The sequence below is a fragment of the Diadema setosum genome, chromosome 11 (assembly GCF_964275005.1).
Source record: "Diadema setosum chromosome 11, eeDiaSeto1, whole genome shotgun sequence".
In the NCBI taxonomy this organism is placed as follows: Eukaryota; Metazoa; Echinodermata; class Echinoidea; order Diadematoida; family Diadematidae; genus Diadema; species Diadema setosum.
This window is the reverse complement of record NC_092695.1, coordinates 23,071,495-23,359,852: the sequence shown is the minus strand read 5'-3', so window position 1 is coordinate 23,359,852 and position 288,358 is coordinate 23,071,495. Positions and strand designations below refer to the sequence as shown.

The 288,358-nt window shown below is 39.0% G+C and overlaps 5 protein-coding genes and 1 non-coding gene across 6 annotated transcripts in view; 2 read left to right on the top strand and 4 right to left on the bottom strand.

Moving 5' to 3' along the window:
- The window catches only part of LOC140234721 (calcium uptake protein 3, mitochondrial-like), a 233,296-nt gene extending 215,990 nt beyond the window's left edge, over nucleotides 1-17,306 (bottom strand). The window contains 2 exon segments of the mRNA XM_072314758.1: nucleotides 17,066-17,092; nucleotides 17,094-17,306. Of these exon segments, the coding sequence (XP_072170859.1) occupies nucleotides 17,066-17,092; nucleotides 17,094-17,306 (240 nt within the window).
- A 7,723-nt stretch (nucleotides 17,307-25,029) lies between these two features.
- LOC140235160 (uncharacterized) lies at nucleotides 25,030-55,354 on the top strand. Its single transcript, XM_072315197.1, has 3 exons — nucleotides 25,030-25,753; nucleotides 54,243-54,346; nucleotides 55,066-55,354. Exons 1-3 carry the CDS (start codon nucleotides 25,030-25,032, stop codon nucleotides 55,282-55,284), a joined length of 1,047 nt encoding a protein of 348 aa, XP_072171298.1. The 3' UTR covers nucleotides 55,285-55,354.
- Nucleotides 55,355-72,735: 17,381 nt separating this feature from the next.
- On the bottom strand, nucleotides 72,736-204,335 carry LOC140235099 (uncharacterized). Its single transcript, XM_072315134.1, has 10 exons — nucleotides 203,463-204,335; nucleotides 138,729-138,882; nucleotides 120,339-120,443; nucleotides 116,122-116,300; nucleotides 98,098-98,382; nucleotides 80,292-80,442; nucleotides 79,474-79,628; nucleotides 78,639-78,812; nucleotides 77,390-77,487; nucleotides 72,736-73,951 (listed from the first exon to the last, which is right to left on the bottom strand). The coding sequence occupies exons 1-10, from the start codon at nucleotides 204,333-204,335 to the stop codon at nucleotides 72,736-72,738; spliced, it is 3,390 nt and encodes a 1,129-aa protein (XP_072171235.1).
- On the top strand, nucleotides 89,069-90,928 carry LOC140234881 (uncharacterized). The gene has a single exon (XM_072314926.1). The coding sequence runs from the start codon at nucleotides 89,069-89,071 to the stop codon at nucleotides 90,926-90,928; it is 1,860 nt and encodes a 619-aa protein (XP_072171027.1).
- A 48,019-nt stretch (nucleotides 204,336-252,354) lies between the features above and the next one.
- Nucleotides 252,355-269,287, bottom strand: LOC140235363 (uncharacterized). Its single transcript, XM_072315391.1, has 8 exons — nucleotides 269,210-269,287; nucleotides 266,419-266,617; nucleotides 264,125-264,221; nucleotides 262,831-262,999; nucleotides 256,274-256,421; nucleotides 254,440-254,622; nucleotides 253,251-253,403; nucleotides 252,355-252,612 (listed from the first exon to the last, which is right to left on the bottom strand). Exons 1-8 carry the CDS (start codon nucleotides 269,285-269,287, stop codon nucleotides 252,440-252,442), a joined length of 1,200 nt encoding a protein of 399 aa, XP_072171492.1. The 3' UTR covers nucleotides 252,355-252,439.
- On the bottom strand, nucleotides 259,039-259,120 carry Trnas-uga (transfer RNA serine (anticodon UGA)). The gene has a single exon. It is a non-coding gene; the product is annotated as a tRNA-Ser (tRNA).
- Nucleotides 269,288-288,358: the final 19,071 nt, after the last annotated feature.

Genomic DNA, 288,358 nt, shown 5'->3' with positions numbered 1-288,358 from the left:
TGTGTGTTACTAGTGGCTGTGCTGCTTTGGAATGCACACTTTGACAAGAAATAGTCAAATGTTACCAGTTGTACACTTGATCTCTTGCAATTTGTCACGAAGAAAAAAAAAAAATCTGAAAGCTATTGCATCTTAAAGCCACTGCAGAATCATGCATTTCCTAAATATACCTACATGTATGTGGTACATTTCTTTCTGCTGATTAAAATATGATTTCCTCCATTTCTTTATGCATTATTATCATTCTCTCTATTCATATGTGTCTCTCCTTTTCTCTCTATTTCTTTCTCTTTCTCTCCTCTAAGAAGTCAGAGTGTGCATCATAACATTTTAAAAGCTTCAGTAATTTCTTTCTATATTAACAAATGCAGAAGTAGTTACACCTGCCACATTACTGTATACGCTGAATATTTTGCGAGGTTTTTATTTTTGCGAATTTCGCAAATCAGCTGCTATTCGCGAAATTAAAAACACGCGAAAATATTGACTCTAATGCCGATATGAATGTGATGTACGCGTATACATTGCTCCGTTCAGTACAGGACTCCACGATCGCAAATTTAACCACTCGCAAAATTGTCGGGAAGTCCCGATTCGCGAAAATTTAGACTCGCAAAACATATGGCATATACAGCATCTGAAATGTCCACCAATTGATGTAATGGCCCTGCCCACCCCTTTATTCCACAGAATGCTCCATTTGACAGATATCAAGTGGTGCTACATTCAAGGCAATTCAGCTGACATCGCAGCTGATTGTCACTTGAAGATGCTCTGGTGTCATCAATCAGACTTTCAGTGATTTTCTTCTACTTTTTCTCCTTTCTCCATTCATGTTGGCTTCAGGTGTAGCCATGCATGATCCCTTCTTGTGGCATGAGTTCAAAGAATTGCAAGGGATGGGTTGCACGCAAAGCAGTCTCAGCTTTAGCTACTGTCAGCATTTTGTTCTCAACATGAGGCATTAACCTCTCGGTTATTAACCTATTAGCACAAATGTTGTACGTATTGTCTCCATTTTCTACCTCCTCTTGCTTTCAGTGTACATGCATGTCTCTCCCACTCTTTCTTCTTTATGTCGTCATCATCATCTACTTTTCTTCCTATATCCTATGAAAACATTTCAAAAGATATACAAAAGACTTTCATGTGAAGATGAGTAGGTCCTATTCGTGTAAAAACATGTATGAGCCTCTTCATGTCTGCATAGTGAAGACTATGTGGAAGTTGGACATGTTGAAGTTCAATCTTACATACTAAAATTGGGCAAAGAAAGACTACATAGCCACATACTAATTTAAACTTACACAATCTTGTGAGAGAGAAAAAGCAAAAAAAAAAAAAGAAGTTTCCTGGACAGCTTGGTTAATCAAGCATAAAATCGGTTGAGTGATTAATGACTTAACATAGATCAATACAGATCAACCTCCTTCCACAATCTTGTTGGCCTAATTCAGTCTTATTGTAATCAAGCCAGGATGACTAAATAACTTCTCCCTTGCCCATCCTTTCTGGCTCTCTAACTCGTGGCTAAAAGGCCAGTGGCAAGGAATACAATGCACTTAATTGTGAAGCTCATTACGAGATCATGTGAGCCACAGGGGTCAATTGCCTTATTTGTTTTTTCTTGTCATTGTCCCTCTGCACAATTTGGTATATATCTTGCTTTTACAAATCTCCTTTGTTGCTGTTATCCCTTTTACACTCTCTAACACATGTGTACACACAGTTTTCAAATCTTTAAAAAGTGCTGCTAACAAGTGGGAGCCAAGAGTGGCTAATTGGACTGTATACACAGCCCAGTGAGAATACAATCCCCAATGTCACGACAAATTTACAGAGCACAGACCTGCTTTCTCAACATTTTGGGGAGCATTGTCATGTAATCCTGCAGTGTACACAAAGAAATGCAATTAACTGTGTTCAGCTATTAAAGGCATGTCAAAGTACCACAACTCACAAGTGCAAACTAATCTGCAGTGAAGGAGCAATAGTTTCCCCAAAGGACACTACACTGTATGCATGGTTCGACATTAACTGTGGCCCAGTGGCCTGATCGAGGTCACTACATGTAGAAATTGATGTCGGCCATGAATTTGCTATGTTGTGGTTCTACAACTGTATATGAAAACTCAAAGCAGGATGACAGATAAAATGTTTCATACTGAACCTAACTGCTTTTGAGGCAGTAAAGTGCACATATTTTGCTCTAAAATAAAATCGTGCTAGGTTACACATGTTGGTAAACTAGTCAATCACCACTTGTTTGTAATGCATCAGCAACATTCACCACTTATGATTAAAAAGTTATTGATAAAAAACTTCAATATCTTTAATAAATATAGCAAATATGATGTTTCTATCAAATTTGGAGATATGGCATAATAAGCAAAGTCATAGCATAAAAGATATAAAGAAAACATGACCTAGAAAGCAAGGGAGAAAGAATCAGAGAAAAAGGCAGAGAAATATGAGAGAGAGGTTAAAAAAAAGAAGAAAGCATATGTTCTAATACATGATGATATTAACATTGACAACCTGAACCACAATACCACAAACAACTGTCATCAAAGTGTTATATTTAACTTCAGGTACAGGCAGTGAAAAGTTTCTGGAGCAGCGCTTATCACTGCACACAAACCACAGGGTACAACTGTACTACAGCATGTTACATCACTCTCTAGCATTGCAGAGCTAGTAATCTTAAGGTAGTACATAGCAACAGGAATAACGAAACTTCAGTATTTATGTAAAAAGGATCTAATCTTTTCTTTTTTGTCTGTGGTCATTATCCACAGAAATTGCTTGTCGAGCAAAACAACAACAACATTTATCTCATTGCAATTCAAAAACAGTCAAGTTTATTTCAAAGACAAGATAATATTCTGTACAGCATTCATATGCTGAATGTAATCACCACTATCAGAGAAATTAGAGAGCAATGAAACCACACACACAAAAAAAGAATTCTACAAATTTCTATTTAAATCTATGTAATATCAATGTCTTTCATTTCTAAATTCTTTCATTCTTCAGTTGAATGGATTCACTCTTAATTCATTATATCAAGTTATTTCCTTTACTTTTATGAAGCTAGAAAATACCATTCTGCATACCATATATAATCAGGGGTTAAGTTGATCTATTCTTTTCAAAGTTTTGCATACATTTTTAGCAAGCTTGCCAGATAGCTCAAAATGAGAAAGAACTTTGTGGAGACTGGTGACTTGAAATATATTTTAAAATTGAATCAAAATTGCTACCTTTTTACATGTTAACAAATGGATTTTTTTTTTAATTATACTTTTATAAACATCAAATATTAACTGAACATTTATGAAGTTTTGACAACATTAAATTTCAGGATGGAAAGGATAGATAGTTTGAAATGAAACGTTTGTAATTCATATTTCACTCTCATATTCAGCTATAGATTAAAATGCTTTGCTAAACACATGCTATTTTTTTTTTTTATTTACCAACGTAAACAGGTTATCCAAATTCATCAAGCATTATCCTGCAGGAATTGTTTTTTTATATGTACATATACTAATACACACAAAATAGCTGCCATTTTGCCACACAAGAGTCACCAGATCAAGTTGCCTATAAAAATGCTTCTGCCATGACTTTCAGAGGCAAAGAGGTTTTTGTTACAAGTCTGGAAAACAAACAAATGAAAACAAACTTCGGTTCTCTTTTAATCCACCCTCCAGGTGAAAGTAGGTCATTGCTGCCCATGACTATCAGGCATAAATCAATGACTAAGCCTGACGTGCCAACAGTCAGGAGAGAAAATTAATTCCCACCTCCCCCCCCCCCCAAAAAAAAAAAAAAAAACTCATACATTTCTCCAGCCAGCGTACAATTATTTGTGACATGGATATCCTATACCATGTAATTCCTTCACAAAATGAGCAATAAAGTGTGGGTACACAAAGAGACATTTGACGCTGGTTAAAAGCCACTTTGTCTGAGTACAACAAAAACTCTCTGTACGCCCACTTAATGTGCCTCCTTTGACAATGACCGATGCACAGGATGTAATTCAGCAAAGTCCAGCGTAATTTCTCACAATAGCTGTGTGTTCAAGCCAATTTACAGAGACTAAATCAATTGATTCTTTCCTTCATTTACTCATTCACTCATTCATTCATCTTTCATTCAATTATTCACAATTACTCATCCATTCATATATTCATCCAACTCTGGAATCATTTTTTTTTTAATACTTTTTTTTCATAACTCTTTCTTGTTTGTTTAATCCAACTGCCGAGTACATTGCTTTTTACTTATTTCTAGGTTTGCGTCTCTGGATTTTCTTTTAAACCTTCATATTAATCATTGTACCCTTTATAGACATGCACTCATTCATTCCAATCATATACAAAGTGTTGAATCCTTCAGCATTTCAGTATAAATGTATTGCCATGGATAGCTAATAATACCACATTCTATGATGTTCCAATGGAGTATCAAAAGTTGCCATTTTTAACAATTTACTTGGTATCAAAATTAGCATAAACACGAAGGTGACATGTTTGTGGGCAAAACACTACATCTATTCTGCTGACAAAAATAAAATGTATCTTCATAGAAAGATGAAGCCATCTCACTTGAAATGAAACAGAAAACAACATCATTGTGTGTAGTCTAGATTTATTCAAACTGAAAGCATTGCAAGTTTCAAGAAAAACAACTACATAAAGGGAACCATTAGAAAACTTTAGGCAAATCTGGAATAAAAATAAATAGCCATCTTTTGACTTCTATTTGCAAAAGAGGACAGACAAGCCAGAAGATCATCATGTTTCCATTCAAACTGATCCTTCCCTCTCCCCCCCCCCCAAAAAAAAGAGAAAAAAACCTAGAAATGTCGGTATGGCGACTGGTATGCCTCCGCCATAATGCATGGTTCTCCTAGGGAAATAGTGAAATTTTGAGGAGTTGAACTTGACCTTTGACCCATCACCCCTAAATTCCCTTGATAATCCCTGCCAGTCAGTACATGTATATGTACCAAGTTCCATGAAGATACCTTGAACCATTTGTGAGATATGAAGAAAAAAGTGAAATTATAACGTTTTCACCTGACCTTTGACCTTTTGACCTTTGACCTCATGATCTGAAACTCTCTCTGGAGAATCTTCATTTGGTAATACATGTATGCACTACGTTTCAAGAAAATATCTTCAGGAATTGCATAGATATGGGAAAAATTAGTGAAATGTTGACCCTTTGACCTTGACCTTTTGACCTTGACCTCTTGCCGATTTCATTCAAAAACTACATAATTGATTGCCCCATAAAATGTCATCCTTGGACCAAGTTTGGTGAAATTTGCTTCATCCAGTCTTTAATTATTGCATTAACAGATAAATTTTAGGATTTGACCTTCACTTTTGACCTTCACTTTTGACCTTTGACCTCTGGCCAATTTCACTAAAAAAAATAATCAAGTAATTGCCCCATCATATTTCATCCTTGGACAAAGTTTGGTGAAATTTGCTTCATCCAGTCTTGAGTTATTGCATAAACGGATACAATTTCATGATTTGACTTTGAACTTTGACCTTTGACCTCAGCCGATTTCCCCCAAAATCTAATCAAGTAATGCCCCATCATACTTTACACCTGGACCAAGTTTGGTAAAATTCCACTCAATATTACTCAAGTTATCGCGTAAACAAATGCGGACGGACGGACGTACGTACGGACGGACAACCAGAAAACATAATGCCTCCGGCACCCTTCAGGCGGAGGCATAAAAAAACAACAACAATAATACAAACTCTTTTTATCATAAAATGTAGGTATGGTATTACTAGGTATTACCATTCATTTCTTTTCACATTTTCTCTAAATAACACACAAAAAAAAACATATCAATAGGATTTGTAAATCTAAAAAAGAGTCATTGTTGTGGAGCATCTGGGGCGTGTTTTATGAAGAGTTAAATGATCATATAGATGATTTCTATGGTAAGTCTATGGCAGCCTGTGTGGTAAAGAAATTTAGAGTCGATTATATCTTTTGACAAAACGGGGCCCTGGACTCATAAATGGCCACAGAACCATGGGGCTGCAGCGCCCTCCCCCCCCCCCCCCCCCACACACACACACACACACAATATTGGCTCGTAAAAATAAATAGATAAGTATGTAAATACACATATAAATAAATACATTTTTACATACATAAATAAACACAGCTTTATGGAGGGTTCTTTCTGGAGATCATTCCTCCGGAAAAGGGGGGTTGGGGGTTAAAAAGTACCATTGACCCATGACCCTCCCCCTCTATCCCCCCCCCCCCCCCACACACACACACACACACTAAAATGTGCTCCATCTCCCCTGCTATAGAATTTATGCCTTTTTACATGTACAACGTAACTTTCAAAACTGGGTCAAATTATTTGCCAAATTTTAGTTCAAAGAAACGGTGCCAAATAATCTCCAATAGATGGTGGTATAAGATACTTTCCCATTGTAATTTACAATACATAGCATTTGAAATACATTGTACATATGACAAATCTTAGAATTAAAAAAAAAATAAGAGGCTGTTGGACTGCTTCATGCAATCTACAAGGTCTTCAAAGCAACAAAGTCAATAATGACTTACCACATATATAGCTATGGATATTACAATCATAGTCAAGCTCATGACAATGGCATTATTTTACAATGAAAGGCCCACCAAAAAAAAAAAAAAAAACTATCCACAGACAATAACATGAATCACTAACCTCATTCTAGAAATTAGTGAAAATCTATGGATTATCCCTCCAAGATGATCTCACCTCACTACAACTCCCCCTGCCTCTCTCCTACACACATTATATTTTTTTGTTGTTCAATATACAGTATATACACAAACACTGACACACAGACACACACACAATATATAGTACATGTGTATGAGTTTGTGTGTGTGTGGGGGGGGGGATAATAGAAATGTGTATTAAAGGTAAAACAAGGCTGGCAGACGAAAAAACTAACAGCACACATTACTGCTTCTGACTCTACTGCTGGGATTTTCGTGTTCAAACCCACTGGGTTGCCTTCCCCCATGGACGCAAAAGTGGAAAACTGTCTGACGAATGGATGCAAGGGAACACACAATATAAAGCCAGCCAACAGCTTGCCAGCATGTGACTTGTTTCGAAGGACTGAGGTACACCAAAGTTCAAGAAGAGGGCTGCTCTGTGTTACAGACTAAGGCCCTTTTTATAAAAGAGAAAAAGGGAGCAAAAGTTGAGTAACAGTGGGGCATCTGAAGGACCCTCACTAATTTTCCATGAAAAAAAGAAGAAATCATCAATGCATTACCTCTTTTTTTCTTACAACAATGGATGTAATTCAAAACACACAACGGTGCTATATTTGGTACTTCCCCACAGTTTGGTGTGCAAAGGAAGGCAGGGGGCTTCCTATTTTGGGGGCAATTTGTACTAATTCCAAACATATTTTCCATATAGATCCTGCTTCTCACATAAATGCAAGCTAAACCTTTGATAAAATGCATGAACAAAGACTGTTAAAAGTTGTTCTATATCATACCAAGAATTCTTGAAAAATTCTCTTCCCTATTATTAGGCAGAATCATTATATTATTACATCCAATATAATACAGATGAGGTGAAACATCTAAAGCAGGCAAAGCAGAGACAAGAAATCGTGAACCAAACTTGGAAATTGGGAAATAACAGTTTGTTTCAGAAGGACAAAATAAACTGCTATGAAATGATTTTGATTGATATTGCTTTCTTAAACTTTGGTCCTAGGTACAAAGTATCATCCCTGAGGTACTGGCATAAGAATTCTTTCAATATGGATATAAAGTCACCACTCCATACTGTCTGACTTGAATAGATATGGGATTTGTAAGTAGACAGGGGTGGAAATCACCTGAAGACCAAATCAAATAAATCACTGTTAAAGTTGGAGTGAGCTTGAAGGTCACGGATGTGTACCTGTTTCTAGACTTTCTCACATCTTTCCATACATGGAAACTTGCAATAAAAAAAAACAATTAAAAAAACTTAGATATTGTAATAGGGCCTTGATCTTGTGCAGAGTAACTGAGAATGTAACCTTAAACTTAAATGCAACCAAATCCTGATGAAATCCCATTTCTTTGCTAATTTTCGTTCATAATCTTCAACTTGTCAATATCAACTCTTAAAGGGATGGTACAGTATTGGTGGAGATGAGAATTGTGCTTTTAACTTTTTGTGAGATATCAAGAAAACACTTATGAAACAGTACAGAGCATACCATTTTAAGGGGAATTCAAAGTTTATTTGATGTAAATCGGGTTTGGAATGACTGAAACATCCAAAAACAAAGTAAAACAAAGAGATCGTGATAAAGTGTGGGTCCCACACTTATTAGATTCGCTCTGTTCTGGATATCTTAGCCATTTCAAAACTAATTTTCATCAAATAAACATTGAATTCCTTATGGAATTATGTTCTCTTTCATATTTCATAAGAGGTTTGTCATTATCTCACCGATAAATGTTAGAAACCTGAAATTAGGTCTCAACCAAAACTATACGATCCATTTAACTTGTTTCTGTTGGTGAGATGGAAGGTGCAGAACTTTGTAGAGAGGGAGGTCAACTGTGAGCATATAACATGAAGAATAAAATTATGCATGCCAGTACTCAATTAAAGAACACATAAATATGAAATTATTATAGTGTTTGGTACATTATGCTTACACTTTGTTTCATCATGCTAGTGAGAAACAATATAGATTGAATAACTGTGCATTTTTCTTATTAAGCACGAATCTTGCCATTTTGCCATTTTACACTTGGAGTAGAACCTACTATACATAAATCTAGGCATCCTGTTTTACCTACAATTGTATCTGTGATGAGTCAGTTACTGATGAAGTTTGTTGTGCAAGAATGAAGCTATATGATACTATTAAAGGGGGAAAATGTTTTGTTGCAAAGAGGATAGAAAGATGATGAGAACGTGAAGGATAAAGAGAAATGAAGGACAAGAAAGTATGATAATATATAATGGATAGAGAGAAGGAAAGGGTGGGAGAGAAACATAATGGGGGAATACCTTTTTTTTTCATCTTCTTTTTTTTTTCAGAGTTAAATTACACAAACACTCAAGCATTGACAAAAATCCTGGAAACCACAGGGGAATGTGTGATGCATACATGTACTAGGACAAATTTGAGAATGGGGGCTTTCCAAGCCGCAAGTCACCTCAGCACAATTGCAACAATTACTACAGACATGCTCTGCACTCTGCACAATGCATAGGTATGAGAACTGAATGGTATCAATTCTCACCAAGTACAAAAGGCAATGTACATGTAAACAATATTTTTTGTGACATCCGTGCGGCGACGCTTTGCCGGCTGTATATTGAGTCGGGCGACCGACCTTATGAATGGTAGTTACAATCATCGGCAAAACAGTGAGACACGGAGATATGGAACAGAGAGAGGGGAAAAAATTGTCGGCACAGAGCTCAAAGGGCATTTTTTTCGACAAGACCAAGCTTGTCCATCGCCTTAGTTATTCTGTAGTAGAAGAATGGGCAATTTGCCTATCGAATAGCAATAGCAATTTACTAAATTGAACATGTATATAACATGAGCACACACAAGAACAAAATTTAATATAATGTCTGGCTGAGCTCCCTTCAGACTGCATAAGAGTAAGGACATATGTGCCCTGCACTCTGCAAGCAAACCTTGTAACTAGATGAAATTGTCACCAGAAAGGATAACAATTTATTTATACCCTCAGCATGCATGGATTTCAGCTACTAGTATATGTGAGTATTCATTTTTTGTAGGCGCATACACTCTGCACAGTGTACATCTAGCCTCCTAGTGAGATACAATAAAAAGAGCTAGAATTTAGTATAGCCATGGCTTTCAGGCACCTCCTTCTAATGTACACACTGGTCCTTGCTATGTGATGGATTGCTGCACCCTCAACTCATATCAACTCTGGTGGCAATGACAAAAGTGTAAAGCATTTAAGCTACAAATAATATTACTGAGCTGTTTGTTTAGTGCAACTAATCACTCCCCTACCCCTACCCCTCCCCCTCCCCCTCCCCCACTTCCCGGTCAAAAAAAAAAAAAAAAAAAAAATGTTGGTACATGTACTGTATTTCAAAAGTTAATTTGCTGTACAGAACTTCATGTGTTTCTGTGCACAAAATTCATTCTTTCAACAGGAAAGATACTAACTTGTGTGTGTGTGTGTGTGGGGGGGGGGGGGGGGGAGGGGGGGGGGGAGACATTCTCAATAGTAAGATGTGTAACATTGCAAGAAGATTCTTCATACACCTGCAGTTCCAGTTCAGTTATGTTGAGAAAATACTTGTTCCTACACTGTATCTAATGCATGAGAACTTGCGTGACTTGCAGTGATTAGTACAGGGCAAAGTGAGATCTATCTCACTGGAGGAGACGACTGCTGTAACTGTCGTGACTTGTGCGACTCAAGACTAAACTAGAAATGTCGCTATGGCGACTGGTATGCCTCCGCCATAATGCATGATTCGCCCAATAGGTGTATAGTAAAATGTCTTCACAATGTGTGATGACAGTTTCACATAACTGGCAAAACACTGAAATGACAGGTTGTCAGAAATGTCTTGAATGTTCACATTCCTTCAACTAGGTTTGCTTTAATTGTCTAAGAGCACAGGTACATGTACAAGTATTTGGGGAATTGAGGATTTTTACTTGACTTTTAACCAACCCTTTGATATAAGTTTATGCATCGACTAATTTTCAAGGTACACAGTTTGTATGCATAAAAAGTGTAATTCTTAAGGAGTTGACCTTGACCTTTGACCCTGACTATTGACCCATGACCCCTGAATTCCCTAGCTAATCCCTGCCGATCAATGCATGCGTATGTATGAAATTCCATGAAGATACATCGAACCATTTGCGAGAAAAGTGAAATTGTGACCTTTTACCTTATGACATGAAACTCTCTCTGGAGAATCATTATGCAGTAGTAGGCCTACATGTCTACACTAAGTTTCAAGAAAATACCTTTGGGCATTGCAAAGATATGGAGGAAATAGCAACATTTTTAGCATTTGATCCTGACCTTTTGACCTTTGACCTCTTGCCAATTTCACTAAAAAACTACTCAACTAATTGCCCCATCATACTTCATCCTTGGACCAAGTTTGGTGAAAGTTGCTTCATTCAGTTTTGAGTTATCACGTAAACAGTTAAATTTAGGATTTGACCTTGATCTTTGACCTTTGACCTCCATCCGATTTCACTCAAAAAACTAATCAAGTAATTGTCCCATCATACATCATCCTCGGACAAAGTTTGGTGAAATTTGCTTGATCCAGTCTTGAGTCATCGCGTAAACAAATACAATTTCATGACTTGACCTTGACCTTTGACCTTGGCCATTAGCTGATTTCATCCAAAATCTAATCAAGTAATTGCCCCATCATACTTTATACTTGGACCAAGTTTAGTAAAATTCCAATCAATATTACTCAAGTTATTGCGTAAACGAATGCGGACGGACGTATGGTCGGACGTACTGACATACATACGGACGGACGGACAACCTGAAAACATAATGCCTCCGGCACCACTTCGTGGTATGAAAAAAAAATAATAATAATTTGCACTCTAACCAAGATGGTGACTCCAAGGCAACATCCGAGGCATCTCCAAACTAGGTGACAACTTGGACCCCTGTTACACATGAAAGGCAGCCCGAGGCCTGCTTTTTTTTTGGCCGGCCCGAAGCCGGCCCGAGGCCACTTTGTGGACCGTTTACACATGAGCATTGGGGCCGGCTTGAGCAATGACGCTACTCAAAGACCCTGTTTACATATGGGCCGGCCTTGCATCCCCTCTCCATACTCTGCCACAGGAGTGCCCTTTAAGCAAACAAACATTTCCCTTGGTAGATTTGGTTTCCATACTCTACCGCGCTCTCACCCCTGCTGAAGGTCATGTGACCAGTCAACCGCAGCTCCGAAAGCCAGCCTCGGGCCCGGTACCATTTACGTGTACGCAAAGCCGGGGCCGGCCTGAGGCCAGCCTCAGACCACCTGCAGAGGTAGCCTGAAGTGGAGTCTGCCTGAGACCGGACCCAGTTTTGTGTGACCATTTACACATACGAGAAAGCCGACCTGAGGCTGACCTGAGGCTAACCTCAGGTCGGCTTTCTTATATGTGTAACAGGGGTCTTACTCGCCCGGAAGTCACGGGCATGTCACCGCGATGTCTCCGGCAGTCATGGGGACTTCTCCAAGACATCTTTTCAGTTGCAGAGACATCTCCACATTGTCGCTGGTAGGTTCTGTGGGTCTCCATAAGGTTGCAGAGCATCCTGAAGATGTCACAGACAAAATTAGTCTCTGTAGCATGGCTGCAACTAAGGAGACATCGCGGAGACATCGCGCAGACATCTCCAAGACCATTCTCCAGCATCTTCCCCCGAGACCCTGTCTAGTGTCTAGTGTCATGGAGACTTCTCTGCAACCAGCAAGACTCAAATCACCACCAGATAGCTATCTAGTCTCCAAACCAGTGAGATATCCACTTAAGGTTTAGTTACTTGGTAAGCAAGTACTGTAACGGATGGATGTAGATGAATACCAAAACAGGTACAGGTAAGACCAACTAGCATGTAACGTAAGTAAACCATTAAAGGTTTATTCACAACATCTGTCTATAGAGATATGGCCATGGGTGTATGCAAGGGGGGGGGGGGGGGGGGGTCGGGAGGGTCCTACGACCCCCCCCCCCCCCCCACATATTCAAAAGGTCCACTTTTTGTAACAGACATTTTTGTTTTTGAGGGCTTTTTACCCTGTATACAACAGGGGAAAAAAGTGACCAGGTGGTATTCAAGCAAATTGTCAAAAACTTCGTAAAAAATTGTCAAATTTTGTAACTTAGTTTTTATCTGCCATACCTTATTTCTTAGGCTTAAGCCGCACTGCCATGTTTATTGATTTTCCTGTCTCCCATGCATCAGCAACTCATCAAACTGGTTGACTAGACTACACACTTACAGCTGGCCTTATTGCTTACCCTATGACAACCGCGGCCGTTTGAATTATGGCCTAACCTATATTGTCCTGTAAGGAAGAATGTTATAATTCATACTCATGTTTTCAACTCCTGTCCTTTTGGATTGATATTGAAGTGCATATTCTACTTTTTTACTACATTCGGAGGCAAAGTTAGGCAGGACTGACTAGCTCTGGAAGTATCGTCAACTCTGGAATACTTGTATTAAATGGTCTGCAAAACTTTTTACTATGTACTCTAGGATTTAATAGGAAGGTGTAGCTAGTCAGCAACTTTTTTTAAATGCAGTTTTCAACTTACCGATTCACGAACTTGTAAGTGACCAACTCAGGTTTTATCACCAGTTTTAACATAAATGGGTTTTTTAAGTATGCCGAAAAGTCACTTGCACCAAATGGCCCCATTTTAAGATATAAAATTCAAAAACTCCCCACTGCTCCCCCCGCTCGGTCCCTCGCAAAGGTAAAGGTTCAAAATTTGTGATTACGACCCCCCCCCCCCCCCCACACACACACACACACACAAAAAAAATCCTGGATACACCCCTGTATGGGATGTTCTGTAATATCCAATAGAACATGCAATCATCATGTACCCTAGTGTCAAAGATTTTGCAGCAGCTCTGTGTACAAGTTATGGACTGACTTTTTTGAACACTGCTTTAAATAATGTCAAATGTCATCTTGTTCATCTTGTGCACATTCAGTATGATAAAATGTCTACAAAATCAGTATCATCACTTCATATTTTCCTGTAAATCATTAACATTGATATTTCTCCTTATCACCATGATCAGGTTTCATCAGAGTTGTGGTTACTAAAATCAATATTTAGAAAGATTGGCATTTCTCTAAGTTCCACTGAATACAAATTGAATGTACATCCACACAACGATGACTTACAAAGTACATCAACATTATGGACTTTGGTGATTTACGATTAAAATCTGTGAATATTTTAAAGGAAACACACAAATGCACAGGGGCATCGAACACCTAAATTATGAGTGACAGTTTTGAGGTTCCTTTTCCAAAATGTTGTTGTTCGAGGAACAATAGTCATCTAAATTGCAAAGATGTTTCCGTCACACAAGACAATAAGATGAACAGTAATATGTTTAAATGGGGGTACATGTATTTCAAGAGAGTTTCAAAGGAAAAAACAACAACATAACTATGCTTGGATGGGCTCTTAATTATCATAGAAAAGGAAAAAATGTGTGGCAGTAAACTCAGTTTTCATTCAATATCTAAAGTCTGTCACCATACAGATTATGGAAAGTAAGCATAATTCAGAAAATAATTAAGTGCTACATATAAATCATGATCGCACAGCAGCACAGACATGAACATACACACACACACACCTACAATTTAATGTTGGCATAATACTGTGGCAAACCTAAGATAATAACTGCTGGCACATATTCCTAAGTTTATACTTGAATCAGTTGTTGGTTAAGCCAAGATTTCATGTCTGTTGGGGGAGGGGGGGGGGGGGGTTGGTGAGGTGGGCGAGGGACAGAGAATACATACTTTGGCATTGCTCAATTTATTGACTGTCTCTGTCTCATCATCATATGCAAACATCATAAATACACATTGCATCAATGTAAATAGTACATTGTCCGTCTTTAGTATAAAGGTTAATCCTCAATTTTCACACTGCACTAAGTTTTCTTTTACACACATATATCAGCCAAGGCATTCATCAAAGACTTTACACTACACTATAGTACGGGGTTTGGCCTTTATTACCCTGGATAATAATGCCATTATGAGCTGAGAGAACAGGTGATCATTTCTACTATGTACCCTGGGTGCCAAATGAGGCTTATGATTCTGCTCATCACACAGAAGAGAGGAAGTTTGCTTTCATATTGCATTCATGATTACCAAGGGATCAAGAGATTAGCAAGAGCACACAACCTTTGGACACTTCTTCAGACATGCCACTCTATGACATCCCTTGAAATACAGTATGAGATTTAATCCTGTTTTGCCAACATGGCTACAGATATAACCAGGGAGGTGGAATTCCACCTCCCTGATATAATGCTGTACAGCTACAATCTCAATATTACCAAAGGAAGTCACTTTTGTCCTTGATATTCTGTCTCTTCTTTATTTTCTTTTTACATGTGCATTGTTGATTTTTGTTTTCTTGTCATTTCGGATACCCCCTGGTACTATTTCCTTGATGATACTTTCAGCAAAGTCGGTTAAGAAGACAGGAACAGCATTGAAGTTCTTGTTTATACATTTAGTTACAGATAAGCTGCATCTTGACAATGGTAAAAAAAAAAAAATAGTAATAATAATAAAGAGAGTTAAAACCTCGGGCCAAGGTTTAACTCTCTTTATTTTACTTTTTTTACCATTGGCTACATTGCACAATACTAACATAAACATACCCCAGCTTTTTATAAAGGAAAATCTTGTAATTTTGCATAATCTCTATACCGAATTATGAAGAGTGTCACCTCTCTTTCCATAGAAGTCTTTCCATGCAAATCTATCATACAAAGTCTACACTACTTTATGGAGCTGATGATGCCACCATGCACTTTGCATGCACTGATCAAATTAAACAGCAGTGAACTAAATGCTGACATAAACCATCACAATATCATATGATTTCATGTACTCTGGGTTGGACCCTCTCTGGATGAAAATGATCTGGAGAAACAATCACAGTATAAAGTAATGTAAACAAACAAAGAAAGTGCCTGTTGGTCATATCTCAATGCCCATGTAGTAATCATTAAGCATCAATTCTGTGATGGAAGAGAAGGATTGAAGGCTAACGCAGAGATGTAAACCAAACAGAACAATTGTGAGAATGTTAGAAAAGAAATCCTTTTGTTACTCCCTGTCCTTCCATGAAATTGCAGGGGGTAGAAATTTATTAGCTCTACTCCAACATTTCATAAGAGGATGGCACTTTGTTGGAGAGTCATATTTTAGTAGTTCAACCTACAATTACATGGAACACTATGAAAATCACCAAGCCCTAATACATAAAGTGTAACCTGTGTACTGCTACCCAAACCCTAACCCTGCTAGGACTACTGAATCTAGCACAGACCACCCCTCCCCCCCCCCCCCCCCCATTTACCCTTCTAATAAGTAACATATCTCTCTACAATTGTAGGTATAGTCTAGACTACATATTTGTATGTTAGATTCTTAGCATAGTAGCATAGATACATAGTTGGAAATAGTTCAAGCAATGAATTGAGATCTAGACCCTCTATGTAAATAATATAGAAACTCAATGGACAAAAGGATCATTGTTAATGTTAGTATCAATATTACTAATTGCTGTGCCTGTAATTTTGCTACTAACAGCTACAGACTTCTGCCTAGCAAAAGGAAAATAGATCTCTTACAATTACTATTTACATTTTGAGCAGCAATACAGAATCTAGATATCCTACTCCTGAGACTGAACAAAAACCTGAACTTAATTTAAACTTTTTAAATTTAAAAAATACTAGACGTACACCCCAAACAGCTTATAGAACAGAACAGGCACAAAACACTATAGTTTTACACTAACGCTACAGTCTATCCTTGCTATTTCTATGTTGAAAAGAGAAAACTGATTTGTTAGAATTAGATCTTCTAATCTACCCTACCGTTAGGTGTTACTAAACTAAACAGTTATTTCTACACTTCTTCAACATCACTCTAGTATCAGCACGTAAAATTGACGTAGAGTTATAGAATCTAGTCTGTTCAGATCAAGACAAGTGTTAGACTCAACTTGGAGCGATTCTCTACAATCTGTAACTAACCTACCCTAAACATGACTGCGCTGAAGAAGCAAAGTTCACAGAACATAACTTGTGTGATATTTGTCTTAACGCAAACTTTGCACTGCATTGGGCAACGTGCAGTTCCGTCCCCCGCCCCCGCCCGGTCCGGCACCCAGTAGCCGAGCTGCTGGCTCGCCTTCGCGCGGGTCTGGCACGCCCACCTCACCTTGCTCGGGATTTCTCGTGCCTGTAGCCCGTACAATCGGAGTTTGAACCAGCCATTTCTTGTCCGTAAGAACCAGGTATCCAGCCGTTGCCACACTTATTCCACAAGCACCAGCAGTAAGGACATGCACAGCTCTCTTGCTACCTGCAGCTGAAGCTGATCTACCGCTGAAACAGCGCTGAACATAAAAATATGCTCTTCGTGTTTGCCTTGTCAACAAGGCAGCAGAGGGAGTCGCCATTTTGTTTGTTGGGGTTCAGTAGACATGCGCAGTATAGCAATGCGGCCGACCAAATCAGCTGTTCCTACCAGACGACTAACATTCTCCAACTCGATCGCAGTGTAGTATCGATTTAGGTGATTCCCTACTTTTCGTTTCCCCCGCTTGCGCTCTCCGACTTTGCCGCAGTACTGCTATGTTGATACGTCACAGTTTCTTATCGTAATGACACTTACATGCAAAGTGCAATATTCTCATCTGTTTAAAATGGTCATTCAGAAGATCAAACAAAATCGTTCATTGCCAGTAATGATTATCGTAATATGTCCATATTATAATCTACTTTCTTGCGGCCTTTCCCCTATTACGCAGCGAAACTTGTGATTTATCGAATCAACTCGTAAAGGATACAATTCGGCAAACTTGTTCAGTCTTTTTCTTGTCTAAATTTAAGTGGAATTATGAGATAATTCAAGGCAGGTCAGCTCATCATTACCAGTAAATTAGGTCTAATTAATGTTGATCCCGAGGCAAGAGGATTATATTGCTGGTTAACATAAGATTATTACGAGCTTAATGTTTACAGACGTATAGTAGTCATGTCCCTACTAACAATGATATGCATTTTGCTTCCTATCTAGTACACGCACAATACTGCAATGAGTGCATATACTACGTAAAAGTATACTTCTGTTGATCTGATATCTCTGTGGATCAGACTAGCTCCCCACCTCAAACTAATCTATTGTCTGAATATCTATCCTTTTATCTATCTGTTTGTCAGTCTGTCTAGAAATAAAATACCTATTCATTTATCTATCTATCTGCACATACCCACTTATCTATCATCTATCTATCTATCTATCTATCTATCTATCTATCTATCTATCAATCAAATCTATCTATCTATCTATCTATCCATCTATCTATTCATTTATCTATCTATCTATCTATCTATCCATCTATCTATTCATCTATCATCTATCTATCTATCTATCTATCTGTCTATCAATATCTATCTATCTATCTATCCATCTATCTATTCATTTATCTATCTATTTATCTATTCATCTATCTATTCATTCATCTATCTATCTATCTATCTATCTATCTATCTATCTATCTATCCATCTATCTATTCATCTATCTATCTATCTATCTATCTATATATACTATCTATCTATCTATCTATCTATCTATCTGTCTATCTATCTATTAGTATATCATAAGTATGTCAGTCCATCTTTTGGGCATAACTAAATTTTATAGAGATTTGTGCATACTACTTTCATGACTAACTGCTCTTCTTTCAAACATTGTGCAAATAATTCCATGATTCATCCGTAGAAGGCACTGGGCATGGGTACTACCACATGTCCTATCGTTGCGTCCATTTATATTCCGGTTATTATGATCTCCCAATGAGATGTATACCATGATTTTTTGTTGTTGTTGTTGTTGTATTATCATCATTGTTATCTAAAGTGAAGAATGTAATGTATTACGTTGAACTCCGAAGACTGTCTTGATTTGTAACAGATTATGTACTCGAGGAAGGTAGACCTATTAGAGTTCTCTGGAAAACCTTGTAACTCACTATACTTGGCTATACTAACAGCTACTGCATGATTTCACTCGCACTTTATCATGATCCTATTGTAATTGTGTCTTCTTTCTTGAAGTAGATACAAACTGTACAATGACAGTTATTGTTCCGGGTCAACTTAATGAATAAAGTAAAACCAATCAAAAGAATTGTAAAAATTTCATCAAAGTTGGATATATAGCTAATGATAATGAAAATAACCATAATAATGATAAGAACAACAGAAGAAGAAGAATGTGAAGAAGAGTAATTACTCTATGGCATCTTGTGTGTCAGGGTTATAGCCTCTTCTGTATTAGCACTGTTCTCTAGGAGGGCCTGCCATGATATACATCTATATAAAATGACAATTTAAAGCTTCACATGTTTTCAGGAAATTATTCAAAAGGACTGAATTTAAAAAAATCATACCCTCGGTGTCTAAAAAGAACATTTTGGTGATGATTCCGCACCTACTCACCGCTAAACGTCACCCACTGCATGCTATCTTATCACAAGACAAAGATAAGCTTGAATACGGAGTTTTTCTTGTCAACTTGTTATGTCACCTCAAAACAAGAAAGTGTTTATGTGTATATGTGTGTGTGTTAGAGAGAGGTAGGGGCAGATAATTCAAATTTCAAACTCAAATAATTTTGTTTCCATGATTATAAAGTAATCCAAAGTAGTATACATAACGCTTAAATGAGTACAGATTTTTTTAAAAGGACGCATTGGAGTTTATTAAGAGCAAAATTGAAAGACCGGAGGCCCTAACTATAAATTAGCAGTAATAAGAATTGAAGGACAGATGAAAATCCTCTATCACAAGGAGAATGATAAGAACATCACATAGGAGTTTTATAGTTAACGTTGTACATGATAATAGGCTAAGATACTTAATTTGTTTTTATTTGTACTTTGGTTAAAGTCGTTCACACATTAAGGGACGAAGAGCGGTTTTTATACTGTTTCAAAGATTTCAGGTTAATGCATCCTGACAATGAGTTCACTTTAAAAAAAAAACAGCAACAACAACAGAGTACCAAAAATGCACTAAACCTGGTTATCCCGTCTGCATGCTCAACATGGCGTGTCGAACAAGAAATCGGTGAAGAAATAGTCGACAAGAATTGAGAAACAATTTAACTTGCCATCGTCGGGATAGGAGGTAATTTGAGCCGACATTTAATTCATGTTTTATGCAATCCGACATTCTGCTCAGCATCCAAACACAACTGATGTGTTAGAACCACTCCAGAAGCACTATGAAATATGGTGTTACATGCACAACGGCGACAACACGGGCAAACAAACAAACTTTTAAGATGTAATATTCAGGGCGGTGGTACACAGCAAAAACACTGAGATGAAAAGGAGCATTATTAATTAGCCTGCCTAAAGAAAAGCTTTGTTTGTTTAGAATGGGATCTTGGAGAGAGGAATACTGGGTCCAAAAATTTACAATTTGTAGACATTAATTTTGTGCTGGAACATGTTGTATACAGTGTCTGTATGATGGATGCCCATTGCCTGTAACAGGTGCAATTTAACCAAATATATAGGCCTAACTTTTTGGAAAAGCTTGTACAAAAAGAGTTGGGTCCTGCCAACGCTTATCTGTATCACCCCCCCCCCCCCCCCAACCCAAGAAGAAGAAAATGAAATAACTTTCCGTAAAATCCAGTATGGAAGGTTCCATAATATTGATCAAAAGTCAAAATTACAGTGGAAATCGGTTAAAATATTATGGGAAGAATGGAAAGGCATACTGAGATTACATGAAGATGAACTAAGAACCCAGTTCCATTGCCGACATAATTTCCTTTATATTACACAGATAGAGTAATTGCATGTGATGGTGAAAGCACTCACGAGCATTCTTTATACAACGTGCCTATAAGGACATGATAGTGAAGTGTATAATAGCGGTCAGTTCTTTAGCGGCGGCGACAGTTTTAGAGCTGAGACCGAGTAGTATAAGGAAATGAAGAAAGTGGAAGAAAGGGAGGAGGGAACTTCGGCGAGAGATCTACCCCAAATCAAAAGTGCGGGCACGGCTATGATATGAGAAAAACCGGGGCCCCGTAATATAACATTGAACACTGCCCTTGTCTCGCCAGGGGGCAGCTAAATAAAACAAACAGAGCAAAATATGTTTTGAATATGGATAAACAGACCTCTGCGGGCGTCGGCTTCGTTATGATGGCGAAGCTGGGATTCTGTCTGCTCCCAGGGCAAACCCTTCTCTCCCCGAACGGGCTTAGCTCTTCGCTTTCGAACCATGTCAGGGGGAACTGTGTCTCGTGTGTTTTCCGATCATGTCGTGGATGGACCTATGTATGATAAGGTACCCTCCACCAGGGAGGTGAGTACCCACCCTGTATGAGCTGACCCCGAGGGGGAGAGGTTTCATCTCTGGCAATGAGGCGTGATGCCATGATCCTCATGGGAACAAGGAGAGCACCAAGGGCAAGGAGTTTGGTATGAATTTATTTGTGATCAACAATCCTTTCCTATTTCCTCGTATGAGAAAGCAGGAAAATTCATTCTGTTATGTCAGAGCTGGCTCCATGCTGTGAACAATGACCCTTGTTTCATGACAATGTACCAGAATCGAATTTAAGATTTACAGAATATTAAATTTACCAAGAGCATGACAAGGAAAGCGTTAGGCAACCTACCTGCCCTGACAAGCATAATAAGTGGGGGAATTATGCAGTGCGCTGTGATAGAAAAGAGTAGAATATGGATAGAGCATGTGATGGCGAATTCTTGGATCATGCATCACCCTTTTTTTCTCTCTCTATCTGTCTGTCCGTCTGTCTGTCTGTCTGTCTATCTGTCTGTCTGTCTGTTTGTCTCTCCCTCTTTCTCTCCTCCCAGTGTACTATACATGTATGTATTTAACCTGTCCGTTGATAGAAATATTTTTTTTTTCAAATATTATGGGAGTAGGTCACTTCAAACTTACACTTTAATATCTAAAGAACTATGCGTTTCAAAGAAGATGTGGCTTCAGTTACCGTGGATTATTACGATGTCATCATTGTCTGGCACAACATACAACAACAGCAATAATCACTTCATTCTTAATCTTACAAAACAACAGCAACTTTGTAAATGATGTGTGACACATTGTGGGGGCGTCTTTGAATGTTCTACGGATAACTGACGCTCATATAAATCCTGTTCATCAACATCATCATCATCACTATCATCATCATAATAATACTAATAATCGTCATCATCATCATCATTATCAACATGTCGTAACATCATTTATCTGTCGTTCGCTGGTATACATCATCATCATCATCATCATCATCATCATCATCATCATCATCATCATCAGCATCATCATCTAGTTTTAATTCAATTTTCATTTACTTTTGTAAAGCGTTTCTTTGTTACTACATGGCATTGATATTGTGTTATTTTGTGTATGAAAATGTTTTGTATTGTTGGAAATGAAATAAACGAAATGAATGAGATGACATCATCATCATTATCATCATGTTGTAACATCATTTATATGTCGTTCGTTGGTATTAATACTATCTTAATCATACTGATATGATCAACTACAGAAGTATTTTATATTCAAAAAACCGGAATGAAAATAGACAATAAAAATGAGTGAGAATTTTACAGTGATTTAAAACAAAAGTAGTTGCATTGCAGCACATTGATGGTTGATACTGAAAGAGAATAATTGATAGCAGAAGCACGTTATACCAACGAAATAGTAAGCTTTTCAATACTCTACTACGACAACAATAACAATCTCTGTTTCTACCATACAGCTACAACTTTAATTGTACTACTGCCGCATTTCTACTAGTACTACTACTTCTATTAATGATAACAATAATAATGATGATGATGATAATAATGATTATGACAATAATAATAATTATGATAATAACAATGGTAATAATAATAATAATAATAATAATAATAATAATAATGATAATAATAACAATAACAATGATAATAATAATAATAATAATAATAATAATAATAATAATAATAATAATAATGATAATAATAATAATAATAACTATTATCATTAATATTAGTAGTACTAGTAGTAGTAGTAGTAGCAGTAGTAGTAGTGTGTAATAGTAGTATCTTTATCATTATTATTATCACTACTACTACTACTATATCATCATCACAAGTACTTATACTATTGTAATGCAAAGATGACCATCAGATGCAAGACACTGTGATCAGGTATTAATGTCCTTTTTTTTTTTTTGTCTTACTTGGTCTTTTTAAACAGTGACGCTTGCATTGAATCGGGTTTTTTTTTTTGTGTGTGTGTGTGTATGTGTTGGTGTTAACCTGTGTCTGTAAGAATGAGGTGATTTAGAAAACTGTGATGCGTTCAGTGTGAAAAAGACGTGAGGGTCTGATACCGTTGCATGACTCATAAAAAGCAAGATCCCCCCCCCAAAAAAAAAAATAAATAAATAAATAAATAAATAAAACATAGATGAAAGACACAATCGGGAAACACTTCCGTCACTTTATTTATTCTCTGTTGTTTGTTGAGAAAAGTAAAGAATCTTTAGTATCATCTTTGTCAGTATCAATGTTTCCTAATCACAATTTGCATACCCAGAGATGCTGAACGTTGGCACCATCCGTATTTTGTTCACAAACGGTGAGCATAGGTCATGCAATATCTTGGCTAAAAACGAAATTCCCAGTACCTACATTCGAATTGTGCATTATTGTGAGTGGCGTTGACTAAACTCATTACGGTAGGGTTGAATGTTCTTTTTATCACAGGAAACCGACATTTAAAACATAATTGCGACTTTCCAAGCACCATCCAATTCCGAGGGTTACTTCTTAAGTCCTTCCCTACCCCCTTCCAAATCTTGACTTATTTGCTCACTGTCTTTACCTCTCCCCCCCTCCCCCTGTCATTATTTGAAAAACTTCGAGGCTACTTTATCACTTGTGTTTCTACTTTTCTTTGTCTGCAGGTTTGCTACACCGTGTCCCGATTTCGACAGGTGCTAGATGAACAAGCCTTGTATACCAGCCAAGAAAAACCTGAAAAGCGATGATTCAAAGGCATGCATAACCTCCGAAACGTAGAGGGAGAGAAACACGCTCCCTAGCGATGAAGATCACACCATCGACCTATGCATGACGGACGGGCTCTTGCGTCCTAAATATGAAATTGCACGATCAAAAAATGAGCTGGTTCTCTCGTCATTCAACGTGCCGCGAAGAGACTTCTGTAAAAGCTGTCCCCGTGCTGGCGCGACTACAGCGAGACTGACTTTGTGTCGTGCATGTAGATTTGAGGACGGCAATCAACTATGTTGGCAAACTTGCAAATTAGAGGAAAGAAGTGGTCATGAGAATGGAACTAAGTTTTTGTGTTCGCGGTGAACTTAGATAAACAAAAACAAAAACAAAATCCTCTTCCTGTTAATTTCGTGTCGCTCTCATTCCGCAATCACAGAGCAGTGTACAGTTCTCCCCATTGGGAAAGCGTAACCACGCCTACTATTGTGAACTCAGAACTACGTCATGCGCGAGTGCGCCGTATAACGTAGACGATGATATTTTTTCCCCTTCTCTCTCCCTCTCTCTATCCGTCTCTCTCTATCATGCCTCCGTGAGATCGCCGCTACTCATGTCGCATCACTGACTGCATGCTGAACTCACATTCGGCTAAAGGTCCGTTACGCGTGGATGATAGTGCTTATCCGCGGTCCCTCTGTCACCTACGGAACAGTAAGAGGGATGCCTTGCCTCTAAGGGTAGTTCTCAAGGGATTCTTACAGCGCTCCGCTCCAATTAATTTCACGTTTGCTGGGTTTTTCTTCGGCTCAGCCCCCACCATTTGAATTGGATTACTACCCTAAATTGTTCTAAATGGAGTGCAAATGTGGCCATGGATTGCACTCGTATCGACACATCTACCTTTGGAAATAGTGCCACGAAATTCGGGAAGTTTTAATGGATTTTTCATCTTCATCTCTGTTCCGATATCTCATCCTTCAATCTGGACGGATTTAAAGAAATTTGTTTGATTCCATCGACGACGCGCGATTTCGATATCGCGTCGATTTCTTTGCGTTTCGTTTCTTTGTTACTTTCACGGGACGTGGTGGACCGTCTTCGGCGATCATGGATGATTGTTGTTGGTGGTGGTCGTCGATTCCGGCGAGCAAGCGAGCCTCACACATGATCATCATCGGGTTCTTATGTGTATCCCTTGCGGCGGGATTATCAAATGGAGGCGAGTACGTCTCGAGAACAGAGCACACCGAAACAAGAGAGGGACGCCACGAGTCCCCGACATTCTCACTTCTTAGAGACGCTGAGAGCAGCCTGTCCTCAATTCTTTCTGCATTAAAACACAATTCACATTCAACAGACTCCCAAGGGGAAATTAGCAGCATGAGTAGGCATAGCAATAATTATACTAGTGAGAATAACAAAGTAAAAGCCGCGGCAGCAGCAACAAACAGTGCGAAGTCGTTATCATTATCATTATCATCGACATCAATTTTGTCGCGACTAAACTTTTCATCTCACGCGTCAGGAGCAGCCTCTTCGCCTACCCTCCTCCGACGCTCCTCCCCGACCTCGTACAGATCGCATCGTGGCGAGAGGTTACTCCGCGGGGGCCACATGAGGCGGGCTGCCGCGCCCGGCCACCACCTACGGGTCGCTAGCCAGGCCGACGCCACCTCCAGCCGGAGAGTGAGGAGAAAGGCCTCCAACCGGGGCAACCCGTTCGTGTTTGAGCCGAAGAGCCCCAAGCAGCTCTTCTGTCGGACCGGCTACCGGCTCGCCATACACGAGGACGGCACGATAAATGGAACAAAAAACACGGCGGACATTTTCTGTAAGTACAAGCCGTCCTTCGTTTTCCCTCTTCCAGAAAACATACTTATACGTCGAAGATAATGAGTTGAGATACACGAAACCTTATTATCGTTTAGGTTCAATGGATCCGTTGATGCCGTAGAAGGCTTTGGAGTTCTGCGTCGAACACGTGGATGCTTTGCGTAAAACGTTGGATTTATGATGCAGATAAACTGATTTCACTCGATCAAAGCAAATATTGATTATCATTACTTAAAACTAACAACCTTCTTATGGCAAACCATGCTGAAGCCCCTCGTCATCGATTTTGTATAGTTTCTATAGCGTTTTCATTCAAACGGTATGAACAAAATTTCAATTTGTGTATAATCGCATCAAAGAATAGCATGTTAAGTTTATTTCGTGCTGGTATCGGTGAAGGGGGAGTTGCACGTGGCATTGCCTTCGTTACGATTTCATGAATGTCATACTTTTCTTGGAAGTGATGAATCATTCTATATAGCGGTGTTTTGGAGATCACATTTTATGGAGTATTTTCCATGTTTGCCATTTTTCAACTGGATAGGGCAATGATAGCTGACAGTTTTCTGAACCGCAGTGTCATTGCACTTGAGACGAGATATCCGTCGTCTCTTTACCTTTCGACTTCACGATCTGACCTTGACGCTATACTCACAAATGAATTGTCTGATGTGTAGTGTGTGTGTGTGTGTGTGTGTGTGTGTGTGTGTGTGTGTGTGTGTTGTGTGTGTGTGTTTAAATGCCGTGTCGTGTGATGAAGTTAATGCCTCCGTCGTCCAATTTCATAACAATTTGCAGTGATATGGACTAAAGTTAGACCCAAATGAATATCGTGCACTTTTCAGACGGTTAAATCTGCGCTGCATGCTGTTTCGAGCGTTCTGACTCTTAGCAGTGACCTTGCGCCGTGGTTTTTTGTACAAAGCGAGGATAGTACTATACTACTTTCATCGATAATTACGACCTGCCTGCCTCACTACCGCAGGCACGAGCCTTCACTCCCGGAGTAGGAATTAATTCATTTGCGAATATAGTCCCCATTTATCTTTGGACGCGCTCCGCTTCCCTCTTGGATTAAGCACATATTGCTGGATTTCATTGTTGTTAGTTTTTTTTTCTAAATTTCACAGAAAGAAAAATCATTGCCACAGGTAAAATGCTGGCGGAAAGAGAATATGAAATAGAATCCACAGGAAAGCCAATACCAAAGTATTCACGTCGCCTCAGTCTTTTTCAAAATATCAAATAAAAAAAACATAGGCACATAAAGCTTTAATTTTACAGATTGCAGCATCTATATACCTTAAACTTCGAGAAGCCGTATTTGGAAAGATTGGATGATCAGATTTTGAAACCACAGTATATATATTAAAAAACAAACAAAAAAAATCTGCTGAGAATGAACAGTTAGGAAGATGGCTTTCCACTAATTCCCGAGAGTTTCAGTTATACAATACCGTTCTTAGCAGGCAATCATGAATGTAAAGTGCGAAAATCCAACCAATTTCCAGACCTGCTAAGAACACATGATTGAAACTTAGTCAGCCACACATTGTTTGGCACGTGGCTAGTAAGTACGCCAAGCATAAAATGAATGAATGGATTTATATAAATAAGGCCATTCCTCCTCCCACATCGCACTCACCGCAAAAGGGGGGAGAAAAATGACGGACAGTATGATAGAAGATGAGAGATGGTTTTATTTTCATTCGTGCAATTTCTCGGCGAGCCATCTGAAAACGATCGGATACCGGACAGACGAGTGTAATAACCCTTGAGATATCAACTCTAAAATAATTATGACGGGTCTGATCGAATCTCTGGCGCGTATAAGGCAATATGTGAGCAGCACCCCACCCCGCCCATCTCCCTCTCTCTCTCTCTCTCCCTCCATGTATCACCCTCTCTCCCCTCCCTAGCCCATTTGCTACACTACTGATTACTAGCTGACTGATAACCCCTGTATACTTGAGCGAGGGAAAGTGAGTCACAGATATCCCAACAGGTGTCGTACTGGGATGTCTCTCCCGTGCAAAGTCTTTTCTCCTCCCCCCCCCCCCCCCCATCTCTTTCTCTCTCTCTCTCTCTCTCTCCTACTCTATATCTCTCCTTCTCTATCTCTCCAGCGCCAGGATTCAGTCACGGTGTACTTTTTTGTGGCGATATCAATTTACAAAAGATAATCGTTACAAAAGGTAACAGCTGCTGCCGCAAAGTCACCTCAAACCCATCCAGGTTTACGTCCCAGTCCTAGTTTGGCGAAAAATCTGAAATTGTCTTCTTATTATATTTTTTTCTGGCCATCTGAAATATGCTGCTGTGAAGAATGAAGAACTGTCATGCGACCTCATCAAAGCTTGTGTTGCCGTTGCTGAATTATCTGGCCGTATTATTGCCTGATTAAAGTTGCTTACCTGATAACTTATCAAAATATTGAAACCATCCTGCACGCGTTGATGTTTGCATAGGGACACAGAAAAGCTCATTCGTTTCGGCTATATAAGTGTGCACCATTGCCAATTTTTACGTTTCCCAAAAATTAAAATTAATGACAACAAATATATATGTTGTTAAATCAGTGTCACAAAGATCGATGTCATTTTGAGAAGAGTAGGGCAGAGATGTGGTAAGAGGCGTTAGCAGCCTCAGTAAGGGCGAGGAAAGGGGAAGAAAAAGGTGCATGTCATAAACATAACGAAACTGGGTTTTGAGAGCCCTCCTCTTCGTGCATTGTAATGCGACAGGTAGTTCACTTTCACGTTATTACGGGGTTATATGACTGTGTCGAGACGCACTGACGAATATTATAGGTAACAGGATATATCCGTTCCGGTCTAGAGGGGACAAGTCAAACCCGACAAACCTTACCGGATAATAGGCCGGAGAGAAGAATAAAAACTATCTCGAGGGAGGGGAATATGCTTAAAGAAGACTATTGGGTGCTAAAGGGGGAGGGGGGTTGGAGGGGAAGGCAAAAGGGGGATCCTTAGCTTAGGAAAAGGACGTGAGGGCATTGTGCAAGGCGTAAAACTCAGTTCTAATTGTCTTTCCAATCGTAGGGGTTTTTTCGTGTTTTTGTGAAAGAACTACCAGCTTACGCGTGCTCGAAAATAGGCTCTCTCAATTGGTAAATAAACAAGAATTCGCTTCCTTGGTAAGAAGCATGAGTTTAGACTCTAGAGGTAAGTCTTGAGACGGGTGTACCCTGAGAAAATATGGAGGAACGCTGCCACTGTCTATATTTTCCCTTCTTTCTTTAAGGGTCCTCCCATTCCTTTTCTTTACTCGCTTAGAGGATAAAGAGAAGTGAAACCTATAAGACGCTGGCGCTTTAGCGTCTGGGAGACTTCAAAAGTTCCGCAGGTTACTCAATTGTCGATGTAAATCTGTAATCCCCAGACCCGTGTCGTGTAAGCAATGTATCGGTATGCGGCAGGTGAGGAGATACCGATGATTAACTCTCTTACCACTATCTCCTAAATGTCATTGGCATCGAGTACACACAAATCGCCGTTGATAATGACAGAGTTAATCCATTTTGTACTCATCTTTCCTCGCCATTACTATTCAGCTCTTTGCGTCAATTTCCATCTTTACCACAGGAATTCCTTGGTTAACATGCTGCTGCATGCACCGTCAAGTTTTGCAGAAGTTTATTTGCATTGCATAATTTTTCTTGTTTGTTTGATCGTTTGTAGATACGTGATGAGAAGGCAAATGACTTCATTTACCCATTATCGTCAAGATCTCGAGAGTAATTGCTTAGAAACTCCTTAAGATAATGACTTGGAAGATATTCGTGTTACGATGTATTCGGTGTACGGCCAGAACTTCATATTTTATCTTTGACATGAAAAGACGAAAAGTTCAGCATTGAAAGCAAGTATCAAAGCATCTGGAAAGTTTGTAAACATTGTCGTTAACTGCATCCCATATATTCTCTTGGCACATTTGACGAAAAGTAACAATTTAGAGACTACTTGATATTATATGACTTCGTAGATATTCATGTATAGGACATTCAGCGTATGGTCATAACTTTAACATTTCATTTCTTATTTGAAAGGAAGCAGAGTTTGGCATTACAAGTAAGCAGCAACGAAAATTGTCTTGGCACTTCACACGTTTGGCGAAATTTTGGCTCGCGTTATGCAAAATGCCATCTACGAGCACAATCTTTGCAATATAGGCCGACATTCATAGAAATGAAAGAAAGCCTGCATTATTTTTCGTCAGAATTTTACATCATTGAGTTGGTATCCTGGTAGAACGGCCATTTTTAGAGACCTTTCAGCTGCCATCTCGATCCTGATGAATACGATATAGACGCATGCTCTGCGCAGAGTCCAAATTTTAGCCAAGAGCACTGAAAAAAAAGTCGACAAGACATCTTGTCTGTCTGTATAGTGTGAATTGTGTCATGGCCTGCTGAATCTTATCACATGAATTGTTTAGTGAGGATGACTCGGTGGTATGAAACCATACCAGAGCTCTTCTTTTCTCCCCTTGTCTCAGCCACCCCAACTCCGATAGAGAGAGGGCAAAGGGGTGCCTCCGATCTGACATTAACCTTTGACCAGTCACCACGGGCCTGGAATATCGTCTTCCTTCTTTTACGATCCGCCAAACGTACTGTATATTCTTCGCCACGATGAGCAAGAGTAGAAGAAGGCCCTTACAACGATACCTTTCGAAATGCATAAGCGAGAACAGCCATATCGTGAGCCTTTAAAGGACAGTTCTGTCACTTATTCATTTAGAGGATGATTTTTGTTGTAATGGGAGGTATTATATGACAATACAGATGAAAAAGCGACAAAACAAGGAGGCCCAATTAAAACAACAAATCTGAATACTGCATAGCAATATCGGAGTAGCAGCGCCTTTATACAGTTGCTATGGCGTAATTTTACACGTACACTGCAAGCTTCATAATTTAGCGCAACGGTAAAACTGAAATAACTACTTTCCCTATTTTCATTTTCTACCGGTGCTTGAAGTTGTTTACCAGCATGAGAACATTTGCATCATCATGTCTCATCGAATATCAAGAATAGCTGGTTGTAAGGAGAGTGGTCAAGTCGGCTCGTCATTTCAGGTGCTGGTGAAATCCATTCAAGCGTAGGATTCTCATAATTGCCTTGCAAAAATGTCTTTCTCTTTCTAATAAAATATTTGCACGTTTCATTAGTTACGTTCAGAAGACAAGCCCTAACCTCGAGGTTAGGAAACCTCGAGGTTAAGCTCTTGCCCCCTAACTTGACCTCTAGAATATCAAAGAATAGTTTGTTCGTCTTATAGATAATTTTGGCAATTCAACAATTAGCCACACGCCTTGGCACCTACTTTCTTCAGTCACTCTCATGCACAAGGTGTCTGGTTCGAATCCACCGGCAGCAACGCTACGTTAGATCCCGCAGGCAATGCATTGCATTCTTATCCTCACCCTTCGCAGGGGGTTTGAGTCAAAGATGTCGGTCTCTGAGTGCTTGCATAATAACAGTATAAATATGCCTTTGATTGATTCCTTCACTGGCCGTGTTAGATTTCCAACTTATCTCAGGTCAACTAACTAATACGTAATCATTATAAAACAACTGTGACTATGATGATATTTCATTTCGATTTATATGAAATAACAAGAGTCTATTTTCATCCATTCATCTGAGTTTTGCACCAACGATTCAAGAGCTCGTGAATGAAGTGTTACGATCACTGCTCTTACCGTCCTCCTTTTCTCCCCCCCCCCCCCCCTTGATCCCTTCATGCCACGCTCTTCTGTCTTTTTTCTCTCTCCTCCATAATATTCTGTTCTTCCCTCGTCCTCTCTCTCTCTCTCTCTATACCTATAGCCAAATCCATTCCTCCATCAGCCCAGCGCACATACCTACCCCAATACACCCGCGTGTTCTTTTCTGACCCCTAAGCTCTCAGTGTGGGGTTCAATGGAGCCAATTAGGGGAATAATGGCGGGAGCTACATGTCTTCTCAAATGCATAAACATTTGTCGACACGCAACGGCAATGATATTTATACACGAAGTACTGATGATGTTATAGTATGCGTGTGGTTCTCCCTGTCTGAACCTCGGGATTGTCGAGGTCTCTCTCCCCAGCCTCGCCGAATATCCCATCGTCCATCATAACCCTTCAAAAATTTCATCGCCCGACCGTCTGCTGGTTGGTGCGGTCGGTCGTCTGCTCCTAGCTCCCCCTCGCGTGCGTTTGTTTGTATTTCGCTGGAGACAAGGTTTACGTACTATCAACATGACGATGCCACACTCTTGACCGTGCATGTGTAATGTAATGAATGTGAAGACTGTGTCATAATGCTGATCTTCGTGACGTTATGACATCACAAAAATGACAGCACTTTAAACCATTTTGGTATCTTTTTAATCAATTTAAAATGTTTTGCTGCTGTGACTAACTAATGTGTTTGGTAAAACGGTAAACCATACGATATCCAATCCAGGACAAACTACATTGTACTCATCTGTCGTTCATTATTCCTGTAATCCTCTTTTCACTGACATACAAACTGTTATCGGGGTAAACCCTGGACGTTGATGATGTGTCTACGACGGGTGAGTTACTTAATACCGCTTCAAAACATAATCTTTACGCAAGCTCCTTTTCGTATTTTACTCTTTCTTTCTATTTTTCTATTTGTGGAAAAAGGGTATTTCTGTAAATGTTACGGGTAATGCTCTGTCGTCGATTAGTGTTTTCAATGCATGTGCACGAACGAAAGAGAATCGGTACCTGCCGCTAAACGACGATAATGTACAAAAGTCATCATTTACTACAGTACAATGTACTGCCAAATCGACTTACGTTCTTAGCGTTTGCCCGGGGAGGGACTGGGGTCTGCCCTTGCTGATTGAGATACGTACCCCCATAGAGGTTAAGTGGTCAGCGGCTTTTTCCACATTAAGTGGGCATCCCAAGATTTGTTGAAATAGGGTTTCTTTCAATCTCCGTCCGTCCCCTCCCCGCCTCTAGCAGCTCATTAATACGCCCGCGAAGCTCCAAGAAGTAAGACGGTAGAAGAATGGGGGGAGGGTTCGGGGGGAGCTGGATTATCATGTCAGAACGGCGCTGTGACGACCATGATTAATTTTTCTTTCTTTTATTTATGGTTCTTTCTCTCTTCTTATTTTTTCTTTTTGCAAACGTTGCAGTATCTTATGGGTCTGTACCAGTAATGAAAGAAAGCTCTCAAATTCAATGTTATTGTCTGAGTGATGTCATTTCAATTTACTTATGAACGAACGAAAAGGAGAAAAAAAAGTTGACCCAGATCCAACATACTTTCTCGGTCTGTATCGATCAAAGTAAACCCATGTAAATACGCTTAATCGAGATTCTCTTTCTTTTTTTTTTCTGGAGGAATTAAACAAAAGTAAAAACAAATATACATGAAATCAATACAGAAGATGAAAGATATGGGTTTTATTGTTCTTGTGTTTATGACACCGTTAGTGTTTCATGCCTCTTGTAAAGCAAACATGTCAATTCAGGGGGTGTTTTCTTTTATTGGATCTTTTTTTTTTCTTTTTTTAAGGGGGGATGCGAGATTCCATGTCCCCGTCAATAAGGTGGAACCCCTGCAGCTGCTGTAGTTTGAGGGCATGTATCACCTTAATTTCAGCACTCTCATGATATTATGCCCTTGAAGTGAACTACACTCCCCCTATCATTGGGAGGGGAAAAAAATAAATCTCGGAGCAGCGAGTTAGACAGACTATGGACGTAGCTCCCGCGTCGAGAATTGAGGCAGGGTATGACATTATACTGTTTGCTGGCGGTAAACATTGAAGCTGGTTTAGTTCAATGCCGCGTCAGTAGCTATTTGCGGTTTTGCATGTATAATAATGATAATGTGTGCGTCTGAGTGTGCTGTGATTATAACCAGTAAACATCAGTCATTGACTTTGGCCATGCGTCTGTAACATGATCAATGTGTGTGTGTGTGGGGGGGGGGGGGGGGGAGGGGGGATGAGAAGCTATTTCATACTACGTTTGGGTCGAGCAGTTCAATAACTCCACGCGAACTCACTGCGATTTCATTTTTGCTCTGTTTCTAATGAATAAATCCCACTAACTGATTACTTCGTCCTCGTGCGATGAAACCCACAGGAGCATTTCAATTTCAAAAGTGTATGCTATAGTACCCTTTTTTTTTTAATCACACATTGGGCCTCATCGGATGGCTTTCATTATTTGGCACCGGAAAAAATAAGATTTGTAGCTGATTTACGCTAACGCATTACCAATATACAATTATGACCAACATTTGCTATCTAACGTAGATATTGGCTTACTGAACAATTATCAAACAAAACAATACGTGTCTGGATAGTTCATGTGCATCATTTTAGAATATTGACATGATTTCGGATCGAGGCTTATCTCTCTCAAAGCTCAACTATCTCTTCTTCTCCTCTTATCTCAGTCACTACTCTTTGTTTTGAGAGAAAAGATTGTACATCTAGGGAATTGTGTTGTTGATATTTCTGTACAGCAATAGCTAGCTTACGATTTAAAAAAAAAATGTATCCTAACGTGTCTTTGCTACGCCATTGCACCAATTTCCACTCTGAGGAGTGGGTGTATTCACAGAGATACCACAAAACTGTAGCTTAAAAATTACCTGTCATTTTCATAACAGGCATGCCCTTTGTATTAGTGTTACGTCTCGGTCAGACACACGCACACACACACACACAACACACAAACATACACACACACACACAAACACACAAAAAAGAAGAGTGTGTAACCTTTGACCCCGTTGCATTGACCTTTGTAATGAACGGTGACGCCACCCTAATCATTGTCACGGGTTTGACTGTTGCTAATTTGATTTGTTGTCAAAAATCAGCTGCTAATGGAGCAAGCGTATGAGTCACCGAGAGTTGCCATCACAGCGTAAATTGAGCTGTGTTTTCTTTTCCAAACACGTGAGGATATGAGACTCTAATACAGTCTAAAAAATGCAGGATGCTGGTAGATAATCTGCATGTGAAATAAGTGAGCAAAACATGATCAAAATGAGAGTGAATTCAGGTCGCTCTTACAGAGCACTTTGAGAGAACCTGCTGAAGAAGGCTGTAATCATGGGGCATTGTATGCATGACAATTTTTTTTTAAAGACACGGTTCTAAAGTGTCCCTGTATCCTTTTATCTGGCATAATATTATCATAATCTGTCTAATTTATCACTCATTGCTTAGCAAGCATTTTCAAATGGCTGACTCGCCATCTCCTATAAAATGAATGATAATAATAATGATAAACTAAAGACAACATACAGTGTAACATGTCACGCTCATTACTCCAGGCTAAAATGTTCCGTGTTGTTCAAGGCATGTAGGCTATTGCTTTACCATATAACACCAATGTTCAACGATACCGACTCAATTTAGATATATAAGCATTGTATAATAAATGCAATCACACACACGCACACAAACACACGGACACATACACACAACACAGAAATGCGTGTTTTCACTGACAACTGCGCGATGGACATAGCTGTCATAGTGGGGTCATTTCGACATCTGCTGTATTGATTGACATTTGTGGAGTAGGCGGAGCAGAATGCCAATATATTACAAATTTCAACACTCCGTTTTTCCCCAAGCCTTTCTTACTTTTCTTCGTGTCCCTGTCTCTCTGTCTCTCCCCATCACCCTTCCCTTGTCCTCAGATTTTGGGTCGTTTATTCCCATTCTTGTAAAAAAGACGCAAAACCGATAATGCAACGAACAGACCGATTGCCAGGTCGTTGAAAATCGCTTTTTTGGTGCGCTGTCTGTCAGTAAGAACCAATTCTTGTGTGTCTGTGTGTGCGTTTAATTTGTCTTTTGTCGCATTAGTCGGAATCAATCACGTGGCAGCTAATCTGGCTGGCAGAAATAAAACACACACGCATAATACAACCACCCGACTCAATTAATCAGGGAATTTTTTTTTATTTTTTTTTTTGCCATTGCTTTCAGTATTGTTGCCACCCGTCCTCTCGACGTACCCTTGTAATTGTCGCCCGTGACGTGTTTACCCACTGCTCTAACTGACAGATCGCCCCTTTTTTTTTTACTTAACCCATTCTCCGCCGCGTTTTGACACGAGTCGATCACATCCCCTTCAGAATGCGTTAGATGAAGTAAGAGATCATTGAATTCTACGCTCACTTAGGGCAAAATGACAAACAATTTATAATGCTTCACAAAGGTAATAAAATGAGGAGGAAATGCGGAGGTTATTGTCTATTTTCATCCATGTTGAAATAATGATTTCTCATCCTCTTTGCCTTCGTTTGGCCCGAAGAGCATTTTACAGAAAGGGAAACATTGATAATCGTGTATTTCTTCGATTGACAGTGTTAAGGTGCCAGTAATCCCGTTGGAGCAGTTCCGATGGCGCGCCGTTCTAGGCTGGATTAAACCAGAAAGTGAAAATCATCTGATTCACCGGAAACTCATTCACAACTAGAGACGCCATCAATGAAAGTGTCATCCCTGAAGCTATGATATCACTCTTCTGTGTGTGTGTGTGTGTGTGTGTGTGTGTGTGTGTGTGTGTGTGTGTGTGTGTGTGTGTGTGTGTGTGTGTTTGTATTTGGGATGCGGGGAGTGGAGGGGCAGATGCTTGAATTTGTATTCGCTGTCTTCAACACTGCATGATATCTCGAAGATGTCTTTTGGTTACATTCATTTTCGTCTCTCATTTTCATGATCTTGTTATATTGAACAACTCCAATGTTCTACAATTTGCGGGGTGGTGAATGAAATTTGAAACATCCCCCTTACATCATTTTACATAACCAGTGATTATCTCATAAAGTCGAGTAAAGGAGGACAGTACGTCTTTTCTAACAATAGTCACATGAAATTTACAAAATTACGCAGTCACAAATGAGCATCTAAGCAAAAGGAACTTACATTCGGGATATGTGAGTCACAAAATACACTGTCTTGCGAGTTCGTACGTTTAAAGGCAGCTCAGATTCAAGACGCATTTCGGTGCTTGCACACAATGTGGCATTCAATGTCTAAAATGTGTTGAACTCATGTCGGGAAGATGGTGCATGAACTTCTGGAAGGGGTCAACCTCTCCTCCCTTTACACCGCCACCATACGAGCCGGGTAATAATTGCATTTCGGAGCGTGTATCTAAGTGGCTCGGGAAACCTGTGTATAAACCGGGAATTCGGAGTATGTGTACATAGTCCCGTTTTTTCTTCCTTTCTTTCTTGTTTGAATCTTCAACTCCCGTCATTTCATTTTCGTGAAGTAGTAGCTGCTGCAGGTTAGGCCATTGGGGACCGCCCGCAGCATTCGTCAGCAATTCATTCGGGAGGGGGAAAATTAATTAGGAAGTAGGGGTAATCATTCGGCCCTTGCCCGGTACAATTGATCAACACGTCCCCCCTCTGCGCTGCAACCCTTCCCTCCTCTCCCCCACTCTTTCCCACTCTCTTCCTTTCTCTCCATCTCTCTCCCTCTCTCTCTCCCTGTCTGTCTCTTTCTCATCATTATACCTGGTTTAGGAGGAAACGAATAGTGAGAGTACGGTGGGCTTACCAGAGTACAATATCCCTAGAAAGAGATAGGTCAGGAAAACCCCCTACGTTTATACCTCGTTCACGTCCAAGTGCATGTGCAGAGGCATCGTATTTTCTTCCACGCACTCGAATATTATGATGTTATGGTTGTCACTTACCGAGGTACCCTGATCAGTGAGGTTCACATAGGTTGAACCTGATAGTCTACATTTTTTTTTTTAATAATGTTGTCGTCAATTTCAATGCCATAAAGGACAACAATGATTCTAATGACAAGTTTGATGTTAATGTTAAGTAATGGTGGTGACGATGAAGATAATTATTGTCTGTAATGATATAGTATTCCTTATTATTATCATTAGTCGTAATAGTAGTAGTAGTAGTAGTAGTAGTAGTAGTAGTAGTAGTAGTAGTAGTAGTGGTGGTAGTTGTAGTAGTATACACTAGTATCACACCACTTCTAAACTTCTGATACTTTCATCGTCATTATCATCACGTCATCAACTTATAATGCCCATACAGATAGTAATAATAACACCCATGACAAATGTTGTGAAGTCTTAAGTTGAATGTTGTAGAAAACACTACTGCCAGCAACAAAATAATCCTACTTTGCGATCGAAAAATATTTGATGCATCTTCGCATGTCAACATTTAGCTCGGATGCTCAAGCTTGCTCAGACTCACACACACACACACACACACACACAAAACATTGCTAGTAGGCCTACGCCTGCGGGTACGGTATAACACGTAAGGTATTGAACCAGCTCTTGACTTTGAAGTTAATGTTGTAAGAAGCGCTGCTAGCAAACTCGAAAAGACATTCTGTATGTCACAATAATCCCTCATCCTCCGGGAAGGGGGGGGGGGGGGGTGGGAGGGGAGGGGATGAGTTTACCCAGGGTCGCGTTCGCCTGCCATAGACGAGACTAATAGGATGACTGCATAGGTGATTATTAACAGTTGTTTGAGACGTAATCTACGTGAACGTGAGGTCATCAAAAAACAGCACCGTGTGACATATATGTGGTCACTCGTTGTTGGACGTCCGGTTTGGGTATGTTCGAGGAGGTGTCACACACTGTTCTTCCTCACGCTTTTCCCTCAACTCATTTCTTCACTGATATGCATCACTTCTCATGCGAGTGTGTTTACAGCATCTGTTTAGCGTATAGGAAGTGTATTGCTCATCCCGCGAGTTTTTCATCAGTGCTGACATGTAACATGTATAACCCGATATTGATTTCAGCACCAAGAAGACATAATGATGTTAGATGCAAGCAAGACAACAAAAATATACTCGCTAAACTTCTGTGAAAGTTTTGTATGCGTTTGTTTTTCTTGTTTCTAAGACCCTTTACACATGAATAGATGAGTCACTAGGAAAAATCATTATTAAGCAAGCCCTCCAAGATTCTAGCAAATGACGTGATTATAGAGGCATGATTTTAGCGTCAGAATTGCAAGTATAACATTTCAATTTGAATTGTGTTTAGCCCTTGATGTGTGTGTTTAAAACGTGAATTTCCCTTCATCATCTTTTGATAACTTTAGGCGTCTATCAGACGCGTAATGTAACTCAACTGTTGAATGAATTCTACTATACGTATTTATTGTCATTTTCAAGAAGGGTTTGATGTTTTGCCAGTATGATAGCTATTACATTTATATCCCCTCCTTCAGATATCTTTATCTTGTGGTGATCATTCACTTCGTGTGACATGAGACAAAATGATTGCGTGGAATAATTTAATGGTCCTGAAAACCGTTTTGGGGGTTGCTCACGTGATCTAGCTGATGATGGCGCTACAGTGATATCTATACTCCACGTGTATGGCGTAATAATCGATCACGTGATGTGAAGTGAAATGTACATTTCTTAAAATGGCAATGCTATCTGTCAGATTTTAATCAATTCCAAGTGTAATTTACTGCATTTTTCCCAAATTGGCACAGTTGGGTCTATTTCCCGGGGATGGGATGTAAGCATGGAAGTTATCTACAGTCACTCAAGAAAAAGAAAAGGAAAAAGGTCAAAGTAAAGTAAAAACCAATGCATACCGCTCGAGAAATTTCTCTTTCGATATCGAATGAGTTCATTGGAGGTCGGAACAGTCACTGACATAGATCACATTAGAAAAAAAAAAAAAAAAGTATGAAAATATTTTTCGGCTATTTATGTAATCGTCAGACGTGCCTTTGTCAGAAATGACCGACAAATTGACGCGTGATCCACCCTGTCTTGATTAGACATGTTTCGACTAATTTGGATTTATTGAGCAAGCGACTCACCTGCGTGCAGCAATCTTCCCATATATTGGTTCAGGCTTCCAGATATTTGCATATTCCCCTTCTCTCTTCAACGCTTGCTAGCTCTATTGTAGTCCACTCGTCACTCTAAGAAAAGAAAAAAGTTCTTTCATTCACTCACTCTCATTTGTTCTTCGCGCTAATATGAAAAGCTGTCATTCATTCTTCCCCTTCTTTTATTCGCCAGTGTTCTTTAATACATACACTTTATTACCGGCAATTTCTTTTCCCCTACAGGCCGGGCTTTGTGAGACAATGACTCAGAAAAGGAATGTTATTTCGAGTCGGCTCTTTGTATAAACTCTCAATTCATTTTCTCTCTGCGCCCCTTTCCAGTGCTGGTGGAATTAAACTTGATTCAACCCTGAATGTGTGTTTTAGGTCAGATTTGTGTTATTTCTGAAAGTAAGCGTTACATGTTTCGGTAAAATAAGCGCAACAGGGAGAGAGAGGGGATCAGAGAAAGAAAAAAAAATGTGGAAGCGAGTCCAGAGGCCATTTTTGTCGCGCGCCCGCAGGTGTTGGCCACGGCAATATTCGACTTGAGAGTGAACACGGATTATCAAAACATGTCATAATGGGAGAGTGCATATCCAGCGCTGGGCGAGAGTATGTCAGCCGCACAAAATGTGTAATAAAGGAGAAATTGGTCGCCGACGGATATGTGGAAAGTAACTCGACACACTCAAATCACTCTCGCTCATCTAGGTTCACTTTGCTCTATATGGTTCCAGCCTGGGTCTTAGGGCCAAATCTTCGATCAAGGGTCGCTCTTGACTCCGTGTTAGAAGTGGGAAGGCGTGACATGTGTTGACAGAAAATGTTTTCAAAGTAGTCCTTTGAATACCGAATTTCACTTTGCAAGTGATGAAACAGCTTTCTCATCCCCCCCCCCCCCCTCTTCTCTCTCTCTTTCTTTCTCCTTTAACATCACCATTGTTGGTTTGATGGTATCGTAAAATCAACGGCGTTTCCTTTATACGTTTTAAGGAGCTTTGAATTACTGGCATGTTTGACAAATTTGGCACTTCTCCTTTCAAAAAAGAAAAAAAAAAAACTCCTGAAAGTCTCCTTCACAGGAGAATGGGTTGAATCCCACCATCCGAGAGCTTTTGCTGTGACACCAAAATGTCGTCACGTGATGAGTGTTTAGCAAGAGTGTCCAATACCTGCTGTGCCCTTTCGTAATATCTGTATTGATCATGTCGATGACGGGGTGAAATTTTATATATCCCTTTGTGTGATGTCAAAAACACTGTATTGATTAGATAAGATGCGGTGAATAAATCTTTTTCTTTGTCTCCTGAAGAAACGTAACACATTTTTCTAACATCTTTGTCACCATTTATCTAATGTTGATATTGAAACACCTCACACGTACACACTTTGGCAAAACAAGGAATAGAAAAGTAAGGAATGTAAAAATAATAAAGATGACTCGTGATTTGATAGTTCATACGATAACGTGTTGAAATAACTACATCTGGAATACATGGGGGAACATCTGTGATACTTCTTGGAGTATGAAAAAAAAAATGAACACCCCCATATATGTGTCAGCTTTTGTCCGTGCGTTCGTGTGCTCGTGTCAGTATTTGTTTAGTCATTAACACAGATTGTCACTGATTCTTATTTGAAGCTATATAACATTGGCAGGATTCTACTCTGTAGCTCAGAACAACGGTCACAGTATATACGTGCCGATTTGTTTACATCTTGCTTTGCGTCGCCAAAGCGAAAAACCTACAGAGGTTTAATCTATCATTTGTTTGGGACTTTGTTACACCGCATAGCGTCTGCCGCAAATGATATCAAAGAATTCTGTAATAGTCGTATTTAAAGATCAATTAGTTGCCACATTTAGCGTTGATTCCGTCAGATACAATCGACCTCAGCAAACGATACCGTTCAATTACCCACCTATTTAGAGAGTGATTAATTAAACGAGTCGCGCTCTTTGTCATCTAACGGGTTTTTGTGTGTGTGTTCTTTTGCGGTCAAACTGGTTTGCTTTACACTCGAAAAGCTAACGGGACCCGTTCTTATGACAGTAATGGATTAGACCGACTCTCCGGCATCGTTCCTGAGTTGGAGTCCCGCCTTCTTCATGTGTAAAGATTGTTTAACGCAGGGATGTGACGCCACGCATAATAGCAAACGAAACCGTTACGAGGGCGGTATGAATCAAAGGCAGGGATACACGTCACAAAATTGAGTTGGGAGTTAGGTATGAAGAGCTGGGGGTGTGGTGCTGTATCAAACGTCTTCACAACCAGAGAGAGATGAGTCCAGTTGATGGAGGGAGGTTAATCATCAGTACGGGGTGTTCGCTTAGCCGTTTGGTAAACTGTGACGCACGCGCGATAAATGCGGCAAGATGTAGATGAGCAAACAATAAGCTAGACATCAAGTCGCCAGTCCTCTGCTTTAATTACTGCCGAAATGAGAGGTGAGAAAACAAAGGAAGCTGTCCTCCTCTCCTCCCACGTTATATTGTTGTTGCCATGGAGGTTGTTACCTCTTTATTCTCTATGGAAGACAAGTGTAGTGCCACTCGATGCTCGGCCTGGAGTCGGTGGAATTTCGACGATTTTTTATTCCAAGGTGTGCGTGGGTGTTCGAACTGATGTCTTTCCCAACAGACTTTGTTTGATGTGACGTGTCTTAAACACATCGATTCTAGGTTGATGGTATCCCAGCCAATAAGGCGACTAGTTAAGTCACGACTTGTTACGACATGGGGTCGAGATGAGAGGCAACAACGTCGCAATGTAACGTCTTGGACATGTCCACGTCTGCCAATGTATACACCCCATTACCGAGTACTGGTCCCTGCGCTTGCCAAAACCCACAATGCAACGCGAGTTTGTGTCTTTCCTATAGAATGCGGGGTCAAACAAAAACAGAAACACGTACTGCCTCGAATAGACTGAACCATCAATTCCGGTTCCAAGGTACTCGACTTACTGTCATTGGATGCAGTCCATGTAGGCCTACATACACAATGTATCTATCATTCAAATCATGAATTATATTCGCTCCTACGTCTTAGGTGACGTAAGTGACGTATGATACATAAGTCACACGTAGAGTCCCCTTTTGCCCGTCATCCCGCAAAAGAAAGTTTGGAATACCAGGTCGCTTGCTGACGTCACAGTGAGAAAGTCTGGTAGGGTCTTTCATCCGAGTGCCTCGCCGTCTTTGAGAAATGAAACTGGCAGTGATCAATTTCACAAGATTTCTTGGCTTTTATTTTACCATTGTCCATTAACTTTAAAGGGCAGAACAAAGTTTTCCAAAAGACCTTCTTTTTCTGTAATGATCAAATCAGCTGAAGATGAAATATTGTGTAACGGCAAATGCAAGAAGCAGATTGTCGATTGTTATTATCTGTTTTCAGTTAACGAGAGAGGATATCCTCGGTTACGATAGCCCAGATTACTTGGGAAATGTGTATCCCAGTCGGGCGCAGAATTAAAAACAAACAAACAAATAAACACACAAACAAACAAGCATTTAACTTGTGGCGAGGTGTAGAAGAAAATGTAGAATGTAGGCCTACAACTTGCTTTATTTTTGACAGGAAACAGGTGCATTCATCCTATAGGTAATGATATGAAATGACATCTTTAAAGAAGTCACCCTCTATTGTTAGCCATACTATACCCACAAACTCTTCATCCTCTATCGCAGGCGATTTGTCGCTTTCAATCAGAATGTTGTCTTTGAAATCTATCCAATTGGGCAATCAAGAACAAACAGATCCTTTCGAGTTTCATGTAATCAATTTGAATGTCTATATTATCATCAACACGACTTGTGTTATATATATATATATATATATATATATATATATATATATATATATATATATATATATATATATATATAAAGTTTAATCCTGAAATAAATGTTGCATCATGATCTTAGAGCGAGCGTTGCAATGAATTTCATGCTGCCGTGAGTTCAAGATTGCTTGAGATCCACGCCGATGATTTGCTAATTACTTAGTACAGTCTATACATAAACTACTTAGTTCATGTTCTTCTATGCCCCCCTCCTTATAAAAAAAAAAACAGAAAAACTATTGAACACCGATGGTCGGCGTGACACAGCACGCTACATCACAGATTGCGATTTCCAGTCGTAACTATAAACCCCGACGCCACTGGCATTTTACTCGCCGCTGTACGACGCAGCCATGATCGTAACTTGTCATATCGACACCTGCCACCGAGGAAAGTTAAACTTGTCGTTTGCGCTTTCGTAAGAGAAGCAGCTTCTTTATCAGACGTTTGCCATGGAAGAAGGTGATATCCCATCAAGAAGTTAACACGTCGGTATGGATGTCTTATTTCATCAGAAAAGAAAAACTCTACTCCTTGCTGAAAATAAACTATATCTCAGCTTCATGCTTTTCTCCTTGCTAAAGTACTCGAGTACTTTCGTCAACACCCAGTGCCAAATTTTGAATGAGTGAATTTTGATAGGAACCAGTCTTCGAGATCAGCAAACCTAGGATGCAAAGTCCATCTTTCTCTAAGAGCAAAGCTGGGAGAGGTCATTGAGACAAGACTAACTTTAGCAACATCTCTCATGGAATAGATCAATCCCTTTCATTCAAACTGACGCAAAGAAACAAATGTCTCGTAATGTTACGACACGTCTTCTGTATGAATGGTTGTCTAGAGTCCCCACCCACCGTTTCTCCTTCTATCCAGGGTCCTCTAGAAATTTCGTTCTTCTTTTCTACCCCCCCCCCACTCCTCTCTTAACTGTGTGTGTGTGTCTATGTGTGTGTGTGTCTATGTGCGTATGCCGTGTATGGTAAGTGGTTTGTCATGATATACATAAAGTTTAAAGAGCGAGGTTCAGAGATACACGGTCTTTATTTGTTTGTGTGGGCCGGTGATAAATCGGGCCCGAGTCTGCGGAGCAAAGAGGGGTCACACTGGCTATAGCCCTGTGCTGGATGTGAGCGCCGCCTTCTACTGCCAAGTCGCAGCGGCAGCGGCGGCGTCGCGGACCGTGGCAGCCCGCGATCGACGCCTGCACGAGAGATTTATGTGAAGCGATGGCAAACTTAGGAGGTGTATAAGGGTCGGTCGAGAGACGAGCGTGCTGTCATCTGCTTGTACGACACACCTTACATGAACCTGACTTGAGTTCAGGTCGTTGCTTTTTTTTTTCACATGTCTCGATGTGACATCCATATCTCTGTCTCTGTACCTATATCTCTCTACACATATCACTTGCGCGAATACTTATCATGATAGCGTGATGAGATGGAGTAATACAAGAAGTTAGATTAGATTGGTAGATAGCAAGTCTTGCATACATGCATATTTACAAACATACTTACACAACACGTATGATTACTTCAGCCCAGCTTCAGCGATAGACATAGCGCCTTATCTTGACTTTTATCTTGTATGATAAGTGCGTCTTTTTGTGCGTTGCATGAATGTATCCGCCACCGTGACAACATTAATTCTCCTATTCCGCATAATTATGCGTGTGGTATTTTACTCGATATACCGATGATGCATTTGAACGTCAAAATCTTTGTTACTATTGTTAGTATATTTTGTCGGATTGTTTCCTTTGATAAAGACAAAAAGTTGTAGTCCCCCCCCCCCCCCCCGCCACCCTCGCTCTCTCTCTCTCCTCCTATCCGTAGAATGCTTCTTTTTTTTTTTTTTTGCCTGTCGCTCCGACTGCGTGCGCGCTCTCGCCCCTTCCCAGCGCGGGAATAATTGCGGACAAATTGGACGCGGGGTTAGATAAACTCGGAGGAGTTCAACGGCAAATTACGTCCTGCTTGAATTATTGCTCCAATAATATCTATATCTCTTTCTCCCCACCCCACCCCCTCTCTCTGTTTGCGTATTTGCGTGTGTGTGCTAGTATGTGCGTATGGATCGAAGGCAGTGCAACTGGTAGACTCTTTTGCTCATCATGTAGCCACTGATCTAATAACCAACTTCAACTCATCGTTTCCTTATTTGAGCCCAAGGCCTTTTTTTTTCTCTCATTTTAATCATGGATGGCAAAAGAGGAAATGTAAAAGTATGTGTGTGTGTGTGTGTGTGTTTGTGTGTGTTCGTGTGTGTGTGTGTGTAATAGGAAAGCGTTCAGACAAATCTAATAAAGAGTTTCATGCATAGTGTAAAGGGGGATTAAAAAAACGCAACACCTTTTGCCCGTATGTCCGAATACTGTGTGTGATCTCTGAGAGCGAAGCACATTTCTTCTCGAAAAACGAAAGCGACAGAGGTTACATTGCTTTGAAAAAGAAAAAGCTGACACATTCCGCCATTTGTTAAGATCTGACAGTATTCATAATTTTATGGCAAAGTTGGTAACCCGAGTACACATATTTTTAGAGCAGGGACAATGTGCAAACCCTCCTGTATTTGTCTTTTGACACGGCCAACAAAGTTTGCCAAAAAATTTGGCCTCGAACCGTTCCGAAGTAATCAATGAATTCCTGTTCAGCGACAACCACGCACACGAGTCCTGGCCCAGAAAGAGCCAACACGAAGAGGGGGCCAAATGTTGCCAACTATGCCAGAAAAGATCCCTTGTACTTGTTGACTAATTCGCAGCGCCAGCACCAACATTCGCGGAGGCTCCATCCAAATTTATTCCACAGTTCGGCCAAATCGAACAGGCCTTCATTAAAAGGGAAAACCCCGAAAAACAATAATGATGTATTTAAAGAGAAAAAAGAAAAAATAGTTTATGTCAGAGAATATGATAACCCCCTCTCGCGGCCTCGCTACACATTGGCGATGTGCCCGCAGCAATAGCGATATTGGCGTCGCGATGGCAACAGTCAGTATCGTCACACATACAGACCAACGGCCTGTATGATACATACCCTATTACTTTTCACTCTTTTACAAACATGTTTCTAGAGCTTGCTGTCAATGTCTATTTAGCACAGAATGCAGGGACTAAAATGCGAGTGCGTGTGGTGCTGTCGTTGTCGTTGTTGTTGTTGTTGTTGTTGTTGTTGTTCTTTATAGTGATAGTGATGGTGATGATGATGGTGGTGACGATTTTGCTGCTGTAGAAGGGGAAGGGAATAAAAGCGTCTCGCTGGTCGTAGCAGGCCCTCCCTCACTTCCCGGTGATTCGATGCGAAAACTTTCCCAGTTCCAACTTTCTTCTCCGTGGTCGGGTGGTCCTCATTAGATGTGGAGGTCCCAAATCATAGATGAAAGGAGAGGAATGTCCAGCGCTGCAAATCAGGTAGGGGGAATCCGGCGGCCGCCCGCCGGTCGAAGCTGATTAAAATACCAGGCGGTTACATCTGAGGCAGACAGCTCGCCATCCAGACCAGCGCGGACAAGGATGATTGGGGCGGGAAAAGGCGTAAGGACAAGCGAGGGGGTGTTAGTCATGACATTTGATTTGGGGAAAAGGCAACGGGAGGACGAGAAAGGGAAACAACAAGAACCAGACAACCCCTTCAACCCCCTCCAATCCTCTTGAGTCCACTGCGCGTAGCGGGGAAATGCTACCGTAACCTTGACTTTCACGAGACAGTGTAAATATGGAGCAGACGACATCGCTGCGCCAAAGAAACAATAGCGCCAGGAAATGACGCCTCTCTAAGAACGCTTCCCTGCTCAAACCCGTGTGAGCAGTAAAGATGCACTCTAAAAAGTAACCCGTTCTCTCTTATAATTTTCTCATCAAGAGGGCTCACCTTTCCCGCCAATATTGGTTTACCACTCACAATTGTATTTTCCGTCATATTATAATACCTCATTTTCTCACACTACAGTCCTATAAGGATGATATAGAAAGTGATTAAATAGTGATGACTTCTAATTGTGTACTTTCGAAGTGTGGCCCACTCTTTTCGTAAATGAAAACTATACGAAGTATAAGTATAATCGTATGTGCCCTTTGAGGTGCCCAAAATGACCTTTCGTAGTTGTTCATTAAAAAAAAAAAAACAACAGCAACGTCATTATATGGATGTTACAAGTCGCCCCTTAAACCATAGACTTGTCCTTTTTGTTGGTTAATTATTTGTCCTCAGAATTTTCGAGTGAAAAGGAAAGAAGGGATAAAATGTATGGCGGCGAAGAGACACGGTGGCGACACAAGACTCCTCGCACCTGTCCGAGAGTACAATTGTCCCTGAGAAGGGGAGCTAGCCGTGGCCGCCTCGTGTCTGCTGCATCCGGGACACATGCTTAATCACTGATGAGCGGCTTAGCATTACTGTTGAGAGTGGCCCCCGGCTAGTAGATCTCTCCTTTGCTCATCCCCTCCCCTCCCCTTCCCCTATCCTTCTCTTTCTGTTGAATCCCCGACGTCTCATCGTCTCCATAAACTTGACATAACATAATGCGACATAACATCTCGTTCTCGACGTAACATAGCATCTCCGTTTATTGTGGTGCCTTTTCATTAATGGTTATATTTTAAGCGCTATGTAGATGACCATTGATGGTCATGTAAGTCCCAGTTTCTTATCTTATCAGAGATAACTTTTTGAACAAGAGAATAATAAGACAATCTGTTTCCATCCCTTGAAATCTATAGAGAAGAGAATAACTGTTTTGATGTAGCGATTACAAAGTTCCACTGCTGTCTTTACTGAAGGTATTCAATTTGGTAGAAAATTTGACGATCTTTAGTGTATTTGACACGATTGATCCGCATAATTTTTTTTTCTAACGGAGAATTTGAAGCCGCGACTTTTCAAGGCAAACGATCTGAATTCTGAACTTCCCAGAACTAAAAGTAAGAATGTAAAAACGGCAAAAAGTACGAAGTGATACGTCCTCATGAAATGCACAAAATGTTGGCAACACAAACTATAATATCACACCAGGGAGGTACTTCCACCTCCCTGATCACACGCACCCTCTCCGGGATTAATGTATATTATCATCCGGGAACTTCAAGAGAGAGCAAAGCTTTTCTGAAGTATGGATAGTGGCAGACGATGCAGGGTTCGCCAATGCCGTTTCGCGCCAGTAAGAAGCATTGCGGGGCAAGCGAGTGGCGGCGAAGTCGGAGCCGTGTCGTGTGCGGAAGCATTGCAGCGTCTTCACGCCACGGGGCGCCATGCTCCAACACCCAAGATTTCTTCTTGTGCGACAAATTCTTCCTTTCAATATCTCTCCTTGTAGTCCTCCTCTTTCTCCTCCTTATATCCTTATTACCTGATTTAAGAACCCGAAAACACACACACACATAAAACACACACACACAAGAAACACATGTATGGGCGTATACAGTGCAGCTATAAGTTATCTCCTATAGATGCTGGAATTCGTCCTAATTGTGTTTCCTTTTGTTTTGCGCATATCCCGCCATTGCGAGACCTGAGAATCTGTAGGGATCAGTTTCCTTTTTACTCGTTGAAGAGCATGCAGACAGGAGGGGACTGTAGACTGTATCCCTTGTTTGGTTGTCTGTGTGTATTTGCAGTCTTACTTCTCTCTCATCTCACGTCGCCTGGATACTGGTGTAAAATAGACAGAAAGCCGCGTTCAGCGGAAAACACTTATGATCTTTGAAAAGGATATATTTCTGCGATTGCTCCAAAACGAGTCGTAGGGACATGGTATAGTCATATCAGCTAGAAGAAGAATAGAATAGCTACACTTGGAACGTATTTGTCATAGATTCATCACTGTCTTAGAAACCGCGACAAAACGATTATAAACAAATATAACCCGTGCTCCAGCAAATGTTAAACTCAAATGCCTTGCCCTAGTATGAAAGAGGAACAATAACGTTCCCCTGAGAACGCAAACGACTCTGCTACAACGCAGAATGCCTCATTTAACGAGTACAACATTAATTCTAGCAATAATGACAATTCTAACCAAATGTTATGTCACTTTATCAAGCATCAAAGTACCCCTGGCATGTCCCTCCTTCCTACTCACTACACCTTTCCACGCGCCATATCTTGACCACGTATAGATGTAGCCGCCTCGTTACCTCTCTTACATAGACACACACTTATCTACATTCCTATCGCCTTTGTAAGTTGAGTGTCCACAAAATTCCTTTCCTCTTTGGTCGACAGGCCATACAAGGCGTAAACTTGACAATTCTTTGACACGCCCAACTTTAACAGCCATAATATCGGTCAGGCAGATGTATCTTGATTACTCGTGTTGCACTGTGTATATGCTGGTGATCCAAGGTAGATGTTTAAGCTTCTGTTGCGCCATTTGATGCTTGGTGTTTTTGTCCCCCCCCCCCCCTCCAACCCCCACCCCATCACCACCACCTCCTCAAACTTCCCTGCTTCGTCCCACTTCCCTTGCAGATCGGCTGATACCATCTCAACACGTGTAGCGAAAAAATAAAACTGTTATTCCCCACTTGAGCTCTTGAGTGTGTCCGTTAAAGGGGGTACTTGAGCACCTTCTCTGCGCCCGTTGCTCCGGCCATTGGCCCTTGGGCCGTAAGCCGTTTCGCAAACTTGTTTTGTCGTTATGGATTCCCCAAACCTGCATCCTTCTAAAAACACCACCCGTCAACACGCTAACTATCCCTCTTGAAAAATAAAAAAAGATGGGTGAAGTCTGGAAAGAAAAAGAAGGAGCAAAAGAGAGAAAAAGAAATGGAATGGAAACGCGAATGCTAAGCAAAAGGAGGTACATGTCGGTCATGCGTCCATTACGTAATTTGAAGTAGACTAGATGTAATTCTCATCGTCGGGATCTTCTCTCTGTTCCCGTACCTCATGAATTCCTTGCACTTTTGCGAGTTGCTACCTCTCTTGGTCACAACGTTGTTGGTAGTTGCTGTTGTTTTGGTTTTTCTGTCTAACTCGCTTTATAAAATAAAAACTGTGCGAGAGATCCCGTTTGTTGGATATAATATTTCATCATCACATTACTCGAGCAGCTGGAGGTGACATATTAAAGAATTAAGCAGAAGACGTTATAATTATAAAGACTTATTTCGTTTTTAATGCATGAACGGATTTCTTTTCCCCCAGGCCAACCAATTAGGAATGTCAAGGCACAAAATATGTATCATTTTGAAGACAGAGCGTCGCGTCGCAGGCTCTCGCAAGCCATGACTCCGACCGAATTATCTCCAGACCTCTACGTACATTCTCCTGAATCAATTTCATCGTTTAAATTCAGTAATAGTCCATACCGAAACAAGCCATTCAACACGTTCAAAGGTTATTCAGTGTGTGCATAATATATTACTTAAGTATACCGGTTATGAAATGTCAAGAATTAAGACTTCAAAAGAGAATCCGACAACGCGGTCAAGGCAACTTCTATTAGAGCGGTCTTTACGATACCTTCTGAACATTGCCTTGAATCCTTTCCAAAGGTATGCGACGTTGTTACAGAACACTTTTTTCCTTATGTCGGGGGGGGGGGGGGTGGATGGAGTTAGCTGATCGTTCTTAGTGCCCTGTTCGGTTTCGTTTCTCCTTCACTTAAATTGTGTATTCATTAGCATCGTCAACAACTGGGCTATATTTGCCAATGCTGGCCACTTCATAAAGAATAGAGTGTAGGCTTTCTTTGCGTGTGCAGGAACACGTTTACATATAGCGGGTTTACGGCACGTCAGTGGTTAGTACATGCACGGTGGACATAGACGAGTGCTAGCAAATAAAGAAAAGGGTACAATAATACTCAAACAGCGAAGAGAAAAAAATGTTGCCTTGCTGTTACAAACTTGCATTCTTCACCGTCTGTTTTCGCAACGCATGTAAATTAACGCGCTATAACACGAGCAGAAGCGTGAAGAGGTGTAAGATTTTGTGGTAACGCTGTTGTGCTGGAGAAATATGAATAATGATAATGTGTGATTTTGAGTTCAGTCATTTAGATAATCTCGTGCCACACAAACGATTTCATGTCCCGCGTGTATTGAATGAGGGCAGATTATGATTTGGTTGCATGACAATAACAGTTGATATGGGGGGAAAATAATGAGGACAGGAAATGGCTTATAAAGCTGACTCAGATTTCATTTTGTAATCTGAAAATAGAGCTAGGTGGATCAATGTGCTGTGAGAGTAACCATGGCTTCTCTGACAACAAAAACGACCAAAACAAACAAAAAGACAGAAAAATGTACACGAAGCTTTAGATTATCTGCGCGTTCGATTTCTCTCTGTCGTTTGATGACCGACTTAAATAATCCGTCATCATAAGTACTAGTAACTTTTGCTTTGTGTTTCTATTCCATCTACCGTAGTGTTTTTCATAATTATCATATGCTTTCCACATGATTAAATAAATCAAAACGAAAACTAAAAAAGTCAAAAGACGTAGAGAGTCACGTGATTTGGCTTATAGTGGGCTTTCACGCGCTCGTCTGCCAATATAATGAGCTTTAGATCTGCGACGCGAACGCTTAGACGAAACGGCTGCCTCGCGCATGTGCAGAATACCATTTTTGGCCTAATTAGCGTCGTCTTAGCGTTCGCGCCGCATATTTCTAAAGCTTACCAGTGACGAACGAGATAACCACGACACAATTTTCGCGTCAGCTTACCTCCGTAATTCGTATGTGTCCTTTGCATTTTCTGCAGATTTCTGTACATTTTTCGCAGATATGGACTGCGACGCGCAACGCCATCAGGACCTCTCGACGCTGCATTTATTCTTTGCTTGAATAAAGTCCGTTATCATTTCTTTTTTGGGGGGAGGGGGTGAGGGAGTGGGGTTCAAATAAATCATACCAGGCAGAATATTTTGTGCACTGCTTTAGATATTTTCTCCAACATTAAATTCATTACTTCAACTTAATGTGGAAAAGTGTTTTAATGATACAGATAGGTGCAATAAAAGAGATTAGATGACAATGTGCTGAAAGTATGACGTCGCCTTTCCACTAAAAGTCATTGCTTTGGGGGAAACATCTTTAAAATCTGATATATTAGTCTGAAATATCTCAAATGTATTCAAACTTTACACACATACCTATGGTTAGGAAATAAACGTGACACACAGATGGTTGAATATCATACAATATTTGGATATTCTACATACCAGCTTGCTAGACCTGGACAACGCAACATACAATGTGTATGTGACGAATATAGCAGTGCGAAAGACTTGCTTACTAACGCATTCAACTTTATTCATAGTTTTCTCACAAAGACCACGCTTAGAATACATTACATTTTCGCAGAGTTTGATTGATAGCTGATTGGCAAACTTAATGGACAATGAAACATGCAACACGAACATAATTATGCCACAGTTCTTTAATTCCAATGGCTGAGGCTGGTTCATTTCTCACAGTATATAGTACTATTACATAATACCGCTTCCCTGCTCTTTCTACAAATTTCATTACATTTCTCCCAACATGCCTTGCTCCAAACTCATCTGCCTGTTTTTGTTATATTTTTTTAACAAGACAAAGTTTGTCAAGAAAAAAAAAAAAAGGTTTATGAAAACGGTATTCCTCTTGAGTCTTGTCAAAATTACAGGCAGACCAGCAATAATGCCCGGAAGCTAGAGATAGATTTCCCGCTCTCCTCGTGGTGACTAGCAGTAAAAATTTTCAGACGAGCTCGGTTGAACGCGGATAGAGGGGAATTGATTTTAAGACGAAAAAAAAAATGCAGCGTGAACTTGATGATAAAATAACACACAAGGTCATAGGGCATCTGGCACGAAAACTTGCTGCACCTGGAACTTGGCCTCCCAATTTCGTTCCAGTGGTCTTTGGATGTCGACCACCAGGTACCCTCCGCACTGCCGCGGTAAGGAACAAGACATGTTTAGCTGTGGTGGGGTTAAGCAGAACGTTAACCGACGGTGCAGCACCCATGCTAGCATGGGAAATTCGAGCTCGGGCATCCAGCCGCTTTTACCAGAATTTTTAGCTAATCTCAAGCTGCGACGATTAGTTTTTCTGTTGTATTTTCCCCTCTCCAAAAGAGAATGAGATGGAAATGGAGGGAGAGGAAGAGAAAAGAAGAGAAAGAAAGAAAGAAAGAACGAGAGATTAACAGAGAGAAGAGAATAATCTCTTGAGAATCCTTCAGTCCTGACTAAAATTGACTCTACGGAGGGTAGATGGTCGAAAGACGTCGGGCCAGGACCTCCTCTCGCATCTTGCCCCCGTCGGGGTTCGTGTCCCACTCGCAGCACGCGCTGTCGGTAGCCTGACAGCAGGGACGTGCGAAATCTCGTCATGTCCCTGCAATCGCTCGCCGCTTTAGCGTGGTTTTCTCAAACACCTTTTCGCGTCCTTCGCCGATAACTTCTGGAAGATTGCATTGCTAAACCCGACACCCGACACTCTCTGACCACAATACTCGGCCAATGTCGAAAAATCATCCTACATACTATTATTCATTCTATACGGTAGTGTCAGAATCTTTTCCTGAATCAATAAACGATGTCTCCAAGAGATGAAAATTGTCCAACCCACATCACATGGATGCAAAGAGTCCTAATTTGAGTGTCACCAAGCAATGTGGGAATTCAAACATTTATTACTTAACATAATGTGAAATTATTTTCTTCTTTACTCGTTGTTGTCTTCGTTGTTGCCCTTTCCGAGTTGTACCTAATCTCTATCTCTTTTCTTTCCCTTTGTTTGTTTTGGTCTCATTACAGCAAGCCTGTACATCCAGGCGCAGAGTCGGAGCTACGTGTCGATTCAAGGAATCTACAGCAAGCTCTACGTCTGCGTCGATGAGAGCGGCAACCTTTACGGAGCGGTGAGTGTCATCATAGTATCTGAAATAGAAAAGAAAACTAAAAAAAAAAAAGAGATATTCGGATTTGGGGTGCTTCTCCTCGGTGTTACAGAGTTATGGATCACCATGAAATAAACAGGAAAGGGAACATCGTATGGCGAAAGTGATAATACAAACTTGATATTGATGTGTTTGTAATGTTTATGTTCGGGTCTCTTTTTCTGCGTCCAGTGTTTAATTTCGCAGCAGTCTCGACAGGTGTTGTCTAAATCAGGGCATCTAGAATTTCAAAGAGAAGGTACCGCTTCACGCAGACATTATTTCCTCAACGCCCTCCCCGCCTTGATTGGGGGTTGGATGAAAGAAATCGCCACCCTGCGTCGCTTTGCTGTTGCTCAGCGCTAGAATCGCTGGGGGGGGGGGGGGGGGGGGGTTACGGAGGGATGTACGGAAAGCAATATTGCAGGAACATAATTTGGCGAATAATGCAATATTGGTATGCTCGTTTCATGTAAGACTGTACAATAAGTTTTATTAAACAGTAAAGGGAAGAAATCTATGAATCATTTAAGCATACTTGAGTTGTAATTACATTGCGATTGCTCTTTTGCCTAAGAAGTTTACAGTTCACACCTTGAATTGGGAATGAGTTCTTACATCCTGAATGTCGTGGATGTTGCCAAATTTTCATATTTTTTTAATCTCTTTTTTTTTTTTATTACACCCCGTCTCTGTTGCAGGCGCAAATGGACAGGCGAAGCTGTCTCTTCCAAGAAAGGTTTGAGCCCAACTTCTTCAACACGTACGTGTTCACTATGCCGGGCAGCTCCAGTAGGCGGCGCCGCCGAAAGACACGGTATCTCTCCATCAACAAAGACGGTGTGACACGTGTGGCAAAGGTGCGCTCCCCAAAGAAGTCCCACTTCCTGCCCATCACACCGCCAAAGGAACTCTTGTGACTAGCGAGAAAGTGGCGTAAGAGTCAGGCGAGGTCCAGGAAAGCGAGGAAAGGGTGAAAACGATGACGACGACGACGACGACGACAGCACAACGACCACGACGTCATTATGGTGTTTGTAAATCGTAAACACTGCGCCCATTGTTTTTTCTTCCTCGGAAGCAGACAACAAATATGAATTTGGAGCATCGATATTTCGAACATTCGTGGATCTGAACTGACACTCATTGCTCAGAGACTTCTTGAGGAGCCTCTTCGCGACTAACTCGCCGCAACAGCAAGTTTTGAGTGCGCCATCTATCGACCTCTTACGCCACAGTGTACGCATGAGGCGATACACGACCCACTGTCCCTTTTTGAGATTATTGAACAAACCTCGTGTTTGTCAACAATGATTTATTTGCTTCTTTTTCTCTGATGAACTTGTGCCACTTTGATAATTATATTTACAACACGCTGCCAAAAAAGGAGATTAACATGCAATGTGGTGTATATATATATATACACACGAATCCTACAAGACCAACTTTTTGATTTTTTGTGTTAAACTGCCGAAAGAGAAAGTTGGCGAAATGAAGAAAAGTTTTAGACTTGTATTCATGTGTGCTATAATCAGTAAGCAGTATGACAGCGCATCGAACGGTGATCACGTCTAGTATTTGGATCTTCATCAAATTGGCAATACAGGTGCGCCTTCATTATTTACCTCATTCATAATTCATGTATTCATCTATGTAGCAACGTTTACCACAAGGCAGAACATTGTGTGCTATAGCTAATCAGCGACTGAACATAAGATCACTTTAAACTAACGCCTAACCCACCACGTTTGGTTTAAAAAAAAAAAAGCTGTTGCAGTAAACGGTTTTTAGTTTCACTGACGTAGCATAATGCTAATTGCTTGTGTTGTTCTTCTCATGTTAACATAAAAAGACGACGAGGTATTAAATCCCACGAGAACCGGATCTCTATTCGTCTAGCTTTACTATAAAAGCACAGTCCTTGCACATCCCTTCAGCTTTTGAATTATAATTTCTTGCTCTTAGCTCGGGGAAAGCTTTTGATACCTGAAAGAAGAACTGAATACAATATTTGACGATGGCACTGAGATGTGGACACCTTTGATGACGTTGACCATTTAGTCATAGTCCAAATACTGACAATGAGACTTGAACTGAATAATTATCTAGCCCACCTCTACTTAGTATATTAACATTTTAACTTACCTAACTCATCAAACATTGACTTATTCTTTCAAATTCACGCGATAACTGCATGACCATTCTCAAAGCATTTATTTTCAGGCATTCTGATTACTGGAATGTCGCGGGAACTAAAGAAGAATTTAACTTTCAATTGCTAAGATATACAAACATTTATGAGTAAATGAATCTTATTTTCAATCCACGTCAACATAACGTTATTTGATCCTTGCATGTGTGTTTGATAGTACTATTTGCAGGTCACTATCGTAAGGTAATCAAAAAATATATATTTAGAAAACATTAAGTGTACTTAATCCATATCAGATTTATTAAGAAAACTATACCTTACGTAAGTATGACCTTACAATGTTTATGGTACGTAAATGACTTGTTAATGATGTAGTCCTTATCGAATAAGTTATGTAAACCGTGATCGATTATTGATGCAGTTGCTAGCCGTAAGATTTCTCCATTTCGACTCTTGTGCTCTATTATTTATTTGGTTTGGTGAGGATTGATGATCGAACATCGGTATTTTGGCGATTTCCCATAATGACTTAAGATTCATTTTATTTTTTTTTTTGCATCTATGCCTCTGTGGAAAGACACTGCAGATAGCTTATCTGTGCATTCTGTGTAGATACAAACAATTTCATAATGGTTGATGTATTTTAAAATTATTACCATTATTATTATTTTTGGTCGGAAGTGGTGTAGAGCACGAATTCGTGGCGAATTCTGCTTCTGGGTCCCACATCTATTACAAGGGCATTATTCCAATATTCTGTTCGTGGAGTATTATCTCCAAACGGATTCAGACGTATAGTCAACAGTCTGTCGAGAGCTTTATCCATCGTAAGTTCTCTGACATACTAACTAGATGTTGTGAAGCGCCCTCTATCACGCCAACGCGCATGCGCGCACACACACATACACACAAGCACGCGCATTGTGCACACATAATTTTGTGTCATATTTTGTGTATACAGACGGTGCGCGCGTGTATGATCGCATACCAGTGATTTCTGTCTGCGCAGATGCAAGAAGCCCACATTCTCTGTAGTAGTCTATCTTCACGGAGATAATGCGAAATTTTCACACATGATTTGAAACTCTTTTGGAGTTTGTTTGATTTTGTCATCGCCTGTTGTCAACTACTTTTTCTTCGACTTTTTCCTGATTTCTTGCTATGCCATCAACTGACTGTTAGAGTTTTACTGTTGTAGCTCCACCATATTTTTTTTCATCTATGTAACAATTATTGAATTAGTTACAGCTGTAGTGCTGCCGATACTTTGGTATCCTTACCATCATTTTGTTGATGTTGTCACAGTTAATATGATTATCATTCTTATCGTTATTCTTATATCACGATAAAGATTATCATGATAATACTTTTGTTGTTATAGTTATTTTCTTATTATCTTTATTGTTACTATGATAGAGTGAGTGATTGCAAAGGAACTATGCAAGAAAACGTGTGGTGATGCTCCCAAACACGTGACAGTCACTTACTTGAGAGAGAAGAATGTCGATTGGTTTTGTTTCTGTGTTGTTAGAATGGTATTGATAAAAAACAACAACAACAAATCGGGACAATAGATTTGAGGAGAAATTATATAATCGAGTCTTATTGTGACGTTAGGTATCATGTATACACGATCATGCTTTTGTCTTTTTTTTTTTCTGAATTTTGATTTGGTATGGATTGTGTAGAAGTTTGCTTGAAGAATGAAGTACACTAGAATAACTGTAAAGACAAGACTCGAATTATAAGTGTTGTATTTATATAATGATTCTTTAAAATGACACTGTCTAAGAATATATTATATTTTTGACAGTATTTTTATACTCTTTAAGTTATTTAAATGAGAAATACGGTTGTATTTATTGAACTACGAAGTATGACAGACTTTTTTTTTCTCATTTTCTGTCCCTATTGTGAAAACGATTGAATGAGAAGAGAGACAATCTAGATGCCTTTGAATATGAAGTGTATTATAGTTTCTTTAGAAAAGAATGTGACTACTTGTACATGATATCTGTATATTACATGTATATTTGTCGATCGTCTGAAAACAAACGAAAAAAAATATACAATGATTTCCTCGTGGGGGAATATTTTATTCACTCTATATTGTTTTGACGTTATTATATCAATAACATTAAAATGTATTCAACCATTTTGCGACTGGCCATGGAGATATTCGATGTATTGAATGTCTATTTTGGATAACGCTCTCTCCACCAGTGTACAACAATGCTGTAGTTCTTCTTCTGTAGAATGAGAGAGAGAAAACGGAGGTGAGACTATATAGAGTGTGTGTGAGAGAGAGAAAAAAAATTGTCTTCCGTGTATTGATCAAACCACAATCGTCTTGACGATGAATTTATCAATAGGTTATAGGTAGAACGACTAATAAGACATGACAGGAATCGGGAAAGACGATGAAAAAACTCATGCCGAATTTGTTTGATTCATGGATGTTTGGAGAAACGAATTGAACTCAAAACGCGCAAGTACTGCCTCTGTATGCAATCCAGAGTTCTCCCCCTTCTCGTAGTAAGACGAGACTTTTCAGCTTTTATTTATTCGAGTATTTCTTTTCCCAGCTGGAAAGTGACATACCTTATATGAGGATGGACTAACTAGCCGTCGTAGAGAACACTAATTGTGAGATAAATTTATGAGGAACGAAGATTTTTTTTTTTCAAAAAAGACAAGCAAATCGTTTGTGAGATTTTTTCTGGTATGATATCAACGTCACGACAATTATGAAAGTATAATAATCACTTGATTGATAGTCCGTCCGATAAAAAGAAGTAACACCGAATAAGAAAGTATTAAATCCTCTGATGCAATTTAACAAATCCCTCATTATGTTACAGGACACTAATACTTTAGGACAGCGCAGACTGACAACTGCGGCGAATGACACAAATTACATGTAATAACAGCAGACAAACGTAAAAAAAAATATACCTGCAATGACTTTTGCAACTAATGCCAGTACCACTGTGACATAATATGGGTCTCAATTCTGGTGAGAGACAACCTTAAATTGATATCGTAGTAGCATCACCCCTGTTCTATGTGTGATTGTATAACTTCCTCGACATGCGAAAAAAAAAATGTTATTTGTATCTCTTCCGTGTCGACTGACACTTGTTCTGTGGTAACCATGGTTACGATGCGGTAAAGGTGACCAACGCGTTGATTGGACGGAGTGGGGCCAATGGTGTGAACGGATTTGTATGTGTGATGAATCAATGCATTGCATGCTTGACAGGGAACATTCTGATGACTATTTCTCCTCTTTGATAAACATATGTTTCAATAAAAACAAAATTTAAGATAAAATCTAACAAGGCTCTCGTGTCTGTCATTCTCATAATTGTTCATTAGTTGCGAGTGAATGGAGTAAGAGGTGTTCGATCCAGAGTGCTTGTGGTGTTACTGCGGCTTTTAATAGATCAACGGGTACGAGGACGATGATGGTGGTGCTAACGATGATGGTAAATGATGATGAGGACGTTGATAATGATGATGGTGTTCGTTTTAGTCCTGGTGTTATTTGTAACAAAGCTGACAACCTTTAGCTACCATGAAAACGACTGAATGCCAAAAAAAGTGGATATCAATATAGATAGATAGATAGATAGATAGATAGATAGATAGATAGATAGATAGATAGATAGATATGTAGATGGATAGATAGATAGATAGATAGATGATAGATAGACGATTAAGAAGAAGAAGAAGAAGAAGAAGAAGAAGAAGAAGAAGAAGAAGAAGAAGAAGAAGAAGAAGAAGAAGAAGAATGAAATGTTTCGGCGATACATATACCAGTAAACAGAGATGGCGGCATCACCTGTAACTTATCTGTTTTTAATGTCGCAGGCCGAGTAACTGACAGTTCCGCCATACAACAGATTATGACATTATATGGAATTATAGAGAGATAGCGTGATGTGTTTTCAAACGGGAGTTGGAAAGAGAAAGTATATCAATTTTTAGCTCGTTAATCCCATCGTTTATCCGATGGACAATGAGAAAATTGATGGCGATAACATTCACATGTCTGTCATACGTGTACATCATTTGATTTAACATAAAACATTGATAGTTATTAATGAAAACTATCACAAATGAAACATTTGAAAATCAAATTCTGGTGTCCAACCTATTATCAATTCAGTGTGTGTATTTAGGCAATAAGTACTTGTGTTGGTGGAAGATTGTGGTGTACGGGGCTTTCGTTCAACTTACCAACAAAAATGTGACATCGTAAATTTCCATTGCGACATCTTTAGCATTCATTTGCAATACATGATTCAACCTTGGTACAAGGAATATCAGTCGAGAGATCCCGACAACAGAATTGCTTTGTTAGTAATCGTAATTAGTCAAAATAATCCCAAAACACGAACATAAACTTCAAAGAATAAAAACAACTGTGCATGTATCTGTAGATCTAGACGGTGGCGTAGTTAGCATTATGTTTTGCGTAATTCCTTGTACGCTGTGAATGCGACTTGGCAGGGGTTTTAAAACAGGCAGTAGGGCGCAAAATATGGAAGGAGATAATGGTTTCGGTAGGTGATTTTTCAACGAGGATTTTGTGATCAAGACACTTCTTTAAATGAAAAAAAAAATGGAAATGCACATTTCTCTGAATTGTCTGTCACCACAAGAAAATTTAAGTCACATAAGCCTCGTTTTTTTGGCAGCCCAGGACGCTAGCTGTCAACACCATGATCAACCTCCATGCGGTTTTGTCAAAATTTAGGCCATGATCATAATGATGCAAGAATGACGTCAGAGGTTTAACCATGTAGCTATATATACATAAGATTGCAAGGAGAATCTGAACCATTAAAAAAAAATACAGTTGAGAAGTGGAGCTCTGTCTCAAATGATTGACAAGATTGGTATGAGAAAGAAAGAAAAGAAAAACAATCCCAAAGATTCTACCTTTTCGATGAGGATCCACCCCCCCCCCCCCCCCTCTTTCCCGATAACCAATGGCGATAGTATTAATGCTTAGTGACTTTAATCATTTGAGCTTTCGATGTATTATTTCTTGGCAACATTTACGTTTATAATGATCGCGAAGCTCAACTCGCATGGTTAACGAAGCTACGACAGACACTTCCACAATAACCCTACTGCCGATTCACTAAACTTTGTCATATCAAAACTAAATCTCACAACAACTTATCCTGATAGATTTTTCAAACTAAAAACAAATGAAAAACAAGCAAAAAAACAAACAAACAAACCCATCCGAATAACAAGTTCACTAGCATAATTGCCAACAAAGAAAAAAACCTGTCACGTCTTATTAGGCTAGAATGAAAGAAAGGTAAGTGAATCAGCAAACGTACGAAATAAATGAATCCAACGAAATATTTCATTCAATGTCATTTCCATTTTATTTATTTGTCCATTTCTGTTAAACATTATGTAAACAATAATCATGTGATAAAGGTAGCAAAATTTAAACTAAGACATATGGAATTAGTTTACGTTGTGTTAAACGATGGGTAATTAAGAAGGTTGTTGGAAATCGAGGGGACTACCAAAAAGCTTAGCTCATTATTATGATATTATGTCGTATATTGCAGTCCCCTAAAACACACACACACACACACACACACACACACACACACACACACACACACACACGCACACACACACACACACACACACACACTCACACACACACACACACAAATATAGTAGTATGATATCATGATTGTTTGCGTGTTGAACAGATGTGTACGGCTCAGTTACACGGAATACAGAAAAGGCAGCGTTTTAGGGATCAGGGGGTTCCTCTATTTAAAACTTGTTTTTGTTCATGAAAATTATATTTCTTTCCGCAATGCCCTTCAATTTTTTCCTTCACTCCTTGAATCACAAGGATAAAAGTTATCTACAAGAGACAAATGCCTCCAAACTCGGTGGAGTTAAAAAAAAGGGGGGATTACAAAACTATAAATATAAATATAAACAGACACATTGTTGTGGTTGCACGCAAACTCTGTTAAACGGAAACCGGAATAGCATACCACCTGATGATAAGCCAACAGATCGTCACGGGTTTCGTCTTTTTGACGCTGAGATCCAAAGCTAAAGGTCACAGATCAAAATAACATTTTATTTACCCGGTAACTACTCTAAAATACTGCTTATATTTCTTAAATGTTATGCAGCCGATTTTAGCATGCATGATTGTTTAAATCTGGCCCCATCACATGAAAGACTGCCGACTATATTCTTCACTTACTTGTGATTGGTACATTTTGTTTCTTGATTTGGTCGTTTAGGATTTAATGAACAAGTTATACGACATAATATAGTTGCAGTTCCTTAATCCGAAGGTTCGTTATTTCGAAAGTTTGTCATTCCGAGAATAACCTTTTGCACCTTTTGTTCATTTTTCGAACTAACGAACCTCCGGAATAACAAACCTTATTATTTTTTTTTTTTGAATAACGCCCTTAGTTCACATTCGGAATTACGAACCTTTGGAATAACTAACTTACAGAGTAACATCACAATATAATGTTCGGATTATATCGAACCATATTTCATTTCCGGATTAACAAACATCTAGGTATATGGAAATTGTGTGTTTCTGAATAACGATGTCGAACCTTCGGAATAACGAACCTTACTTTACTTTCGGATTACCATGATTACCCACTTTGAATAACGCCTTTCTGTCACTCGTGTAAGTAACGGCGAACAACTCGAAAGCAAGTTCTGCACGTCCCGTCAAGTGCGTATACATAATTTGTAAAGTGTACACATGTGACATGTATAGATCTTTCCCCCACAATTACTAAAAAATACGGGAATAAGTCGAAGTTCTACGAAGAGTGGCATATCAAACGCTTCAAAACCTCATCCCAAGGCTAAACAATTTGTTTAAAACTAGAACTAAAACTAGAACTCTTTAGTTAGTCAAAAGAAAAGCAAATAAATGAATACAGTTGGAGAGAATCTATCGACGTTGATACACTTTTTGCACATTCTGCATATCGAACTTGGCAGAAGAAGAAGAAGAAAAGAAAGGCTTTGTAATCGGCTACAAACTCCCAAGGCAGATTTTGAGAAGATTCTCATCCAATACTTCAGATTTATGATTCAAAAAAACATGAAAGCGATTTAACCTAATGTGTTCTATCAACAGAGATTGGCTGAGAGAACGAAGGAGAAGAGGAAATCTCGGCAGGTGTGTGACCCAACGTCATACACACATGGCACGGATACGTGGAAAGAGGGCGCTCGCTTAATTTCGCACATCATGCAGATTGCGCCGTGCTGTTTCGTTTTTGGGCTGGGGCGTAAAGGAAGTTTGCCTCATCATGAAACATTTTGAGTCACGTTATACAGGTCTCAGACCTGTAAATGAATTGGACCAACCTGATCCCCATCTCTTTGTCGTACAAAAGATGCTGATGTAAATCGTTGAAAATGTTCTTAAAAATTAGTCTTTTCAGCAAGGTAAGAACTGAAAAAGTATAGTTGGAAAATGCGAATTTATCTATTAGAAACACCTCATTTGGATGCTAGCCACACGCTGCCTGTTAAATTTAAGGGAGTAATTTTCTTCCTTATAGTCTTCCTTAAAGAATCTCTGAGCAGAACTGAAGTACACGAAATACAGGAAAGACAAGTATTCTTTCATGTATTTTACATAATCTTTTTCATTTTTTTTTCTTTTAACCCGCGTCTCTAATGAAGAATTACTTCCTAAGCGTGAGACAGGTGCCGTTGTTACGTCTCACGCCCTCTCGCGGTAACTCACTACGAAAGTCGCACGGACTTCATATACCCGATAAATTCCGTAAAGTTTATCAATTATTTCATGGCGTTCTCTTCACAGGAAATTATAGCCATGGTATAAATATTTCTTTGGCATTTGTTTTCCACGGCAAACCCAGAGGAAAAAGAGTTCCTTAGCCTGGAGGTCCACTTTAAATAATGCTCTTCCAAAACTATAATAGTGAGAAGACGATTGCACATCCGTTTAGGAAATGTGAAGACTGCTTTTTTTAAGTTTGACATGTTCACTGAAAAAAAAAAAAACAACCCAAAAACCAAAAAAAAAAAAAAAAAAAAACTCCCACACATTTAAACATGTCTTCAGGTGATTTGAACCTACACAGAACACGAAATTATGCTTAAGAATAGAATTGAGATAATATATTCGTTGTAGCATCTTCTAACAATGTACAAATGAATTATACTATAGCTGTAGTTCTAAAATTTGTCCTTACTAACATCTTGTTGCGGCAATGAAGAAGTAAACAAGAAAATTGATTAATATAACTTCGTGATAGCCTAGTCACTTTCACGACGAAAGCAATAATGGAATCTTGGCATGAGTTTGGAAATCATAATGGTTTTATTTTGGTTTGTTTTGTTTTGTTTTAGTTTGTTTTGCTTGTTTATTTATTTATTTGTTTGTTTTTAATCTTGAAATAGTCATAGAAATCACTCGCAATGACCGTACGCCAAATCATAAACGGTCTGACCATCTTCAATCACTACACCACCATCTGGACCACCAAAATTAGTTTGATCATCATTTCCATTTTGGCGAAGTATGATTGAAAAGATTTTTGAGATTGGCCTCAGCAATACCATTGGTTCTCTCATCACCACCACTACCATCATCACTACCTCTGCCCTCACCGCCACCTTCATCTCCATCATCTTCATTATCCTCCTCCTCCTCCTCCTCCTCCTTTTCATCATCATCACCATCATCACCATCATCACCATCACCATCACCAGCACCATCACCATCACCATCACCATCACCATCACCATCACCATCACCATCACCATCACCATCACCATCATCGTCACTATCACCATCACCGTCACCATCACCATCACCGTCACCATCACCGTCACCATCACCGTCATCATCACCGTCACCATCACCGTCACCATCATAATGTCCATCATCATCACCATCACCATCATCATTATATTAGTACAATCAGCACCTTCTGGCTCACTGCCATCACCAATATAACGTCATGTTTTATTTATTCATTTATTCATTTTTGATGGATCATCACTGTCAGCGTAACTACCATTGCCAACTTCACCGCCCTATGACAGTTTTGATACATTAGGCATTTATAGAAAATAAGTCGTCCAATATTAGAAAGTCTACTTCCATATTATTAACATTATGTATTTTCATTGTTATATTATCATATCTGCCGTGGATTACCCTCTCCATCGCCCGAAGGTAGCTTTTTATGAACTATTTATGGGAAATATGTCTCAAATGATCCCTTGGTATTTCAGTTTCTCTGTCATTGACGTCAAATGAATTAAAGTTCACGATCCATCAAAAGAGTTTGAACTTTGACATGTGAAATTGTAACAACTTACGTAGCCGGCTAACTAAACCAGTAATTTGATTTTTTTTTTTTTTTTTTTGCAATATACCAATGACAGCTAAGCATCTGGCTAACTACATTAGTAATTTGACATTTCTTGAAAGTTTAGCAACAAAAGATTTGCACTGCACGAAAGTACCAGATGTGGTCAGTATTTTGAAGCTTTATTCATGAAGTAGAAATTATTTGGCAAACTTGCTATTAGGTTTGGGTACTGAGAGTCGAAAAATGTATTCGAGTTCATACTGAAAGATGGCGGAATACTGATGACTGAGGTCATCACAAATGTACAACGGAACAAAATCAAGACTTCAGGAAACACTTGGGTATTTTTCGTCGAGTTTCACATTTATATTTACAAGCAAATCTGTCACAGAGTTAAAGTATGGTTACATCAACTGCTCATTTGACAAGCATAAACTTTGATTTTTGCGATACAGACGTCGTACAATAGAACACATAGTCTAGATAATATTGTGCCACGCATATGGGAGCAAAACATGGATACGAGACGAGTACCTATCGCAAGAAATAATATTTACTAAATATTTATATTATCTAATTCTTTTAAATGATATACAACAGAAATAGAAAAACAAAATAATTGTTTGACCCGTCCTCGACATATGATACCGACTAATACAGTCAGATCCAAGCTTGCAAAAATAATTACGTCACACATAATAATAACAATAATGATAATAAACACCCCTCGAGAAATTGGTATTCATTGAGAAATTATTCAGGGTGTCGTTTGTTCTTGATGATAGCTTCAAGTAGAAAATCACGCAATACACATTGCGTTCACTTTGGCTCACATATTTATTTCACCTCAGTTACGTCGTTTTGCAGCACAATATTAATAATGTAACAAGATACATGACTTCAACACTAGTAGTGAGCTGCCACAGCTTCAGCTGCTCGAACGTTATCTTTGATTCCAGCAGATCTAATTAGTATAACTGCACTTGGGCGATGGTTAACAGTGGATAGATTTCGTGGCAGCAACGGGGACAAATCATAAAAAATAAATCAGAGATATCATGGTGATAGATATCTGTGGCCCGTTGCATAAAACTTACCGTTGAATTTCAATGGTAACTACCGTCAAAATTAGGCATCACAGCCAATCAGCATCAAGGATTATAAGCTTTACCGCTAATTTGACGACTTACCGCTAGAAAGGAGCGGTAAGTCCAGCGGTAAGGGTTTTATGCAACAGGGCACTGATAATACACGCACGGTCAAAAAGAAAGCAAAGAAAATAATTGCATTCTCCGTGAAAGCAAAAACACTGAGAGATTATAAAGGGAACCCGTCGAAACATTACTTCTTGGTGACTCTTCATATATGATAAGAGAACAAATGGCATCGAGATTTTATTAAAGAATGAGTGATGTTCTTTACTCCCAAGATAATCTGCAGAGTATGCTTTGAAAAAAAAAATCAACTATTCTGGTGAACAATTGATTTTGAAACGATTATATCTGCTCTTTACGAACATCGTCTCGGACGCAACAGGAAATATCTATCTTTTTTTTTTTCTCTTTGAAGTGAAAATACTTGTGTATTAATGTCGATACGCTCATTTCGCTATACCACCATGACATGTTGTGTGTTTATTCTGCATAATTATCGCATATGCACAAAACAGTTCAACAATGATAAGGGCAAAGAGGGTTTAAGTTTCATAATGAGAACACCAAGAACGTAAGAAATACCTCTTGAATGTGTTTTCTTTGCTCATTTGTGCGTGTTTAAAGGATCTTCGAAGCCGTACCGAATTTTCTGACGCAAATACAAGGTACAAGCATAAAAAGACATTGTTCGGGGTCTTTCGTGTTGTGTGATTGACAAATTTGATTCTGTGGTGATTTCTACCCTCAAATAGGGAAAATGGCTTGCTACTGGTATTTAGAGTCGATCTTTACCAGCCAACAAGCATTGATAGGGCTCTGTTTTACGAAGAGTTACAATTGATTATATAGTTGATTTCTATTATAAGTCTATGGCAGCCTGTGTGGTAATGGAATTTACAAATCGATGTTATCTTTTGATAAAACGGGGCCCGAATTTAGAATAATATTTTTCAGTCATGTGACAACTCCTTTTGAAAATTTTTGTGCTACGGTAGTGACACTCAGGTGTTCCTTATATAAGTGAGATATTTCCACACATATCGCTCTGTTGCAGTGCTTATATGATAAAGGGTAGAACATTTGTTCAGCCTCTTGGGAGTGTGCCCATGAGTTGATTACACCAGTTACTGGCGTCTCCATTATTGGCAAGACAAAGTTTGCATCATTTAACAGATCGTTAATTACAGTTTAAAAAAAACAAACAAAAAAACATAATGTTATGGCACCTCCATTTGAGTTCTCATAATTTAGTTTACACTTGTTACAGGGATAGTCTAAATTTTCGTCACAAAGTCGTTTTGCATTTGCTCTATCGGTCGATGAAATTCAATCAAATTGGTTAAAAACATTGAAAACACGGAAAAATGACTGTTGCATTGGTGATGCAGTTGAACAGTATGGGCAATAGAATTGTAATGCACTCACGATTCCTACCACGAAACCACACTTTAGATGACCAGAATGACGGCAAAATAGAACAACGATAAAAAGCGACACTTGCCAGCTTGAATAAACCGTGTGAAAGGTTGCACCAGATTCAAATAAAGTATGATTTGCTCATTTTTGTTTTCCATGCTTATACACTCAGATCAGATACAATCCTAGTCAACTGAGCATCATGGGTTGAATTCTTAATGTATTCCATCGCAAGAAAACAAACGTCAAAGAGAGATACGTAGAGCATGAACGTAACGATTTCAGTGCAAAAGGAGGGTCCATGAAAATTCGTATACGTAATTCCGAGAAATATTTGGAATGGTTAATATGACCACTTCGAATGTCGGGTGGGCGACGTTTTAATGAAACTTTAAAGGGTTGGTTTATACCATCATACTTCTTATTGTGCCTGAAAAAAGAAAAAACGCTTCTTTCGTAGAGCCTCTAGCCATACTTCTTCCTGACTATAAAGAAATAATATCAAAATACAATGATATGTGGTATTACATCCTCAAAGACACACGAAGTTGATCTCGTGGAATAAATACCAGAATAATACTTTTATGGTCTCGTTGTATAACCAACGATGTTTTCCTTTTTTCAGCCGGTGATGTCACAGTTTCAAGACCAAAGCTAAACTGCTGTAGTCAACTTGTCTTCCCTGTGTGAAAGGGGCCGTGAGTATTGACAACAAAGTGTGAAATATTTCCTCCTAAAACTCAAAGCACCGGTTAATAACTGAGTATAGACAAATAGTTTGCCGATATTCGTTGAATGATGTTTCGCCATGTGATATTATTATATCGATCGTATGATCGGTTTGACCATCTGTATCTGCGAGACTAACGGTGAGACACGATCACACGTCACAGTATCACGATATATATATCGTGATTTGCGTTAAATAATCAACTGTTCACCACACTTTCACAGTACAGTATGTATAGCACCTGCTTTTGTAATGGTGCATAGTTTAGGAGAACAGAACAACAAACATAGCATTAACAACAAGCTTCGTTACAAACCCACTCAGATACGAAGAGGATTTTCCAGGTTAGGATTTTACAATAACAGTAAGAACTCAACGAGGTATCATCAGCTAACAACTTCCAGAGCGATAAACTAGCACTTTTCACATGTCTATTTCATAACCAAAGTAAAGAGCTATAGATGAGCAAGCAAAGGGCTTGAAAAAATACAAGGCGTGATCAACACGACAACATCAATATAATTATCAACTTTCCCTTCAAGAAAACATAGAATTCACGCACGGCGTTACATAGATTCGTGATATTTTATACATTACGTAGTCTTTACGATACTACAACGTGAATTTGTTCCACGTCAGTAACAAATAAGAATATATAAAAACTGAATTCGTATGTACTTCGTACAGCCGTACTTCCGTATAGTGTGTCGTGCGATCGCGTAATAATCTAGCACGGTTTGCAGAATGAGCCTTGTGCCTGATTGTCGTTTCCTCAGCAACAATGTTACATAAAAATAGTCCTTGTATTGTCACTGATAAATGATCCATAATAAGTTTCCTTCCTCGTTCTATACACACCTGTTAGTGTGCGGCAGTGCTCAGACATTCAATACAAAATATTATATCTATTCGTGACTTGGAAAAAGAGAGGGAGAGAAAAAAAAGGAAAGAGATAGAGAATGACTTCCTTTTCAACGACTTTTCTTCAAGCATATTCGCAGGCAGCAACTTCTTTTCTCGGCAGTAAACCACTCCTCACTATAGCGTGACTAGATCCTTTTCTCCTTCGTCTGTATCAGCGACGCATGTTGGCATTATTTAGACCGTATCTCTCGCGAGAGTGTCACACACGTGTAAAATCGATATAATGAACGATAATAAAGAAGATAATATATAGATGTTATATAATACAAAGTACTGAGACAACAAATCCTCACTCCATTTACAATTCGTGTTGTTTGTAGAGTTCGTACACGTAGTTGTTTAGGTCATTCATTTTCGTGTTTCTCACATAAGCGTACTGTTCGTCCCAAAAAGGTCCCCATAAAATAGTTGATAATCATTGTCGCGAGTGTAGTCCAATAAAATCTGCTGGTAAAGGATTTGAAACACTTCGAAAATTCAGTGGCATCTGTTACTATATCCCAGAGCAGTACCAATTAACAAAAAGTACAATGCAATGACGCTAGCAGCCCATTGCCACAAGAGGGCGAGTTTCAGACAACCGTGTTGTAACCATAATACCTTCAGGGAATGCCTTGCGTAGGCTATCAAGACTGGCACCGGACATATTTGAAGGGCTTATGTTACTTTGTAGACTAACGCGTTAGCACTTGATGTGTACAAATGAACAGCATTAAAAAGTCGAAATGGTATGGAATATTGTTTGCAAATGTGAGTACTTCGATAATCCTTTGTTAGGAAACACAAAACCATCTCCAGGTATATGTGAAAGACATTCTTATGCGACACGTCCTTGGGCTAGCAAGAACAGTTTTAGAAAGACTAGTAGGTATAAACCGAGCACAAGAGAATCTGTGATTTAAAAAGAAAAAAGGAACCACGTCTGATTGTCAATATACTTTCACCTTCTCTCCAGGGAGATTGTGTTTGTGTAAAACTTAGGGGATATAATCACTGAAGTTCAATCTATTTCGATCGTTGTCATAATTTGTGTCAAGCAGAACTGAATGGCTTATTTGTATATTCCATTCATATACTTTAAGATATCCTATCCAGACACCAGTCCCACGTAGCTAAAATGCCTCCTTAATTCATTTCACCTTTTTTGTTAAACCTAAATACGACACGCAACTCGTTCGAATGATTAAGATAAGACCGAGAGAAATGGGTGCTTCATTAACTGATTCGACGTAACCAGATTACATTCTCCGTATGATAACTCGGGTACAATTTTCAAGACAGAGGTAAATTGGTGGAAAGTCTAAATCGTTGTCTTCCAGACCGTTAAGCATGTCGTCATGGTAACGCTAGTTTTAGTATCGTAGAAGTCTTCTTCTTGTCTCGAACAAAAGTGTGGTCAGCAATGATCGATGTTCCAGTCATTTAGGGCAGCGTTCCATCCGACCACACGTGAAAATGTTCACGGAATATTCCGTTTGCCAAATTGACACGCCGATGGAGAAGGTCGAGTCTGTTCACTGTATGGTGGATGGATGTCCGAATTTGGTGAGCACGGTCCAAAATGTTGAGTACTCAATACATAATATATATATAGATAGATAGATATATATATATAAATTTGTTTTACTATACGAGTGTGTCAACATTAACATACCGTGACAAATATTAAAGGTAAGACAGCTAGTTTGTACACGAAGTGGTGCAATAATTATATTGGTTGTACTTTAATTCTTCATTTCTTTTTACTAGTACCTATACAATGACAAAGTATGGACATCACCATAATTTGAAACGACTCTTTCGAACCACCTAGGACACAATAGATATGGTGATTCTACTTAAAATGAATAACATCTTATACAATTTAACGCAAACGTCACGACGTTTGGATCGCCAGTCAAAGCTTATGATAGAGTTGTGATTTTTTTTCCCTCCGGTTCTCTGCCAGCATTGGGCTAGTGATGAGTATAGTGGTCATTCCCTTCACACTCCAATGTTCCGTCTTCGACACACTGTGAATATCATGTACACAGAGATTGCTAAGACGTGATGACTGAGTGCTAGCGTTTTACACAGAAAGCAAGAAAACTAAAAATTGAGACGCTTCCTTCAACTTCCCGCTCGATCAAATTGGCGTGCTTACGTTCTACTGACATGGTTATACGGACGACCCGCACCTCGCCGAACAAAAGATGGACACCAAAGATGAAATGTTTCTTCAAAGGTATCCAAAGCTTTTTCGATTTAATCACTTGCCACGATTGCCTAGTAACGGCGTGAGAGAAAGAAGAGTCACTTATAGATTACGGTGAAGATTTAGATTTAAGTCGATCAAGAGAAAACAAAGCACAAGTGTCCTGTCACATGTGCGGGGGCTTGAGGAAAATTTGAGGGCCGTCGGCGGATTTTTGTTCCTGTTAGTAGAGGGCTCACTTCCCTCTACCATGGCGTCTCAATGATCCAAAAACGCAGACTCCTCGATTCCATTTCTCCTGCCTAAAGTTTCATTCTCCAGTGTTCCAGGAAATGTTTTTTTTTCTTTAATTATTATTCTGAGGGCATCGCTCTCACCCTACGGCATGGGGAACTCCATTGAGACTGCTCTACACCAACGTTTCCTGACCCCAGAACTCTCCATCTTCCTCTGACGTTAGGAATTCCCATCGCTTCACCCACTCCTCGTCGTCGGCAGACGCGTCCCAGGATGATCTCGTCAACGACAGGGCTTTCATGCCTGGATGCCCGAGATCGGATTGGATAGCCTCCGTTCGCGCGTCCCCTTTGATCTCCACAGCGTCCATGCTGCGGGGAGTGTCCGGGGTGCTAGGGGGCGTGAACCAGGCCGAGCTCGGTGGAGAGCTCACCTCACTGTTACTGCGTATTTTCGTGGAGTCCCCCGCCGCAGACCATTCGGTGTTAGAAGGTGTGACGCCCTTGATGCCGACGTCGCCGGATGACGACGAACTCTGACGAGCCTTCTGGTCGTGAGCGTGCTCCCGATTCGTGGAGTTATTGTTGACCTCCGAGTTGTCGATCCACTGCGAACGCTCCAGGTACGACCGCCGGGGCATTTGCGGTGAGTACAGCCCGGATGCCTGCATCTCGAACACGGGAATCCAGATGTCATTCTCCTTCCTGGTGCCACCGCCGCCGCTGCTACCCGCTTTGACGCTGTTGTAATCCGGCGGTTGGGACACGGAACGCTGTCGCGGACTCGTCGATGTAACGCGGAACGTCTTTGGCAAGGGACTGCGATTGCTGCACGCTCCTTTATGTTGCGGTATGACAAGGCGAGGAGGTTGTCGGTGGGTTGACGGGGATGTCTGTGGGTGAGCGCCAGCTTCAACCTCACCAGATGGCTGGTCGGACGACACAGAGGCAGAGCGTTGTCTGTCGTCGCCCGCTGTTTCAGACTGCTCGGCGAGCTCCGCTTCTTCCGACAGCGTTAAAACGTCTGGTATCGTCACCTCGTCGCAGTCGGCAAGCATGCTGCTAAGGCGAGCGTTCATGGCAGTCCTGCTTATACCGGCGCCTCCCCGCGATCTCGAGTGGTCTGTGCCATGAGGTAACGAGCACCCCTTCTGCCGAGCCATCTCGGCGCTGACTTTCACAGAACCGCGCAGTAACCACTCGTGCGCGCGAGGATTCCCCTTGCGACGGTCTAAGCACGTGTCATCCGACGACTCGAAAATGTCCGACCCCATGCCTCCGTGGTCATGGATCTCGAGGATATTGTCTGACTGCGACACGTGAAACTTCTCATCACCATTTTTGGTCTCCATGGGCTCGGAGGTCTGTGCCTCTTCGCTGTCTTCAGAACTGACAAAGTAAGCACAGAATATGAAAAATTCATAATCAAGGAATAAATGAAAATGAACTTTACAGAATTGAAAATAACATTTAGAATCACATGTACACCTGACATTGAGGGACAAATCGAGACATTGCTGACATGTGAACTTGTCAAGAATGATTTTACGTAAACGAGAAATAATTTAATTACAAATTTAATTGCAAATGGCAGGCTGAAATCACGAGATCTCTGACCAGCTGATAATTCGCGGCAGCAATTCTGAATCTGTAAAATGTCCGTGTTAACTGAAAGATGTTGTAGTGGCGCAGAGCTCTCATTAAAGAAAAAAAGTACAAAATTCATGTTCTGTTTTTAGTAATTCACTTCAAGAAAACTCGAACATATGCGCCTAAAAGCAAACACCACCGCGCCCTTTCTGTAGTTCATAAGTTGTCATCGCATTACAATCAAATGCAAGGTTTGTTTAATACCCGACCATCATCACCGAATCCCCCCCCCCAAAAAAAAAAAAACAACAACAACAACAAAAACAAAGACAAAAACGTTGTAACCTTTGACCTGTGTCCCAGACAATCTTGTTACTTCGTGAAACAGCCGAGGAAAACACAGCTAGCAGCGGAGTTTACTGATTCTCTCGGATAATTATTTCGCTACATAACGCTAACTTTATGGAACGTGAACAATGTGGGATGGGGAGCTGACATTGCTATTTTCGTTCTTTCGCTCCACTCCGTTTAATGTACATTTGCGCGCTACGTAACATTGTAATATTGAACAATCATGGCAATATTGGCAATACTGATCCAACGATGCTTTAGACCTAATTGGACTGTGTATACACCCAGAAAAATAATAACAACGCGGAATCACACTGCCCAATGTGGTCTTTTTCAGGATAAGTTGCTTTGTTCGATTCCGAGCATTTTTTTAACCAGTTTGTTATGCCTTGTTATATAACATACAAACATATTGATAGTGTTATACTTTCGAGTTTTCTGAGTTCAAGGTTCTGACTACTTAACTAATTTGAATCTGTTGCAAGGGGTCACGAAATGTTTGACAAAATGGTTGTAACTCCAGATTTTTTTTTTTTTATTAGGGGGTGTGAAAATCAACATTTGCAAGCAAGGAGGCGCTGATATGAAATATTGTACACGTTAAGCCTTGATTTGTAGTGATAGGATAAATGCTCATGCTGCTCTACTACTGGTGAAGGAGCGTTGACTACAGACGTCGTACAAATCTATATCGAAAAATGGCATTGCGAAATAGTGTCATGTTTGAAAAATAGTTGTTGATGAGTATTGCGTCATAGTTACATGTATGTAAATGAAAAATTCAGTCAAAAGACATTCTTTTTTTTTTGTCTGAAATAAAATTCGTGTCTACGCATGTGTCATTGTGCCCTGTGGCTGTTTCTTGACTAAGGAAGAGAATTGGATGGGTAGAGTAGAGAAAAGAAAAGAAAATTGAATTGGTAGAGAAGCGGGGGAAATAAGCAAGAAAATGCATTGAGAAGAGGAGGAGATAAAAAAAAAAAATGGAAGCGGATAACGCGTGTCACCGGGTTAGATTGAGGAACGGACACGCAAGTGAAATGAGAAGAATAAAAGTAGGGAATCACATGAGAATAAATTGCAATAACTTCAAATCCTTTTCCGATGCTAAAATCCATGCCGATGGAAGGGGGCGGTGAATCGGATTTGCGATTGCGGCAGGAACTACTGTATTGTTTTTATTTATTTATTCATTCATTTATGTGGGTCGTTTTAAGATTGGTTGAAAAGAAAGTGAAAAGCCATGAAACAAAACAAGATGATATACAAGTCGAAGGATTGTTTATGTGGGTTGTTTTAAGATTGGTTGAAGCAAAATTGAAAAGCCATGAGAAACAAAACAAGATGATGTAACTAAGTCGAAGGATGAATTAAGAGACAAGCAGACAGATTAAAAGACAGACAGAGGGATGAAATAACAAACAAAACAAACACAGCAGACCTTTGCCCACTCGAAACTTTCGTCGGAAATTAATGATGATATTAACATCGTTCCCTATTCTCCTTCCTGCAAGATACCTATCGGGCCCGCGGGAGCATGAAGCGATCGGCCAATCAGCAGACTTCAAATCCACCAGTCAATAGAGATGAAAAAATCGTCACTCAACAAAAACTAACGGAACTATACATGAACAGGAACATCACACTGTGGCAGTTGGAGCTTTCAAAATTGGCAAACACGGTGCTTGCTACATGGAGAGTGCGGAACTCAAGCCACGCCCACACAGCGTGACCACGCCCAAGATGGAGATCAACGGGAACTGCACTACGGTATGCGTCGATGGGGGCAAAGCGTGTGGAGTTTGGGGGCATGGGAAGGGGGAGGGGACAAGAGAGGGGTTAATAATGTCAAGCGTCCATACCATGCCCAAAAAAGATTCCTACCCCACGGATATCACCTCCTGTCAATGTTAGAAGAGTGCAGCGGGAGGGATAGAAACAAAAGGAGTCATGTGTATAAATTCACCGAATTCAAAATTTGAAGTGATGTCGCGCGGAAAGAAAGGAAAGTTGTACATCATTACTAGTATTGGCATCTACGGCTAAACACTGTTTGCATTTGCGTTAATGTTTTCAAGAGTTGCTTTTTACCCAAATTTTGTAAAAAAGATACCTACAAAGTCATCTCCCCATAGAGTAAAGGGGGTTATGGTTTTTAGGGGAGAAAGTGGATGAAAAAGAGACAGACAAAGAAAGAGAGAGAGAGAGAATTTGACGCCCTTAAAGGGTAAGTTTTCACAAAACATATGATCTCAAGACAACAAGCCTAATTGTTGGCATTTACATTCCGACAACATGAATAAGACTCTTTTTCAAATTTTCATAACCCAGAATTTCGGATATCCTTGTACGTCCTCAAATAGCTACGTGTTATCCCTCTATTTTGTGTGTGCTGCGCGTATCCTTGTCAAAATACGTAATCGCAAGTATGTACTTGGCAAGGCACAGTCGTTCACAACTTGAAACGCCGGTGTCACACGTAAATGTTATACCCTAATTCTTCTGAGATTTTTCCAATCGATCACTCGTCGGAAGCAAAGATTGTCGCTTCCGGCCACCCACAGAAGTGTATCGGATCGCAGTCTGATGAATACGACTTGGTTGGTCGACTATCAGGTCACTGTCAGACATGTCGCTTGTGATCCTCATCAGACGATCTTGCCTCATCGGATCGCCGTCCGACATGTCGGGCACTGACCTGATAGTCGTTCAACACAAGTCGGATTCATCAGAATGCGATCCGACTCACTTCAGTTGGTGGCTAGAATCAAATAACTTTGCTTCCGACGAGAGACCGATGACAACAATCTCAGTGGAATGCATGGGGGTATTACGCAATCAATATCATGTTTAGAGCAAAAAGCGTGAAGCTCTAAGGAGCCATACCTTATGTGGTTGAGTCTCTTGTTGAGAAGATAGTCCAGTGCCTCCGAGTCAAGGTCATGGAGTCTCCTTAGGACCTCGTCATGCATCTCGCCTGAGATCTATAATAATAATAATAATAATAATAATAATAATAATAATAATAATAATAATACTAATAATAATAATAATAATAATAATAATAATAATAATAATAATAATAATAATAATAATAATAATAATAATAATAATAATAAAGTGATAGTAAAGGGTATTTGAAATGCCCCTTACCACTTAGCCTTTTGCACAGGCAGTTCGCAATAATTTGTGGACGTGCACAGTCACAGCGAGTATTTTAGCGCGCTGCGTGCGTGCGAGTCCACTGCGAGCTGTCTTTGCAAAAGGCTACTTACCACTCTATCTGAGTGCTCAAAGGGCAAGAGCAATTCCTCACACAGCATAAACAATAAAGATAGCGGAACCGAAGGAGGAGAGAAAGAAAAAGGAAACTATTAATCAATCATACGCTAAATGAAATAGGTGTGCTTTCAGCGCGGTCTTGAAAGACGGAGAAGATAATGTACGAATATTAAAGATAAAGCTTGTTCCAGAGAAGAACAAAAGACCCATACACGTCATTTAAGGCAAATAAGACCTGAGGAGAAAACGATTCCATGGACTGCACCAGCAGCCTACAGAATATTGTCATTGAACATCAAACAAATGAAGAGCCATTTTTAATGCACTCGGATACTAAGCAATTTGTAGATCTCCAAGAGCGTTAATCACTTGCCGTTGCCATTAAAATGTACATCTAAATAATTAATATATTCCCGTAATGATACATGACATTCACATTTCATCATTTCATATATTATTTTCATTCTTCTCCAGCAAACCGGACATTTAAGGTAAGTTTTATCTGATACAAATCAATCGCCATGTCTTTCTTCAAGATTTCAGTATGATTGTACGCATTTGGGAAGGAACAAAAACTGACAAGCAGCAGCAGCAGCAGTATATCAGGACAAAGGAGAAAAGGAAGGGAAAAGATGAGGACAGAAGGAGGAGGAGGAGGAGGAGGAGGAGGAGGAGGAAGAAGAAGAAGAAGAAGAAGAAGAAGAAGAAGAAGAAGAATGCGATTCTATATTTTGCAACCACCCTATTGAAATTCAAAACTATCAGAATCTCACGATGATTGATCATGTAATAACTATTATCCACCACAAATGTAATCCGTATCTCACGAAACTACTTCCGGGTCAGTGCCTACCATGAACATCTCCTCGTTGTGGTCGATGAGCCGCTGTACCACCTGGATGACGTCACGGTTTTCCTCCATGTGGTCGGCGGCCTCGCCCTTCAGTTCGCCGGACTTGGTCCGTCTCAGGATGTTGGGTCCGAATACGGTAGCCAGGTTGATGGAGTCCATCTTGTTTCCTTGTTGCTAGGAGGAGACAAGTAACAATGCGAATACAGACGTGACTTTTAACGGTAGCCACAGGGAAAATGAACTTTGTGAGGGTACGTATTGATGTTTGTAATATGAGTCAGTGCATGAAATCTATACCTCTTAGCTTGCTGGGTTGGCTTCTTTTACTTAATAATCATGTGGCTATCGTCATTGATCAACCACAATAAATGGGTAAAATTTTGAATGTGTTTCATACTCTCAGTCATGAAGATTTTTTTTTTCTAAAGGCATGTAAACTATGTTCAATATTTCTAGGAATGGACAGCTTGTCACATACATCCTGTTCTCTCTGTCGTGCTAGCATGCGAAGGAATCTTGCTCGTACCATGGAGCTCCATGCTCTTACCCAACCCATCGACGTAGAACATTTGGAAGGCGTGCGTGCACGAAGAAAATGGCACTACCGAGCACAATTTGGCTAAAATACCTTGAAGGCAAGTTTAACACATTGCCATTAATTAGTCAGTGGATACTGGCAATGTGGGAAAAAAGATTTAGAAGTTGGGTATTCTGTCGAAAGAGGACCAAACAAAATGAGGAGTTTTGTTCGAATTGACTTGATTTTTGTTTGATTTTGTTTCACGATGATATCATGCCTTCCATCCAGTTTTACTTCGTTGCTAGGTTTCTATACCTCACTGCCATCTTCGTGCGTCACGTCGGCAGAGTGCATGGCCACGTCACGGAGAAATTCCAACAGCGCCCTCAGGGTGTCCCTGTGGGCAATGGGGAGGAGGTACACGAGCAGGCGCAGCGCCTCCTTCTGCTGCTCCAGCGAATTGGACAGTTCTGCAAAGAGCGGAAGTGCAGACGACGTTCAAACAGGTCAGAGGTCAGGTTAATATTTGAAAAGATTACTGACGGTAATTTGAATTGAGCCATTTTAAAGTAACATTAAAAATCCAAAGAGACGTTGAAGTATGAGGCGTCACGCACTAGCCGCTAAAAAGTGACGACATATTTACCCTTTCTGTTCGTCACATTTATCTGCCATCACCTTCGTGATCAACATTAGTATACCATACGCTGCTGTCTATAATGTTAATACTTATATAGCTATTACCACCATTGTATCATCATTATCATCATTATTATCAGCAGCAAAATGATTTTGCTCATATCTGGACGACATTGTTACCGCATGAACACTCACCATTCTGCAATAATCATTAAGGCTGCCTTACAAACATCGTTTCTAGGTGAATTTCCAGGAACTTATTTTACTCAGTCGCAAAGGAGCATTACTTCTGAAAAAAAAATGATGATAAAGTACAAGGAGCAAACTTGACAGTTTGAAAATAATAAAAGAAAGAGAGAAAGAGAGAGAGAAGGGAAAGGAGAGAGAAGGTAAGAGTGAGATGAAAGAGATATAAAGAGAGATGGGAGAGGGGTCAAGTGCAGATAGCCATGGGAACAGAGGTAGGAATGTTGAAAAGGAGGCACGAAACTTACTCGCGGTCCCGACGAACGCGGTGTACAACTCGCGGGTGAGCAGGGGCTCGGGCAGGTCACGGAAATACTCCTTCAACAGCGCCCCCACATCGTGCGGCGAAACGGAGCTGTTCAGCTGGACCAGTTCGCCGGCGTCGTATTCTTCTCGCAGCTGCGTGGCACGGGCGAAACGGTGTGACATGAAAAGGAGATAGGAAATAGAAAGATGTTGAAAGACAAGTTTCATTGCGGTTATTGCCACTATGAGTTCGATGATATACGATCATGTTTGACCGGGCCTCACCTGCCTACCGTGACTAACAAGAAACATGACTATACATACTTTTTATTGCGTGTCAGACAAAGAAGAAAAAAAAAAAGAGGAGTGGGGGACTTTTAAAGTAATTTGGTAATAGAAGACTATACGCGGCACATTAAACATTAAAGCACTTATCGTCGATTTGATTCCACTATTGTCTCGGATTTCAAGAACTCTCTGATGAAAGCGAGCCCTGACAGAGAATGAGCAATATGCCCATTTGGTATTTCAAAATCTTGTAGCCCGAAGCGCCGCATCCTTTACGATCCCCTTACACACCTCTGCCATCAACTTCTGAACTCGAGTCCTGGTGTATGTTATCTATAGATGTCTACGTTCAGCCTACTTCGCACTGCGCTGTCAAGAGGAATAATTACATTGTGTTCGCTTTAGCTTAATGCTGATTTTTTCATCGACCACTGCCTATAATCGATTGGGTATTGTCCATTACCCCTCTTCGGACAAAAGGGGGTACCGCAGCCCCCGCTAGGGTTACACCTCCAGGAGCGCTCTGTGATGATCACAACACAGAATGCAAGTCTATTTTGCAGCTGTAGAAAGTTTTTTATCAGAAAGAGATAGAAATATTCATATTCGATAGCGGGATAGAAGAAAGTTTGCGAGATGCTGGAACTGACGTCATCATCATAATTTTAAGTTCTCTAACATAGACCGGCTTGAGTCTTTGATTGCATCCACCGTGTCATCATGTTTGAAAGTTAACGTTTTAGTTAACTGTGGATCCAATGCGTTGGATGAACACGACACCGCGTCTAGATATCGCAGCTCTACAAGGAGAAGGCACAAGTGGAAGACGAGCGGTTCATTTCGAGGTAACTATGACCACTCTGTCTTGGTGTTGTATGCATAGCAAGTGTCGGATCGTGCACGAAGAGTGATACCTACCAATAGCTGAGCCCAAGCTGGAAGATGCTTGCCCAACAACATAATGTGCCTGTGCTTCGTTTTTAGTTGTACAAGATATTTGGCAAAACATAATGGTAAGGCTGAAATGCACTGAGTTCTTCTACACAATGTCTGTGAATTGAATTGAATTCTTTGACGTAATGTTTTACGGGATTGGTCCCTCTCGACCCGGCTAACCTGAGGTGAATACCACGGCCTTTACAACAACTAAGAGTTTATGATATTGATATAACAATAAGCATAGGGGAAAGGGGAGGGGTATCTTTCTGAACGTAAAGACCGGCACCTTTTCGCGCTGTTTAGGCCTGCTCACATGCATGTCGTAACGTACGTACGTAGGGTTGACGGTGCTCCAACTAAGGTTTAATCGGAACAATGTCTTACAGAACAAGAATCGCGTGTATTTTACAGAAAATACCAACAAATAGTGAAAATAAACTCTTATATCTTACGGAAGAATGCGAAATCACAAGGTGGATGGTTTAATACAATATGCAGCTCTTGTACACTTGTACATCATTTCGTTCAATGATTTGACGCTGTTTGTATTTTTTGCTGCATATTTTTTTCTCACTGGAATGACGATTTCGATAAGGTTATTGAAAAAAAAAAAAAACAGCGGTGGACATTCATTGCAGTTCTTTTCTTCATCGATGGCTTACATTCGGCGGTCCCTAGAGCAAAATACATCAGAAGCTCAACAAAATGGATGATTTCAGGAAGAAGAATGCATCCTTGCTTAAACGAGGCCCACATCAGTGATGAAGAGCCCAGTGTTGATTTGTCCAGGGATTTGCACTAATCTCATAACTCAGTGATTAAGCGAATTGACACAGGGAAGGACACACGAAGGAGACATAATTATCCAGAAGTTTGAGTGGAGTTTTGATGCATCCACTACTCCGTCACAATTACGAATGGCAGAGCGAGGAGGAGAAACAGAATAGATAGGAGAAAGGATAGAAAGGATAAAGGATATATATATATATATACATATATATATATATTTATATATGATAAATAGAGAGGAAGGGGGATGGTGGATGAAGAGAACGGCTAACCATTTTGTGTGTTTGTCTTTCAGTATAACAGAAGAACACCGTTGCACATGAAATCTCTGTTGAAGAAAATGATACACTAAAGGAAAATTAAATTGCCCGAATGAATACAGTGAGAGAGAGAGAGAAAAAAAAAATGAAGGATGAGTGAATATCTTCGTCAAATCCGATATTGAGAAGACAGAGGACTGCTGTTTGTGGGTTTATATAGGGCAGCAGTTAGTGACGTCCAGATGCAGTTATCTGGTTATTACGTCTAGTGCACTTGTGTTCTTGCGAGTCTATTTTCTTTCCAAACAAAGATGCCGTGAAGAGCCTTTCTATAACGGGAATTACATGAAGGCACAAATTTCGCTTGATTTCCTTCCAGAGTATAGAGAATTGCTCAAGTTCGCTTCGATTCACTCTATAACCGAGTGCTCGCCGAACAAATGAAAAATGTGTCCATCCCCAGTGGTAGAGTCGCAGGGCGTAATACACGTACATTAAACATGATAAATGAGTTTCCACGAAGCCGATTAGCTTTCTTCCCGTCTTGTCAATTTCGTACGAGGAGACAGTCTGCTCAGAGTGATGAGCGTCCTTTTTTTTTTTTTTTTTTTTTTTTTTGGTCTCTTCTGTATATTGCACGACCAATCCTCTTGTTGTCCCCACATGGGGCATAAACATTGCACAAGCGAACTGAACGCAACTTTGCCATGTTCCCGAGGACGTGTGCGTCTTCTGAAGCGTAGTTTCATACATGTATATCGTCTCGATTGCATGTTTCGGAGACAGTTTATGGAAAATGTCTATTAAGCGTTGTCAGCAGTAAAGCACGGATTGACTAGGATATAACATGTTTGAAAACGTTTAGGGAGACCTAAAGTTGTCTCCTTCAAGGTCTAGTGTCTCCTATATGTATCAATTATGAACCGATATTGTCTCCCTACCATACCTAAGGCGCCATCTAAAATACAAAATATAAAATATACATTGACGTTAGTTTAAGAAACAAGAAACGTCCCTGACATTTCTCTCCCCAGACCAGTGAATCCTTAGGGAGGGGGGTTATTAAAAAGGAAATTAAAAAGTAACGGTATCAGCTCGTGAAACTTTATCCCAGTGAAAAAGCTCATGCCGCCGTTCATGACCTGACTTGCCCCCATTAATGAGGACAAAATTCCGATTTTAATCACTAGTTCTCTCTACAGACCCACATAAGGGGCGCTCACTTCGAGACTGTACTTATATGTTACAATCTATCAATGTCTATTGAGTATGGCAATAAAGCGTTTATAGATGTTGACCCACATCGTTATTAATATCCGGGGAAAATCCTCCACGTAGCACCATTCTACACAACACTTTGGCCCGAATTCACAAAGGTGGTTTCGCTCGAAACCATGGTTTCAAACCTCAGATTTGAAACCATGGTTTCAACTTGCGATTCACAAAGGTGGTTTCGGCAGAAACCATGGTTTCTCCGCAGTCTTCTACGTCACGATTTTGAGTCAACTGTTTGGGGTGGTCTGAAACAGTGGACTCAACTGAAACCGTGGTTTTTTGAGTCCACTGTTTGTGAATCGCAGACTCGAAACTACGGTTTCTAAAAACCATGGTTTCTAGAAACCGTAGTTTCATTTGAAACCACCTTTGTGAATTCGGGCCAATAAGTCCCATGGAGAACGTTCCTGTGGAAGGGATAGCTATGTTGAGCCCCTGCAATGTATCTAGGACTACATCACCCTGCCTCATTTGTTCTGACAGAGAAATCGTACAAATCAACGTTTTGCTATAGGTTTATGTCACAGTGATCCAACTTGTCTTTTTCTTTTCTTTTCTTTTGTTATTTTGTTGTTGTTTTGTGTTTTTTGATTGTTTTTTAAGGAGGGGGGGGGGGGTTATCATGCACGTCTGTATCCATCAACTGATTTGGGTTTAAAAAGACCAGTGGACTTCGTCACTGGCTGACATCCGTAGTCGGTTTGAAATAATAATCTATGCTTTATCTATCACCTCACCCGGCTGAAAATCAATGTTAATACATCTGAATAGACAAAGAGAGAGAGGAAAAATGGTATAGGACATCAGAAAAGGTTTTTCTATCGGAAATTCGGCAACATGAAAAAATGCGCAACCGCACGATCATAGTATTATGAGCATGCTTCGAGCGGCTGCGGGAAAGAAAGCTCCAAAGCAAACGAGTAGAGTGTTCAGAAGAAGCCATTTCGGCAATTTTCCTCTCATGCAGACTAAATATGAAAAAGAATATGTAAATACAATAATTCCAAATTCGTTAAACAGAATCGCTAGCTGCCAAATACGCTGCGAATGTTAGCTCTCTAAAAAAGAAATAATCATATTATACAAATGTTATACTAAATGCAGCAGCGACCTCCGCATCTATGAAATGTATTTCTTATGATTGGTGCAGAAGCAGAAATTCACCATGGGAGAGCTGGGATCACAAGCTCAGATCCATCCACAGGCGACACGTGTCTTTTAATTCCTCGGACAGAGGATTTACATTTGTTCAACAAATGGTAAAACAAAATCTATGTATGTATTGAAAGTGATACATTACTCTTCATCTCTTTTTCTCAGTAAACAGCATCACGAGATGAGCAGCTAAAACCTCTCGTGTTGACCAGGTCCCTTCAAAAAACATTATTTTCCTGTAATCGTCATGGTGCCTCGAATACACTTTTTTCCTTTTAAATTCTATTCATACTTTCAAATCGCATGCGGAACCATTACCATTACTCTTCTTAACCATCCGAGCACCCATGAAATTTTAATTGTGATTTTGCAATCGCTCCCTAACCCAATAAATAAATAAATGAACGAATGAATGAAGGAATAAATAAGTATATATATATATATATATATATATATATATATATATATATATGTATGTATGTATATATATATATATATATATATATATATATATATATATATATATATATATATGTATGTATCCCATACTAGATCGTCCCGTGTGATCTCGAAGCAAGCGTTCTTTACGTGGCTCTGAAAAGAGAGCAAGTAATTAAAATTTGTCCTCTTTGATGAGGGCAAGTTAGGTCATAACCCTCGGCAACAACTTTTTAAGTGCGATTAAGTTTCATGAGCTGATACCGTTACTTTTTAATTCCTTTTTAATGGCGTCCCTCCCTCGGGATTCCCTTGCCTGGGAAGAGAAGAAGAACGCAGCACATCAGAGACATGTCCCATTTTCCGAACTTAAGTTAAAGAGGAATTTCAGTCCAGTCTCATTAAAGTCTAATAGTATGATAAGAAGGAGTAAATTCTTACCAGTAACGGTGAAAATTTGATGAAAATCGGATAAAAATTAGGGAAGTTATGAAATTATGAAGTTTTGCTAATTGCTGCAGAACAGATTTCGTACAGGTGATATGAATATGCGAATGAGTGAGCTGACGATGTCATCACCTCACAATTTCCCGCTGATTGACGAAAATTCAATACTACTGTTATCAAGATGTAAAATGTGATGTTATTCCTGCAAGTTGAATAAATTCAGAATGCTCATCAGTTCGATGTATCAGGACTTGAGACTGGGGCGTAATTAAGTTTGAATGAATACTAGACATTTCAAATGTTACTGTATAAACTATTTGGCAAGTTGTGAGGGGATGGCAGCATCACTTCACTATTTGCATATTCATATTGACTGTTCAAGAACTGCCCCCTGAAAATTTAGCAAACCATCAAAATGTCATAACTTCCTTATTTGTCATCCGATTTTGATTTTGTTGTTGTTGTTGTTGTGCTAAGAAAATTGTATTCCTTCTTTTCAGACTAACTTTCAACTGCACTGGAATTCTCCTTTAATGTAATTTATTCTCAAAACACACACTCACACACACACACACAAACACACACAAGGTAAGCTCAGGCATGATGATATGCATATAATAAAGAGCAAATACACGAACTCGGAACTATAACGTTGTACAGGTGGAGCTTGAGCTCTCTTGTGCTATATGCCCCCGTGTCTCGGGGGTTTTCGCGTTACAGCGGGGTACAACAAGGGAATACAATGGTCATGCAATATACACCACACAATAAGAAACAAGACGGAAGCTCTTCAAAACAAGCAGATTGTCTCCTGAATGTTTATTGCTCACCTTGCAATAACAAACGGATCACTCCACCGTGTAGCAAGTTACTTTCTCGTTAAGTTTGAACATTAGTTATTCATTATTTTCATCATGGTCCTTTTTCTTCATGACAAGCAAAGGGATAAACCCACATGCGGATAACGATGCATCGGGGCACAGAGGTACGAGCTTTGGATATTGTTTCAAAGACTCGAGACAATGAGATGTGCTTAGCCTACACTTATACCCGGGATGATAACCTTAAAAATCACGACTTTAAACCTCGGAGGTGTATTGCGTTACACGGAGAAGGGGGTCAACAGAATCATTTCTACTAAGGTCCTCGGGGTACATTCATGGATATGGTATCTTGCCACAGAAGTAATCTTTGAGACATCTCTCTTGAGATGGCACACTTTTCTACGGCACCTCTTCTACGGTCTTGCGTCCGGACAAACAGCAAAAGGAAAATGTTCTTCAAATCATTTCTGTTTTCTGTGTGTGTCTCTCTCTCTCATCCACCATCGCACCTCAACAGAGTACTCATCATTTGCCATGATTACAAGGTCCTATGATATGCTGAGGATTTCCTCTCCCTAAGGCTCTGCCACACTCATCTCACAGCATATCTAGGTATGCATTAAAACTTGTACACCAAGGTCTAGAGGAACTTCTTTGGTAGGAAAACCATCGTTCAAGGATGTCTACGCCGGGGCAGGACTTTTAAACTGAACCAACAATCTCTTATCCACGGAGTCCATAGCAGTATCTCGTTTACCACGTGAAATTGAGCATTTTGTGACGTTACAGAAGTGAATGTCGTGTAGCTGTGTGATCACGTAGCTTGTAGATCTTTTCCAGTGCAATGAGCCTTGTAGGTGTGCACAATACTAACCCGTGTCAGAGCCTGCAGCGATCGATTAATCATACGTCTTATCTATCATACTTTGAGGATACGTGACGCCAGTACTTCTGTGACAGTGACAAATGCTGCCGAGTCAAAACTGGCAAAATCTCTTGTGCCTTTAAATCGCCTGCTTTGCAGAGAAAATGATTATGGTCTTATTTCCAGGAAGATCAACCGGCGAAGAAAAAACTTCACAAAGCTGGCAAAAGCCCTTGATATATTAAGCCTTTAATGGTCTTCACGCACACACACACACACACACACACACACACAAACGAGATTCAACAAACGCTCTGGCCAGTCAAAAAATGCGCTGCTATAAATGAACGCTTCTTGGCAATTCACTAATGACGCCATCAGAGAACTAAATGGATACTGACGCGAAAGAAATCGTCGGCTATAATAGTGTCCAAACTTACGCTCGTAACGTATTCCTGAATAGCAACAGTCGCCTTCTAGAGAGATAAGCGGGTTAAAAACGGTAATTTGGATCTTGTTGGCCAAATCTACGAGGGTCCCTTGCAACCCCTATCAGGGATTAGTAAAAAGAGAAACAGAATGGGAGCCATTTCACTCAAGAGTGCTCGGGTGATACTTAACATGCCATGGAGAAGGTGTGATGTTGTGGAGACGGGAGTGTAAGGTTACGACGAGTGGCTTGTTTGCATTCGCCGAGTGAAAAGCAGAAGTGTGTAGGTTGAAATGGAGGTGAAATCTTGAGAGGAATTAGGTGCGGATAACACATTAATTCAACTTAGTCTGAATTCAAACTCCAAATTTATCCCCCACGATACAATGAATAGACTCGATTATGTTTACCGGTGAACAACTTGCCTGTTCCTTGAGCTGTTGTTTGGCGCAATCTGGATTAATGAGGAGATCATTACATTCATTTGTCAACCTCTGCCAACAATAAGCAGGAGTTAGATAGCCAGTAACACACAAACACAGAAACAAAATTACGTAAACAAACGCCGGACCCCCAAAATAAATAGAAACAAACAAATACACAAAACATCATACTAACTAGGCATGTGGCAGACAAATTGTCATGGTAAGTCTTGCTAAATCTATTCGGAAGACCGAGAAAAAGTACGGTGTTAACAGTTCTGGGAGATAAAAATACGATATGCTGGCTCCTATACATAATGCTGAGCGAACACTGCCAACTGGGGACCGTAAAAATATTCGGAATCCAATATCCTCTTGAGGCACAGGAAGAAAGAGTGTAGCATTAGCACTGTTAAACATTTTTCCGACACTATTGTTTTACAAGCATGAATTATTCTTCTTGGCTACTTTTCATGTAAAATTCACAAGCTTCTTAAATTGTAACACTGAACGTGGAAATGATTTTAAAGTAGATTCTACTCTCGTTAAAAATGATTAACAGAAAACTAGGAGAGGTTTAATGATATGTTTTTATTGATGATACACCTTTATTTTTGCTATTCCAGGCCTGCACAGACAAGCACAGAATGAGGGTTGGACGATCAACCACACGACGTCGGTTCATATTCCTGCTCGTCGCCATCAACGGCTTCGTCCTCTATCTCAACTTCAAGTGGATCACTCTGGACTCTCTGAAGGCATACTCCGAAGACTTCACCGCCAACTTCAGAAATCTCCGCCTCCTAGACTCCAACTACCTAGATGAATGGACAGGGACGAGGAATCACGAGGCCAAGGAGCGACCGAAAGAGGGCGCTAGACCAGCCTTTGTTTGGGAGAAAGTTGAGAATCTCCATCTGGCTCTACCAGCGTATGAGAAGATGCGGCATACATTATCACGGCTGCAGGACTACCAGTTTCTCTTCTCCAAGAGGGTCAAGCAGTTGGGCATCTCGCAGGAAATGCTGACTTTCAAGTCCATCGCGTGGGAAGGGGACGTCGACAGACTGAAAGACATCTACATCGATGTCCTGGAGACAAATCGAAGCATCAAGATCGGACTGCTCGCTGGTGGCATTTCGAGTCAGACTATCTGTCCCGAGAGGGCGTGCTTGCACATCGATCACGTCAAGACTTGGTTTGAGACGATCCTGCAGACTACGGTGACTCTCCACAACGCCGCCTTGCCCTTCGCTAGCAGCGACTACTTCGCCTGGTGCGCGGAGCCGCATCTCGACGTCGACGATATGGACATCATCGTTTGGGAGCTCGCCACGGAAGACTTCAACATGCAATCGACCATCGACAAGCAGCGGTATGACCATGCCGCCCAACCTCAGGAGCTCCTCACGCGATGGCTGAAGTCGCTGCCGTCCAAACCCTTCCTCATGTACGTCAACTTCCTGTCGGCTGAGAACATCCGGAACCGTGACTGCGTCAACTCTGAGTACTACGCTGGCCGCCATCTCTGCCGCCACTACAACATCACCTCGGTGAGCTGGTGCGCTGCTGTCTGCCAAAGTCTCTGGCAGCTTGGGTTCACTCCGGCTGAGCTCATCCACTCCGGGAACCTTCTCAGCGAGCGAGCCCACGAGCAGGCCGCCTTCTTCACCATCAACTTCCTGAAGCGCGTCCTCAAGTCTGTGGCCGTGCATCATATGAACCTGACACGGACCAACGAAGAGTACCTGCATAGACTCATCTTCCTGCACGACGACTTCGTAGCCAACTCCAAGCTCAAAGTCAATCCGAAAGGCCAATCAGCAGCGCAATTGAGTATCGACGCAAATATGGGCAAAGGCGAACAAATCAAGCGGTCTAACAGTAGTAGCGTGGTCAACGGCAGCAGTAACGGTGACTTGAATTCAAATTCCAAGACAAATGCTTCTCATGCGTCGACGGGGGAAAGTGGCGTGAACAAAAGCTTGAGGGAAACACGTGTCGTAAACTATACTACGAAGTTGGTACAATTCAAAAACAGAACGTTGACAATGAAATCGCGCTTTCCGGCACGCTGGATTTACAACTCTGTGTGCTTGCCGCTGTCGCAGCCACAATTTGTGCCGCATCACGCCCTCTCCCTGCTCAGGAACGACGGCTGGGAGGAGAGCATCTCCGATCGCGAGAACTGGTTCACCAGCACCGGCTCGCAGCAGATTCTCGAGGTCGTCCTCGATATCGCACCGGCGTCGGAGAACAGGAGCAGCGTCATCGCGCTGGCCGCCATGGCCTGCGACTATTGCGGACAGGCGCTTGCCTGGCTCGACCAGGAATTCGACCACGCCGTGCTAGTCGGCGGCAAGTGGCCCGGTCACGCGTTCCGGGTGGTGGAACTCATGACTGATGTCGTCCCCGGGAGGCATGTGTTCAGTCTGAAAAGTTTGGAAGACAAGCCTTTTAAACTTGCCGCCGTCATGACAGCACATAAAGACAAGTTAAAGTTCTAGAGAAACCAGGCTAGCAACAACAACAAAAAATGTTTTCGGTCTGTAAGTATTTGCAACGCCTGACTTTGTCAGAAGCTACGTGGTGGAGATGACCAAGACACAAAATTTTCGTGTCTCGACAGCGGGATTTTCAACAGCTGCTTACTCTAGCAGGACATTGTAACTAGGTGCTATGTTCAATTTCAATCGCAAGAGACGTTATTTTCTCATTGCATCGTCCTCATTATACCATGCGATCACATCACTGTCATAGAAAAAGGCCAATTTCTTGACGTTTACCATCTAGGGATAAAATAAGTTCCCCAGATAATATGAGTTTGAAGGATGAAACTGTCCCGCTATTTTCACGACAGGACACGAGCCCGTAAGGCATGATGTGGAATAAGAAAATCGGTAAATCTATTTCTAGAACAGCCAACGGTTCCTTTCCATAACCCCAACGAATCCAGCATATTTCTGTTACATGACTGCAGTCAGACCAAAGTTAACACCTTTTTTTTTTCTGTGTAAACAAGATGAAAAATAAAAATGTGTCCATGTGGGAATATTGGTACTTGAAACTGTAATTACGGGTAGTTTTACGTCCGCAAATTGCCTCTCTGCCCCGAAGACTTTCACAAACAATCACGCGCAACCGTTGACAAACAAACGCACATAGAAATATAATTCATATATATATATATATATATACCTTCATATCTATCTATCTATCTATCTATCTATCTATCTATCTATCTATCTATCTATCTATATATCTATCTACCTGTCTATCTATCTATCTATCTATCTATCTATCTATCTATCTATCTATCTATCTATCTCTCTATCTGTCTATGTAATATAAAGGTGGATAGAGAGGGTAATGACAAGAATACCTTTTGCTGTAACAGTTCATGATAACAATTCAAAGAATTGTAATTCAAACGAAATTAGAGAATCAATCGGACACAGGGAGCCAGGGAAATGTTGTTGTAATCTTGTTATGAACAGGATAAAAAACAACAATACCCCCAAGGTTATGGTGATTTCATTGCAAGGTTTACACATGGCATATTACTTGAAATGTAATTACATGTACATTCTATTTAATAGTCATTTTTTTTTTTCATACGGAGCAAGTGTGCATGCAAAAACACACGCCGAGGCCTATAGATGGTTGTTGGTTAGTCCGCACGAAATGCACATCCGTTACCATGGTAACTTAAAAGGGGAATGGGAATCTAGGGCAGCAATCAAATCATAATACCTCAGGAGAATACGCAATTTTTGACATTTGAAAATGTTATGGCAATAGTAAAGTTAAAAAAAAGAAAGAAAACAAAAAGAAAAAGGGAGACCCATGTAAAAAAAAACAGTCTTTATTAAACAATATATCATTTTGTTGTTGTTGTTGTTTAACAATCGAGTCAGTAGGCTAGGTCTGGTACAATAAAGATAAAAATAACCCAGCCTACTTCGAATTGGGCGCGATATTTTGCTCATTCATACACACACAGAAGAAATAAAGCTGAATGTTCTACAATCTTGCATATTTTAATGAATTAATAATCTCTTTTTTTGTTTGCTTGTATGCTTTTTTACAACAAGAAGAAGCCGAAGAAGCAACGATAAAAAAAAAAAAGATGACAATCAAGTCACTGCCGGACTCATTATTAACAAATACGAATCCAATCTGTGCGTGTCATACGCAGTTTCTCCTCCACCACACGAGACCCTTCACTACATAGAATGCGAGATGAAAGTTATATGCATATTTTGTCACCATGGCAACACAATAGGCTGACCTGGATGACAAATCAGCCTTTTCGTTTGAGGTTGTGGCTGTGCATCCTGATCGTAATGGAATCAGGAAATGGAATCCAATATCACGAGCGGAGAAATAGACGTCTCCTAGATTTTTCTTCGTCCCAGCCCCCCCCCCCCCACTTTCCGAATGATTTCATCCTGTTTTCCTCTCCTTTTTAACATTTTTCCTATTTTCAAGGAGTGAATTGCTTATGGCTATTAATTTCTGTTGCAAAGGTGGTATGTCTTCGTAAGTGTAAAAAAGATATGAAGATGTGGGAAAATGCACATGCGTATGTAAAAGACTATGTGTATGTTGTGTAAATGACTGGCGTTCTGTTATTCGCTTGGTTACCTTTTTGAGCATCCAAGCCGCCTCTTTCTGGTCTATCACTGTCGCATGCAATTTGACATTTTAAGTATCTATTCCTCTCTGATTACGACTTCGCATTTAGCTCCTTTTTTTCACATTTTCTCCTTTCACACGCTCTAGTTCCTGCTGCTAAGGGTTGCTCACTTCACACACATACGGACACAGACACAGACACAAACACAGACACACTATCATCATCAGCACCATCATCATCATCATCATGATCATCTTCATCTTCCTCCTCCTCAACATCAACTCCAACCTCATCCTCATCCTCCTCATGATTCATCATCATCATAATCACAGCCCCTCCATCTCACCAATCATATTCTTTCTTTCTTTTTTCATTTCATACTGATCATTGCATATAGGGCCTACACACGCGCTTGTATTGGCTGCCCTCTAATCTGACTATTCTGCATTTAAAAGGTCGTGTATAAAACAAACAAACAAACAAACAAAACAAAACTAGTCGAACTTCCATTTGCGTCCAAGATGGTTTTACATGCTTTACTGAATCCCATTTCGATTGGCATAGATTTGGGAGCTTGTTATCTTTTTACCAACACCCGTGCGACGTTTTGCAACTGCTCATTGTGTTCATTCGAGCCTGCGCGTCTCGATGATTATTGTGGGCTTTCTACGTTCCTCTGAAATGAAACGTCCTCTTCTTTGGTAATACGAATAGACGTTTCCTCCAAGCAGCTGCCTTTCTATAAGTTTTGTGTTTCTTCATAGTACTACATTAAACAGCCAGACACTGATGATGAATGAGGCCTTAAGTGGATACAAGGTCCTTTCCTGTTTGTTTGTTTGTTTGTTTATAAAACCTTTGAAGGCACCACTAGTATGCCTTTTACAATTTCACCATCAATGATACGTTAGAAAAACAAGACGGTTTACCGTTTATATAGAGTAGCGCCCTCCTTGACACGCCCCGGACTATCCAAGATATCTTTCTTTTCTCCCCGCTGATCTCTATGTAACCTTCATAGAGATCAGTGTATCTTGCGCATTTTGTATCGGAGCAGGGTAACTTGGATGGAAGCTTTTAAAATCACCGTGCAGAAAGAAGGCGGCCCTGAAGATTTCTTTGAATAGCTACAATACATCCTTCGTTACCCTGAGATAATTCTGTTTCGCTTCATCAGGATGGTCTTACATCTTCCACAACCATGAGTTAAAGACGACGATAAAATCTACCACAAGCGTGGTCATTACGCTGCTTTTAGCTTAGTTCAAATCATGCTACCATGATTCCTGGCAGACGACAGACCAACGGCAAAAATGTCACTACTGATCATGAAAGGGAACATAGCACAGGGATAAATTCATACAAAAAGTCTTAATAAGATATAAAAGCTACATCATGAAAAAATAGTTAAAAACAGTGAACGCGTGTGTATATATGATTATATCATGTGTGTGAGAGAGAGAGAGAAAGGCGGCGAGAAAAACAAACAAGCAAGCAAGCAAGCAAACAAACAAACAAACAAACAAACAAACAAACAAACAAACAAACGAAGAGAGGACGGTATTGGAGAGGGAGGGCAAGGAAGGAAATAATGAACTCGCTCTGGGAAACCAGGGCCGGAAACTAGGAATGATAACGTCCAAGTTCAACGTTTCTGACAGGGGCCGGGGTTGCAGTCTCGGCGGTGTGACCACCTAGCAAACTGCACGGCGTCCGTCATAAACCATCCAGTTCGCGCTCCACTTAAACACGCCAGGAATGTCAACTTGATCTCGATTCCTAGCTTTCCCATGACGTCATAAATGTCGGTCCCGACGGTTTTCGCCATCCTAAATCAAGAGTAAGTGAGCCCGAACTAGGCTGAATGTACATTTTTCATTTGTACCTCATCTTAGATATCATAATCCCAATAGATGGCTTCAATCCGTTTTATAGAGTTATCTAACTATAAGTTGTCTTTATATGTATCTGTCTATCTGTGTATCCATCCAGTCATATATCTGTATACCTATCTATCTATCTATCTATCTATCTATCTATCTATCTATCTATCTATCTATCTATCTATCTGTCTGTCTGTCTTTATCTTTTCGTCTGTCTATATCTCAGCCTGTCTGGCCGTCTCTCCGTTCTTTATTCTCTCCTTCATAATTTCATTCGTAGATTCAAGGAACACCTCTTCCAGGAATAATCCTTAAGCCCCGCGGATAAATGATGCATTTATTCATGTATTCCACTGTTGATATATAGTTCTGGCGGCAACTTCTGTAGGCAGGAAAGATTGCAAGACGGCGGGGAGTTAGCAAATGCGTTTTTCAATGAATATGTAAACGAACATCCTGATGACGCACAAGACGTATTCGGCGAAATATAGGCCAACATTATTCCGCTTCAACCTGTATCTAGAAACAAGTGTGCCAACATGTCTAAGAGTCTATCTTTATTTCTACAAGACAATAACAAAAATGACAAGCAACGACTCGACGAATAGACAAACAAACAAACACCAAAGAGATTTCACACCACATTCAAACAAAGAACATCTTGAGACACTGGTATCGGAGAGGATGAGGAAAGGTGACAAACAAACAAACAAACAGACAAACAAACAACAAACAAACAAACAAACAAACAAACAAACAGTCACAAACCCCGACAGGACGACCGAGGTAGCACTATGGTATCGTGGAAAAGGCTCCGGACTTTTAAACGGGAGATATTTTAATCCATGACCCTGCAATGGGCCCACTTTCATAGCAACGACGAGGCTTATGTGTAGAAGGAAACTACTATGTAGATAGAAACACAGCTACCGCCAATGTCAGTATTCTTATGACCTTGTCAGGATTTGACATTGAAAACCATATGGTCGACACCCACACATTTAGGAATACTCTACGGGTGACGTGATAGGTCTCTGGTATGGACAGGACTTGTAAGTGAGATCGCGTCAGATGGCGAGATGAACTTGAGAATGTATGATATCGCTTTCTACGGCTGCTTCAGCCTATAAGCACCTAAAACCTTCAAGCCTCTTCAATCATCTTTCCACTTTTTCTTTCCAGATGATTTTTCTTTCCGCGGGTCCGAGGTACGCCTCCATAATAACGAACGCCGCCCTCCTCCTATGGCTCTATACCAACCAGGTCAATGACTTTCGCCGCGCGTTAAACCACCAGAACGCGCCATATTTCTTTTCGGTCCATTTATCTCTCTTTCGTCACCATTGAAGAGATGCGCCATCATCAATCTCGGCATCTTGATTAGATGGCAATACACACACATACACACACACACACACACACACACACACACGCACACACACACGTACACACACCCTCACACACACACACTCGCACACACATACACGCACACACACACAAACACACACACATATACACTCACACACAGACACACAGACACACGCACACACACGCATACATAAACACTCGGCTTGGACAGAGACTTTGGACTTGCATTTGAGGGGTTAACGAGAGTGAGACGTGCGTCACGCAATCCGATCGCCTGGGGTATTTTATGGGGACGTGCTGTTGGGAAAATTACAAGCCCTGTGAAAGAATGAAAAAAAGGAGAACGGATCCTCTTAAAAGCACCGCCCTATCGAATTGGCGGTAATCGGGGTAGACTGTCAGCTTAACTTTTAATTTGAAGCCCAAAGTGAAAAAACTTACTGCAGATTAATAGTGCCGATATGCAGGGAAAGAGATTTCTTGGACAATGTCGTTCCTTTTTTCCCCCTTCTAATTCTCAGTCACGTCTATCTACTGCGAATCCCCATTTACTTCATCCATTAGAGATGGAAATTGAAAAAGTAAAGAGGAACCATATATGAGCAAATCCTACACAGCGAAATGATTTCGGGAGAAATGATGCATTCCTATACGCACACGTATATAATGGAGTAATTGGCTTCCATCGCTTGCCTTAGGATAAGACGGCATTATAAGTGTCTTCCAATGCATTCTCGGTCACAGTTTGGATGACAAAGTTTGGAATTACCAAGTTTGGAGCGATCAAGAGGGGGGGGGGGAGCGAGCCAGAGAGGGGAGGGAGAAAAAAAAAAAGAGAGAAAAAGGAGAATAAGGGCAATTGGAAGAGAGATGGATGATGTAGTGTGACGAAACTTCACTTGTTTCACAGAAGGATGGAAGTAAGATTACTTCTGCGCAAAAGTAAGAGAAGAACTTCACAAAGAAATATAGTGTAGCTCGCAATCAAGGGACATTTGCACAAATTTCGACGGCAACTTCCTTTGTCGAGTATCTTCTCGCAGACAGTGACCCCCATTAGAACTATAACCTCTTGCTTTCAGAAGTTAACTATCCATTTTATACGGAATTTTCCTTCGGCACAGTCTACCAAGGGGATTACTGAGAGTGAAGTAGTTTGTAAGGGAGGTAAGTGCTCATAAGGTAATTGTTCGGATACGTTAAAGACACCAAATCAAACATTAAGCCAATTGCACTGGTTTCGTCGTTCTTTCTCTGTGTGTTTGGTAGTTTGTTTGTTGTTGTTGGGTTGTTGTTTTTTTTTTTTGGGGGGGGGGGTCAAGCTGCGGAAGATCTTTGGAGTCCATGCAATCGCCGATTTGTCGTTCATCCATTTGGATGCGGCATCTCTTTGTTATTTTTCGTTAGGCCAAGGTAAGAAGTGTGACTGATGCTATATGAAATAGCTCATGGTCTTTGAAAGTTATTCATTAAGTATTGTTGCCAGGGCTGAAGTAGTGCGGCAAAAATCTCGGATTAATCGCGCAAGAACCATTTAAAGTAACAATGAGGCTTCTTGCAAAAACAAAAAAAACCAAAACAAAACAAAAAAAAAAACTATCATAATTAATTTCTTGTTCTATTGTTTTCGTGGTTTTTTTTTTCCAATGCATTCTGACGCAAGTAACCGATACAATGAAGGACTTTGAAATTGGTCCATGCACACTTCCCTGAAATAAAGTGAAAACCAGTATTGTAATACTACAAATAGAAATGGAAATAGACACAAAAAGCGTAGCGCCCTCACCTGCCGAATTCTCTTCTTTGACCCGCCCACCCGGAAGATACCAAGGACGCGCATGCCATACATTTCCACGTGTCTAAAGCAGGAGGACACAAGACGCGGGACTTGGGGCTCGAGGGGCGCTAGGCTCTTTCGCCGCATCTGTCGGCACTCCTCGACGGCGGCCGTGGACAGCGAAAGGGCGTCGAGCAGGGTGGCGTTGGTGATTGCTGAGTTGGCCGCACCGCCGGCCCGGCCCGCCCGCGACGACGATGGTGAGCTGACGGAGCGAGCGAGCTTGTTGGAACTCTGAAAAAAACAAACAAACAAACAAACAATGTGGACAGAGAAAAATCATTAGGATAAGACTCTAAACTGCATTAATGTTGTTGGGGAAAAGTCATCAATCTCAGCCTCCTTTTCATTCTCTTCAGTGGCTAGCTATTAAACAACGTATCTTTAAATGATTTCTTTATAGGTCTATTACATTGATCACTCCGCAAACCAGGCTCCATGCTACATACTAGTACTACGTGAATGCTGACCTGTAAACACCCCTGGTATAAATCTTAGATCTTCATATCACAACTGTGATCTCAGCAACCTATTTAATAACCCGAAATCTAGCTGGAGATCAACCTTCACAATATTGATGCATCAAAGCCGTGGAATAATCTCCCCTTGATCATTAGACAATCTATTTATCATAGATAAGCTTCTCTAAAAAGGTTCGGAAACATTTTAAATATACTCTCTATAGCCCTGTCCAGGTATCATTTTTGACTTCGTGATCCTTCTGTTTGATGTTCAAATGATAGATTAAAGCTTGATCAAAACTGTTTACACTTATTACTAGTCTGCATTGTGTCTATCATTTGTCTATTTCTGTAATCTTTTTTGTTCAGCGCTATGAGCCTTGTATTGATTGATTGATTGATTGATAATGGTTTATTGATACAAACATGCAAAGTAGTAGCCCGGAGGCTAAATTATAATGCATCACATGAGAAACGTATAAATGACATCAAACAACAGACATTATATAAACATTTTAACAATAACAAATACTCCACATTTCCCTATGATTAATTCAATGCGATATAAAAATTCAATAAATATATTTTGCATATCATCTGTTTAAAAAAAAAAAGCATACCTATAGTAAACATTAATTGTATAGTATTGCATCAACAATGAACAAATCTATTTTCATCGAGTTTCACATACTTTAATAAAAGATTCACATGCATGCACACACATTCACATACATACACAAACACAATAACAGATATGATTCTTGTCAGTGTATATGGTCAGCATAGAAACTTACAATACAGTCTTCCTACATTAAACATTTTTTTTTGATAAAACATAAACATTCACCCACAATGATAACAACATGGTCGATTTAACACTTTACTTCTTTTGCTATTTTTTAACAAGAAAGGATAAAAAAAAACATTCATATACACACAATAATTTTGCAAGGCCATGAGCACGGACCATGGCGCTGGGCACGGTGTAATCACTATATACGAGGGTGCTGTTCGTTATTCCGAAGGTTCGTTATTCCGAAGGTTCGTTATTCCTAAGGTTCGTTAATCCGAAACACACAAATTTCCTATACAATGTACCTAGAGGTTCGTTAATCCGAAAATGAAAAAGGGTTCGTTAATCCGAACATTTGTGGCGTTATTCCAAAGGTTCGTTATTCCGAAGGTTCGTTAATCCGAAAATGAAATAGGGTTCTCTATTCCGAAGGCTCGTTTATCCGAAAATGAAATAGAGTTCGTTATTCCGAAGGCCCGTTAATCCGAAAATGAAATAGGGTTCGCTATTCCGAAGGCTCGTTTATCCAAAAATGAAATAAGGTTCGTTATTCCGAAGGTCCGTTAATCCGAAAATGAAATAGGGTTCGTTGTTCCGAAGGTTCGTTGATCCGAAATGCAATAGGGTCCGTAACGAACCTTCGGAATAACAAGCTTTGTATCATTTTCGGATTAACGAACCTTTGGAATAACGAGCCTTATTTCATTTTCGGATTAACGAACCTTCGGAATAAACTTTATCACATTTTCGGATTAACGAACCTTCGGAATAACGAATCTTCGGAATAACTAACCTTCGGAATAACGAACCTTCGGACTAAAGAACCTTCGGAATAACGAAACTTCGGAATAACGAGCTGTAACCATATATGAGCATTGTTTAAGACCATTATTCCGTCCATCTCAAGTTGCTCTAGAAGAATGAGACGGTAAGACGGATTAAACATGAGGAAACTAGCAAGGGAAGATTGAGTAAGAAGGAGTGTAGAAAGCCATATATGTCAAGTTTGAGGGAGGAGATAGGTGTTACCCGAGGCTATGTCCACAATTGAACGTTATCTAAATTGACCCACTATCTATGCATTTTACCGACGCTATGCCCTTAGCTTGATAGATGTCGAGATAAATGCTGTCTAGCATTTCTAACTGATTCTCGTCAATTTTGCGATAACTTTATAATTCCGTGACGCACACGCATTCATTTGTCCCATCCTTTCTTTCCTCTTCTGTACTCCATGGTAAACATTATGCAACATAAACCAATAGTCATTTGAATGAACAGTCCATACATGAGCGCGCAATTTGTCAAGTTGGAGCAATTTCTTTCCCCATCTATTCTCCCCCTTTTCTTTTGTCTGATGGTACAAGTGGGGCAATGTGCAGTGCATGAGAACGACCACCAGCGTAATAATGGATAATACATCATTTAAAGTGAGATGCCCCATCGTGAACAGGGTGGGCGCAAGCAACGAGTCGTGCACTTTTGTTCTCCCCCACAAAACCACATGAAATCTCAAGCGCGGAATGAGTTTTCACACCGATCAAGGGAAGTATGGATTTCGCTGTTGTTATCATTCATGTACAGCGATACTCGGGTTTCCCGACGGCAAAGGAAGCATCTGCGCCACATATACCACCACCATTACTATTACTACTGACATCAGCTGAAGCTCATACGGGAGAAAACCAACAAGTAACATTAGCTCTACATTCATTTTCGTGTGTCTTGCGGTAATGCATTTGATTTGATGTGATGTGAATACATGGGGGCTTTTAGAAACGCTGTATTTAGTCGCTTGTATCAATACGGTCTTTTGAGATTATGAATACTATACTATGTCTTTCACTTCAAACAAACCAACAACAAAAAAACCCTACAACAACAATGAGTACGTTTTACCCTATTAACACAAAATATTAGAGACTGCATATCGATGACACCTGTAAGAATAGGAGAATATACCTAATACCACTCAGAAAAATAGTTCAGGATTGTCATGATCCGTGTAAGGACTTGGTGAAAGGAGCCAGTATTACAAGTGCAACTTAAAATGTGCAAACATTCGTATAAGTATAATGTATATGCAATCAAAGTTCCTTTCTGTTTAAGCATGATCAAAGTCTTTAATAACGTTGTCTTCATCCTCAACATGATTATGTTACATTTGTATGCTTGTCGTGAAATCAAAAGCTTAAGTACTCATACACATAGCTTTGTAAAATATCATAAGAATGAGTAATGACGCTTTTAAAATGAAAACATCTTGTGTTTTCACCTTATAACAGCTATTCGACAAGCTACCATGTAAAGAAATAGATAAAGAGTATTCATCCAAGTGGCGCCTGCAAAATGCAAATATATAGCTCCTCTTTCACAGTATCACACAATCTGACAGAGTTTTGAGAGTATTCCTTTTTGTAAATCTATCAGAGGGCGGTTACAGATATACAGTTGATAATCTGACAGCAAAAAATAATTTATGTCTTTTGCCTTTATTAAATCTCTTGTCGCCAGACTGTCTGCTTGAGAAATTCTTCAGTCTCTTCACGACTCGCCACACTTATCGTATGAGTCTATCCACGACTATACCCTCTTAGGGTATTAAAACAGAAGTGGCACAGAGATTTAAATAGATAAGTAGATATATAATCGATAGATAGATAGATAGATGAATAGATAGATAGATAGATAGATAGATAGATAGATAGATAGATAGATAAATGCATAAATAGATGAACGAATGAATAAATAAATAAATAGACAGATAACAACATAACCACATACATTCTAAGAGAGGTATCGCATGAACGCTGTGGGAGGAAACCTAACTCCCACTTTGAATAAAGAATGTAAATAGACAAGAGCGGAGAACATACTACCGACATGAGCCCTAAACGAAACAGCTATATTAGAGTCAACGGTATCGATGTCATTACTATGCAGCATGGTAGAGGGCTTCGTTATTTGCGACATCATTTCATTCTTATTTCTTATTGATCCTTTTTTTTTAACGACTGGCAGTTAAAGGGATCGTATAGTTTTGGTTGACACCTAATTTCAGGTTTCTAACATTTTTTGGTGAAATAATGAGAAACCTCTTATGAAATACGAAAGAGCGTGTAATTCTATGTGGAATTCAACGTTTATTTGATGAAAATTGGTTTTGAAATGGCTGAGATATCCAAAAAAAGAGCGATTCTGATAAAGTGTGGGACCCACACTTTATCATGTTTGCTTTGTTTTACTTTGTTTTTGGATGTTTCAGTCATTCCAAACCAGATTTTCATCAAATAAACTTTGTATTCCTCTTAAAATGGTATGCTCTGTACTATATCATAAGTGTTTTCTTGGTATCTTGCAAAAAGTTAAAAGCACAATTCTCATCTCCACCAATACTGTACCATCCCTTTAATATCATGATCACTTCCGGTGCCGCTGAGGGCAGATTAATGGCGGGACGGAATAGGAATCCAACAGAGAACATCCTCTCCATATATGTTCCTCCCAAACGAAATAAACAAACTCTCAACCCCACCGCTATGGGAAACGAGTAACCTTATTCATTTCACCGACCTATAGGATGGAATTTTGAAAGCGTAGATGAGTATTTTGTCCCACGTGTACATATTTGTGTACATATACTCGTAATTACTGTTCACCACAGATAATCCCTTTCCTATTTGTATTACTCAGACAGTAAACTGATTACCAAAGGAAGAACGAAAAAGTAAGTAATAAAGATACAGAAGAGAAAGACATGAGATTCCCTTTCCTATTTGTATTACTCAGACAGTAAACTAATTACCAAAGGAAGAAAGAAAAAGTAAGTAATAAAGATACAGAAGAGTATAAGACATGAGATTCCCTTTCCTATTTGTATTATTCAGACAGTAAACTAATCACCAAAGGAAGAAAGAAAAAGTAAGTAATAAAGGGACAGAAGAGTAAGACATCAGATGTTCCTACACTGGTTTTCCTCAGAAAAAAATGCCATGTTCAATTAAATTTCCAATTACGCGCAACATAATTTGGTTTGCTATTAGTTTGTTCGAGAACAAAGACAGACAGTCAAATTAAACAAAACTTGGTTTGCCATTAGTTTCTTCGAGAACAAAGACAGACAAGAGAACACCATGTATATACTTTAAAAAAAAAGCTGTCATGGTTCAGTATTATGTAAATCTATCTCATCCCTTGTAGCTTATATACAGATTTCAAAGAGGCACAGAAGTTTGAAGTTATTTTGCAGTTGATTGGCTGGATTTGTTCTCTTTGTTCTAGAAGCGAATTGATGAAAAAGTGTTGCACAAAACAACCGCAGTCAGTAACAGATCGCTGAAATATGGAATATCGGACTGATGCATTCGAAAGAGATTCCAGTGGTGGCGTTAATGTGTGACTGTAATCAGATCACGTATCGAGCGTGGGGAGGTATCTGCAAGGTATGAAGAGGTTGGATGGAAAGAAGAGGAGAAAAAGAAGGTGTGGGGGAGGGAGGGGGGGGGGGGCGAACCTGTCCTCATGAGATAAAACGCCTGTCGCCTACCGAACTGTTTTCTCGGTACATGGGCTTCGCGCACTGTTTCACGTCTTTTTTTTTTTCCACGGCTAACAAAAAATAAAAAAGAGCTAAACAAAACGATATCCCCTCTTAACACAGGTCCCTACGTTCTCCGGGGAACCACTGACATTTTGCAAAGAGATTCGGATTTTCGTTCGCCTTCACCAGTGAAATGATGCCACGAATAGCCCTGCAGCAGTCGTTCTCAAAACAGAAAAAGCGAATTGCTCGCGCGTCAGGCAGAAACGACTTCTAAGGTTGCGATATATTGCCATTTCGAGGAAATTATTCCGCTGAACATCGGATATGCGTCCCTGCATTCCCTGCGAGCAAGCACGCGCGGCGGCAGCATGGTTGTTGGTATCCATACAGGACCGCGCAGATCCACAACATAATTTCCATCACGAATCGGCTTTAAGCGTTTCGTAACACTTTGATTGCTCCATTCCTTCAATGCATATGATGCTTGTGACAAACTGAGCAGTGATTGATGTGCATGTGTGTGTGTGTGTGTGTGTGTGTGTGTGTGTGTGTGTGTGTGTGTGTGTCTTTTTCTTCCTCTCTGTAGTATCATCTTTAGCGGTTCGCTCCCGTAACCCATAGCAACGGCTATGACTCTGCCACAGTGGAGGCAGGATACAAGCAAAGGGAGTGGGTATGAATTAAGAAAGCGGAAGTCAGGCATACTCCAAAATTCAAAATAAAAAGGAATTCCCGCGTGTGTTTTTCGCCAACATTTGAAGTTTTTTTGAGTGTGCGATAGAGGAGAATAATGGTGGAGTCTTCTAAAGCGCTAATTCTACCTAAAAAGATACTCATGGCGCTGTATAATTATGGAAATAGAAAATGAATACAATGTGATCCGTTACTTCGTAGTATCAAAGAAAATTGAACATCAGAACAAACGAACTTAACCATTACCGTCGATATAGATTAAAGAAGTGGTTTTAGGGTTCGGTTTGAAAACATCAATAGAAGGTGCTGGCCGTAACGATATGGGATGGCTATTCGAAAACGTTGGGCCAATATAAAGGCATGGTCCCCTAAAAAATGTTTGTTCCAAGGCATCTGTAGTTTGTGAGTTAGATGAGCAAAGATTTCAGTTTTGTGAAAATGAAGGGTATTTTGAAGATAAGCATATAAGATGATTATGAGATATCGATTTAAATTCTTATTTTCCATGCTGTCAAGGCTTTGGAGGGAAGTCATTTGCACATAAAAAGTCTTCCCCGAAGTGATTCTCAGTGAGGACACGAAGCGTTGACATTTAGATCGACAGTAATGACAAACTTTAATTGAAATCGATATGGTAACTGATTGTAGTTTTAAGAATTAGCTTGGCGGAAGGACAGGGTAAGGTTAATCCCCGCACGTCACCCCCCCCCCCCCCCCCTGTACACGTTACACAGAGTTCAATAACCTGTTACTCATGGTTTAGCTTTCATTTGGGCCTTAACGCGTTATTCATACCTACTTTCAGGTTTATTACGTTACTTCGTTTGCACGATTCTTGTATACACTCCATACATATCAAGACCATTTTAGAAATCATTCGATTCTGAATTATCCCAATTTCTTTTGAGCTGATTAAAAAATAGAATAAACGAAAGACCACAGGGCGATTGTTAGTAGGGCCTATTACTTCTTTTATTTGAACGAGCAACAGCTTGTTTTTATCGAGGACATTACCATTTATCCGGGAAATTTTGCCACCGCCGTTTGTTGTCTAACAAAGCAAGAGTCAGTCGTTCAATAAATTATCCCTCGAATGACAATAACACACACACGCACACACACACACACACACACCACGCACACACACACACACACTCACAGTGAGTCAATTGGGCAAACGTGTATAAAGTCCTGGTATAATACAACAACCATTTCCCACTCAGCACCGGTTACTTTCTCATACATTGCCTCTTCGACAATTTTGTGCAGTTGGTTTTGTTATTTTATAACAGTTCTCCAGTAACCCACAAAATACACGGGGCTCCATAAAACAAATTTTGTTTTCGTTGAAAAGAAAAAAAAAAATCGAGGGGATTTACAAAATGAGAATCTCATGACAGAAAGGGAGAGAGCCATTTTCGAGAATGGTGATACGTGCAGTGCACTCCTGTTGTAACGAAGTCTTCAGGACCGGAGATTTCCTTTCGTTATTCAGTGCATTTTTGTTATAACGAATCCCTCGGGAAAGGCGGTTTTCTTACGTTACATCGAAATCTCGTTATAGCCAAACAGTAAAGTACGTAAATGTATGTAGATGATAATTTTTGACCTGAATTTTTACGTCATCGTTACGAGCATTTCGTTAAAACCGTGTTCGTTATACCGGGAATGCACTGTATTGAAATTTCTTTTTAGCCGAAGAGTAACGTATCCGTAAATGTATACAGATGATAATCTTTTGACCTGAATTTTTACTTCATTGTAACGAGCATTTCGTGATAACCGTGTTCGTTATACCGGGAGTGCACTGTATTGAAATTTCGTTATAGCCGAAGAGTAAAGTACGTAGATGTATATATATGTATAGATGATAATCTTTTGACCTGAATTTTTACTCCATTGTAACGAGCATTTCGTGATAACCGTGTTCATTATACCGAGAGTGCACTGTATTGAAATTTCGTTATAGCCGAAGAGTAAAGTACGTGCATGTATATAGTTGATAATCTTTTGACCTGAATTTTTACTTTATTGTAACGAGCATTTCGTGATAACCGTGATCGTTATACCGGGAGTGCACTGTATTGAAATTTCGTTATAGCCAAAGAGTAAAGTACGTAGATGTATATAGATGATAATCTTTTGACCTGAATTTTTACTCCATTGTAACGAGCATTTCGTGATAACCGTGTTCGTTATACCGGAAGTGTACTGTATTGAAATTTCGTTATAGCCGAAGAGTAAAGTACGTGAATGTATATAGATGATAATCTTTTGACCTGAATTTTTACTTTATTGTAACGAGCATTTCGTTCTAACCGCGGGTGTTCGCTATAACGGGAGTGCACTGTACTGAATGCATTCCGTTATTAATAATTATGATACGTAATACGAACACGTTTGACAGGAATGACCAGCAATGACAAAGTGATGAGCAATTCGGAGCGTTTAACTGGTCTGTATAATTGACTTCCATTAACTTTCATATCAAACATGGTTAAAATATCAGTGTTGATTTCGTCAATCTCCCACCAATCATTCTCAAGTTTCTCTGCAGTCCCTATGTTTGGAACAACAAAATAGAATGCCCGCAAGGCGTGATATTTCGATATGGATATGAACGCTGGAAAGAGCAAGGGAACGTAGACGCTGGAATAAAGAGAAAGAATGGAAAAAAAAAAGAAGAAAGAAGAGATAAAAAAGGAAAAAATCTACGATGCGGCGGAGTTGGCAGAGTGTTATTCGGGATTGCTAGATGCACCAGATAAGTTACGCGAGCTTATTACGTTCGTCGGAGAGATATCGCCATGTCCCGATTGAACTCTGCCCCCCCCCCCCCCATCCATGTATCGCTAGCCTCATAATGGAGGACACATTTCAGGAGATACGTAATATAGGCGGCGAATATTTGGAGCGGTAAATTCGCGGGGAAAACGATTGATGGATTTCTCGCTAAGTGTTTAGACGATCCTTGAGCAAGAAAATACCAGTAAAGAAAAAAAAATGGAATAGAAGCCCGCCATTTCTTTCTCTAAACTAGGATCTTGCATCACGTTTGTTAATGCTTACGGACTCGTGTTACAAACAGAACAATTCGCGCCGTGTTACCTCTAGTAATGGAATACCTTCATGCGATACAGTAAAACCAATGAAACAAACACATACGTCAATCATCTCATTTCAGTTGCGTTACACTAAACACGCGGAAAAAGGAGAAAATGTTCCACAGAGTACAAAAAAAAAAAAAAAAAAAGAAGACAAACATAAGTACTCTTGCCTCGGCGCTAATTCAATCCGAACGCAGTCTTCCATAGAATTCCAATCAAAAGGAGAATGTTGAGCAATGAAAAGAGGTTTGTATACTTCTTTCTTACATCCTTTTTTTTGAGAGTACCCTATCTATGACAAGACTGTATAACTTATAGAAACATTCATCCGTGTGCAGATAATAACCTGTTGCCGATGAGCTGTTTATAGTTTTGATTTGATTTGATTTGATTTCTGAATTTCTTTTTCATACATAAATGAAATACAAAGTCTATTGAACGAACTGATTGAGCACAGTATAATTTGAATCTGACAGTTAAAACAGATAAATTATTAATTCAAATATCCAACACTTTTTCTAACACAATGCAAATGAAAACAAACAGGCATCATTCTATGCATATGTTTATGCAAACGTAGAATCCCGTATATTTGTCGTTCAAAGACAAATTAAGCAACTCTGGATGTAACAGAAATACAGGAGACCATCATCATCATAAGCAAACGCTTGACGAGGACAATGGCCTCAGAAATGATTGTCTAAACAACACGACATTGTAAGAATAATATACAAGTCACCACTCATTGAGTGGCGATAAAGAGAGAGGGAAGAATGAGGAGAAAAAAAAAGAAAAAGAAAAAAAGTGCAGCGGTGCATTGTGCCAAATGTGAAGTGTTTGCGAGGAAACGAGTTGTGAAATGTTAATGTTCATGTTTGTTGTGTATACCGTTCAGTTCAGAGCCCTTACTTTAACTATAGATGTGACAAAAAAAAAAGATAAATAGCAACATGCTCTAATATTCGGATACACATTGAGTTGACATCATCTCTTTAAGCTGTCTTTTAAATAAACGAATAGATCTGCATTGTTTAAGGTTATCGGGTAAAAGATTCCAAACATGAGGGCCATTATGTTTTAACCCTAAAAGGGCCGGGATTTTTTGGCTATGCTCAGACCGGGGGGGGGGGATGGATTCCGCCCCCCCCCCCCGAGATCTCAGCCATCGGTGGTGCGATCGCGATGAAATTTTGCATGCGTGAGACCCACGTCATAATCTACAAGATTGTGTCATAAGATTTTCTGAAACAATCAATTTCTAATTTTGATTAATGAATTATGCAAATTTAAGCTCAAGATCATATTTTAGCATAATTAAAAGCATTGAGAGTCTAATTTTTGATCTGTAACTCTGTTTTAGCATATTCAACAATATGTACATCACAAAAACTTTCAAAACTTATTTCAAATCTTATGTATTTTATTGTTTTCAGAATTTCTTATGTATTTCCTTGTTTTTCATCTTTTGTTTTTTTTTTCTTTGTTTTTTTCATTGGAAATTGTCACTGACCACTTTTCTACCATAATTGGCACAAAATTAATCAATCAAAGTGATTAACTGTAAAAATAATCAGGTTTTTATGACTTTCATGACAGAGCACTGTTTCCATAGGAAATGTACACAAAATCACAAAATTGTGCCCGTTTTGGGGCGACATTCCGTTACAAAAATGGGCGTGGCTTCGCAAAAGTCTGCGCGGACGTTGCAAATTTGGTCTCAAAATTTGCGCGAGACTTGAACAAACAAAGTCAAGAAGCCTCGCGACGAGGCCTTCTCGCGTTACAGGATTATAGAGCGAAACGTCGATGGGGGGGGGGGGGCGGATTCCGCCCCCCTCCCGGCCCTTTCAGGGTTACGGATTTTTGTGCTAAAACAATTTTTGGGTTTTCAAGGTGATAATCAGATGAACGGCGAGTTGGGTAAGAATGAATATTGAAATTAGGAATTAGGAAATTATTGAACACCGAGGGAAGTTGGTTGAACGTGTATTAGTGCATAAAAATTGCCGTTTGGAAAGTATGAATGAGTTTAATCTTATACTTATATTCATATAAGTATGAATCTCATTAATCTTATACATAAGGTTTATATATATATATATATATATATATATATATATATATATATATACATACTTATAACGTATTACATTTACTGACGGCCTCGTTTGCTGGTAAACCAAATACTAAAACATTTTATTTTTACTCCATCGAAATCATCAACTCAGACGGGTTGACAGAAGACTATTAAATTCATTTCAATTTCATTCTTGAGAACCATTATCATTCAATAGTGTGTTTGGTTTTTTTAAACTTTATTTAGGAAATAGGTGTGAGGAAAGACAGAGTTCTATGAAAGGAAAGTGTTCTCTAGCCCACCATGTGCCCTAAGAAGAGTGAAGTTCATCTTTGAATAAACAATTGATATAAAGTGTCTGGTAAAATAGAACATTCCAGACGACTGTAAGACGGTAGTTTCGAGACTGCCTGTCCTTGTAAATAATAATGGTGTCGATTGAGAACAATCTGCATTTAAATTGAAATTGAATCGAAACGGGAGAAGGGGATAGAAATTGCTTAATACTCGATATCTCTTCCCGGGGAGAAGGTGAAAAAAAATATTTAGCACAGCCATCAGCACAAAATCATCTATTTGTTTTGTTTTTCTTGGTTTTTCTTCACAGTTTTGTTTTCTATATTGATAAAAGGACGCATGCCTCTCCAACCTAATGACTTATACAATAGCACAAAACGCCTGGTATCAATGAAAGATTTTTTTTTTTTTTTTTTAATGCTCACTTACATAAGGCGGGGACCTCCATGCATAAACTAAAGGGAAGATAAAGCTGTAGATTTAGAGACGCATTTTCACAAAATCCTCGTACTTACCCGACTTAAAAAATACCACGCTGGCAATCAACAGCATTATTCTTTGCCTCCCACACACATCCTGTCCATTAAAAGGGAATGTTTGTCAAAAAATCCAAACGTAAAGAAAATGTGTGGTCGTCTTGGCAAAAGAGAAGCAACAAACAAAAATATAGATACAGGTAGACCTAATGACGTCCCCTTGCCTTTAATTAGAACATTCAAGTTCTAGTCTGTATGGAAATGTCATGCAATGACAGGTACAGGATATACCAGTTTCTTTTTTCCCTGCAATTTGTGACACCACAACTGAGTCTTCATTGTAAAGAGCGAGAAAGTTGTATGTAAAGAGACAATTTCTTGGTCGCCTAGTAACTCATCGATCGATGACAGTCTTTAAATACCATGGTTTAATTTCTATTGACTGCTACATACAAAGGTTTCCCAGTCAGTGAATTAAAACTCTTTCAAAACAAACATTACCACCCCATCCCTCCTCCACCCCCTCCCCGTCGTACACAGGCCACGTGAGACTTTTGCATGTACTTCTCCCAGACTGAGGTTCTTTCAAAATGTCGCGCCCTTATGGTATATCGGCCTTGACCTCTAATACCAATAGTGTTATATTTTACCTTTTCTGCAATTTTTATCCTGTCTTTATCGTTTTCTTTGGGCCTGTACTTTTCCGATCATTAATCTGGCCTTCGTCAAATCCATTTCATTTTTTTTATTCAAACAATAAGCACTATTCTGAATCTGTTACCTGAAACTGCATTTTGTAGCCCATCTGTTATAATGTAATGTGTGCTGTGTAATCGTGAATTCGACTGTTTCTGAGGAGTTATTTGCACGATTTTTACATTATCTCTAATATAGATATATCGCGGGTTTTTTTTTTTCTTGCAGTTCATTGAGCGACAACTACATCATGGTGCGCGCGCGCGTGTGTGTGTGTGCACTGTGTGTGTGTGCGTTTTCCCACTTGAAAGTAACTCAGGGCGTGAAAACTGTTTAGGGACGCTTGTTTTGTTGTATGTTTATTATTTTAATGTATAATAATGACTTTAGAGTCTCAACTGCAAACAAACGCTCACTTCCTAAGAAGTTTCCAGTTCGTCTGGTGCCGCTGCATGCTGGCAACTCGGACTACTGTTGTCCAAGCGAATCACTGAATATAAATTTCTAAATAGTTTCCATGTCCTAAAATCCCTCTTCTTACAGTTTGCCCCCTCCGCCATGTATGCTTGTCGATTCTATCTCTTATATACCCTGAGAGTGCTGAGCTATTTCCGTTCCCGAAATTCCTTTTCCCCGCTTCTTTCCTTTCCCCCACTCCAGCGGTGGGCATCTCGCAAGAGATCAACGCTGAGTGTGGTTAAGGTTGGCGTGAACGCAGCCAGGCGAGAGAGCGATTCGCAGAAAAATTGCCTAAAAGTCAGAGGAGGCATCAAGGATCTCCTTTTCATGGCCTCCTCCATGCTCGATGTGACGGGCATCTTCCAGATATACAACAGTGATGTGAAGAAGTTAGCAAATTTAAAACTTAGATGTGTTGGTGCACCATTATAAAGGTGTGCAGTCGACGATAAAAGGTTGAAAATACTCGCAGCTCGCTAGCAGACCAGGACTGTACAAACGCAAAATCTGTTCATATTGATTTTAGTTCAAAGACGGTCAATAGAATGTCACGTTTTCTTCTCTCGCACGGGCACGTCTCCGGAACAAAATGTTTTATCTGTTTTCTTAGTCAGTGCATTAGCTGTGATGCCAGCCGAGGAGTCAACAGACACATCAAAGTCAAGTGCAGAGATAAATAAAACACTCTGATGGGCACATTTATTGAATTCTTTCCATCACTTTATCTTTGTATTAAATGACTGGCACACTACAATAACACTAACACGCCACTGATTGATTCTTGTTTGTTCGGTCGACTGTTTTCATTTTGATGCAGTATTTTCGTATGAGGGATAAAATTCTCCCTTTGCTATAATAATCCATGAACATTGACCAGTGAGAAACGAGAGCAATCTCGGGATGTCAACTTATCCAGTCATTGACTGTGTAAGAGCGCTATATAGTAAATGATCCGATTGTATTGTATTATCGTATCCAACAAATTGAAGTAAAATATGAGAGAAATCATCAGGATGTGATTACGATGTAACGCATAATTTTAATGAAAGGCGGTCCATGCATAAAATCATCCCGATTCTTCTCTGCGCTCCTCGCCTCTCTGAAATCGCTCGGGGACGGCGCGCCGTTCTTTGAGAGCTAAAAACTGAGTGGGATTGGCAGTCCCAGACGAAATGTACTCTTGTTCTTGTATCTTTTTTTTTCTATCCTCCGCAGAGACACAGAATTCCTCTTGATTCCTGTCACACTCTTACGATGCCTTCGCTTGACTTCACTTTCTTCATCTTCTCCTTCTGAATTGTATAGGAAGCCATTTCTTCTGCTCGAATCACCCGCCAAAGGTCAATGGATACGTTCGTACCTGAATTTCGTTCGACGCGGCGACTCTCACTCTAAACGGCGACGTGCGATGCATTTTTAAATGCTCTTTGTTTTCCAAGATTGATAATGACCGTTATGTACATGTCCCTCCGGCTTTTTTTCTTGCATAATTACGGAAGTATCCCGCAGAAAATGGCTTTGTCATGTAACTTCTTGTTGTTCGTCTTCTTCTTGCTTTACCAGAGATGATTTAAACATATTCAGAGCTATACTGTTAATAATCATGATAATCGTATCGATGCATGTAATGCATGTATAATAGCGTCTACGTATGAATATCATGATACATGTAAATCATATGCATATCGACAGGTCTACGTATGCATCGATGTTACCATGGTAACAATGCATCGATTAATTCATACTATTGCCATTCTGTTCTCAACCTTCCACAGATTCCCTGACACTATCCACCTCAAGATTTCCTGTAACAACAACCTCATCACCATCACTATCAAAAGTCATGTCAACAAGTACAAATATTGAAAGATGTTGCCTGTTGCTATGGCAGTTGCTTTTTGCAGTGAGATGCCACGTCGACAGCAGGTCTGCTAAGCAACGATCACGTAGTTGCGGAAAGAGCAGCGCATGGATTTAACGTTAGTGCGAGGAATGGGGTATACGAGGAAGCGCGTTAAAGAGGCGCCATTGACAACCCATGCAGGTGTAATGTCAACGCCAAAAATAGCAGCGCACGCACTCGAGTTATCTCTGACTGACACCATGACTGGTGAGTGGAAAAGGAGCAGGATATTGGCTGGGATGGGAAGCTTTCTCTTTTTCTTCCCCGTTTCCCATGGCAGCAGCTCTTCAGACACCTGCACATGCTTCGACAGACAGGTCGTTACACCACTTGACATTATTTTGTGGAAATGGTTGACCTCGGGCCGCCATTTTGAGCAGTCCGTCATGATATTGCGAAGACGTCAATCACCCTGGCTGACGTGCTTGTTGATTGACACACGAATGATTTGTAGTGCGTATATCAGTTTGTCATTATTCAATTTGATGTACTTGCCCTTTCCATCATCGTAAAAACATGGTTTACGTCATTGCCAAGCTTTTAATGTAATACTTTCTTTTTCATTCAAAGCTAACTCAAGAAATGGATACTCTTTCTCTGTCTGTCTGTCTGTCTGTCTGTCTCGATATATATTATATACACACATTTACACAAATTTATACGTGCTTATAAACACACACACACACACACACACACATATATATATATATATATATATATATATATATATATACATATATATACATATATATATATATATATATATATATATATATATATATATATATATATATATATATATATATATATATATATTATATATGACATTTATGTGTTTGTATGAATATATATTTCGGACGATTCCATGACATTTGCTCCTGCGACAATTGCTCCTATGAAATATCTGCACGCTAAGCCAAGCACAAATTCTAATCCTATAATTCTCACATCAAACTAAACCGAAAACCCTATCATACCCTAACCCTGTGTCCTTGAAAAAAATACCGAAGCAACCATTCATAATTGTTAGAAGCTAATAATATATTGCAATATATTTCTTTTATCTTTTATATATTGGAACCAACATGATACGCAGATAAAGACAGGGGGCAGGGAGGGAGAAAGTAATTCTTATAGTTTAGATTGGACAAGAAACGGTTGCAATATTCTGAAAAGAAACGAGAACGACGCTTTCATTTGGTGAAAATAGCAATGCGTACACTTTTGTATTTTGTAACGGGATGGTTATAAAGACATCTTCTGCGAACACATCTCCCCCACGCTTTTTTTTTTCTGTCTCTTACCGCATTTACACGCACCGACGTAGTGTCAGCAAATTATTATTACAAGAACGTGCGGCACACGGCATCTGGGAAGGATGTTGTCACGTTCCAATCACGTGTTTGAAATCAAAGAGAGTACAGGGGAAAAAAGACTAAAGCGGGGACACGCAATGATTGAATTAATTTCCCTCGCCAGGGAACAACGGAGAAAGTCAAACCTACAAGCCAATGCTAAATTCGCGTGAATAGGGTGAAATAATATTGTCTTACATCTGTAGATGCACAAAGATATTGGAATTGAATCAGACAGGGAAAGATGGGAGGACCGCATTACAGCTGTAAGATTCGTGAGTCGATTAAAGTTTGAGTCGCTTAAAGGGTACCACAAAATTCACGGAAGACTAACATCTGACATGTAGGTAGTTTTTTGTTTTCTGGGTTAAAGTTCGTTATGCCGAAGTGTCGTTAATCCAAAAATGAAAAAAAAAGTCAGTTAATTAAAAAGGTTGGTTATTCTTGGGCTTGTTAATCCAAAAATGAAATAAGGTTCGTTCGTCTGAAAACGAAGAAAGGTTCGTTATTCCGAAGGTTCGTTGATTTGAAAACGGAATAAGGTTCATAATGTTCTCCGAAGGTTCATGAGTAGGGCCTACACACCTCCTTTGCATTTTCGGATTCACGAATCCTATTTCATTTTCGGATTAAAGAACCTTCGGAAAAACGCCATAAATCTTCTGATGAACGAATATTTTGTATTTTCTGATTAATGAACATCTATAGGTGTTTGGAATTTGTGTGCGAGATTTGGAATTACGAACCTTATTTCACTACCCTTTCCGGATTAGCGAACCTTTGGGATAACGAACATCATCACTTTTAAAGTGGCCATGAGGAATTCACTGTTTCAAAATCTGTCATTTTTTCTTTTGATCCATTATTTCATTAAGTTTATTCAATTGTGCACAAGGGCGTCATCACCCTAGATTTCTCCACCCCCTATACTTCTTAGTGTGGAATGTTAACAGAAAATGACCATGATACGCATCCCACAGTGTATATACGCTCACACAGTAATACAAACCAAAACACATACCACACTGCACACGAGCGGACCAAGATTTACACCTGTTACTAGCGTGTGTTATACCAGAGGACCAAAATATACACTGCACAGTGTATACTAACCGAGATGGAATGTTCTGACAGGTGGTGGTTAATGTTGGCTGGCGAGAGAAGCGGCTGGGCCAGGTCCAAGCTTTCCCGCCGCTCCCGGCACCGCTCCGCCTCATACTGCCTCAGCTCTCGGTCGTTACGGATACACTTCTCCAGCGGGATTCCGAACACCAGTGGGAATGAGGTTGCCTCTGTTGAACGAATAAAAATAAATAAATAAATAAATAAAAAATTGAATATTCAAACAATCGTTACCATACCAAACACGGTAACAAACGACCTCGCTAACATTGCTCTTATGACTACAAATATAAACATGTATCTGCAATTGTTGATGTTAGTATTAAAAAAAAAATGAACGTCCTACCGGCTGTATAGGTGTGTTTGTCTGTATATGTCCGTCTGTATGAATGTGAACATAGTCTGGTATATACAAACATGCATACACACTTTTTTGCATCAGCTACTAGTATGGCACGTTTGTGTGTGAGAGAGTGTGTATGCATGCATGTGCACGAATTCATGTATTTGTGCAAGCATGAATGCTTATGGAGTGTCTCTTTATCATCAATATTACGCCACTGCCTACCTCAAATTACATTGTAAGACAATTCTTTCCCTTTCCTTTTCCCTTTTCATCCTGCACAACTCTTTCTCGATATAACACTTCTGCAGGTCGCTGGTTCCGTTGTATTCATTTGTCTCTTCTACTGTCTTGTTATTACGTCATCAATTTGGTCTCATATTTTCCTGTTGTCGTTTCAGTCTTGTCTCTTTAGTGGGCTTACAAACCTATTTTTGTGCTGATTTTCTTCTTCAGAGGGGTCCACATTATTCCAAGCGTTGTCTTTTTCAGTGGGCATCCTAGGAATCCTTCAATGTTTCGTACTTGATATGTTATTTGCTTCGATGATTTATTATAATGTTTCTCTATTGCTGTATCATGTCGTGTTAATCTCACAATGCATTGTCTACCCTTCGTCAATTTTTGTTTGAGAAAAACTGAGTGAAGTGTATTTTAGTATGTTTTGTATGTCGACAAATGAAAATTAATTTTGAATTGAATTTAAAAAGAAAATTCCCTCGGGAGATAATTGCTCGAAGGTCGGGCGACCATTAGCATGATTTTCCCATTCTCGTATATGTGGTCAAGCTATAAATGATCACGATGCTCATTATTGTGTATTAAAGCGTATGCCTGGGTGCGTGACTGGAGTATCCTGTGTTCTAACACATGACTAGTTCATGGAATTTTTTGGGGGATAGGCAAGTATCAGCTCAAAGATTAGGAAAGAGCAAAAGGGCATTGCGAGGAAGATGAAGGGTACTGGTAAGCATAATTATGGCAACCAGCGGGTACTGGCCTTTTAAACGGAGCTGCAACATCCATATACAGAGCGGAGAAATCATAATCCACATAGTTCGCAAACAAAGTAATAAGAAAGTAATAATGCGTTGTTGTTCTATTTTAGTCTGAAGGAAATACATTTTAGACGAGAAGCATATATAAATATATATGTTTATATTATAATTATTATTAATATTGCCATTATTATTATTGTTATTATTATTATTATTATTATTATTATTATTGCCATTATTACTATTATTACTATTATTATTATTATTATTATTATTACTATTATTATTATTATTATTATTATTATTATCATCATCATCATCATCATTATTTTATTTCATTTATCTTTGTGTGTGTGTGTGTGTGTGTGTGTGTGCGCACGCGCGTTTTGTCTTTTATCACTCAGGAAGGTCGTGGTGTAATTTGACTAGACAAAGGTTTTTGTACCTGCCTCCGACTATAACACAGGTCGGCAGCCCCATTATTTATATGAAGAGACAATGTGCGTGGACGCCTAAATCACCATATACCATTACACGAGGATTACTGCAGATCGAGGGTCTGATAATGACATTTTAAGTATCTAACGGTGTACTTGGATACCCCTGGTTGTCATCGATCGGTATATCAACCTATTTCGTACAAATAGTGGGTAAACATAGCCAAAAAAAAAATGAATAAAAGGAAGAAAGCACCGTCTGTCAGTGTCTTTAATCATAAATGCATTTATATGCCAGTCTTTTTATAAATCATATTATTTGTATTTTTTTTTTCTTATAGTTCTTTTTTTTTTCTTTTCTGGCAATACCCTCGGCAAGCCAGGGAAGTTTTCCGACCATCGCAATCGATCAATTCTCAGTTCTGACTTTTATGCTGTTATTAGTGCGTCGAAGCGGGTTTCCCGTGTCATTTGTCACAGAGAAGCTACTCATAGTATCATGGGCATGTTTACTATCAGTCTGTACTGTATACACTCCCAAGCTTTGACCTCCCCATTTCCTGCCCGCTTAAATTATGCTAATAAATACAGTAACGGAATCCGACGCGGAATCGCGGAGTCGAAGCCCTCTTCAAGACAACAACAACTCACCAAAACAACAACAATAACATCAAAACATGAATATAACAAACAAACTCAAACCACCAGGCAAATACATAAGACTCCCCCCCCCCCCAATAACAGATAAAAACACAAATCGAAGAGAACACCAAACTGATGGAATCGAGACTGCAGAATGGAGATTCGGAGGCATCCAGTTTCATTATTTGAGCTTCTCGTTCATGAAAAGAGAAGCTACGTCGACAACAAAAACGAGGAAGAAATGTATACGTAGATGTATGAACACACACGCGCACAAAAATGATTATAAAAATATTTGTATTGCAGTTAACTATAATTTAAGGAGTCGTAATCGGTAATAGAATGATACAGCTCTCACTCGGATATACCAGCGAACTTGTTCTATACAGGTACTATGGGCCTCAATAGTGACTTCAAATTTACTGAAGATTTATGGGGGATGTTCTTTGCGTGTAACCGACATTTCTTGTCGCCTTTTGGTAAATTCCGCAGCCATATACACAGCCCATCTTACAGAGTATGGTCGAAAGGATGTACACTGAATTTATTTAAGCAACATTATCTTGAAGTACATAATTACGTTCATTTATACCCTCAGGGCGTCTCTGTATGTGTGTCGGAAAAGGGAAAGAGAGGGCGATTTCTTCACATTCTGTCATCTCCTATTATCTCTTATTACAAAATGTATGCCTGTGTAATCTCAATTCTCCGTCATCATAGAGTGCTATTTAGTCACATAGCTAGCATTGATGAACTCGTTCTACGTCCTTTATGAATACCTTAACTCTGTGTCTTCTGATTGTATGACATGAGTGATGAAACACAAAATAATTTCAAACAAAAACAATAAATTGTAACTTCTCTCTGACTGTGTGATGTAGTGGGACAATGCAATTTCAGGCTTCCTGTATTATCATTTTGATTGATAGAAAAAGAATGGTAATCATGTGTAATTTGAAATTTTTATATACGATTATTGAGTGAAATTATTAACGAAGTGTTCATTAATGTATTTTGCATCGATGATCTGGTTCTATATGATGTCATGTACGTATGTCATGTATTGTGTGAATGTATGGAAAGAGGAAGGATATTAAAAAAAAAGTCATTGCAAATCATCTGCGGTTAAATACCAAAATTTAAAGTTATATAAATGAATGCCACCACGATGAAACACGTAAGAGAAAGAGAAGAAAGAAGGTAAAAGAGAAAAAAAGCATGAGGTATAAGAAATGAAGACACAGACAGACAGACAGACAGACAGACAGACAGACAGACAGACAGATAGAGCCGGACAAAGACACAAAAAGAGGGAATGATTATGTGTGAATACTCGTGGATTGTGTCAATGTGTTCATGCCTACGCAAGCGCAAATTCAGCTACCTGGTAATGAAACCTTTCGCAGATCAAAATCTGACTTTTTCCTTTCTCCTTCCTTTTTTTTTTCACTTTCCTTCTCATCTCTCTCCCTCAAGCGATTGGAATGAACGTTCTCAAATGACAAAAGAAACAGATAGATTGTGGGCATGGGGCTACAAACTTGTGTTTGTGCATAGCTCCGCGACTTTACGTCTTCAATCCCAAGCAGCAAGTTGATCGATGAATCGCATCTATAGACGACCTTTCTTTCTCTCTCGTTCTCCCGTATCATCTTTTAGATTTGTACTTGGCAGAGTTAAGAGGCGGGTGAATAGATTAGAAGTGCCCCAGGTTTCTGTCCTCCCCCCCCTCCCTCTCAGAAAAGGGGAATAGCAAAAGAAACAATAATGTCGTAGAGACGTGGTTACCTTTATTGTCGCGTGTCATGTCCCGTAAGCTGTCGAGGAAGCTGGAGGTACGCTGGCGTCCCGTCTTCAGTAGCCCGCCTTTCTTCGGGCGCTTCTGCAAAGGATCTGTATTGAAAAGTGAAGTAGAAGCAAAGTGAGAGGACATTTAATTTATTGTAGTTATACACTCTGACGCAGGTGGAGTTTCGGGTATAATGATACATAAACGAAAAGGGCGCGTGATGTTTGCTGGCAAGATGGCGTACATCAAAGGAGCAATTACACATACACACACATTCACTCATATATAGCGTATATATATATATATATATATATATATATATATATAGATATATATACAGACGCACACACACAGTCGTTCACACACACACACACACACACATACACACACACATAAGTTGATTTTAATTTCACTTATACGAAAGAGACAAGTGTTCATTGAAGTTAAGTGTAAGATGGTTGGTTGTCGTGGGGTCTATAAGCATGTGGCGCCCTTGTCCGTGCTTGTTGCATAGTGATCTCGAAATAACAGCCCTGGAGTCCGTTTCATGAAATTCTTGTGAGAGACTTTTTGCATTTTGCTCATATGACACACTTATGAGAAACGTTTTGACATGGATTTTACTTTTCTTTGAAAGTCTCTCTAGTCAGCTACATACCTGAGCGACTTTGGCCATTCTGAGATTTATGTAAAGACTTTTGTGATGACTTCATGAAACGGACCCAAGGTCGCCAACTTTGACATCTTATCCAATTGTATAAAGCATTTTTGTTTGTTTGTTTGTCTGTTTTCTTAATATTAGGAAAGACAGAGGTAGGCATACGACTCGATATTGCATGCCGAAATAAGTATAGCAATTCAAGATTCATGAAAACTATGCAAACAAAATAAATTTCGAGACAGATTGTTAAAGCTCTGAAGCTGAGAGAGTGTGAGCTATAACGTGGAAGTGATAGGCACAAAAATCTTTCCGGATACCTTTTAATTGTAAATTGAGATGACATAGAGAATTTCATAAAATTTGCTCACTACAGCTCAAAATTCAACCAGGCCGTTGCATATCACGTTACACCAGTCTTATTCACGACATTCAAGATCCGGTGATCTTTTATTCTCAAGCAAGAACTGTATGGGTAGCCATTTAACGGGTGCAAGGCGTAGTCAAAGAAAGAGAATCCACAGCCATTGGTACATGTGGTAAAGGTTTTGACAGCATGTTTAAGGACGCACAAGGAAAAAAAAATACACCATTGATAGAGCAATGAGGTCTTGTTACACGTGGCATCCATTAAACGAGAAGTTATAGAAAGCCACAGTCACTCCCCGGAAGAAAAGAACGAGGCCAACGTGAGAAGATGAATTAGTACGTTCATATCAGGTGTAGACAGCCATTGAAAGCATTCGAGGACGTGGACAAGAAAAGGAGAGAACTGATTACGGGGTTGCTTCCTGTTGCATCCGCTGACAAAAATAGACAGCGTGATAGTCATTAAAGGTATTGTTTACCATTGGGAGCAGGTGTAGGTCAGTAAATTTGTATCACAAAATATCCTACTATATAAAGATTTCGCAATAAGGCCTAAAGCCTCAAATATAAAGAGATATTACTATTTTTCAGAATAAACCATAACTGTAGAACTACTTTAAGGCACTACAGCTGGATTTTCGTTTCATCTGCAAATGGTAAATAATGCCTTTGAAGGAAATTGTCTACATATACATACACCACGCACACATGTCATACACACATACACACACCATAACAAACGGGCACAGACACACTGACATACATTAGTGAACAGGATGTTTACGAACTATGCTTGCAAACATCCTCTAATTATGCCGCAGTTCGCTACATTAGAAGTGGATTTGCTATATACACCAACAAGAAAAAATGACATGTCCACCATTCTCGTGCGAGACCAAGACGCCATCATGATTAACAAAATGTTCAAAAGATGATTGTCTTGACATTACTGAATGGACCCACCAGTGTCTCCTCAGACATGTCAGATGAGAAGGAGAATTCGTCGCAGCGTGATCTAAGATATTTCATTAATAACATTGAACTATGAAGACAGTTGTTTACTGTCATTGTGTTTCGGCGGTATCTTCATCATACAGGATATGAATACACAGAATGCAATTGACTTTGCACTTTAACCCTCTGTGTGTCAATGACTAAAATGTACACAATTATTTCAGTCACAAACCTACGAACAGGAAATTAATGCGGCACGCAAAGAGTTAAGCAAGTCCGGCCCCCCTCCCCATAAGGTCGTTTTGGCTACTTTGTTGTAGATCGCCTCAATATCAACGTCTATAAAACAATCAGTAGCCGGCGGTCGTCTTGACAGCCTCGTCTGGACAGACTGATCACCTTGTTGACGAATCAAATTAAATGACACCAGGTGGCTATATGCTGCGAGGTAAAGTTATCCGTGATTTAATACGGGTGAATGATATCGGACAAAGCCATGCGAACCACATGATGACAACAAGGGTACGTAAAGTAATGTCATGTGCATGCTTGGTCCTTGTAATAAGTGATGCAGTGTGGCAAATCTTTTTGTTATTTGGTACTTCTGGTGACCTTTCCTCGGCTTATCCAAAGCGGAGCAAAACACGGTTGTGTAGAATGAAATACGCAGGCGCACACACACGCACACACATACACACACACACACACTATCACAAATTACCATTTCCCCCCGTCAAAGTGAGATTTTGACACACATACAGAAAGATAGAAATATAGACGCAACCTTATTGGCCGAAGAAACTTAAAGCATTACCCCCTCCCCCTCCCCAACACACACACTTTGGCATCAATAATAAAAACGCTAAAAAACAAAGAACACAAAAACATGAATTTCGAGAGTTCTCCGGAGATTCTTTCAAGGGGGGGGGGGGGGGGAGGAAGAATCATTGACACTTCAACTATACGAGTACTACCCCCTCTCATCACACACACACACACACACACACACACACACACACACACACACATACACACGCTTAAAGGAAAAAAAAATGAAAATTTTCCTCGGTCCCCATTACTGAATGAGCAGATGTTGATCATGTCGTAGGGCCAACAGGCATCACAACATAATCAGTAATCACACAGCGGAGACGCAGATATATCTGGGATATTGCTCGGCAAATGAATGTCGATTTCATTAACCTTGTTTCATGTAAATACCTACTAAGGCATCCGTGTTTGTTGCTCCGATATACATGGGCCATAAGTCGACGGAAAGAGGCGCTTTGAGGGCAGTTCGCCAAAGCAATCTGCACACGCACCTCCCTCCTTTTCGTAATGACGCAGACGAATGGTGCGTTGTTCGTCATTTTCCAAATGGAGAGGCCACATTCTACTTCTAGAGGCAAATAACGACCAATTTCAAGACGCTTACGTGGATAGCCCCCCCCCCCCAAAAAAAAAGGAGAAAAAAATATGTGCCGCAGAGCCATCAGAACTTTTAGCCATTAACAGAAATCCTACAGACGAAGTGACGAACTGTTCGGTCAGTCTATTGCTGTTGTGTCTAAGGAATGTGCAGGAACTGCTGAAACAAACACCATCATGATTGTGAAGAACAAAATAAATAAACAAGAAGAAAAAACTCTGTAGTCGATTCCTAGCATGACTTTGGAACATTCGTCTATTGTGCACGTGGGAGGTATTCGATTGCATTCCTGATTAATTACTGTATGAGAACGTCGCCCAAGAGCGTTGTTGGTTCATTTCAGTTATCATCTGATGGCACGAACAATATTCTCGATGAGATTCTTCGGGGGATGCATGCAGGTGTACGGGGATGATTGTGCAGGTGGGACATAACATCATCCATCTTGCTTTGATCCTACTCGGTTAAAGCAGCATGAACGAGACTTATTACCGAGGATCTGAAAATGTCTACTTGGTTCCCCCTTCCCTCTTCCTAGATCATTTTCTTTCTCACTCCAACCCCCACCCCCTTCCGTCACCAACCTCATGGCTCTTTTTCTACCCCGTCCCTTTATATGATTCTCCTGGTCTGGTGTGTCCTGTCATTTCGACTCGCTTTATATTTTTGTTGTTTTCTGTAAAAAAAAAAACAATAAAAGCTGTCATGGGAGCTACTGTTCTCTTTCTCTTAAATGGCATCAGTAAAATTTAGCTCGTAAAATTTCAGACGAAGAAAGAAAATGGCAGTTTTCGGACTATAAGAATTAGCGAGATGCCCTTGTTTTCGTATAATCATCGTCACGGTTGCCTATAGTATCATCAGAAACACATTTGGTGAAAGAGAATCACGTAATAATTATGTAGTTTACCCAGTGGAACTACCCATCATGTTCCAGTAGGGATATTTTCTTTTAGATGAAAAAGAAACAAGAGTCAAAAGTATGTTCATCCTTCTGTCTTTTATTATTCTCCTTCTTTGTTTCCTGTCTTCAATTTGTGTCCATATTCTTTTCCCACATCTCTCCTATATAAAGATTGCATAATATTCTCCAATCAGAATATAGGAAATGACTCGTGCAGTCGTACAGCCCGAAGAGGATCGACAGAATAAGAGGAGGAAAAGATTTAATAACAATTCCACATTCAAAATGTCGGCTAGGTGTATTTTTTTTTTTTTTTTGTGTGTGTGGTTATGATTGTGATTATTCATCATCATTACCTTTCCGTTTCAAGTGACCACGAACATTGCTGTTTTTTTTTTTTTTACTACCACATCATTACCATCAATTCTGTGCCAATCGATGTGGAATTGCTCTTATTTTACTGACATTATCACTCCTCCTTCAGTACATATGTCCCAGGAAGTTCCACTTCTAGTTAATAGCAAACACAAACCATGTAATAGCACTAACAGATCTCTCTCCCCCTCTCTACTGGCAATGACCCATACTAATAATGACGATTAGCGCCCTGGTACAAATTGGATGACATTTTGGAAACAAAATTGTGCGCCGTTTCAAATGTCTCCTCTCCCTCTTTACACCCCCCCCCCCACCCCCAAACCCCCCCCCCACACACACACACACTCAACAGTCCTAGTGTATTGTATCGGTTTTTCTTTTCTTTCTTTTTTTGCGGGCAAGATGGCGGAAGTAATTATGTTGCTCTAGCCCGAAGGGTGCTTCTCTCATATCAAATCGTGGCGCCCAAATCGCAGCTCTGTGATTGAATCAAGACGAGAGGAAATCCTGCAGGTGACATTGTCTAGTCTCCAACGTACAGCCCTGTTTTGTGGGGGTTTTCTTCTCCTTCTTCATGCAGAGAAGCAACTTCTACGACTGTGTTAGCATCATTGAAAGTTCTCTTATATTTCTGATTTCTGTCCTCGTTAATGTGATTTGTTGATCGTGCAAAAATGTGCATGTAATGAACATTCTTTGTCTAATTACTACTAATTGCGTATAATTTATCTGTATACAAATAATGTGCGTGTGTGAGAACACACACATTCATAGATCGACAACATCACGGCTGCGATATCGCGGCGCGTCTCCATGAAGCGAGCCGAATGGCTGTAATGGGAGACTACTGGGTACCTCCGATCCAATGTCTTCGATACAAATTTGTTTTGCAAACTCAATTTGCTCAAGTTGAATTCGTTCCTCACAAACCAAAGCGAGAATTTGTAGGCAATAGAGAATGACAACAATTACGTACTTTGCTTTGCCTTCCTTTCCTCTTTTTCCCCCCTCCATGTTTCTTTGCCTAACCTCAGGAATGTAGCTAGCCACTGTAATTATGCACTTCATTTCTTTTTTTCACTGCCATTTTGTGAAGTGCACTTTGCACTAGTTAAGGCAATAAGAGTGCGATCTAATCGTCACTGGAAGTTACCATCATCCTCTTGACTAAAATTCATTAATCGCTAGAGTGAGAAGGGGTAGTCAAGCAAGTGAGAACACTACGCTGATGGGGGCAAACTACAGACTATGATGCCATATTAAAGCAGGTGTGCACGTGCACACATTTAGTTTTAGGCGCATACAATACACAACCCGCTGTTAATAGTGCGTGAACCATATTTTCCAAATCATCGTTCACCAGTAAGTTAATCAGCGAAGAGCATGACAGTTTGTGGAAACAAGAAAAGCAAGTCTGAGATGCAGCGAGGAGAAACAGTCCGACACAAGGTGGTGGGGGGGGGGGGTAGAGAGAGAGATAGAGGGGGGGGGGGAGAGGGAGGGTTATTGGGCTGGGAAGACCGAAAGAGCCTTATCCTTTTTTTCGCGCCCACCATGTGAACTTTTCCGTGTCATTAAAAGTCAAGCCTCGATAAACATGGCAATACGAACTAGAATAACACGACACCCAAGGATTCTTTGTGGTTCTGAAAAGCGCATAAAGGGAGTAATCTACGGTAGATCCCAAAGCAGCTGTAATCAGCCACAGCTGTGAGGGAGACAAACGGATCAATATAGTGGAAGACTGCATTCAGCTATGGCCTGCTCACCACGCATAATAAATGGATCTTCCTATACGAAAAAGATTTCTTGACAAATTCATCGTTTTTTTATCGGCGCCAGCGGGAGAATGAAAAATTGTAATTTCGATTACGGTATAGGGAATTAACTACAAGAATGCATGTCATCTGCGAGTGAGTGACAACTATCTCACTATTTTTTTTTTTAAAATAGGTATTTGAATCGGACTCCAGATTTTCTAATGGTCATCTCAAAATCCGCATCTTATCTTCTAGACTAAAGCCACTGTGCAATAAGTATTGATGATTGTATATGCAGTCGGCTTACATCGCCAAAGAGGATACTTTTATTCGTGCTGTTTTGAAATTACAGTCATGATTCCTATCATACTTTAATCAGAAAGCCTCTCTGAAGTTTTCGTTTTTGTTTGTTTGCTTGTTCGTTCATTTGTTTGTTTGTTTGTGTGTTGTACTTCAAAGTGATGTCATACAGAAACCGCAGTGTCAAAGGGTTGTTTATCTGCAGCAAGCGCAGCTAACCGCGTAAACATCGGAGTCGTCTTTGCGCTGACGAGTAAATTCATACGAAGGATCAGATTTGTGGACTATTCGTTTTATATAAAAAAAAGAAAGTTAATCGGTTGAGATCTCCTGATGAGGCGCGCAATTTTGCGCGGAGCATTCAATTTTCTCTCAAAATCTCATCAGGCGGAAGGTGGGTCGACATTTCCAGTGACAGTTAATCACTAGGAATAAGGTCACGATGGAATGTTTGGATATCTAGCACCGCATCTGCAAAGGGTACCGTGGCGTTGAGTGGGCAAAAAAGCAAAACAAAAATCCCATGTCGTCGGTGGAGACTGCCCACGCCCTTTGCACAAGAGATTGAGCACGGTCGGAACAGGGGAGAAAGCGTGGCAAACCGGCGGGTTGGTAAAAACATGGCATGGGGAGAAATAGTGGAAATGAAAAAGGATATTACGAAAGGGACGGCGTAGGAGAGAATCAGGCATGTTATTAAGTTTTAGCGAACTTGACCTATGGGACATTACAAAACTTTCCTGCTGTTAGCGAAAAAAAAAATCCAAATGACAAAGCCCCGGAATACGTCATGCAGGCATCGGATCGTTTGTGTATGTGTGTGTGCGTGCGTGTGTGTGTGTGTGTGTGTGTGTATGTGTGTGTGTGTAGGTGTGTGTGTATGTTTGTTTGTTTGATTTAGTTATCATAAAATAATGCTACAATTAGACGCTTACACACTACAATAGCTTGCGAGACAGCTGTACATTATTCAACGACTACAGTTGGATAAATGTTTTTAATACAGTATGTATTACTTTACCCCTCTAAATAAGTTATGCAAATAAAGTTTAATGTATTGTATTTTTCTGATACCAATCTTCATTATATATGACATCATAAAAAAAACCTGATTAATTATCTTTAAAGGTAGGGAATCCCATTTGCATGCCTTAAATGAAGAGTTGTATAAATACAGTGGTATGTTGAAGAGAGTATCATTTTAGAAACTCCCATAAAGTATTAAAAGTGGAAGGTAACATTTAGTACATTTTTATTGACCGTTAGATTTTGAATTGAATTTTTTTCGGGGCGCACCGCAAATTCCAGTACATTGCTAGGCTACCTTTGCAGACCCATGCACTGCATATGTGTCCATCATATTTTGTGAAGAAAGTTCATCAAAACTTACAAACATTTCTATACACATTCTTGCCACGCACTCTATATGTTATTACATCAGCTCTTATACTTTTAGATTTGTGTTTATAGATAAAAAAAAATACAGAAGACTGCAACAAAAAGGCTTGAGTGTGGCTGACACACAGAACTACTGAGTAGTTGAGTTTTGTGCATTATTCAATTTGTAGATAACTGTTGACTTCCAAATTTCTCAGCAGTGGCCTAAACAAGTCCCCTGAGGTTATCTAATGTTTTGCTGCATTTTGGGAGGTCTGTAAAAGGTATCCCCTATATACCTTTAAAAGGACACCTCACTTGCTATGATCGGGTGTTCCTGAAATGTGCAAAACAGCTGAGTAAGGGAAAAGATCAAAAGTGAAAAGTCGCACCAATTCTACTATTGAAAATGGACTGTTTCGACAAAAAATAATAAGCAATAAGCAATGCAGAAATTAATGTGAACAATTTCAAAAACTCCCATTTCCTAAATATTAGATGCTTGCTTGGTCAGCCTTTATGTTTAATTTTAATTTGTAGATACTACTGCAGGTTTTATCTCATGGATGAAGCCTGGAATCTAATGATAGTTATCATTTTAACAATGCATTCTTTTCAAGCATACATATGCCTTCCCTAAAAAGACAAAACAGATGGAGCTTTTACTGCTTTACATAACACAATGTGCTCCATTTGGCAAAATTTCACATTGGACCTTTCCTCATACTCAGTCATACTGTGCATTCTTTCACATTGGACCTTTCCTCATATTCAGTCATACTGTGCATTCTAGGAATGCAATACTAATGTAAACAAGTGAACTGTCATTGCACAGAAAATTAATCAGGCTTTCTTATGTTATGTCACATTTGAATGAAATGATGTAGTTTTAAGAGAAGTATGATACATCCAACTGGCCCTAATTTTTCGGCTCAAGGCCTCCTACTTTTAAAATCCACATGAAGACCAACACTATCCAATCAAATACTCATTATCAACTGATGTCAACCTATATTTAAGTGACAATGTACTGTAACTGTAAACATTTCTGCAAATCAAGATGAGGGTCTTTTCCCTTTTTGTTTTTACTCTTCAAGAAATACATATTGATTATGTAGGACGTTCTACTCATAAAAAAAAAACATGTACCCCTACTCTTATCTTGTCGTTATATTTATTTTTTATTATTAAAACTGATTTCATTATTTTACAGTGATATGAAAGGACATATACTCATGTGTAAGTGCCTCACGTTGTTTTGTGTTCTTTTGTTCTGTTTATTTTTGGATCTGTGCTCGGCACAGAATCCAACTTGATCAAATTGTAAGACATCTAATAATATTAGCGACCAACTCATCTCTCTCTCTCTCTCTCTTTCTCTTTCTTTCTCTGTCAAATGGCGTAGTTTGGTTTTCGTATGCATCCTTGCAGTACTAATGGCCATCAAACCGCAATGGTCATGTCTTTTCCAGATTGTGTAAATAGAGTCGAATGGTTTGGAACTCTAGAATGGAGTGACAAGACAAAACAAAACTTTAAAAGTCACACAGGATATATCAAAGCCACAATGTGAGGCAGATAGAGGTGTATGGAGAACAACAACAACAACAACAACAAAACAACGAAAGAGCGAAAAGGAAACACAATTGGAAAGAAAATAATGGAAGGAGAAAACATCACGGACAATGATTTAAACTGTCAGTCGATATTACAGCCTCCTTTAACCGCAAATACGGTAAACACCAAGGCACAAAGTAATGAAACAAATAAGGAAAAAAGCAGAAAAAGAAGGAACAGGTTAATACGAAAAAATACTTCTTTTGTTTTTCAGTAATCTTTATGAATTGATTTCTATAATTTCACATAACAAAAACATTAATCTTGAATGTATAAACACAATATACAATCAGAAATGTTTGGAAAAAAAAAAACATACACACATGACCGCGCGCGCGCACACACACACACACACACACGCATATATACATATCTATATATATATATATATATATATATATTCATTTCTTTTCATTTCATTTCAATTTATTTTCATATATTATATTATTATTATACATTATATATTATATATTATATATTATATATACATTTTTTTTACTTGTATAACAATTGTCTTACTCATCCTTCCGCGTGCAGTTTAAATACCATGGTTACTTCCCAAATGCGTGTAGCAATTCTAACTTTGCAACTGTAACTTTGTAACTTAAATTTGTAATTGTAACGAACTATCCGAAAAAAATAACGAAAATGAGGCTCGTGTCTCTGTTTGAGCAAGCTGTGTTCAAAACAACAACAGCAACATCATCATCAACAACAACAACATCATCATAATCATCATCATCGACAACAACAACAACAACAACAACAACAAAGAAACAAAGTTTACAAAGAATGAAAGAAGAGGGACAGACAGGACGACACTAGCATTGGGGAAATAGGGTGTAAGATTATGGGGGGTCTTTGAAAGTGACCAACGGGCACTGGACAAGCTCGTGCGAACCACTGACCTCTCTCGCGAAAAAAAAAAAAAGAATGAAATTGTCATCATCGGCCATCCAACCTAATCGATGGCGTGGATTCCCTCTGATCTTTTTTTTTTTTTGTCGTTAATTTTACCTCTACTTTAAATCCCTGGACTTTAAAACATTTCGTGTGAGTCTAGCACTGAAGAAGAACAAACGATCAAAATTTGAAGGAGTCGTGAGGAACGTTATACAGAGATGTGCAGTGTTTTACCCGATGCTGTGTCGTTTAACCGCTTTAACCGTCCAATTAACGCTGTCCTCTTCCTTTGCATTTCTCTTCGAAAATATTGGACGTTATTTCTTTTTCATTTCCTGTCTTCATCCGTGTTTATTTCTCTTTCTCCCCGCACGACCATCGTATCAACGATCTAATGTCTGTCCCGAATGATTGGAGCGAGATCTTTGAGATCTCCCAAGTCATTTCTTTCATGAAGATATTGATTGAGTCGTGATCTCTTGCAGCTGAAAAAGCTTGCCTGGAAACAGAATGCCGAGGAATCCAGATTGATTTCTTCTCATCGGTTTCTTTTTTTTCCCGATGTACCTCATGGTATGATAGTGAGTTTGTTTGTTTCATCGCCACCTAATCACCCGCCATGGGGGTGGATTTTGGCCAGGGAAACTCGCGGGTTGTACAGCTGCGCAAACCGCCAAGAAGTGTGGGTGTCAGCCACCCAAGCGCTCTCCTACCAGTATCGCTGTGTGGGTGTCAGCCACCCTAGAGCTCTCCTACCAGTATCGCTGCAGAAAATTCCCTTGCACCCTTTGCTTAATTGAGTGATTGGAGCAAGAAGACACGAAGAGGCACAACAGACCAACCACATGTTGGGAAAGAGTGGGACACTTCGCTTCACGTCTATGAGAGAGAGAGAGTGTGTGTGTGTGTGGGGGGGGGGAATAACCACCTCTTACCCATCTCTACCAAAAAAAAAAGTGGGGGGGGGGCGGTTACACAAGACAAATATCGTAGAAAATGATGAATGGGTGGTTGAGTGAACCAAGGAGACTTGGCGGTTTGGACGTGACGGGGACGGTGGTTGATTATCAAGGTTCGCGGGAAGAAAAATCGCCGCTACTTGGGCAAAAAACGAGGTAGGCCTATGCCTCAAAACTTTCCCATGGAGGATTTAAATAACTATTGTGGTTACTGTGGCAACCGGTACCAATGGACAATAATGACTTAACTTCAAGCGTAGTTGTTTGCATGAGTTGCGAGTGAGGTTGCATCTTGGATGTTTGACGGATCGTGGTTCAAGAGGTGAGGGAAGGCCTTATTTGTCTCATAAAGCGTATCAATATACAAGGGTGAAGAACAAATTGCAGATTGGGTGATAGGAGAATCATCGAGCAATTCTGCACTTCCGAAAAATGCGTGAAATGGTTATCCGTTTTCACCGTGTGTGTGCGACTGCGTGTGTGTGAGTGTGTGTGTGTGTGTGTGTGTGTGTGTGGTGTGTGTGGGGTGGGGGGGGGGAGGGGAGGGAGTCTCATTGCTCGTGGCAAGGTCTATAGGGACAACGCCAGGCGCCCAGGAGGGGGGAGGGAGAGGGGACTCCATCCCCGCGAGGCAGAGCTCCAAGCGAATACTGGGTTTTGGTGGCTTTTTAAGTTTCCTTTCAAGTATTACGTTCATGGCTTTGTTTTATTCGGCAACCAAAATGTATTCTTTTTTTTTTTTTTTTGCCAAAAGCATGTGTGTGTGTGTGTGTGTGTGCGCGCGCGCGCACGCACGATCAATAATCACGGCACGTTCGTAACGTAGCGTTCTTGACAATAATTTCGTGCTTCCTTTTTCTCTTCTTATTTCATAAACATTAAAAATGTATGTCAGCACTTTTGTTAAACGGTGTACTTGTTTGTCTGCAAAGGTATAATGTTTGTACAGAAGTGACAGACAGTTTCTTGCTGCCATCTCATTCTCATACGAGGGTACAAAAAGTAAGAATTCTTTATGTATTTGATTACTGTAAAGTGTGTCGGTGCTGGGATTTGTGCTCCCTTGCGCTGATCTTACCGCCGTCATCTTCCTTCAAGTTATTTCTTCTTGTATACCATCGTGATAACATTTCGCTGTTGTATATGATGACAACACGCTTTCAACTTTACAAACTTTTATATTCAAAAGGGATAAAATATAAAGTGGAGATCTATTATTATATCATATTGTAATGTATGGTATTGTACATAAATGTATGACTGTATCCGCGGAGTAAACTTGTGTGAGTCCGATCATCAGTAGATATGAAAAAACAGGCGCCATTTGTAATGACTATGGAAGAGCGTAACTGTTTATATTCCAAAAGGAATGATCTAGTCGTACTTTTCTTATGCATAGTTTGGTAACTGTCTGTAAACATACAAGGCGGAGTGAGCCAAGATGGCGCTTGTCGCCGGTCTCAGTGTATTGCCTTCAGACGTGACTGATGGCGTGTAATGTTTGTCCTTTCCCGCGCTGATCGATGATCAACACCCGTATAGCTCGTGGGGATGTGCGATTCTTGAAAACTTTATGTATGCTAGTGACAGGCTTTCAATTTGACTTGCCTACCGTCTTGTCGCCCCCTAAGTACAAACCGGGAGACGTGATACTGAATTAGCGACAAAATTGTTCACAAGCATATAATTATTACACTGTATTTGACACACGGTATAGTCTTTGCTGGTCCAGCAGTTTCGTTAACATCCCTCACAAGACATTCACATTGCTAGAGTGTGTGATCAAAAATATACATCACTCAGCGGGGAACAATCTAAAAACAGTTTGACAACTCTGAAGGAAAAGAAAAGAAAAACACGTGTTGGATGGACAGATAGATAGAGCTGTGGCGTGTACTTGCTGTTAATGTGAAGAAAAAAAAGAACCTATCTCATGTTTTGCATGCGATGTACCTAATGTGAAGAGATATCTTACAGGGAAGAAATATTGTCATGCTAGGTCCATAAGACGAAAGGAGTAAGCAAGATAAGTGTACACAATTCATAAGCTATATAGTATGTAGTGATCCTAAGATTTCTCTCCATTACAGTGAATTATACATAAATTGAATTTCGTGCGGCATACATGACACTGCACATGTTAATATGATGTCATCACGCTTAAGATACATTTGCGTATAGCATCACAGTTATCAATGTCAATATTAGAAATATAATCAGGGTGTGTGCTGAAGGTTTGTGAATAAAGAGCGTTATGGAGGAGAGGTGAACAAATGGGACAAAAAAGAGGACCATGAAGAGCTGGAGAAAGAGGAAGATAAGGTGAGGTAGAAGATGAGTCGGAGACAGGTAACTATGGTTACAGAAGAAGAGAAACCCTGACAGATGCGGACAGTCGGACGCGATGGATGAGAAGCAAAGAAGAAACGTTAGGAAACGTCGGAAAGACAGTTAAAAAAAAGAAGAAATTCTATCGGCCTCGCTTTCAAATAGGTCTTTGGCTGTTTGGGCCTGCGGAGCGAAGTGCCTTTGAAAATGGCTCGGCGTCGGTTTAGCAAACCTTGCCGTCATGATATAGCAGTGTCACAGCATGAACTTGCCACATCATCCGGGGCCCGTATACAGCTTAAATCCGTCTAAGTGGGCACTGACATTTTATCGAATGCCGCCAGTTACACTTCAATAATAGGCAGCGAGCGCTCCGCACATCCACATCAGTCTTTGTATGGCAGCTTGCCTCGTGTTGCTGCTTCTCGGTTTGAGACAAACGGCTAGCCTCTGGCAATAGTTTAATCACATTTGACCACCATTAGCGCATTAGGTGTCGTGTTCAACTGGAACCCGAGTAATGCACGTCAACTACAATTACACTTCAGCCTTATAAACTGATAAGCATCTGTAATGTGATACTGGCAGTTTCATCCTGTTTGGCAAAGCCATCTGCGCAAGATTGTATTTCATTTCCCCCCTTTTTTTTTCCCGATGCCCAAACACAGACACACAATCAAACATGCTAAATAATGATAGAAAATGAGTACACACACCTTATCTTCATTATCACTGTCATTACATACATACATCATCATCATGCGTGCTCGCATACTAATACTCTTATCCCCCTAATAAAAGCACACTAAATTTTACGCAAGCACACACACACGCACACACATCAATCGAATACATACAGCACGGCTGCATATTAATACTTGCATATTGTAAGAAACAGAAATGCAAAAAATGCATTTTATCACCAGGTCTTTGGAGACGAAAAAGATAATCAGAAAGAGAGAGGAAGGGGGAGGAGAAGAGAATAGAGAAGATGAGAGAAAGTTCCGTAACTATGGCAACGGCAGCGAGATCCGAAATGACGTATGCTCAGGGACCTCAACGCAAAGCGAATCTATGCATTCCCCGCCTGTGCTATTATCTAATATGAACAGAAAATGCACTATAGTACCGGATAATTTTCCTTTCCTCTAACGGTAGGAGAAACGGAAGAACATGACATTTCCTCAGGTTATTATCATAATATGCTTTGATTTAAAGGACTTACAGGATACAAAGTCCACTGAGATAATCTGAACACGCCGGAAATCAATGAGAAAGAAAAAAAATCAAAGGAGGATATTGACACGAATATTTTTGGTGTTGTTTTACTATTCTACTCGAGATGGCCATTACCACCTTGTGATGTAGTTGTTCATTGATTAATTTTTCCTGTCTATTGAATCTAATTTCACTTCATTTGCTTCTTGAAATACTAGGAAAGACAAGGCATACCATTTTCCTTCCCCCTTTTTTTTTCATTTTTTTTTTGTTCGAACGTGGAAATTGTCGATAACGAACAGACATGTATTTCGGACAAAGTACATTACCTTCATCAGATGGTATGATATTACAGTGGATTGCGGATTTGTCCCCACTATCATTCAATTTCCAAACAGCGTGAGAGGCGAGATATTCTTTTGCCTAATCGTGGAGCACGTTTCGTGCTCCGTCGCTCGATATCATCAAGCCCCCAAAAAGGCTTTTCATCCTGTTGGACTAAAGGACAGGATTCCGGCATTTTTCCTCTCTTTTCTTTTTCTTAGTCATACCATGCATTTCCCCTAGCCAATACTACTGATTTTTTTTGCATCTAAAGTGAGATACCAATTTTTATAAGGAGAATCGTTATAAAAATGCCTGAGCTCTTAAAAGGCATTTCCAGACAATGCTAAGTCGATTTGGTATAGAACTTTATGGTGTATTCCTATTCCTGTAAACATAAGAATCATTTTCCGTAGTAGTAAAATTTGATAAACATGATTAAAGCATCCAACGCTATGATCTCTGACTTTGAATTGAGCTTAAAGATCAATTGTCGTGTTCACGTTATAGAGGAAGTCAGGATTATGATGATGAAAAAAGAATGCTAATTAGAGTATCAGATGTCTCTAAAGATATTTGACACTTCTAAGGTATAAATATAATTATCGTGATGAGTATTCAAAGTTCTAGCACAGCACATCATACACTACAGCACAATTCTCGTATCAACTATGGCATGGTTATCACTTTCTATTAACAATCACTATAATGTTGTGGCATCAACCAACAATGCAGCGAGAGCGTTTGAAAATTCTTTAAACCATAATGGTCATTGCAGAAATTTGATTTGATTCGCCATGACGAATAACCCGTATATTAGTCATACAAGGCCACAATTAAAAACAAGCAAACAAACAAACAAACAAACAAACATAGACGGCAACCATTTTTAGAAGGAAAGTATCATCCTGTTGGCAATTGTAATGATCATGATGATTTTTTTTTTCGAAAGACAAGGGAGCAACCTTCAAGATCTCTAACATTTGAATGGTCAATCGAGCACGTGATCTAATGCTCTTATTTATACCATGCGCTTCAAATATTTAGAACTACATCAATAAAAATAATCACGATCTTTAATAAAAATGTCCCCGCCTTCTTTGATTGAAAACTTCTACAACTGGAGAGTTCTAAAATATGAAGATCTTACACGTATTCGTGGTTTCTTATCTCTCAATAAAGTGATTACCCTCACAAGTCACAAGTCGTAAATCACAGCCAATGAAGTTCTTTCCGCTGAGGACTCGCAAGTGTCCGTTCTGCAGATTGAGCATCACTCGAAATGAGTAAATTATTGCCCTGATATATTGTCCAGCGATATAAACTCCCATCAGCGCAAGACTGAGATCACTCCATCTAGCGATAGTAGAATGTGAGCCCTCTTTAACTCCTGCTCACTAGATGACAAGGACGACAGACGTAGAGAGAATGCAGACGACAAGAAGGCCACTTAATTTAGTCATCACTAAAGGAGTCCACAGACATGTGTGTGTGGCGTCTCATTTAAAATGTGGAAAGCGAACTTATTAGTGTCTAGAGTTCATTGACTTTTATATCCCAATGCTATGACTATAGAGTAGCGCTGTGTTTGCCTTTCATGTGTAACATCTATACATACATATGAAAATGTGTGAGATTATTACCATTTGCTGCATAGGTTAATAAAAACAAATGTATTTTCAGGCCTCGAATCTCGTCTGTGTAGAACCGCTCTTGTTCTTATTAAATCAGAGATCACAATGCTGCCAATGATAACTTTGAAAAAAGAACAAGCCAGCAGAAACAACTCATGCTTGAAAATCCCTACTTAATGCACACAAATATCTGATATAGGCTTTCTTTGCCTAATATCTGAAAGACTTACGCCGTTTTAAGGATGGAACATGATGTCATTCGAAACGAAATTCCCTCTGACAAACCACCACTTATATACGAAAGATCCTCGAGCTTTCATTAAAAGATACACAGTTGTAAAATTCAGTGACATGCTCGAAGTCTGAAAGGCACACATGTAAACAAATCAACAAGAAAGCAAGCATGCAACCAAACAAGCAAACAAATAACCAGACGCATTGAGAGGAAACTGATAAAGATGCCGTACAAACCAGTGCACAAAAGAACATGTAATTTGTCTATGATATATGGCCAGCAGGTGTAATCTGGTACAATAAGTTACAAGAATACGTCAGTTGAACGGAACTTCACTTTTTATACATATGTACTTTAAAAAGCTTTTCATTGTGTCAAATGTATATGTGTGTGGGAGGTTTTTCAGATAGGTCGGAAATATAAGCTTGGTCAGCTTATAGAGAAAATAAATCATAGAGAATCGAGAAAATACAGGGAAAAAAACATGAACAGAAAGAAGGAGACCTGTTGCACGCGATTCAAAATCATGGAGTGGAGAATCAATTTTGACTTCAGCTTACAATAGCAATTTCTGAGCTACAGTAGGGCGATGATTGGATCAGACATATTCATTTAAGTTTCGAAATCGTAAATTCAACCTCTCGGCATCGCTGTCTAAAATAGGTTCACGTCACGAGACCGACACCCACGAGTCATACAGCCTATGAGTTATACAGCCCACGAGTCATGCAGCCCATGAGTTCGACACTAAGCAAACAATGCCCATGAGACCGACACATTTAACCCCGTGTTGTATCTGTCGAACTCATGGGCTGTTTTTACCTATCGCGTCGGTTTCATGGGCTTTATTTGCCTAGTGTCGAACTCGTGGGCTGTAGGACTCGTGGGCTGTATGACTCATGGGTGTCGGTCTTGTGGGATGACCCCGTCTAAAACTCCCATTTTGCTAAAATAACACGGCAGTCTCGCCACTGCGCAGGTAGAGGGTTGGAGTAACTTGTGACGTGGGTATCAACGTGAGCACGTTCTTCTACAACCTTACCTCTTGGCAGGATAATGGGGCCGACGTTGTAGGCCTGGAGCCGGTGGTAGGCCGCCTTCTGCAGGTGCCGCCTCTCGATCTCCGAGATGTTGGCGATGTCGACAGAGCTGAGCTGGACTCGACGTCCCGTTACGCTCTGCCACCATCCGTTACCCTGCACCCATCGAAGAGAAGAAAAAAGGAACGGAGATTACGTAACTTGAACTTGATTAAGTTATATGACATGAAGAAGAATGTATGCATTTATATAGTTATGATTATGATGTTCGTTATCGAGACAAAAAACAAATCGTTATGACGATTACACAAAGTTTAGTGGTTGGTTTTCGTAGGTCTGGTGCAAGTCAATGAATAACAGCTTTGTTATCATTATGCTCGTGTTCCCCTTTCTTTTGTTACCCCGAGTTACAATTAACTCTGAACGCCTTAACGACAATCTCGGTTGGCAATTACAACTGTTAGAGTACCGGCAAAGAGAAAGTCGTAGGAATCAATCAAGATTTCATCAAACACTACCCAAATTAATTTGATTGTGCAGTCATTGCACAGCCAACTTTGCGCGAATTCTTTTACTTAACTTATATACATTGTACAAACGCAAGTTTTAAAGGAAGAAGAAAAAATCTTAACAACACTCGAAGAGACAATGCACGACCACATTATTCTCAAATGCTTATGCAATTTCAATTGTGCACAGCATGTGGACACTCATCATCACTACCAGCGATTTCGATTCTAAGATTTCTAGTGAGATTTCGAAATACTGGACTCATTACATTCGTGTCAGATCCTTAGAAAGTTTCGTACAGAGTGATTATTCGTGGTTGGTAATACCAGGGAGGTGTGAGAGAGACTACACCTCCCTGGTAATACACACAATATAAGAAGTGTACTTGTTATCTGAAGGAAGAAGAAAAAGGATGAAAAAGAAAAGGAAGGTAAGAAAGAAGAGGAAATCGAAGGGAAGGAAGACATAACAAAAGCACATTATTCCGCTTTCATACACACACAGACACACACAATTTTTATGATATTCTTACATGAATTTCATTAAATATCTGCATCATTTTCACTATGAAACTAGTATGAGCAAAAATAAGCAGCTGGAGTCTTCTCACCTGTGCTGCTGAATCATATTTTTAAAAACATACAATAAAGTATTTTATGCAAATCAAAAACAAAAACAAAAACAAAACACAGACACACTGACACACACACAAACAGGCATATATACAAACTCTTCAAACGCAATCGCGTGTCAAACGGCAGATGGTTAATGGATTAAACAGTAAAAGGCATTAATAGTCAAACATCCGCTGTTCAAACGGCCCTGGCGGTCAGGGATTCATAAACTGTCGCAAGGGCTGGTAGGGAAAATATTGTAGGCTTCGGTCAATAGAAGCATAGATTGCTTTCAGCACTGAACGTATAATTACATGTTTTAGCCCATTATTGTTTTACTCTGTAATTCCTCTTTAACTTGTACAGCAGTTCGTAATCGAACAGTAAGTACAACAATAAAATTGTTACCACTATTTTTATTTGAAAGCAATCAAATGACGACATCGCGTTAAAAAAAAGAGAAAGGAATATCTGGTAATGAAACCGCCGTAAAATGTTATTTCAGATAGAGTATTTGAGCAAGTAGCTACGGTAGCTCCATGATTTGACAGAGAAAGTTATGCCATTTATACGTGCAGTCCTAGCATTATGTTGTATTCTGTAGTGAAATCCTTGACTTAACCTTCTGTAACACTAAAACCGACAATACTATATTCACGCTCCAAGTTGGTGCGGCATGTACAGTGTCTGCTCAACAGACAACTCACCGTAACTCATTCACAATATAATCATTGAAATACTCCGTCGTGCTTCTTTTCATGTGACAAGCAATAATAGAAATACGGACTGGTGTGCACTGCGAGAAATATGTCATGACCACACAGTGTTTTCTATCTCCCTTCTCTCCTCTCGTATCCTCCTCCCAGTATACCTTCCCACCTCCCTCTCCTTCTCCCTCCCCCCTCCTCCTACTCTTTATTGTCAAAAGGTTTGACTTCGTTTTCTGTGTAGTACGGTCATCGTGGGTTAAATTGATCATAATAACCTTTTCCAATGCCATGTACCGATTAAGCGCTGTCGCCAAAAAGGAGAAAGACATTAAAAAGAACACCTGAAGGGAAATGAATAAATAATAGTAAATGTGGGAGGCTGGGTTTATGGGAAAACATAAAAGAAGAGGAGATCTGTGCAGCGAAGAAGCCTAGAGAAAGATAAATCATCACATGGAATTGAAAACAGGAAGAACATTTTATGTGGCGCAGAAAATGTCACCCTGGAAAAGAATGACTGATATGGATTTTGTTTTTAATGCGCGCAAGGCAGAGAGAAAGGAGGAACAAATAAACGACGGAAATGATGATGATTGCATAAAAAAAGGAGATAGGATCTATGGTAATGGATTCAGCATCACTGCCTATAGAACATTCAGGAGTGACAGAGAAAAATGGATGCAAGGTTGCTTGTCAGCCCACGGAACATCTCCAATACAAGTCCCTGGCGACGTTTCCTGGAAAAACGAGCTTCAAACTCTTCTCCTTAAAGGATGCGACTCTTCCGTTTTTCCTCCTGTTTCAATCTCTACGAAAGTCTTCTTTTTCTCCATCAGTCTCTTGTTTTTCGTTTCTCCCTCTCATCCCTCACCTTCTATGATTCTACTCTTTATTATTCTTCTTCTTCTTATCTTTCTTTTACTCAGCATATAAACTGTCTTTCATTTTCTTCTTTCTCTTTTCTTTTATCCTTCTGCTTTATACTTATAATTCTGATCACTGATAGCTATGAAATAGTTATCGAGGACTTGAGGATGATGATGATGATGATGATGATGATGATGATGATGATGATGATGATGATGATGATGATGAGTGTCATCAAATATGGTGTGAAAAAATATTCTGCTTTGACTGGACTTGCATGCATAATATGCTGTATTGTTCACATTTTGTACATTTAACAAGACTTAACATTGACTATACTGATCAAAATGTTTACATTGGTTGTTTTTATCCCGAACTAACATTTAAGAACTATTTTGAAGCACTAAAGCTATCCCTATAGGTTTTTGTTTCATCTGCAAATGGTCAATAATGCCTTTAAGCTCTTTAGGAGCACATCCGGACTCTTGATACCACAAGTCGCTGTCGTCGTACTTTGTTAAGGCACTTATCCTTTAGGACTCTATTTCGAGGAAGGCATTTTCGCTGCATTACACACCATGGCAGCAGCCTGAGAGTCAATGCCATTTTGTTATAAGGCATAGTCATGTATAGGGCAAATGGAATTCACATGCTATCTTTATCTTGTCAGACTTTCTTCGAATCATGGGAGTCCTTTGAGTCTCTAACACAGCCACCAATCCCTTCACACTCCTCCTTTCTCCTATAAGCTCTTCCACATGTTCTCTCCATTTGTCATTTCATTTTATCATATAATATATGTTATGTTTCCTCCGTATTATCATGCCCTCTCTAAATACACTTCTCTCTCTCTCTGTGTACGTATATATTTTCCTTCCTGTATGTTTCTCTAGTATTATTTCCTTCCGTCAATCTTCATTCTATTCCTCCTCCCTTTCCTTGTGAACCTTAGTCATCATGTTTATTATCCAAAGAATACCTTGTCACAGTTTTTTTACGAGACAATAATAAATGAATTACGCCCTGATTTGCGATGCAATCTACAGTATCATGACAGCGTCATTCTCTACACGCAACTTACTCTTATTCCTATACGCCCTCATTGATGTGCAATTTTCTTCCGTCCTATGGTAGGTGTACAGAGGGTAAAGTCAAGCAGCTGCCTCCTGAATTACAGTGTAACAAGATCTTTTTTTAAAGCAACAGCATGAAGCACTTTCCCCATAGCTACATTGTGCAACCTCACTTTATGATCTACAAAATAAAGTGATGTGAGGCGAAATAAGTTAGTTGGCACGTACATTTTGCGCATGAGCAGATACAGCTCATTGAGAAAAACGACATGATAAAATAAGCAGTCGTATTGAATGATGTCATACACACCGCCTCAGCGGTTTCTTTACGTTGCAAGGAAAGAACATTTCTAATCATTCAAGGGAACTTGTTAACATAAAAGCAAGTTGGATTACGTAAGTTAGCGATATCTAGCTTTACGGTTGTTCTAGCTTTACGACTGTTCGATTCAATGGTTTAAAATTCGGGGTCATTTGAAGCATCGCTATTCAACCAACTGCAAACTGGTCTATTACAGCAGCGCGAAAGGCCAGTCTCCGTATAATTATGGCACACCGACCACGTACGAGTTCATGCTGCAATTTGCAGGAAGGATGCGGAGAAGGAAACGAGCGGCCGAGCGATTGCCATGTTTACTGTTGAGTTTTATTGTGGGAGAAATGACATACATTATTTTTTTACAACGGTGCCTGGGACATCCATCCTCGTGTCATACTGACCTCGTCATCGCCATCACGTCATACTACGTCACAAGAGCATTCGACGAGAAACTCCTGTAATTGCCAATACCACCAGCACGTATTGTGCAATTAGAGTATTATGAGAATAATGTTGATAATAATGTGTATTTCCCACAATCACACGAAATGCTCTCGGGACGTACGTCCGAATCTCTCATGCAGGGAATTGTTTGGGGAGAGGCAAAATATACAATGCACCTGCCAAGTTTAATCGGGTGATGCTCCTATCCTCGTACACTTTAACCCTTTGACTCCAAATCATCAAAAATTCTCATACGATCATCACATGACATCCACCGTAGGCCTACCTGGTTCTTGTAAAGCAAACTGTTTAAAGGAAACCTTCAGAAGATTTTTTTCGTATTTTGCGTCTGACCGTCTAATAAATCGGTTGTACTGGGTGCAGAGTTTAAGAATTTATAGGGATTAGGATGAGGAGTAAGAATGTTTTCAAAATTTATAACAAATCACAGTGAACGAGGATGATGACATGTAGCAGCTTCACATAAGAATGCATGATTAGGGAAGTATGCATACATTCTACACAGGTGAACTTGTTAAAGTAAGTGGGTTTGTAATGGAATGACATTGCTACATAACTGGAATATAAGAGTCATCAATATTATGTCATCATCCTTGATCAGTGTATTACGTTTTGAGTTTTTTCAGGGTATTGGTCTATCCGCTCAAGAGACACAATACATTTCACAAATCTATCATGGCACCCTCGATTTAGGCATACCACATGATGTAAAATTATGAAAATCGTCTGGAATGCCCCTTTAATCCTCCACGATATTGGAACTGAAGGCGGGTGGAATATACAATCCATTTTCAGCATAATCCCTGAATGGTTACATAGAATACACGACCCATATCGTGTCATTTAATAGGGCGCCCTTGACACCCGAAAAGGTCAGACCATGTTCAATGCACTATCTAGCACAGCATTGGCCCTGCTTTAATAACAATAACAATCTTTAGCATGTCAGTCAATAGCACCACTGCCTGGAGCTGGGTCACTCCACCGGTCATCTCCCTGCATGCCCTTCTTCTCTCTTTTCACTTACTCTCCCTCTCTAGCCATCTCTCCCTCTCCATCTATCTCTCCCCTTTTTACTGATTATTTTCTTTAGCTCTTACCCTCTCCCATTACCTATCACTATGATTATGATCTATCTGTCTGTTTACATTACTGTGTACACATACATTATGTCTATATATTATACTTTTTATCTGCCTGTTAATCTATTTACATTTATACCCATATACCAACACACCAATTATACATATTCACATACCAATCCCCTTCTCTATCTCTACCTACCTATATAACCTGTCAACTTATCTATCTATAAAGCTATCTACCTATCTATCTATCTATCTATCTATCTATCTATCTATGCATTCATCAATCTATGGTATGGATCTCCTCGTTAGAATAGCTCTATCCAACATGAAAAGAGCTGAGCACGGCTATCCAGCTGTATGTCTACTTTTCTTATGAATGCATATAATAACAATTGTTTGAAACAAGAGTATATTACAGGGATATTATACAGGGTAGAACTCACGTTCTACCATGGAGCTACGTATAGCTCCATAGTTTTACAGATTAATACGTAGGTCATAAACAGTTATTAACTACGTGGCAAGAAAATCGTTACCATTCAAGGTCTGCATTAACCATCATGTTGTTTACTCGCTATTAGGATTCATTTACGCGTTTCACTGCTGCATGGTAACGATTTTGTTGGTGACGGCAAAGATGATCTAGTATTGATATTTTGATGATGATGATGATGATAATCGTAAAATAACAATAATAATAATTGATGTTCCGAACCGTATGACTGGCAATAAGGCGGGACACTTTGATCTTTTAATGATCCACTTTTCCCCTTGGGCTTTCCCCTCTCCTTTTCTCTTTATAAAATGTCACGTCATTCAAGTGAATAATTGACGTCACAACTATGTCCTTGAGCGGATTCCTTTGCCGGTATAGGTTTAGGACCCCCATTTTCATTTATACTCGCGGTGCATTGGGGCGGATCTCTTTGAAAGGGGAAAATAGATTCACTCGTGTATGAACTGGCTACGCATCATAACGACCTCACTACAATCAACGTCTTTTAACAACTTGATCCTTTCTTGGCGTCAACGAAACTGACAAGGTTTGCTTTAAAAGGTTCAATCAGATTGTCACATGTTGAGGTTGACGAGAAAAGAAAAAACACGAAGAAAAGATTTGCTCTCTGACAGAAAGTAATGAGACTCGAATTCGTAATCTCTGATGGAAATGCCCTTTAAAGGAGGAAGAAGCCAACAGTAATTGATCGGATTTAGAAAATACGGCTTCTACATGTGAATATGGGGTGCAGACCGAGACACGTACCTAATTTGAATTACATCTCGAATCTACAGAATCTGGGACATGCAGTTCTCTTGTCTCATAGGCTGCGGCGAGTTCTACGTCTACTCTAACAGTCCATCGTAACGAATAAAAAGAGAGAAAGAGGTCAGACAAGATAGCATTACGTCAAAAGATTCCTAGAACGGTATTCATCGTCTGCATTTCAGTGGAGCCCCCGATAAAGTACCCGCAACTATCGTAGCGATTCGCTGCTGCTGCAAGTGAGAGGTGAGCTCTTATACCTGACTGAGTTACGGAAGAAACCCCCCAAGTCGGAAGCCAGACCGAGCAAAACAATGTCATTCATCCAAAGAAGAGAATTACTTGGAGAATAACTCGAACTATTCAGCTATTTGCAGCAATCTCTTCCTCATTTTTTTAAAGTTGTAATGACGTTTCTTACATGTCCGCAAAAACAAGCTAAAAGGCACTAAAACCTACAGGAATTAAATTAGCGGTGTTTCAAACAAGCAAGCACACACTCGCACCATTTTAGTATGTCCTATATTTGCACCATGACACAAAGAGGAACACCTAAAATATGGCTAAAAATGCTTAATAAAACACTTGACAGATACACACACAGACACACACATTTTGATTTCATCGGTACTCTGCAATAATTTTGTTAAAGGAGCCCTAAAATCCAAATGCATGTTGATTTGTGTTGATTTATGATACCCTAAACATCATTTTTGCAGTGAAACAAACATCTAGAAACATTCTATTTATTTTTAACGATTTTTTTCTTCTATTTTTCTTCAGATTACTTGGGAACGCCCACAAAAAATCCTTCCAAACCTATATTCTGGCTATGACCTCATCTGTCAATCATTACTAAAGTAATAAAATGTTTAACAAAAGACCTTGGAATGCACCTTCCTCTGGACTCAACATAACCTGCATGTTTCTGTGATATCAATGTGACTAACAAAAGACATGGCGAGGGAGTCGAGGGGAAGGTGCATTCCAAGGTCTTTTGTTAAACATTTCAGTACTTTAGTAATGATTGACAGATGAGGTCATCGCCAGAATATTGGTTTGGAAGGATTTTTTGTGGGCGTTCCCAAGTAATCTGAAGAAAATTAGAAGAAAAATCGTTAAAAATATATGGAATGTTTCTAGATGTTTGTTTCACTGCAAAAGTGCTGTCGAGGGTATCATAAATCAACACAAATCAACATGCATTTGGATCCCAGAGCTCCTTTAAGGAGCGAGATAGACGATTCAAGTGCGGTGTTTAACAGAAACTGAAAGTGGATCGTACGGTGAAAACTGAAAACGGTCGTGACTATAAGGCAGTGACTGTGTGACTTCAAGTGGCGTCGTTTTGCCGTAGAGGGGTTGGAACATTATTCTGACCTATAAATATGATAAAAACTTACTGTCAAAACAAGAGGACTCGGACGCAATCATGAATGTGTCTTAGAATGTGCTATTAATGTCGCCTAGACTTGTCACTTGACAATTATGATTAATACAGACTCTCGGAGGCCACGCTTTGTGCCTTCATCTGCACTTGACCTCGACTTCTAACCTTGTAGAGTGGAACCTTCACAGAAGCGTTTGTTTTGCTTTGTTTTGTTTCAGCTTTTTTTTTCTTTTATTTTCTAGCAAACAGTAACAATCGGGCCTGTCCATGGTTGAAACTTTTGCTGCCTTTGTTTCTGCAAAACATAAATATGGAAAGATATGGTTTAAAACTCCTTCAAGGCTGGTGTTATCAGACTTCAAAACCACTGTATTTTTTCCAATTAATACTATTGATTAGTGATTTGTTTCAGTTCAAACAGAGGTTACCTAGCGAAAATGATACCTCAACATTTTTCCTTACATTTACTGTACGTTTCAATCAGATGCCAGGTACTTTCTCAGATTAACAATAGCAAAATGCTTCCAAGATCAAGTTCTACATCATCCCACGCAAAATCCCATTTAACTCGACACCTGGGAAAAAACAAAGACAAAAATGCCCCGCATTTTTGCCGAGAATGTCACGCACACAACTGGCAGGCTATATACTTGGTCCTATGCTCAACCTAGATGCTGGAAATCAATAGCGTACGTGACACGTATGAGCTGTGCGGCTGAATCGCGTGTTTTGATCCACGAAATGGTATACCAGGGCTTTTCCTTCTTTCTTGTGCCGTACTCCTCCCCCACTCTTCCCCATTGTTTAACGTGCAGACAATAACAGTCACATTGCCTCATTTAACAATGATATCATGTTTGGCGTGGGTGTAAACGTATCGAGCTCTCCTAAGTCCCCCCCCCCCTCCTCTTTCTCTATCTTCCTCATGACGGTCAGACTTTCTTAATCTTATGACTAAAAAATAAAAAAAAGTATGCCATCGCTCGTTTCGAGCTCACACACACAAGAGTAACAAAAGGGATGGAGTTACATTTTGTTCCTTCATCCAATATTTGAAGAGTTTGTTCGCAAAAACCGATAAGTCCATATTTGCCAAATGGAAATATTTGCGATTAAAGGTCAAGAAAAATAACTTTAAAAATGTACTATTATATGTAGTGCCCAATATATCATTTAAAAGGTATTATTTTGTACTTTATGACAGAGACCGTACTTCAAAATCTTCAAAAATGGACTTATCGGTTTTTGCGAACAAACTCTTCATCTATATAATTATGTTTGGTGTCTGGCGCGTGTCAATATATGTTTCCGTAGCAAAAGTGATGGCTAATAACATTTTTCTGATGTTTTAAGAATTATAACGTGTGTGTGTGTGTTTTTCTTTTTGGTAATGTAATTTTGGAAGCAGTTTTGAGCAGCAGATCAATGCATAGCTCAGATTAAACATACGCACTGTTTTCCTGAGAGGAAAAAGAAATGTGGCAATGAAGATGATAGCTGGCAAATTGGACCATCGTTTGAAAAGATCATTGACAAGTGTGTTCAAACGAGCAGCCACTGGAACGAAGAGCTTGTGAGAAAAATCTCTTTGCATCAGAGCAACAGAGTTAATGGTGGTGGCGCTGTTTTGCAACGCCCTCTATAGTTACAAAAAAAAAAAAAACGAATGTTATCTCGCGATAAACATAGGCTGTTGTACGTAATGTGTTAAGACAGATATTCAGCTACCACCAATCCTGATAAAGTTAGAGAGAAACATAAATATGATTAATTCTGTGCCTCGAGCTTTTCCTTGGCGTGTGTAAGAAACGTAGATTTTCCATTGTGAAAAGATTGATGCCACAGTAATAATTATGTAAACTGCATGAGTCATAAAATTTAGGTAACATACATTTCCATTTCCTATAGACATTCACTCGAGGTGCCTCTGCTCAAGTCATAAGCCCCTTTTGAGACGCATTGTAAGTTCTCCTGAATTGACAGTGCGTCTCAGTACGTAAACAAATCAACATTACTTCAGATTTACATGTTGTTTTTGTGTGTGTGTGTGTTTTTTTTTATTGCAGTTCTTCGAGAAGTTGGCATCAGTCGCATTCATGCTTCTCTTGGAGCGTTGCCTTTGCCATTATAGAACTTATATCGTAGAGGGAGCATTTCATTACCTCATACTCTCGGTATAGAAGAACGAACGATGTATGTGTATATTTGGGATCAGATGAAAATGGGTCATGAATATGATATGCGTGCTATTGTGTAACCGGACATTTCACACTGAATAAACAACAACAACAACAAAACAAGAACGTCCTTGTAGCAAATCTCGCGGAAGTAGAGAACACACACACGCAAACATACACACACATTCCCGCATCAAAGGACCAAGCTACGTGACATGACAAAAAGATCCAGGAGCCTACTGTAGATAAAAACTAGGAATAAATCTTGAAAACTGTTTGGTTGATATCACGATGGCTGTCACAAAATCACTCCAGCACTCTACGCAAAGTTTGATACAAGTCAGATTCCACGCAATCTTACCAGTGTCTTTCAATCCCCTTAATTCATATGTTTCTATCCGAATCCAGACTGACGAATCGGTGCTTAATCTTTATCTGACGTAATTGATCCTTTGTGACGTCATATATTCAAATATCATTGCATCAAGCAGGATGGATGCTTATTGATATACAGACGACGGATCATGTGTCATAGCATTATTTCATACGCGCGGGATTTTCCCTGGCGTAAATCCCCAGGCGAGCCACAGCTCATCAGTCTGCCTACCCGTATATCCTGCTGTGAGTATGACACCGATCAGCAGACCACCTGGGAAAGGGTCTTGGCACTCGCGGTGTTTCTAACCCGACATTTCGCCACTGACGCACAAAACACCAAAACACCACACACCAAACGAACAAACAAACAAAGGAAAAAGCTAATCAAATCCTGCCCAATCGATCAAAGAGTAAAGCTATACATTGATCACGTATACATCCAAAGTATTGATACCACAATACGTACAGCAAAGCTAGACCAGGGAGGTGGCAAAACTTCAGTGAACTGCACGAAAATCTGTGCCACAGAGTGTATACTAATGGGATTTCGTATAGTCTCCTTGGTTCGTGGGCGACGTAAGAAAAGTAGGAAACTGTATGCGATGTTTGTACAGGCAGTCTCCCAAATTGTGGCAAGTGAGTCTATTATAACTTTTTTTTTTCTCTCTCTCTCTCGCAAACACATCCAACCGTTAAATGCCCTTTTGGGAAGTTAAAAGTAAGCGCAAAATGTGCAACGAAATCCCGGCTTGGCAACCCAGCGGATCGATAAATGCGTTTATTTTGCGCTGTATCAGACCGAATCGATTTTCCTACATCTCCCCTCAACCTCCCTCTTCCGCATCGAGAGACATGGTCAATTGCCGAATAATACAACCTGTTGAAAATCTGGCTACCTGTCGAGTAACAGACGCGGTGTGTGTATATTATGTGTGTGTGTATTTATGTGTGGTGGATATAATATATACACAGTGTGTGTGCGCGCGTGCGTGTGTGTGTCTGTGTGTGTATGTGAACAAAGAGGGAAGAGGAAAGAAATGGAGAGATAATAAGTGAGAAATAATAAAAGACGACAAACTTTAGGTTGATTGGTAAATGGTAAATGGTTAATGTATAGGGCTGTCTCTTAGGATAGAACCAAAATGGTGTCATTGGAGTCAAGATGTATCTAGGTGTAACGTATAGGTGAGAGTACTAGGAGTGTCTCGCAGTGACAACCTTTGACCTTTAGCATATACATGTACGTCCAATGAGATGTAAACCTGAGGTTTACTCTCTCATGATTTAACGTATACATGGAGTGCATTTTTTTAGCCTTTTTGAATCAGGCAATCGAAGACAGCTAGCAAACGAACTGTCAACAAGGATGACCGTTATATGCACCCATGACCATCGTCTATATTAATTACCCAAGGTTACAAACAACACTCAGTAAACACCTATTATCCTGCAATACCTGCATTTCATAAGCAGGGAAGAAAGGGAATTATGAACAGAAAATAATACCTTGTGTCGGAGGTGAGATATGGAACAATGGAAAGAACGTTCGCTCGGGAGAATCATTAATTACATCTGCCGACAAACATAATGCTGGTAGACCTACTTCAAAACAAAATTTTGCAATGGATGTTGTATGATTATTTTCTCCAAAGCAGTTTATGATGGGTTATTCGTTTAGTTTTTGTATTCTTTCTTTTTTCCACGAAGAATTTTGTGCCATTTCTACCAGTTTACAAAAACAAATGGTGCTCCTACAGGTGTTGTACAAATTGCTCTAAAAGCATCCACAAGAACATGGACCAGTTCGCAACATCATCATAATGTGCATGCTGTTGTTGATAAGCTCGTAAAACGCCATTTATGTGCGACGTCTATCTGCGTAATGACAGAACCACAGAGATAAGCAAAAGACTTATCGCTCCATTGGTCATTAAGGGTTGTGCTCACTAAATTTAACAAATCAGGGAGAATGTGTCGCTTGTTTGTTTTTCCCTGAATACGACGCATTTAGTAATTTCAACCAATGCTCCTAAGTGACCTTGTTTTGTTGTTTTACCGATATCTCGTTTTTAATCAAAGTTCCCTACAATTAAGGTACTAAACAATCGTTCTATATTCCACACCCTATAAGGAGGGTGTTAGAAATGTGGCCAATGTCTTCCCCCTTTTTTGGACGAGCATGCAGCTTGCAATAGACATTGTTAGCCCATTTGCCAAATGATCGAAGGTACATCGAACTCTGCAATGAAAATGTCAGCATCTCGACCATGCAGCCACAATGAGACAAATCCCGCTACATAAATGTCAGGAGAGCATGGCGTTCTAACGCGCTAGGCCGGTCAATTAAGGACATTTCTTGTGTTCTCCCGTTGGTACATTGTATTTGACAGTCGTCTTGTCCTGCGATTTACCTTTGCTACACGCAAAGCAGTTTTGGTGTGCCTTGCAAATAAATGGCAAAAACAAGCGCATGTTGTTCGACGTCTGCCAATCAATTTAGCATGCGCTTTCGATCGTGCTCACTTCCACAAGCGAGCGTTTGCTGTCTATTGATATAACTATTGAAATATTGAACATTGGGGGCTCTTGTATTTGAATCCGCTTCGAACCGATGACCCGGTGTGATCACGTGAGTGCTTGGCAAATAAATCCGGCGCAGTATAGCGGAGCTGTCAATGTTTGGATCAAACATTCACGTATCAAGGAACCTCTGCATGAGTAGGGTTTGGATGCTAGCCGGGGAGCTCCAAAAGCTTGGCGTGGTCCCCCTGTAAGTCCACTCTTTTATTCAGGATAGTCAGTATAAGTCACCCGTGTTTCTATACAATTTGAGAAAGTATCAGTACAATGAAGACGGATATATTACCAGACAGAACCTTATGAGCGAAACAAACGAAATAAGAAATGAGAAATGAGCAAACGAAGATTCAAATAGGCCTATTATCGAGTCTAATTTTTGCCTCACTCACTCAAAATGACGGCTTGAAAGACCAACTAATAGTAAGCAAAAAAGTTTACTCGTCTTTGCAAATTTGGTGTGAAACTATGATGATAATACACATATTGTAGAAAATTCAGTTAAGAGGAAATAGGTATTTTCATGAGGTGATTTTGATCGTAATGGCGAATCATTCGACACCGCGTGTTTTTTGTTTGTTTGTTTTTTTGTTGTTGGGATTTTTTTTTCAGTCATGCACCCGCAGTTTGTGAGCACTGTTTTCTCAATCAAGGAAGCGATCAGGTGAAACGCGCTTAGCCAGTCCAATTGACCATGCGAAGCCTATATTCGTCTGTCATGTGACTCAATCGTTTGATAAGCCTATACATACCATAAAAAGAAAAGATGTGATTGTCTGAACTTTTGACTTCATCACGATGGTCAGATGTAAGGAGGGCTGAACAGGCCTGGGGCCGAAAAGCTGCAGAAGACTGAAATTTGGAACAAGCGGTGGAGTGATGAGGCAAATTGGGATTCCTACACAGCAGGGTTCTGAATTCGAATCCCACTTGGTGCGTTAATCCTTGTAAAAGATGTCATACAGCCATCACATCCTTTTAGACCCTTGGTGTATTATTAGGTTATTGGCAATGCTATGTGAGTGATAACAATGGGCGGGATCCTTTGGGAACAGTGCTTACACTGAATAGGATACCCAGCTAGGGTAGATAGGCCTATCAATGATGGTGTGGTTTCGGTTGAGAGAGAGGATTCAGATTCTAACTTTCTTTCTTTTTTTTTTTCTTTTTTTTTGCGAGGTAATTAGAAACCACTTATGAAATATTAAAGAGCATAAATTCTTCGAAGAATTCGAAGTTCATTTGATGAAAATCGGTTTTGTAATGGCTGAGATAGCCAAAATCAAAGTTAAACAAATTGGTCCAAATAAAAGGTGGATGGTCCTATGGGTCCAGCCTTTTGTTATAAAGGACCTCTTTGTTTTGTAGATATCTCAGCCATTTCCAAACCAATTTTCATCAAACAAACTTTCAATTCCTCTTAGAATTGTATGCTCTTTCATATTTCATAAGAGGTTTCATATTATCTCACAAAAGAAGTTGAAAACCTGAAGCCTCATCTCAACCAAAACTATTCCATCCTCTTAATCATTTTCACCTAATCATCATGAAAAGGAATATTTATGTATTCCAAAGTGCCTTATTGGCACACGCGGTCTACTTGAGGGTTCCATCCTACTATACAGTTGTAGTATTACTGTTCCTTTTGCCAGTAACGTCTGGCATTCTTTTTCTTTGATCTTTACGGATTTTAGCTGATTTTAAGTCGATTTTGGCGCTATCGTTCTACGGCGACAGGCCAAAGTAAAGACTGTTCTGTTGGATCACGGGCATTGGCAAGATTGTGCAGGAAATAATTATTGTGGAGAGTAAAAGCACAGACACATTAACATTTAGAAAAGACCATGCAGCACAGCACTACAGTCTTTGCTATTTGCTTGCCCATAACAAACCAACTAACTTGCAAGGGAAAACGTTACAACAACAGCCCCCCCCCCAAAAAAAAGCCAACAACAACACCTACAGTGAAAGTCACCCAGCATTTCTGAGTGGTATGGACATGCTAAGGGTAATGCGTGAACAAGCAAGCGTGAACTGACTGAACTGAGCGCCTTATCACTTTCAACATTTGCAGTCTGTAAGAACACTCCTGAACCCTAATTTAACTCGAGTGTTTTCTCCTTGTGTATCTCTGTTACCTTTTTCTCCTCCTCCTTCTCCTACACTTTATTGTGTGTTTCTCCTCACTACGCGATAAATCCCCTTAGAAAAGGGAGAAAGTTGAAGAGTGGGTTGTCTATAGGAGTGCCCGGGTCTCTTTTACCAGTCATTGTCAGAGAAGGTTCTCTCTGCATGCTCAGGGCTTGGGACTTCTCTCGAGTATAATTCACAGAGCATTCTCGATTGACAACAAGCCGCCAAGCGGCCTTTCAGCAGGATTTAAGTCCAAGTTGATCGGCAGAATAAGAAGTCTCCAAAGAAAGAGAGAGGGAAAGAGGGAGAGAAAGAGAGATAGAGGGAGAGATCAGGAGAGACAGAGAGAGTGAGATAATGAAAAAAGAAAAAAAAAGTTCAACGGCTACGTGTCAACGCAAACTCGACAGAAAGAATGAATTAACAACAAAGACACACTGACAAATACATGGTCTATTTGCGGGCTAAGTCTTCATGCCCCAATGCAGAAGATTGCTCATTTTCATTCCAAAGGGATAGTCCTTTCAATGGAGCAGTCGTTGCCGGTTCCTTTGACTTCTTCTGGTCGTCTGAATGCGTGTTCAGTTTTTAGCTGAAGTACTTAATTTTTAGTTTGCTCGGCAGCTGCAAAGAAGCATCATTTTCAGGCTGTGAGACCATGCACGCAGACATATTGTCTTATACTTGTTTGCACAGGCCAAAATAATGCAAAGGGAAGCGGAAGAATCGGTCAGAAAGTTTCAGATGACGTAGATACTGTGCAATCATTCAAAGGTGTCTGCAAGATTTGGCAAGGGTCTCAAGTACAGCGCTGGTTCTCAGTTATACTGCGAAGTGTGACAGTGATATGCGCTGCATAAATTTCATGAATGAATTGAAAAAAAAAAATATCCACAATCACCACCCTGACTTCCTGAGCAATGACAAGTTTACAGGAAAATCCTTTCCACTGGAAAGATTGGTGTTAATGTTGTTTTTACATAATATAGGGAAAACATTTTGGATCGGTGAAATTGTCCACTATTGATGATTATGCCTGTTAAGTCAGTAAGATATCAGCCATTGATATGACACTTCTTATTGTTCGACTGATCTGTAACTTTACTTTTCACGGCGTTGTTACATCATTACATTAAACTCCATTATACTATTAACTTAGCAACATCAAATTAGCGTCGTAATTGTTGACATTTGTTTCCTTATATATCCGGTATACATGTATATCATTTAGAATGATATCACCTATATTTATCATGCGATGTTCCTGCTTATTATACAGAAGATATAGTCAAGGAATGTATCGAATAACTGAAGATTACTAGATTAAATTTAATCCACGCAATCTCACACATGTACAAACAAATTTACGTTTATCAGGATATTAAGAATGCCCATATTAAGAACGCCCATAAACATATCAGAACACTCCCTCTTATGGAAATGTTTGATGGTTATAGCTGCTAGAACTGGCCACGTGAAACGCGCACTGACTGGTGAAGCTGTGTTAAAACACATTCCCGAAGGTACATTATCATAATTCTTTCTTCATGACCCCTTTGTACCTTTATCTTAACTGATTGGCTAAAAAGTTGGGGGATTTTCTCCCATGTACCAACTTTGTTACATGATGTCATTTAGTATAATATGTTTTAAGATGCCTCTGTATCTTATCACCCACTATGTCCTTGTCAACAAGTATATTTCCCCTTGGACGGCCCACATTGTCCTTTTTGTCAATAAGTAATCTCTACTTTGATGTAAAAATGTTTCTTTTTAATCTATACAGGGTAATTCAGTCATCTTTAACTGCATGATCTTTAAAGATCTGGAAAGAGTGTCCTGTCATTACGATAACTGGCCATCATCAGATATCCACTGTTATACCTGGGTAAAGTGGGACACTGGCCGTTTAACAATCTTCAAATTCAGGATGACCTGGTGGATTTATAAACAGACCACTCTTCACTATACCTCATTGCTCACATTTTATATACATTTTTTTTTTTTGTTAAAGATATGTCATCTTCTACCTAGTCCACCGACAAGACTCGTAATCGATTTCAAAAGGCTAGCTGTACTATCTTGGCAAGATGAGACCCCATAGCTTTTGAAGTTCACCTCCGTATTCTCCGTAACAGTTTGCATAGCAAGACGGAAGTGTCATGTTTGTTTGAACGTGATCAAGTGTATTTGTGTTCTGGGCCATTGGAATTCGCCCCTTTACTCTTGTAAACAGGACTAGCTATCCCGCATGCAAGTGTACTTGCTGGACAAATAAGAGATCTCCGAAGAGGGGATGTGAAATATGCTCCCAAATTGCCCGACGAAGGGCTAAAATATTTAGACACACGGAACAAAAAAACAAAACAAAACAAAACAAAACAAAAAACGTGTTGAGGGCCTATGCTGTTCTACACAGTAATGAAAGTTGAAAACCTTTCTCAGAATTGACAATGACTTATTGCCAATTAGAAGACGATGTAATTTCAGCAGTCAAAGGAGTTTCTTTTGCACGCCTTAGAGCTAATCGGGAGAACAAATGTAATGAAAGCGAAACTGTGGCAAAACTTCTGATAAACACGCAGGTGTTTTTTAGTATAATGGGTTATCATAATTATGAAAGACAAAATGAGGTCACTTGATAAGACGGTTGTGAAATGACCTGTGACTTTGAGAGGTAAGAAGTTCTGCCGTGGTATTTCTGATGGTTTCAAAGCTATTCTATTGATAACATTCATAAATCGATGACTTACTTATCATGTTTTTATGTGGACTTTACAGAAAAACTAGAACACGAAAGAGAAAATGCTTTAGAAACTAAAGAAGGTCAGTTGCTGGCATTCTCTCTGCATCAAGATGTTATCGGCAAGAGGGACGGTCTCTTTGTCGCTTTGAAGACAAAGTTCCGCCGAGGCTACCTGTGTTCCGATGCTTTGTCGATGGTTAATATGTCGTGACAAGAAAACAGACCAAAAAAAAAAATCGGCTTGGCGGGACGACCTAAAAGACAGCTTGACCATCACATGTGAGTGCCTTGTTACGTAATAACATGAAAGTGACGCATATTATAACAAGAAGACATTTCGTTTCTTCTCCGATATATACCAGTGGCCTTGTAAGTACTGAAGGATGCTTCCCATGTACTAGGTTTTAGATACTATGAATGAAAGCCCAAAAAACAAAACAAAACAAACTAATTCACTTCTGTCTGTTTTGACTGTAAATACACGTGAAAATACACGTTTACTAACCGAGGGTCGCCTGGGAAAGGTAAGCACCGTATATTCTTCTATTCATGACAATTGTTTTGAGCATTAGCTGAAGTACCACAGTCCTGATAACCTCCAAGGAAAATTGTGGAAACCTGAAACCATCGTGTAGTAATAACTGCCACAGGAAATAGTACATCTCATATTTCAACCCTGCTTTCACTCCAGTTTTTGTATACACTATCTATATAGTAATCTTAATTTACAGTAAAGACATAGATTGTGAAATGAACCAATGTCAGTGTATCAACATCTCCGCGTCCGCCAAATGGATCTTCGCATGCAGACAAACATTAAACACATCTACATTTTTTTTAAAGTATAGTTTTGACAAAACCTCGTCCAAAGTGAAAAAAAAAAAAGTTGTTGAAACGTTTTTGCACTCCAATACCAGCGTCACTTAACAGAATGAATAACTGCGGGGATGTGATATAAATGTAAATCATCACTTCACTTGAAATATTCCAAACTATGTCATCCTGATGGCCTGTATTGGATTCCCGATCATCCATTGCATACATAGCCTCCGCAAACTCTACCAGCAACCACGGTAAAATGTCCATCACGTCATCACGAAGAATGCCCAAGCCGAAACGGCATTAATTTGGTCTCCAGGGAGCTCCGGAAGCTGTGAATGATCGAAAAGGGATGAAAGGGTGGGGGGGGGGTGGAGGTGGGAGGGGGTTCCAGTTAAAATGAGACCATGATGCATCACCTCCATCGTCCCACTCCCCTTCCACTGCTTCCTTCAACCATCAACTGCAGCCAGAGTTGCAGGACGACGGTATGATAGTGAAATCGATGAAAGGAAGCGATGGGGAGAAAGAGAGAGGACAAAATGAGAAAGGGGGTGGGGTGAATTGGAGAATTCCCCAACATCGTTGATCTTTGACCTGCGTGACATGTAGACCAAGCATAGGTCACATCTGCGCCGGGCTAATGACCTTATTAAAAAGACAGCAATGATGACACAAGGTGAGGAAACCCTGTATAATTCCAGAGAGATGCAGTAGAAAAAGCAGACCGCTTTTAGACTTCCCGTTCCATCGGGATGATGGGAAGAGATGGTGGGCTAGGGAAAACAGAAGTCGATCTTAATTTGATGTATTGGTAGGATATGCAGGTTTGACGTGACTGGGCATATACGTCGCCGGGACACATCAAAGGAAAATCTACTCCTAATAGGTACTTGAAAGCGGTGAAACTCTTTAGCTAATGAAGTTCAGTGAAAATAAAAACCCGAGCGAAAGCGGGGCAACTTTAGTGGGAATGCTGAATGAGCCTTTTTAGTTTTGATATGTCAGTATTAAAGCGGCACAATTGAACTAGTCACCGTTGTCTCGTAGTTATGTTGATGCGTAATATACTTCTACATGAGAAACAGTGCTAAGTTTGCTCATGAAAACCATAATACACCAATACACACCAGGGAGGTAACCTTCCACCTCCCTGATACACACTAAACTTGCGGACTATTATGCTCTTGCAATGCTATCTACGCAAACTCAACGGAAACATACAATATCGGGTAATAAAAAAGACACACGTCTCACACATTTTGGACGGTGAAGCAACCACGTCTACACGCAGACAAACTTACACAAACACATATATACACACACATACACACTAGACACACAAATACAACTGCTATCCTTATTTCCCTCTCGCAAAATATCCTAACTTATTCATAACTATTTATAACAATATTGTACATGTATGCCATTTGCACTCAATTCTCTCGCACCTGCGAGAATTTCATAGGATAAATTACTGTGGATCAGAGTAACAGTAATAGCTTGTTGCGTAAAGAGTGGAAAGAAGGCGTGGTGTGCGTCAGATGAAGATAGAGAAAGTAGAGAGGAGACGTGTCTTGAGGTTTGACTACGACATACTACAGGACTCGAAATGTCGTCTCGTTCTCCTCGTCCGTGCTCCTTCGGTGCTTCGTCGGATAATTGGGCCCTCCAGCTATGTGCCTCTTTGACGGCCCAACCCCACAAATCAGTGCTGCCATTCAGTGGGCTGGCATTTGAGTTGAGTCTACACTCACTGCCCCGCAGCGCTGAGAGATCATCCAAGTTCCTCGCCCTGTACTACTCTTACTACATGAAGGCTCTGTTAGTTTTATACGACGACTTGAACCAGAAAAACAAATCGTCGAGAAGGTCGCATTGGACTACGTGTCAAGGATGCGCGCGTTCCGTTTGCGACTTTCACTACAGATTTATCGTCAGCCATCCTACATTTCTGTCGAATGAAGCCCGTGATGTAGGGCTCTGTAACTCAGCAAGATGCGCGGGGTTTTCTCCCACAATTCCTTGGGCATGATTGTGATGGAAGAATTTCAGAAATCAAAACTGATTCTAAAGTGCTCAGAATCCGGCGCTTACGTAGGTTGTGCTCTGAGGCTCGAGGTGACCCACCGTCCTACTTATACCTACGCAAACGCAGCCTCCTTGTTTGAAGTTGTTTTTCCTTTAATTACCAAACTCCAAATACATATTGTATATATGCTGAGAGTACGAAAGAGTCTTGTCCTTGTGTAAGTTCCTAAAAGTAAGGTTCGAGAATGCACGCTCTGGGATCACGATTGGCAGTGTTCGCATAACGCGGCATAAAAATAGTGATGATGCTACCCTACAATATTGTATACATAATGCAAGTAATCCAGGTTGCTATTCATGGCGGATAAAGGAAAAGCTAATAATGATGCCTTCGAGTCGATTCGTTCAAATAATATAGTACTATATTGCCAACCCAATATGCCAAGACAACCTACGCGAGTATAATGTAGGTTGGGTTAATGCACAGCGCGTGGGGTACACGGTATACTGCGATACAACATCTGCCAAGATTAAAATTCCACTAAAACATCATACGGCGCCTGGGCTTTACTACGTGGGCAGTCCCACTTAATAGACTAACCCCTCGTAAACACGAGAAATCTCTAAAGTGGAAAAAATGAATGTCCGGGAACAGCTGGTCCTCGATAGAAACGCTGAATAAACTGACCTGCTTTCTAAAGTTTGGTAAGAATGGATTCCGACCAGTAAATAAACTTAAATGCCACAAACAAGAATCAAGGCATATAGGAGCGTTGCCATCGAAAGCGACTAGATTCCTTTTAAGTGATGGCTGCTGACTAACGAAGATGTAGAATCACTTTCGCTAAATAATGCGATGCATCGACGCCCCCTCCCCCATCACAAGGCGATCATAAATTACGCAGTCGCCTCTTCCCTCTCAACTCCAACATCTGCTACCCGCGAGAACTATCGTGTTGATATAGCCGAGGTGGTATATACCTCCTTCATAGCACTCCTTGTTATACGCGCACGTGCGTCTTACAGAATGACACGTACATCAGGAATGCTATTGTTGATGTTTGAAGTGTTGGCTATCACACACGGGGCATTTTGTCAAGGTGATATCTTGATTGTTGTGCTTGATGTTCGTTATTCCGAAGGTTCGTTAATCCCAAAATGAAATAAGTTGTCCTCCCAAAGGTTCGTTATTCCGAAACACACAAAGTCAGTATACCTAGATGTTCGTCATCTTCGAAAATGAAACAGGTTTCGTTAATCCGAACGTTTGTGGCGCTATTCCGAAGGTTCGTTAACCCGAAAATGAAATAAGGTTTATACAAACGAACCTTCGGAATTACGAATCTCATTTTCGTTTTCTTCGGGATAACGAAGCTTCTTTTGTTATTTTCGAACTAACGAACCTTCGGAACTTAACATGAAAGCAATGTTGTCGTTATGTCTAAATGCTAAGTGTGCCATCTGCTGTTTCACTACAAAGCAGCATTCGAATCGCACAGACTGAAATGTCATTTTTAATTGCTTGACGTAGTGACAGGGCCATTGAGAGGAAACATAAAATATTTTCATGCTAATACTTCTTACCAGCTGCTCACTGGCGTTCAAATCTCAAAGGCAGGAGATCATTTCGACAGCTTTTCATTGAAACGTACAAACTCACTATACCCTACTTGGCTTCTGCATCGGATACTATACTATATTATTCTATGATTCTACTACAGATAATATCAGTCAAGTTTGTTTGTTTGTTCATTTCCATCTGAGAAGATGGCTGGATAGCCCATATTCAGCTACACTAAGCTGGTCTTCCATGGGGTCCAGGTGGATGCATGGAGCTACGAGTAGCTCCATGGTGGATATGAGGTGGGACCACTTCACCGGGTTAAACACCCTGCTCTTTGCGATGAATGAATGAAGCGGGATCTTTTACGTGCATGAGTTGTGACTCTCTCATACACGGGACCTCCATTTTATGTCCTATCCGAGGGACAGAGTGTTTTGCCTCTTGCTAGAGGGGACGGTATGTTTACACACAACATTGCTCAGTCCAGACTCGGATTCGAACCCGGATCCTTAGGATCGTGAGGCAGACGCGCTACCGACTGAGCCAACTCACCGCCCATAGTTCAGCATAATTTGATCAAGGGAGCATTTCATGAAGCATTTTGTCTGACAAATTAGTCGACAAATTTGCTCTCAGTCAATGAAATGCAAGGGTTTCAGTAGCTTATAACAATTTGACAGAAAAATATCCGACCAAAACGCTTCATGAAATGCCCCCCCCCCCCCCCCCCCCGTAGTGTGAGAGCATTCAGGAGGGATATGAAGCGTGTACGCTGCTGATGTTAACAAATACTAGAGATGTTGGTTTTGGTTTTTGTTAACGATTGATACGAATTACAACTACGCAGAGCCATCAGTAAAGTACTACATTTGAATAAGGACATTGATTCAAAAACATAAAGGAAGTGATGATAGACGGCAACGTCAAGTTGGCCAATCTTCTGACAATATCGCATCATCAGATTTTGATGAACCCTTCCCGCTTCATAAGCGTTTCCTACGTAAATTAGTGGAGTATAGCATTAATCGTTTAAGCACATTGTGGAAACGTACGTACCCCATGCAAAAATGCATATTCTGTTGATACCACAGGTAAACGAAAGGAACAGACGGATGATTCTTTTGAATTTACAGAACAAAAAGTATTGATTGATCAAATATCGATGACTCATCCGAAATGGCATTTATAGTTCATCCATTGAAAAAGACGTCTCGGTTGCATTACTGTGAAGTCATTCATGTCATACAATGTGTTCGTCTTTAGCATGTCTTATAAAATTACCGCTAATTCCTCATCTTATCAACTGACCACCATGTTCCAAAGCAAATCGCCCTTTGCAGCAACAGCAAATGTGTTTTCCGAGAGCGACGTCATAATTTATACGCGACTAGAGGAACTCCTTCGAGACTGATGCTCTTTACACGCTAAAAAATGAAATGTTAAATCCAGCATTTTTGCTATCATACCTTTTGTAACCTTTTCCAACCTTTTGCAAATGTTATATCTCCATAACACTCAAAATGTTGGATTCACCATTATGATCCTCGAAACTTTCGTGAATATTGAATAATTTAACACTCCAAATGTCGGATTCATCATTTATTAATGATAAATCCGGCATTTTGAGCATTAAATTTGACATTTACAAAAGGTTCGAGGGGTAACATTTAAAATGTTGATTTACCATTTTATGTTTTAGAGTGTAAGCGCTGTCCCGAATGACTTTTCGACATGCATGTGGTCATAGTAGGGCCTATTCTTAATAAGGCCTATAACTAGTCAAGTTTCATTTAAAATTCACTTTCGTTTACCACACCGTCGTGCGATGCAAAGCATCTCCTTTGAATAAGTTTTCATCTAATTAGTTTCTATTGCAAATGCTGATTGTCAATCAAGGCTTTAGGATGATAATTACGTTCGCCATTCGCTATAAAAACATTTCTCTCTTTGAATCGCAGTTTAGCAATACATTTCACAAGGGGGAGGCAAAATTGGCAGTCTAGCAGTACATAAAAATACAAAATATGCCCTACAAATCAGCTTGAATCGAAAGCAATAATAATTTTCTTGTGGAATTTGAGGTATCGGCAGAAGAAAGTATACAGCGTCGAGTATACAGCGTTTATTTTGATGACCTTTCGAATGTAGGGCGTGCGGTCATTGACAATACACGGAGGATTACTGCTATCCGCTGCCGATATTTTGCTGGACTATTAAATGAAACTGAATATGATAATCTTATCAGTTGAGATACCATCCATAAAGTTATAGGCCTACTATTGAATGGATAGATGATCGATCCGATAGCAAGCCCCCTCAATATTAAGTAGAAGCTCTTCATACAGAGTGTACAACATACACACACATAAAGTATGTAATATATATGTATTATATATATATATATATATATATATATATATATATATATATATATATATATATACGCAGTAAAGCCATTTCTTATATCTCAAAGAATCATGGGTATGACATCACAGTGTAATTTCAGCTGTGTGTGTAACGTTCACTGCCTGGAACAGCGGACACCATACAGGGCCAGACGAGCACAACTGATCGCTCATCTAGCGGGGCGAAGGGAATAATTTTAGCTCCCCCTGTTTGTAAGCGTGGAACCAACAAGAGCAAAACAAATCAGACTTGACAAACGCGTTATTAGAACTGTCAGAGATTTCCTTGTAGGTTTTCTTGTTTGTACGCATCCTTATCGATTTTGGTTTGTTTGTTTACTCTTTCCAGTCTTATTCAAAGGAAAACGTTATGAAAATTCTGCTGAGAAAACTCCGGCACAACAAGCTGAGCCTTCTGCATGAGATTACTACGTTTCCCCGTATTGTTAAAATATTTTCGTTTCATAACAGCATGTATATTGACTCGTTCCCTCCAGCATGTTAAACATGAATCCAATGAAGAGAAGGAGATCAAGGGATAGAGAGTGAGAGATAGAGATGGGGGGGGGGGGGCACCAGAGGACGGAATTTATGAAATGTTGTTACATATATCGTTCCATGAAGCGCCGTGGTAGATTTCACGGCGGCTTGAGGCTCGTTTGGGGTGAACGTCACGAACTCTTTTTGGGCCGAGTGGGTCCCCGAGGGTTGTTTGGCTGCGGAAAGGGTCTCCCTGCTATACGCGGCGGGGTATCGAGAGTGCCTTTGATGAAAGTCATCGTCACAATAACAAAACCGGAAGGTATAATCACATTGATGTCTCTCTAGAGACCTACACATTTACAATCTCTTCCAGGAATCTAACAACATACTTATACCACCGAACAAAAGATGTATCGAACCCGTTTGAGTGCGTCGAGTTTCAAGTACGAGAGAAAATGAAATTGTTGAATATCCTAAGTACAAAGATTCTTATGTTGTTGTTGTGTTGTTTGTTTGTTTTTTCAATCACATTTCTGTTCCAATGCCATGTATAATGTCTCACTAACTTTTGGGTGATATAGCCGGAAATATAACATCTAATATGAGCGATTTCCGGATGATTGGCTGTTTTACTGCTATGTTCCCCCACAAACTAACGAAGCAGCAACGATAAAAAGACAACCCCTGAGGCCTCGCGATGAACGTAGAATAATTGGTTCCGCTCTTGAACTTTCTATCGAGACGGGCAAAAATAAACTGCAGAGTACACGCTACTTGTTTTCCTTAATTTGGTTTCGATTTGCAGCACCGGTGTGTACACACGGGACAAAACGCGTACTCGGTTTCCTCTGAATCCATAATCATTTCGGAATCAGAAAGGCAGTCTAAATCAAAGGCACAAGTCGTATCTCAGCTCAAGATTAAGACTGCCAGTTTACCTATTTAAAGACAATGATTCGTTGTGTTTAATAACTTTCTTTTTCCCCTGCGAAGGAAATATGAAGCAACTATATGGAGGAGGCACAAAACTTGATAGAGTAAGAAAGAGGTTATGCTATGATCGTAGTTGCGATTGGTACGGGTAACCGTACACTTTACGGGCCTCGCGCGTACACATGGTGAAAGTGATACAGTAGCGATCAATTTCCCATTCGCTTGAGGTTTCCCGCCAAGCTGGCCACTTGGTACAAGATGCATGGGGTCCTGTCTGCTGAATTAAATACTGTATTGGTGAGGAGCGCAGAAACCATGGCTCTTAGATTGATCACGGCAGATGTCCATTTTCTCGTCCCTTCCCCCTTGACTACTCAAGATGTGGTCATTGTTTATTCATTTTCAGCTGTGTAGCGTCCTTTCTCAGGTCAAAGCTTAAAAACACCACCCAAACCCATCGAAACAAAATTATGCCGTTATTCATGAGTGCGTGAGAGATTCTGGCCGAAGCGAACGGATATAGTGAACGCATCTTAAAGGAGTAAAGATACCGCATCAATTCTATTGCAATCTTAAGTTGGTACGTGCATTCAATTTACAGGAAATCGAGAACATCTAATGAAACAAAATAGAGTTAATAGTGTTATTCATTGTGCGGGAGTGTTCTGGTTGCGCCGAGAATTGAGCTGTCCTGTCTGTAGTGAATTTACGTTACATCATGATATCATTATGAACTGAGAGTAAACATTCAATGTTCACTCCGCGGCAGATTTTCAGTCAAATTTTGATACATTTTGATAATTTGTACAATGACATTTGATGTAATCACGTGCCCCTTCAAAGGGAGAAGACCACAAAAAAAAATCCACGAAAAGAAAATTGATCATGATATACCATCGAGAAATCACCTTCATGGTACATTATGCTAATATCACTCCTATAATATCAATGAAGCCGCTGCGTCATTTTCTCTTTATTGCCATACAGCATCATTGCGGTGTATCAGGTGAATGCAGGGAGGAGAATGAAGGGTGTATGAAAGCTCGTTGTTGCGCTTCGGAGTGAGTGCTTTCCTTGGACGAATAAATTGGTACACCCTTCGTTAGGCCCGTCCTAATTCTAAAGTCAGAGACTCCCAGCTATAATAGGTTCTAATAGCAGCTTATCCTACCAGTGGAATGTAGAGATTTGTCATTGCTATTTATTTTCGTTTTTCCCCCCTCATGTTCTTTAAAGAGACAATCCTTTAGCGACTCTTGATTAATCTACCGTTGAGACGGGGGTCCACACTATGCCTGATAGCCTCATCCCTAGTAATAACCGGATCTCGTGTGTCAGTTTGATGAATCCGTTATCCAGGCAAGTGGAAACACCGCCATATTGTGCTAAGCCAACTTAAAGGAAAATTTGTCTCGGACAGAAAAAAATGCAGAAATGGCTATCGGTGAAATCAAAGCAGCAAATCTGTCAATGTCTATGGCAAAATGAGAACATTTGTGACGATTCAAATATCACTATCTGTAGTTTCAAGTTAGATCCCATTTTAAAGGGATGGTATAGTATTGGTTGAGGTGAAGATGCAGCCCTTCACTTTTTGCAAGAAACTGAGAAACCACTTTATACAATTTTAAAGATCATACGATTCTACGAGGAATTCAAAATTCATTTGATGAAAATCGGTTTTGAAATCGTTGAGGTATCCAAAAACAAAGTAAAAGAAAGCTTTCCAAACAAAAGGTGGGCTCCATCTTTTATAAGGATAGCTTTGTTTTTGGATATCTCAGGGATTGTTCTGTTTCCTTGTTTTTCGAGCCACTGCAATTCTTTTTGGGGCCTCCAAAATTTAACATTTATCCTTTTTATTGACCCGATCTAAATATGCAACCAGAGAGAAAAAAAAAAAACCAAGTTGACGTCGAGCCCTGCCTATAACGTTATCATCTTCTCCTGTTAAACTCTTACTGACCTACATGACCTAGGGAAATATCCCTAGGAGATGGTTACAGCTCGTTATTCCGAAGGTTCGTTATTCCGAAGGCTCTTTATTCCTAAGATTCGTTATTCCGAAGGTTCATTGTTCCGAATTTCATTTTCGGATTAACCAATCTTTGGAATAACGAACCTTCGGAATAACGCCACAAATTTTCGGATTAACGAACCCTTTTTCATTTTTCGGATTAACGAACCTCTAGGTATAGGGAATTTGCGTGTTTCGGATTAACGACCCTTCGGAATAAAGAACCTTCGGAACAGCGAACCTTCGGAATAACGAACAGCACCCGTCAGAGATACCTATACCACTCAATCTAGGCTACTCCCGGCTCTGCGTGTTCATATAAAATTTGCCTCCTCCATTCTTCTATACGTGGCGCCTCTTGGAAATATGAACGAATATAGAAAGACTAAGAAAAGAATGTAACATATCGCAAGGGGATACATAGTAAAAGCTGTCTGTGCCTAAGTATGTGGTACCAGCAATTCCAGCTTGCCTGGTCTTCTTTCCGTGTGTGTGTGTGTGTGTGTGTGTGTGTGTGTGTGTGTTTTATGACATTAACACTGTTATAGGCCTACATACTGTCACCTTAACTTCCGTATTTGACGCTGTTTGTGATATTGGTACATGCACACAGAGGATATATCACACGAAAAAAGGCACGTGATTTTAGTAGACAGATTACGCTCTTGGGCTGTACTGTGTGAAAAAGCAGTCGCCCGTTTTTAACCCTTTATGTGCCAGTGACTTTGGACAGTGTGTGGAAGGTTATAAGGTTTTCTGTGCCAATTCTTACTCAAAGCATACAAAGGGTTAAAGGTCATGGCATTTTAGCACTTGACTGTATTTCACGGTTCATGAACGTCCATTTCTTAAATAGCGTTTATTTAGAACGCGACATCTTCCACATTCCACTATACAGCATCATGATCAGGATTATGTATAGGGTGTTCCATGGCGGCGATTAAGATTGATATATAAATTATATTTTTAATTCATGGTAAACTATAAAAAAAAAAATATTTTATCGTGAAAGGCGAGCAAAAAAAGAAGAAGAAGAAAAAAAAAAGAATTTCTCTCAGATGTTGATCAATCGGGGTAAGTGATGCTGCATTTGACAGATAATTCAGTTTCAAAGTTAATTGAACAGCAGCTACTGCATGTAAGGTTATGAACAACAAATGACTATATAGTATGCAGGAGTGCAGGAGTCTTTATTTTGCTGGACGACTGAGAAAACAAGCTTTTCATCGAGAATGGCGGGCGACATTTTCTTTCAGATGATGATAGATCCTCATCAGGGCACGGCTATCCTGCCCTTGACTGATTTAAAAAGGTTTCTACTAACATTTGTATTTATCAAGGTTTATTTACGACTTGGCTGCAATCCCTATTGCTAAAGAAGATTATGAAAAAAAAATCACTATACAACACACAACATTCCTCTCATACACACACACACACACACACACACACACACACACTCACAAACACCCACACACTCACACCCACACAACAGTCCCTGCTGAAAGAAACATAACTTTTGTCTGACGAACATAGCGGAATAATCTATTCGACGCTCAGAGCATGTAAAGTGTGTTCCTCATATAAGTTGTGTAGGAGTCTAAAATTTAGGCTTGTATAAGTATTCATTATGTGTATTTTTGGAATAACCTTGAAGTCTCCTGGACGTAATCAGGCGATATTTTTTTTTGTTTTGTTTTGTTTTTGCCCAGGTTTGGTGGATCTATCGTTTAATAATATTTCGAAAGAAAGATATGCAACGGGTAAACTGGAGATAAAGTTTATTCTTTTAAGATGGAACAAAATTTAAACAGTATTGCAATTAACATTATGTGTGTGTGTGTGTGTGTGTACTATTATGCGTGCTGGTCTTTTTTTTTTTCGGTTACGGTATATACTGTGTAAGGGACACTGATAATCGAGCTTTTCGTAGATATTGATATTACACGCTTCTGTTCAAGTGTGGACATTGTTGATTTTGCTGGCACCTCACTGCAAGCAATGAAGTAAAATGTGACTACTGTACTACATACACTACTGCTATTTTTACCAGGGTATCCTCTTCGTTGTTCAATCGCACCACTTTCTGCTGTCAATACTACATACCCAGATATCCACCTACACATCTAGATCAGGAGGTAAATCGTAGGTAAAGGCTCTGTCCAAGGATGGACGCATCGGGCAAAATTCTTATATACCCTAGACCTTCTGAAAACAAATCCATTGCCTTATGCACTGCACTATACTGATGTGCTAACATTGAAGATCGGAGATTAGTCCCTAACATTAGATACTTACCGGTATATGTTAGTGACAATTGGTATGCATAAAAATCGTTACCACTGAGGAGAAAACGAAGACTCCTGTACGTGTGCACGCGTATGGTGTATAATTATGCGTGTGTGTGTGTGTGTGTGTGTGTGTGTGTGGGTGTGCGTCGTATAGATAATTATCGGTGTGCTGCATAAAGCTGAGAGGTAAAGTGTATAATCGCATAACACTTAAACGCCACTTACTAAACAGATATTTGGAAGACACACAAGGGAATATAAAATTACTATCTTATACATGAAAGACGTGAGTGCGGCGGCTTTCATTTTATCAAGACGCGATGTCCATGGACTAGGCCGATACTTTTCGTAATTGTGGACACGCCAGTGAATTATGCATGCGCAAAAGGATATATAGTTCATAACAGCTTATGTATAGGTATCGTATTAGTTTACGAATATTTCACTATATATACTGGGAGCAAAAGGTCATCCTCTACTTCCCTTTCTTCATTATCTTACACATTTCATTAATCCATTTCTCCCCGAGATACTTAGTACTGGATATTGAATAACAATAACGCACATAGGGTCAATTTTATAGTAGGCCCACATCTAGGTCCTGCACACAATGAGTTAACATCTTATGGGTATACAGAATACTGTCACTAAGCATTTCGAAAGAAGATTAAATGAATTTCACCTTTAATCCACGCGTCCATGTTATTGGAAAAGGTGTATCATGAAAATATTTGTCAGGATGAATGAAGAGAAAGAGAGGGAGAGAGAAGAAAAAGAAGAAGAAGATCAAATTTGCTTATACGGCTAATCTGTTTTGTACACAAAATGCGTTTCATCGGCAAACATCGCAAGACAGTGAACGATGTCACCGAATTGAAACGCCACGGAGAAAAGTGGGGTCCTTTTGCAGAGTTGGTTCTTTCTGAATGTTATTCACTCCAAAAAGCGATGAATTTAACGGCTTTTTGCGAGAGATCACAAAGGCAATAGAGATGAGGTGTGTCGGCATTTATGTGCAACTCTATTGAGTGATCTCGAACGCCCCTTTTGATGTTTGCGTGTGATTACCGCCGTCAATTTAAAGATATCACTCCTCGATTCAGTTAATTCGCCAGCAGAATTTACAATCGTAAAAGTCAAAACTGAATAGATCCATATTGCGCCTCTCAGTTGGTGTCAGATTTCAGCCATTTTTATCAGTTATGACTGTATGCGCTCAGCTGTTAATAATGTCAACATTTGATTTACAGTACTTTGCTCTGCATGGAAATATTAATAACGTTCAAAATACGACAGCCTCACAACTAACATGCTACAAAATGAACGAGGGCTGGTCCCATATTGGGCATGAGGCTAAAAGTGTACATCGGGTTCTTGTCATAGTTCCTAAAAGGGATGGTACAGTACTGGTTGAGGGTGATGATTCAGCTTTTACTTTTTGCGAAATACCTGGAAACTACTTAACGAAATGTTAAAAAGCATATAATAACTCTAAGAGGAGTTCAAAGTTTATTTGTTGAAAATCGGTTTGAAATGGCTGAGATATCCAAAAACAAACATGACAAAGTGAAACAAAGCCATCCTAATAATAAATGTGGGTCCCACCTTTTATTAGCATCGCTTTATTGGCTATCTCAGTCATTTCACGACCAATTTTCATCAAATAAATTTTGAATTCCTCTTAGAATTGCATGCTTTTTCATATTTCCAAAAGAGGCTTCTTATTATGTAAAAAAAAAAAAAAATAGATCATCATTAAAAAAAACATTGGAAGTCTCAAACCCTATCTCAAACGATACTGCAGTACCATCGCTTTAACCGGCGCAAAATGACATAGGAGTCGTAAGGAAGAAGGCCAATTATAAGACCAGTGTCGGAGTCCTATACTGGTCAAAAGCAGAACGGTATTGATTTCATGTCCTCAAGCGATAGCATGTCCTGGATTCATGACCTCAGGCAAGTCAGGAGAAAACAAACAAACAAGCAAGCAAGCAAACAAACAAACAAATAAACAGATAAGTCGAAAGTCTCTTAGAGCCTATAAAGTGTAAATTATTTTTCTTGTAATTTCCGACCCTTGAATCCTGCTACTTCAAGCCGTCGCCTGCTACCAAGAACAGAATCTTGTATTTACTTGCAGGAAACTATTTTTTTTTTTTTCGGAAAAAAAGATTGTATACTTTGAGCGGCAGGTACGGCTCAAACAATCTGTGAGTTTACCCAGCAGCGAGAAAAAAAAAAGTATTTCTTGTATTTTCATTTTTCATTCTTTTTTTTTTTTTTTTTTTTTTTGCAGAACGTTAACGATTTCTACTCAAGAGGAGACGTAGTTGCGAGTAAGTGTGATAAATTGTATTGGGATATATTGTTGAAATAGGCCTATAATATCCCTAGCAATGACACTCCAAATAAAACAAACGGAAACTGAAACTAAAGAAGATGATAACAGAGTAATAATGCGAACATAAACGATTCTAGCATAAAGGTCATATAGGCCTACATAAGATACGAAGATCAAGACGGAACAAAGTGATCATGAGTGAAACATTAAACGTTATCACCACACATTTGTTTCGGTGTATGTCGGTCATCTATGTACACATTACGCGAGGTACAGCCATCTGGTAAACATGAGGATGGTATATGTCTTGGCTTCGGTCTCTCCCCCGCCCCATCCCACTCCAATCCCCCTTTCCCCATTCCCTCCCTCTCTCATGCATGTCCTTCGATTTAACATGCCGTGCCCGCCAAGTAAATAAACCGTATGCTTTATTCATTTTTGGGCGCATTTATTTTGACAGATGAGCAACCCCCGCGTGGACGTCGTTACCGTTAATGGTGCTACCGATATCGGCGGCTTCCACGCCTACACAAGCGTTCTGCAGCGCTTTCCGACGCCATTACTGCACATATACCAACCCCGTTGCGATACATGCAAGTCGCTCTCCGTCGCGAAAGCCCCTTACAAAGATGGAGCCAAGTGTCTTGTGTACTACACAATCTGCTCCCAGCACACAATGTACTGCAATGTACACTGCACATCATCAACCCATTCAATGCTAGAACCTGGTAGACTGTGTGTAAAGTCTATTGGAATGTCAGAATGTTGTATCGAACGGGTTAAATCCTTTCCTCCGCTGCTCCTGATGGGGTTTAGCCTAATTTTTTGTTGTCACATAGAAAGTCACGATGCTTCGCCTTTCAGGCTTCGACTGACGTAGATGGACACCTTACAAGCGGGAAACGCTTATTGTTAAATAGAAAACAAAGAAACTCTAACTGATATGACGCAGATAACGGCTTATGACATGGTCAGGAAACTGCAGATGTTTGGCAAGCGAGTTTGCACCTAACGTTATCGTGCTCGGGGAAACTTTCCCCACAGCTTTAGAGGACGTATACGCGCTGCGCTCTTGTAAAGTAACATGATAAATTCAACGGCAATGTCAGTTCGTTGAAGTTTCTCCTCTTTCCAAATACAACAGCGATGTATACCAACTGGATATGCTCCCATCGTTTTCGTTCGTATTATACAGTATTCAAGATAAATAAACATAGTCACATGTGGGCGTCATTCCTTCAGGGAAGTGGGCAAAGATGTCTATTTATAGAAGAGAACTGGTTTAGGGCGCCATTCTTCCAATCTGCTCAATAACATGATGCATACTTCACAAAACAACAAAAACAACAACGACAAAAGTAAAGACAAACAAGTGACGTCGTCTACATTTTTGTTCATATCACAGTAAACAAATTCAACCCGTAAATGTAGGTCCTACAGAATAATAACCTTTTAGCAACTTGCTGACTGTCAAAATAGTGAATAGACAGTAGAAAAGGGAGAATACATCAACCGCGACTTGCAATACAATGAAGACACAGCAGGTATGATCTCACGCCATTTAAGAAGAAAGCCCCTAATCTGCATTAAAATTTTAGGCACGAAGATGATTCCACTTTATACAATTTCTTGCGGAAGTTGGAAGACCTCAAAATAGACGTCTTCAAGGTATAGTTTTCGAGTTTTTGTTTTGATTTATGTTTTTTAAAGAAATCTAGTCCGCTGGACCAGTCAGTAACAGACGAGCAATCAACCTGCTCACGTTGATCCGATTTCATGGTAACTGCCGATGGTATATATTATCATCGCTGCCGATTGTTGCATAATGGCTATCTAATTGCTCGATAGGCAGACAAAACGAGGAAGAAGCTAAACGTTCGCCTCACGGAAGTTAACGAGCGTGAGTCCAAAGATAGAGAAGCATTAACACATCGTTCGCAAGCCACATAATGGATTTGTTACAATCACATCAACGTGTTCACACATTCTAGCGATGTGATTTTCTGGCCACCTATTACCCAATTTTCTGATGTCTGCCTTTAATAGTCGTCACTCAATACAAATTTCCAGCAACGCTCTTAGGTCATAATAAAAAAACAAACAACAACAACACAAAGATAGTGCCGGCATCCTTCATGTGCGTATCATTTCAATAAAACCATGTTCTTTATAGCACTGATACATGAAATCAGGTATAGGCCCTATATTGAGTTATAACATAAACGAATTTAGAAAAGTCTATTTCACTTAACAAGTTTTCAACAAATTGCCTTCGTAATATGTACAGCTAATCAATAGCAACAGACGTTTGAAAATACAGATTGGATGGTCTATACATGAAATAAAAATGAATGAAATAACTATGTATTCGATAGCACATATCGTCCCCGTTGTCGTGAGATTCATCAAAGCAATTAGACAAAATTCCTGACTGTGCACGAGTTTGGCGGCACTGGATCAGGGACGTGAGACTGCCTCCCTGGCTGGATTAGGACTTACGAACTCTACATCTATAGAAATGCACCGGAGACAAAATCTATACACAGACACACAGTCACGAGAACGGACATTGAGTGCGATGTGTATACTGTATATGAAATTACTGACGACAGTATAACTCCATAGAATACTTCTAAAATATGAAGGAATTAAACCACGATACCAACTGGAAGACCACTCTCTAGAGTATATAAGCCCAGGGAAATCAAGTCTAATGGAAATTTAATGACGGAATGGAGGGAGTTCAGTTGTTGAGTTCTGAGCATGTTGGTGAAAGTTTTACTCTGTTGGAAAATGCATAAAGGGAGAGAGTAACTAGGAAGAGAAAACGAAAATGTATATACACAATAATTATGTATGTATATATATATATATATATATATATATATATATATATATATATATATATATATATATATATATATAGGTATATAGAGATGGAGAGATAGATAGATTGGTGGATAGATGTAGAGACAGATAGATAGATATATAGGTAGATAGGTATAGATAGATAATAGATTGATAGATAGATATATAAATAAATAAATAAATAGATAGATTGATTGATTGAGTGATAGATAGACAGATGGATGGATGGATAGGTAGATATAGATAGATAGATAGATAGATAGATAGATAGATAGATAGATAGATAGACAGAAAGATAGATAGATAGATAGATAGATAGATAGATAGATAGATAGATAGATAAACAGATAAGTAGAGAGATAGCTAAAGAGAGATGGATAGACAGATTATATTAGCAAGAGAAACAGAGAGGAACAGAAAGTAAAACTTGGAAAGGATACATAATACATACTTTACGAATAAAGAGGACATGCTTTTGTAGAGGAGCGCTATGAGGTATTGTACAAGTGTAAGCTTTAGGACTCCAAGCATTCCTGGTGATCTTGATGCGGTATCACAAAACTTGCTTTAGAACACGAAAATCGCGAGAGGAGGTGAGGAGGAATGTAAAAATGTAGGACAGAAGAGAGAGAGAGAGGGGGGGGGGGTACGAGAGGGAGAGAGCGTGAGCAAAGACAGTCAGCATTGTTGGATGAGAGAGATGACTTTTGAAGATGCTCCGAAATACCGAACCTCCTCCAGAAGCATTTATCATTGATAAATGATCTTAGCCGGCGGTCAATGACATCACTCCAATGTGACCGAACTACTTTCTGCATGGAGCTGGGATGGTGGAATGAAAACTAGTCTGCTTTCATATTCCTTCAAATAATTCAAGGAGAATTTTCGCCTGGATTAGTATTTTGGCCAAATAAAGTCACCCTATTATAATTTTTTTTACCCTTTTTACCTACATTTTCTTTCAATCTGTCACTGAACATGTCTGCACTGCACAAACCATGTCTTTACTAATACTAGATGATGAATCGCATTATCTTGCTACCTACACTATGCGTTCAAAATCGTTCTCCGCTGAGCTTATTTCAGTTGCTCGAATTATAGCAACCGTTTCAACTTGATAGCACTTTTTTTTTTTTATTAAAATGTAGGTCCACAAGCATAACCTATCATTTTCGAAACAAAAGTCCCATGGTGGATAATAATCTTACTTGTGAAAAAGATTGTGCAGTGAAAATATACATACCCATATCTATCATATCTATTGTACTATGCATTGAAGCTTTTAATCTCAGCTGATGTTAGACTCCGTGCCAACTATATACTACTGAAAGTTTACAAAAAGAAATGCAGACTATACAAACACTTCAGTATAGATATAGCTCTTTGTCTTAGAAGTCAAAGAGCTATGTATTTCTCGAGTATTAAAGTCACGAAAGCGAACCTAAAAAGCACAAAACGCAATCTAAATATTGGAAATGGTTTAATATCGTACTCTACATTAGCGTCACTTTTTGTCATCACATAACTGCTTCATTTCGCCAAATACAGCTTTTTCGTTGTGAGTAATTGGTGAAATGTCGTTTCTAACCGTTTGAAGTTTCTGTTATGCCGTATAATAGAGTCCATCATATCAAAATCAGACAAAACAGTCCATAGATATATGGCCGATGATTGTGACGCCTGACGTCACGTGGATTTCACGCTCGGCGTATTCACTATAGGATAATCGCAGGCTCAATCCATCATATTGTGACAAATTTTCACAACTGCTTTACAATTTGCGCGCAGGTCACTTACTTCACCTACATTTTCCGTTCCACTGTTTGGTCACGTTCGCCTCTGCAAGTTTTGCTGCTCCAGTGGTAATTTCGATCGAATAAAAAACAAACAGACAAAAGAGGGCTTTTTATGCTTAACACCTGTAGGTATTCGTTCCCTATTCACACAGCTCTGTGTGGAATGGCGCGCATTAGCCAGTCCGATTCACGCCATCTTCAGTCATTATTTGCCAAATCCTCACGTGCAGATATTTTGTAATGGCCCTTTTCACGACTCGCTTGCACAATAGTCTTGGGTAAAGCTACGACCTCTTCAAACTTTGGTGTTATGTAGCCCACTAAGTCAGTAAACGGGAGTCACTGATTTTATTGGCTGATAATAAACCATAATAGCTAGCTTTATTGTGGAGTAAATTGTATTTCGATTCAATCTCAATTTCGGTCACAGTCTAGTGTTTCTTTTTTTTTTTCTTTTTCTTCTCGTTCGGCTAATTTGCTTAAGTGCACCGTCAAGGATATTTTAATCTTTAGAAGACATACGCACAGAATGAGGTTTAAAAATCTGAGTTACTCAATATATGATATTGTGATACAACCTATATTATATGACCTTTAACCACTTAACAATGGAAACTACATCGTCAACAATCCACGCATTGCTACTCTTGCGTAACTAAACAAATGGAATCCATGCTATTACTTTGTTCCACGAAAAGAGTTGAGCACGCAATGGTTCGAAAGATGTAAATATAGCCTGATTCAATCCTTTTATGGTCCTTGAGATAGTGCAGTTCTGAGGTATACACGAAAACAGACATTGAAAAAAAAAAAAGACATGACATGAATCCAAATATTTCTGCCTCAACGACAATAACGCCAAAAAGGAAAGCTACAAAGCAGTGATGAAACTCGATAATTTGACACCGTGACACGTATAATAATAATAATGATCTGAGAAGCAGAAGTGATAAGATAGACCTACATCAAAATGAGGTGATTGTGTGTCTTGTCTGTGCGTGTGCGTGCGTGCTTTACGGAGCCATATTCGTGGAAAACTTCCTTTTCTATTTATTCAGTTAACGTGTGACGGATAATGTGAAACATGACGAGATATCACTGTTTGTCTTACTGATCAAAGCCCGTCGCATTGACAGCAACTGTGAAAACCGTCACATACTGTACAGTGGAGACAAGACCCGAGATCCATGCACACAGTGACGTCATCAAGGAACAGTCCCGTCAGTGAAAATTCGTCACATTTTCATCCCACTCCTCTTCATCCACTTCTCAACCCTCTTCTGAGATCAATGCCTTTGTTATTATTTTTCATACTTCTTATCCCTTTCTCTTTCTTGTTCTTTTGTCTCTTCTTCTCTTCCTCCTCCTTTTTCGGCTCGTCCAAATTTTGTTCGCAAGGCCCGTGCTATTTTTTTTTGTCCCATACTTCGTGAATATCAATCATGACCTCTCGTAATCATAATGAAGATAATGATTAATCATGCGACGACTATAATGACGACGATTGCTAATTGGCAGTACCTTAAGAGTCATGAGTAGTACTATAGTTATTGCAGTTAGTTTCTTATATTTAGTATTATCATAGTGCCGCTCTTGTTACGATTATACCTTCAACCTATAGTGATGCTTATTACAACTGCATATAATGCAATATGTTACGGTCACTTAGCATCTGCGCGTAAAGCGAAATGTAACATCATCATGCTTATCGTATTGTTGGTGATCGTGTGCTGCAGACTACTTTGTAATGTACAACCCACCAAATTGCAAGTGATCATGAATCGTCTGTGCTATACTGACATCACGATAGTATTACTTCAGAAAACTCAAGAAATCGATGCCATGGACGCTATACGTGGTAAAGCTACATCGTTTAGTAAGCTAATTGTACCTCAAGCAATTACAAATATCGATCATCGAGGGTCCACAGAGCGATACTTTTGCATACTGTGCGCGCCCGTGTGAATTTTTTCTTTTCTTTTCTTTTCTTGAAAATCCACCTCCGACAACCAACGATCCGTTGGTGCCACCTCGGAAAATTTAATGCGGCCAAAAGGGGATGGGACCGACCTAAAAAGAAAATAGGAGAGGCAAAGCAAGCCATTATCCAAAATCCGCAGGTTTGCATTCCGATGCTCAGACAGGCGAGCTATAATCGATAAACTCTTGAGATCAAGGTGTGACGGGGCTAGGCCACTGACAGACGAAGGGGCGGGAATCGTCTTGGTTCGCCGAAGAATCAACGGGAAGATGCACTCCTTATTCTGGGAGACCAAACAATGAAGAAGATTTAGGACACTATAGGGTTGAGTTTATCGTTAGCCAAGAATAGATTTTGAAAGGAAGAAGAAGAGAAAACCACGTAGTAACTTGTACTTCGGTACTCTTTTTTTTATTATTATTATCCTGTTATAAGAGCAACCAAAACAATAAAAAAAGAAGGAAAGAAGGAGAAAATGAAACTTCTCAGTAATATGCCAATGCTAATCCTCTCGTTCTGTGAACTCTGTTTATTCCACCACACAGTGTAATGCGGTTTAATTAGATAAAAACCGCTATGGTATGCCACTAATACGACAGAAGAAAAAACATTTACCTACACGTGTATGCTGATACTACAACTGGATTTGAATACGACTATAATTTATCGCGAATTTATCTGACCGCATTTGCCAAAAAACGGAGAAGCAAATACGATAAAGCTGCCAGCAATGCGTTTGGAGTCGCTGTTCGTCTATGACCTGTTAACACCTTAAAGGAGTTCGATCAAGATAAACGCCGACCAGCTGTCATACCACTACATGTGTGTTTTACTTCATAAGCACACCGAACACAATCTTCAGTCCAGGGCACTTAATTTGAGCATTTGCACTCGAAAAAGCCCGTTGACCTCAACCTGTTGTAAGTGCATGTTCATCATCTAATCATGAATACTGAAACGGCTCAGATTTCCACGTGATAATTCATTAGGGAGACATTCCTTCTCAGTGGAGGTACAATGTTCGTGTCTCGTGTAACATTTTTTGTCACATGTACCAAATCGAAGAAGACGGCTTACCTTTTCCTACCATAATTCAATTTACAGGTACGCATCTCCCCAAAGTTTTAGCAGGGAGGTGAAAGAAACTCTCACCTCCCTGGTTTTAGCCATTGTCTTCACAACCACATACACGTAGCCACACACACACATAAACTTCGCCTGAAAATGTAATAATGATAAGATACATAGCACACAAAATAATGTGCCTACCGATTGTACCATCTTTCCTTTGATTCCCCATGATATGCATTGATAATTCATACTTATAGACCAATTAATTCTATGAGATATGCACCTACTATATAAAGTTACACATAGACATAGTGGATCTTTAAAAAAAAAATGCACCGAGCATGCCGAGTGTGGCAGTACCGATCCAGTAGCACACGAACAACGATTTTTCTGCAATAAAGATTTACTGTAGTCTGGTTTAACTCTCACAGGACAAACATATTAAAATGTCATCGACATCCTGTACCAATAGGTTTACACTGGCAATGGCATGCTTAAATGTTTGGTTAGAAAATTTACTTTCAACACTGCCGATAATTTTCAAACGATGGTCCTGATATTAACGGATATTGTGAAACGAACTTTAATCGTTCAAATTCAAGCAGGAGGTTTTGATATAATTGATCACTATTCTTCTAGCGACCACCGCCCATTATGACTCTATGACTGTTTTATGCTGATCTTGATAAGCATGGTGTCCTAATTCTTTCAGGAAATAATACTATCAGTATACCCCGGAGCGAAACCAACCTCGTTAAAAGTACAGCATTCACTCTACAGGTCAAAACACACCGAGTGGAAATAACCTCATTTCCGGCGAAGTTTAGATCATTAGTTTGTTCAGCGTTGTACTCTTCTAATCGTATGATGATAATTTTTTTTTCTTTTAAATCCAAGTTATTCTGCACATGGAGACACCAAAACCATGCACCTACACACCTACACACATGCGCACGCAAGCACACACACACACACACACACGCACACACACACACACACACACGCACACACACACACACACACACATATATATATATATATATATATATATATATATATATATATATATACATTTTTTACATTTTACAGTATTATTATATCAATATCTATTTTGATAGGGAGAGATAGAGATAAATTCGTTTGCACCCATTTTAGTTGAATTTTTCTGTTTTCTTTTTTCTTTTACATTTGTCTCTTGTTGATGTCATTCTGCTAAAATGCGATCGTTACACATAGATACACCAGACTGGGCCGAAATGAAGCCAATGTTTAAACGGAAAGCACCGCCTGGTGGGGAAGACTACGCAGATTATCGTCCGTGGGCAAAAATGGAGTCGAAGATTCCATCCCCAAATTATCACAGCGATTCCTAACCACGATGATTTCTCCCCGCTGCGAAAAATGCAAAGCGACCCACCATCACCGACGAATTATAACGATATTTTGATGGGATACCATGGAGGCAAATAACAGCTGACTTCTCGCTATCTACAATCTCCTTTGCGCTTCTCTCACTACATTTTCCTAAACTCGTCTTCTCAGCTCATTACTCTATCCTTCTCTTCTTAACTCTTCATTTTCTCTTATCATTTCTTCTTCTTCTTCTCTTCATAGCTTTTCTATTCTACTCTTTTATGCCCTCAACATTAATCGTAGCTGTATCCGCAACTCAGCAACAAAATGACCGAGTCTGGAACATAGTATCTTTTTTCAACCTATGCGCATGCTCATCGCTTCTCACCTGTTCCCCTTTGTTCTATGACCACACACCACTGGGGGGAAGGGTTCGATCACTAGAATGGTGTCAAAGAATCCGCCTAAAAACAAGGTTGGGAAATGATAGATTTTGAAGGCTCACAGAAGTACAGGCACATTGAGCTCGGACGACGTTGAATGGCAATACCTGTCATGCGTGGGCAACTGGATGAGAGCATTAGCCTTCATCTGCCTAGTCTGATGATCTTCAATCGGCTTATTGAAGCCGCAAATGATGAGTGATCGGCTTAGGACAGCATCGTCAGGATAAGAATGAGAAGATGACAATCGGAGTGGCAATTTAGGAATCAAACGCAACTGCCCCATGCATTGGGCACGTTTTACCCCTCTGCTAGATGGCAACGTGTGTGTGGTATGATTGTATTGACTGTAAGTCATTCTTAAAGTCAGGTCTAGATGATGGTGTATCCCGTGATGGTGGAAATGGGCGGTCCTGAAACCTGACAGGATTACTTACGTCCCTTCGTGACGTAGTCCAACCATGACACACACATCACACAGGCGTCCATGAAAATTGAAACATTTATCATCATGACACAGTCACGGTGTTATACCTCGTGAGACAAACAGACGCACACACCGAGTCTTACTTGGATGAATCAATGGAAGAGTTCATTGCCATCACGAGTTCTGCGTATCAAAAAGAAGAGAAACCTGGAGCCGTGTTTCCTTTGCAAACACACCATGACTCCATACAGCTGCCTGGGGTGACGGAGAAGCAACGCACACTCGAATCGACTTCGGTTTCGTGAACTGGGAGATGAGTTGGTGATGCGGAGTCGGATGGATGTTTGGTGTCATCAGGGTAACTTCCACCTCCCTGGTATCATCGACCCGATGGCACCCATGCCAATTGCAACCTGGAACTCATCCGCGATCTCAACTATTGGATGAATAGGATTATGCACATCAATCTCACGTACATGAGTATACTCATCGTTCTTTACAGAAACAAGTCATTCCTCCATATGTCGAAGACTGACAATTATACCATACACAGCGTGAATGTCAGCTGAAGTTTGTTTCCACGACAAATGACTTTTCACCTGTTACAGAGTCTTTTCTGTTTCATTATTATTGTGTTTATCAATAACAAGTCATTGGTTCCTGCGAGCATTTTAGTAAAAAAAAAAAGTCCAGTTGCCCACGTAATTGAAGTTATCAATATCATTTTGATGCGTGTGATTTGATTTATGACCAGTATAGGTATTTGGCTCAAGATACTGATGGGCGAGATTAGAGTAGCAGATTATGACACCTGCTGTCGCGGATATATGCAGGTGACTTATCTCTTACAAACAGATTTCGATCAGGAGCGGTGTTCATATATAGTCCATCGTGTGATTATAGAGTCCCTTACCCTCAAACATCCGCAGGTGAGAGGAAAGACGACCATTTCGCACTCTGCAGTGTCTCATTTAATTATTCCCTCTTCCTTCCGCGCCAGACACACCGAACACGGAATCCAAATACAACGAATGACATCGACTTCAGCTGAGGAAACCAAAGACAAACGTCCATAAGTCATGGAAAATGGTGCAAATCTTTAGCTCGTCTGCCACCACTATTAGACACGTCCGCAGCGAGCTGAAATAAAGACAAAATATTGATTGTCGTGATTACTGCTGCTTAATTCACAAAGAGATACAGCAATGTATATCATCATGACAAAGACAGCTACAGAGTTGTAACTATTTGTTTTGTTGCCTTGTAAAGGTGATTTACTTCAGTAGTGCATCCATGACACATAACCATGCCCCAGCCATCACCAGGATGCAGAGAGGTCGTACCCCGGTTTCATGTAAACGATCGCCACTTTTGATCGGGACAACTCGACATTCAGACATTAGACATCAAAGATTGATCATCCTTTGAGAACTTGTGTTCTCAAATAGGAAAAACGAAAAACAGAAACCAAAGCAGGAAGAAATTATCGCCAACGGACCCGAAATTCCTGACCTCTTTCGTGATGGAATAATTCATACCAAAGTAGATTAATTAGTTCCGACACTGATTTAGTGATCATCCACAACTATAATACACTCGATTGGCACGGACAAATATTTCCCACCAACACTATAAATGCACCTGCTTGCACCTCGATGATCTCGGGGAAGTGTTAACCATTCTCTTCTCAGAGTCAGCATCTGCGGAGCGATTGTGAATCGCTCATGATGAGACAAGTGGAACGAAGGGTTAAACCTCTAGGAACACGAACCTCTTTTATACCTCGCGCATCGTCAGTTTCCATCAGCCGTCGGGAATGAGGCGGATCACGAATAAGAGGAGGTCGTGTCCCGCTCCATCTTTCTGGACTGATTCCGATGGTCTCCCAGGGGAAATCGGCGACGACCGTCGACAGGAAAGACACGTAAAACGAGAAAATTTGGTCGCAACTACACGTGCCAGCTCTCTCTCTCTCTTTGCGCCATTCCTCTTTTTAATATTACGACGACGAATGTAAACCTCAAAAATGAAGAAGTCTGACATCAGGAGCATCTAATTCCCGAGAAGTGAACCAGGAGTGTTTTGAACGGCTGGAGTCAAGCGTATGCAGAATTTAGAGAATAACAGGAACATTTCAGCGAAATTGGTGTGAAAATCATGAAAACAATATCATGACAGTGAAATCAAGATTGTTAATATCTCGGAACGCAATGTGTACACTGGCACCTCAAAATAATTAAAGTCTGGAAGCCAGACTAAATTTGGTACCGCATTTGGCCCAGTTTGCGTTTACAGTCAGAAAAGGCCGGGCTCGGCCGCGGCCGAGACTACCTCCAGAGCGTGGCCAAATGCACGGCCGATTTTGGTACCGCATTTGGCATTTTGCGCGTTTACAGTGAAATGAAGGCCGGGCTCGGCCGCGGCCGAGCTCGGCCCTTTCACTCACTGTAAACGGGGTCTACGTTACTCCTCACATGTATTCACCCTGCGTCAGTCTATAATCAAGTGCATACAGATTTTGCTAAAGGTATGACCCAGAGCTACCGTAATCTGACTATTTCTGTTATCAGTTTCTCGATTTCGCCATCGATAGCAGTGGTGCGTTATCTCAATTTCACTACTCTGATTCTATATCACTGATACTATTCTTTCAATAGGGACAAATATGGGGCGAATTATGAGGGCAAATCTTCTGCAGTTTCTCATTGACTGTAGCGGGTAATCATGCTCCCTAACTGGTTCGAACTTTTGCTTGTTTCGAAACGATCTTGAGCTTGCGTGAGAGATAGGTTGTAATTATGCGATTTTTAGTTGTTTGGTCAACACGATCGAAACAGATTTTATCTTCGAATAAATCTCACTCACCATATAGGTTTTGGCTAAAGAGACAGAGAAAGAGAGAGAAGGAGAGATAGACAGACAGAGACAAACCGACAGACAGAAAAATAGAGGGGGAGACAGAGAATGGGAGAGAGAGATATATAAAATGCATTACAGTACTCTCCGCATGATCGGGTACCGCTTAATTGAGTGCTCCGCTTAATTGACTTAAAAAGTGAATAACAGTTCCCGATGCATGTTATATATTTACCGGATAATCGGGTAGGCATTCCGGATAAACGGGTTAGAATTTTCCAGATTAACCCGATATACATGTACCTCGTAATTCCTCTTTAACCTCGAGTCTCCTTCAGTTTAAGAGCCTGACGGCACAGTTAGCAAAATAATGCAAGCCACTACCTCTTATCTCTTAAGTTGAATGCTGTATCAGAGAAATTCTAACATAATCTATATGTCATGGAAACTGACAATTGATTATTCACTTCATTTTCACGAATGTGAATTGTATTGACTCGCTCTGCTGCATAATCAAATCGCACGGCAGACGAGCATAGCAGGACCAGAATTGCTTCACCTCTGTTTATCTTCTGCAAAGCTGAAATCACATTTTTTTTTTCCGGCAATGACAAGGACGTCAGCGTTGTGTGATGAATCAAACAAAGCAGTGGAGCAGTACAGGGAACACAGAGGCGTAAAATGCAGCAAAATATCTTAAAGTTAACATTTCCTTATTCAAAAAGAGTCCCTCGATTGCTTTTTTTTTTATTTTTTTATTTTTTACTGAGGTTATACATTGTTTTCAACATGTTCCTGAATAATAAGCCAGTTCGGAGTTCCACTTTGCGCATGAGCAGAAACACGGTCATTCGGACCAACAGGCATGTTGGTTTTTAACTTCACTGGGATAAGCATCTGTAATGTAATGATTATTCATGAAATATTTATAAATGCTGCTTGCCAGCACATCCACCTGGCAGCAAAAGTGGTATTTGGCAATATCAATAGAAAGAGATCGTCCATACATTCATTGCAAAATAACGAAATGGATGCTTTCCCAAGTGTTAATTCACCGATCATTCTGGTCATCTGGTCGACGCAAGTTCATTCTTTGTTTGAACAGGATCAATGAATTCCATAAATTGTTATGTAAAGCTTACGCATTATGTCGCTCTAAAACGATTGAAGTGCCCCTAACCGACTGAGAAAAAGGAAAGGTCATTCGGACCAATGTGCCCATGAGCTAACTCCGAACTGGCTTATTCCCTCGGACAAGCCTCGTGTTTACGAATCATATTCAAAGATGATTAGGGACACAGACTGACTCTAAACTTACTGTTATGAGAGTTAAAGAATACTACGAGGTAAAGGTACGTATTTTGTGTGACTAGGCACGAGTATACCAGTGAATTGGTATCACGTAGAGAGGCTGTAGTCTTTCTGGTATTGTGCTTCTTTTTTCTATGGCACCCTATGTGTTCATCTAAACCTACGAAACAGCAAAAACTATATATATTCGCGAAGGGCCTACCTCTGACTTAGCCCCAAGCAGGACGTGATCTTCGAGTTCCGATTTGCGCTTCTCTTCCAAGTGTCCGCGGACTGACTGACTTGAAAAATATGATTCGACCATGCAGCTCTATGATTTAACCCTTGCTCTTTTCAAATCAACTGTTGACTGTCAAGATCTCTCACGCACGATTGATGCACCAGATTTACAAGTCTGACAGGCTAAAGGTAAAAACACCTGCGCGCTTGCACCCTTTTGTACCCCAGCTATTCAACAATTTGTCTGGCACTTGCTTTGCAGAGAAAACTAAAGTTCGTAAAGGGGCTGTTAGGCAGGTCATCAGATGAATGGACATGCCATTACTATAATACGTAAATAAAAGGTGAATAGACGGATAATACACGCAGATGATCTATTTCACACATATATAGCTAACAAGAAAGGTCAAATAAGACATGGTATTTGGCACAATAAATGGCTATAATACATCATAAACAAAGACATAGTATATCATATTAACAGATACGCAGACACACTTTGTACGAACAAAGAAAAACATCTCGCCAGAAACAGAATGATAGTTTAAACAAAATCATTATAAATTTTAAAAATGTATCAAGTAGGCCTAGAACGTGTCTTAACTTTTGAAAAAAAAATTAACTAAAATAGATATTGCACTATTTTTCTCATATAAACTTTAGATCTGAAAGTTCTTCTTACTGATTTCTCTTCTCCCTCCATAGAACAAACAGACAAACGATATAATACAAGACAAGACAAGACAAGACCACCGATAAAGTAATAATCCTTCAGCTAACTGATCTACATTGAGAATTGTATCAAAGGAACCCTTATTGAGAGTTAAGGTTAGAAATGTGTTATAACCCCTCAGTCGTTTTATCCATCACCCAGACGCACGAAATGGAAGCCTCAACATGGCAATGAGGTACTTCAACCCCTAAATTAATGTGTGTCGATCTTCATGAACACGTTCAATGACTCATAAAAAACTCGGAGACTATTTTTGGGAAAGCACCGGGCGGCACATCTATAAGGATATCGAAAGGTGTGTATAAACACACTCCCCGCACTTTCCCCAGGTCCCGCCGTGGCCGTGACGGGAGTCTGTCTGCGGGTGATGTGTGTTGAGGGTAAAAAAAAAAGTGATCCTGAAGGCTCATCGACGGAGTTGAGTACAGTAAAACGAGAATTAGAGGTCTACAATTTCAACCGGAACGAGAATGCGTTGTTGCTATAATTGGGTCTGCATGTATAGTAACACGAAGATTAATGCTTTAGCCAATTAAGATTATTAGGCCGGAATTCACGAAGGTGGTACAAATGAAACCATGGTTTAAACCATGGACAAAAACCATGAAGCGCCAAGTGTCTCACGAAATATTTCGTTACGAAATTGGTCATTTCGTCGACAAAATGACCGTTTCGTTAACGAAATTATCATTTCGTTGACGAAATGTTCATTTAGTTACAAAATGTTGTCTTTTCGTTACAAAATAAACATTTCATCGACGAAATGACTGATTTCGTAACGAAATATTCCATGCGACACTTGGCACTCCATGGTTTTTGTCCATGGTTTAAACCATGGTTTTATTTGTACCACCTTCGTGAATTCGGGCCCTAGAGTCTATATAAAGTGTGACGCAAATGTAGCGACATAATACATACACGTCGGCTTTCTTTGCTGATTAAGATGGCGTCGGATCCAAGATACCTCTATGGTGCTTCACCTTGTGACTTTCAAAATTTCTTCGGCAGAAACCGTTTCGTCAATTTATTCTGACATTACGATTTCAGTCAATGGAGGTTGGTAATGAGCAATCAAGCACTTTCTTCAAAATCTGTCTCATATTTCAATTATCATGACAGAGAAAGAGGGGGGGGGGGTTGAGAGAGAGAGGAGGAGGAGAAAGAGAGATTGAGGAGGGGTAGTGAATGGAAGAGAAGAAAGAGGAGAAAATCTCGCTTGACAATGGCGAAGTCGTAATCTTTCCAGACGGAATTTTGTTCCTGCTGGTATTTAGTTTCAAGAGGTCTCCTTTTTCTGATTTTTTTTTTTTTGCTCAAACTCTGCCTGTTTCTTTCTTCGTCAGTATGTGTGTGTGTGTGTGTGCCTGTTTGTCTGTCTGTCTGTCTGTCTTTCCCCTTTTCTCTGTCTCTCTCCATCTCTGCCAAATGACACTCGTACCACTTCCTCTCGCATCGAGAAAATCCCAAGAGTATGTAGAAATCGAATCAACGCTCGTTCGCGCAGTCATATTTCCGTGACCTACATGCATTGGCTGATGCCGAGATGCGCCTTTAGCCCTGACTTTTTAACAAAGTCCTCTTCTTCTTCTCGCACTGCGTGCCGTTTTGATGACTTTATTCTGATCTTATTCATTCCCAGAATGCTCGTTGGCTCTATTTGTGTCCTCGTTTTCGTTGTGACTGCTACGGATGGTGTTTTGCTGTCTCTTGCTAAAGGTTATGAATTCCGGGGATTAGTGTAAAGAAAGAAAGAAAGGGGGAGGGAATCTTTGCCGCCTCTGCCGTATTTCGTGCTCTGTACTGCTTGATGAATAGGCTGCGCCACATACTAGCTCGGCATATAGTCACAATGGCGTCATGCAATCCTGGTTACGTGCAGGAGGAGGAGGAACAAGATAATACGAAAGAAGCGCGAGAGAAGGGGGGGGGGTAATGCACGTCTGTAGCTGTCTTTTCAGATATCAATAGTAATATCATGTGATGTCAAAAAGCCCCCACTATAGAAGAATGCACAAAAGTATATGATTGAAAGCACACAATTATCTCTTTCTTCAGCTGTCAGAATGCGCGTAACATTTTCATATCGCCAACCATCATATCACAGGATGATTGTTGTGATGATTGATGTCTCAATATTCCCGAGCGGTGGAAGAAACATGTTCTCCAAGTATAATGAGAAAGATTGTTCCTCATACTAAGATAAATACAATGTTATACAATATAGGACGCTTTGCGTGTCCGTTAAGTTTCGTTTGAATCGATACAGGAGGTTAAATCAAACGAGGGGAAAATGAAAGCTGCAACTGACGAAAGTAAGGAGGGACAAACAGTGATGCGATAATAGTCAGCAAATGGTTGGCAACACAGCAAGTGAGATGAACAGGACCGCTAAGGTAAGTGGTCCTTAATGACTTAACTCTGGGGATAGGCACGTTATCATCATGGATTTTTTTTTCTCCTCAAAGCCATGAGATAACTGCTCAATATTCACGCGAACAATAATCTGATGTTTATTTGCAGAGCTCCCTGACACAGCATCATGCTTAATAATTGCCAACACATTATATTGTACAGTGGCGATGAAATCAATAATTGAACATCATACGTCTTCCGAGTGTTTGATGTGAGGGTGGAATATATTTTGGGCCAGTCATGGTATGCGTGCTGCGAATGATGGACTAACGTTTCACGCGACGAATGTCATATTATACTCGTGGTGATAATATTCCCCAGCATGCGTGCTGCATGGAAGAAATAAAATGTTCTTGTTCCTTGTGATAATTGTCATATTATATTCGTAATGTAATCAATCCGGTGTAAAAGCGTGCATTGCTATGGATTTCGGAAATGTAAAGACGTTCGCCAGGAATCCATATAAAGGAGTGTCCTCAGGAAACGAAAAGTGTATATTAGGTAGGTAGGTTGCCTGGCATAAATAACTGCGATGTCCTCGCGACTATTTCCTCTGCTTACACCAACTGTCAAGTGCGATATACTCCTGTCGTTGAACTGATTTGTATATACAGGCCTATTGTTATGTGTCATGCATTAAATACATAAAAAGTGTCATGGCTAATTGAAGACCAACTGATACAATCTTGTAAACTTATTTCAATTTTATACCTATCATTCAATCATTATGCCGTGTACATTAACGGAGGAGGGAGAAAGACTATGCCTACTCAGGTGTGAAGGTGTAGATTATACATCCATTGTACATGACATTATGAACATGATTACGTGCGTATGCGTTTAGCATACAGATATCACTTTGGTGTTATATCACGTCATTAGGCTGCCCCCGATGTTGACTGATCGAGGCGTTGCCCTGCTCATCTTCGCCGTAAACAGAGCCTCGATAGCGCATCGTTCATCATCCCGCAGAGTATACCTCCGAGATCGTCGTTTTAGCCTCTGACATTATCGATCGTGACGGGAGGGGAGGCACCGGGTAAGGAGGGGGTGGGGCGATCTCGACACATAGTTTTCCGCTTCATTTTAGACGTAATTATGATGCACGTTGTGCTTCACGAAGTGTGCGCGTGCATGTGCGATATTTGTTTACTTTTGGGGGGCATGCGAGTGGTGCTTGTTGTTGTTGTTGTTCTTGCTGCTGTTTGGTTTTCTTGAAGAAAGAGTAAAGAAATACATATACAAAACTTTCTTGCATTCTGTCAGCGTTGTCGTACTTAGGCATATACTTCCGCCTTTTTTGCTTTGATTTTTTTTGTGTGAGGTATACGAATGGTTCTATTTATGCATATACATACAGCTGATAGGTATTTATCATTTATACTGGTCATACTGAGCGTTCTTGATTATAAATCAGAATCATTTTCCGTATTAGATTATAATAGTGGTATAAACGCTTTTGTTATTACTTCTGACTCTTGAGGAATTTCATTCAAAACGCTGTTTTGAAATCGCTTCTTTTCTTCAAATCAACAAGTTGAAAATAATACACTCTAATAGAGTCGATAGTCGAAGACAAAAACCAAATTTCTAGAACGTTGTATGGAACGGGTCACGCACGTCTTCGGCTGATATAGAAATGGATGATCTTTGCCAGCTAAGTAATTGAATTACCTATAGTGTAACACTCAAAAGCGGGTAACATGATCTAAAAAAAAAAAAAAAAAAAAAATCTGACAACGACAAGGTACAACTCATTGCTGAAAAAAGCTGACTACCATCAACAATGAGTTTCCACATGCTATTTTACACCTACCCGAGGAAGAAAAAAAAATTACATCAAGCTACAGTTGTATGATAAAAGCAAGTCCGATTCTCGAATTTTGTGTTTCACTGCGAGTAAAGGTTCGTATCAACGGTAGTTAAACATTTATCTGTTATGATATAATATGACCACGAATGATTTATTTTCCTTCAGTTATCTAGAAAGTAAGCTTGATTGGACGTGATCAATCGGTAAACAACAACCCCCTCCTAAAAAAAAAAAAAAGAATTATAATAATGTGCAATTTATAGCGAAATGAAAAGCTGTATATGCTGGTAGTAATGAAACCCTCATGTTGACTTCTGTGCAGAGAACTCTAATACTTGGAAATTTAAAGGCTTATTTTACCATTTGCACATGAAACAAAAACCCAGCATTCGTGCTTCAAAATAGTTCTAAAATGTGAGTTAGGGATGGAAACAACCAATGTAAACATTTTAAACAGGATAATCAATGTAAAGTATTGTTAAATATACAAAATGTGAACAATAGTTATAATAAAAATGTTTCCAAACTAAACCGTCTACAGTTATGGTTTAATGAGAAAAATAGTGATATCTCCTTATATTTTAGGCTTTTCTGCAAAATTTTTACATGGTTGGATGTTTTGTGATACAACTGACCTACACTTATGCATCAAAAGTGATATCTTGCACATTTTTAAATCACTGCTCCCAAAGGTAAACAGTATCTATAAGGTCTGAAATGAAATTTCATACATACATGCTAAATTTTACTGCGGAGTGGGTGAGTAGAAAATGCGTCATTGCAAGGGTTAGTTAGGGTGCGTGTATGGAGGTACAGTTTTGTTTATGGTTTTGGTGTTTGTTTGTTTTTTTAGATGATCCTTTGTGAATTTGTTTGCATATAAATCTTGTGCTTGTAAACGTGTATGTGTACGCCGTGTGTGTAGATGTGCATGTGTACAGTGGTTGTATGTATATGGAATGTGTAAATTATGTGTGTGTATGCGCATTATGTATATAAATAAATGTACAATGAGTCACGTAACATTATTGGGCGAAGAGAATAAATTGTGTATGTCTTTGCAAACATACCGTGTCTGAACAAACATGACAGTGTCTGAAATGAGGTGAAGGCAAACTTTGAACACATATCAATTTCCAATATTATGTATTATGATAACATTTCTCATATCTATACGGTAAAACGAGGAATATTTGCGTGCGTTTTAATTTCGTGAATTTCGCGAGAGCCAGACGATTCGCGAAAATTTCATGCCTCGAATATATCTCGCTTTACAGTATATATTCCATCAACCATTTCTGCCGGGGGGGGGGGGGGGAACTTACAGGTGCGAGACCTACAGAGTCGAGTAGAAAGGAGTATAGGTAGGACGCGGAGTGAGTACATTCCTTCTGCATTATGTCGGCATTAATGCTAATCCAAACACCTTGCCACTGAACCAGTTAATAGCAGAGTGAGAGCTTGAGGTTCGCCGAGGTGCAAACCAAATAAAAGTGGCGTGACACACAGGTCACGCTCCTCTTCAAATACAAGGAGATAGGACATTGCAAGAGAGAGAGAGAGAGAAAGATAGGGAGATATAGACAGATATGTATATACTAGAACAGAAGTAGATGTACGGTATATCAGTGAGAGATACACAATATAGGTATAGACGATAGCGAATACAGTAGACATGCCAGGTATAAACGATATATATATATATATATATATATATATATATATATATATATATATATATATATGTGACCCTGCACCTCAAAACAAACAAAAAGTCGCCAGACATGAATGTCTAGTTAAGACCATATTCTAAAAGAGCAGACTTTAAGCTTTAAAATGATGTATAACTCAAATCAAATGGACTCTCCTAACCTATCTAAATATTGGAAAGAAAGCACAAACTCAGGAAAAGTGTGAACTGAGAAAAGAGGCTCTGAAGAACAGTGTCTATTCAAGCGCTTAATCTTTACCAAACCGTGCTGGCTGTGCGATGAATGGGACAAAAAACAGGAAATAAACCACCAGAGTAACAACAATGAAGGGGTAAGATGAAACTGAAATTAAGCATGCCTCATTAACACATTCTGTCCATAATTAATGTCAATTTTCAAAGCAGTAGCATTATCCTTTCAAAAGTTATTAGAGTTGAAAGTGAAGAGTGTGGACAAGGTTTTTCAGAAATGAAAAAGGGATTCTAAAGACACACCTAATCGCACTATTCTACCAAAAAATGTTCGAGATAAACTGCTAAAACACACACTTTCCTGCCCGTTTTATGATACCAAATGTTGGCATAATGTAAAAGAGGACCCGCTCTTTCAGAAAATATGAAAAAGTCAAGTTCGGCTAGGTTGACCCATTTCACTTATTTTCAGTCCTCACGCAAAGTCAGTGTGTGCGACTTTATGTTCGTTTTGAGGTGCACGGTCACATATATATATATATATATATATATATATATATATATACATGTATAAGCATGTGTGTGTAGATACAGATACACTGGTGTATCACAGATAGATAGACAGGCAGATAGATAGATAGAGGAGGGTTAGAAGAAAACATATAGACAGGTAGATAAAAGAAAGAAAAAGAGAGAAGAGAAAGAGATGGAGAAGGAGAAAAAGCAAAGGGAGGGGGGGGGGGGACTAATAAGAGAGAAGTTTTCTTCGCCTCGAATTCTTTGACAAGATTCTTCCTAGCTTCTCGACAAGAAATTGTCGAAAAGCAATCAGCGGGAATTCTAACCACTGATTGGAGGAGTAGCAAGAGTCCTTGCCAAAAGTAGAAAGTCTTGACGTCACCAGCGGGGAGCGGCATTTGATCAGCAATTTCAGAAAACAGCATAGAAACGCACGGCAGAGAGGGAGTCGGTCATTACCATAGAAACCCCCACCAAGAAAAATCCACCATGCCCGACAGTGGACATGATGTAGACATCCAAAGATGCTGCGCAATGCATCGAAATTCATCTTTTCAATCGGGGGAAATTCCATAGCGGGTGTATTAGTTTTTGGTATGGGATAGGGAGGAGGAAGGATTTAATGGAAAGATGGCTATCACTTGAGTTTCTTCCTTTCTCACAGCGCTTTCATTAATAGTTCTGTTGCCTAGCAACATAGTTCGGAGTATGGCTAGTATATGGTTGCAAAGGAGAAGACGTTTGGGGAAACTGAATTGCGGGTGAAATAAAAATACATCAGAAAGTGGGCCATATAAGCGCAGGGGTGATAAGTCATCAATATAGGCACAAGCACGAATCGCGCACACCGTATGGGACAGGTGTCAACATTTTGTCAAATGATGAGGTCCAATTAAAGGTATACAAACTAATCAGACAAAAAAAAAAAAAATGTCGCGCTGCGGTGTGAGTTACATTGACTTTATCACTGACATAAGTACGCCATTCTTTTCATACCTGCCATCTTCTATAGACTCTTTCATCATTTAACGCAGCACCATTATCATTATTTTACGTAAACTACTCGTATTACACTTCGTGACGAAATATAGATTTGTTTGCTTTCAACTTTCAACTTTCAACTTTCAACTTTATTTTCACCTCCATCAAAATGAACAAAGAACTTTTTTACGCCCAATGAACTTTTTTACGCCCATAAAACAATTCGAAATTACCTGTGACCCTGACCTACACCAAAAGGGGAGAGTATATTTAGTTGTGATTCATTTTGAAAGCAGCTTTAAATCATTAATTTTTACTCTCCCCTCCTCCTCTCCTCATTTCAGCAGCTTTTTCTCAACTCAACCTCAGGCGCATGCGCGTAGATGTCTAAACGCTGGCGAGCACAGGTAAACCTGCCGACTTCTGACTGCAGGACTTTTTTTTTGTAATCATTGCATGTATTACATTACATTCTTTTCCCTTTAACGGATTGACAGTCCAACAGAATATGTTTATTCGTTGCATCTGTGATAAAGCCGAAACAGTCCTGCAGGATTTCTTGTGTAAGAAGAAATCAAAAGATGGTGACGTATGATGCCATGAAGAAATACGCTGTTTCGGTTGAGTATTATAGTTGCGTAATTCAACATGGATCTGTTTAAAATCATAATCATGTTTCACATAATTAGGTATATCTTTCTGTTATTGTTTATATATAGAAAGGGGGAAGCTAATTTAAAAACAAACAAGAAAATGAACAAATAACAAATGCCGCTGAAGGAAAAGGTTTACCAAAGGCTCCCTTCGAATCTAGCAATTACGGCTTCTAACGTCCTAACAATCAACACATTTACGAAATAATCAGAAATGTATCCTACCCAGATGTCAGTGCTTTAACCGCTTTAGGTCTGTCTTGGTTTTGTTTTGTTGGGGTTTTTTTTTCCGAATGGCCCAATTCAGGAAAGATGGACGATGCGTTGATTCTAAACATCTCCCGTTGACCGGCTGCGCTTATCGCGGGCTGTAACCACTTAAAAACGTCGACATTTCTCACCCATGCACTGTAAATGGCTATCAAGAACAATGACCCCGTCGTCCTAATCATCTATTATCATACATCCACGCATTCCTTACATTAAAAAAAAAAAAAAACCTCACGTCTGGAATTACTTTCCGTGTTCGCGATAACATCCGCTGAATGTCTTCTGTGGTGTGACAACATCCTTATAACGTTGTCATCATGCCTTGACACTAAACAACATGGTCAGATTCTGGATACTAACGCATGATTTCACTTAAATAATGCTTCACTTTAAGATAAAAAAACAACGTTTAAAAAATGAAAAGACATACAAGAGACTCGAGAAACAAAGAGAAACGGAAAGTGTACCGGAATAAAACATCTAATATGACTGAATAAGGATAGGAGAAAGAAGGGAAAAGTTAGAGAAAATGAGCGAATAATGGACATGAGATAAATACAAGTACTTATATTGAGAAAAGGAGATTAAAAAACATCAACGAACCTAAGAGAGAAATTAAAGAAAAGAAAAGGGGGGTAGGGGGAGGTGGTAAAAAGAATAAGTGAAGGACAAGGGAAAAAGAGGAATGACACAATGGTTACGAAATATAATGTCACCTTACCGAGAGACAGTGAGAACTAAGTACGTGATTCTTTATATACTTTATAGATGAACATATAGTTCCGAAGCACCTCTGTAGTCCTCGTTGACTGACTACGGAACAGATTCTACTGGCTGCGGGAATGGCGGGCGATTCTCTCCTCTCCCACGCAGCGCATATGGACAACGAATTGACCCCACTCGTGGCAGATGAAATTGATAAGGTGGATTGGTGTTTTTGCTCTCAGCTCATCTTCAATCATTTTCACATGTGTTTCAACTTGGCATCGAGTCGCTATGCATTTCGGTTTCTACTGATATCGCCCTGTTCGTCTGGCTGGCCCTATCTCTCAAACAATGGAGCAGTAGTATATATACATAGCTCCATGCTCGAACACTGCACATTCAATCCCCTGTATACGAGCTGCTCTGTGTCAACCCCAGAAAATACCCCGAGAAATAACCCTTTTTTCCCTCAATACTATTCAAAATACAGGGATTTGAAAAAAAGATATGACATGGACGTATAAAATTTTAGCAGAAGAATAAGACACAAAGGCCAATATAATATTGACAAGAAAGAAAATGTTCATTTCTACAATATGGATCATTACCCTGTACTTCGAAGCGCTATATGAAGCGTCACTTTTCTGTCAGGTAGTTTTGTTTGTTTGTTTGTTTGTTTGTTGTTGTTTTTTGCAAATGGTCCGGAGCCATTCTGTTTTCTCCTTTGTCGGTACTCAATGGGTAAGGGGGGGGGGTTCGGCTTGTAAAAAGTTTGATGATAATGGCAAGCTTCTTACTGTTTTTTTTTTTCGTGGATTTTTTTTTAATTCTACAAGAAGTAATTAGCTATATGCTTGTTCGATTACGATCTATTTCTTTCTCGCGAGTATATCCATTGGTGATGTTCTACAAATTCATTACAGTTTGATAAGTGAGTTGAAGTGCAAAGAGCAATACGAAATAAAGTTAAGTTGAAATGACATTACTAAGCTTTAAATAGACTGATCTGTTGTTTGATATGGCATACTCTCAGTCTGTGATGTAAAATCCGATGGGAGCACTTTAATATTCGTTTCTCAGTAGAACATCATGATAAAGAACACTGTGTGTGTTGTTGAGGGTGGGTATATGTGCGTGTTTGTGTTTATAAAAAATGCGCAGCAACAACCAACCTATCAAGGAGTCTATTTTTGCGTAAATCTGAATTCAACTCCAATTTGCTCGACAGATTATCAAAAGTCGTGCACGTATTGGATATCATATCTGTTCATAGATTGTTGGCATTAGCCATGTCAGCGCGGCGATTCCCCAGGTAGATTCCCCGAGCAACAAGTCCCATAGATGCAGAATGTATATCAATTATTCCCGTACCTCGACTTCTTGACTTGCAAAAAAACGGCGTGAACTAGTTTCCAAAAGAATCCACTCCATTTCTTAGTAATTAAAGGAAGATGAGGAACATACTGAGAGAAAGAAGGAAGAGAAAAAGACAGGGAAAGATCTCCACTTTGGACAAAAAAAGGGAGGAAAGAAATCTGCAGAGATGAGTAAGTAAATCTCAGAAAATAGACATAAATTTTCATTCTCGTGGGGTGGGGGTTCTTCTTCATCTTCTACATCTTTTGTTTTTTCTACTTCTTCTTTTTCTTCTTCTTCTTCTTCTTCTTCTTCTTCTTCTTCTTCTGCTTTAAGTTAACCTGCCTCCTTCAATCCTGAAGATTATTGCCCGCAAAGAAATTAGCTCTTGTCGGTTTTGACATTCTGTTCCACATATTATAAGACGCTTTAAATCAGAGTATTCCTTTCGAATGTGTAATAAACTTAGAACGGTAACTTTAGTCTTTTCTGGACTCATCCAATTTAAGATAAAAGAAAACCTATACAAAAATATCTTTTCTGATTTTTCTTATGAAGATATATAAAAAAAAATCGGGCCATAGATTTTTTTTTAAATAATTTTCATAAATGAAAAGATTGTCTTGTACTCTTTTCCCCAATAAATTGCTCAACAGTATGAGTTGACAAAATTAATGTATACTTTGTATTGTGTATTACTTTTTGTTTGATGGAAAAAAAGTATAACTGAATTAAACTGAATTGAAGAAAGCGCATGTGTACAAATTTAAAGCGAAATGTATCAAAAATCGAAATCGGTGGAAATTGAGTGGATTAAAGGGACGCTTCTTCGTCGTAAAACGTGTGAGATTGCATTTGAAATGAGATGGCAGGTACTTAATACCACGCTCAGCTGGGCTCAACAATGTGAGCTACTGCCAATGAGCCGAAAAGGAGTACGCTTCGTTGGGAAATCAGAATGAGATTTTTTTTTTATTTCGAAACTCTAATGAAGCAGAAAATATGTTTCTCCCCCACTTTGCAGATTTTAAAGTATCATTTCCTCATACACTACGACTAAAACTAGTACGAATGGAGGGGGTCAACCTGTGCATTCTACAGTCTCAAAGGGTGCAACACGCGCATTAATCAATGCTGATTACACAATATCAACAATCGGTATACCGTACCATCGAAAGTAAAACGATAACGCTGTCTGACAGATTGTATTAAATTCACCTATAAATACGAAATTTTTCTCAGAACGATTTAAGTCTAAGTTGTTTAAATGGGCTGATGAAATCAACATCCCATACTTAGTGCTGTTTTTGCTGTTGTTTTTAAAAGGCATCAGAGGACGTGCCGGTTGGGTCTCGAACCCTAAATCCATGTGTTCAGTGTCAAGTAGTACATTCCCTATCATGACTGTGCCATCTCCTTCGAGTTTTTTTTTTCTCTCTCTCTCTCTCTCTCCTTGGGGGGGGGGGGTTATTGCTGGCCCTCGTGGACAAACACCCAGACAGACAAAACAGTCCATATTCCTTTTTTGGTTCGACTTTTCCGGTAAACAGTTCCGGACAAGTTTCAAGTGTGCGCGAAGTTTATACCCCTGCTGCTCCATTATGCGAGAAAAAATTGAGTTACGAAGAGAACGCCGTATTCGTGACAGGAGTTAATACAGTTGGACAAGGGTTAAACTTTGCAGGTTGCTACCACCCGGTGTAGCGACAACTGCATCGATCCGGTTGCGACGTGCTAGGAACACCAATTCACAGCATCTATTTGGACGGAGAGTTTCATAATAATGCTATTAAATCATCTGGCGGTGTTATTTGCTTCGCATACGTCAAAATGTATGAAAGATATATCCCGAATCGGTGAACAAATCTTTCACGTACCAGTGCACCCCTATACCTATCATTTCCAGCAATTTCCTGAGGAGCTGTTCATTGGACAGTTGCATTGGACTCGTTTACGATTCGAATCGATTCAAATGTCAAGTAAGCATGTTTATAATTGATGGAAACCGCTCTAACTCGATTTCTTCAATCTTTTCTATGCCCGCTCGGTATGCAAAACGGAGAAGCAATCAAACTTGGACGTTAGACGCAATATAACCCTGGTTCTTTTCGATCGTTCCAAAATATGATTTTTTTTTTCTTTTGCTCGGCCGTTCAATGAGGAAAAGGTTAGCCAAGGCAGTGATATTCAAGTTTTCTTTTTTCCATTTGCCACTCCATTCAAGTTTTCTTTTTTCCATTTGCTACTCCCCGGAGTGGAATACTTACTGAGAAGAAGAAGAAAAAAGAAAGAAAGAAAGAAAAATCCTCTAATCTATACGAATGATGTGAATAGCCAAGAGCTTGCAACAGAGTGCAACTTTTGGGTAGACTGGTTACAAAATTGTAAAACATCCCAGCTAATGAATCAAAAGTGATCAATATCAGCCATCTTTCCTCCATCAAAGTTACGACTTGCGCTCCCAATCGTGGCTGGAGGTAACAAAAAGAAAGAAAGAAAGAAAGAAAGAAAGAAAGAACTCCAAAGGAAACAACATCAACTATGCAGAGTATGTATCCCCATGTGTCCGCAAAAGGGGTGAGAATTGTTCCGAAAGCACGTACTTTGCCACTTCAATGATTGCATTTAAGGGATGGTTGGGAGAAAATTGCAATTTGTCGAGCAGGAGGTCCGTGAATCAATTCATGATGGTATAGTGCACTAACGTCTTTTGGTTGTTGTTTTTTTCACTCCTCTACGAATTGAACGAGAATGTAATAAAATGAAGACCCATATTTTTTTTTTGTGATAGAACTCTATGAGCTATACCCTCTACCTTCGATTAAAAACTCCATTTCTGTGTGGTACAATCTGTGATGGCAAGTTTGATGAGATGCATGATTATTTAGAGTTTCTATACAAACACGAGATATTAATGACTTGTAACTATCACGTGAATAGAATCTGATCTTGTTTGGGAAAAGTACATTAATTCGAAACCGATGCATTGTGCGTAGGAAACAAATCATGTCATTTTCTTTGAAAAAACTAGGTCACCGACAATCAGTGCTACTTAATTACGAAGTACTGTCCCTCACCCTAATCGTGCTATCCTGAATGCGTGATGGAAACATGACGAAATACCTGTGGTGTTTTTTTTTTTCCCTTCTTTTTCGGTTAAAGAAAAACGCAATCAAACAAAGCTTCCGTGAATCTCTCCCGAGTGGACGTGGTTTGATGATCAAAATACACGAAATTGAGGTTAGCAAGGAAGTTCTGATGACAACAGAAGGGTTAGGTGGCCTGCGGCTTCGTGAACGTCCAGCTAAGCTACTACGTGCATTGCGTGGTTCATGTAATGGACTGTATTATGAGAAGGACAAGAAGCCAACATTTTATTACTACCCAATCTGATGTTGATGTCGTGTATTAAGGTAAAAACTCTGAAAACAAATCACGTTATTTTCCCTGAGGTGAATGAATTCAACGTTGTGATTTTGCACCCCACAATAGGTCTCCGTATCAACTGACATCGGCAGATTAGTTTTGCGACAAGCGATAAAAAATAAGTCTCGGCTATTATAGGCTCATGCATGATTGCGTCTTTTTAACAGCATAGAATTCACGTTATCTTTCTAGTGGTCGATGACCTTGCTTCTGATCAAGTTTTGATCAGTCTTGAAAATTAAACGATTGAAGACAGACGTTTGAAAGGTGTATTTCTATCCTCCATGTGCAACAGAAGCAGTGGACAAGAACAGTGTACTCCACTAAGCAATGCCAACATTTTAAAGGGGCATTCCAGACGATTTTCATAATTTCACATCATGTAGTAATAAACCGACAGTTCCATGTATAGATGTGTGGAATTTATTGTGGTCCTAGAGCACAGAAACCAATGCTCTGAAAATCTTAAACAAATTACACTGAGCAGTGTTGATGACATAGGAGCCTCACATATTTCAGAAATGTAGCCATGTAATTCCATTACAATACTGCTTGCTTAACGAGTTCACCTGTGTAGAATCTATGCATGCCTTCTTCTTGTGTTCTGCTTCCCTGAGCCCCAACTCATGCATTCTTATGGTGAGGCTGCCATGTCATCATCCTTGTTCATTGTAATTTGTTGTAAATTTTGAAAACATTCTTATTCCTTATCCCAATCATTATAAATTCTGAAACTCTGTACTTAGTATAACTAATTTATAGTTGTTCAAATGTTAAAGTCTGAAAATCATTCGGAAGTCTCCTTTAAAGATTAAAACAAAATCGTCAAATTCGATTGTCTGTGATAACGCTCGGCCTTTAAAATTTGTTACAACGAACGTATCAAGGCCTGAAGCTATTCTTCGAATAAAACCAAGTAATATGAAGTTTATCCGGACGTGATTTTATTTTTGTGCGACTGACCTCGCGGGTTTTCATTTCTGTTTTTTCCTAAGATACATTTTGCTGGTATATGAGTGCTTTGGTTCTTGGCTGTTTAATCTATACATTCACACAGACACACACACATGTTGTGTGTACACAAGGAACAGAGAAGATAAAGCAATATTTATTTACAATAGAGATAATACTAAAGCCTGAAATTGTTTGACTTGTATGAGTGCCTCTCTGTTTACGTGCGTGTTTTTACAGAATAATTCTATACTAGTATTTCCATGATGAAGATATCATTTGCATCTTTTTGTTCTTGAGTGAATTAAGGGAAAATATCGCATGATAATCAAAACTGACTGTGACAAATAAAGTGATAGTTACCATAATGTAACACTTGAAATGCCCGCATATTCAAACATTGAAAAAGAAAGACAGAATCTTTTGGACTTATTTTGTCAAAAGTTTTACTGTACATGATACATCAGTTTCAACCACAACAGACTACATATTGACTATATGACGCTCTGGCATCATGCCTCACTCCCTTGTTTCTGGTTTGTACAGAAACGTCATAATAATATGTTTTGGTAAATTATTTAGCAACCATATCCCTTTCTATAGCTCAGTCGGTAGAGCACTGGGCTAGCAATCCGGAGGTCTCGGGTTCGAATCCCGATGGAATCGCATTTTCTTTGCTCAATTTTCCACTTCAAAGATATTGTTACTACACGTTCATACAACAGTACAATATCGATACGTTGACTACAGTTTCCTCTTTTTGATTTGACCACAGAAATAAAGTCCAGTGTTGGTTACTTGGAGACTCGCGTAACGATGACGTAAAAACCCCACCAATTCGACATATAATTTTGATTAGATCTGATATCAGTCTTCTCTTGTCATCAGTTGGAATGTCAAGAACTTCCTCATTCTATGTCTAATTTTGATAAAATATCTGCCATTCTGACTGCTAATACTCAATTCATCCACGTCAACTGTTACACACATTAACATTTCGCTATGAAGCGCTGTGACCATGCGGAAGTAAAGAAAAAAAAAATGAATCCATATCTGTGTTTGAAATCCCTTCCCTCTCGCAGCATTTGAGTTATTTTCTGATTAACGCAACAAAAAATATAACTAGAAGCACGGTATGCATGAATAGGTCTATTTGCCAACGCTTTTCATCTGGGCAAACATAATCTATAACCTCTGGTTGGTACGAATTGTGTAGACATGATAAAGGCTTTACCTTTTTTCTTTTTTTCTAGCTCAAAAATACTCGAAGGCTATACTTCAACTAAACAGACAGACAGACAATCAAACAAACAAGCAAACATTCATGTTCCTGTTACAACACTCTTGACATTGCTTGATTATCGGGGGGGGGGTATCTCTTCATGAGACAATACAATGACAATACAACGAAACATAATCATGAACCTGACATGTTTCATACAAGTTACACTGGAAAAAAATGAGAAAATGATTTGAAAAGACTGTAAAACTCACCACAGGTGTCCAGAAGGAGGTGGCCAGAACGGGAGTGGCCTGCAGCTTGTTCTGGTGGTGGTGATGGCCCTTGCCTCGCCATAGCTTCTTGGGGTTGAGTTTCTGACTGGGCGAGCCCGGCAACTTCATCCGGTGCATTACTGAGGGAGAAGAAGGAGAGATTGGACTATCAGAGGAGGGGTGTCTCGAGTGGCCAGTGGGGTGGGAGTGGACGGGGCTCTCGTCAAACACCACGGCAACGTCACCCCCGCCACCGTTGGGACTGTCATTAGAAGGGCTCGGGGTGCTACCCGTGGATCCACTGTTGCTGTTGCTGTGGTGGTGACCCCCAACACGCATGCTGGCGGCAAGTTTCTGGAGGTACGGAAACCTGCGCTTTGTCGTCGGAGACGGGCTGTAGCTGTCGGGTGACTTCACGGAACTCTCCGAATCGCTACTGGACTGCTTCACGAGGAGTGAAGTATCGAGAGAGCGCACTGCACGCAGTTTCTGTTTGGTCTTTGGAGACTGGATTTCAAGGTTTGAGGTCTGATTGAGGACTGGTTGGGAACTGGAACCATTTGCACAATGGCCAGACCGAGGACCCTCTTTGTGTTTGGCCGTCCTGCTATTTTTCACCGATTCTGAGTTGGACGTTGTAGTTGCGGGTTCCAAGCTCCGAGTCGACCTCAGCTTGAGATGCTCTCGAGGGAGGGTCGGTGCAGCGCTCCGGTAAACCAGTACTTCCCGACGAAGGTCCAGCGTCTTCGGCCTTGAGACGCGGGTCTTCGCGTCGAGCGCGGAGACGGCTGACGTCAATGCCCCTTCGCTGTCAGGCGAATCCGACGAAGAGCTGTCGTCCGAGTCGATTATTTCTATGTCCTTAACCGACATACCGAAGGTCTCATCGAATTCGTCGTAAGCCAACGGCCAGTCCAGGGTCTGCGTGGCTGAAGTCGTGCATTGTCCGCCATCGTGAATGCGATGTCGACGCGGACTTCGGAGCGACGTCGATGTCAGGTTGGTTGGTGGCTCGATAAAGAGGCCACCCAGGGTTCCAGGAGTGTGTCGTTGGGGATTGAACTGCATGATGGCGACGTTAGTCACTTGATCTTGTCTTCGTTATAATCCACGTATAAGGTCCTAGTCGTTGAGGTCCAAGTGATCAATGCATTTCCCCGGGGACTGAAAGTGGTCGCCGGAACATCACGCTTGCAATGACTTGCGAAAAAAGACGAAAGGTATTGGTACAAACAATCATTCTGCGAACACTGGTTAGAGAGCTGAAAGGTTTGACAGCAAAAAATATAGAAGTTGCTCCAAGCTTGTTGACGAACGAAACGCCGCACTCGACTGTGTTGCCGGTTATATGCAGTACGGCGGAGCAGACGACAACCAGTGAAATATTACTCACGCATTCTGACAAGCAAAGCCATTCTATCAGCGCAGTTTCTAAAATGTTATTCCAGACCATGAATCGCTTCGATAAAAGATATGAATCGACACAAAGAGTGTTTGTAGAGCAAAGCAAAATACACAAATCGATTTGAATGATTTCAACAATACGCGAGGAGTGTGTTGTTGCGCGGAATTCGTTGGTACCGCTCGCGCTGACGTCCACACAGCGATTGAGCACGGGCAGGCGTGTGTATCCCGTCATATCTACAGGTAAGCTGGCCTGTCTTCGCCGTGAGTATGTGTGTGCGTTGAGGCATGCGACGTGCGCAGTGGAGCTAAAAACCAAACGAGGAAATCCCACGGTCGTAATAAATGCGTGTATAACTGCTCTTCATATACTTACTGGAAACTGCAGAATTGCCCATTATTGTGACACAATCATCAATGTTTAGTTTCCTTGCACATAATAATGGCAAGAAATGTCATGAGACCCCTGAAGAAATCTTTAAGGATTACAATTACGGAAATTACTCTTAGGCCCATCAGTATTATCCTACATGGTAAATTTAAAAACACCAGGTTAGCATTTCGCAGAAAAAAAAAACAAACAAACAAAACAGGACTGACGGAATACCGAAAAACATGGGAGACTGTTTACTGGAGGCCAAAGTCGATTGTGTTGTTGATGCAAGCAAGTTCCAGTTGGTTTAATGAAAGTTACCTCATACCACAGCAAGGCTATGGTGGCTTCAAGAATACCTTAGGAGACAGATATAAGTGAGTAGGTGGCTTTAATAGCCTGGAGGAAAACTTGGCGAAAGTGGAATTAGTGGCAAACCTTAGCGACAACCATATGAGATGGACAAGATGAAGAAAAATACAGTACGTCCTTACCACACGCTTTCTGTTTTCGGTCTATTTTGAAAAAAAAAAGGAATCTTACCGAATTATCAGAGCAAAGTACGTGTATGCAGATTTCCTTTTCCTGTGTCAACAATCTTGTTTCCTGTTTTTGTTGCGATCTTCTTGCATTTAGACATCATTGTTGAAGTCGTCCTTTTTTGTATGGGGTTTAACAATTATTTTTGAGCATGTCTCATTCTGACTGTGTCCATACTACTTCCTTCATTGGAACTGTTTTATTTTTTTAACAGAACAAAGATGGAGACAGATATGTAATGATTTGTAGTTGTTTAATTGAACCAAATTGTTATTTGTACAGGTTTATTCAATACATATGGATGGTCGTATTGTTTGATTTGCATACTGGATTTTATATTGTGCTACAAAAGTGAGCAGAAATGTTTATAATTGAAATGATTTTAAAGAAATTTTCTTTTCCTTTTTGATGAAAAACTAATCATGCTTGTAAAACGGTCGCAAGTCAATCTACGGCAGCCACGAAGATTATCAAAACCGAAATAAACAATTCCATTATTATAATAATTCAATTTATACGAATGCATGGAAGATTAATTCCTCCACACAGACAAATAGAGCTTTGTTTTTGTTCTTGTTTGTAGAAATCAATGGAATCGTGAAGAGCAGTCGAGAGCTGGGGGAGAAAAAAAAAAAGAGTGCACTATTCCTGAACGTAGCTGGCGCTAAGCACAAGTTGAAGCCATGTGCTATTGAATAACAAGGCAGAGCTCGTGGGGTGGGCAATGTAATGTACACAGACAACGCCAACAAGGCATAGCTCCAGACACGTCAAGTGCAGTCACTCGTGAATAGAGTATGCGGCCCTTAAACCTCCCCCGCCCCCCGCCACCCCCCCCCCGAAAAAAAGAAGAAATGGAAAATTGTATCATATTGATGAAACTATGATACTGCATTATGAAACATCATACTCATTTGTACTAAGGGCACACCTGTTTCGTCATGAGTTTTTGTATACTTCTAGAGATGTGCCCCAGCATTTTCAAATTGATCGTGTTTGCCGGGAGTAAAAAGTTGTTGAATTTGAATCTGATTTTGAATCATTCACTTACATTGGATTATTATTCACACCCTATATTTAATAGACTTGAAGGGGAATCTAATGTATAGTTGCCAAGTCATTCTATCAAATTATTTTGAACACATGCAGTCAGATTATTAAAACAGGGTAATAAGACAGAGACAGGTGAAACTCGTGCTAAACAAAATAACTGTGAAACTAGCTGAATGTGAAAAAAATTTGATATCACAATAATATAAAGCATTCCTCGATTCTCACTGACAAAATACTGACTCGGCCATGACACCTTGGTGCTGCCGTATCACACACACACACACACACACACACACACACACACACACACACACACACACACACACACACACAAAATCCTTAAATCCAAATTTCATCTACTTGTATATGCAATAATAGATGAGGGTAATGTCTATCCCGAATATTTTGTAATAATTATGGCGCTGTGGCATAGTGGATAAGACTCCCAACTCCCAATCGGAGGACTCGAGTTCGAGTCCCGCCCAGTGCTTGCGTCCTTGGACCAAATGTTTTTACCCGCTACGTTCCTCTCGACCCAGGTGTATAAATGGATACCTGGCAACGCTAGGATAATAATAATGGCAGGGTCCGTTGGTAGATCAGTGGCAACACTAAAGAGGCGACCCTGGATAAAGAAGCTCTTATAATAATAATAATAATGATAATGATAATAATAATAATAACAATAATAATAATAACAATAACAATAATAATAATAATAATGATAATAATAATAATAATAATAATAATAATAATAATAATAATAATAATAATAATAATAATAATATTAATAATAATAATAATTATTATTATTATTATTATTATTATTATTATCATTATTGTTATCATCATTATTATTATTATTATCATTATCATTATTATCATCATCATTTTTATTATTATTATCATCATTATCATTATTATCATCATTTTTTTATTATTATTATCATCATTATCATCATCATCATCATCATCATCACCATCATAACTCCATGAATCTGCGGTGTCATGGAAAATCATAGTCATACCTCATTTCAATATTTGATATGTTGATTTTACTAAACTTATAGTCATAAACGTGGTATTTGACAGCCCCTATCATACCTGCTATTCTCTACATGATTGTCATTGTTTTTGGTATCATTTTAATGTTTTGAGTGATGTTTGATTTTCATTGCTTATGTGTTTCATTAAAGGGGGAGGCTACAAAAGAAAAAAAAAGGAAAATTTATGATTTTGGTGGCGAACGGGCCACCGAAAAAAAAAACGTTGCATAGTAAAACATTATTTCGTGACACAATCACAGATAATACAACAAAGGATTAAAAAAACAAACAAACCACACACTCAGTCCCATAGTATGACTATCCTGATCTTCATGGAGTTTTGCTAATGTCCATGACTCTATGTAACATATAGTGTAGAGGGATGCATTATACGACATTATCCCCTTGTAACTTTACATAGTTATTGTTATCTTTATTGATGTAATGTCTGATAACACAGTCTGCCGCAGGAAAGAAAGATACACCGGAAGTGAAATATCGTTGTCATCCTCTGAGAATGTAATCAATTTATCGAAACTAATATTACCTGTTACACCATAGTGTCTCGTTTGCCATGGAACCCATATATTGACTGATACCATAAAAACAAATGCCTGTTACAACCAGTATACACTTTACATGTACAGCCGTTTGACATGCAGAACTGCTACGTTGTGGTTCATGCCTATGATACCATCAAAGGCAAAGTCATTAACACAAAAATTATAGAAAGTCGTGAAATTCACCTGTGTATCCCCGTGTTTTTGTTGGGTTTTGTTCTATTTTACCACTATAAAAACGTCATCAGTGCAAGTTTATCAAGATACATGATATAGCTATAGCTCGAAGCCGTAAATTGCATTATCTCTGATGCTAAATATCGCACGTTTATCACAGAAAATTTATAGAAAAAAAATATGAATAGATTCTTGTTTCTCCGGTGCAAAACGAGAGATATTTAATAGCCGTGAACGTTAACATGCTTCCGGTTGCATACCAACAACATAACTTCTCAGTATGCTGTACGTATTTACGTCAGCAATTATTTCGGTCCTGATTCACATTATTATAGTTAGAACTACTGAGTTCAGTTGTGATATTGTTGTGATATTTTATTGGCGTGTATCATTTATTTTTTTCTCTATGTGTGACTTTGTTTATTATGTATATTTTTATATCATTACAAATCTGTACGTGCATATAATATATATTGCCATGATTAGCTGAAAAGTGCCTTTTAAGGAAGCGATGCCCATTGAGCTCTGAATGAAAAACAATGTTATCATAATCTCTATCATGATCATTTTACAAAAAGTATAGAACAATGAATGCATCGCACACATACATTCTCACATGAAGTCAACAATGCAGCAACTCCATCTAAACGACACAGCCCATGGGCTGTGTCGTTCAGATGCAGAACTTATTGGCACACACACGCAGGCAAGAAATTATCGCTCGCCTTTCCCTTAGGAATGCATTGTACATGTCTAGTAAGGTAAAACAGTGTAATAAATATGAAACGGTAATCTTATAGTAATGCATATTACATGGCGAGGTCCCCATCCAAGTCAAGCTTTAGCTGCCTATGATGGCCGTAGCCTGTATTGTTTATCACACCTGTTTACCAATGATTGTAGTGTGTAATGCAACATCGCTATTTTCCCATATGTTACGTTATTAGGGAAAGTGTTGTTTATTACCAATTCCTATATTGATTTGTATCTTTTACTTTGCCTCTGATGAAGATTCTGCCAGGATTGAAAGCTTCGGCCCCCTATAACTTCATTACACCTCACTGGCTCACCACTATTGGATAAGCAATCTTTAGCAACTAGTTCATTTTTTCTACTTGTAGGCGTACTTTTTTTTTTTTAATTTAGCACACCTTGTATTAATTTGCTACTGTACTTGGAGAGTAAGAGAAATGCCGAATGAAAGCCAAATCAAGCAACAACCACATACACATCTCGCGCATACATTATGATTGTGTGTGTGTGTGTGTGTGTGTGTGTGTGTGTGCGCGTGCTTCAGCACGTGAGGGTATGAAAAATATTAAATGACTACATGAGGATACGTATAGACGTATTGTGTGTAAATGAGAGCTTGTTTTTATGCTGTGCTCTATGCGTATATACAGTCAATATTGGACACCCGTTGCATATTCACTCGATTTTCTTCCCAACTTCACCGTTATAAGACAAAGGAATAAGAAAAAGAAGAAGAAGAAAAAAAAAACGCCGAAGGAAGCCCTCTATATAGACGCCACGATCCAGCCGTGTGAATGAGTCGGGATATGCCAATATTGGCATGAACCGTTGTATAAACGGCAACGTCATACTGGATTGGACGTTCAAGGAGCCGAGTACGAAGTCTAACTCAAGTAAGAATACCCGGAGAGAACTAAGTGTATATTGACGTCATGGATAGGGACTTTTTTCCTCTCTCTCTCACCCTGTGGAAAGGAGCCTTAGGAGAAGGAAGAGCGAGCCGAACTAGAGAAGGGTCTCCCGGTTGCCATGGCAACTGATCAGTCATAATATCTTGAGACGTGTGCATAAGGCGGCTGTAGAGGTAGAGATCGCCAGATAACGCGTCTGTTATACATGTATCATGTGTCCTTAGATGCATTTCGAACTCAGGCAGTCACAGTATTAAAAGCGAGGGCATAAAACAGTGGGTTCAGCTGTTGTTGTTGTTGTTGTTGTTGTTGTTTTTTGTGGTGGTGGTTGGTTCTGGGTTTTTTTTTCAGATTCTGAGAGCAAGATCGAGATTTTTTTTAAAGTTTCAAGTTTATTTTTCCACATCTCATAAAAAAGAAAGAAAACGAAATCAATGTGATTTCATACAGCATAACAACATAATATACATACAGAAAAAAACAATCATTAGGAAAATAATGCAACATAAAAATCAAAATTTGTGACTCGGGTTAAGTGACGAGTGCGGAGGGGAACAGCAATAGGCCATTGACCTTTCGAGGCTGAACCCCAAAGGCAAGATGAAAACAATGAGTCATTTAAAATATCATAATTGCCAGTTATCAATCAAGGCGTTACAGAATATTTAACAACGAGCACATAGTACAATAACAAGGACTAAATGCACTTACAGGGGACAAGCACAGAGTACAACAGGGACTAAGTGCACTAACGGGACAAAGTACTTACAAAACAAGAAAGTATACAAAAACAGGACATTGTGAGCATATAGCCATCTGGGACTACATGTTTTCCTGCATAGCATATACTTGGCTGCAACTGTAAGTCGAAGCATGGGGGTAGCTCAGTGGTCGAAGAGATACGCTTTGCGAAATGATGAGAATAATTCAACGTGCATAGGGCATTCTGAAACCTTAATTTGTAGTGTTCAGCTTTAATCTGAATATTCCGTCACAATAATTGCCATGATACACAACTATACTGACAATTACTGCTCAGTTTGAAGAAATTCGAGCTGACGCCATTGTATGTTAGATCGATTACATCATAACCCACGAGGCCAATACTAGTCTCGTTTGGAAATGATTTAGTATAAAATAGTAGGTTTGGTCGCTGTCAAAACATAATGATATTCATTATTTTAAAAAATATCAAAGCCAATGACCGACCGGTGTATAAAATTGCTTTAGCATTGCAAGGAGATTATGAGTGCCGGCAGCTTTCTCTGGTCCAAGTATAGGCAGGCCCGGCCCAGGTTCTTTTGCCTAAAACGCTGTTTTGTAACAGCAAAATCAAAACATACGAACGTAATGAAAGAAAGATGTGATTTTATGGGGTTGTTTTCTATATAGTACCATAGACATGGTCGCCTCTAACACGATAACGGAAAGGGGAAAAAGTTGCATATTGCAGTAGATTGCATCGCAGTTAATGATTGACTTACGGAGAAGATGATCCATCGACAATGTACTCAAAATGAGAATTCTATATTCTTCAATTCCATCTCAGCGTTTTTGAATCATTAACCAGTAAGTCTGCATATTGCCGTATCCAGAGTACCAACCTGCTGCTAATCTAGATATCAAAAGAAAGTAATGTTTGTATTCGCGATATTCTAAGAATCATTAATCTTTGGTAAATGCGCCGTGAGCACCGAAAGATGAACCTGAGCGCTATATACAAATAACCACTATTATCATTATTATATGGAAATAGCAGTCCCTGCATGTGAAACGTCGTCAACTGCGATTTAATTCTTGATTATCCCTGCTCCGATTCTTCAATAACAGCTTGTAGGCATTATACAGTCATAGTTATGTTCTTGTGATTTTGTATTTGTGTTTTTATGTTTGTTTGTTTGTTCTTTCTATCCTGATATGTCTGTCTGGTTCAGAATGAATTTGTTATTACTAATATATATATATATATATATATATATATATATATATATATATATATATATATATATATTTTTTTTTTTTTTTTTGCTGGTGTATGTTTTTGAGTAAATTGTATGAGTTGACCACAATGTACAATCTCTGCTTTTTAGTGGATGCCTCATATTTTTTCTTTTCTCAGTATATACATGGATAATGTAACATGTAACAAGTTCGAGTTGTACCTGTGTATGCTTTTGATTCATGATAACCTCTTATTTCCATGGTACAGTCAACTCGTATGCACTCTAGATCATTTGTGGTTTTTTTTTTTCTATTATGATCTGTGGAAGAAGAAAATGAAATAAACTGAATTGAATCCGAGGCCTTAAATGTTTTTAAAGATTTAGTCCGTACAATCTGTTGTCATCAATTAATCTAGCAATATTGATATTCATTTACTGGAATTAATGCAATGAATATAACATAATTATATCTTTCAAATTATAAACAGGCATGACAGGTCAAGACTGAAACCTTTCAATGTTTTATGTCATTTTTTTAATATTCAATTATGTGTGGTTGACATTGATACCGTGATGCCGATGAATCATGATTATACGTGGTAATAATGTTGCATACAGTCTTTAATAGAAGTCCTTCATAAGTGATAATCATGAATATGTTTATATTACATACTGTTATATTCAGATCCATAGGCTTTGTATGTACATGAATACACTTAAACACATTACGTTTTTACAATGTCACATATTAAATTTTATATTTCAACAAATTTATATACAGTGCACTCATTATTAATCATTTCAATTTAACATCCCATCAATAACTTTCTAATGTTTCAGGTTGCATCCACAAGCGTATTTTATCCAATATGTATTCCGTGTAATGATCATTGTAATTCTGGTTTGAGGGGCTTCTACATCCATCTCCTTCCCGTCGCCCCCCCCCCCCTTTCTCTCTTAGTCTCTGTTTTAGCCTGAAAAAAAAAAACACGCCATGTTCACTTTGAACATTCCAGCAATGACATCCAAAGTCACGTATAGGCTCTGTACTCGCCCAGTCCAAAGCATACCACTTACAGTTTTTTTTTTCCTAGTGTTCTTGTTGTTTTAAAATGCCAAGCAATGATGTCTCTCCTGTTGTACCGGACATATAACTTCGTTTACGGTAATGAGCAAAATACTGTACAGTGCACGCAGTTTTTGTTAACCTTGCTATTAAGTATATAACAACTGACTGAATCCTGAAGTACATAATTATATCAGTGCCTCCCCCCCCCCCCGAAAAAAAAAAGAAACAACACTTGGAAAAAGGGGCTCATTTAGTAATGACATTATAGTAATTTACGTTATTCCTCGAATATTACTGAAATCTATGGTTCTGAGAAAAGACGACAGCGGTAGTACCAATCCCAGGAACCAAGAGAACAACAGAATCAAAGATCGATATATTTGTTGTAGTTTTTATTCAGGTCCATCAATGCTTGAAAAAAAAAAAACACACACATACTATTTCGTTAAAAATGAAGAGTTATCTCTTATCTCTGGGTGCAATACTCAAATCATGACCTAACTTGTTATAAATACTTGATAGTTTCTTGTTGTTGATTTTTTTCTCTTTTTTTTGGGAGGGGAGCGGGAAACTATGTTGGTAATAGCAACATTTATTTGCTCCAAGATGACCCTATGCAAGTGGGTATTTACATGTCAAGTCTAGCTTTGCAACTAAGAATCTTTGTGCGCATTTTGGTCAAGACAGTGTGTAAAAAAAAAAAAAAAACAATAACAACAAACATCAAGTTGAAACTATCCTTGACTCCGCTATTGAGTTTAAGACTATTAGTATTTATCTCTCTGAGACTACCATTAAAAAAAAAATATGAAATCATGCAATTGTATGTAGGAAGCAGCAATTCTTTTTTTTTCCGTTTCCAAGGTCATACACTATAGAATGCGTGCAGTTTTCTTACCCAGCTGCGGCAAGGTCGTGTTAAGGTTATGCGGCAAATGGTATATTCACACAGCCTGCTATAGGATCGACAGGGGAAATGGCGCTATACACTTGTGTGGAAATCTGCTGTGGGTTTTCATGGTGGTGCGTGCGTTGGGGATACGGTGCGAAGAGGAAAACAACATTTCTTGCAATATTCAACCTGAAAATGTCGTATGCATTGTGTAATGCCGTGTGACATGATTTCAGCTCTGTTTGATCTCAAACAAGGAGTGAGGCCGATTTGTAGCATTTGGAGTCAGTCATGGACAGCACTGGTATGTAGTGATCGAAGGCCGTGAATCGAAATAAAAAAAAAATAATATAAGAAAAAGGAAAGAAAGGATGAAATGGCGTAATTGCCATCAACAGATTGAGGCATCAAGGTCCCCTCTAATTTTTGCACCATTCGTGAAGAATTGCAAAGATTACATAGATATCAAAGAGTGAAATTATAGCGAAACTCGTTTAGAAGACGAGATGTGTTAAGACATCAGCATCAAACATAACGCGAAAGTAATCTGGAGATGTCGAGATTTTGACAGGTGATTATGGGGCCATTAGTAAAGTTATTAGATATCACAAAGGAAACATGGAAATGGGAAAGACATCAGAACCTTTCTGGTGAAAAAAAAAAACAACCATTAGAATTGTCTCTGAGAAGAGAGGCAATTGCATGCGACATAAAACAGTGAGCTCCGCAGTGAGCGCACCCTACATGCATAATGTATAATGGCGTACGTTTACTCATACGGGATTTACAGACAGAAATTTATGAGTCTGGAAGTCGGGACCAAGAAAAAAAAATAAGAAAGACAAACATAAGATATATATATATATATATATATATATATATATATATATATATATATATATATATACATATATATGAGAGAGAGGGGGGGGGGAGAGGAGTTGGATTTGGGTGGGGAATGCAATGCTCGCTTGATGCGGCATTCTGCAGTTATTGGTGAAATCTGCAGAAGATCGTAAAACATTTTTTGTCACACACATATCTCGCTGCCGCCAGGGAGAACTTTGTGTCTATGTCGACAGTTGAGTAAACACTGCTTTCCAGCATGTCAGTCTTCCCACCGAATTTATGTCACCACAGAACAAAGAGAAAGAGAGATGGGGGGTGGGGATGGGAGAAGATGTTACTCGCTTTAGCCTTGCCGGATGCACGCCATAAAAACAGCATGCCGAAATGGTCTGCAACGGGGAATCAATGGCGGGAGAATGGCGAATTTGTTACGCGCGGGAACCTCGGCTGGATCAGATCGACGGCATTCCTATTAGTAGCACCATATGGATATTTTCATGCTGCCTGTTGTTATTTAGCGCGGCCATCGCCATTAGGGGGGAAACCTCCAAACGGTGTATGCGCATCAACGCTTTATTGACTGACACTACATTGACTTGGTCCATGCGTGTGTGTGTGTGTGTGTGTGTGTGTGTGTGTATGTGTGGGGTGGGGTGGGAATGCTATATGGTGTTTTGACAACCCGGTATCTCCGCCCACGCCTCCGCTCCCGCCACATTCACAATGCCTGTTGATTATATAAATTAGGTGGTTATTCCTATTATGGGCACAGGCGATTAGCTCACGGGATTGGAGCAGTAGGGGCGAAGCGAAGGGGTGGGCAATTTTCACACTAACCGCCATGACATGATTTGAGGGGAGCTTTTCCATGGAAGCTACTACCTTTTTCAAGGCATAGCTGTAGATAGAGTACATTAATTAGATCGCGCTGGTAACTTGGAAACATGATATCCTTTGAATGCTGGACATCCGTTTGAAATGGTGTCCCAATGGGTATCTCAAATGGTCGCCTTGGGCATAATATGCATAATAGTCCAATGGTTATGACGTCACTGGGGCATGCATTAAAAAGAGCATACTTCGTTGGTGCATTTTCGCTTGTTTTAATGAGATAGATTTTATTCATAGCCACCATAGTTCATACGACAAGAAGATCTACATAATTATAATCAGAGTATCATAGTAAATTTGCGTGGGTGACGTGAGTGCGCAAAAGTGTGTGTTCGTATATAATATGTATATAATGTTTGATCAATTATTGAAGTACGCGAATCTCCTCCGAGAACGTGTAAATAATAAATCGTGCTATCAAAAACATGTTGAAGGAAATCTACGTATCAAGAGTCGGACTCCCTCCCAATATCACACGCAGAGATTTAGATAATTCTCAGATGATCCACGTATAACCGCCAATGAATAATGCGCCAAGTGTTGTTTCCCTCGCAAACAATGCGAATGTCACCAAAGGAAGAAACCTTTGTAGATATATATATTTACAAAGAATATTTACAATATATATATATATATATATATATATATATATACTGTAAGTTACAATATTACAATTTTTTGTAAATATTCTTTGTAAATATGTGATAAAAACCTTAATGCCATTTTAGGTTTTTATCACATATTTACAAAGAATATTTACAAAAAAAAAAATATTATAAGTTCGATTTGTTGAGCGGCCCATTTTTCTACAAGATTGCCTTATACGTGGGCCTGTTTTCTAATTACACGATTATTTTGAACAATTAGTTTCATATGTAATATGCTATATACATTGTTGTTAATACATTGTACGTTTTTTGTTTTCCTTGAACTTGCATCGGCAAGAAAAATGTGCTATTTGAAATGAAATCTCATTTGAATTGAATCAAATTGAACCTCTCCAACATTAATTGGCTGCGGCGCGCGCGATCCGCACTACATAATGTATTTCAACACCATGGCCAATGGCGCTCTTTAGTTTATCTCCCTTACATGAATATGTGTTCTCAAGCTCACCCAGTTGTTCTATTGTACTGTTGTACAAACCTTCTCAGCTACACTTCCCACTTACACAACTTATGAAAAATATACACCAAAAATAAAGTAATCACTCAATCACATTTTTATTGCATCAATGAGTACCATTTTCATCGTCAAGATGAGGTAGGAAAAATTACGAGGATGACAAGATAAGATAAAAGTGAGGTATAGTGTCGAGCAAAAAGAGCTTAAAAGCAGAGATGAAATGAAGAAGGAGAAGATGAGAAATCGGATTTTCCGAGGGCATGAGCATGTGCGGATAAATTTGATTAATGGCTGTCGTAGCAGAGGGAGAATGACGAACGAATGTCGGCCTTGAAAAGTCGTTTGGACCGCGCGACACTCGGCTTTTACGCGTGTTTATTGTCAAAGCAGGGCTCGTATAGGGCGCTCGATCGGTACAGCTTCGTTGGGTATCGTTGAAGTGAAATCATAATAATTCCATGGAAACGCTGAACATCATTTTGTGTCAAACAAATAATGAAGTTATTTCAGCGTGTAAGGGAGCATGTACCAACCAACTAACATTGTATTTGTTCAACGAGCTAGATTAGGGACAGTGCACTCGGTTTAGACTGCACGTCCTTCTGTGTTTGTTAAAATGACAAGTTATCGACTATAATGATGACGAATTACATTATAACATATCATAAGTTCGTCACTGTTTTCGTCACCCGCGGTGGTAATGTGCTCGCCACATGAATCATTCAAATGGGACAAAAATATATTTCTAGAGAAAGAATTAAACTTTATGATAACAATAAAAAATCGTATCACTCGTTTATAATCTCAGTGATACTGACTCACAGCAATGCAACCAGAATTTGGAAACAATTGTGCTGTTAGCGCCTGATTATATCATGAATTCTTTATGAAATAGAACATAAAAAGCTATATCCAAACGATTACGGTATTACTTTTACAATGATAAATTAGATGCGATTTGCGTCATCAGGCTGCGTCCAGCTTTGTCACCTCGTACTAGAGTTGTCAGAATGATTAACATTTAAAAGTACACTTCATGCGGTGTGCTTCAAAAAAACGTATGTTAGGTTGTCAAATGAATGTCACTATCGAAATGTCAAAGGCATTAACGTAATCGCAACATCCAGATAACAAAAGAGAGATGGATGAGTGTATCATAGTATTGCGTGGGTAGTATTATCCATGCGTCTGTGATCATGAAAGAGAGGACAAGTCAAGGAGAGCTACATTTTACGTGAAGTGGGGGCATGTCCAGTGATGATGAAATTATTAGAGATTTTCGTCTGCCATTAATATGACATCATCTTAATCAAATTCTTACAAGGGAACAGTCAACTGTAAATCGTGATGTTGATGTGCACACTTAAATAGTTTCATGTTTTGAAATCGATGGATGTTTCGGAAGCAATGACTGTCGTGTATAATAATAATAATAATAGTCAGTTCTTAGAAACGCATAATACCATACAAATAGTCTCTATGCGTGTACAAAATAATGAAACAAAATCTATCACATATTTCTCTAATTCAAACATGTAATCAACAATTGTCACAAAGGTGAGTTTTTAACACAGATTTGAATTTATCAAAATCTGTTATGCATCTAACACTGAGAGGGAGGTTATTCCATAATGAATAATAACAGTGTATGACTGTCGTGCAGCTCTTTATTACATTCTTATCGTGTGTGTATGTGTGTGTGTGTGTGTGGGTGGGTGTGTGTGTGTGTGTATGAGCGTGCACTTACCCATGGTGTGAAACAAGGACACACATACGAACGTTACATTTAAACCGAGGACACACAGAGAACCGGGGACGTCCTCGGTACGCAGACCATTACAAACGGTTGCTTTTGCATGCTTTTGCATGTAGGGGTACATGTTTGTAGGTCCTCGATTAGCATTATTGTAATAAGTCCTCGGTTGGATGGTAATCCGTTATACGAATGAGTCCTCGGTTGACAAGAGTCCTACTTATACAAAGGTCCTCGGTTATGTGGTAAAATTCTTTGGGTAAAACAGGTCCTCGGTTTACACCATAGACGCGTATGTGTGTGTTTGTTTTTGATTTCCCCCATTCCTCGATTTCGTTATTCATTATATCAAACCGCTGCAACCTCATGCATAAAACGTCATGGTTGCCTTCGATATATATATTAATGAGGTTTACTGTGAAAAAAGGAATGGATGACAGTTTGGACACTGTTGATAACTATATTTCATGTGCTCTATGTTATCTTTTAATGGTTTAGGATTCTGAAAAAAAAAGAATTACATATTATAACAGTGCATAATGCGCGGAGACAGGGTGGTTATTCAGACACGTACGAATTGCTTGTGTCAGCGCGAAGTGATTTTTCCTATAAGACGTTCGTTGTATTACAAATTAAGTGTAACCAATTCAATTAATCAATCGAATAATAAATTCATTTATATAGTAGTTTGCCTTAATCATATTTTCATGTTCCTCTCAATATAATCAGTAATCCGATTATTCATGTCTTTAACAAATGCAGTTCAGTATAACAAGTGTGAGACTGAAAATAATTTTCCGTCTCTCTCTCTCGTAATTGCCGAAACTTAATTCAAATTCTGTTTTGGAAATCTGTATATTGATAGGATAGAATCGAACATTAAAAGACAATATCAGCGTGGCTGTACGTATCAGGACAATACACCCCCCCCCCCCCGTCTAAATACTGGTTAGTGATAAAGATTAGGGTTAGGGTTAGGTTTAGGATTAGAGTTTGGGTTAGGGTTAGGATTTGGTTCAGGATTAGGATTAAGATCAGAGTTAGGGTCAAGGGAAGGGTCCGGCGTAATTGCCCAGGGGGCACTTGCGGCACTTGCCCCAGACCCGTGTGGCTGATATGATGTTGTCAGGTGCTATTGTAGTCGGCCTAATTACCCTTATCTTGACATGATTTTTCCCCCTTTTTTTCGACAAAAGATTAGGAATCTCCTGACGCAAACCGGGTTGTCAACGACAACCGTCAAAATTTGCGTCAGGTTCGTTTATGGAAGCCTGTTATGTCCAAAGGCATTTCTGTAGCTCGAGGCTGTGCGTCATTAACAACTGGTGAGCGTCAGCGTGGTTTATATACGCCAATGCATACCAGATGACGTTTATGTCGTGACAAGAATAGGCAAGTAAAACACGCGCTAAAACTTGCATTACTCACGTTCACTCTTGCATCCATTTATCATTCATTCATTCATTAGGGGCCTCGTTTCAGCAGGTCAGTCATGATCCTTCCATCCTACACTTTTCTTCTTCTTCTTTCAATTTGTACAAACCTTAGGGTCTAAAAAAGAAAAAAAAAAGTAAATCTTGTTGACGTGATATCCATGTTGTTTTTGAAGGATTTTTTTTGTGTTTTTGGAAGACGTACAAATGAAACTTTTGAACAATGAAGAATTGACCAAAAAAAAAAAAAAAAATCAACATAAGTGTAAAGCGCCATCCATTTTAAAAACTTTGATAAGGCAGAAATTCAATTCAATCTCTTTACATCTTTACATCTATATAGGTCCATGCTTTCAGAGGTTGAAACGTAATATTAAACCTTTCCGGCATAAAAAGTTGGCTATATGTGATGTCTATAAACGCTCTAAACAATCAATAAAATTGAGAAAGCCATCTTTAATACCACAGCCCATATAGCTGTCAACAGTGATGCTCTATCTACACTTGCACGCTTGCACGCCAGCATATTTATATTGCTTCCATGTTTACTTTCAACAAGTGAAATTTCCAGCATGCAGCTGCTGACGCTATACTGCAAATAAATGCGAGCTGCGAATGTTTCGAGACGCTTTCGTCAGTAATGCACAGGGGGAAAATCCTCAAAAATAATATTGTGTAGCATTCAAGAAAGAAAAAATCTGCTCCCTATTCCTTTGGAGTGCCTCATTTTATGCGTAAACTTATGTATGTACATGTGGGTATATGATTTATGCATACTAATATATATGATGTATGCATGAATATAATATATATGATGTATGCATGAATATAATATATATATATATATATATATATATATATATATATGGGAAAAATAGGAGAAATCGGTGCGTAGCTTTATTATCATTATTCCTCTCACTGTTCCTCCTTTTCGGAAAAGTGCAGGAGTTGAAAAATTGGTCTCCGCCGGGAATCGAAATCGAATACATACATATATATATATATATTATATACATTTGTGTGTGTGTGTGTGTGTGTGTGTGTGTGTGTGTGTGTGTGTGTGTGAAGCAGGCGTATAATGTCTGTTTCAGGAACGGATTTTAAGGTTTAACATCAATATTGCATCTTGGTCGCTAATGAAGAATGCGATTACTAACCCAGCATGTTCTTTTGTTTCTTAAAACATGCGCTTCTCCGGCAGGATGGAGCGTTTCTATGCCATTTTAGGTTTTTATGACAAATTTATTTAAAGAATATATAGGTAAGGGGAACTTTAGCAAAGTATAGGCCTACATGCAAACATCGAAGACCCATCTGAGTGCTTCCATTGACGATGACGAGAAAGTGAAAGTTCGGCCCGTCACCACGCCGGATTACAACCGGGTTTTAAAGCGCGCGTCTAAAAATAGACGCAATCATAATATTGACATTTACAGCCGAAGCCGAAATCGCCGTAATGCATGCAGAAAGCTACGAATTCCGGCCTCCCTCTTCGTGCGTTTCGAGTCTCTGCTTTGCGCTGTATGTATACGGAGAGAGATAAGCGAGTCGTCATCCCTTACCTTGTCCTTGCAGCTCCTTCCAAGAGTTAAGTATGTCGGTTGTGACGCGGTGGCTTGCGTAGACACGGCGAGATTACGGTTAAAAGTCATGAATAGATGAATATCGTACACTTCTGTGTTGAATCCTTCTTTTTGTATCAATTCAGGTTTTTTTTTCAGCTTTTTGTTTTCTTCTCTCAAAGCCAATGTTTAAAATTATGAACGCTTTTAGAAAGTGAATTAGTAATGGAGTAAAAAAAAAATGCATGTAATTCTTTTTATGGGAAGTTTTTTTTTTCTCCGTTATTACTATGTCACTTCAGCAAACCTCCGGAGGTAAAGTCTATTTGCTATACATGTATATGTTATCTATCAGATACTGTAATATTGTTGCTTTTCCTTTTTTTTATAGCACGTAAAAAGCAACGAAGAAGGGATCTAGACAATTTGACTTTGACACTTCACCAAGGGGAAATGTATGTAGCCAAAATATTTCCTCATGTTAACACTACTTTGAAACAACACACGCCCGTATTTATTATCTATTACAATTACAACTGATTATGCCTAATTTTGTATGATCCTAACTTCGCGCACGCATGTATATCTTTCCATTTGTATTTCTTAGTTGATAGTAAATCTGCTTTATGGAAACAAAATTCAAATTATCCTACTTTGTCTCCCAATGTGATTGTGTAAAAAACACATATGCCAGGTATGTTTACGTTGACTTTATTGGACTATTACCGCACTATGATACGGCATAATCAGAGATTCTATTTTTTTTTTTAATACTCGTTTGACTGAATAATAACTTAGGGAATTAAAATGTTGTTCCCTGAGATGAATGCTATGAGATGTTACCTATGACAGCCAATCAAATAATGGATCCATTGTTCTTTTTTTTTTTCATGAAAAATATTCTGTCTCATATTTGGAAACTTCCTGGGATTTTTGGTTGATACAGGCTTATCATCCTCAGGACATAGAGCGAAACAGACTTGTTACTATGTTGGGCAGTTCAAGTTCGTAACCTATATAGGCATTCCTGAAATAATGGTACCCTATATCTAAATAATGTCACGTGGTGGTCATTATGCATGATAAGGCATGGCTATAGTTACACACTATATATATATATATATATATATATATATATATATATATATATATATATATATATATATATATTCATATATATACATATACATATACACTCAACCAAAAAAGTAAGTTCCCCCTAGCATTTTTGGATATATCTCAAAAAGTATTTTACTGATTTTTATAATTCAAACGCGAATGGATAGGGAATTTTATTACTCATAACATGAATGGAATATCATTGCCACCAGATATTATTATTAGTGTGAAAAAATGCATTTTATGTCAAAATGCACGAAAAAAAGTTGCACCTAAGGATATATGAAGCATATTGTGTACATTTCCTATGCAAGTTAGCATGTGGCCTTTTTAAATTGTTATGTAATTCTCAGGAATTTCTTCAGGTACAATGTGCTTCCCTATTAAACAGATATTATGTATACTTTTGAAACAATAGGCCTTTTCAATATGAAAATATTGGACGAAGCCATGTGCTTTTTAATTCCAATTTGGGTTGATCACATTAATGTGCTTATGGCCATTTGCATCATGCCGCGTCTGCAAATTTTAAAAGAGGAAAGAGATGCCGGCTGGTCATTGAAGCGGATGGTGGACATATCAATTATCAAATACTTCCCTGTATGCTCATGAAAAGAAAGAGATAGAGCAATATGCAATAAACCATGCCTAAAAGTTCAGAATCATGAGTGATTGTTTGATTATTTGTGTAAAAGTCAATGCAAATCACTAAAGTGCAACTTTTTTCCACGTATTTTGACATAAAATATATTTTTCACATCAATAATGATATCTGGTGGCAATGATATGCCATTCAGGCTATGGGTAATAAAATTCCCTATCCATTCCCGTTTGAATTATGAAAATCGGTAAAATACTTTTTTGAGATATATCCAAAAATGCAAGGGGGAACTTACTTTTTTGATTGAGTGTATATATATATATATATATACATACATACATACATACATACATACATATATACATATTATATGTATATATATTTGTTTGTTTGTTTTTGTTTTGTTTTTGTTTTTTAGATTTCGCACTTTCCATATTTAACATGCCCGAAAGGAAAACCTCTAGGCTATACTTACCCGAAACTAAAGATTAAAGAAAAAGTATAATCTCAACCGCAAAAGGCCTTTTTATGCCATTTGAAGTTTGTTATCTTGAATCTCTGGGTATACAAGAGCTGTGATTTATCATATGAATTTGGATAGGCATACGCTGTGAATGAATTCTGCATGAGTAATCATCAATGCCAGTTGAAATGTGATGGCACGCTTTACATAGTCAGGCATAATACATGTAATAAACATACACAACATAGATACATAATGTGTCATCCAGGATTCAAAACCAAATACAGAAAAATAAGTACAATGAACAAACTAATCAAATCTAGTACATGATAGATTAAATGAGCAAGTTTTTTTCGTGATTAAAAAAGAAGAAAGAAAAGGCAACTGGAAGGAATATTGTTTATTTACTTGCATACGCAGCTGGACACGGTGCTGCGTCATAATCTTCATTATTAAAGAATAGCTTTCATTGTTACGTCGTGATTAGCACGTTCATGCAAGGGTCACTTGAATGTGATTTTCACAACAAAGGGAAACAAAACAGAGTGAGAGGCCTTGTGATGTTTATTTCTATTATGGCCATCTCCAAACATTTTTAACACTTTCATGTATTTTCTAATGTTTCTAATAAAAAAGAGGGAGCCCTGGTTCTGATTTCCACAACTTTGATGACGAAGTTATTAAATAATTCTTGAGCAAGATGTTTATCTTTTTCAAGTGATCATATGTTCATAGAAGACTGTAATGAGATCACAAATCACATTTGCTAAGGGGGCCAAGAGAGGAGCAGCAGGGAAGACACAAACCACGCATGAAATGGAATGACTTAGTTTTAATTTTTTCCTTTTTGGTTTTCCGATCAGGTCCTGATCATTATTGTTTTGGCAAATCTGAGCTGAGTCAGCATTGTGATTGCTCGGCATAGTGCATAATACACATCATGTTCGCATAATGTGCCATTGCACCGCCATAATATCTCGAGCCATTAAAATGTTCTCTCAGCTCGGTTTTATCTGCTCCCTGGCTGGCTCTGGCACCGAGACGGCTGGTACCGAATGCTGCTCCGGGCAGTCAACTGCCCATCCCATGCAGCAATGTCTCGGCTCCTTACCCGTACAAATGTGTATAGTCAGATGGTGCAGTGTTTGTTGCTTCCGGGACTACTTGTAAGCGATCACACAAACCTCGCCCTTTTGGCTCATAATGAATTTTTAATGTGAACAAATTCTACACGTAACTTACTCACTTTTGAGAATAGATATTTTATCCTTCATTTAACGTGTTTAACGATACAAGATTCAGTTGCCCGATCGGACAACTAGGCTTTACATTCCTATATTTTTACTTGCCCGACGCAATTTACATGCCCCGGGCATGCCCCTCCTCCCCGATAAGGCCAAAGAATGACACCACAAGTCCTAAATGTAAGCCAAAACTTCAAATTTTGAGTTACCTTCTTCTCCGAAAGACATCTCTGAACTGACCAGCGAAGCTTCCTCTTCACGTGCACAAACATTCTTCATGGTGCCCCTTGCTACAATTAAGCTATTATAGATGACTAGTCTGGTGGACTACTTTCACTTGCCTCAGCTTTAAAGACTTTAAAGACAACACGTTCTCCCCCCCCCCCCCACCCTCTACAATATCCTTGGCCATGGTAGAGATCCGTATAAAAGCTGACTTGTTCTCAAGGAGAAATAAAGAGTACATTTCTAGTGAAGGGATAAACGTGCAGGATGCACAATAGGCCAAGGATTTGTAACTCTATAGAGAATCATAGAAGGTTAGAAAGAAGAGAAAGATATTAACGAAAAGCGAACAACATGCAATAAATAAGAGAGAGGGGAAAAACGAGAAGTGAGGGTCACGTAAAAGATTCCATATCATTCATGTAGTCCGGGGTAATTGATACCATAATGATTAATCTGCTGGCATTATCACACTATAGTTTTGATTGGCACATACCCAAATGAGCAAATTTGAGTAATTTTGTGACGTTGTAACATCAGGAGGATACATAGCTTTACCTCAGAGTTGCTATTGAGACAAAAAAGACCAACTCTGAGAACCGGGAGAGATACTATAGATATCTTGTCATTTCCTACCCGCAAATGTGAAAGAGCGCTTTAGCATCTATCCTACTCAATTTTATTATGCTTTAATGCCCATTAGAATCTGACGAGGCTAGATAATGTACTACAGGATGTTATTCAAAATCTGAAAGAAATTCAAGAAAGGCCATTAAGTATGGTTGAGGGGTCTAGATATCGCGCACGTAAATTTGAAATGCTCTTATAATAGAAGTTATTCTATAATCGTACCTGAATTTCTCAATGAATATCACGAAAAAGCAGAAAAATCACCTCCCAGAATCTCCTGATGATACGATGACGGAGTAGTGCGCTGTCGCCGTTTGTATGTCGGACTTTTTTTTATGCGTTCAATTTCTCGGGGTATGTAAAGATCGCGCAGCTGCCCTCTGTAGTTTCATGCGTGAAAGTGTCTGCCCCTCTGCGGCTGTAACGTGCTCCGGCTTTCGTAGAATATTTTTTCACTTGATATTAAATTTGTCCCTGTTATAAGCAACAGCAGTTTTACCTAACTTGTGTATATTATTGTTATTATTATTATTATATGTGTTATTATTATTATCATTATTATTAATATTATTGTTATTATTATCATCATTATTACTATTATCACCACCACCATCATCGATCATCATAATCATCATCATCATTATCATTTTCATTATTATTATTATCACTTCCACCACCATCATCGTTTTATCATTCTTATTATCATTATTTTTATCATTGATATTTTCATAATCGTTAATGATTTTCATTTATAAAGTTTTCTTACAATATTTCTAATCACTTTAACCAATAATATACACGTAATATAAAATGGAAAAAAGTAAAATATGAACATATACTTTGTGTGTGTGTGTGTGTGTGTGTGTGTTTGTGTGTGTGCTTACCCATTCGTCACCCTCTCATTTTCGTCACCCATTTGTCACACTCTCATCTAATTTGTTTTCTTCAGTATCTTTATGGCCCTCCCCTGTCACATATATATCACAAGTTAGCGCAAGAAATCACAAGCAAATTCAAATTGAAGTCACACTTCAACTTCGATAGACTGAAATATTTATTCCTTTGTAATATTATAATCGTTGTGTTAAAATTTGACTTAAAACATCATTTATTAACAGTATTTCAGCGTAGCTGGCAGCATACATTGTTCTTGTGTATGATGACGTCACGTGGTAAACGATCGATCGAACAAATTACGAATTCTATCGACTACGAACGGGACAAGCGAGACGACACGTCTAGGCTACAACATCCTTACAACAGATTTTAAGGGAAGGTAGGTTTGTACAAGGTAAAAAATTGGAAATTTAGTGGAAAATTTGTTGGAAATCAAAATTTCTTACCTGCTTCCTTCTCATGTTGAGCGGTAAGTCAGGTATGTTTATTCCATGGGCGTATCGGCAAATTTTGCGCTTAGTCCTACGCGTAATATCGCTTGCTATACGCAGTTACGCTATGCGCGATCATTAGGTCCCTGCGCGAGACCTAGTACACTTACTATACAAAGAGAACAAGGAAAATAGAACGATGCCCAAAGACCAGAAGTATACGCACGTATACACACACCCACTATATACACACACATACATGTATACACACACTCCACACACTCACATATACACACACATACATGTATGTATGTTACAGTTAATGTACATGTATTATATTCACCATTATGTCATCACACAGATCTCTTGACAAAGGCTAAGCTGGACGAAAGCTTGAGAGAAAAAAAAATAAAAGATCAGAATAGAGCAACGTTGCGCCAGTATCTATCGATTCCTCCTGCATTATAGCCCTACACGAAGAAAAAAAAAATAACATAACTTGAACTGAATTGAATTGAACTGAATGATGCTGCCATGCAGGAGTTACTCATTACAAACGATATATATTATGTTATAATATACAATAATTTCATATTCGTCGTCTTCTTCGCCTACAAATCAAGGGATTTTGTTCTTCACATCTGTCAAAATCTGACAAGACATATAGCGCACGCACCACAACTGTCAGATGTTAAAGATCAGGTTAAAGGTCCAGTTTACCTTTGGGAGCAGTGATTTCAAAAAATTTTCAAGATATCATATTTGATGCATATGTGTAGGTCTGTTGTATCATAAAACATCCTACCATGTGAAATATTTGCAATAAAACCTAAAATATAAGGAGATATCAGGGTTTTTCTCAATAAACCGTAACTGTATACGGTTTAGTCTGGAAATTTTTTTATTATAACTATTGTTCACATTTTGTGTATTTAACAACACTTAACATCGATTATATGGATTCAAATTTTGACAGTGGTTGTTTCTATCCCTAACTCACATTTTAGAACTATTTTGTAGCACTAATGCTTTCATCTGCAAATGGTAAATTATGCCTTTAAGCTCTTTCGTAATCCCTGGTCACGCTCTTGTGTCAACGTGCACGACATTAGCGACCAAACATTGGAGAACGGATTGAGGGTTTCAACAGTTAAGATAACCAATCAACTGTCGAAGCTGTCACGGGTGAAGTCCTCAAGTTGACTTTCGACTTAAGACAAATAATCTCAGAATTCTTTTAACCCTCCAATCCATTTTGTGTATTGGAGTTGGTCAAAGTTAAGAATAGTTCACAGATATTGTCATTCAGTTAGCCCTCATTTCACGAACATTCGAGTCAGTCAAACATACGTGTTGTTTTTTTTTTTATCCTCACAATACTAGTTAGTATGATAACATTATAATAATATAATATAATATGATATGAAATAATATAATATACAAATATCGACTGCTGCAGAGGGAGATGGTAAAACTATTTGCACCGAGGTGATGTCTCAACAGTGCTATGTCCCGAGACGAAGTCGAGGGACATGGCACTGTTGAGACATCACCGAGGTCAAATAGTTTTACCATGGTCCGAAAGAAAGCAGTCGATATTTGTTTTATATCCCTCTCGAGCATTTTACTAGAGTAATGACGGTTCCCTTTTGGAAAAGTGTGCAGGTTTTGTGAACGATAAATCTAACGTTAGGCCGTAGCAGTGCAGCAGCAGTGCGTGCAGCGCGTAGCGAACGACACCGCTGCGCTGTTGTTGATTCCTACACAGAGCTACACTTCAGCGTGCAAAACTCGGAAAGATCGAGGAGGTCCAGGACTACGTTAGAAGTAGGCCTAGAGCGGCTTCGTTACCCAGATCATCTTCAAAATCGGTTTTAGTTTATTCCTAATTCGTACCTGATATGGTGTCCTCCTGCGATCATTCTTCCGTTACTTGAAGCAGTCACTTTGTCAAGTGAGCTGAATGCATTGATCACACGTCCACTAACGTTACACTCACCCACGCCATCGCACCACAGATTTCTGAATGCTGTCGCACACCGCGCTCTAGCTCTCTTAGCGCTAGCTAGCTAGCTACAAGCCACAGGACTAGACTGTCGCTCAAAAGTATCGCTACTACGCGCACTGCGTACATTCTTAAGTGAGAAATGTAGATATCGATCACACGATCACGATTGGGTGCAAATCGTGGATTCCCAAAAGTACTATATCCCGCTGGCTAGTAACCAATTGCACCGCATCCAGCTGCTCGTAGCTAGCTAGTAAAACTACACCATGTTCGTGCTCTGTACAATCCTATGGCAAGAAGCTTTACATGAGGGATATAATATAATATAATATGATATAATATGATATAATATGATACAATATAATATAATACAATATAATATAATAAGTTATATCACCTGGGTACTGTTATGATCGTGGCTGAGGATCTACAAACCATCAACAATAATTATGTTTGTATTGATGATGTAAAATATCCAATGTCCCTCATTCATTGGGCAATTCCACAGGGTTCTGTTCTGAGTCCAATATCATTTCTATATGAATTAATGACAATGTTAACTTTTCTCCCACTTTGTCATTCATTTTTTTCCCCGACGTGGCCGATGACACCAGTAATTAGCTATCTCACAAGACCTGAAGATAATTGATCAGCTTATTATACATTCAGTATTCAATTCTATTCAATTCAAATGATTTTATTTCCATAGCGAATATAAAGTAATACAAAGCAATATGCATGATAACGCTTACATGAGTACATAATATTTTAAGGAACTTTGAATCACATAAGTTTCAACAAAACATGGATACAATATCATCTTCGGTCTTAGATAAACAAACAAGTAAGCAATACAATCTTATTTTGTAACTCAAAATGGAAGGGAGGAATTCATATGAAAAGTATAGTTTGTAAAATTTGTGAGTTACTCTAGGAGATGAGGGCATCTCAAGATCCGTCAAGGACTCCATGTAGGGAAATTTTGATATAATGACGTCACGCGAAACAAACAGAAAGAAAGGACTATGACAAGAACAAAAATGAAAGCAGGGACGGAACAATTGTATTGAACAACTTTTCATTATGGATTAAATGTAATAAATTATCTTTAAACATAAGTAAAATTCATGTTTTCCATTTCACATTTCTTTTAGAAATTTTGTTTAGCATTGATAATCTCCCTTTAGATAAAAAGGAATCTGCAAAATTTCTTGGCATCACAAAAGGCATCTGTCATACAGGGTAACACGGGCCTGAATGTGTCTCCCTCAATAGCTAAAAAAATTGGACTGTTGAATGTAGTAAAAATATGTTCTACCAAAACATTCTCTTTCTACAAAAATAGAATTCATTGATTTTGCCACATTATTGTTGTAACATTTGGGGTATATACATATATATATGAATATATTAAACAAATGTTCTACCAAAACATTCTCTTCTTACAAAAATAGAATTCATTGACTTTGTCATATTGTTATTGTAACATTTGGGGTAAATGTACCGAACTAAGCTAGATCATGATACTTACGTTACGAAAGAAAGCTATTACAGGATTTGCACAAAATCGTAATTTCTCTTACAAATTGACCGACTATTGAATTGTTTGAAAATTTTCAAGATACAGGATTTAAATGGCCTATAAATAAGTACTGAATGTCTATGTTTAGATATCATTAAAAATTCCTCTCTCAGTATTATCTAATTTCTTGTCATACAACTTGCATTCATACCGGAAACGTACATGCAGCGGTATCCAATTAAATAATCCTGTATATTTATTCATTCATTTATTTTTTTTTTCCATCTCCAACGAAACTTGTAAATACATCTTTTATAAGTACACACACACACACACGCACACACACACATATATATATATATATATATATATATATATATATATATATATCAACATCAAAAGTGATGTTTATGATAAATGAAATTTATGGATATACAATTGATAGGGAGGAAAAGGAAAAAAACAAAAAGCATTTTGAAGTTTAGAAAATGCAGCTGCAGGAGTGGGGAGGAATGCTATTAGGGACGAACGATATCGCTAGCACATGAAGGCTTATGGACATGACAGATTGAATTCATTACCGAATTCCTTAAAACGGATGAACGAATAAAAGAAATGCTATGAGATCAACGCAGAGAATTATGACGAATTACATATGTCTTTGATCTTTTTATTGTATATTGAGTAATTGGAATAATTCTTATATATTTAAGCCTAGTATCAAGATTTAAAACACATTCTAAGGGCCAAACTAATAAAAGAATAGAAACAAGTTTGAATTAGTAGACAAGTTGTTTTACCCCCAGTGACCCCTAAAGAGTATAAAAAAAAAATGGCAGGGATTTCTGGAAGAGCATAGGAAACACTGGAGAGGCGCTATCCTTACCAATACGCTCACCATGCAGGGGAGACCACATCATCAATAATAATAATAATAATAATAATAATAATAATAATAATAATAATAATAACAATAGAAATAATAATTATAATAATAATAATAATAGAAATAATAATAATAATAATAAAATAATAATACTTATTATTATTATTGTTATTATTATTATTATTATTATTATCAAGAAAATGATCACTTTATTGCGATGTTATTGCTAATATTACTGATAAACTTATCATTCTATCATCAATATTATATCATTTAGCTTAATCATAAATAGATAACCTCTACAAATTTTCAGAATAACATCAAGAACAAATCTTTTCGATGGGATATCGATAGGTTGCAAAATCAAATAAGCGTCGGTCGAGCAGGCAGGATATGGCTGATTTCTGCATGGTCTTTACAAACTTTCATCCTCATCATTATTGGCATTGTTATTTGTATTATCGATCTAATTATCATCAAGATTTATAATCATGACAATTATCGTAGATAATCATTGCTACTTAGTCGTCTGTCCCAGGCAGTAATAATTTACTTGTCGAAGTTCTCTGCAGTCCACATAACGTTACGTTGGACTGGGCTTGCCTCAGACAAACTCCAGGGTTATCGCTCTTGTCTGAAAAGGGTATAGATATTAGTAAAATGAGGATACAGTATGTACACGAATTGTCTCGTGGCGCAGCAATCTACAAAATATATTCAATAAGGCATGCACGTGTCTGGATCCATGGAGCGTATTTGGGAGAGCTCATTCTCTGAGTATTGCAACTCACTTTTGCTAAGGGATTCGGCTTGTATGCATTAGTGGTTAAACGGATGGCTAGGACATGGCCAGACGTGAAACCATGCTCTTTTGACATGAATTATCTATATGTAAAGGAACTGTGCATAAGATTTGAATTACGAAAGCAGCCCATTCTGTAGGGTTCCGCCAAATATAATACGTCGCCTTACAAATACATTTATTCACTTTTTAAGAATGTATTTACCTTTACCAACTACAACAAAAGAATATCGTTGTTGATTCCAAGAAATAGCTTGTCCAAGGTTATCCTAGCACAAAAACATCTAATGCACGTACATCAGATTACGAGTATTGAATGTATGCAACAGTAATGTAGAAACAGGAACTTTGAGTAACCAGGTAATTCGTGACTATGATCCCATGGGTAAAGATACTAAGTACATACATTTAAATACGTCAGAAGACCGACCCATCAATGTTCGAATATTATGCTCGATAAAGTAGTTAGAACTGAAAGTGGAAAATTAGATGGCCAATCACCTGGACTTCGGGGAAAATTAATCTAAATGCACTGGTAAATCTTATATCTGTCAGAAATGAAATTGCTCCTGGGCAAATGTCAACACGCTATTGACGTTTACGACGTAATAAATATGTTATACCACATTTCAGACTTAATCTTCTTGAGATTGAGAAAATAGTTTGTCATTAACTGTTAAGAAAAAGTTAATATTTCACTCTCATTGATGATTCACTCCCTGTAATTATCATCATCATGCTTTGACTGTCTTTTATAGCAAATAGTTTCGTCCGTTCTGATAATAATAGCTCGCGCATATGCACCAGCATAAGGTGTCTATATACTTTCTTCCGAGTTAATCATTCATTCACAAACTTCGTTTCCTTGCATACTTCATATTAAGTAATTTCTTCATTGTTAGGTGATTCGTTCATTCATTCATTCATTTATTCAATCAATGTTATTCATTCATTCATGCATTAATTTGAGTCAATATCGACGAAAAAGTATTACCATAAGGCCAAGGTGCCGAATTTACTCTGCGGGAAAATGCATTTTGTAATATCAAAAGTTACGTGCTAACCTTCTTTTTTTTATTTGGATTTATAAAATAGCTGTTGTAAGGAGAATCGATATCTTCTTAATGTTTAATAATGGTGCAGTCATGATATTTATCGATTGGCTGGTGATTGTAACGTTGTGCTTAATGACCTCTGATGGTGGAACGAGCGGGAAAAGGATGTGCTAACCCTCAGACTTAAATTCTTATATGTGGTATGATAGGTATCACTTTTGATAGTTTTGGCTCTGGGTGTGGTAGAGTTTAAATCCAAATGACGTTAATCCCAGATTTGGTGTGAAGTGCGAGGATGACAGCAGAACGATTAACTCTAGCGATGTGGGATTCCATGAATACGACAACACCCACACAGTGGTGGCCAACTCGGGCTGCGATTCTTGAAGGCCGTCCAATCCATACACCGATTTCATATGCATGTGTTGTTGTTTTTTTCAACCACGAGCCACGTACTCGTCAATATGTGGGGGAGGGGGAAAACGTACGCTCTGTGTTCTGAACGGGAATATCGACCGGATGGCCGTTGATTTGCTGAATACAGAAAAGATGGGAAGGCATGTATAACCCTTGCACAAGTATAGCCATATATGAGTAATATAAGGCGAGCAACTGCCCCGTCGGTTTGGCGAATTGATGTTCAACCCATCCGGACCACGGCCATAAAATTTTTATCAACATCTGAAGGTAGTCAAAGAGTTAAAGAGAATTAACACTGAACCTCAGAAAACATTGGATAGATCCAGTGTGACACGATGTTGTGAATGACATATTGAAAAGCTTATACGTTGTGCTTTCCACTATATCCAAATAAGGGAGGATGGGACACTGTTTTTTGACACAGTGTCGTTTAATGGCTTCCACATTTTGATTAGGGTGCAATATTGTTCAAATGGAGGCAACAAACCTGTGCTATGAAGGCTACATGTAAGGAAAAAAAAACAAGCAAAAGAATCTTACTGTCATTCGCTACAAGTCATATGAAAGGATAAATCTCGGAAGATTATTTGTTAAAGCGATGCCTATTAAATGTACTATTATGATCTGTAAGATACACTGACTGACAGAATACATAAACAAACAAAAATATTCCCTACAGAACGATACAAAAATGACAAATATCGGACAAGAAATAAGGAAGATATAACATTTGAAATTTCACATTTTTTCGGAAAACATTTCTTGACCAGTCCTTAATAATATTCAAATGAGTAAGTTGACGATGTCATGCTCTCAATATTTCTTATTCATTTCATTTACAGAAATGACAAATATCTCATATTTCATTGTATAGATATAAAACTTACCTTAAAACCACCAAAAATAAAGAAAAGGAACTTGATGTTAACTCTGATATATCTTGGTATGAGAACATGCCTTTACTTTTATAAGGCAAAAATAACTTTTTTTTCTCAATTTCATATATTACATAATATTATAAGAAAAATAGTGCAGGTATGACATCATCAACTCGCTCATTTGAATATTCGCAAGGACTGGTCAAGAAATATTTTCCGAAAAAATGCGAAATTTCAAAATGTCATATCTTCCATATTTCTTATCCAATTTTGATCCTTTTTGCATCATTCTGTAGGGAATATTTCTCTCTCTCTCTCTCTCTCTCTCTTGAAGTTTATTCATTTTGGGGGGGTTTCTTCTTTAATGCTGAAGCCTATTCCCGACCGACGAACCCATTGGCATACCACGCAGCTGTCTGTGTCTACATAGAGACAGAAAATTTATGGCGGTTGACTATTCTTAGTTCCTGAGTTTGTTTGTTGTTGTTGGTTGTTGTTTTTGGGGGGATTTCTAAGTGATATTTGAGTTGAGAACATACATGTTTTTTTTTTCTGTTAACAAAGACAACCAAATGAATGATATTTACCGCATGTGGCTTTCATAGCTATTCTTGAGCTTAGTAAGCTAATCATATCACCGGGTAATCTATACATTGAATATCGTATGACCCGCACTGGAGCATTATTAATAGAGACAGGATTATTTAGAAACTGTTCTGTAAAAGGTAGTTAATGTATTCATATCTAGATGAGATATTCAAAATAATGTAAATTATCAACCGTTTTAAGCAAACGTAATTATTGTTGAGGGAAAAAAATCTGTAAAAAGGAAATGACTTAAATCTACGAACTCGAATATTGTAAGGAGATAAACTTTTCTTAACAATAATTCTTATTTTAGATTTACATATTCAGATATCAGAACTCACTCATTGAGTGTATACGGTACGTGTCTCGTCAAAATGTATTCGATGGTGTTTCTTCTTTTTGAGCAGATGTGTGTGTGTGTGTGTGTGTGTGTGTACGTGTGTAGGTGCGTAAGGCGGTCGTCCGTTGGTCGTTTGTGCGTGATGTTATTCTATAGCAGAGAAAATGTTTTCAATGTGTGTGTGTATGTGTGTATTTTCGTGCATGTACGTGAAAGTGTATGTCTGCATGGATCTCTGTGTTCGCATGTGAGAGAAAGAAAGAAAGAGATAGAGAGATGGAGGGAGAAAGAGAAAGAGAAGAGAGAAGAGAAAGAGCCGCTCCGGAACTGTTATTTGATATTCACTAGTGTCTGAACGTGGCCTCTGCACTCGATTTATCAAAACACATTATCGCCCTCCAAAAATGGATTCCGGCGCCACCGCCTCGGCATTATACTGACAGTGAGATAGGAACTGGCAAACGTGCATTGCTTCAGAAGGAGGGACTTGACCAACCTCCGTGACTTCAAGACAAAAAAAAAAAAAAGATGAGAATCAGAAAAAAAAGAAAAAAATATATATGATAATTCACTGCATGCTTGAATGTCTACTTCACATCTGTATGTTACTCACCTCAAGTTGGAGTAGGAAGAGACATAAAGACGCAAACAGGTCCCAATCGTTGTCAGGGGACAAGGAAAAACACGTTCCGATAAACAGTCCGATGTATATATCCCATTATTCCACGAATTCCATGTTGTCCGAAATGATCTGGATGGCGAAATCGACTACGATTCTGGTAGATGGCATTTTCCTCTGCGTTCGGTCATGCCATTGCATTGTTTAACGAACTCGTCGCATGCAGTAACGGTAGCTGTCCCGTAGTAGTTGGCATCTTAACTCTACACGAGCTATCAATAAACAACCGGTAATACGACTGTCATTTTTCCACCGTTCGTTCGAACGCAGGCGACCTAGAACTGGGAGATGTTGTCGAGTGCGATGGGAGAGTAGGTAATGATAATCAACAAAAATTGACCTTCTGATTAGTGGTGTCGCTCACCTCTCTTTCTTCTTCCTCTTGAGAGATGGCTGAGTAAGTCCCGACACCACTTTCGAGGCACCAGCTCGCTGAGAAGAGGGATTAAAAAAGAGGAGTTTCCCCCGCTTGCTTGCTTGCTGCTTTCAGATGTTTCGGCGAAACCGGCGCCGGCATAGCATGCATTGAGATCGTACTCATCAGTACGCATACGTATCTTTGGGTAACCCTGCGCACGCCACTTCAATTCCCCATCATGTCCACACACGGTATTTTTATGCAGACTTTATAATGCCCACATAACACACGGCTTCGATCCCTTTCCTCCTCTCTCTTCCTCTCTTCCTCTCTCTCTCCCTGTCCCTCCATCCCCCTTTCTCTCTCTCCCTCTCTTTCTAGCTCTCTGGCAGACACACGCACTCAACATCGCATCAGCCACGAAGCTGACATGGGAAACACTAACTTCTCTGCTGCACGTTCGAACAATCTAAGTAGACTGTCTATCGCCTATAAAGTATGAAAATTTAGATCCGCGCCGTTTCCCTCATTTGCAGGTTAAATAAATAATGATGTTTCTGTGAATATATATAAGGATTTTAATGGGGAAACTATGAGAGAGGCTGCTAGATTGAAAATGTCTGTAAATATTCTTGTAACAGTGTCGCTGAACAAAAAGAGGCGGTTTAAGAACTAGGAGTTTCGATTTTCCAAACAGAATGGAATGATTGATACTAACCTACATCAACGTGCCAGAAATTGATATTCATGTTCTTACTTGATTTTGATTGACCTCAATAAGTCCACTGTGAACAAAATAATGTTCAAAGTGCTCTCCAAAAGATGCACATGTAATTCATTTCATTCATTTTATTTATTCATTTTTATTTTCACCGAAAAATTTAAGTGAATAAAACATGTCATGCTAAAAAAGTAATATACATATTCTGATTATGCACATGTAATTCATTTCATTCATTTTATTTATTCATTTTTTTTTCAACGAAAAATTGAGTGAATAAAACATGTCATGCTAAAAAAGTAATATACATATTCTGATTATACCGAAATATAGCATAATCAATAATAGCTTGTGAAGGTAAGATGACTGATATTTACTTAACAATGTTGAGAATGGAGGGGAAGCTAAAAAGCAGGCTTGTAATTATGCATTCCCCTCAAAGTCATATCAACGAGGAAATAATGGTACTCCACATAGTTGTTCATGTTAAACAAAAGTTCAACGCACTGTAATCAAAATTTTTATCGTTAATGTGCATGTGTGTTTTGGCTTTTCAGTATTTTCTTAGTCAGACGGTTCCACAGTTGGATTCAAAATTACTTTTATAAATCGAGAAGTTTCTTGTCTTAATTGTGTCATTGACGTCTTCAAAATGCATTATAGCACGGAAAGTTGATTATCATACCTTATGGCGTCCACGGCCGTTGTCATTGTTCGTTTCTTTGCTACCTACATACATTTATCGTTCATCTTTGAAATTCGAGGCTTGTAAATGTAATGCAACCTGCGTATTAAAGCGTGCGTGCATGGTTAGATATACACCGCTGACAAAACGCCGCAAAAATCCAAGTGCTGCCACTGTCGTCCATAAGCTACCTATGAGGGTGCTTGTTACATTACAACGTTAAACCAAATTAGCCTATTCTTCTAATGCACACGCATGAGCAAACACTCCCGTGCACATCAAGTACACACATTATGCCAAATAACGACATAGAAACACACAGACATAGACAGAAACAGTGAAATCTGAAAATACAACCTGCATTTCCCTTGTGAAATCAATCAAGAAATGAAGAACAAAAAAAAAAAAACAAAAGAAAAAACAAACAAACAAAGAAACAAACAAAGAATCCTTTTCACGTAGCAATGACGATACAAACGAAGAATTATTACTTATTTCTCTCTGTTTTTTTTTTTCCGTGACACATAAAGTAAATGTTCAATTTTGACAAACTTTAATGACATCCGTATACTTCATATTGATATTTGATATCCTACAAAGCCTGGTTGAAAAGTCTGGGGAAAAGTTTTAGAAAGTATAAAATAGAGGTATATAAATAGGAACAAAAGCAATTTGAATCACTGATGCAGATTCTACTATGATGTACACAGTAATTCATTATATCAAAATATCAATAATCCCCTGTTTGGGGGTATTTTTTAATTGAAATTGTCTGGCGATTTCTGTCTAATTCGAGGTGATGAGTAAATCAACAGTTGGGGTGCTGCGTATGTCCAATTATGTGGGACAGCTTAATATTATCTTTTACTTTCTCTCATGCTGGTTGCAAAACTATCTTGTCTGTGGAATTACGAATAGGGTGGATGTGCTTGCAAATTCTGATATATCTCATAAATATGAGAAAAAATGTAAATTGGAGTGAAATGTATATTTGTTTTCATGCAATTCATCGCGTTTATATTTGTCAATAACTCAATGTTTAAAAATAGATTGTTAACAAGATATTTTGTATGACGCACCATACTGTACATTCCTTGTTTAATTATTTGAATTCTTGTACCTTTAAAACAGGATAAGGATTAAAAAGAAATTAGTAAATGATTTAATCATCATACATGGCATCAAGACGTATCATCAGGAAGCAATGCTAAACTAAAGCATTTTACTCTCAATGTTATACAATGTACGATAATAATCGGCGTTGTGTCAAGGGTAAATAGAATCTGTTCTGGTAAGATAATCATCACAGGTGTTCCTGATAATAGAAACATTTAATCGTTAAATCAAAAAGAATTATATACATAATTATATTATCATTTAATTGTTTTCCAGGAAATTTTTGTTACATCAGTGCTTTCAATGGAATTAATGAACAAACAACAAAGATTCATCAATCAAAATTATGCCGATGCCTATCAGACAAGACAGTTATCTTTCTATCTATAGTCATTGCTAGTATACCGTATTTTACTTTCTATAGGAAATAATTGTATCTTCTCCATCGGTCCGTTTGTGCCTCATTATATTCCTTGAACTTAATGGAAGTCTTCAACATGATGATGGTTACTGCGTCTGCAATTGCTATCGCAAATAAGAATAACCCCTGTTTATGTACGATATATACTGGACATGAATTAAAAGTTACCTTTTAATGGACAACAATGTAAGTCACCAATATCGCTTAATATTTTTGCGCAGTCCGACAGAGTTCTAATGTGGAAAAATTCTTGTATTTGATATGCGTAATTATATTGCTAACATTTCTCCCAGTTCGTTTTTAATATTATTTGCTGATTAGATCAGTATTTTTTATATTCCAATTAACTTGAGAGAATTAATCAATATAATAAATTAAGAATAGAAAACTGTGTCATTATGATTCAAATGTACTGCCATCTTTAAATATTTGAAGTTGAACAGATTGTACGCGTTTCCAAACTACACCTAGAAAAGTAAATTTACCACAAAATACTACGATTGATAATCTCCCCTTTGATACACTATACAGGGATCTGTCATGGGGCCAGCACATAAACAATTTCATTCATTCATTCATTCATTCATTCATTCATTCATTCATTTTCATGAAAAAAAAAAACAAAGGTTGAAAAAAAAAAACCAACAGAAAAATAATAAAACGAAGAAATGAAAAAGAAATAAATTGAAATAAACAGAAAGCTGGTCTATGATTTTTTTCTACACACTAAAACTTGTTTTATATACTATATTACCTGATATGTGAAAGACGTGCACATTCACGCAGACCTGTATTATGGTCAACACACACACACACACACACACACACACCCACACACACACACACATAAACGTGTTTTTGAAATTGCTGCATGTGTATTTGTTGAGAGTGAAATAAATGTATTTTTAATGTAAAATTTCATTCGCAATTTGTTGAGCGTTATTTGACATCAACTAATCATTAAAAGTTTCATCCATTCACCTGATGGGATCGACAAATATATATTTACGACATGAATGTATTTTTCGTGCTATTCTTTATGATCTATCATTCTTGCACATCCCCTCACACACACACACACACACACACACACACCTTCCAATAAAGCAACCTATAAAAAAATCCCAAACATCAGAATCTTCGAAAACATGTCAGTATATGAAATCAATTCTAACTGATAAAATGTATGGGAAACATTGTTGCGCTTCGTTTTGCCTCAGGACGAACACAACAGAGACCTGTCAACCAACGCGGCGAAAGAAGCAACATGTACGGCGTGAATCGCGGTGAAAGGTCACGGGGAAGTCGGCAACGTTTCCAACTTTGTATGTAGGCTAATATATTTCAGGTGCGGACACGGTTACGGGCCTGTGTACAAGACAAGGAATATTACAATATTATTTAGGTCGTGCCGCTACGCACATCACAAGAGAACCTTCATGCAACCCGACGACTGCATTCCCTGAGGCTTGCCCAACATAGCAACCATAACAACGTCGGTGCTTTCTGTGGTAATGCATTTATCAATGTGTAGGAGGTATACTTACGCTTTTTCGCAACCATAAATATACAGATAGACATCTTAATAGATTTGAAGGTATTTCATATCCAGCTCATCGGTTTGGTGTGTGATCCAATCACACTTCGACAATAGGGACATTTTTGTTGCAATTTTTTACATTCCTATAATTACGCGTACACATAATTTAACATATGGAAAACGAAAATGTTACCACACTTTCCCCGATGTTGTGGATCATAGTTACAGATGGATCCAAAGTGATATCAACAAATCATCAAGTTAATGTCTTCAAACGGATAGAAAAGTCTACGGGAACCAAAATAAGACGTAAAATACACAGACAACATTAGATCTGACCTGCTCATTAATTTGCTGCATAGCCATCATCGTTGAATAGACAAGACAATATGACACTATTGTGTTTGTAATTTCAAAAGTGTCCGTAAAGCCAAGCTTTCGACTCAACGATATTACAATGATTATAGTATGATATATTTTTTCTTCAAACAGTCTTGTCAGCATTCTGGTACTCCCGAACTCGATTTTCCAGTCCAAATCTAGATTATTGTTTAAAATTAAATTTCCTGTGTAGGTTATGGATCGGAGCTTCAATTTTAAAAAATGAGGCTTATGTAAATAATTTAGGTGTTTGGGGAAATTGTGCCGGAAAAAGTTAGTGCTTGGAGAAAGTCAAAAGGTCTTTAAAAACCCCTCGTCCTTCTCAATTTTACAGTGTTAATGCCTGAGTACCCATTAATTGCTGTATGAATCTTAATGCACACAAAATTCGAAAAAAAAAAATAGAAAAACATCAACAAACATGACTCCTAAGTTGTTTATCCCTTCGTGTCCCAGGGAGCGCATATATCTTTTATTGTAATTTTTGTGATTCATTGTTAGTGTTTCATAAGGTAGAATAACACATGTCAAAAGCTTGTTCGTATAAGAACCCTATCTTATTGGTCATTATTAACATGCATGCCTATAATATCTGATTGTTTTGATCGCACGAGTTGTATAGCTCAAGTCGCAAGTGATTCTTCAATTGGCAACACATTTTACGAGATTTAATTTCTGCAAAAATGTGCTCCTGAGTTCATGCAAATTTAAACATGCAGATTTCTTTTATCCTTCTCCAGTATAGGTTAGGCAGTGAAATCCGGAGGTGCCAATCTGACGAGGGCATCTTATTTTCTATTTATAATTTCTTCGGAAATGTTTTCCACGGACTTAATGGGTTAAATACCTCTTCACACTTTTTAGTTGTTTGTAGAGAGATCCCTCTTCTTGCCCGTCCAACTTTCACGACACTACAAGCAAGGGAAACAGAGTATTATACTAAGAGAGAACAGACACGCCTCGGGACTGCCACGCCACGGCCTCCTCATGCTTTGAACCCCCCTGGAGAGAAAATCCAATTCGAGATCCAATAACGGACTCATTTTGTCGGGCGATCATTTCGCCATTTGAAAGGTTATTATAAATTCAGAAGCTAATGAGAGAATGAGCTGGAAAAAATTCATTAATCCATTACCATCCTCCACCCGTCTCTCGGAAGGCGTTGATTTGTAGGCAGTGTGGGAGTTCCCTACCAAGAAATTGAAAGGAAAGAAAATTAGGGGGCTTTTGAATTATTGAAATCGATATACGAAACAAATATCGTGCATGCATAGAGGCGCTGGTGTGGAATAAATATATAATGTTTCCTCATTTCGATTGCTTTAAAATCACTCCATTTTTTAAAGGATTTTAAAAATGTCTTTATGATTTTCAATATTTTTCATCAAGAAAAATTGGCCATCATATTTGTCATCTAACTGAGGTGTTTTTTTTTTTATACAATTCGGTCATTCGCTGAAGATTTCAAAAATTTGAAGAGGCGTCGATTACAAGTTAACTACACACTTGTTAGAATTTCGGTAACGTTAAGTTTAACTCGTGTGTAGTATTTTTTCTTTCTTTTATGCGCGATTCATTAAGTCCTTTCTCGTTTCATCTGCATGCAGCCAAAAATAGATATGCCATTAAATATTTATGTAAGAACACAAGTGAAGCATATTTTCTCAGTAGGCCTACTGCAGGTCAGATAAGGAAAGACAAGAAACTATAAAGGAAGAAGCAGAATACTTCGTGACACATACTGTATGGTGGCATCGAGAGATAATTCTATAAGTGTACAAAACGACTGCATGGAGTGGAAAAGAATGGGACAGGATGTTGCTCTAATCGGTTGGCGCACATCCACGAATATGGCTCAAGCAGGCGAGTGGCAGGCATATGATTTGCATAGAGGCCGACCGCAGGGGTCAGTGGATAATCCTTGCTTCCATGCCATCGCAGACACGGTTGCTAGTCTCCGCTCCGTTGGCGGTTTTCTGACATCTCAATTTGAGAGTTAACTTCACCCGTACGTACATCAGATGCAAAATAACGGTTTACTGCGCGGTATGTGAATACTCTATTGTTGCTTTCAAGAAAATAGATGACACAACTAAAAAATGAGATACAGCGATATTTAGGACATTTACAAGCGTTGAAGAAACAGACAGCTATTTACAGAATTTACTTCTGACTTTAGAATTGATTCTCCAGAATGAGATGCAGGCATATCCTTGGAGACTAAACTCATGACGTCACATCTTAGGTGGCGGTGCAGGTAAACTCTTTGACAAGGGTGATTGCGATGATGACGATGATGATGTCGGTGGTGACAACGGCGAGTGTGAGAGGAGAGTTAATGGTGACATGCATGACTGCAAATATTGTGATTTAGCAGAGTGAGGAGTCGATGAAAAAAGTATCGTTGAAAATAAACCCAAGAAATTGTTCTGGAAATCGTGAGGATTCTATTTTTTTTTTTCTCGGTAAGGCCCTGTTGTGATGCCCGTTGTGACGTAGACAGTTATACGCTGTATACGTGTCATGGCAGAGTGGGGTGGTTTTAATGATATGGAGTTTGCGTTGGACAATTTCATTAACACTGACATGACATTTATGACAATGGTGATTGCTTAGAATGCGTTCACATAGTCAACAATGTAAATTTCGTATGAAGATGAAATAATTCTCACCAAGTTAAGACGGGGACTGATTATCTTTATCATCACAACTATCATAATGAAATCACGGTCTTTTCTCAGGATTACTACGTCAGTGGAATAACTTCTCCGAGAGGATCTGTGGTTACAGTTCGTTTTTCCAAAGGTTCATTATTCCAAAAACTCGTTTTTCCGAAGATTCATTAATCAAAAACTGAAATAAGATTCGCTATTCCAAAATTTCGTTAGTACACACCTCTATTTCATTCTGATTAACGAACCTTATTTCATTTTCGAGCTATCGAATCATCGGAATAACAAACCTTATTTCATTTTCGAACTTTTGAACCTTTTTGTTTTTGTTTTTATTTGATTTGATTTATTGGTCCCTGCATTATATCATTTCTCCTGCAGATACATGCACATGTATTATATACATTGTTTGTGCCATACATAATACATAAACATTAATTATTAACAAAGTAAGTTTCTTCATTGCCTTTACAATGTACAATGTACAATGTACCTTCGGAATAACGAACCTCATTTCTTTCTCGGGCCATCGAACCTTCGAAATAATGAGCCTTGTTTCATTTCGGATTAACGAACCTTCGGAATAACGGACCTTTATTCCGAATTAACGAACCTTCGGAATACCAAACATCACCAGAATCTGCCATCATTGTCGTACCATTTACACTCCTTTGACAAGAGCGGCAAAATTTGGTAAATCAACGTGTCCATTGAAGGATGAACAAGCCTTTCAGGATTCGAAACATGCATTTTGTAGTTTACGAGTCCAGTTCTTATCCGCGATACCACAGTTCTTAAATGTTCAAATGTTGCGGCGTGATTGTTTTCCTGCAAGTATGCTCAAACAATAACACTGCTTATAATATGTTTGGCGAGATTCATCAATATAGAGAACAGAAATACACAATCAAGCATTTTTCAAACAAAATTATTAAACCAAAAATCTGACAATCACACACACTGTAGGACCGTGCCGATGAGAGTTTAACAGGGAGAAAACGCCTTGTACTGGTATCTAAATGATGAAAAAACACAAAACCTATCGAGTCTTCTGTCCGAGAAAAAAACAATCGCAGCTCTCGGGGGAAATTGCGACGATGTTTTTCTCGTAGTTGGTGTGACGGCATGCAAATCCTTCGAGTATATCCTGTCTTCTTCTTCAGACTTCAGATGGAAGGGATGAAAGCTGGTCGGCAGGAAGTCTCTGCCTCAAAATGAACAACATCAACGATTTGAGGTGGGGGCAAAAAAATAGCATTCTCCTCTCACTTGTATGATCTTTACAGAGAAAGAGTGGTAGAAACAATATACCCAAGATAACACGCACCCCTCCGTTCTTTCCCATTCACAGACATGAGGGTAATCAAACATGGAAGGCCTGTATATTGACGTAACCTTTTTTTGTCCTTCTATGTGTGTGTGTGTGGGGGGGGGGATGTTTCCCGATTAGTATTTTTTTCACTAAACGTCACAAGCAGATGTTTAATTGATTTAGAAATGACCATGCCTTGTTCCGTTCCATACTCGTCTAATTGAGATTAAAATTACTTTCTTTCATAATCAGCACTCGTGATTTCGGTCTGATTAGGATTTCCAATAATGATACCTGGGGTGTGTTTCATAAAGCTGTTCGTAAAGTTACGAACAACTTACGAGCGACTGGTGACCAGTTCTGATGTGCTATACTTATCAAAATTTCCATAATTCAGCACCAGAACTGATCACCAGTCGCTCGTAAGTCATTCGTAACTTTACGAACAGCTTTATGAAACAACCCCCTGTTCTCTTTCAACATGAGCAGAACAAAATTACCATAATCTATGACCAAGACACAATAAGATATAATTTTCTAAAACATTGTCAGTGTTTATTGCGAAAAGAGTTTTTGAATGACAGATGTGCCTAAAAGGACAAAAAAAAGCGATTATTTTGAAGAAGATTGCAGTGAAAATAATAGACAAGCTATATGGTCTCTTCTTTGTAGTCTCTTCTTTTGTTTGTTTGTTTGTTCATTTTCCATCTTTGTTTGTTTTTTGTTTGTTCATTTTTCCTCTTACTTTTCCTCTTTCTTTTGCAAAAGAGCTGCTTCGTATATTAAAATGTTTGTGTCTGTATGTGTGTAACTCTTTTCTTGTCTTACTTTTCTTATTCTTCCCTTTTCAAGCTATATGCCTAGTTTTATCAGATTTGTAATCATATATTCTTTATGAGGGGGCTGCAAACTACAAGCTCAGCTTTTTAGCAGTCCCCCCAGTTCCAACAAGTTTGTTTGTCATTGCTGTGTTATTATATGTATTCAAATGCTACATATAGTTATATTTGTTGGACATGAAATAAACGAAATTAAAAATTAATGGTCCAGAAGAATTGCGTCACATCGGAGAAGGCCGTCATTTATAGTAGATAGATATCCAGAAATATGAGGATGAAGTCCGAAATTGCTATAGTCTGATACTTATTCAGGTCCCGTACTCGTCAAATATCAGTTTGAATCATGGCATAAAAATGAAGGACTCACAATCACGATGAGTTGTAAATTTCCATTATCACTTCAACTTACAGGACTAGGATTTAGAGATCGGATGTACAAACAAACAAACAAACAAACAAAAACAAGTCAATAAAAAAACTCAACACCAAATGAAAAAAAATGTAATAAATTTCATTTCAATTGGATCTTTCTATCAGTTCTATTCAGTTCTTTCATTACAATACTAGTATAATGTTATAATGCAGACATGTAGCTTGGAGGTGAAACGTTACTCGTATACTTCTCGCAACAATTTCCAGCTGTTGATGCTGTGCTTTAAATCTTGATCTAGTCTCCGCATTTGAAGAGGCGGCACCGCGCTGTGTAAAAGTACGCCGAACATAACGCGATTCAATTAACATTACGATCATAACTCCCCTTCCATGGAGTTGCTCGTAATTACTCGCTCGACACTGCGAGTGTACACAGGGACGTGCGGGCGATGGAATATAACCCAGATGGCTATTCGGAGCCGATCAATAATTCGGTCAAACATGGCGCTCATTAAAGGTCCCTCCTGCACATTGTAAACTTTCCTTACACAGGTAAAAAAAAAAAAGGGGGGGGGGGGACTGGAGAGAGAGAGAGAGAGAGAGGAGGAAAAGAGGAAAAGAAACGCGCCAAAATTAATTAGTTGCCTCGAACAGCCCGCCAAACGCATTTTGGTGGGTCGGGAAACATTCCATCAAAATCGTGATACATCAGTGTACAGCATTCACACAAGGCAGCTACTCCTGGTCGTTATTTGAGATGCCACCTCATACGTCATCATTAAGGGACGACACTTCAAAACACGTCAGGTGTACTTTAAATGCGTAATCATGCGCATGACAGTTAGCATCCGTATAACAAATTAGAGGTACTGAATCCAGATCACACATGTCTTACACGGGTTGAACATTCAGCACTCTTTCTTTTCAAATTGACCCGTGCTTCTGATATTCAACGACAAGACTTTAGAACGTTAATTTTTTTTGGTGTCATTTTTGTTCAGATATCAATTAAAAATGCCCGCATCAGTTATTCAATATGGACTATATTTCATGCCTTTCTGATTTGACTTGATTGATCTGACACTGCCATAGACCCTGCTGATCAACAATCAAAGAAAATTTAGCCTCACTTTCGTTCTAGTAAGTTGATCAGCCTTTCTAAAATGTGAGTCCTCTCGAAAAAATGCGTAATAATACTGATTGTTAGGCAGGAAAAAAAAAATCGTTTGGAGAATAGGACGCCATCTACTGTCCACGTGCACGTGTAACACGGAGAACCAGAATACTGAGAGACACGTATTATAGCTCGTACCTGCAATACTTCCTGAAACAAATGATATCGGACTAATAATAAGAAAAACAACATAGATATCAAGCATGTCACATTATTTTAGTGATTACCTCAACCAGACACATAAGACACTGAAAACAAAAATGCCTGAATATTAGACAAGATCTTTTTATTTGAATATATAGAGGCATTGCCAACGCTTTATACAGCATTCATCCTTTCGGAAACAACAAGAAAAGAGCAGAAATAGTTATTGGGTATTACATATAACTCCACACAATTTCTTCTATCATTCACGCGCCAAAGATTTCACACACGGTCGATAGCATTGCACAGTATAATTGGATGTCATTGATCACTTAAACTTAATCAAGGATTATGAATAAGATCAATCTTTTTGACGATTCTATTATACAATTTCGCAACAATATCCTTCATTTAAATCTTTTTCAACAGGATTTCAGTACTTACAGCCAATAGGTTGTGCCACATGTAGTGTTCTAGCAACAATCGACTAATGCCACAATCTAAATTGCCTTGTTTAAAAAAAAAAACACTTCCATACAGCTTGTTTTTGACCAAACCCAAATTGCTATAAGCTCCGATGATGAATTCTATTCACGTAAGTTGAGATATCATTTTCTAATTATTAGACTCCAATTACCAGGTTATTGCATTCACACTCACACGACATTCTGATTTCGTATCGTACAAATAGATAACATTACACATTAAAAGTAATGTCAAAACGGGTGTAGAACGAGTATGGAAAAACTAGAGACAGGATATTGGCAGATGATGTCTTAAATTGTAGAGCCTATTATTACAACAATAAATGCAAGTTGATCATCAAAGACGACTTTACACAAAGAGCTGAATGATTTTGTCATTAGAAATGTGTGCAACAACGATGGCACAGCTTTTAAGGCAGTTTATCATCTCTAAAATTTTCGAAGCGAAATTATTTCTTTCTTCAGAATCACGTTCAAGAAAATGTATACATGCATGGTATATACACTACAAAGCTGAGATTAAAAAACTATAATTCAGTTATGCTGATTGTAAAAGTTTGTTTTAGTTTAACTTTCTCAGATTATTCCTGGGGGTAAATTTAAACGACAACGTTCACCGTGAATCCTCCAACAATTGAAAATTGACTGGAGAACACTGTAATACGGTGCATAACCGCCTGCATCAACTATTCTCATTTTCTGAGGAAAATTATACTACTCAACTATATGGTAAACATTTCTGCTAGATCTTTTATGTTAATTTTTCATTATGATAATAGATGATACATTGAGAGAGAGAGAGAGAGAGAGAGAGAGAGAGAGAGAGAGAACAAGGGGTTTTGGAGTTATTCAAATGTAATGGATAAGAAATTAGGAGAGCACTGAAAAGAAAGTGCATTTCTTAAAGTTTGGTGAAAACATTCATTTTCTTTTGATCTAATTCAACCACTAATGAGAAATCAGATTATTTGGTTCAATTCACTATTAATCCGTGTAAACAATGAAAGCAAAGTAAACAACATACAACATCTTACACAGAACTATTGAGGTTAATGAATTACTTTTTTGTCACTGACATCTCTAACACATACTCAAGTAATTTTGTTCGAGCTCCACAGAAGTAATTTTTCATATTTGGGGGGAAATATGATGCTACATAAAGACTAATTTCTCACATACAATAAATTATGTTACAGAATAAAATTCAAATTACTAGCAGCATGTTGATATTTAATTCTTTCGAAAACATGAAGCGTATACAATGTCATCTTTTTGCAAGCTAAATATTTCATAATTATCTTCTGCCAAAAACAAAAAATCAACAAAATTTACCTTTTTCCTCATTTTGTCAATATGAAGCAAACAAAAAAAAAAAAAAGATTGATGAATACAATAATGTCAGCAAAACCTAATAGTTTCGTATCCCATATATCAGCTGGAATCAAATTCATATCATTGTTCGTGGCTGTCAATCATATCTTGCATACCGTATTGTGCATCATGTTAAATGAATTTCATCTGTACTTAAATGTTCGCATTTAAATAAACCTTTTTGTCTATAAAAAGGAGAGTAAACGAGCAACGAAAAAGGGTTGATGCCCTGCAATCTACTGTTGTCATTTAAAGAAAATAAATGCGCATGTTCGAGGGTGTGAGTTGAAGCGCAAAAAACAAAGGTACGCCAAAGCCTAAATCTGACTATGATTTCGTCAGCCACAGAGTGATCTGCTTGATAATCTTCATAACACGTGTTACATTTACGATAGATTGCACACTTTTGAAAGCTCTCTTACTTTTCAGGTCTTTAAATGTTACCTGTTCTCCCCGAGAAGGACACCGCCTAATAAACACCACTGCCTCAGTGTTTCTGCTTGTATATTCCCAGCGATGTGTACATAATGAGCACACAGACTCACGATACAGTAACATTTCGTTGCTTCATGAATGTATCAACCTTGTAAAAGGGGTAAATGACCCCAGCGCATTAGTGTTCATTCAAGTGTTACGTAACTCTGCACTAATGACCGGTCATAATGAGCTCTTTGCCCGTAATGAATGTAACGATTCAATACGTATTTTGTATCAGCTATTTCGCCTTTCAATATTAAACAATGTAGTAATCAGTGGGGGAAACATCTGCATTGTTTATTTGGAATATAATGACAGTCACGCGAAAGCTTACAATTTGTTGCCTTACTGTTAGTATAATTATGGAGATTTGTGCTTTACTGTTTTGCACAAATAAAAAACGAAAACATGACGAAGGTGACCCGGCATTGATGTCGACAAAAAGAAAATATAATCATGGAATTCTGAACAGAGTTATGTCTTATGGCTTCTGAAAGAGACGATTAAATTGCGCGTACTTGTTTGTTTTGGTTTTCTTTCTATTTTTTTTTTTTTTTTGGTTTTTGGTTTGTCGGTGTACCTTCGATACTTTTACACTAATAAGCTGCTTTGTTCTTCCTTCGTTTAAAATCATTGCTCAGAAGCATTTGCCTGAGATATTTTGATTGTCGTTCCCACTATATCAGAATTTGACAGCTTTTACCTGCGTAGGTAATATTGCAGGGAAATCAGTCTACTATTCGGAGTCTGTCTGTATGCATAACAATAGCTTATGAGATACATTTTCTTTGTTCGTTTTTTTTTTTATTAGTAAGATCATAATCTGGGTGAGCAAGCATGCAGCATAACCTCTAAACAAAGACTGCAGTAAAGACAATCATCTGCACCAGGTCCAGGCTCCGTAGCGGAGAGACGTATATATACATATGCATAATATATCATAATCAAAATAACTGGTAATGCATTTTGGCCAATAAAGTATAAGTTTATTCGACTCAGTTTTTTTTTTTTTTTTGTTTTGTTTTGTTTTGTTTGTTTTTTTGTTCAGGCGTCTTGACAATTAAGAAGACGTAGGACGCCAAAATTTGAGTCGAATTATAATTTATACTGCAGTTGGCTAAAAATGCATTACCAGCTTGTTTTGTTTTTATTTCTTCTTGGAGCCAATACGTGAAAACTCAACATGTTTGGACCTATGACATAATATGTATATACATATATTATATCACAGGTCCAAATCTCCTGGTTGGTCTTGCTTATGTAGCTGTAAAAAGCAAGTAAAGAGGCAGGTCTGAACCATGTAGACTAAGGACGGCACGAGGGAAAGTATTGCGAAAACCGAAAAACATTATTACACTCCAGCTAATCAACCTCATGCAGCATTTGCACTTGTATAGGAAAAGTAAACATCCGGGTCATTGTTTCCTTCTTGGATGTAGAACACTGCACTTGCCATCAGTTATTATGGGAAGGGGCAGGGGTCTCAACTATAAGAAATTGGTTCATCCGCAGGCCGAAAATTATTGAGGTATAGAGAAATATTGTACACAAAGGTTGTTATGTTTATTCACCATTCTAGTCGAACTCTCTTCTTTTTGCTTAGTACAAAACCAGGAAGTACACTTGTCTGGAGATGTCAATGGTGCCAATGTATATTATTATGAATATAATAATGAGGGGGCTTCATGATTAGAGTGTCTGCCTTGTCTACAGCTGGTGGTAAGGTTATGCAAGAAGGAAACTTTCCCGGAAACCAGTTTCAAAATCTTCTGTTCATCATTGCTCTTCTACAGAGGTCCAGACCAAGACGACATCCAGCTGAATTTAGGTATGGGCTTTGCAGTGTATGGACGGTTGGGCGGCCGTCCCGCCAAGCGGGCTGCCTCGTCGGCCTCGGACTCTTCCGTGGGGGCGGGCTTCATCTGAAGTTTTCGCCTGATTGATTTTATTGCGTCACGATCTGGGAGACGCAAGGGGGAGGAGAAGAGAAAGATAAGGGTGAAATGAATGGGGTAAATATCGAAAAACAGGAAAAGAAGCCAAAGATGAAGGTCATTAAGAACGTATAGACGATTAAATGACGTTTGTTATCGTCGAAGATTGACGATATCCAACGCGTCATTACCGCCACAATCCAAGGGCAGGATGGCCTAGATAGTGCCTGTATTGAGCTCTCGTATGACTTCACTTGAACTTAACTACGCCCTCTAACACCATTCAAGTTTATCAGAGTGTATTTCCTCAAACAAGATAACTTTCTATATGGACAGTCTTCTATAGTGTTCTACTCTGTTGAATTTGTAGTTTTTCCTGCAATTTTTGCAAACATTTTGACAAATTTGAATGCGAAAAAAGCAAACTGACAAAAAAAAAAAACACCCCATGATACCGCAATGGCTAGAAAGTAACACTACTTCAGAACGATGATTGGAAGAAAAGTTGCTTTATCTTTTCTGCCCCAGGAGGGTCACTGTGTGACAGACATGGCGCATTTTATTTCTATATTATCATTATCTGTCGAGGGTAGAGATGATGGGGTGGCAGAAGGAGACTGGAGGGGTGAGTTCAGGAGGAGGAGGAGTCCAGATGTTGGCTTACCTTTTTCGTCTGCTAATCGCAGGAATTCCTCGAGTTTGCCCTTGGCGAGAGCCTTGCTGAGTTGTTCTGTACCCGGTTTAAAGGGTTTGTTGTAGAAGTGGTCGTAGCTTGTTGCTTTTCTTAGGTGCATCTCATGCCGCGTTGTGTTGGGAACTGTAGACGAAAAACAGAACGAGAATTATGACAAGAGGATGTTCAGTTGAGTCTTATTAGGAATAGGAGAGCAATGTCCGAACAAATGAATTTTATTCGTGTTATTCATCAGCGTAGTACTAAACTTATCAGCAGATACACACCTTTTTGTAGTCTTGAGCGTGAAAACCCACCCTTGTCTTTAATTCATGTTGCCCAAATTCATACCTAAAATTGCTTACGTCGGTGAGAAATAATTAATTGTAAGAAGATGTGGGGGGGGGGATATCTTCCAGGAAGCCCATTGCAATTCCGATATATACCATGAAGGTTGATTACTTTATAACATTTCCTAGGAATAATGCACCGTTATAGTGGCAAAATCGCCATGAATAATTAGTCTTATATCAAAATAGTAAATTTTAAATCCAGTTACAGTGTGAGAAAGCAACTGGCGAAAACTAGAAACTGTGGTGAGGAAAAAAAGGACATCTAAAACACCAGGCCCAGTCTTTTAAAAATGTGCAATGAAGCTCCGTTTTCCCAAATCATTTGCTTGTATCATTAAGGGCACTGTCATAGTGGAAGACAAATGATACATCAGTTTTCGTTTTTTTTTTTTATTTCATGGATCTTGTCTTTGTCTTTTGCTCATTTAAAAGGAAAAACTGGAAAAAAAAAATTACATTGAAAGAAATATACAGTCCCTGATGCTTATTATATGTATAGTACTTCCGCGGCATTTATCATTTATATTGTAGTGTAATGCTCGACTAATTGTCACTGCCTGTATAAAAGATGTTTCAGAAAATCACATTTGCATGCCCGATAATTAACAATATGCCTCAGCAGTTTTTTAGTTGTTGTTGTTGTTGGGTTATTTGTTTTTTGTTTTTTTGAAAGAGTGAACAATAATCCACTGCAAGATAAAACCGAATCATTCATAATTGTTTTCTTCTTCTTCGTTTCTGTAAAATTTTGTTGCTCACCATAATTTTAGACTAAGATTGTCTACGGAAGCAGCTCAAGTCTGAATAATACATTACACGACACATACCTATACCCGTGGCTGGCCTGCGTATATTCTTATTGCAACCGAACCGAGTGGTGTTGTTGGTTAGCTCCCTCTGTTGACGAGGTCCGGGGGCTTGGTATATCGCCCTCGACGTCGACTCGTGGCTGTACGGCACTTTCTCGCGCCAATCCACATAACCCTCGAGAGCTGTGCGAACTTGATAACCTACAGGGTATATACAGAAAGTAAACAGAACGATCACATTACTATGATAAGAACATTACTGACTGAAAGAGCTTGAAGGATTATACAACTAAACACTCTATCCTTAACCGGCAGTGTTCGGTAGCTTGCTGTATTCCTTTTCTCTTCTTTTTTTTAAAGATTTTTTTTTTCATAATTCTCCATGGGAAAAAAAAAATACCAGATCGTTTTTTTTTTTTTTTTTCAAGATAACAAAGTAGCGTAGGATAATTACAGAAAAATATGGCATGCTCCGGTAGAGTACCACATTATTTTCATGAGTAATGTGACTTTTTTTTTTTTTTGGGTAGTCATTATGTTAACATTAAATGGTCATAATTATTTATTATCTTCATGCATGGGGATCTTCCTCAGTCTGTTGTCTTTTTGTTTTGTTTTTTTTTTTGTACACGATGAAAAAATGCTTATCATTACGCCTTCTCTTTTTTCTGAAGGTGAACTGACTCTTAGAGTAAAATGCATTTTAAAATTATTCATTAACGGCGTGACCACTGTCTGTGCGCTTGTGTTGTTTTTTTCAGTTGTCATATCTCGTGTTTGTTTGTTCTACTATTATCTAAACACGGATAAAAAAAACCAATAATTGCAGTCAGCCGTGAGGCTGTTTTTCAGCAAGTGCGTATTTCTATTGTCAATGAACAGATTTAATGTTAAGCAAACATGAAAAAACACTGATAACAATATTCTGCGAAAAACAACTAAAATAACAAATGGTAAGTCCAAATGGTTTCTTAAGGTCAACATTTATGTAGTTAGAATTATGATAACGAATTCAGCAAAATAATGAAAAATAATCATTAGATAACTTGCAGTGAAACAGTGAAATGTTAAAAACAACAGCACAAATCAAATCATAGCAAAGTCATGATACAGGAACACGCGATCAGTCATAATCTACGGACAAAATCAAAACTTCTTTTCGTTTTGAAGTTTAAAAAAGTGGGGGGTTTTATTTTCTCTAGAAAATAGTTCTAAAAACTTGATCAACTAAAGATTGGTCTTTTTGTTTTTGTATTTTATTTTCATTTACAAAATTTCTTTGGGAATCACTATTTCGACTTTTAGGGTAAAATTGATGAAACATGGGTTAATAAATTCACAATTATATGTAATGCACTTATTTATCAGGATGCTCCTAAATAACAGTTTTGTTGTGTTTTTTTTTTTTTAACTGGGCGTGCCTACTGCCGAAATTTCATTTTTGAAGGCGTTTATGATGACATAATAAGTTATGCTGATCAATAACTCCTTATTTTTACTTAATTAATATACTTATTCACAGAAGTTCACAGTTCAGTTCACAGCTGTTCACCAAGTCCCCTGAATACAAGGCATTTACAAATGAATAAAACACATATGACGTTTTATACAAAACACAGATACCTCAGAGTAAAAGCTATGAAACACATGCAACGACATGCAATGGTAAGTAAAAGGTTAAACTAAATAGGTATCACAGAGAAATATCATCGAATGAAAAACACTCACACAAGGCGCTATAAACAAACATTACTATATTTATACGTTACTTTCATCAGGGTAACAACAACAACAATGACCCACAAAAACTGATTAAAAAAAAACAACAACTCAAAGCATAACTATTGTTTACCCTGAGGAATGCCGAGGTAGTCTGTTTGGTAGGTAGAGAGACTTTTGTCTCGAAGAATCTCTTCCATCATTTGGTCAGTCAGAGGGTGTGGATATAACTTCTGATGGTCGTGGAGGGCGTCCTTCGGGAGCTTCCATACCATGAATGACTACCAGTGGAAAGAGAAAGACGAGATTGTGATTATTGGGAGTTGAATCTGATCTGTAGCGTTCGCCTAGGGATTAAAAAAAAAAAGAAAAAGAGGAAAAAATGAAGTATAGTGGATGTGGTTTAATAACGTGAAAGACCTTGGCCATTAATTTTTCATGTCTTCTAAAACTTGAGAATGAAATTAAGTTCAAATCATTATTATGAAACTTAATGTGATTGATTTTAACTTGACATTAAACGCAAAAATCACACTCCTAATTACTTTATGATAATAATGATATTGCGACAAATCTGTATGGATTGTATTCAGTTGATATTGACACAAAAGGTATACCAAACTTTGTTATCTTCTCCTAGTGACCTTGAAATTACTGTCATCTAAGTTTCGTGTATATTATACAATATTGGTTGGATATACAGGTGTACTATAAGAACCATTGGTGTACATTGTTTCCCTTATTTAGGATAGTTTCCGTTACATTTATGCCAGCAATGAGGACTGCACAACCTGCGAATATGTTGTTGATACGATTGCTGTTGTGACCTGGTGATCAGCAGACGAGAGGGGTTGACCTTGCGTATGATAATATGTTTACAAGTTGTAGTACATCGTATAGACATTGTACTATAGGTATGTATTTTGCTGTTGCTGACATTGTAGTTAAACTTTAGCATTCAGTTATGTGAAGCAAAATGGACATGAGCAGGATCCAGGAATTCAAAGGAGAAGTGCCTTTACAAAATTAAAGGGGGCGCCGCCCCCCCCCCCCATTTTTCTTTTTATTTCTTTTGTTTTAATAAAAATATAGAAGGGGCGCGCGCCAAGTGCGCCCGTCTGGATCCGCTACTGATGAGCAATGGTTATAGCCTTTGTGAAATGACAAGGTGGATTGATTGAAGTCAAAGCATGTGTGAAATAAGCTTGGTTGTGTATCGCGGAATTATAGGATAATGCCAGTAATTGTTTTTAGAAACCGGAAGTTTCAGTTGAAATTACATAGTGGCCTCAACCTTGGGTATAGATCTCATGTTTCATCCTCTTACTCGCGCATGGTGACAGATTTACACTGTACTAAAGTGTTTTGTTGTTGACATTATTTAGTTTAATTTTAGCAGTCCGTTTAAAAAATATGCATATAGTTAAGAGGACGATGAACAATATTATTGCTATATAGGCTTTTGAACTGATGAGGTGACTACAATCATACAAGGTGGATTGATTGAAGTCAAAGCATGGTGTAGAATAAGCTTGGTTGTGGATCGTGGAATTATAGGATAATACTGGTATTTAGTTTTAGAAATCGCAAGCTTTAGTTGAAGTGATAAAGAGATCGAACGGCAGTTCATGATGATGACTTATTATCAGACTCTTGACCAGATTGGAAGACCGTTTGGGGACGCGTTCCACTTTGATGACATGACAGTTTTTAAGCAGTTACTACGGCACAGTCCAGTTTTATTACAAAAAAAAAAATAATGAAACCAATTATTATTATTCATAGGTAACAAGTGTTTAAGAATAAAGATCCATGCATTTTGAAGAATGTATTTAATGTTTAAACTGCTTTGATTTAGTCTGGTCAAAAGTATCTCACTATTTTAATGCACTGGAGTTCTGAATAATTGAAGCAAAACATTTGGACTTAGATACAATGTACTTAGTTCGTAGTTTTGTGGTTTGCGCATGTGCTAAACCAAACTGCACGTATTACTATTATGTAACACTGATAATGTACAGTTACAATGTTTGTTTTCATCTTTTCTTGGTTATTGCAGGTTCTTCTTTTTTTTCCTTTGTTACTTTTGGAATAAACTATATATAACACCTTACTGCAGCTAAACTGCCAAGCTCATTCATTAAATTTTAAGGAGAGCCCTACTCCCCTGGTATCATCACCTATTCATGGTAAAGATTTATATTTAAGTAAACTGAAAATGAATGTTACGCAAATAGCAAGGTAGGTGATTTTTAAAGCCCATTTTAAAAAGTAAAAATAAAATAGGGCTACATTGTATCCAAATACGTGTTTTCGCAACGCTTTCATGACAGATACCAAGTGATTAATTTTACATAGAGCCAATCAATGACACTAAACGTTTTTATTGTCTGCAATTTCAAATTTACTCCTGACGGTCATATGCGTTAATTCATAACTTTCTTCATACTTCATTATTATTTCATAAAACTGAAAATCGCAGGCCTTCAGTCATCTTCCCATGCAAGAATAATGTGCAATACACTACAATTAGGCAAAAAAGTTTTCTGTGTTGTTTTCAGCTAAAGCATGACAATGGACGTTATTATTAGATAACAAGTAGTCGAATGACATTTTTATCCCTACGCTGCACGGAGTAATCAAATGCAAAATTCACACACAACACACACACACAACGTAGATGAAACAATCGTAGAAGCCACTATGATACGGTAGTGTCATGAATATTGAGATCGCTATGCCTGGCTTAAATAGCATTTTTTTTTTATTTATTTGTTTATCATTATTTTTTCATTTATTTATTTATTTATTTGTTCTATTGCACAAACAGTTCCAACGGAAGATTAATAAAAAAAAAAAAAAAAAAAAAAAAAAAAAAAAAAAAAAAAAGGGTAATCACGCTGCGAGCAGGGTTCGAACCTGCGCGGGAAGATCCCATTGGATTTCAAGTCCAACGCCTTAACCACTCGGCCATCACAGCTCCCGCCGACGACCTGAGCGGCACTATTGCTTATAACGCGTAGAGCACGTTTACTGCACACTTCAATGACTCCCCGATTGTATTGTGCGTCGTACGCGTAGGATGTTCGTGTGTGTGTTATGTGTGTGTCCGAAGTGCCGTACAGTTTACACGGATATCTCGTCTGTAGATGGCTCTTTTTTAGTACACACTCGCACTCCATAGAGTTTACACAATAATGCGGCGTGTGTGTATGTGGGCGTGTGTAATACCAAGGAGGTACTAGGCTCGCATACTCAGTAGTACTGTACCTCCTTGGTAGTAGTAATTTATTAACTCAATCACCCTCCTGGGGTATGTGAGTAAAAATGAATACATGTAAGATACAAACTGGCAAGAATAACAATCTACATGACAGACTAAACATGCAATGAAGATATATACATGTACATGGAATAGAGATGAATATACGAATACATCAGACTATCTACTTTCTATAATAACAGGCACTGTGCCTGCAATACATGTAAGCTAAAAAAAAAATCACCCTCTAACAGGGTTAATGTATAAGTACTCATAATCACACACAAGAAAATCTTTTCAAAGTTTATCAAAATAATCTACAATTACCTTACAAAACTTTACTAATTTCAACATCACTGTTTGCGTAATACCAAGGAGGTTTCTCTCAAAGTACGTGGACATGCCAGCGCATATTTATCTGCGTGCGTGCGGGTACACAACTCCATCGTCGCATGTACTAGGGCTCACACGGGTAAATGTTTCCCCATAGAGTGTGTTAAAATTTAAAATTCAAAAAATTCTGTAAAGTAGCTTGGGTGCGAATGACTCCCCTAGGTCCTGCTTAAACAAAATGTATATTCATTTTTTATTTTTAAATCACACAAGAGTGAAATGAAATCATTTAGTTTTTTAGCTCACCTGAGCCAAACGCTTTAATCTTCTGTCAAAAAGCTTGGTTAGAGCTACGAGTAAAATTTGGATTGGTGAATTTAGTTTCAAGTTATGTTCGTAGCAGATAGGGTGATGGGCCCGGGGGACCGAAATGGGGCCCAATTTGCACATTTTTATCTTCTTTCTCAAAACACACAGTCATATTTAGAATGCTGTGAATAAGTATATTGGTGACTGTAGTTTAAAATTTGTTCATGGCAGAACCGGGGACGGGGACGGAACGGGAGAGGGGGGATGGCAGGATAATAAATGAACTTTATTTTTGTATTTTCATCTTCTTCTTGAAAACCACATTACTGATTTTCACCAAACTTGGCAGGTAGCGTCCGGGGGGGGGGGGGGGGGGGGTAGGATCTAGATTAATTCAAGTGGACTCCACACAATCCCCTGGGGGACCCAGGGGCCCTCTTCCAAGTAATCCTTAAAAATCTTCTTCTCTAGAACCACAAGTTATAGAGCTAAGTTATTTATGAGTATAGTACATCGATTGCAGTTTTCAAGTTTGTTCGTGATAGATCGGGGTTGGACCTGGGTGAAATTGGGGCTCAATGTTCACATTTCACATTTTTATTTCCTTGTTCAAAACACACGGACATATATTCACCAACTTGGCAGGTATTATGGCCAGCATGATAGAATAAGTACTGTATGAATGGAGACTAATTATACTCCATTGCCCCCCCCCCCCCCCCCTCCCTCAAAGAAAAAAGGCTGTTTTCCCCTCTGGAATCAAAAGGTATATTCAAGCTGAGTTAGTACTACTACTTATTAGATTCATAACTCTAGTTTTGAGTTTGTGTACGGCAAGTCTGGGGGATTTAGGCCCAATTTTCACATTTTCATCATTTTTTTTTTTTGTTGAAAACATTAAGATTTAAAAGAGTTACATGTAGAGAGCTGGATCCAGCAAGACAGCCTTATGAGAGGTTTAATCTTTTAGTACCTAATTTGACCTCTTTGTATCGGGGTTCCGCTGTGAATGTATAGTTAGTATATAGAGGATGGTGATGTATCCATGGAGTATGTACTATGTGTGTCTTGTTTGTGACTGTGCTAGTTAAAAGTAGTTGGAGCCTGTGCTGGCTATACGGGGACCCCTGACTTGGCGGGGCATTTGCCCTTGTTATTATGTTAGAGAGATTGGTGGGAAGCTTACCCTTGTCGACAAATCTGTATTTGATTCGTTTTTCTTTCAAAATTATTGTGAATGCTTTTCCCTGTTATTGTGTGATTTCAATACATGTAATTATTATTTTATAGAACGTAATTTATTTCCATGGCTCTTGTTACGGTATAGGACTTCACTGCATAATTATGCACGGAGACATTTCCTTGTGTTGTGTTGTGTTGTGTTGTGCATTGTGTTGTGTTGTGTTGTGTTGTATTGTGTTGTGTTGTATTGTATTGTATTGTGTTGTCTTGTGTGTTCATTTATGCTCCATTGAGCATTATACTTTCACAGGTATGTACTTGTTTCATGGCATATGTTATAGTTTTCAATAAAAACAGATATACAAAAAAAAAAAAACTTGGCATGCAGGTAATATCGCTATAATATAAGATATTTATTAATCCTTGTACAAAATAATGATGCACTGTTTCCCGATCTTGGCCCCCAGGGGTACGAACACCACCCCCCGCTTTGGGCCCCAAAGGGCACAACTAATGCCAAGGGAGTGGAGGAGGCAAAGCCCCCAATTCAAGGAATCTTTACAAATCTTCTTCTCTAGAATCAGATGTGATAAGCTAGATGGATGTGATAAGTTAAAGGGATGGTACAGTATTGGTGGAGATAAGAATTGGGCTTTTAACTTTTTGCGAGATACCAAGAAAACACTCATGATATAGTACAGAGCATACCATTTAAAGAGGAATTCAAAGTTTATTTGATGAAAATCGGGTTTTGAAATGACTGAAACATCAAAAAACAAAGTAAAACAAAGCGATCGTAATAAAGTGTAGGTCCCACACTTATTAGATTCTCTCTTTTTTGGATATCTCAGCCATTTTAAAACCAATTTTCATCAAATAAACGTTGAATTCCTCATAGAATTACATGCTCTTTCATATTTTATAAGAGGTTTCTCATTATCTCACCAAAAAATGTTAGAAACCTGAAATTAGGTCTCAACCAAAACTGTACGACCCCTTTAATGCTATGAGTAAGTAGGTTGGTGACTGCAGTTTGTTTGTTCATGGCCAATCCTGAGACAGGCCCGGGGGAGCAAATGGGCATAATTCTCACATTGTCACCTTCTTCTTGAAAAAAAAAAAAAAAAACATGGTCAGGATAGATTTGTCACCAAACCTGGAAGGCATTATCAGTAGGGTGACAGAATGTTCATTTGTACATGGGCAAATACGCCCCCATGCCCCAAAGGAACCCCAGAACCCCCATATTAGAGAATCTAATAAATAATGGGTTAAAAATTGATTCAAAAGCATACATAGAAAACCAGAGATACTCTGAGTAATATACTGTCAATGTTATTTATGGTAGATCCACGGGTTGATCTCATTTTTTCTTATTTTTGAAAATGCATTTTCAAATTTTCGACATACTTGGCAGACCTTTCTGCAAGGTGATGGAACATACGAATGGACACCATGAACCCTGGAGGCCCTCAAAGCTAATCCCCCAATTTTTGAATGACTGAATGAATGAAATCACCAACTTGAAAATACAAATTACGTAAGAATAAAAGGGGAAAATCCACACAATTCAATCTTTCACTGTGTCTCTTTCTCCTTCTTACCTCGAATGGGTGCGGGTTATTTTTCCGAGCCCCCGATGCTGACCCGGTCCTCAAGTACGGCTCGGCCCTGTTGTACCCCTTGTCGTTGTAATAGTCTCCGTAATGGGTGGGGCCGATAGGGCCCCGTGGGTCGAATGACGTCCGATAAGCAGTATTCGTGGTGTTGGGTCTATTATTATTGGGGAAAGAAATTACAACAAAAAAAAAGTATGTCCAATTAATGTACTGTTCTGTCTATTATTTTCTTGCATCTAGTTTATTTGTTTGTATTTACTTCCGAATCATATAAAAACACATATAAAAATAAATAAAATATCAAAATCATTATCAAAATCATGTACATCAGAGTAACATACGGAGGATGGTACTGAATAGAATACTCCGAGTAGGGATAAACTTGTCTAAGCTTCCTATGAGAAAATATTTGGAAATATTTACCGTTCATAGAAAACTAATGAATACACAATACATGGAGTTTTCCTTCATGACTCAGACACATACACAGGCAACCAGACAAACACACACACGCACACACACTCACATACGCAATCATTTTGCCTCAATTAAGTTCCATAGCGCATGTAGATACTTGTAATCACATTGTTTCTAGCACATTCATAAGCCCAATTTCCGATTGCGCTCCTCATATCACAATATTTATAGGACAATTTATTATCGACGGCAGGAGCAACAGCGTATAGATCGTGGCGATATCGAACCACCAACACGGTTTCCACAGCAACACTGTAACAAGTCAAATTGAAGCCACTATGCCGGAGACAATTGCATGCCTAATCAAGGTCAAGTGGAGAAGGCTCCCGTCCTTGAAAGGAAAAATGCAATGCATCGACATCAATTTGTCATGAAGGCAAAATGCACACGTTATACACAACTGCCAGAGGCCGCGTGCTACGAATAATGCCAGTCCATTGCGTTTTCGACGGGTATTATGCCAGTGCGCCCTGTTCCTAAATCTCCCGGTCTAAATTATTGAGTGCGAGCTCAAGCTCGTAATAAAGTAATGTATATTGCCCTTGTTAACATTAATACTATGATGAAGGTCCTGGTTGTCATAGGCAACCAATACACCATTCAAGCTTAGCATCTCTGCATCGGCTGGTTGGCTGTTCGCCGGTTGTTTCGATCAGGTCCGTTGCAGCAAATAATGTTACAGTAGTTATCTCGCCTATCATTTCGAGAGGTTACCATCTATGTCCATCAAGACCTCTCACCTCTCTCTCCTCCTCCTAGCTCCATTATTTTCTTTTACTTTTCTCAATATACGATGCCGTACCTTGCAGTAGGCACATAGTCAAACGACTTCTCGGGGAAGTCCCTCCGATACGACGTCATCGTTTTCTTGACCTTTGCTCCAGGTGTCCCCGGGCGCCCTTAGAGAGATAAGAAAGCAAACAAACAAAACAAAACATAAAATTATTGCAGTTCCTTCTCACGGCGAATGATACCGTGCAAGACTGTATTATCAACAATCTAGTTGTTAGTAGAGTGTTAATGTATAATCTCTGTCAGACACATTATGAAAAAAAAAACACATATCAGCACAATACTGAGCAAATTTTAACATAGGAGTAACAGTATATAAGTTGAAACCTATTGAGACAAAATAGTGATCATTAGCTTATCTATCAAAATCATCCTGTAATTATCTCAGAAACAAAAACAGTAACATCAATGTATTGCTATGTATGTAGCTATCGCTTATAGGGCCTATACCTGTCTTTGCTGGATGTCACATGATAATGGTTACACACTAAACGCTGATTCTCGTTTGCTATCGGTAAGTAACAACCCGAAAATTACACGATGACCAAGAAACAGGCAAGTAAAGCGACGTCATGATCATTCACGCATATAAGAACAAAGATGACCTTGTTAATATATTAAATAAAGTCAGAGTCGCAAATGTATAACTATTGACATGTCGTAGGGTCATGTTACAGATATACACTCCTATTTACGATGCTCTTGAGACAAGGCTTGCTGCAAGCATGGATGCTGCAAGCGATATTTTCTACATAGGTCTGAAAGCTGTAGTTGACTGGTTTAGTTCCTCAGAAAGCTCTCTTGATTGGGGTCGACGCTTTCTTCGCGCTCCTATTTACCCCGCTTTTCCAACACAAAAGAACGTTGAACAATCGGCTTAATCCCATTTTGTCCCTGGTGTCTTGGGCGACTATAGTAATATATTCCCCAGCAGTTCTCCGTGAAAGGATCAGACTTCTTTCAGACATCCCTATGTCTTTTCTCAATCTCATCCCAATATACCCCACCCACAAGCCGCACTGTGCCCCGGTAAATCAAACACTTATAGAACGAAACCTTTTGTCATTCCAGGGCAAATAATTACATGTTTGGCGAAGTTGCTAGGGCAACAAGACCGGTAAGAGACGGCCGTCGACCCGATAGGCACAATGGAGAATTGTAAATCATAATCTCTACATTAAGATCATTCATGGCTGTCATAATGTCACAATGTCACAATGTTATTTTGTGGTTGAGTTATGCATGACTTGTCGAGTCAATGTCCGTCTACAACGCGAGAAGGAACATGACTGGTGATATTACGGGAGAGCTCGATACACATGCACTAGCACTTCTTTCTAAGCAATGGGTACTTTGTTCGACTGGTTTTATTCTGATTCTATTCCTTACAAGTCAGTCATTTATTATCATTCCCACGTATCCAGCATTGTGTACCAAAATTAACTGCTTCACGGTGGTGCCCATCCACGATGAGGTGACTGTGTAATGAGTGGTTCAAAATTGACATCGTATAGAAATGATGACAAAATAGTGAATGGTGCATCTCACTGGGAAAAAAGAGAAATGAAAAAAGTTTTAAGCAAACATCTGTAGGGAGTTACTTAAAGGTCCTGTTTACCTTTGGTAGCAGTGATTCAAAAAATGTTCAAGATATCACTCTTGATGCATATGTGTAGGTCAGTTGTATCACAAAACATCCTACCATATAAAAGTTTTGCAGTTAAGCCGAAAATATAAGGAGATATCACTATTTTTCTCATTAAACCATAACTGTATACGGTTTAGTTTAGAAACATTTTTATTATAACTATTGTTCACATTTTGTATATTTAACAATACTTAATGTCGATTATACTGGGTCAAATTTTTACATTGGTTGTTTCTATCCCTAACTCATATTTAAAAACTATTTTGAAGCACTAATGCTGCGTTTTTGTTTCATCTGCAAATGGTAAATTATGCCTTTAAGTTTTAAACACTGAACAAATCGCCCCTTTCAGTTCAGGTGGGACCCGCCTTTTAGGACTAAATACAGACTCTGTTTTACCTTGTTTTTGGATATCGCAGCCATTTCGAAACCGATTTTCATCAAATTAACTTATCTCCTCTTAGAATTGTATGCTCTTTAATAATTCATATAAGTTGTTTCTAATTATCTCGCAAAAAGTTAAAAGCTGAATCCCCATCTCAACCAAAAGTATACCATCCCCGGGTTTAATATAGGGTCAAAAGATTTTTGCCGAGTGATTCATTTTGGAGAGCACCATCAAGTCCGCGTACTGTTCTCTGTAGGCCTATACTTACCATACGATGCCATGGCTGTTTTGGGTCTCTGCAACAGCTTCTTCTTCTCAGTTTCCTTGGCGACGCGATGCGTCATCCGATCCGTGATCGTCATGGAGGAGAGGAGCTCGAGGCATCGCTGCTTATCGGCATCGCTGGCGTGGGGGTAGAACTGGGCCAAGTCGGCGGCGAAGTCGTCCGTCGCGATTCTTTCGTTGATCTACAAAGATGTTAAAATATTACATTTCTATCATGAATCCAATGCCCCTTTTTTCAATCTTTCACTCCCAGATTATGAGGAATGAAACTTGTCAAGCGTGAGGCGTACATTGCAATTCGTTGCAATGATTTACTTGTATTTTGATATGTTGAGTTACAATAAAATCATATAAATATGGTCAATCTTCTATGGTAGAGTTTTCCGGTACGTTATGTTTCTCTGATATATATATGAATATCATCTACGTCATTCGTGAAATTAAAACTAAAATCTGATTTCTAAGTGATTAAAATGAAAGTCATCCTTTACTTAGTGCAAGGAGAAATATATACATAAAAATCATACCTTATTTCATCCTCACGTTTTGATATTTGATAACTGTCAGACCACTCATTTCATACTGATATTGCATCATTAAAACAAGAAATAAAGCGCCTCGAAAGTGTGTCCTTGTATAGAAAGAACGTCATACCACACCCTTGTTTTGAATTAGTTCATATTCACAGGTGAAACTATATACGTGAAATTTGAACTGATTGCAAATTGGGGAAAACCAGTTCAAACAGTCCGTTATTACATCGAAAGAGAATACCGCAGTGCAGATGGCGAGTTTCGGGGCACCGTCAGAAATACCAAAATCCCGACCTTTTTGCTGAGCTTAACCTTATACAAAACCTAGAGATACAGACAAGCGTAAACACTCATAGTACCACATAATAGCCTTAATAAAAGAGAACATTCCTTGTAACGTGTTTGTACACATTATTGTATCTGTAGATAACTATGGTTAATACATGTATATTCTCATCCACACACATAAACAAGCTTATGCATGACTGTAGTTTAGTATAAATTGAATACATATATTATATATATATATATATACTAAAGAGAGAGAGAGAGAGAAGACGAATATTCCATATCTTTTCTGCAGAGATCATGTTTACTCACCGAAATATGCGATTAAGATAAATTGTACAATGTTCAGTTTTATGTCACTTTATATGGAAAAGACCAAAGTTTCCATCCGTATGTGTAACAGAGAATCCTACTTCTAAATTAGGAGTATCAGCATCTGGATGTGACTACAATTACGTTTTCTTATCTAAAAAAAAAAATGATATATTTTCTGCAACTTCTGTGTTAACACGGGTCAAGGTAGATAGGTGTTGCGAGTGCGATTTGTTTCTTTGGTTTGTTTTTGCCTTTCGCTACTGGCACTTTGCTTTCAGGTACCGCTAGAAAGGACGCAAATCTGGCACGACTTTCTCAAATAATCTTGATAGTCTTATCTGAGCCCTGAATTTCAGCACGCTTATTCAAAACGTGTGAACTATATAAGCGTAATATGTACAACAAGATAATGATGACATGACAGTGCCGTTCAGTGTATGGTTAACATGTCGGTCTGTAGTAAAGATGAGTAGGTTCCTTCTGGTCACTCATGGAATACACACTAACAGTGTCATATGGAACAAAGATCGCGTTCCTTTATCTACAGCAAGTATTAATATGTCATTCAGCATTCTCCAGGCGACCAAACCAATGACGATATCAGGTTAAGTCTGTTTGCTATAGCAATGTTATGTACACAAATATTGACTCTTCTCGATATTTCATGATTAATCGCTCTCGGTTACCACCTACGATATTTTGTTTGCCATTTTATTCTCCAGTGTATTCCACCACATAGCATTATACCATCTTACGTGAAGGGCACTAAATCAACGAGGCATTTCTACTACTAACGCCACTACCACCTTTTACACATATTCCACTATCACAGATACTTTTACCGTTTCTATCACAATAGTCATGGATCATTGTAAATGATAATTATAACAGTACGATGATCACATTCATAACAATGATGAAACAAGTTATATGTCATGATATAGCGATAATACGCATTGATGAATTTATTCAGGAGTTAATATCTTCACTTTCATTTTTAATTCGATATCATCATTATCTGAAGAAGAGTTCTTTTGATACAAGTTATTTTGCTACGTTTATTATGACTAATGATGCAGTAGCTACAATCACAACACCATCGCCTCTATATTGTGCTGCGTTTTCCCACGGCTATACAACATGCATTCATTATTATCATTTATACAGTTATTATTGTACTAGGTATGGCTTTACCAAAACTGCTACGCATTGTGCTACGCGTTGATATTACCACTGCTAAGTGTTACAACACTATCCAACAGCTCTTGGCATTAGTTATATTATGAAGCAAGTTTTCCTGATGACGCTTCTATCATTCCACTCCCTTCTTTTGTTTGGCCGTCTTCACACTAGTTACTGTAATGACCTTGTCAGATTTACACTGTTTCAGATATTTGCAATCCCTACACACGGGAAAGCAACAAATTTGATCTATTGATTTTATACCCGAGGGCGTTAGACAATGGATAACAGGGGAAGATAGGCAGTATAACAGTACGACACAAATAATGTTTACATATCTCTATTAACAGACCGTTCCTTGGTTTTATATACCGCAGAGTAGGGTTGCTACAGATACTATTATCTTGAAAGCAGACGAGATATAGTATGTTTACACTAAAACAAATCACTACTCACCTCCGTGACATATTGCCTGGTTGGGGTCACGCTATCGGCCCGTGTCCCCCGCGGGTACATGGTTACGTCCGTAGACATGCTCTCAGCCGGTATTTCTTCCTCCAGAAGAAGAATTTTCCAAGGTGATCAATGAATTCCAAAATATGCTCTCAAGGTATCAATTAATGTTACACAGGCATATGTACTGACACAATAATGTGACATGTCCCTAGTCAGTCACTGCGAAGGGACGTGAGTCATTCACGACAACAGAAGAGAGACAAGAATAGCGTGTAATCCCCGTGTTGGGTATACACCTCACACTCGGCTATACGTGGGACTTGAGCGAGTTCATTCAGGCGGTGTTCCCCGTCAGCGGAGCGTGCCGAGTCGTCTGCCAAGCACGTTGCTAAGGGAAGCCGGTATGTTGCTACCCCGTGTCGATCGTAAGCTGAACTACCTTAAACGTAGATGGCGCTCTTTGTCATTGGCTTTGTGTGCTTATTACTAGCACTGGATCAAGACAGGTAGCAAAGGTATTTTCAGTTCGTTAGGCCCTAATGTCTGATTCATTGCCGAAGATTCGACCTTCCAACAAAGTTGTCATGGTGATGTGAAAGGTCGACTCCTGAAAACCCTTTCGCTAACAAATTTTATTGATGGCGCCACCACTAGGCAGATCTAATCATGAAGCTCTACGAAGTTCTCATTCACAATCTTAGACTGTCAGATATGGGATGGAATGAACTTACGCTCGCCGTACCTCTATCAAGTACATTGTATAATGTTCTACACTGCGCAAGTTTTGTATTTTTCAAAAATTAATGTGAAGAAGTCCTTTCAGTCAAAATCTACTAAAATCACGTAATGTTACGTTTCTTTAATGTCAACACCAAATATTATCAAGAGTATAAATCGAGGAAAAATGTCACCGAATTTGTGTGAACTACTTTTAGTAGTTGTCATCGGGCAAACATGTCCAACCTTGGAAATGGTACATGTACTGGTTGAATTTCTCTACCATAGCATACTAGTGCCAAATCTACGGGGGGCGGGGGGTGTAGAGGATTTATCCCCTTTGGGCTGCAAAGTGAAAATGTAGAAAAACGCCATCACGTGTCCAGACTCACACAATAATGATGTATTTCATGTTCTTAGCACTAGTCTCTGTCTCTGGCTCAGCCCAACGTTGCCGGAGTTGGCGTAATTTATGTGAAGACTATTTTTTTTCTTGTTTGTCAGCCGATTTGGCGAGAGAATGGTCATTGGATCCCCCCCCCCCCTTAGCAAAAAGCTATATTCGCCCCTGCATACAGTACCTTGTTTCTGGTTTATCAGTTTCTTCATGATCACAACAAACCCTCGGTTCACAACCAACACGAATTTCTTCTTCTTAATATTCTCCCTCTTTTTCTTGTTCTTTTTTCTTCTTGTTGTTCTGTTTTGTTTTGTTTTGTTTTATTTCATTTTTCCGTCTAAGAAGATGGCTGGATAGCCCAAATTCAGCTCCACAAGCTGGTCTTCCGTGGGGTCCAGTTGGCTGTTAAGGCGGGACCATTTCACCAGGTTTAACACCATGCTCTTTGCGATGAATAAATGAAGCGGGATCTTTTACGAGCAGGAATTGTGACTCTGACACACTGGACCTCCATTCCGAGGGAGAGAGTGTCCGAGGGACAGATTGTTTTGTCTCCTACTACAAAATGGGGACGGTGTGATTACACGCAATATTGCTCAGTTTGACTCGGAAATCGAACCCGGGTCCCTCGGATCTGGAGGGAGACGCGCTACCGACTGAGCTAAGGCTACGGTCACAACTCAGAGCGGCGACCGACCGATTTGTAGCCTGCTCGGTCGCTGCTGAAATTTTGGCACCGCTCAGGAGTTTTTGGAGATGCTGAGCAGGCTGTAAAATCCTAGCGATGACCGAGCAGCGCCCTGTCGATTTCCCGTCGGTCACCGATCGAGTTCAGTAAAATTTTGGCGAAATGTGGGGATCTGCAACGAGCAGAGTCCGAGCAGTCACCGAGCGATGCCCCATCGGCAACTGGACGATCTCCCACCGGCCACCGGCCGATTTTTACGAAATTGCTCAGCGATCGACGGGTGATCGATAGGTCATCTACTGGTGACCCGTAGGCGTACCGGCGGCCACCAGCCGGTCTCTGCCGGAAATTTCTCAAGAGCTACCTGTGTTTATTAATGTTCCTATGTGATTTGTGATGTGTTAATTAATCAATTAACTAATTAATTAACTAATTAAGAGAAAACTTGAGGCAAAACATCTAATAGTTAAATTATCAACTAACAAAACTCCGCTATGTGATACCACAGATAACTAGAAATTAGGAAATAAAACAAAAGGGAGGAACACCCAAGGTGGAACAAAGATTAGAATAGATTAGAATTTTCCAAAATATCTTTTTTGCTTCTATATTTTACAGTATTTTCTATTCCTATTTGATTTCATATTTTAATTTTCCCCATCTCTTGTTATTCATTTCTTCTTCGATCAATAGGCATTTAATGAATGATAAGGTAACCAAACCATATTTTACTACGTCAACATATCGACACTAACTTTTAGCTTTCATCTCTTTTGCCCCGAAGTGGTTGCCTCTGACTTCAGTGTCCCTCATGTTGGTTGCCGAGATGTTGAGATGCTGATATGTTGGTGGGGTTTCCTTGCCTCTTATCCCTCCCCCTGCTTCTTCCACATTGCGCTAGATTATCTTCTCCATCTAGGCCCTGATTTCCTTCAGTGCCTCTGTCATTTTTATCTTAACATTTTTAGTCCCCAAATGGCTCGACGGCGACCGCTCGATCTATTCTCTTGGTTTTCTTCTGTGCTGTTGTCATTTTTGTCTCTATTATTTTTGTTCCCTAAATCGCTCGGCAGCGACCGCTCGATTAGGTCAGTACCTGTGCGGTTCCTGCTCGGACACCGAGCGTATTTTGGGCAGCGAGTGAAAACTGGTCGGTCGCCGCTGAAATTTTAACTCCGCGCTAAAACTTCAGCGGCGACCGACCGATGCCCTAAAAATCAGCGGCGCCTGGTCGGTCACTGGTCGGTCACCGGTCGTTCTCCGACCGGTTTTAGCTAAAAACTCGCCGACCGGTCGCCGAGCAGACTGATTTTGGGGGTTGTGACCACAGCCTTAGTCGCCAACCTTCTACTTCTACTACTACTACATGTACTACCAAGGGCGCCGGAAGCGGGGGGGGGGGGGGGGGGGGCGGGGTGGCACTTGCCCCCCCCCCCCCCCCCAAGTGGGGCCCCCTGTAACAAATAATTAATCACTGATTTAAAGACAAAAATGAACAATAAAGACATATTTCTTGTCTGAAATGCAAAAATTTTTGCCCCTAACTGGGCAAAAATTATAATACACTAACAACATACATTATTGTATCTATACACTAATAGTAACTTAAGAGTAAATCTAGTGTATAGATGGTAGCCTCGTGTCCTCGAGTGTGCCCGCTGAAACATACCTTTAGTAAACCTTACATTTTTTCATTTTCTTCTTTGCTTTCTAGCAGTATAAGAATATTCTTATATTCATATTCGCTCGTTCTGCCCGTACTTAGGTAAAATGAAAAGTTTTCATAATTATAAGTTATTATCATAGTCCTTCGCAGTGATTTATTTTACTATGTTTAATTCCTCAGAAATTTTATTTAAAATGCTCTATAAAAATGACTTTTATACTCTGTTTTTACAAAAAGTCCCTACCATGGGAGGGGTGTCCCCCCTCCCACACCCTCCCCCGCTCGGTCGCTTCGCTCCCTCGCCGAGGATCTCACACCATCACTTATTAATGTACTCCCGTATGTTATGATCATAGTCCTTCCAACTGATTTTTTTTTTCAATATGTTAATTCCCTAGAAATTTGCTTTTTAAATTATCTATAAACGCGACTTTTATACTCTGTTTTTACAAAAAGTCCCTACCGTGGGAGGGGTTCCCCCTCCCCACACCTCCCCCCCCCCCCCCCCCGCTCGGTCGCTTCGCTCCCTCGCCGAGGATCTCACACCATCACATTATTAATGTACTCCGTATGTTATGATCATAGTCCTTCCAACTGATTTTTTTCAATATGTTAATTCCCTAGAAATTTGCTTTACATTCCTTATAAACGCGACTTTTATACTCTGTTTTTACAAAAAGTCCTACCGTGGGAGGGGGTATCCCCCCTCCCACACCCTCCCCCGCTCTGTCGCTTCGCTCCTTCGCCGAGGATCTCACACCATCCATTATTATGTACTCCCGTATGTAATAATCATAGTCCTTCGCACTGATTATTTTCACTATGTTTAATTCCTTAGAAATGTGCTTTTATGGTCTATAAACGCGACTTTTGTACCCTGTTTTACAAAAGCTCCTACAGTGGGGGGGGGGGGGGGAATCCCCCTTTCCACACCCCCCCCCCCCCACGCTCGCCGCTTCGCTCCCGCGCCGAGGATCTCACATCGTCACATAAAATGTGCCCCCGTTGAGATTTTGCCCCCAAAACCAGCAGTGTTCTGGCGCGCTTGACTACTACTACTACTACTACTACTACTACTACTACTACTACTACTACTACTATATACTACTACTACTACTTCTTCTTCTTCTTCTTCTTTTTTCTTCTTCTTCTTCTTCTTCTTCTTCTTCTCTTCTTCTTCTTCTTCTTCTTCCTCCTCCTCCTCCTCCTCCTCCCCCTCCTTCTTCTTTCTCTCTCTCTGACGCGGTGTTGTAAGACAAAATTGTCTCTTGGATAGTGATCTAGAGATGTCCTATTATGTGAAGTTAACTGTCTGTCAGTAAGCAAAATAACAACGTTGTAAAAGATGTTATATTCCACGTAGAATGTTATTTTTGTTTTGCCAATACAACCTGTCTCCATTGGCAGTGCGTATGGCATATATTATATCCTCTTACTATCCATATCTATAATTTGTGTTTGTTTGTTTGTTTGTTTGAGTTGTTTTGTTTTTGGTCAACACCACTAGCATGTACCCTGCCAATTGCAAAGTATGCAATTGGTATTTTTGCAATGAACCTGGATAATGATAATGGTTCTATTGACTTAAAACATACGGATAACTTATTATGTAACTATGAATTATAATTTTTTATTACAAGAGGGAAGATAAATACTCTCAAGCATTGTAAAGATTAATTTTCGTGAATCTCTACCCGAAACTGGAAAATTGATAAGTTTTGATGAAATTGCAAAGTATCAGAAGTCTTCAAACCAGTGGCCTGACGACAAAAACGGACGTTTGCCCTTTCCTGCACGAAATCTCCTGCGAAATATTAGAACTAAAGAATTCCGAGCTGTTTTCCCCAGACCATGCAAGGTCTGTGATATAGTTTTTATGTTGCAGGCCCTAATCCGTATATAAAGTAATGTCAAACGCTTTAACAATGTGACATTGCGCCTAGCTTACCGCTGGGAATACAGGGCATTCAGGAAAAAAAAATGTTTATCAATGTTTTACCGCAAATGAACGTGCTTGCAAATGATGTTATTCATGTTCAATGCTAACCATGATACACTCTGCCAACACCCACATTGTTTTTCTTCCGAGAAACGTCATGTGTACCCCGGGGACAGAAATTAGAAATCAATCAAACGGACACTGATAGGCCTTTTTCATGTTTTTAGAGCTTTGTCGAGAATTTCACTTTGACGTGGGATTGTAATGTCTAACTTGCCTCCCGACGACTTTCTTTTGGAAATGTACTGTAGGTGACCTGTAGAGGGAGTAAAGCGTGCGAGGTGGTCGCTCTGTGTTCAGAACAAGGAGGTGGAATCCACCTCCCTGGTTCAGAATAAGCATGTATTTTGATAATGACAAATCAGGAAGAACTTCTTGGGGGAGGGTGCGAAATCCGAGAGCTTAATGGGACTTTTTGCGTGGGCAGTGAGAGGCGAGATGTCAGTAGCGTAAAAGTATACATAATTATAATAACAATTTAAAAGAGAGAGAGAGAAAGAAAACTTGCTTTCTGCTAAACGTCAAATTCTAACCGCAGACGCGGAAATTAGCACGGCGGAAGGAAGATGTGGTCCAGCAATACTGACAACCCCACCGGGAGGACCTCCCCTGCTGTGCCGGGTATTGTGGGCTGATAGCTCCCTTGAGATTTGTCCACAGTTTACCTACATACAGAGTTCATGTTTGCACCTATAGTTCACAACAGGTGCAAGAGAAGACCGAGAAAATGGGGCAATGTCTGGGACAGACAGCCAAAAATAATTAGCAAATCACTTGAATAATATGGTCAACTCTTATTTTTATTTTCACTTTTATTTATTTGCTTACTTATATCCTATATATATATATATATATATATATGTGTGTGTGTGTGTGTGTGTGTGTGTGTGTGTGTGTGTGTGTGTGTGTGTGTGTGTGTGTGTGTGTGTGTTTATTCATTTATTTACTAATTTGATTATCTTTTCATGTATTTGTTGATTTATTTGTTGATTTATTTGTTTATCTATTCATCTATTTATTTCTAGGGGGAGGGAAAACAGGGCAGCATGCAATGTAAACTTAGTCAATTAGTCCTCGTCACACATTATCCTGCCAATTCAATTCAATCTATATACTTTATTTCCATCAATGAAAGGAAATGCGTAGACGCAAGATGATACAGTTATCACAATAGATGTAAGAAAATATTTGAAAGGACAAGTCACTAAGTTTGATACAAAATTATACTCATCACTCTAGGCGTTGCAGAACGGCTTCCACGTTACGTTTGCTAGGGCCTGGTGTCTTGTACTGGTCAGGGAACAAAGAAAGCAAATAGAAAGAGTCAAAGATCCTTCGGGCAGGGCATTAAAATGGAGGTCCCGTGTGTGAGAGTCACAACTCTTGCACGTAAAAGATCCTACTTCATTCATTCATTCATTCATTCATTCATTCATTCATTCATCGAAAAGAGCAGGGTGCACAACCCGATTAAGTGGTCTCGTCTTACATCCAACTGAACCACATACAAGACCAGCTAGTGCACTGAATACAGGCTATCCAACCTTCTGCTTAGATGGAAAATAAAACAAACAAAAATACAAATATTACGCGCACCGGAAAGGAGAAAACAAAAGTAGAGAGCGCCCACGAATCGCCACAATATTTGACTTTTAATGAATTTCAATGTAGGACAGACAGACAGACACACAGACAAAAATTTTAATTGAGGTAGACGAACGAACAGAAGGACAGGAGAAAAAGACTGATTCCTTGCAACCTTTGCCCACGCGGTGCCGGAAGTGATCCGCGGAAGTAATCTTCGAACCGTTTCCTCAGATATTTCACTTTTTGGATCCCAAAGCGTTTACAGTTGTGCGTATAGCATCGCGATCTGATTACTCTTGCGTGATCAGTTCTGGACTGTTGATTAAGAAAGATCATTCTAATGTTATGGTCCATGAAGAAAACAAGAAGAGGGGTGGAGGCTGTGACATTGGCCTCACCTAATTTGGATATCTGATTGTGACAAAAATAACTGTTTCATGGAAGCATGTGCAACGGTGACATTATATTACTGCTTATACTGTTATTGATAGTTTGATGTCGCTAGACCTCGGCACCTCCGCTGCAGCTGTTTGAAGCATTTTTATTCATTTATTTATTTATTTTGATCAACAGGTTGTTTACGATTTGAAACGATCGCGATAAGTGGGCTGGATGCTATATATGGAGAGAGTGTGAGGCATCCTGGCTACATGGTCAACTACGCAACTACGCAGGAAGCTTGTTGGGATGGTGGGAGACCTCCCCAACCTCTGATGTGGTGGAAGATCGATACATAGGACAGTAAAGGGGAACTGGTTTAATATACTTTCTGCTCGAGCCTGGCGGATATGACCTGTGTGGTTGGAGTACCCATGCTTGCCGGACATGAACAACCTACTCAAGACTCGGATACACCAAGATTTGACTCAGCTTGGTGTCTCTGACCTTTGATTCTCTTCTGCAACTAACGTCTTTTGTTCTACTCAGTATGCAGATTGAAATTTAAGAGTTTAACTGAAACTTTTTAAACTAAAACTGATGTGAAACAAAGTCGAGTTCAGTATCGAGCAATGATTGTTGGCTGAAAGCAAAGTATATGCGTCCGATGTCGTAACACAATTTTGTATACTCGTTTCTATACTTTGTGAAAGTATCCCCATGAGATGTCTTCTCAATAGCTCTGTAAAAAAAAAAAAAAAAAAAAAAAAAAATCTTAGCGTTGTGAAATGTTTATTTGACGTTCATCCGAGGGAAAGAAAAGTCTCAGAAAAAAAGATGTATAAAAGAGGATAAGGTTTAAGCAAGAGGTGTTTGCCTCTCTATTTCTGTCACCGTACGAAAAATGGTCGACTGACTTGTCCCCAAAGTCACCTTCGAGTTCAGCGTTATTATGATCACGTTGACCCGCAGTACAACGCTTTTCTGCGAAGGGATAAACTCCCTCATCTCCGAGAATCCAAATCAACTCTGGTCGTTCCCACGAGACTAAAGGCGTTCTTCAAAAAAAAAAAAAAAAAAATCATTCCATATCTCTGCGCAAAAGTATTCCATATTTAGCCCGCAGACAGTCTTGGGATCAGCAGGTGGTATCCTGTGATGTCGATGGAGAAGTTTAGTAGGTCACTCCGTTTTCAGCAGTTGGTATAGCCAGGGCTGAAGCCGGCGTGGGACCTGCTATGAATGTGGTTTATGGTATTTTGAGCTCGGACGGTTAAAAAAAAAAAGAATGCCCTATAATCAGGATGGGAAAGGGACATCCATGATTTGCGTGGCACACGATGATGAAACACGAGAAAGGGCAAGAAAAAAAAGTCACAGGGAGGGATTCAGGGAAAACAATTAATGAATCAAGGAAACTTTGAACAAAATCGGGCTAGAAGTTAGAAAGTGTGTCTATATGACAAACATGACTTGAATAGAGAGTTTTTGGTTTAAGTGAGCACGATCACTATGGAAGAAAAGAGATTGATGCAGCTTAAAATGCAAGTAAAACATTACAAATATAGATGTAAAAGATTAATTCATTGATAGACATAACAGGTTAATTCATTAATAGCTCTAAACAGTTAATTTATCGATACATGTAAACGGTTATTTCATTGATAGATGTGAAAGCTTAGAGGCATTATTTACCATTTGCAGATGAAACAAAAACCCAGCGTTAGTGTTTCGAAATAGTTGAGTTAAAGATAGAAACAATCAATGTAAAAATGCAAATCAGTAAATCAATTGTCAAATATTGTTAAATACGAAATGAATGTGAACAATAGTTGTAATAAGATTGTTTATAAAACAGAATAAACCGTCTATAGTTATGGTTTATTGAGAAAATAGTGATGTTTTCTTATCTTTAAGGCTTAATCGCGAAGTTTTTATATGGTAGGATGTCTTGTGATACAACTGACCTACACATATGCATCAAATGGGATAACCCAAGCATTTTTTTTTTTAATTACTGCTCCCAGTGGTAAACAATACCTTTAATTAATTGATCATATTGCCTTCAATACTGCTACCGTCAGCATCTTTGTGCAAGTCACGGTGTGATACATGTATAAGGTAGATGGAAATGTGGAGTTTCCGCCGATGGTTGAGGAGTATCGAAGACATCGCGTGAGAGGACGAAAACAAGAGACCAAGCTGGATACTCTGCCAACCACACACGAAAATTGTGGCGACCATTTTCAGGTCATCGTATTCCCTGTGATTTGTTGTCGTTTTTTAATTCATTTTCCTATAGTCTATAACAATCTGCTTATTTGGGTTGTCTTTATTCATGATCATACATGCAGTCTGACATTGCACAATTCGAAAAATTGGCTGAGTTGAAGAATAATTCTACCAGAGTGGATATAAACATGTGTTGTGTGTCGAAATTCAAGTATACCAGTGAGTCGGATGACTTTTATATTTAAATATATATATATATATATATATATATATATATATATATATATATATATATATATATATATACATATATATATATATATATATATATATATATATATACATATATATATATATATGTATATATATATATATATATATATATATATATATATATATATATATATTTATGTTATATTTATATATATACATATGTATGTATATATATATATATATAATATATATATATATATATTTGCTTAGTGTCTGACTCACGGGCCTTATGATACATGTTGCAATCGAATTGTGTTGAGAGCTTCAGGATGCAAATGAGTCTTTATGTACCGGTATTTGGCTAATTCTATAACCGGAAGAGCTTACTGTTGTCTTTTGAGAACAAAGTTCACTCAAGTTCATGTTCTGGTAGAAAGGCAAATATCCTAGCCGGGAAGGCGAATAACCTGCGGTCATGTTTTAATTAAATTTTATGATGTTGGTTATCAGGTATTTCCCGCGAAATGCACATCATCTGGTCCGAGTTGGCCGTTTTGATGACAAAAAGATTATATTTGTGTTATGAACTTTTCAAAAAGAATATTTTTGGGTTATGTACTTGTGATTACAGTAAGTATTTTCGAAGAAACTCTTGAGTGGTCCACAATCTACAAGTACTGCTTTTTAGTGGACCTCTCAGTTCTCTTTTTCCCCTCTAAACATAACTTTGTATTTTCCAGTATGTGTGCATATCTTTGTAGTTTCTTGACTATCGTTTATGGGATTTTTTTTTTTATTTTGTAATGTATATATGCTTATGGTAGAATTCCCGATTTACTTTGTGTTGTGTTTTGTTGGAAGAAAAAATGAGAATGAAAATAAATGAATTGAATTGAAATGAATTCAAGATATCGTCTATATTGCTAGTCAATTACTTTCCTTTCTTCTTGTTATCGCATCATCTTTCTCTTCCACCAACGCCTGTAAAACAAACTAAGAGCATTTTTTTCTATTCCATTTTTTTCTAAAAGTCTTCATAATAATTCAGGAATAAGCGTTAATTCGTATTTTAACATATCCTTTTGTTCCCTGGCCTAATCTTGCTTCTTTAATGAGAAGGGTTTTTGTTGTTGTTTTTTTTAATTTGAAAGTAAATCAAGTGAGTACCTGATATAGTGTTATTACTGCTCGCGTTCATTGTCTGTATTTCAATCCCTTTCTGTGTGTCTGCCATTACTTTTTTATTTCTCTTGTTCTTTGTGTCTCTCACTTCCTGTTAGTGTTACTTTAACATTTTTCTTGTTTTAAAGAGACCATACAATAAAAATAAGTATTGACGTGTGTGGATTCCTGATCATCACCGATATGTAACCAAAAGAGTATTTGAAGGAATTATGTTCCATATATCTTATAATATTTTTCTACCTTTTGTCTTCTTACTACTTTGATACGCCCATAAAAACAAAAACCACCCTCCAAACCAAGATTGTGTCAATGACATCATCTGTCAATCACTGGTAAAGTGCTAGTATGATAAACAAAAGACGCCAAAAGACACTTTTCCCTATAGTCCGAGCATAAGTTGCATATACATGTATCCCGGCAATGTCTTTTCTTAATCATATTAATAACATGGAAACAATAATTAAGGTGTGCTAAGTCTCGGGAAAGGTGTATTCCACTGCCATTTGTTACTCATACTAGTACTTTAACAATAATTGACAGATGAAGCCGATAAAAGAATATTAGTTTGGAAGTGTTTTTTTTTTTTATGAGCCTATCTAAGCGATCTGACATGTCTGAAGAAATATAGTATAACTTATTATAAAACATACGACGCGTATTCATATGTTCATTTGGCCACATAAGTAATGTTGAAGGTATCAAGAATCAACACAATTCAACATGCATTTGAAATTGCGGAGTTTATTGACTCACTTCTCTTTTTCTTTCTACTTGTCCTATTTTTGACTTCTTAATCACCGGTTTTCCCATTAATCTTCAACTTGTAGCTCATATCCTTAGTAGTTATCATTTGTTTCTGTGTTTGTGTATTTGTTTATTTCCGGGGGTGAATCTGTTCGGGTTTTTTTTATGTGTGTGTGTGTCTGCTGCTATCTTTTCGTTGTTTTTTCGGGGGAGGAATTTTCTTCCTGCATGTGTTTCCGTCTGCCATGCCATCCTCGGGGATAGTCTTTGCAAAACAATTTGTCACCGATGTTATTACAGTCATTACAGTGCAGTCATTACCCCTTGCTGTGCCCTCCAGTACCAAAGTTTTATCTATTATGATTTCAGTGTTTGGTCGATGAGCCAACTGTGATCCCAGGCATTTCCAGCAGAGTCAGATATCAAAAATGACCCAATAATGATTACAGTAAGTTGGTCGAAGTCAAACTAATGTACTTCTCCATCAGTGACCCTTGGACGAAGTTGGATAATGTAACTCATCACAGATACCAGACTATTTCAAATATGCAAAATGACTATTGCCTATATGTGAAGTGACACATACAATAACCACTGACCACTGACCACTCAGAGTAGACATCTGTTTCGTTTGACCGTGTGTTCCATGGTATTACTCTGGATCTACGTAGATAAGCAGAACTCAACATTCACATCGCAGCAATGAAACGATCATGAGCAATAGATTATTTCCCTGTTGTCATAGATTATGAAAGTATTTTTCCCCACAAGCTGTATAAGATTGGATTTATTGCTATCATTGATCAAAATGATTTATTATACAGTTAACCTTAAAAACCACAGTGGTTTGCCCAGAAAATCTGAAATCATTGGTGACGTTGAAAAAAAAAAAAAAAAAGAAGCGTTATGAATGTCCTCAAGAGACTATTATAGTCACGTGACCAGGGCAGTCCTTGTGAGGACCTAATTAGGGCGCCAGAGTGCTTCGTGGGTTACCGGAATTCAAATGACAGGCATTTATCAGTCTTTGTGTAAGTACATTCAATGAATTTCCTTTTTCATATCATTTTGTATTTAAAACGCGTTCTCCCAGGGGTAACTTTTTTTTTTATATTTAAAGTCCACGAAATGACATTTCGCGATACCTAAACTATGCGGGATATTTGTCCGTGGTTAGCTACTGTCGTCAGGTCAACACTAAAGCGTATTATTCAATCTATAGATGAAAGCGTAATATTGATTTAGAAAACGGCCCCACCCCAATCCCCCCCCCCCCCGCCCCCAAAAAGAAATCCTTTATTCTCGGAACTTTTATGTTCTCAGCTTGCCTGCTATTCCACCGCATGCGTATATTTGTGAATCTTCATATCTCCAGAGCTTAAGAAGAAAAAAAAAAGAATTATTTTAACGAGCTATTAAAAGATTTGTTTGCTCGCGTTATGAATACGTTTTGTGGATTATTGCCCTGTTTATCTGACAACCTGTGGCTGAAGCCTACAGGAACTCACACGTATTAAGGCTTTGGATGAACTTTGGACTGAGCAAATGCCTGACATATTCCACATTCCACAAACTTCACACAGACACTCCATGAATAGCGTGCATCGTTTCTGTTGTTGGTGGTTGATAAACTTTTGGCGCCAACCATAATGGACATGTAAGCTCCTGAAGAATAAACGTGGCATCGCGGTAAGTGAGCAGCGCGAGAGACTCTTTCATGGCTATAATCTTTTCAAATTCATACATTCACACTGTAAAGCAAATATGCATTCATCTCGTTTTTAAAGAAATGGCTTCGTCCAATATAAATACAACCAGATGAAAGGAGGAGGTGGGATGGAGCAGCGCTGTTTATGATTCTACACTTTATGGTGGTAATCTCAGTGAGACAAAAGTTTCAGAAGTTCAAACACATCAGTATATATACCAAACGCCCATCAACTGGTCTTAGAAAATTATTTCGTGAGGTCCCGCGTCAAGAATTTGTTTTTGCAGGTGTAGTCGCGGAAAAGTCTGGGGGCGTGGCTGCTCCACCACCCCACGGATGGACGCCCACAGATTTATATACATCTCATTCCCGTGTTTACCCTTGTGCAGGTTGTGGATGATCCATACTGCTCTTTTGACGAGTGAAGAGCACGCACTAGTGTTGTCCCTCGGAAATGATTGGCTTGTATAATAATATGCTGCTTACCGTTAGCCAAACTAACGCGTTCTTCGTAGATTCATCTCGCTTTCTCGAGAGGATACTTGCAGCCTTAGAATTACACAGGACACTGAATACTATATCCATAATTATGCGCGCGCGCGCGCGCGCACACACACACACACACACACACACACACACACATATATATATATATATATATATATATATATAGATAGATAGATAGATAGATAGATAGATATACATACAAACCGGGAAAACACGATCCTTCATTCTAATATTTTTTTTTTTTTTATTGTCTACGACTGGTATGCAACAACGTGCACTGGCTAAAATTTGGGCAGCAGTTGTGACTGTATTACGCATGCATGACCTCTCATTTCTAATCTATTGGGTGGGCGCGTGTTTGTTCGTGTGTGGGTTTGTGTCTGTGTGTGTATGTATTTGTATATTTGTAAAATATTTGCGAGATTAAATATAATTTATAGAGATTGATAATGATAATTATCATAATTTATGTACAAATATTATCATATAAACACACATACACACAGATATATATATATATATATATATATATATATATATATATATATATATATATATATATATATACAGATATATGTATATATGCATATGTTCCTACACAGTTGTAATTTTATAAAATGTCAAATATTTCTTCTTGCTTTCTCCTTAATGTGCTGCGTGTAAACTGAAAAGTCGTTTCATCTTTTTTTGGGGGACAGGATTTTAGAGTGTGCAATTGCTAATACAATGTAGGCCTACTTGTGTATAGATAGCTCTGAAATATGATATAATCTACATTTGTGTGTGTCCTTACAAGGTATATATATCATTTCTGTCACAGCATAATACATACTGACAATAAGTAAATGGGCATTATACGCTGCCATGGATTTGAAAAAAAAACAAAAAACAAACCTGTGATACATATAGAAATGGTGATATTCAATTCAATTCAATTCCATTCAGTTCAATTCAATTCATTTATTTCATTCTCATTTTTCTTCGAACAAAACATAACACAAGGTAAATCAGAAAATCCATCATAAGCATATATACAGTACAAAGTGCGAAGGATAAACGATAGTCAACGACCTAATAAAAATAAATTACGTATACATACGGGAAAATACAAAGTTATGTTTTGAGGAGAAAAAAAAAAAGAGAACTGAGAGGTCCACTAAAAAGCAGTGCTTGTAGATTGTGAACCACTCAAGAAGTTCTTCCAAAAATACTTACTATAATATTATGAATACATTATACAAAAATGATTTAGACAAAATGGAACAAACAACAGAGACACAACAACATGACATGACTAAACTGAGGGAGATACGATTGAACAGAATGGGACAAAACAAAATTAAAAGAAGAAAAGGAAAGGAAGAAAGAAAGAGAGAGAAATGAGAGAGAGAGGGAGGGAGAGAGAAAAAAAAAGAGAGAGAAAGAGAGAGAATGCCTACACGCTGAACAAGAGAAGAGAGAATTGAGGAGGTGCTTGCTGGTGACTGCACGCAGCTGTGTAAAAATTATGCAAATGAGATGCCGTATTTCGTTGCCTGGTAATGCCGTTTTTCACTGCGTAATGATGAATTCAATAACTGATGATGACTCTCATGTTTGCTGTAACCTGCATAGATAATGGAAATGAATATCTCAGCCAAAATTAAAAAAAAAAAAGATGTCAAATTACGCTAAAAAATGTATAACGATGGAGAATTTTTTATTTCAGAACTTAATGAATTCCAAAATTTAGGGCCGGTGTATATAAATGTCTTCTGAGCTAATAAGGTTATCAAAAGAGGTAAATGAAACTCATTAGACCGCCTAGTAGGATAATCATGAAAAGATTGATTTCGTGGAAACATTAAATTAAAAATATTGGGAAGAGCATTTGTGTTGTAATTGTACATGAACTGACCCAGTTGAAAAAGAAAAAAAAATCTTTAGATTTTTAAAATCTTTTATTTAATTAACAATGAATCTGTATGGGAATGTGGGGAAATTCCACAAATAATACGAAGTACTTCCTTTTGTAATAATAATAGTTTATCTAATAAAGTTTGATGGGCGCTACCCCATGCTAAATTTCCATAATTAAGATAAGGTAATATTAAAGAAAAATATAACGTTAACGAAGACAACGATCAAATGTGAAACTTTAGTCTGTTAATGATACCAATATTTCGTGAAATTATTTTACTTATGTTGATAATATGAGGTCTCCACGAAAGTTTATGATCCACTGTAAAACCAAGGAATTTTGTGTGGGATACACGTTCTAATTGAGTGTCATCAAAAATAAGATTTGTTCTAAATGTTTCTATGGATTTACTAAAAAGCACATACTTAGTTGTTGTTGTTTTTTTTTTTTAAGATTAAGTGATAATTCATTAGCTCTTATCCACTGAGTCACTTTTTTTTTCAATTCAGAGTTGACAGTGTCTGTTAAAGTAACTGGGTCTTGATGGGAAAAGAAAACATTTGAGTCATCAGCAAAAAGCATAAATGAGAGTATGTCAGATGATCTGCAAAAACATTGATATAAACAATAAAAATTAAAGGACCTAATATACAACCCTGAGGGACGCCATATTTAATAGATTTGAAACTTGAGTTATTCTCGTCCAGGGATACATATTGTTTTCGGTTTTGCAGGTAGCTCCTGAACCACTCCAAGGCCTTTCCCCTTATATTAATGGTAGCGATGTAGAATACAATTATGATATTGTAAAGTGCACGTTGTTTAGCAATTCACTTGACCAGGGTCATCATTAGAAAAAGCAAATTTAGGTATGAAACATAGTGGGTGGAGTAAAACTTAGCAAATTTGCATTTGCTTTTCACTGCGCAACAGTATTGTAAAGATCAAACCAACCTCAACTGTATAGGGCTTATCTTCAGATGATCAGGTGGTAGAAAGCTTCTTTTAGGCAGAAGGAATCAGGACCATCCGAAGAGCATTGATGGTGATGTCAATACAGTCATCTCCACATTTCAAGTCATGTATACACTTACAGAGACAACTTAAGGTGTCATATGAATGAATGCAAGGGCTTCACACAGCAACCATCGACTTGATTTTCCAGTCTCGATTGGGGAAGAAAAAAATGCAGGGAACAACGAAGTTTACTTGTGTGTGCGTGTGTGTGTGTGTGTGTGTGTGTGTGTGTGTGTGTGTACATGTGTTCTTATTAATTTCATTGTGAACATGGGTCTGATATCGAATGACATTCAAATAAAGAGTATCATTGTAACACAACAAAAAATATGTGTGCGTGCACGTGTGTGTGTATGTGTGCGTTCGTGTGAGGTTGCGTGTGTGTGTGTGTGCGTGTGTGCGTGTGTGCGTATGCTAGGGTGTGTGTGTGTGCGTGTGTGTGTTCAAGCTAGGTCAGGAGTAAACATTCCCTTTCCGAGCGGAAATAATCCATGCGGTAAATAAAAAATGACCTCGCTGTATGGAAGGATTAATTGTCGCTCATGAGATCTCTAATGAAATATGATTGGCAAAGGTATTTTCAAATGACTGCATTTGATCCACCAATTAAACGCTAAAGGTCACAATGCACCCATATCGTCGCTACGTCATTGCAGTAACCATAGTTTTGCCTCTACATCACAATTCGCAAATGCAATGAACCATGGAAGCTCCAGAAAACAACACACACGCAAAAAAAAAAATCCAAAAACAAATATCTATCAACCCATCCACTCAACCTAAACATTCGTCGTCACCAACTATTCTGTTATTTCCAATTGTTTATCAAAATTTATGGCACCAGCGTAATATTTTCTTGTTGCTATACTTCAAAACAAATAACACTCTCGAGTAATGTAAAGCAGCAAAGAGTAATGTGAAATAGTGGTGGCAAGAGATTTGCAGGGGTAAGAAGGCGTTAAATCAATCCTTACACGTATTTTGAAGAATACATAATGCCTTTTTAGTACATTTTTAGTTATGGATGAAAACGGTAGAATGGAAATCTGCGACGATTACTCTCTTTAGACAAATCATATAGATAAAGATTAGCATAAACAAATAAATTGAAGACGTTTACCCAGACCAAAACTCATGAATATGTTTTAATATCATTCCATGTTTGGACAAATATGATTAATTATACATACTTAAAAGAAATGACCGAATAATTTAGAAAATCTAAAATCACAGTGTTCCAAGACAGTTCAAACAAAACTCTCGATTTTTAGAATGAAAAAGATTTTTTAAAGATATTGGCTACACAGGATATGCCTAGGCGTCACATTAGTTTGCTAAACACTTACACACATTTGTACATTTATTCTAAATACATACAAACGTACATGCATAAATAAACATGAATGTATCATCATGCTATGCATAAACATGACATTACATATAAGCAGCAAATGAGATAGCAGATATTAAAGATACCAATTACATTATTGGTGTCTGCATTCAAGGCATTGGAAAAATAGCTATAACATTCAAGTATAGATTACTTAAATAACGGATATATATATATAATACATATATATATATATACGCGTGAGTATTCATTTCTAGTAAATGTGTATATATGTATATATATATATATATATATATATATATATATATATATACGGATGAGTATTCATTTCTAGTAAATGTATATATATATATATATATATATATATATATATATATATTGATATCTTACATATGAGATATATATTACACACGAGTATTCATCGCTCGTAGAAATGTATGTCAAAAGTGGAAATGGGAAGAGCATTATATCAAATTGACGGAGAGAGGCGGAGAGAGAACAATAGGTTGACGTTCTATCGAGTGCCTGACTGATTCGGTCTACTTGCCACGAAAAAAAAAAAAGGAGAGTGGAAAAAAGAGAGAGAAGGATAGAAATGGGAGAGAGAGAAGGAGAGGAAGGGAGAGAGGGAAATAGGAGAGAGACACAGGAAAAAAAAATCTGCAAATTGGGATGACAATAGAAAGATAGTTGTAGTTGTCGCGGGTGGGTGCCATCACACAGTGTAAGCAGAGAGGCCCCAATTCAAGGACGGTCTGTGCCGAAATAGGAAGGCTTTTTCCGTTTCGCTATCTGCCGATATTGATAAATCTAAAATCATAATGTACGGTGCCGAGCGGATGTTGAGAGTGTTGCCA

Bases quoted from the DNA above. Each gene is read 5' to 3' on its own strand.
- LOC140235160 (XM_072315197.1), top strand. From the start codon at position 25,030: ATGGATGATTGTTGTTGGTGGTGGTCGTCGATTCCGGCGAGCAAGCGA. The intron at 25,754-54,242 runs GTAAGTACAAGC...GTCTCATTACAG, and splicing joins AAACACGGCGGACATTTTCT to CAAGCCTGTACATCCAGGCG. The intron at 54,347-55,065 runs GTGAGTGTCATC...TCTCTGTTGCAG, and splicing joins GCGGCAACCTTTACGGAGCG to GCGCAAATGGACAGGCGAAG.
- LOC140234881 (XM_072314926.1), top strand. From the start codon at position 89,069: ATGAGGGTTGGACGATCAACCACACGACGTCGGTTCATATTCCTGCTC.
- LOC140235099 (XM_072315134.1), bottom strand. From the start codon at position 204,335: ATGTCGGTTAAGGACATAGAAATAATCGACTCGGACGACAGCTCTTCG. The intron at 78,813-79,473 runs GTATAGAAACCT...GTCTCCTCCTAG, and splicing joins CGCACGAAGATGGCAGTGAG to CAACAAGGAAACAAGATGGA. The intron at 77,488-78,638 runs GTAGGCACTGAC...TTATTATTATAG, and splicing joins ACAACGAGGAGATGTTCATG to ATCTCAGGCGAGATGCATGA.
- LOC140235363 (XM_072315391.1), bottom strand. From the start codon at position 269,287: ATGTCTACGGACGTAACCATGTACCCGCGGGGGACACGGGCCGATAGC. The intron at 266,618-269,209 runs GTGAGTAGTGAT...ACATCTTTGTAG, and splicing joins CCAGGCAATATGTCACGGAG to ATCAACGAAAGAATCGCGAC. The intron at 264,222-266,418 runs GTAAGTATAGGC...TATCTCTCTAAG, and splicing joins AACAGCCATGGCATCGTATG to GGCGCCCGGGGACACCTGGA.